The 269,752-nt window shown below is 42.2% G+C and overlaps 9 protein-coding genes and 1 long non-coding RNA gene across 12 annotated transcripts in view; 5 read left to right on the forward strand and 5 right to left on the reverse strand.

Moving 5' to 3' along the window:
• TFAP2A (transcription factor AP-2 alpha) overlaps positions 1–11,527 on the reverse strand; it is a 15,206-nt gene extending 3,679 nt beyond the window's left edge. For both annotated transcript variants that reach the window (XM_067292374.1, XM_067292375.1), the window contains exons 1-6: positions 10,943–11,527; positions 9,237–9,671; positions 6,214–6,265; positions 3,823–4,054; positions 2,472–2,590; positions 24–165 (exon numbers count right to left, since the gene is read on the reverse strand). In XM_067292374.1, the coding sequence (XP_067148475.1) occupies positions 24–165; positions 2,472–2,590; positions 3,823–4,054; positions 6,214–6,265; positions 9,237–9,671; positions 10,943–10,969 (1,007 nt within the window). In that variant the 5' untranslated portion in view covers positions 10,970–11,527. The remainder of the gene's footprint in view (positions 1–23; positions 166–2,471; positions 2,591–3,822; positions 4,055–6,213; positions 6,266–9,236; positions 9,672–10,942) is intronic.
• A 31,497-nt stretch (positions 11,528–43,024) lies between these two features.
• On the forward strand, positions 43,025–45,357 carry LOC136991332 (N-acetyllactosaminide beta-1,6-N-acetylglucosaminyl-transferase-like). Its single transcript, XM_067292164.1, has 2 exons — positions 43,025–43,950; positions 45,156–45,357. The coding sequence occupies exons 1-2, from the start codon at positions 43,025–43,027 to the stop codon at positions 45,355–45,357; spliced, it is 1,128 nt and encodes a 375-aa protein (XP_067148265.1).
• Positions 45,358–53,899: 8,542 nt separating this feature from the next.
• Positions 53,900–64,259, forward strand: LOC106482558 (glucosaminyl (N-acetyl) transferase 2 (I blood group)). Its single transcript, XM_067292376.1, has 3 exons — positions 53,900–54,539; positions 60,251–60,343; positions 61,795–64,259. Exons 1-3 carry the CDS (start codon positions 53,915–53,917, stop codon positions 61,983–61,985), a joined length of 909 nt encoding a protein of 302 aa, XP_067148477.1. The 5' UTR covers positions 53,900–53,914; the 3' UTR covers positions 61,986–64,259.
• A 7,637-nt stretch (positions 64,260–71,896) lies between these two features.
• LOC106482547 (transmembrane protein 14C-like) lies at positions 71,897–76,956 on the forward strand. Its single transcript, XM_067292377.1, has 5 exons — positions 71,897–72,307; positions 72,724–72,799; positions 73,587–73,688; positions 75,835–75,919; positions 76,122–76,956. Exons 2-5 carry the CDS (start codon positions 72,724–72,726, stop codon positions 76,177–76,179), a joined length of 321 nt encoding a protein of 106 aa, XP_067148478.1. The 5' UTR covers positions 71,897–72,307; the 3' UTR covers positions 76,180–76,956.
• Positions 76,957–78,472: 1,516 nt separating this feature from the next.
• MAK (male germ cell associated kinase) lies at positions 78,473–107,177 on the reverse strand. Its single transcript, XM_067290844.1, has 14 exons — positions 107,077–107,177; positions 105,245–105,299; positions 104,308–104,429; positions 103,165–103,244; positions 101,219–101,351; positions 100,952–101,123; positions 95,578–95,745; positions 93,379–93,699; positions 92,015–92,202; positions 90,547–90,677; positions 88,750–88,881; positions 86,758–86,832; positions 83,310–83,438; positions 78,473–79,968 (listed from the first exon to the last, which is right to left on the reverse strand). Exons 1-14 carry the CDS (start codon positions 107,175–107,177, stop codon positions 79,814–79,816), a joined length of 1,962 nt encoding a protein of 653 aa, XP_067146945.1. The 3' UTR covers positions 78,473–79,813.
• Positions 107,178–125,853: 18,676 nt separating this feature from the next.
• GCM2 (glial cells missing transcription factor 2) lies at positions 125,854–131,124 on the reverse strand. The gene is made up of 5 exons (XM_013940132.1): positions 131,083–131,124; positions 129,207–129,459; positions 128,689–128,801; positions 126,957–127,082; positions 125,854–126,735 (listed from the first exon to the last, which is right to left on the reverse strand). The coding sequence occupies exons 1-5, from the start codon at positions 131,122–131,124 to the stop codon at positions 125,854–125,856; spliced, it is 1,416 nt and encodes a 471-aa protein (XP_013795586.1).
• A 3,912-nt stretch (positions 131,125–135,036) lies between these two features.
• SYCP2L (synaptonemal complex protein 2 like) lies at positions 135,037–165,330 on the forward strand. The gene is made up of 32 exons (XM_067292378.1): positions 135,037–135,156; positions 136,518–136,542; positions 137,857–137,942; positions 138,092–138,180; positions 138,447–138,481; positions 139,207–139,349; positions 139,769–139,821; positions 140,192–140,237; positions 141,024–141,116; positions 141,205–141,265; positions 142,616–142,764; positions 143,425–143,485; positions 146,013–146,125; positions 146,636–146,702; positions 146,871–146,916; positions 147,555–147,600; positions 148,618–148,709; positions 150,782–150,830; positions 151,971–152,026; positions 152,698–152,752; positions 153,492–153,648; positions 154,499–154,548; positions 155,595–155,691; positions 156,842–156,930; positions 157,093–157,156; positions 159,395–159,526; positions 160,231–160,352; positions 161,242–161,336; positions 162,190–162,289; positions 162,401–162,459; positions 162,991–163,060; positions 165,206–165,330. The coding sequence occupies exons 1-32, from the start codon at positions 135,052–135,054 to the stop codon at positions 165,263–165,265; spliced, it is 2,565 nt and encodes an 854-aa protein (XP_067148479.1). The 5' UTR covers positions 135,037–135,051; the 3' UTR covers positions 165,266–165,330.
• Positions 165,331–174,891: 9,561 nt separating this feature from the next.
• Positions 174,892–199,846, reverse strand: ELOVL2 (ELOVL fatty acid elongase 2). Its single transcript, XM_013941658.2, has 7 exons — positions 199,787–199,846; positions 194,239–194,426; positions 182,020–182,097; positions 180,570–180,741; positions 178,319–178,443; positions 176,851–176,985; positions 174,892–175,080 (listed from the first exon to the last, which is right to left on the reverse strand). The coding sequence occupies exons 1-7, from the start codon at positions 199,800–199,802 to the stop codon at positions 174,952–174,954; spliced, it is 843 nt and encodes a 280-aa protein (XP_013797112.2). The 5' UTR covers positions 199,803–199,846; the 3' UTR covers positions 174,892–174,951.
• A 32,093-nt stretch (positions 199,847–231,939) lies between these two features.
• Positions 231,940–240,834, reverse strand: LOC136991268 (uncharacterized). 2 transcript variants are annotated; one of them, XR_010883343.1, is made up of 3 exons: positions 240,476–240,834; positions 238,297–238,539; positions 231,940–234,012 (listed from the first exon to the last, which is right to left on the reverse strand). It is a non-coding gene; the product is annotated as an uncharacterized lncRNA (long non-coding RNA). The 2 variants fall into 2 exon arrangements; XR_010883344.1 differs by having other exon boundaries at positions 238,297–238,574.
• A 199-nt stretch (positions 240,835–241,033) lies between these two features.
• SMIM13 (small integral membrane protein 13) lies at positions 241,034–253,667 on the forward strand. The gene is made up of 2 exons (XM_013941641.2): positions 241,034–241,511; positions 249,991–253,667. The coding sequence occupies exons 1-2, from the start codon at positions 241,436–241,438 to the stop codon at positions 250,182–250,184; spliced, it is 270 nt and encodes an 89-aa protein (XP_013797095.1). The 5' UTR covers positions 241,034–241,435; the 3' UTR covers positions 250,185–253,667.
• The last annotated feature ends 16,085 nt before the right edge of the window (positions 253,668–269,752 follow it).

The following is a 269,752-nucleotide window of genomic DNA, read 5'->3' on the forward strand; positions in this document are numbered from 1 at the left end:
TGCCAGAAAGGTAAATGTCTTACTTTGTAGCTAGAAGCATGTTTTTTCTTGTGACTTGCTCGTTTGGATCGGAATGTTGTCGGTTGAGAAATTCAGCTACTGCTTTGGCAGGAAATTCTGTCTCACAAACGTACCCAAAATCTCTAGCTAGATGTACTGCTTCTCCTGGAAAGGGAGGCGTGGGTGGGAGTGGGAGGGAAACATACATCCGATCAATATACATAGCACAAAGGCAAAAAAATCCATTAGGAAAAAAAAAGCTATTTTTTCCTCGGATTTTTCTTCTAAAAAGACTTGGGACATTTTTCTTTTAAAAAGGTACTGCAAGAAATGCTAATCACATCTCATCTTGTAAGAATTTTCTTTGCTTCAGAGTAGGGCCAGGCAAAAATATATGTTCAAGACAATTGTTATGAGTGAAATCACACATACGCGTTTTCTAAAGTTCGTATCAACTAACAGATACTTCTAGACAGGCATGCTCTATCCACCTATAATGTGTGCTTATATTCACATGTAAATATGTACGCACACCCTACATACATACATTTCACTCAAAGCTGTTTACTCAGGAGATATTTCTTTGCCTCAAGTACATGCCTCTATATTCTTTTGCAATGCAGCAATGATTAATATTGATCATAATTACTCCTAGAGCTCTTCTAAATAAAATGCATTAAACAACTAAGTGTTTAAAATTTAACTTGATCGCGTATAATTATACGTTCACCCCCAAACGATTAACCATGAGAATTTTAGGGTCATTCCACCCAGTCTGTCTGTTTTGTTGATTTTCAAATCTTTGGTTTTAATTTCCTGAACCAGTTGGTTTTTACTGCAGGGCTTCCTGCCATTAGCTCTAGCTCCGGAAGAACGCATGCGCCAATTAGAGCTTCAAAGCCTCAGTCCAGTGAGCTTGTTTCCATAAAATGGAGCGGATCATAAACAATAACAGTACTCTAGAAACTGCCTCATCGCTTCAGGACTCAAAGCCTAAGCAATGTTTATACTATCATCTCCCCCCAAATTAGCCACCATTACTAAGTTATCTGGAGATCAGGCCTGCCTGTTTTGTTTTTTAAAAATCATTCTTTTAGAGCCATTGTATGTGAAAGCCGAACAGAACAATAGATTACCATAAAACGTTCTCCATATTCATTAACATCACAAATAAATACTAAGCATCTACCAAATCTAGACTTTTTACAAGTCTTTCCCTCCAGATTTTTTACTACAGTGTGTTGATGCAATTGCAAAGCCTCTTCAAAAACACGAAGACAAAGTAATTTTCACGCAGTGTAAATATAGTGCAGCCAATAATCTGAATGCTAAAAAAATGAAATCTGGCCTTATGCAACATTTCTCTCCCCATCTCTTTGAACGTTTAGCATTTCTAGCAGAATGCAAAGTGACACCAGAACAAAGCTACAAATTCCCTTCTACGCAGCCAAACTTAAGCTAACCTGCGCATCCTGACTTGAGGCTAAAAGCACTTTGCAGACTAAAACAGTCTAAAACATTGTCAAATCAAAACCAAAAACGAAGAGAAAGGAGCAGGATATACTTAGTGGACTTGGGTTTACCTCGGGCCAGTAACTGTGACAAAGTAACTATTTCAAAATAAAATGACTTGCAAACTCTTTGAGCTTCCTACGTCTGAGTTCTGAAAACATGGGACACCTGAAGGTGTTAAAAGAAGTTGCACCTTTTCTTGCCAGAGCAAAGTAGGGGAGAACAATATAATGAAGGGAACATATGTTCTGAAAATGAGAACCAAAAGGGAGGGGGGGTGCAACTTTGAGGCTTTCAGGACACCATTAATTCATGGCTTCAGTCAAGGATTCCCAAATTAATTCAGGAAGTAATGGTCACGCATTTCTCAAATGCAGATGTCAGAAATCTTAAATGATTTACTGTTATGTTGTTGAGGAGGGGGGACGGACTACAAAAAAAAAGTAAAAAGAAAAAAAAGTAGCTGCAGTTTTTGTCATTTAAAATTGCTTAGTTGTCCACTGGTGAAGGAGCACGATACTAGAGGAATTATAATTTCTGCTCCCTGTAACTTTCAACACACAACATTTTGGGGTCTGAGCCTGTAGCCCTCATTCTCACGGATCCTTCCTATGCTGCTTCCAATGAAACCAATTTACTCTGGGGAGGGATTACTCACTTGAATAAGGGAGCAAGATGGGGGACCCTGAAAACATCAAGTTCAAAGACTTAAAAGCAAATAAATGGTGGAATGCAATGCTGAGTCTGCAGGATTCATTTAAGTTTGTTTCAGGTTAAAACAAAAGGCAAAAATACATAATTAACATTTTTCTGAGGCACAAAGATTAAGCCAAATAACGCCTTTCAAATTTCAAACATGGAGCACTGACTTGAAAAAAAACCACAAAGTCTTATCCCGTTAGGCAAAAATAACACACACATTTTCCAAATGAACCCTCTCGGAGCTTCAAGCCACTTACCCTCCACTAGCGATGTGAGTAAGGTAACATTAGCAGCTTTGCGTCTCCCGGCTGGCAGGTTTAATCCTATTTTGTCCAGTTTTTCTCTCAAAGATCTCCCTCCATTTTTAGACTTCGCCCTGTTTCACACATAAAGCCACTTAGAACAAGACTAACAGGGCGTCAGATTGTATTTCACTTCCCTCCTACAAATCACCCCAAAACATATTTGAAAAGCACATTCCCCAGGGAGAGACACTGGGAAAAGGTTTTCAGGGGACGGTTGGGGGGTAGGGGGGAGCAAATAGCAAAAATTGCTGAAAGCAAAACCCAGTATAAAATGTACCTGTGCTGATCCATGGGTATTTGGCTGACTTCACACTCAAATTTGCTGAGGACCAAATCAACACACAAACTAGCACAGATTTCAAAAGTTTTAGCATCTGGGTAGTCATTTGCACCTCTGTGTAATAACCACCACAATAATAAGCATTTCTGAACCCCCAACACACTACGGCCCCAACGGGAACTTTTTTCACCAGCTATCTTGCGACAGCTATTGCATTATTTAGAAGACTAATCTGAACGGTCGAAAGCCTACATCACCATTATGGAACTTCACGGTGTTTGGCAAACAGCTGAACCTCGAAATACCTTATCTACTACTTTTCAACAGAGATGGGTTAAGGCAAATCCTTGAAATGAAAGCTTTGTTAATTAATTCTGGATTTTATTCCCTACCCAAGTGCTCTTTAATTGTCTGGATTAGATTATAACCCCTAGGTGCCTAGAAGAAGGGATGCCTACAGAAGAGCGTGTGTCACTTGAACAGAGATCTGAAACTTTTCGATTTTTTTTTTAAATTGTCGTTATCAGACCCATTCGCTCATGGGGGGGGGGATGGGGGCAGCCCGGGAGACAACACCCCCTCCCCTCCCCTCCCCAAGCCCCCTCCAGACTCCCAGAGCCTGGCACCGCCTGAGGCGGAGGACAGCCGAGATGGGGGGGGGATTGACAAGGCCTCTCGTTGCCACGGTTACAGTGCCCCCCCCCCGCCGCGCGCGCCCCACCCCCTAACGGCCGAGCACCGCCCACGCCCCTTCGCGTCCCACGCGCGCGGCGGGAAGGGGGGCTCGCGCTGCCCTCACGGGGTGGCGGCTGGGGGAGCGGAGCGGGTCGCTGACTGAGGCGACGGTTGGCCGCGTCCGTTAGGCGAGGGGAGCGGAGCGGAGCGGGGCAGGGCGCCCCCCCGCCCCCACCCGCGTGGGCTGTCCCCTGCCGCCCCCCCTCGCACACACACACCGCGCCGCTGTGGCGGCGGCGGCGCCACCCCGCCTCCTGCGCTGCTCCGCCCCGCTCCCCCGCCCCTCACCTCCGGAGCACTCCGCCCAGCAGGGAGGCGTTGAGGCACTCGGGCGGCGAGAGGCGTCTCTGCACTTCCGCCACCGTGACCTTGTACTTGGAGGTGGAGCTCAGCAGCGAGAGGCGGCCCGGCACCGAGCAGAAGACCTCGTTGGGGTTCACCACCCCGCCGAAGAGCGTGTCCTTGTTGATGGGGATGGAGGAGACGGCGTTGTTGTTAGACTTGGAGAGGGACACGGGGCCTGCAGGGAGGGAGGAGCAGGGAGGTGAGGGTGAGGAGCGGGGGCAGGAGGAGGTGGCCGCCGCCGCGCACCGGCCCCGCGCCGCGCCGGGGAGCGCGGCCGCTGCGGCCAGCCCTGGGTCCGCGTTGCTTGCGGTGCAGAGGGAGGAGGCGGGATAGGGCGGCCGGCCGGCCGGCCGGCGGGGCTGCGGGGCAGGGCCGCGGGGGCCCCTCAGTTTGCGGGGAGGAGGAGGAGGAGGAGGAGGGAGGGAGGGAGGGCGAGCGAGCGAGCGAGGAGGCTCCCCTCGACCCGGAGCAAAAACGCGGCCGGGGCCCGCCGCGCTGCTCGGAGGGAGCCGGCTCGCCCGCGGGTGCCGAGCACGGCCCGGGTCGGGGTGTCCCCGCCTCCGGCCGCCCTGCGGGGCGCTGAGGGCGGGCGAGGGCGAGCCCACCGGTCGGTGGGCGAGCGGGCGCAGGAGCAAAGTTTGTGCAGAGCTCGTCGCAGCAGGCAGTATCTGGGTTTGGGGTTTGTGCAGACGTCACTGGGAAGGCCAGCCCGAAACGGGTGTCACACATTGCTGAGTACCTTACAACCGGAGGGGAGGAAATTCGCAAGGGAGTAAAACAACCAGCAGATTGCATATTAATATAGCACAAAAGGCAACGCTGAAATACGCATTCGGGTACTAACAAAACCCCCTGAGACAATTGAGGACGGTGTCATTCAGCCTGTGCCACAATGTTTTCAGCAGATAACTTTTGACGTGAAAAATCATAACAGATGAGCCTGCACAACCTCCCTCAGTAGCAGCAAGCACCGTAAAGCGAATCGCCGCCCCTGCCTTAGGGCGGGAGCCGCAGGACGGGCAGTCACCGGGCACTGCACCCGGGCAGCGCTTTGGTTTAGCGTGGGGCTGCTCGGTGAGCGGCGCGGCTCCCCAAAATAAAGCCGCCTCCCTTCCCCCCTCTCCAGGCAAGCGAAGCAATGCGCCTCGGGCCGCGGCTGGGGGAAGGGAGAGGTGGCAGCGGGCAGCGCACGGGGCTGTCGGGCTTCCCCGCGCCGCCGAGCCGCGCTGCCCGCGCGCCTGCCGCCCTGCCGCGCCGCGCCGTTTCGCGGGCACCGTCCAAACGTGCGGGGGGCTCCGTGTTTTGGATAGATCACTTGTGACATTAATAGCTCTGGGAAGGCTAATAGATACAACAGGAGTTAAACGAACTCTTGAGATTACTAATAAAAGAGCCAATTATCGTGTCGACTTGGAAAGAGCATCTCTTAAGATTTATCCCTTGCACATCTAATTTGACGTGACAAAGGCTTCACAGACAGGGGGAAAAAAAAAACTTTAAACTAGCTGACTGTACAGTGATTAGGGTTAGAAAGGAGAGCAGCTTTATATAGCATCTCACTCTGGTGGTGTCCAGCATACCCAAATAGCAGAGTGCTGCCAGCGTAGCACAGATGTGGCACTCCTCAGAGCAAGCACTACCTAAGCACTCAGCCCAGTGAGTTTTACTCCAACAGCGGCTCACTACACCGGATCCAAATGCAAACCAATCGCTTTCCACCTTTACACCAAGAGCCTCCTGTGCAAAGTGCCCTGTGCAATCTTTCTCAGCCCTTCAGTCCTCTGAAGAAAGACGTGAAAACGGGCTTCAACAAAAGCACACCGTAAATATTTTGCCCGATTCGGGGACCAGTTTCAAAGCATTCAAGTGAAGCAAACACACAAAGCCAACAAAACCGAACCGCCTCGGCAGAGATCAGTCTCCAGCCACTCGCCCCTTTTTCTCCAGCAGCCCGTCTAATCACCGGCGTTATTTAAATACGAAAACCCGGAGAACGAGGCACACCGTTTTCTCTTTCAGCGCCCAGTTTCCCAACAACGATTAAACAACGCTACTCAGCCGGATGCATTGGTGGAGCCATGAAACTAAATTGTCTGCTAATGCACTCAAATCCCGGGGCCGCTTTGCTAGATCATTTGCTAACGTTTTCGGCGTTAACAGCGACGGCAATAACAACACCGCGCAGCCAAGGCGGCCGCCTAAGCGGGCCGGTCTCGGCCCCGCTCGCCCGGCTGCAGCCCGCGGCTGGGGCCGGGGCCGCAGCCCGCTGCCTCCCCTCTCCGGCAGCGCCCAGCCTGCCACGACCCGCTCGGCATGCGCGAGGAAGCGGCTTACCTTTCTTAATTACAGTTTGGTCTGGGATGTTAATGCCGGGGTCTTCTACGTGCTGCAACAAAAGGAACACGCGAGGGTATAAGTGTTTGGGGGCAACAAAAGGAAAGCAGCGCTGGCCCGGGCCGGGGTGCCACAAGCTACCCCCGCTCCCCCCCCCCCACCAGCTGCGGGGATCAGCGACAGATTAGGGGGCTCCTCGCTAAGGAAAGATCCTGCATCCCTCCCCTCTTTTCCCTCATTCTCCAAGGGGGGGGGGGGGAGAAAAAAACTCAGTTTAATCCCCGCACCCCCTGGGCTTGCCCGGGAGGACCCCGCCGAGCCCCGCGCCGGGGAGGCCCCGCAGTTTGCCCTCTCCTCCCTCCCCTTTCCTCCCCCCCCGCCGCCCGCAGCCCGTGCCCCGGCCCCGCTGCCAGCGCGGCGCCGCGGCCGCGGGGGGCAGAGCACAAAGGCGCCGCCGGCGGGCGCTGCCCGCTCCGCGCGGCCCCGCGCTGCTCCCGCCGCGAGCCACGCAAAGGCCGCGCAGCGCCCGGCGCTCCCGCTATTGTCCACTAGCAGGTTGTGCCGCTGCGCTTGCAGATGGGTTTTGTGCGCCGGAGTCAAAACGTGATTAGAAAGTCAAATGAAATCATGTTTTCTAATTCGAAAAACTGACAGGCAATATAATGTCTGGCTGTGTTTACAAATTAACACCAGTGCTGCTGAGATAGAAGATTTCGCAATCGTTACAAAACACAGGCATTGCCATTTAAAAAACTATTACTTCCTTCTCTAGTCTTTGTCCAACAATAATACTGATTCTAACATTTTCCATTCTGTCTTGGATTTATGCTCCTGTTAATTGTGCCTGATCTCAATGATTCCGGGTGGATGGTACTAAGTTGCTTTATTACAGGTTTTATTATACTCAATGCTCTCATTTGTAACTTGCCTAAAGTGCTTCTGGATTTAAGTATAATTAAATTGAGAAATGTTCAGAAATGACTACTGCTGCAGTTCTTGTGTTTTAACTATATGGGGAAATATGATCCCTTTATGCATGCACCCTAAACCCATAAAGTAAATGTAGTGTGGCATAATACTTTTATTTGTGTTATTTCTACACATATTCCATACAGGGAGGACTGTTAAGTTTAAAATCCCACAGAGATATTTATGATTAAATAATTTTCACCATCTACTTGATTTTCTTAAATATCTAGTGGACGTTTGTATTAAAGGTTAACTGTTGCAGCAACGGGAAAATTCAGAAATGACCCTTTCCCTGACCTAAATTTCTTTAAAAGTTTTTTTTTTTTTTTGCATATCTAAATAAATACTCTTAAAAGATACATTATCTTGTTTTTATGTTTTTCTTCATGCATCCTGCTGATTCAGTTTTACAGAGGAGAAAAAAAAATTGGCTGGGCTGGTTAAAGGATTTGAACCAGATGGCATTTGGTTTTCACGAAGTATAGCAATGCTATTAATTTGCAGATCCTTGAAAGTCGAATAAAATGATTCCTACTTAAATTATCTATCTGTAAAAAGGAGGCTTCCCAAATCAGTCCACTGAGCAGAATTGCAGCGAGGGAGAATTCAAAAGAACATTTTAGGTCATGTTCCTACAGCAATCAGGGGCTTGCAGTCAACAAATTAGTTTATTCTCGCTGATGCCTCCATGATATTTTATATCAAGTTAAAAGAATCGACCTGGTTTTAACAGATCCGAATTGCTTACTAAATCCTCCACTTTGAGGAATGTATGCGTTTATTGCAAAACTGCTAAACATAACCAGCAATTTTCTGTGGCTAATTTAGCCAGATGAGGGCTGTAATAAATTCACTATTTTCCCCAAGTATAATTTGGAAAAGACTTCAAAATGACCCCCCCAAATAGGTAAGTTCATCTGAACATTATCCTTGCAACACAAAACTGTAATCATTAAACTGTCAGCAAATATATTGTTGTAATATTTGATCCTGTAATTTGGGATGGCATTTCAGCAAAAATCACATCCAGATACCACAATTCCCTCCTCCTCCTTTCCTTGCTCAAGTAAAGCAGCTTTAATCCCTCAGCATGAGCTCTGTGGGCTTTAATAAATTTATTGGCATGTTCTAATTCTATTTTCAGGGAGAAACCCAGAAAGATGAACTTTGATCACAAACAGTTGTTCCCATCACATTGCATAAGGCCACTTTCCTAACTGAACAATAGCCCTGCTTGCTTTGTAAATAGCCTATGTGCTAATGTCATGCTTAATTAGAAACCATTTTTTAAACTGTATTTATTGATAACAGAATTAAATCTCCCAAATAATGCATCACCCAAAAGGCTCCCAACATTTAATTTAATATAGGGTGTAGCAGGTCTGGCTAGAATTTGATAACCTATAGCTAATGATTTATGAGGTCATCCCTTTGCACTACTGCTAAAAGAATGAGGCAGCATTTTAATATACCTCTCCTCTGATTTGTCAATTAATTCCTTTAGAGGAGAGGATCTGTCTGTATCCTCTTACAACTTTAGATGCCATTACCCCATATGCCAATTCCGTAATCACGGGGAACTGATTTTTCCTTCTTAGGCCACTTTCACCCACTTTTTTTTTCCCCCTCCCTTTACGTTTGCCTGGGAGGACATTTAATGAGATCTCGCATTTCAGACTAATGTTTTTCCCAAGGCAGCGAGAAATCCCCAAATGCACGGCCCTGTGGTGATATTATACATTCTTCCAATCGTAACAGCTTATTGTCATTGAGAAGGAAAGATATTGTTAACGATGACAGTAATTTGATTTATTTCTGTTTTGGCGGGCGCGTTTGCGGGAGGTGTCGCACGCGCGCGGAAGAGCCGCACCGGCCTATTGTTCTAGGTGGGGGCTTCGCCTATTCTCTTCGCTCCCCACCCCCCCGCGGGCCAAGTTTGCCCCCGAGGGGGCGGGCGGGTAAAATAAATAAGTAAATAAATAAATGAGGGGGGAATTTTTTGTCGTTGTTGTTCCCCTTGCAGGAGGGTGGGGGGGGCCGCGGCCCTCGCTTACCGGCACGTCGTCGATGGCGTGGGGGATGGCGTGGAGGGGCAGGTCGGGCAGCGCGGCGCCCAGCCCGTGGGGGCCGTGCAGCAGCTCCTCGTGGCGCCGGTAGTCGCGGCGCGGGTCGAGCCCGGAGAGCTGCGGCGGCAAGCCGCGGTGCGTGTGCAGGAGCGCCGGCTCCTGGCTCTGCCTCTGGCCCGGCCAGCCCGGGTGCTGCGGCTGCGGCTGGGCGTGCAGGGGGTTGAGGCTGTAGGGGTCGTTGACGTGGGAGTAGGGGTCCTGGGACTGGGGGTAGATGGGCTGGTAGGGCGGGGGGAAATAGGGGGGCTGGAAGTCGGCGTTGGGGGTGTGCGAGAGCGGCGGGGCGCTGGTGTAGGGCGACTGGCCCACAGTCCCCAGCTGCGGTAGCCGCGCCGTCCCGTTGCTGGTACTGTCGTGGCGCTCCTGGGATGTGTGGGGAGGGGGGGCGGCGGGAAGGGGGGAGGGAGGAAGGGGGGAGACAAGGGGGAAAAAAAAGAAGATAAAATCAAACTGTTTCTCGTCAAAATCGGCTTGCGAATTTCAGCTCGCGGGGCGACGCTTGGCCGGCCGGCCGCTGCGAGGCGGACTGGGCAGCCCTCCGCCTCCCGCTTCTTGTCACGCGAAATTGCGAGGAAGGCTTGTTTTCCAATAATCACAACAATAATAACAACGACATTAATAATAATAATAACAACAATAGGGCTGCTTATAATAATAAATAAAACATCGCGACGATACAGCGTGCATTCCCAGCAGATCGTGCCCGCGGTTTGTGCCCCGGAATTTCAAGAGCAGGTATTACCCACAGGAAAAAAAAAGAAAGAAAGAAAAAGAAATTATCATCATTTTAAAGCGGGCATTATTAAAATAATCATTCTACCACGACCAAAAATGCTCTCACTTGCTCCGAGCAGAACTAAGATAAATATTGTCGCTGAGATTACCGCTAATACATTCTAAGAAAAAAAAAAAAAAAAACGGAAAATCAAAGACCACTGACATTTTGTTACCAGAAGACGCCGAAATAGGCTCCAAGAAACCCGCTGCTCCCAGCGCAAGTTTTGTAAATGTTGCGGGGCGATCGCACGGCCACGTCCCCCCACCCCACGGGGAGAGCCGCGCCGCTGCCCCGCCGAAACCCCCTGCTCGCCGGCAGGCGATTTCCCAAAAAAAAAGGAGGTGGCGGAGGCGGCAGCGCCGGGGGAAGCGGGGCAACACGCCGAGCCGCGCCGAGCCGACGGGCGAGCGGCACCCAAACGTCCAAGCGCGTTTCGGCACGGCGCGGCCGACTCCTGGCTCGCAGAGGGGCACCCGGGCAGAGCAGCCCACAGGTACGTGCGGGGGAAAGGCATGGCCTCCGCGGAGGAGGAGGAGGGTTAGAGGGAAGGAGGTAGGATCCCGAAAAGAGGAGACAAGAAAGCTGAAAATATCCCATTCGCAGGTGGCAAGGTGAAGAAATCTAGGCAGTAGGGTCCAAGCAAAGCCTTTTGCCGTTCGCTTGAAGCAGATCAAAAAAAAAAAAAAAAAAAAAAAAAAAGTAAACCACCGAATTGAAAAAAAAATGAAGGAAAGAGAAAAAAAAAGCCCTCTCAAGAAAGCTAGGTGCGAAACCCCGAATATCACCGCCACCGTCGACAACAATAGCAACACCCAGCACACCAAACCCCCTCCGAGAGAAACGCGAAGCAACTCACCATAGCTGAAAAACTGTGTACTAACATCTGCGAAGAGTCGGGGGTAACAAGTCAGGGCAGAAAAAAAGCAGAGGAAAGTGACCAGAGGTGCGCGCAGCCCCCGGCGGAGCCGCGCGGGCGCGGGCGGGCGGGCGGGAGCGGGGCCGGAGCCCGGCGCTAGGCGCGGGCGGCGGGACCGGGGCGCCGGGGCTGCTCCTGCACCGCGGGCGCGCCGCGATAATCCATCAGAACTTGCACCGGTTTCTGCTGCCCTTCATCTGGTGTTGCAAAGGCGAGCTCTCTATCCTGGCGTGATATGAGGAGTCAAAGTTGGTTGCTTTTTTTTTTTTTTTTGGCTTTTTTTGTTTTGCGCTTTTTTTGGCTTTTTTTTGGTTTTAGTGTGTGTGTGTTTGTTTCTTAATCCTTTTTTTTCCCCCTCTGTCTCTTTCTTTCTTTTTCTCCTTTGACTTAGCTGCTGCTTCACTTGAGCTCCTAATAACAGATCTGCTGCCTTCCTGGAGACTCCTAATAGCAGATATTCATGACTATTAATATTACACGAATACTTAATAAGGGAAGAATGGCTGGAAATCGAGCGTGAAGCGAGAAGGCAACTCAAGGCAGAGCCTGTTCTAAATGACGTCCATTGAATGAAGAATCAGTGTATCTAATCAGAGATGGGGGAGAGGGAGAGAGAGAGAGAGAGAGAGACAAAAAGGGAGAGAGAGGCAGAGGGAGAGCGAGAGGGGGGACATGCCGCTGCGTCTGACGAATCACAGGAAAGGGGCAACATTTTAAAAGGTTGCAGGGCATGCAAAAGTGAAAGAGAAAGAGATCCGGAGAGAGGGAGAGGGTGGGAGCCAGGAGGGGGGTGCGGAGGGGGGCGGCGGGGCGAAAGACGGAGGGGAGGGGGAGGCGGAGAGGGATTCCCCCCTCCCCGTCCCTCCCCGCCGCGCCGTTCCCCCCCGCGCCCTCCCCAGCCCGGCGGTCCGGAGCGGGGCGCACCTCGGGCTGGTGCTGCTGCGCGTAGCCGGCCTCAAACGCCAGGGAGAAGAGCGGCTGCTGGCTCCCCGCCGGGCCCTTGCCGCCCTCGGCCGCGCCGCCGCCGCACTTGCGCGGGGTGGGCTCCGCGGGGACGCCCCCCGCCGCCGCCGCCGCCCCGTCCATGCCTCGACGGCGCCCCGCGGCTGCCCGCGCCGCTGCCCCCGCGGCGGCCGCCCCGCGCCGCGCCGCCGAGCCGCAGCGCCTCCGCGCCCCGGAAACCGGCTGGGAAAGTGGTTTTTTTTTGGGGGGGGGGGCGTCTCCCCGTCTTCTGTTTACCCCTCCTCCTCCTCCTCCTCCTCCTCCGCCGCCGCCGCCGCCTCCAGCCCCGCGGCCGCCCGGGGCAGGGGGCCGGGACGGCCGGGGGGCATCCGCCGGGCGCCCGCCGCCCCTCGCCAGCGTCGGGGAAAAGAGGGGGGGAAAAGGCAGCGGGGAGCGGAGGGGAGGGCGGCAGGCCGGGGGGGCGGCGGGGGCCGGGGCAGAGGGAGGAGAGCGCTGCTCCCGGCCCAGACAAGCCGGGGCTGCGGCACAACCCGTCAGACTGGCTGTGCAACTCCCGGCGGCTCCCCCGACCGGCCCCGCTGCGCGCTCCTCCGCGCTGCTCCGCGCCGCGTGTCGCCGCGCTCCCCCGGCGCCCGGCTCCGCGCACCGCACCGCCGCTCCCGGCCCCGGGGAGCTATGACCTCCCCGGGCCGTGAGGAGGGGCAGAGGGCTGCTGGCATTTTTATTGCCTTTTTTTCCTCTCTCTCTCTCTTTTTTTTTTTAAAGCAGGTCCTGCTCCCCGTCAGGGCAAAGCCACTCGCTTCTCCTTCCTCTACAAGTCACCTCGCAGCTCGGATCTGCTTCCAAGCAAAACCCCGGCGACAAACCGCACACATACAGACAAAAGCCACCGGGGCTCCCGGGAAGCGGCCGCTGCATCGTGTTTGGTAGCACCTCGGTGCAAGTCCCATTAGCACAAGGCAACAAAAGCCATTTACGATGAAATCGGCACACTCGTACGCGCGCACTTAAACACCGATCCTGGGGAGAAGAACGGGTCGAAACCTTGTTTTCTCCCTAAATCCAGCTGAGGATTTTCTTTTTCCGCCTTAAAAAAAAATAGAATAAAATACCCTGACACCTCATTCCTAAAAATCAAGCATCCGACAGCGGCTGGATCTCAGAGCTCAGCTCCCCCACTGGGAAACAGCTTTACCCCGCACTGCTCGATCCAGGACTAAAATAATAAATATAATATAAAAATAATAAATATTTTAGTCCTCGGTGAGTCTGACGAGTCCTCGGTCCCTTTCCTACCCTAACGGCATCACAAAAAGCAGCAGCGGTTTCGGACGGGAACGTCCCCCCCCCCTTTCTCCCCAGAAATGTGTGTCGGAAAGGCTGCCGCCGAGGCTGGAGGTGCCTTCCCGCATGGACTGCAACCAAATAAATACATTCATTTGCAAAGTGGAATCCTTTATTGCGGGGTTTAAATGCACTGCACAGGCAACTTTGGCGAAACGTGTGACAATAGTATTCGTCGGTTTGAAGCTAGGCATTTGTCCTGGGCATCACTCTTCTTTTTTCGTCTTCTTTTCCTTTTTTGTCAGATTAATAGACACTCGCCTCGCTCTAAAAATATGGATGCGCATACACACACTCAAGCACACAACCTGTGCTGAACGGCTCCAAAACCAGATCAGGTAGTTTTTTAATTTTTCGAGAGTTTAAAATATTACTGCTCAAAGCCGTGAGAGTGAGTCCCCGAAAATTAGGAGGTTGGGGGAATATTGCTCCAAACCCCCTGATTTCACTTCAGCAACTGATCCCTAGGAAGAAGAAAAAAATAAAAAAAATAAAAAAAAAAGCACAGCTCGGTATTATCAAACCAGCAGCTACCTCCAAAATGCTGATTTTAAGCGTCGGTCTTGAGCCAATCTATTGGGATGCCTCGGGTACCTAGCATGTAAGAATAATTCTCTTCCCTTTGTCTCTTTGCCCTTTCATTCATTCATCCGTCCATTCATTCAGGCATCCATCCATCCATCTATCCATCCATCCATATGGATGAGTGTAGCATCCTACAGAGCCTTATCTATACAGGATCTACCTATAGACAAGGCTGCTGCTGCAGTCTCCGTCCCGTTTTCCTTTCCTCATATACTTCCGACAAAGCCGGCTTTCCACAAGCCCCGAAGTTCCTGGGGAAAGACCCCCAGCCCCTTTCCAGCTGCAGGACTGCCAAGAAGCCTGGCGAAGGAGCAGAAGTTTTCCTAAACGAAATTCAGAGATCGATGGCTGCTGCAGCGTCCCGCTCCCGGCTGGCGGGCCAGGACTCTGCCCCGGCCCGGGAAAGCGCTTACCTCACATTCCTCATACTTGATATTATCCGTCAGTTTCCAAAGCATTTTCATGGATTGGCGTGAGAGAGGATTTGTTTCTCCCTGTCTTTCACTAAAGTGGTGCCTCTCTGGTACGCAGAGTGCGGCTGGCGGAGGCTTCGCCGAGCTCCTGTGCGCGCTCGGAGATCTCCCTCTAATGGTAGAAACTTTTCCCTTTTCCAGCTCTTTACCAACAGCCTAATCGCCTCATTAGCATATCAACAATAGTCCAATTGCTCTCCAGCACAACAACCTGCAGCCACGGACACAGGTATAAAGGCCCCACGAGCAGAAAGGCTTCTCCCGGCGCGGAGCGGCGCGGGGGGAGCCGGCGCCGCCCCGCCGGGGACACGGGCGGCGAGGGAAATCAAAGAGGCGCCCGTCGCTTCATCTGCGTGCAGTTTGGGGCTAGCCACCGAGTCACCACTTTCTTTTTTTTTTCCCCTCTCCTTCCACGGGGTTTAAAGAAAGCAAAGAGAGGGGAAATGCAGCTCGTGTCTAGCTCCAACGAGGTTATTGTCTGCGGAGGCTTCTGTTGCCCTCTGGATTTGATTTGATCTTTTGGGGGCATATTTGAAGTGCGTCCTTCTTTTGCAAACTGTTGTGTTCTTCTCGGCTTCGTTTGCTATTGCTCTTCAAAAATATACACAGCGGAACCTCCCAGATAAAACTAAGGTGCACAGAGATGTGAATGTATCGGGAGCCAGAAAGTCTTTTGCAAGCACTTCAGCAAAGGGACACGACAATGACCATAATAAAACTTTGGCTGTTCCTGAAGTGGGGCGCTTCGTTTGCCTAACAATGTGCAGCTAAATGAGCGTTCATTCTGCCCTCCTTTAGGGTTTCTTTTCCACCCTTCTCCTTTTCATTTTTCCAGGTGCCCAGCCTTGCTCCATCCACCGAAAAGCTTCATTTTCTCTCATTTTCCTCGCCGATCCCACGCTGGTTTAAGCAGATGGCGAGAGCCGCAGTTGGGCCCGGGCCTGCCGGCCGCTCGGGCTGCACCAGGGCCCGAGCCTGCCGGGCCCCCAAATCTGCTGGGGAGCAGGGTGCCCCGGGGAGCAGGGTGCCTGCCCGACGCCCCGGCCCGGCTGGGAACGGGAACCCCCGCGCAGGTTGCAGCCTCCTCCCCCTCCGCCCGCCTGCGGGTTTCGGCTCCCCGATGTGCAGCAGGGAGAATTTCCCACTACAAACGGGGAAGCCTGCTCTTTCGCCCTGGGAGCCCATGCCCAGGGCTATCCGCTGACGTCGGGGCGGATTTAGTGCCCTGCGGGGCCACGAGCCCCCGGCGCGGATGGCCGCGGGGGGAGCCGCGCCTCGGCCGCGGGGCGGCCCGGGCACAGGCGCTCCCCGGCGCGGGGAAGGGCCGCGCACACACCTCGCGTGAGGCTCCCAAAGCCTTCGGGCTCTGGGGCCTGCTGGTTCCTCTGCACCCTCCTCTCCCCACCTCAAAAAAAAAAAAAAAAAAAAAACACACAAAAGAAAAACAACTTTTGTCTTTCCTCTCCCCCCCCCCCCATGGTCTTTTTGACCAATGCTTTTGTCTGCAAGTAGCAGGAGAGTAAACTGTTGTTTTTACTCCCATTGAGGTTCAAATGGAGCTGGAGATTAAGCCTAGTTAATGCGGGGAGGAGGGAAGGGGGGGAAGGGGGACCGGGAGGCGGCGGGGAATGGGGATAATGCACGGAGCTATCGCGACTTAGCGCCGTCCCGGTGGAGCCGGGCCGGCCGGCGGCGGCGGCGCGGCCCGAGGGGGCGTCCGCGGCTGCCGCGGGGCCCGGCCCCCTCGGGGCTGGCTCTGTCCCCGGCCTCGCTTGTCCTCCGGGGGCCTCTTTTCCCTCCCTGCCCCAGCCTGGGCTGGCTCAGCCGTAGCGAGGGGGCCCGGCTTTCCCGCAGAAACGCGTCCGGGAGGCGAGGCGAGGCGCAGCGCGCCCCGCGGAACCTGCGCGCCCGCGGGGCTCCGCCCGCCCCCGCCGCGGCCAGGCCCGGTGACCCGGCGCCGCCGGGAGACGCGCGAAAGCAGGGAAGGGACGTGAGGTAAAGTCGGGAACAGATTTCAAGGAAGATAGCCCGAAAGTGCTATTACATAAGAGTTCACTCCAGTTTAAAAAAAAAAAAAAAACTCTTTTGATCACTTCTACGCACCGAGCTGATAAAAGGACGGGTGCTTTTACTGTAAAAGTGCATAATTTTTCACTGCATTTTCTTCTTTCTTTGCAGACGACTTACTGTTACTCTAAAAAAAAAATCAATGTAGCACGGAGAAAGACTTAATTGCGGCATTTGAAAAGTTGAGAAGAAGGTGGGCTTCCATCTTGCACTGGGCCGTCCTAGAAAAAAGTCGTTTTCGGTAATAAAGACCTGGGTGTTTTAACAGACAGTTCATCTTCTGTTTCAATAGCCGGTAAAACCTCGGCGATCCAGCCCTCGTGGCTGCAACATCGGGAAGCAGTAGCGATTTGGGGGTGTCTCCATGTGGGAGTCCGCTGTAAGTCCACACGTGTCAGCTTGCCTTCGGTTTGCGGTGGGTTTCCCCCCCTCCGGGGGGACTGTCGGGCGGGCTGTGGAAGGCCCAGGCGGGAGGCGCAGCTACAGCCCTTTCCCACGATCTCTCGCTGCTTCAGCGCGTTAAACCCGTGCGAGTAAGACCGTCTTCGCCGGACGCTCCTGACACTTCTGCTGCCGTGAGGCATCCGGGAGCGCGGTTTTCGCCGAGGCCGCCCCGGGGAAGCGCTCACACACCCGCGCCCCCGGCCCCGGCCGAGCGCAGCCCTCGGCGGTCCCGGGAGGCCCCGGAGGCCTCGGCGAGCACCGCTGCTCCCCTCGGCGCTTTCAGGCCGCGCCTGGAGACGCTCGGATCAAGCCACGGGACTTTGCGGCCAGGCCACGGGCCCACACGTGCCCCTTTGTGAGCCCCGACGGGGCAGAGCCGCGGAGCGCGGCGCCGAGACCGGCGCAGTTCAGCGCACCCGCCGCCCCGGTCCGGCCCGCCGCCGCCACCGACCTGTTGCACCGAGGTCTGGCCGGAGCGAGGGGCCACCTGCAGCCGCGGGGAGCCGCCGGCGGTGACCCCCAGCCCGACTTTGCCCCCGCTCCCGGCCCGGCCCGCCAGCGGCCTCTGGGCCACTCACCTTGGCGGCCGCGGCTCTGCCTCCCGCCCCAAAACAGCAGTAAAGAAAAAATAAAGGAAGGTCGCATTACCTGCCAGTCCCCCATTTTGGCAAGAATAGACATCCTGGCTGCGGGTTGCATATCCCCAGGTCCCTGCTGGTCATGGACCGCGAGTGCGAGCCGCTCGCCCGAGCTCCCTGCGGGTAAATCCTCCCCTTACCTGCGCCGGGACTGTCTCACCTGGCCATAAAGAGCTGGGTGCTCCCTGCCCGCGCCTGCGCGCTGCCTGCGCGCTGCCCCCCGCCGCCTGCTCGCAGCGCGCCCGGCCCGGCCCGGCCCGGCCGCGGCACCCGCCGAGGGGGCGCCGGGGGGAGCCCCCGGCTCTGGGCATGGCCTGGACGCGCTGCCCCCGGGGGCAGCTGGCGTTGCGCTGCCCCGCTGCTCCCCCCGCCCCCAGCACCCCGACGGGGCAGCTCTGCCCGCCCGTGTGCTGCGGCCGGCGTGGAGGGCCAGGTCCCCCCCACCCGACACGACGTTTTTCGGCGCCAAGTTGCAACCGAGTGCCTGTTCGCGACCAGCTCGTAGCTACCACAGTGATAATAATAATAGTGCCCCAACAATAGCAGCCCCAAAGACAAAGCAAAGACCTCCGGGGGCGGCGGGGGGGGGGGGAACGGGACAGGACTAAACTAGCACAAATGGGGATATGGAGGTGCTGTAAGTGGCCGGCGAGGGGGAGGGTGCCTGGGGGGAAACAAAGAGGGGTTAAGTGAAGACAGTCTTCCCCAAATGCGCCCCGCAGAGCGGAGGCAGCACCGGCGGGGCCCTGCGGGCTGCGCAGGAGAAGCGAAGGTGTGGGGCGAGGGATGCTGCGCTGCCCGGGGATAAGCCGGCTGGCGGCAAGCTGTGGGGCCTCCCGGTGTCCCCCCCCCCCCGGTTGTTCCTTCGGGGACCGAAGTGCCAAACTGCCGCGGAAACTTCCCCGGGTACAGCGCAGCTCTGGTTTCACACCCCTCAGGGAGGGAGCACGGCCCCTGCCCCATCTCCGGGGGGCTGGGGGTAGGGTGGGGGTAAGTCATCCTACCCCGGCCACGGGAACTAGGGGGTGCAGCTAAATTCCGGTTTGGAGTCGCAGGGAAAGCCTCCCGCGTGGATTTCGCAGGAAGAGGGTTGTAGCATCTTGTCACAGGTGTGGGTCGCTGAGGCCTGCGGCGGAGACCTTCCTGGGGGGCCGTGCATGGGGGGGGGGGGGAGCGTTACACGCACACGCAGCCCGCAGCGGGCTCCGGCCCTCGCCACAGGGCCGGGGCTGCGCAGGAGCGCGCAGGGGTCCATGTGGTGCTCGGCGCTGCATGTGCGTCGCCGGCAACCCACGGGGCACGGGGCGAGCGAGGAGTGCCGGCCTCGGCTGCCCCAGCGCTGTGGGGCTGTGCACCCCCACCCCCCCGCGCCCCAAAGAGCAGGGGCTCCGCGCTGCCCCGTCCTGCTCCGCGGGGATGCGCGGCTCCTGCGCGGAGGCGGCGCAGGGCGCGGTGAACGGGCCGGGAGAGGCGCGCTTCACACCGCTGCGCCCAGCGCCTGCCCGCAGTGTACAGTTAGCGTCAAATTACAGCAATTAGCCCGGCACCGGAATTTAATTACGCAGCCCTGCCCCTCCCCCCCCCCAACTCCCCCCGGTCCCGGGGAGGCTCCTGCTCCGGGTAGGCACGAAGCAAAGGCAGCGCCGTGCGAAGCGGGAGAGGGGAAGATGCGCGAAGGTTTCATGGTTTCTCCCCCTTCCACACTTCCCGACAGCCGGGCCCCTCCGAGCCACCTCTGGGAGACTGCAATTTTTCCCTTCATAAAAATTATTTAAAATGTTATTTTTTATTATTTTTGCGGGAAAGGGGATTAATCAAATTTGAACTTGTCCTTTAGTGAAATGCTCCCGCTAAACTTGGATGACACATTTCTGTTATCCTCCCGTTGGGATCTTTTCCTTCTCCTTGTCTCCATCGCTCCTCACCCCCGGTTACATGTCCCCCGGTCAGCACCTGTGCCTGGACCCGAGCTCCCGCAGCCCGTCTCTGCCCCAGTGAAGTGGGGCGGGGGGAGACACGCTCCGGCCCGGCAGAGGAAGCCCCAGCACAGCCCGCCTGCAGGGCGGTCGCCGGGCTTTTTTTTTTGGGGGGGGGGGTATGGGGGTATGGGTCCGACCTGGCTCGGGTCAGTGTCATTCCTGGTCTTTTTTAGCCCGTCGAGGAGCAGGTCATGGAGTCGGCGTAACTCAGAGCCTGGGGGCTGTGGGGTCGCTCGCTTTCCCGTCCCTGAGGCTTTTGGTAACCGCACTTCAGGTTTTAATTCGGATTTCCTGGCACGGGAGTTTGCAGGACTCCTCTCCCTAGCAGCCTGGAGGGGAACTTCGGCATGCGAGGGCGCAATGGTCTGAAACACACGCCCGCCCCGTCTGAGCTTCATACCTGAGATCCCAGATCTGGGTGTCTTCCTCGATTTCTCTCCGCAACAAGTGATTGCTGCATTACCCCGGACCAGGGCCCACCCTCCTGTTTACACAGCAATTCCGGCATCAAAAGTGTCCAAATCACCCCTTATCACAGTTTGGCACGGTCTGATCTGCCCTGGAGAGAATAAAAATCGCACATGGACTGAGGCCGAAAGGGTGACAGGGGAACACACCTCCCTGCCCGGCCTTGCTCCCGAGCCCCCAGTCTGGCCCGCGGTGCGGGCGGGCGGCTGCCGAGAGCGTATCCGCACTTGCAGGCACCGGCGCTCGCTGCAGTTTCCCTCCTCCCGATCCCAAGAGAGAATCAGGCTGAGAAAACTTCTCCCACTCACCTCTTCTCGCCCTTCCCTCCCCGGACAAAACCGTCTCTTTTAAAACAAAGACACGTGCAGGGTTGTTCCCCCCCCCGCCTTTTTTTGTCACTTCAGGTGGTTTTCGGCTCGGCAGTGCATTTCGCAGGGAAATCTCTGCTGTCCTAGAGGAGAACTGGAGGGGGTCGCCGCGGAACTCCTTCCCCCGTGGTTTATTTCTGATGGACATGGTGGGTCCCTTCCCGTGTGTCACAACACCGGCACCGAGTGGGGCAAAGCCCTGCCCGCTCCCCTTCCCCTCTACTGGCAGCACCATTTCGGCTAAACCCGCGTTGCCGATCTCTTCCCAGCCAGGACATTTTAATTGCTGGGGGGACACTCCGGGCTCCGAGCTGGGCTCGAGCGACAGAACTCCCCCGGCTCATTGTCAGATAAATCTCATTTGGCCAGCTGTTTTTATTATTTTTATTTGGGGGGGGGGGGCGCCGGGCGGCTGGCGGGTGCCCGTGGGGAGGGACCCTCGCTGCCCAGCCGGCGAGTCCGGGCGCGGGGCCCGCAGACCCGCCGCTCTCCCCCTGCGGGGCTCTGCCCCGGGCGCCGCTCCTGCCCCGGCGCGGCGGGGTTTTGCTCCCCGGCAGGGTGCGAAAGAAGCCTCTCCCTCATCCTCTCCCCAAATTTAGCTTCCGGCGCGGATGAGCTGTCCCGCTTCCAGGCAACGATGTTAGGGGAAAAAAAGAGAGGTTCAGGACGGGCGTTGCTGCGCCTTGGCTTTCCGGGGTCGCATCCCGCTGCGAGGGAGGATTTCCAGTCCTTGTGCCCGCCGGTGCCCCGGGGGACCCAGCGCGCCCCGGCAGGTGCCGCCGTGGTCGGGGCCCGGCGGCCGCCCCGCCGCAGCTGCCGCCCCGGGGCAGCGGCGGCCCCGGCCCCGGGCGCCTCGGCCCCGGCGACCAGCCGCCCTCCCCCGGCCCGCCGTGGCGCGGGCAGGAGAGGGAAGCAAAAGGGCGAGACCTGGCAGGAGGTGAAAAGCAAAACACACCAGACAGAAACGGGAAAAAATGAAGCATAAGAAACTAGACGCACGCAAGCACACGCCCCACCGCCCTTCCTCGCCTCGCACTTTGCGGACCGGTTTGATTCAATTAGTTTTGGGAGGCTGGTGCCGGAGAAGGGGAGGTGCTGTGGCTCGGTTTTTAGGAGAGAGCTTTTTCGTCGGTTGATTTCGGGGTGTGTTTATTGGCTTTATTTCTTCCTGCAGGGGAGCCGTCTCGCGGGATGGAGCAGCCTAGATCCTTTTCGCCGCGGGACCGGGGAAAGTCCTTTGGATGGTGCAGGGAAGAGAAAAGGAAAGGAAAATAGAAGAGAAGGAAACCGCCCGCTTCCACCTGAGACTGGCCTCCCCGAAGTGCCGTTTCCTTGGCTATTTGTCCTGCGAGAGCGTATGTTGCTCCGAGCCCGTTTCCCACGGGAGAGACGATCGCCGGGTGTAGCAGGTCGCCTCAGCGTCAGACCCGGGACCTCGCCGGGCCTCCCGAAGCAGCGCGCCCTCCCTCGCCCCCGCTTCCCGCGGTGGCTCTGCTCCGGGGCACGCTCGGGCGAGGATGAAGATGAGGAGGAGGATGTTCGGCACCTGGGACCGCACCCGGCGGCTGCGGGACCCCCCCAGCCGCAGGCTTCCCCCATCTGCCCACGCCGGTGCTGCCGCAGCCTAGAAACCCCCCGGGGCACCAGCCGGGCGCTGTGAAGTCCCCGAGCTCGTGTGCAGGGAGTGTGGTGTCGGGGGGCTCATGAGTTTGGAAATTACCTCTTTATAAATAGTTTGGGGGGTTGTTTTTTTGTTGTTTTTTTTGTTTTTTTTTTTCCCCCAGTACCAGATGGAGGAGCAGGGGAGATCCGGGTGCAGCTTTTTGGAAGCGAAATGAAAACTCTTTTGGGGAGGAAAAGCAATGTTTTTCCAAGGAGCATATGGGCCACGTCTCCTCCTTTAATATTTATTTGCTAAACCAACTATGCTAAAGCAACTAAATAAGCAAAACCAGGAAGTAATCAATTAAATCAGTTAAAGCTGAGCAAACACTGAGGTGCCAACACAAGGCACCTCCTGTGGACTGTTCTGTGCTTGCATGAGCCACTGCCTGGTACAAATTCCTATGCTAGGCGTCGTATGGAAAGGTAACAGGTACATGCCGGTTCATCCAATGCCTCTTTCCCAAAGCAGGCCCTTTAGTGCTAGATACCATCATTGCCACCACCCAAAAACAAACTCCTAAAAAGACCAGACCTATGAGTAAAGCACTGGGGGATTAAGACTCTGTGCTTTGGGGTTTTTTTTTTTTTTTTGATTACTCAGGGAGCAGTTGTTTGCTGTTATTATAAGCAATGTAAGTTTAATATATAAATATAATAAAAATATAAGCGTTTGTGAGGAATTTGTCTCTTGTAAAGCACAATAAATCTATGCTAAAACCACCACATTTTGTCTTTAGAAAAGGAAACCTAGCCAAGACCTGCTTATTTATTTATTCTGACCTGGTCACTTTTTTATTGTACATTTCACTGCTTAACAGAAGAAAAAAAAAAAGAGGTAATTTCAAGGAAAGAATTGCAGGTGTTGATCGGACTTAAAAATCAGATTATTTTCTGGGTAATTCTGACTACCTACATGTCCTCCAAAAAAGCTTTTGCAGTTGAAATGGAGGCAACTGTTTTGCCAACAATCTCACAGCTGGAGTAGATTACAGCTTTACTGATCATACCACCCAAAAATAATTATAAATAAGATTTGACATTTATTTATTTTTAATTTTTCATCAACAAACTTAGCAGATGAAATTCAGAAAACAGTATGCTATCTAAGACCCCTCACCATGACCTGTCTGATCAAAGAGTTATTCCTAGGAAAGGCTGCTCTTCTTCAGGCAAAGTTTCATTCACTTCACTCCCCTGTTTAAAGCCTGCCCTCAAATCCATTGATACAACCACACATATCCACCAGCTGCACATATCCACCAAGCTGAATATGAAACAAGAAGTTATGCTCCCATGTTAAGCTTCTACATGGGGAGTTTTGCTTGGATTAAGATTTCAAAACTGAGCCCTTAATAAGATATGCCATAAAACCTCAAAAAAACTTGCTCCCCCAGGGATATTTATCTTAAACGTTTAATTGCTCAGTAAAATAAATTCTGTATGTGTATACTTATACAGAGAGGATTTTGATCCAGCAATTTCTGTGTATTTTCTCATCTGTAGCAGCTTAGAATGAGTCTGCACTAATGTCCTTAGACAATGTGGAGGGACGCACGTGTCCCAAGCAGAAACTGGGCTCTGCCAATAATGCCTGTTCAGCTGCTAATTATTTACACACAGACAGGAACGAGCTTCCCTTGTAATGCTATCTCTTAGCTATATACTACTCTTCAAGAAGAAAAACAAATGTAAGTCATTTAAGTACAGGCCAAATCCCTGCTTCTGCTGGAGGAAATAACAGAGCTCCACTAACTCTCACGGAGCAGAATGGGCCTCCTTCATGTTATAACATTAACACTGTTGTTCTTATAATGACTTCCCTCTCAAAGCAGTTGCAATTGTATAATAAGCTTCTACAAACCCTCAAGAGGTGCAGTGTTATTCGTCTATCTACTTTACAGATAAGTAACCTGATGCAAGGAGAAGATAGGGAATTTCCCCAAGGTCTCACAGCTGGCTTGCTGAAGATCAAGGAAAGGAAACCAAGATTTCTGACTGAACTAACCACTAGACCAGTATCTGCTCCTCCCATTGCTGCTGACAGTGCATCCAGTAGCCGGGAAAGTGATATTAAGACAAGTAGCAGGTGATCAGAACCTCTATAAAACAGGCCATTTTCAGGCAGGTGCCTAATTGTGCTCTTTGATATCTAAACTTAGGCACCCACGTCTGAAACTCTTGGCTTTGCTCTCTAAGGATACTTTGGTGTTGCATCAACCCCAGCATGATATAATAAGTTAGAAGTGGAATTTCATTCTTTAGTGCATTGAATAAAACACCTTAATAATTCCAAGACATATTTATAAAACAAAACCTGGTATGCCCATAGCAGAGTTTAAATAAAATGTACTTTGGTATGTCTATGCTAACGTTAGAACTGCTGTCTGCAAGGCATATATTTTAATGTGTCAAATAATTACAAAAAGCCATATTACTGGAAAATGACTGTTGGAGGCTCTAATGTCCATAACAATATTAATCTGCACAAAAAACCTCTAAGTGACTTTTTTAGCAAGAAACTTCCAAGGCTGTAGTCTTTAATCTAGACCAGCTTGCATACAGCTGCAACGCATTTAGCCTTTAACATTAGCTCTAACCATTGTCCTAACACATGCCTACACCCCATGACACTTTATGGCATTAAAAGCAATGCTGCATGGCTAGAGTAACTTGTCACTAAGATATATCACTTGGCAGAGAACAAAACAAAGCAAAACAGTAAACAGGATGCTTTTTCCATGGCAGCCTATATTATGAGGCTAGTTTGTAGATTCAGTTGTGTTTATGTGGTGTTTTATACCAGCATTACCTGCCTTCCTGACAACTCTGGAATAAAACACCTGGAAGTGAGTGAAACAACAGGCCATGCACTGGACAATCTGGTATAATCTTTCCATATAGCAATTGAAGGCAGACCAGCCCGCTATATGTATAATCTATTGGCAATCAAGAGCTGATGTAATCGCTCTTACACTAGCCTCTTCCCTGTGTCAAAGGGAAATGAGGGTGCGGTTGGAGGACTGAGGTTTTGGCTGACGTACACCTAAATAACACCCGTGTGGGGCATTTTCACCTTGGTGTCTATTACAACCCTTGCAGACCATGCCAGGCCCTAACTGAGCTCATGCGGACAATGTGACTGGACAGATTCAGATCACCAGATCCTCACCTCCAGGAGAGCAACAGTTACTTGACACTGAACTTAATATGTTCCAAAGAGTTATATTATCATACCGATACAATGGAGCTTTTCCAAATTTACATCTTTGTACAAAAAGGCGGCACTCTGTAGAGACCCAGTCCAGTAAGTTCCCAGAGGGGAAATCATTTGGGGGGTTGAGTGCTGAGGGTCTAGTACAAATGAGCCATTTGGGAAGTGAAAAGAAAGCTGGGCCTGGCAAACACCAGAGCTACACCTAGACACTAGGCACTAAAAGTCACCTCCAAGGTGAGAGCAGGGAAAGAAACTGCCCAGAGTTAGAGCCATGCTGGGGAGTGCTGGGTAAGAAGGGTAAAATGATGCATCAGTATCTCAGGGGAGTAACATCTCCCACATCTAAGCACACGAGGTTCCTCCTCTGGGAACTCATTGCAACGCCTCTTGCAAGACCAGCAGGGTTATTAGTAGCAAGCAGCCACCTATCCTGTTTACAGTAGGCAAGATTGCAAAGCCCCAGTGTGTTTGCAAATGAAATCACGCCAGGGCTGATAACCTGGTTCAGTGCAGTGTCTACCTCTCTCTGAATTCATGTGGCGAGGAGGCTTCCCAGAAAGGAGCTATATATATTAAAAAAAAAAAAAAAGAGAGAGAGATTCATGCTTAGGTTTCTTTTCCTAAGACTCTGGCGCCCCTGTGTGTCTCCTTTCTGGTGAATCAATGGCAAAACAGTCAGGGACTTTTCCTTACCTTAACCTAGCGCTAGAAACCTTGTGCTTAAACATGGGAGATATTCACCCTAAGGACAGCCTGGACAATGCTGCCCAGGCAGTGATACCGACTAGCCCGAGCCTAATATGAGCTATGCAGTTTCCTACTGCTTATATATCTTCTTTTAGGCTCCAAAATTGCCAGCTCTTGCAACTTTATCCAAAGATTTGTGACAAAGTGAAGAGCATTTTTAAAGCACCATTTCCTGCAGTCATGACATTTCTCACAGTCTTTTCTACATCTATGTATATTCCAATATATACAAGTGCAGATTTTAAAGAGCCTTAAAGAAAACAAATAAAAACAATACATTAAAAGTATCTTAGAGTTTTAGGGGGGAATCTGACTTAAATATTGGACAGGCAATACTGTATTTGTGGGAGATATGTGTCTGTGTCAGGGTTGCAAAGTAAGCCCCAATGTTCTTCAAAAGCTAAGGCAGAAGAAGAAGAAATTTAGCAGAAAATGTAGGAAAATCCTAACAGGAACTATAAATATTTTCTGTGAGGTAGATGTCATTATTTATCCCATATCTTGGCGATAACTGGGACACAAAGGAAAGAAGTGAGTTGCCTAAGGATACAGTGACATGGTGGGACAGCTGGGGAAAAAGGAAGAAAACCAAACCAGCCTCAGTTCTGGCTTGATTTATTTTGTTGGAAATCCTGATATAAAGGGTGTCTGCAGAACCGAGTCTCCTAAATCCTTACTCCTTTTCCTCTCTTCTAGCTGTCAGTAGTTATTTCAAAACATGTAAGAGATGTGCACATTTAAGGGGGGCAGTGTTTATTTGGGGCTATTCAGAAAACACGCACGCTCTGCCAAGTGTCATTGGAAAAATATGGCATGCAAATGCAGACAGGCTATCACTTGCCCCAAGAGTCAGCATCACCTGCTTTGCACTTAACCTCACTAACCTGAAACAGGCCCTCTTCTAACACCTATCTTACCCTTCCCTGCTATTAGACAGATGGTCCCAGCTGTAGGAAATGCAGGCCTGCTCTGTCTATATTTATTGGTGGGTGGTTGCACTCGCTTTGTTTCCCACCTGAACTGCTTATTACTCCTTTCGCCAGCTCTTCCACCACAGCCTCCCTTGTCACAGGAAAATCTGCCCCCTAAGGCCACAAGTTCCCCACACAAGGGGAGGGCATCCTCACCTCCCTCCTTCACTATTGATTTCTTGTTCCACTTCCACCCTTCCCCTTCTCTCACACAGCATCACGTTGCTCCTGCACAACCCTCTGTGAACTGCATTGCTGAAATCATTAAAATAAAATAAAATTAAATTAAAATATCTTTGGAAAGAAAAGGGAAGGGGCTGCTTAAATCAGGGTATTTGTTTAGTTTCAAGCTATTGAGGTAAGGACGTCTGCCCTGCTGCCCACTTCACTGCTGGATACAGATACAGGCATGTCTTAGCCCCTGCCTAGTCTCGCAACACACTGTGGGTTGTATTTCAAAACTTGTGAAATAAGCCACTTCTTAATCTTCTTTCAGATCCATTAAAGAAACTGAGCTTTTTAATAGGCCCATGCTCACCTGGAACCACCCTGGGAGGAAAACATTTCCCAGTTTTTCTGGGAACCCCACTCCCAGGCAGTGTCGTTCCTATCTTGTTGGTCTCTGTCTTGAGAGGGTGTCTTTTGCTTACCTCCATTTGGGGCTTTTCTTTCACAGGAGGGATATGTGTTTTTTTTTCCTTTTGGAAGGTCAGGGTTGATTGCAAAAGCCAGTGGCTTATCGAGTGAGTGAGTGTGAGGTCAAACTCAGCCCCATGACTGTGTGAAATGGATTTCCAGTGTAGAAAGAAGGTTTCTATATTTCTCCCCTACAACAGGGCCCGCTAGTCAAACAGGGGATATATCCCACCTGTGAGGGAATACAACACAACTATAACTCAAAAGGGCTGTAAGCACGAACTGCCTACATTAATGTGTCATGTGCTGGCTCAATCCGATTTACAGGCTGTTGATTGGACATAAGAATTTAGAGCAATAACAAAAACCGGTCCCATAAATAAGCTGTCTTTAGTTTTTAAACTAAATTAACCCCACAGTGAATTGCCTTCTCTACTGAATTACAGCATAACTGAGCCCATATCGGGAACTGAAAGACAGTCATATGGCTGGTTAAGAACAGCATTATTAAGATTATTATTGGGGGCTGGATCAGGCCCAATATGAACCCAATTATTCAATACCTTTAAGCTACAATTATGTGTGACAGAAGAAGCCTAAGTGGCTGATGCAGAGAATATTTGGCCTTTATGGCTGTGTAACTCATATGCAAGCAGACAGGGCTTAAGGCATTGATAGATGGGTTGTGGTGAAGCTTGCTGTGCTGGTTGAAGATGTTTCTACCTCCAGCCTCTCACTCCAATAAAAGGGCTGGCAAAAGGGAATTTTCTTCCTGAGCCTCAGTCCCTCCAGGGCAAAGCCCAGCACCTCAGGCTGTAGTTTCACACTGCAGAGAGTTCAGTGACAATAGCAGCTTTAGGGGATTCACACCCTCCTCCTCAGCTTCGTGTCAACATTTTGCAGACCTGCTCTATGGAGCTGGACTGTTTCGGTTAAAAAGAAGAAAAAGAATTAATAGCAACTTAAGCAGATCATTTCCTGAATCAGATCCTGAATCTGGGCTTGTCTGGCCCACAAGCTCTCCAGCCATGGAGCTGAAGGTGTAGCATGGGGACAGCCAGCCTTGCTGAGGACAACCAGTAGTTTGGAAGCCAGGGCCTTACCTTAAACTGCTGATAACAGTGGTTCTTTTGTGCCTCCTTCCACTCCTGCCCCTGCAAAGCAGGTCCTGCTGGAGAGGCTGCCCTCATCCCTCCTGGAAAACAGGAGCACTCACTGTCGCAGACAGTCTCTTCTGGCTGGACTGTGCCCTGCAGGCAAGGAGGCAGAAAGCAGGTATGAAATTAGAGTGGAAACACCGTGGAAAAGAGTGCTTGGAACAACATGAAATTTCACGTGCATTTTCATCTCCAGGTTTGTCCCAGCCAGCCTACATACAGTCGAAAAGACTACCTTTTTAGAATGGGTGGCTACCTAAAATTTATTGGAACTGAGCTGTTGCTAAACACATGGAGTAGCGATGTATTAATACATTGTAAAAGGCTGTTTGATCACCATGGGATTCCAGATGAGCTAACAACAGAAAATAAGCCATGATTCACAAATGACTCATTTCAGCATTTCTCTTTGATGCAGTAGTTCAAGCAAGTCCTGTCTATGCACATTCAAACGAGTTTGCTGAATAGTCACTGAGCCCAGCAATGCCATGCTTACAAAGTCACTTTTACAAAGTATAAGTACATTTTTAAGTATAAAATTGGGCAATTTCAAGCAAGCCACGCCAATGCATGACTCTATTAGTCATTCCTGTAGGTAACCGTTTCTACATTTAGAATAGCAGCATCAAATATTACTTTTTGGTGATCCAGTTCTCCAGATCTGAGGGGGTCCTGATAAATCACCATGTGTGTAAGTGGAGAGGTTCAGCTTTCCTGCATTTTCAGTGAGATTTAAAATAACATCATACAGTGTAATACCACAACGGGGTTCATTTTCTACAGAAAAACACTATAGTGGCCACACCTCTGATGAGCTCACTAATTCTTACTCCACTGAAGACCAGTCTGTGTATGAGCATTTCAGATTAATATTCTCTTTACTCAAGTTTCTGCTATCGGGAATGAAAACTTGGTGATACTGTAGTCAACGTTGCCATCCAGTGGCACAGAGGACAAATGACATCGGAGAGTCTCAATTCCCGACCATAGTGAAAAGGCAGGTAGGAGGGGTAACCTTAAATAGTTTAGTTATTATATCCAAAGATAAAGCTGCTGTACACGTTAGTCTACACTTGTACAGCAACATAATCGTTGGATACAATCAATTATTTATTGATAGCTCATAACATTTCTATCAGTTATCTCTGTTTAGCAACAGCTTGCTGTTAATCAGGATGTTGTGGAGGAGACAATGAACTTATAAAGTAATCAGGAGAGCACGTGCTAACTGAATGGCTGCCAGCGGATCTGAAATCCTGCTTGTATTTGGAGGTGAGTTTTTTCCTGGTATAAATTCATGGTGCTTTAGTGGTCAGAAGTGTGCTTTACTATTGCCCTATAGATTGGAGAGCTGAATTATAATAAAATGGTCTCTTTAATTCATTCATCTGGCACTTGCTTGCCATAGACTTTTTTCTGAGATGTTACTTGGCAGGATGTCCCCCCTCCATCCCCCCCCCCCAAACCTCAAGCATTAAGTAGTTAGTGCAGAACAATATTGGGAAAAATAATCTGCAAAAATATGCTTTTTTTCTAGAAAATTTGCAATATTTGCATTCATCTGGTCTGGCTTTGAAATACATCACCCACTAGCTATTTATGCCTTGGTCATCCTCCCATCTTACACTGCCCAGTGGGAAACCCTCTGAATCAGGTGGGTCTCCCCTCAGCGCAAAGGAGCCAATGACAGTTGTATGACTTTAACTGAAAAAAAAACCATATATATATATATAAATATATATATCTGCTTGGGTTTAAGTGATTATATAAGAAGAGTCAAAGGGACTGTTTTCTTTTTGCAAAAGCTGGGTAGACTTTACAGCACAGAGGTTACTATACAAGCCCTGGCATAGCTGCCAGCCCTGTGTTGGGGCCCTGCTGAAACACAGCAGAAATCACCACAGCAGGACAGAAGGTGCCAGCTGCTGAATGCCAAGGAAAAACAGTTTGGGGGCACTATGGTGGCCTGTGACAGTTTTGCCACAGAGAGCTAACACATGACCTCAAATGTCAATAAAACTGAAAGCAGGATGGAGTATATGATACTTAAAACCAGGCAGCCAAATGCAAAATAAAGCAATGGCGATGTATAAGGAGACTATTCACAGTGGCTCTTCAGCACAGCATAACTGTTCTCCTCTCTGGGCTCCCTGTGAAGGCAGCAGAGGGAAGGGGTCTTCTCCAGAGTTATCCACAGCAGAATTTATCACTCTAAACCACAGATTTAGTCACTTTGGATCACCCTCGTGGTGTCTCTGTGGAAGCAGTCATTTCCTGGCGGAAAGTGAGTACTTGCAGTGGCTTCAGCCATAGTTTCCCAACTGGCCATGTGATTTTCCTCCAAGAGAAACACATCAGTGTGGCAACAGCAGGACTAGTTGAAGAAAGAGAGAGCAAGCACCCGCCTGTGCAAAAGAAGGTAAAGCAGAGGGACATCCAACAGATATGGTGCAATTATAGACCCAATAGAATAGGAACATAAAATGCCACAAATTTCATACTGTAGACACAGTGGCATCACTAGAGTTCAGTCCCAGAGCAGGCTGGATATTAAATTGATCAAACTGGTAATGAAAGTGGGAATTACTCCATCTCAGCTGACACAAGGCAGGTGACCTTATTAAAAAATATGCCAGTATATTTAATGGGGTAGGGCAGTTTCTTGGGGAATTCATGATTAATGTGGCTATAACTCTGGAGATTCCACAGCTAATGACCCTGGAAAAAATCTTACTTCCACTGTGAGATGGCCTGTCTGAAATTTTTGAGATGGGACTGTGTGAACATAGGTGCATGAATTCAGCCATTGCCATCTAGCAGAGAAGACAAGTAACTCAAGAGCTGCTGCACTGATTAGAGAATATGCAGGCCTCATGTTGGAACCAGCAAGTTTGGCACATAAGAAATCTCAGATCTCGTGGATGGATGTGCTTGTTGGAGTCTGTTCAGGCTAACCACTGGGAGCAATTCAAAATCCCATACCACTGAGTCACCACTGAAACAACAGAAGTCACTGGCCAAGACACAGACTGCATGTAATGTTTTGAGCAAGACCTGACTCATGCAGAAACCTTGGTATCCAATGGTCTGAAACAGGGCTATGTTTGCAGCTGTCTTTATGTAAGCAAAAAGAATCAGAGAGTGAGAGAAGCAGCTGTTTTTGTGCCTCCAAGAGGGAGCAGGAAACTAAGAGGGCTGTCCTGGGTCATAACATCCAGACAGTATTGTGTCCCCAGCAGTTGCCAGGAGCTGAGGCCTGAGCAAAAGAGCAGGGCAAGCATATATGGTACTTTTCCTGACATTCTCCCAGCCTCTGACCATTTGCAGATGAGGGTCTTCCTGAGATGACTGTGATTTCTGTGTATTCAACAATGGTTCTCTCTCTCATGAACTTGCCCAGACTCCTCTCAGACAGAGCTTGTGGAGAGATGGAGCTAGCTGAGATCTAGGAGTGAAACAGCCTGTCTTCTTCTGTTTGTCCTATAAGGTGTGGGGGAGGACAGGCCTTTGCACACATTCTTTGCAAATAAAAAGGAGTATGGCAAAAACTAACCTAAACATAGGCTAGGAGTTTGGGCCAAGGAGCAATATCAGCACCAACAACAGGCAAGATGTTGTAAGTAGTTCCCAAGCAGAGAAACTGGCTGTCCTGTTGAGCCAAGCTGGAACAAAAAAAATAGACACTTTCTGAATTTAGAGACCACAGAACGGAATTACATTTTAAGACAGGATCCAGGTACTTTACAAAAGGAAGGTCCAAGAAAGCACTGTGAAATAGGCTGTCACAGAGAGAAAATTCATGTCAGGGGAACCAACTACCAGGCTTGTATAGTAACTGGGAAACACAGTAAGAAATTCTTGGTCTGAAATGGTAAGACAGATCACTGAGGCCACCGGTGACCTGAGCGACTACTAGAAAATAGGGGAAGCCAAGACACCTTTGGCCAGCTTGAAACTTGCCATTTTAGCAAGAAGGGGCCTGGCAAAAGGTAGTGGGCCATAGCAGTTGAGGAACGCAATGTTGTGCAAGACAGGACATTTCCAGTAGTTTTCTAGCCTCTTTATAACCTTCCAGTGACCCAGCATGGGGAAACTAGATTGTCCCAGCTTCAGTAATTCCATCAGTGTCTGGGTTCAACCTCATGGTGACCGGTGATTGTTGCCACTGCCTTTCCCATAAAAGAGCCATAAAATGTTATTGGATAACAGGAGAATGACAATCCAAAACACAGGCACTAGCCTCCACCCAAAACAAAAGCAAACGGAAAGATCCTTGGGAATTTGAAGTACCTGGGAGCTGGGGGCTTTGGCTGAGTGCTGTTTTGGATGGGTGTACACATGTATATGTGCAAAGCAGAAGTTCAAGCAGAGAATCAGCAGAAAGCTATGGAAATAGATGTGAAATCTTGACAGAGTCTGAAGCAGGACTGATTCTGAAAAGGGTGATATTGGTAAATTGGTACAGATGGCAAGGATAGGTAAAAAAAAAAGACGACTGTTTTCACAGCAGAACAGTAGCGATTTTTTAATGCTAGTTTATACAATGTGAGGCAGATGATGGATCACCAACGCAGTTTGCTTTTCCCAGACAGGTGGTTATACAAAGAGGAGACAATAGTATACAGTAAAACCTCTGAAGGGAGAATGAGACAATTTCATATATTCTATGGTAAGATGGAAGCTGACAACCTGAGGCCAAACCCTAAGAAAAACAATGTACTTTGGGCCACAAAAGGAAGAATTTCCACTGCTAGAAAGAAAAATGAGGCTGTGCAGAACTGGCCAACTTCCTCCAGATGTGGGCAGCCAGCATTTATCACTAGTCACAGATTATATTACCAAGCGGCTTGTTACTACTCAGCAAGAACCTGATGAGGTCTAACAGTAGCAGATGTCTAACAGGCTGTTTCCTTAGCAGATCTGGAGTACAAAACGAGCTGTGCACAGAATGATGGGAAAACTTTGCATCCAGAAATGTTTTGGGAGACTCTGGAGTCCTACAAACCAGGGAGCACCTTGCCACTCCTCACTAACTGATGGTGTGGGAAGGAGACTCAACCAGACTCACAGGGACCCAACCGGCTGTCTTTCTGAATCAGCATCAAAGGCACTTGGATCAATAGCTCTCCATGTTACCAATTTACAACAGTCAGTAATGCGTGTAGCAAGTATCCTTGAGAACTTTATGTTTGGGCACAAAGAAAAGGATCTCAGCCAACTTCTTGTACAGAGCTTTTGGGAAGAGACAAAGTGGGAACATTTGAACTACAGAGAAACCTAAGAAACAAACAAACAAACAAAAGCTCAAAGCTCATACTCTGGGTATGAGAAAATTTGCAGCTTCTAAAGCAAAAAGACTCAGAGAAGTAATGGCATGTGGGAGAACTTTTTAAGGACAAGTCCTGGTTTGTTTCTACCTAAACCTAATAAAAACTCTGTCCCACCCAGAAAGACTCTCTAAAGACAACGGATACTTACCACAACCCTCTGAAAGAGGTTCCTAATAATTCACTGAAAGAAAACTAAGCAAAGAGATACAACAGACATCAAACTAATTTGCATCGATGATGTGAAAATACAGGAGAGGTGGAATATATCAGTAGGAGAACAGCTACAGATCTATCATTTATTGAAATATTTTTCTGCATGTTTAGAGTGAAAACTATCACACAAGTTCTTTTTCTTTCCAGAGCATTCTAGGACTATCCTGAGCTTACCAAAAAGTATGTAATGGAAATCAGCAGAGATGAGAAGAACATTTCTAAATGATGACAAAGTCCTTTTGTCAGTTTTTTTTTTATATATATAGTTCCTAAGTGTAATAGGACCCCTAGCCCACCTAGAGTCAAGCTAGGTGCTACTGTAATATCGATAATCATAGAAAATAGAGCTGGAAGAGACCCAGGAAATCAATTAGGTCATCCGCTGCTCCAGGTCTGGACCAGATGACCTGCAAAACTGCTGACAAAGCTATGCTTAACCTGCTCTTCAAAACTGTCACTGGGTGAAATTCCAGCCTCCTCAGACAATCTAATCCACAGTTAACTGTTTAGCACCACAAAGCTCCCCTAGTGGCTGATCTTCATCTCTCCTGATGCTATCTAAGTCCATTACCTATTGTCCTGTCCACAGAGAACACAGAAAATGCAGTGTCTCTCCCTTCCTATTTGCGTCAGGATTTGCTTCTGGGTTTGTTTTTTTACATATTTTAAGACTCTCTATAGATGTCCTTTTCTTTTGGAGGGGGGAAGAAATAATCATTCTCAGTCACTCCTCATATGCCATATTTTCTAGACCCCTCAGGGCTCTCTGCTCATTGCATACCTAGAGACAAGTTATATTGGTAGAATAAGAAGCAAGGTAATGTTAAATGCTTACTGGACCCATTTGAAATAAAAGGACTGATTCATTTAGCCACTCCCTCTTGCATGCTCAGACATCCATACCAGCAGGTAACACTTTTGGCTGGCCTTGCTCTGCAGAGCAGGTCACTCGCAACCTGCAGATGGGGTTGTTTTACTCCTCTGGCTGCAAAGGCACCTTGAACTGGGAATGTGGCTGGATGGTAGCCCTTGACCATGCAGGGACCTGGCAGAGAGTGTGCTTCAGGAGAAACTGCTCTGACCTGGCACCTCACTAAGGTTTGGATACTAAAATGTGGTACACTGCATTCTCCCTCTGGTTCCTGTTCCACACATTTCCTTTCCTTTCTGTTAGATACATACGTCAGGAAGTTAATTTTTCCCCACTAAACTAGAACTGAAATTGGTTTCTGACAATATCTTTAATTGACAGTGCTCAGCAGAAGACAAAATCTAAGCATCCGACAGTGGGCCAGACCAGCAGCATAGCTTCACCCACTGGCAGAAACCACTGGGGTTAATGTTCGTAAAGTTAAGCAAGTGCCCATATATTTGCAAGATCCATTGTGAGGTACCTTTGGGCACTCCTCTAGTGCAAATAATAGCTGCATGTGTACATTTGTATATTAATGTGCATTAATCTGCAACAAGAAAATGGATCTCTCTCTGTGCCTAATCACAGAATCACAGAATCGCTGAGGTTGGAAGGGACCTCTGGAGATCATCTAGTCCAACCCCCCTGCTCAAGCAGGGTCACCTAGAGCACATTGCACAGGATTGCATCCAGGCGCGTTTTGAATATCTCCAGAGAAGGAGACTCCACCACCTCTCTGGGCAACCTGTTCCAGTGCTCTGTCACCCTCACAGTGAAAAAGTTTTTCCTCATGTTCACATGGAAGTGTCTGTGTTTCAGTTTGTGCCCGTTGCCTCGCGTCCTGTCGCTCAGCACCACTGAAAAGAGTCTGGCCGAATCCTCTCGACACCCTCCCTTCAGATACTTGTACACGTTGATAAGATCTCCTCTCAGCCTTCTCTTCTCCAGGCTAAACAGGCCCAGCTGGCAAAAGACAGCTCAAGTCAGGATGCCTCCAACAGGTGAATGCAGCCAGGGAAGTGCACATGGGATGTGGCTATGGAGGATCCTCTGGTATCCCTCCTGGGAAACCTGCATGCTTGATCACCTCTCTGAAATGCCTGTACACCAATGCACGCAGCTTGGGGAACAAACAGGAAGAACTAGAGATGTGTGTGCGGTCGCAGGGCCATGATCTCATTGCCATTACAGAGACATGGTGGGATAGCTCGCATGACTGCAGTGCTGTCATGGATGGCTACGTGCCTTTTAGGAAAGACAGGCCAGGAAAGCGAGGTGGTGGAGTTGCTCTTTATGTGAGAGAGCAACTGGAATGTATTGAGCTGTGCCTAGGGGTGGATGAAGAGCGAGTCGAGAGCTTATGGGTAAGGATCAAAGGGCAGGCTAGCATGGGTGACACTGTTGTGGGTGTTTACTACAGGCCACCTGATCAGGAAGAGGAAGTCGATGAGGCCTTCTACAGACAGCTGGAAGTAGCCTCACGATCCCAGGCCCTGGTTCTCATGGGGGACTTCAGCCACCCTGATATCTGCTGGAAAGACAACACAGCTAGGCACAAACAGTCCCGGAGGTTCCTGCAGAGCATTGGTGACAACTTCTTGACACAGGTGGTGGAGGAGCCAACAAGGAGAGGTGTGCTGCTGGACCTCGTACTAACAAACAAAGAAGGACTGGTGGAAGATGTGAAGGTCGGGGGCTGCCTTGGCTGCAGTGACCATGAGATGGTGGAGTTCAGTATCCTGCGAGGAGGCAGCAGGGCACCAAGTAGGGTTGCAACCCTGGACTTCAGGAGAGCAAACTTTGGCCTCTTCAGGGACCTACTTGGAGGAATCCCATGGGTTAGGGCCCTAGAAGGAAGGGGTGTTCAAGAGAGCTGGTTAATATTCAAGCATCACTTCCTCCAGGCTCAAGAGCGGTGCATCCCTATGAGTAGGAAGTCAAGCAAAGGAGGCAGGAGACCTGCATGGATGAGCAAGGAGCTCCTGGCAAAACTCAACCAGAAGAAGGAAGTATACAGAAAGTGGAAAGGGGGACAGGCCACTTGGGAGGAATATAGGAACGTTGTCAGAGTATGCAGGGATGCGACGAGGAAGGCTAAGGCCCGTTTGGAATTAAATCTGGCTAGAGATGTCAAGGACAACAAGAAGGGCTTCTTCAAATACATCAGTAGCAAGAGGAAGACTAGGGAAAATGTGGGCCCTTTGCTGAATGGGGTGGGTGCCCTGGTGACGAAGGATGCAGAGAAGGCAGAGTTCCTGAATGCCTTCTTTGCTTCAGTCTTTACTGCTCAGGCCAGCCCTCAGGAACCCCAGATCCTGGAGGCAAGAGAGAAAGTCTGGAGGAAGGAAGACTTTCCCTTGGTGGAGGAGGAGTGGGTTAGAGATCATTTAAGCAAACCTGACACCCACAAATCCATGGGCCCTGATGGGATGCACCCACGAGTGCTGAGGGAGCTGGCGGACATTATTGCTAAGCCACTCTCCATCATCTTTGAAAGGTCATGGAGGACAGGAGAGGTGCCTGAGGACTGGAAGAAAGCCAATGTCACCCCAGTCTTCAAAAAGGGCAAGAAGGAGGACCCAGGGAACTACAGGCCAGTCAGCCTCACCTCCATCCCTGGAAAGGTGATGGAGCAGCTCATCCTGGAGGCCATTTCCAAGCATGTGGAGGAAAAGAAGGTGATCAGGAGTAGTCAGCATGGCTTCACCAAGGGGAAATCATGCCTAACCAATCTGATAGCCTTCTGTGATGGAATGACTGGCTGGGTAGATGAGGGGAGAGGAGTGGATGTTGTCTACCTAGACTTCAGCAAGGGTTTCGACACTGTCTCCCATAGCATCCTCATAGACAAGCTCAGGAAGTGTGGGTTAGATGAGTGGACAGTGAGGTGGATTGAGAACTGGCTGAATGGCAGAGCTCAGAGAGTTGTGATCAGTGGCACAGAGTCTAGTTGGAGGCCTGTAGCTAGCGGTGTCCCCCAGGGGTCAGTACTGGGTCCAGTCTTGTTCAACTTCTTCATCAATGACCTGGATGAAGGGACAGAGTGCACCCTCAGCAAGTTTGCTGACGATACAAAACTGGGAGGAGTGGCCGATACACCAGAGGGCTGTGCTGCCATTCAGAGAGACTTGGACAGGCTGGAGAGGTGGGCAGAGAAGAACCTCATGAAGTTCAACAAAGGCAAGTGCAGGGTCCTGCACCTGGGGAGGAATAACCCCATGCACCAGTACAGGTTGGGGGTTGACCTGCTGGAAAGCACCTCTGCCGAGAAGGACCTGGGAGTGCTGGTGGACACCAAGTTAAGCATGAGGCAGCAATGTGCCCTTGTGGCCAAGAAGGCCAATGGTATCCTGGGGTGCATCAGGAAGAGTGTTGCCAGCAGGTCGAGGGAGGTGATTCTCCCCCTCTGCTCAGCCCTGGTGAGGACACATCTGGAGTACTGCGTCCAGTTCTGGGCTCCCCAGTACAAGAGGGATGTGGCACTACTGGAGCAAGTCCAGCGAAGGGCTACAAAGATGATTAGGGGACTGGAGCATCTCTCTTATGAGGAAAGGCTGAGAGACTAGGCCTAGACTACACAAGTATCATTTATAAAATCCAGTCATACTTAGCTAAAGAAAACCAACTTCTCCATCAGAGCTAGCCTGCCCTCCATTAGAACATGTTTAATAATGGCCTACTTTCTCTACATAGGAGGATAAATGAGCAAGAAAGAGAATGCAGTGCTGATGCTCTTGAGCAGCTGACAAGGAGCTGTTTCCACAAAGGTAAGTACACATCCCTGTTGGAAACGCAGGGATTATTCAGAAAAGTGAGCAAAGGAGTACTCTGCTTTGGAGCATTAGTAAGTTCGCTTTGCAAAATGTGCTCTGCTGGTGACTAGGTAGTTTATGTATTCCTGCCTTTTTTAAAATCTAAAAGTCTACTGCCAATTCAGATAAAAAATGAAGTCCCCACAATGTAAGAGTTTCTATGTCTGAAACTTGAGAGCACAGCAAGACAAAAACAGATGAGAGTGTACTGTCTAGCCTCTGCTGTTTGTGCAGACATACGTGTTCACTGACTGTGTTTAGCTGGATTACTTGATGATTTTACCATACCATGTGAGCTGAGCTGGCATTTTCCTTGATGTGTCATTTCATCTCTCCTCCCATTTGCTGTGAGTGTGGGTGTGTTGTGACTGTTCAGTGTCAGCTTGTGTGCCTGGGAGCTCCTTTTTCAGGTAGGTTTGTATTTTCTTCTCTTTGAATAGCCAAATTATTGTTGACTGGGCACTGCAGAAGTGGCAGGGACTGCTGTGAACTGGAAAAAGGGGAGGACAGAAGAGAATATATAGGAATAAACTTTAACTGCTCCTGTGCTAAGACTCTCTTTCTCTGTATTATATATTGCATATATACCTTCCAGGTCAGGTGGGGCATGTGAGTAAGGCACATGTTAGAAAAGATCAGTGCCAGGCAGGGCTGCTCCAAGAGAACAGTTTTCTGGAGACTGTGCATACTGCACAGCATCAAAGAGCAGCACAAGACCAAGGCATTTTCATTACACAGTACAGCGAAAGACATCCAGCCAACCTTCCCTGTTTGGCAGTCCCTCCTCCAACCAGAGGACTTGAGCTGACAACCCTCCCAGCTCCCCAACTCTAGCTAGTGCAATAAGGTGTGAGGGATGGGGAGATCCTTTACTTGGGCACAAAACAAGGAACTGTGGCTACCTACACTTCCTAACCAGAAAAACTACGTTGAGGAGAAAGTGTTTATGTGCAGCAGCCTCTGCTGTGGTTGTAACAACAGGGCCAATTCAAACTGACAGCTTTAGTATGAGGGTCGTGAAAAGCAATATTATGATAGGGATGTTTTTGTTCTAACAATGGAGTAGAAAATGCCAGGTCACTCCAAGTAGACATGAAATGCATTTGATAACATTTGTCACTACTGGTCAAAGCCAAATAGGAACTTACAGCCTAGATGTGCAAATCCTGTGTATCTTGTTTTTTAACTTAATTAGCTAACAAATTAATTGAAACCAATTACCTATATTGATTAAGGCCAGGAGCTGTTTGCTAAGTACTAACTATATTCCTAAGATTCAGTTTCAATTGCTAATCTTACTGGGGAGTGTGTTTCCACTACATGGGCCATACTAAAAGCTCCTCTAATGCTAAAATGAGAATTGTCACAATGAAGGTCCAGGGGAGAATAAAAAGAAGCCACACTGCAAACCTTATTCAGCAGTAGTTTTCGTTCTACCAGCACAGTATTTTACAGTTGATCAGCCACCATAGACCCCTCTTATATAGCCTCAGTTGAATAGCATGGTAAATTTGATCTTCTATTATCTTTTGCCCAGCAACATTTTTTTGCACCCAAAACATGCTGAGGTCCAGTGTAATCTGCAACAGAAGACAAGGGCGTCATGAGGTCTCCTGCCATCCTACCATTCTTTCACTGATATTTGCCATGCTATGGTTCAGATTTACATCTAGATTTGGCTGCATCTGAACTTTGCTTCAGATGACATTGCAAAATTGACAACCTACTAACACCTCAGAAAGGGTCCTTCATATTAAGGTGGCCCATGCGACTTGTAGACTCTATTTCTTTATTTCCCTGCTCTTTTTCTAATTTCTGCCCATAATCCAAGGCATGGATTATACCAGATCTTATTTCACAAAGATCAGTACAAGGTAGAACTAGTAAAAAAAAGGTTTTGAGCGCTTGGTCTTCCATAGCAATCGTTTGGCATGTATGTTTTCAGATTTTTAAATAACACCCATGCCAGAGAATCTAGGCATCAGGTTTAAAAAGCACCACAAAGCAAGTATTCTTCCTTCCCTGAAGCCAGTAGAACCAAAGGATCATGGATAGTCTGGATGGTGCAAGGATGTCGCAACAATGTCTGTGCATGAAAAAAAAACAACACAGAAAAGCTAAATTTAACACCAAAATATTGCACTTCATTCCTATAATGAGCAGGCCTATTTTTTTCTGAATGTAGCTTTCTATTTGTTACAGACCATACTAGTAATGGAAACTTCTAACACCTAAGACTATATAGCCTTCTTGGATATAGTTTTGTTTTTTTAAGTTCTTAAAAGTCTTCCTAGCTGTGCAGCAGTCTACATAGTGCCTAAAATACAGAGCATTTGGGCAGTTTCAAAGGCTCTTGGCTCAGCTGTCAGCTCATCTCTCTAAATCCTCTTTTAACAAACTGTATTGTTGGGCTCTGACAACATTTTCCAGATCACTTCTCAGCAGTGTCAAGCGAGTAGCTGTTATTCCCTGGGACTTTGCACACCTGTGTTCCAGGCCCTCGGCTCCATCACAACAGTCCTCCGTCCTCCGTCCTCCATATGATGATGGTGTTTTCGCGAAGACGACTGCATGGGAACCTCAGTGTGACCACAGCTATCCCTATTTGTCCCAGCTGATCTTTTTCCTGGAGCTTTTAAAAGTGTCAGCTAAGAAGCTGTTCACCTCATCCCAGTGTGGAGCTGCTTGTCTTTGAAGAATCTCTTGCTTAACATCATGGGGCAATCTTGATGGGCAGGTCTGTCTCGTGCCCTGCACTGGTGTCCATCTTGGCAGACCATCTGGCCACAAATATTTACAAAGTTTGTTCAGTGTCTCTCTCCTCATTGCAGCTTCTGATTATAGCTGACAGGCTGGAATCACAGCCTGCAGCCTTCAGTCTTTTTGAGCCAAGTCTCCTAGAGACTGTTTGGGATGAGGATGGAAGAAAAGCACCGGACCTGCCACTGCCTGAAGTAGCTTGTCTGCACGAACTGGGATGTAGATGAAAAGTATTCTCTCCTTTGCTTCACAGCATGCTGGATTGCCCAATAAAAACATGTATCAGCATAACCTCGGATCAGCTGATACTGCCTCAGTGTTATTTCATGTTGGAGCAAAATGACATGATGTTGGAAAAAGCTTAACTCCCTCAAACATGCTGTCTCATAGCAGCAGATCCATATTAACAGACTCACAGTTCTCCCAGACAGTGGTCCAAGGCAGCTTGACTCCTGGAAGAGAGAGTTACTAACTACTTTGCTTTAGGCAAAGCCATGCCACAGTCTGTCATCAACCAAGCATGTTGCTGCATCAAATGCATGCACAGTTCTTAGAAACAAGGATGTCTCATTAGGGAGCCTAAGGTTAGCTTAAATAGTTTAAATAGTAGGTTTTTCTAACCTGGTTCCTTGTGATGGATGTAAGCCAGAAGCTCACCACAGCTCAACATTTAGCAGAAACTATTTTGCTGTACAGCAACAACAGATTTCATATTTACAAATAAGGATTCTTCTGTTTTTTATAGGTGACTTGTTGGCCTTATATGGTAGCATGGTGTGCTGAACAAACCTTTCATAATTATGAAATACCAATGACTGAAAAACTTGAATGGTTCAGAAAAAAAGTCCCTGAGACATCAAGTGAATAAAAAGATAGAATTACACAAGATGTAAATATGAAGTTTTCCTGTCACACAGTGCACACATAAGGGAAAGGAGGGAGGGAGCAGTTTAGAACATAACCACAAATTGAATTCAGGGCCACTGTGAAATATATAGCACTGGATGTTCTTTGACAACACAGTAATATGTATTGTCTGTTTAATCTTTAGGGTGCTGTGCAGTAGCTTTCATCTGCAAGTCATTCACTACTTATGCTGTTTTCACATTAACGATGACTAAGAAACTGTATTAAAAGGATAACAGCTGTATATTATGCATCAGACTGACACATGTACTCTCCAGCAAGAGCAAATGCAGCCAGCAAAGAAAGCTGTTGTGTGGTATCTGATCTGACGTCTTTGCAGTATTTCAGGTGGGATATTTTAAAGTAGCAATGAATACACTCAGACATTGTTTCTTCGCTGTTCTGATTCTCAGTGTTTCACTTCTATTTGTTTTCTATACTGTTAATTTGCATGCACAAAAATCTCTTAGGATACTGAACCTCTCAGTGAGTTCAGCTTTAGCAGAAGCCTGTAAAGCACTTAATGAAGATAAGGCATTCTTTCTGAAGGAAAACACTTTGAAAACATCATTTAGAAAATCCAATTGCACAGAGTACGTCATACAGAATCACTACATCACCCGCGCCCTCTCGGCGGAGGAGGCCGCCTTCCCCGTTGCCTACATCATGACCCTGCATAAGGAGTTTGAGACCTTCGAGCGGCTCTTCAGGGCGGTGTACATGCCCCAAAACGTCTACTGTGTCCACGTGGACCAGAAGGCACCAGCCGCCTTTAAGCAGGCGGTGCAGCGCCTGGTGGGCTGCTTCCCCAACGCTTTCCTCGCCTCCAAGATGGAGCGGGTGGTCTACGGCGGCATATCCCGCCTGCGGGCCGACCTCAACTGCATGAGAGACCTGCTGGCCTCCGCCGTGCCCTGGAAGTACCTGCTCAACACCTGCGGGCAGGACTTCCCCTTGAAGACCAACCGGGAAATCATCCAGTTCCTCAAGGGCTTCAGAGGCAAAAACATCACCCCCGGCGTGCTGCCGCCGGCCCACGTCACTGCACGCACCAAGTACGTACACAGGGAACAACTATATCCTTTCTTTTCTTTCATGCTGTGGACGTTTGTACATAAAGCACCCCCACCTCACAATCTTACCATCTACTTCGGCTCTGCGTACATTGCAGTCACCCAGCCCTTTGTGGAGTTTGTGCTCCAAGACCAGCGTGCCATTGATTTATTGGCATGGTCTGAGGACACCTACAGCCCTGATGAGCACTTCTGGGTGACGCTCAATAGGATTCCAGGTGAGTCCACCCATATTTTTGTTTTCTATAGATACATAAGCTTCACACACACATGCACATATGTGCACCTGCACATACACAAACACACACACATATCTCAGGCTGATTTTGATAAAGCCTAGACAAAAAAGTGAATCAGATCATAATTTATATACCAGCTTGATCTATAAAATAAGCTTACTTGCCCTTCATGTCCACCCTTCTGACCATTCAGGGAGATATCATTCTGTGCCATGCAGTATATGCATTACCTCTTTGCATCTTACCAGAAGCCCAAAGGATCTTAGTTCTCATTGAAATCTTTGGAATTTTCAGCTGATTCAAGCCCTGTAAAAATCTGAAATAAAGAAAAGGGAAGGAGCAAAGAGAAAGATAACTAATTTAAGCTATGTAAGTATTATAGTGAAGGCGTTCTCTACAATATGCTTTGTTGGGGGCGGGGAGGGAGAGATTTTATTTTTCCACAAATAGAAGCAAATTCCTCCCTTTCTCTGACTCCAGAGTCAGAAAATCTGATTTCAGATCCACAAAAGAAATGTTGGAACCCTGGAGTCCCAGCCCCTTTATAGACACAGCATCACTCAGATACTGATTCTCAGAATTCCCTGTGAGGCTAGAAATGGAGGCACAGAAGCACTAAAGGATTTAGGTGCCTAGGACATGCTCATGCCAAGGAGTTAGGCACCCGAATGCCCTTAAAAATACAAACCCACACTTGATCAGTGCCAGCCAGCTCCCTTCCTCCAGAGCCAGGGATCACAAACAGCTAGCACAGCCCTGCTACCAGTCTGCTGGTGCAGTCCCAGGGTGGGGGCCCTGCTTGAGTTGTCCAAGAGCTGCAGGTGCTCCAGAGCCCAAGCTTGGCTGCCTCAGGTCCAGGCAGAGTTATGACTTGATATTCTTTCTGCCTTGCTGAAAGTGTGAGATGGACACCCACAGGCTTGGAGAACACACAGCTAAGTGAAGTTTTCTGAAAATCTGAGCCCTGAGAGAGGATGTAGTCTCTGTACTATGTACAGACTAGATATATTGCTGCCTTGTACTAAAGAATGATTGGAGAAGCAGGATATCGTATAAACAATATATATATACATCATTGAAGCCCAGCAATGGGAACTCAAGAAACTGTTTTCTTCATCTGTGGTTCTGTAGGGTGAAGACTAGGCTGTTGGTACGAAAGAAAAGGGTGCATGTCTGGGATAAATCCAGTAAGCCTGGGAACTGGAACAGCAACTGGCAGGGTATTTTGTATCTGCTCCTATTCTCTTCCCTCCTCTCAAGCTCCACAAAGACAGGAGGAAACAGCACAGCTGTGTGTAAGGATCTGAATCTGCTTCTAGGCGTCACAGGCCTCTTTGTGGGCACAAACACACACACCAGCTCTCCTATAACAGCTACAAACAACATGTAGTCATAGGTACTGCCTAAATTCCATTGTACAGGCTCAAGGATTCATTCAGAGAAACAGAATTAGAGCTAGTATTTTCATCTTCTACCTTATGTGTTTCTAATTAGTTTTACCTTGTTCATATGACTGGGAGAAGGGTTGGAAGATGCACAGGACTTCTCTGCAATTCACACTGCTTTTAAAAGAACCTATTGTTCCTGAGTCCCTGGAGTTTCATGGCAGCCCAAAGTAAAGATATGAGCAATGGAAGCAAGGATAAATCTCTTCTCTTTTCTTTACAATTTTCACCCTCCCCCGTTGTAATTTTTGGAGAACAAAAACTGGGAGCACTAACAAAGAGTCAGAGCAACTATTTAAGCTAAGCAGCAGACTGTAGATGTTTCTTGCAAGGTCAGTCTGCTTTGAAATAATCATATAACTCTATCTGAGAATAGCTCTTCAATCGCTACATTTTACAACTGGCAAGCACAAGATAACAGCAAGTGATTACTGAATTAGATATGTACTGTGTAATCAACATCATCATCATCTACTATTAGCTGGTAGTTAGCTGACTTTTTCAGGAAGCTGGTTGCTGTGATCTTATCATAGACCATTGCCTCAGAAGCAATAAACCTGGGACCGGATATATTCTCCAGAGTGGGAGAGGTTCAGATGGGCACCATTTGTTGCACTGCACTCTTTGGCTTACATAGACTGTGTATTTCACTGTTTTTTTCCATCATTGCCCGCTTTCCAGTTTTGTACACTGGCATAACACTTTTGTGCTTGTTCTCTTTGCATCTGAAAGAGAAATTTGGAAAAGATGGAACATTCCCACATTAAATATGTTTTCTTCCTCTTCCATGTTTCCCTTCCCTCACAGTAGTGTGACAGAAGTGGCCAAGCAACTCTGACGGACATACTCTAGGGGCTGCTGTTGTCCAGAACTTTGAATGCAAGCTACTAAGTGCAGCACAGGGTGCCAGCCTCTTGCCTGAACGTATCTGAGTCAGATCCAGAGCACCGAGTGTCTCTTGCAGCGAGAAGTCCCCTTTAATGCGTGAGGTATTAGCTTAGGACTCATTTTCTGGTTCTCATAAAAACTTTCTGTGCAAGTTTGACCAAGACACTTCCTTTTTGCTTTTCATGCATATTAAAGGGATGTAATAGCATCAGCCAGTAGTCTAGCTGCTATAACAGTTGGAGGCCTTCAGACATGAAGAGAGATCATTTAAGGACCAGTTTGGATGTACAGCATATTGCGAAAAAACTAATCCAAACACATATTTGTAGTTGAAGACAGCCATGATCTCCTCAGTTCAGATAAATAATAAGAAAAGGTTGTTTGGTCCCCAAATTTGAAAATAACAAGCTTATTACCCAGAGCCATGAAATGAAGACCAGGATTTTCTTAGCCCCCTGAAGGCTCTTGACATTCAGTTCCCATTCAGTTGATTTTCAGATAACAGTCTTATCTTTGGTATTTATCTTAGGCCACTTATCTCCCATGTGATTCCTATGTGACAGAAGAATCTTGAAACTCATTTTTCAGATAAGGAAGAGAAACACAGAGAAATTAAGGGAAAGTATTTACAAAGTATTTAGGCCTGAAGTGACTAGCCCTAAATCACTTCCCCAAGGTCATGCAAGAAGTGTAGAACACCTCAGTGCAGGTTAGTGGAACCAAAGCTCCTAAGTCCCAGTCTAGCAGCACAATCACTGCTCCATCTTTCACCTCTGTGCTCATGAGGATCAAAAAGAAGATTCTGGGAGCCATAACAGAGGTGTACATTCACAGTTAATGCCACTGAAACCCTTAATGTGGCTATACTGAAACCTGTTCCAAGCCAAAACACTGTTCCTACTTTCATGAAATATGGTCACAGCATAAGCATGGCTTCTAGAAGTTCTGCTGGGATTCAGGCAATCTCAGGGGACAATTCTTCAGGGTGCACACTGATATGTGTGTACATATATATACATATGTATATATACACACACATGCTGGCCCACTAGTAACTTACACATTGTTCAAGCAGGACTATAAATGGTGGGAGAAGTAATATCAGCACTTTTGCTTCACTGATACCAACACACTTTACCAGGGAGATCAGTGTTATTATTTCCAGTTCGCAGAAGAGGAAGCAAAGTGATATGCCCAATGTCATAAAATGGACTATGGGCAAAACCAGAATTAGAGGACTGGCACCTGCTTCCTAGTCTAATGCTGTGTCCATAGGATTAAGCTGCTTTTTAAGAACAGGCTCATCTGCAGTGAGGTTGCATAGTCCCTTCTGCACCAGTCCCCTTCAGTGACAGTGAGCCATTAGCCTGGCTCAAGCCACCATTTACAATTCCACCTGATTAAAGGCAGCGCAGGGTGTGGGACTCTGTGTGTCCACTACACACAGTACAACTCTGCTTATTTACTTCTCTCTTCAATTTTACATGGGAATATGTACATGCAATACATGTGAATTTAAAGACCAGTTGCTCCGGTAAGAAAAATGCCTAATATGAAAGCCCATTGCCTTTGCTCCCAACAAAGGAAGTCTATTTCCTCTTTTGAAACACACAGGCTGCCATCTGGCCTGGAAGTGTCATTCTGCTCTGGCTGAATGGTTGCATAAAATTCAGTTCCAACTCTTTTGTACCTCTGCATGTGCAGAAAAACCAATGTGAAGAGGAATGGGAAAGAGTTTACTAATATGCAGGTTTCTGCTTTGGCTCCAGGATTTTATTAAGGCTAGATAGTAGGGAGACACTTTTGAAGGTACTTAGGCACCTTGGCATCCTTATGACTTTGACCTCTTGAACATGCCAAGCACTTAGAAAAATCAGTCTTCTGCCTTAAGTTGGAGACCTAAAGCAAATAATGTCTTTCACAACTGTTTTGTGTGCTTCAGTTCCCAAGTAGTGATAACGAGCTTCTCCAGAGCTTGCAAAAGTAACTGTCCTGCTCCTCCCTGAAACATAAAAGGACATTTGCTTTGGGCAAGCCACAAGTGGATGACTTACACCCATCTCATGCAGGTGAAAATTTCCAGCCAGTGGAGAGGCTGTGAGATACCAACCCAGAGAGACCTACTTCTGCCTGGCCTATGTCAGCCCCCCCACCCTTTCATCCCAGATGCCAAAGGGACAGTTGAAGGCAAATTCAGCTTTCTCACGTTTCCAGCTCTTCGTGCAGACAGCTGAGGGCAGCTCGATCCTGAAAAGGTACAGTGTAGCCAGCAAAATCCTCCCAGTGACACTGAGGCTCTCTTTGCTCTCCAGACACCACTGGAGCTTTCCCTTCCTTTGTGTGCTTTGAGAAAAGGGTCTAATATTTACACATGTCCTGCCTTGGCAGGTTATGTTGCTATTAGGAGCTTACCAGATAGAACACTCTGAGACACAAAAAAAATCCGGGGGTCTGGGTTTCTTTTCATTAATGAAAGACAAAATAACCTCTCTGAGCGTAAAATTAATCTTGTTGATGAGAACCTGCTATCACCATTTGCCCATTTGTAAAAAGGCATAACTGAATGTCCAATAGCCAGATGCCCCACTGCTGTCTCTTGTGGAGTCTTTATGCTTGTTTGAAGGGAGCATAAAATGCACACAAGAAAGAGAATTTTATATGCACTAGTCACAGACAGAAATGATTGCACGGTCATGCAAAATAGTGTTGCATTAGGCTCTATATTTTTAACCTAAGTGCAGCAAGCAATCATGAAGACAATGCCAAAATTGTATCCAAAAAGCTTTTCCCTCATTTACTATAAAGCGGTTAATATTTTCCAAAACCTGACAGTTATTTTTTCTAGTGGCAAGTAATGAAGTGAAAGTTAGGAAAGTTGAATGAATATGTTTAGTTGAACTAATATATTCTTTACACTTGACAAACAGCTCTTAAAAGCAAATGAATCTGGTAAATAGAGAGCTGGAACTGACAGAGTTTTACAACTGTTTGGGGTGATTTACAGAAGTGGTACCACCTTGTTTACAGAGCAGAGGATTATTTGTGATTTGCTGTATGACATTCACAATACAGTACTTGTAATGGGTCTAACCCTCTACCCAGACAAAGAGGGTATTACTCACACTTGGACACACTCACGTGTTAGTTCTAAGGGAACATGGGGTACGCAGCATGCCAGGTCACTGCCTGGCACAAAATAAGACAAACTTTTGCATCAGCTTGAATACCAGTAGTTGACTATCAGAGGAGGCAACCCACAGTGTTTTGTGCAAGCACTATAGCACACAAGTCCTGACCATTCCTTGACCTGAGTGGGTAGATTGGAAAGAGTCTCAGAGCCTCCAGGCAGCTTGCCTGAGAGCATAGGTATCTGGGGACACCAGCAACCTCAACCTGGTATCTTTGAGTGAGGTTCTTTCTCCTGTTGCTGCTAATCTGATATGGAAATTGGAAAGCCATGGAAGATGACTTTGCATTCTGCCTTCTGCCTGCTGTTCCAAATATTCATCCAGCTTTTTACATAATTGTATATTGTGTCTATCTAAGTGCAAAGAATCAGACTCACCTCACTTCTCTGAGCTGGATGAAGGTTGCTAATATATTCCTTCTGTGCAGGATCAGGGAGGAGCCAAACTGACAGATAATTTTGTTTGCAAGTGGAGTCTTAAACTATCCCCAAACTTCTAAACTATATCTGTGCCATTCTGATGGCAAGCCCTTGGCTGAGAGCTGAATGGTAGACACAAAGACAAGAAAGATAGTTGGCATACAGTATGTCTCATATAACACCAGACATGTGGCTGGTAATGCTGTGAGTTAAGCTAGTACTCTTTCAAGACAGATGGAAGTTCTCTTTGTTAAAAATTCACTGCAGTTGATCTGAAGCAGTAGCTTCATATTCAAACTAGAGCTAGTGGCTCTCAAGGAACACTTCATTCACATCCCTTGGTTGTGGGTCAGAGATACAAGAGTAACACCAGGAAATTCTGAGAAGCATTGCTAGCACATTAAGAAATCACACTCGCCAATTCTGTATTATTTTTTTTTTACATGGACATTTGCTTGTACAAAATACCTGTAGGTTTTTTTTCAGACAAGTTAGCCTGCACTGAACTTCTTGCTGCAGCAACTTAATTATTTCCACTCACAACTACTTCAGTACCTCTCCATTCCACTGTCATTTGTAGACAGATTCTTAGAATAATGTTTTCTGCAATGCATCATACTAATCATACATCATACTAATATGCACCATTGTGGTTGAGTTTTTCTACCAAAATTTTTCTTTTCCTTAGGTTAGTGCCCACCCTCCAAAAGACAGATAGACAGACAGAAAGGCAGAAGCTTTTTAAAATGATTCCAAAAGGCAAAGCTATTTGCATAAGGTATGTTCTAGAAGAAAGTATTTTGTACCTATGTATGCAGCATTATTCATGTAATTACTCATGTACTTGTTCATATTCCCCATTATTTTAATGAGACATCCTGATTGAGCAAGAACTTTTCATAGGAATAAGGTACACAAAACAGGGACTTTCCGTGACCGGTATCAAGTGTTATGACAGCAAAGCTGTTGCAATCTAATAATCAAAACCTTTCTCTTTTGCAAAACCTACCTAAAGGAAGGTGTGGCAATACAGTAGTGGCAATCACAAATACACCTTCCGCATGGCAGAATTTTCTGAAATATTACTTTTGTCTTCTATCTACCACTCAGAGATTACAATTCACCTGTAAATGATATGACTTAAAATATGTTTTTATCTGTATGCAATATGCATATACAGATGCATTATCTGTATGCAATATGCAGTCATTGCAATTTAAGTACCACTTTCAATAGGAGCAGTCATTTGCTTCATACCAATTGTTTGCTTCATGCAACAGTAGCTATTTTTTGTTTCATAAAAAAAACACTACTTACTGATGACGGTGTAAAGATATGTCTTAAAGAAGGTTTTTTGAAAAGCCACAACTAATAAGTGAACTTGCACTCCTGTGCTTGATTCTCTTCTTGTTTATCTTCACATTTATTACACACTAGTGTAACAGGCTTCAAATAGCATGACTCCTGTAAGAACAAAAGCAGATGAGAGCAATTTAAGGAAAAAATTTTTTTTTCTAAATTCTAGCATCAGGTAATGTCTATCAGAATTCATGCATTTTAACCCAGCTGCAGTAACAGATCCTTTTCTTGAATATAAAGTTCCTGGGAGATACTGAGCAGCCTACAGCGCTTGTTTTTGTTAGAGGGAAACTTCAATTAGCCACCTGAAAATGTCGTCTCCTTTCATCTATGTGCAAATTCACTTGAAAATTCTTTTAACCACACCTAAAGTTGTGTTATATGTGTTGAGGGACAAACCCTGTAGCCAGCAGCCAGTCTGTGCAGCTGGGGCAGCAGTAAGTTGAACCATGCAGGGAAGAGTGCAAGTGTGGATATTCCCGGTTCCTATAGAATGGCTCTATTGTCCCTGACGCTTATGTGTCTCTGCAGATTCAGCTCACTCCCACTCAGGGAAACTGGTATTTCCTGAACAGCCCTGTAGAATCCATCTCCACCAGTGCAGCACTGCAACCCTCCCCCTGCGAAAGACACTTAGGTTAGCTTATGGGTCAATAAAAACTCAGAAAAGCCCTTCCAATCATATTGCTAAATGAAGCTACAGTTAACTGGAGCTGACCCCCTTTCCTTACTACTCCTCGAATGATTTAAAAGAGGAGCTGTAGTTCAGCTCTCTTATGACTGTCAACAGCCTGACTGCTCAAGGAGAAAGCATGTCCTGCCTTAATTCAGACCACTGTCTTGAAAGAAATAGTTTTAAATAAGCTTCCCTTTTCTCCCTCTGATCTTTATTTCCTTCTCTACAGGTTTTGCGGTCTGCTTTAAGACTTGCCAATCTTGAGTTTATTTTAGTCAGCCCCCGCACCCCATCCACACTTTTTGTGCACTCAGATCCCCCAATGAAATGAACATTTATGGTGAAGAATACAAAACTGAGCTGTTGTGTGTTTTTAAAGGGAGATTTTTTTTCTCCATTGTTTTCATATCGTTTTAAAAGAAAGTCCCTTCTTCTAAAGACTTCCCCGTATCTTTACCATTACCTCCCTGCCATGGACAGGTGGGAGAACTTGTCTTGCAGGACAAACAAGAGAACAGAGAAATCAGGATTTCAGATAAATGGTTCTTGCATCTTGTCTCAAGAGCACAATCTGACAAATTCTTGCCCTTGTTGCTGTGCAGGGTTAAGAGGTTACCATTTTCACCCTGCGCACCTTTGCTCATTAGTCTCTCTCCACCCTCGTGACATTGAGGGTTTAACTATTTGATTTCTCCCTAGCGCAGTACTGTAAAATGGCACAGGCTGACAAAACAAACCTAATTACTGTTAAAAAAACGGGGTAGGACTAAAAAAAGAGTAGGTGAACTGACAATGTTAGGTTCGGGGAGGAAGCCTGGCAATGGCGCTGCATCCACAAGGGCGGTTTCTCGACCTGCTAAAACGGAGCTGAGCTCCTGCAGCTGCCAGAGGACAGCCCGGTGCCCAGACCTGCCTCCGTCCCCTTCCTCCCCCTAGAGCAGCTGCAAGTGGGCACGAAATAGTGTTTCGTGAATACAAGACATGGTGTACTGAGGTGTTTGCCAGAGGTGGCAAATACCTTGACCTATTTCTAGGAATTTCTGTAGTCAGTTAAACAACCGTTTGTCTTTTTTGTTTTTCTTTTCGGGGGGGGAGGGGGGCATGATCTGTTCTGGATTATTATTCTGTAACATTCAGCTGTTTTTGAAGCTATTTTGTACTCTGGAAGAAAAAAAAACATTAAAAACATTAAAAAAAATAAAAAAAGTGGCACACATGCAGTCAGATATAACCAGAGCGGATCAAACATCAGGGCTCCTCTGTGGCAGCTCCTGCAGCCGCAGAACCTAGCGTGGCCGCCCCAGAGGAAGATGCAGGTTCTCGGGGAAATGATTCTGGGAAAACCTCCCGTGTTTCCTAACTTTCCTCTGTTTCCAGGTTCGTTTGTGTGTTTGTTTTTCCGTGTTTCCAGTTTTTTAACTGTTCTGTGGCAGCCTCGGCGTGGCCGCCGTTGGGGCGCCGCGCACGCGACATGCCGGCGCCGCCCGCCATCTCAGGCCGAGGGGCGCCCCGCGGCCGCCCCGCGCTGGGCGAAGAGCAGCCCCGGCGGCCGGGCAGGGCCCTTCCCTTCCCTTCCCTTCCCTTCCCTTCCCTGGCCCTTGCCCTCCCCTCCCCGCCCCTGCCCGCCCCGCGGGGCGGCCGCGACACCTCCCCCCCGCGGCCAGATGGCGGGCGGCGGGGCGCGACAGCGGCCATGCGGCGCCTGCGGGCGGCCCTGCTGCTGGCCGCGGGGCTGCTGGGCGCCGCCGTGCTGCTGGGGCGGCGGCGGGCGGCGGCGGGCGGCGGCACCGCCGAGGGCGCGGAGCTGGAGCGGGCCTGCCGCGGGCTGCTGGCGGGCCAGGCCCCCTTCGCCTGGGGCCGGGGGCTGCCGCCAGTGCTGGCAGGGCCCTCCTGCAGCGAGTACGTGGCCCGCAGCCGCTACATCACCCGCGCCCTCTCGGCGGAGGAGGCCGCCTTCCCCGTTGCCTACATCATGACCCTGCATAAGGAGTTTGAGACCTTCGAGCGGCTCTTCAGGGCGGTGTACATGCCCCAAAACGTCTACTGTGTCCACGTGGACCAGAAGGCACCAGCCGCCTTTAAGCAGGCGGTGCAGCGCCTGGTGGGCTGCTTCCCCAACGCTTTCCTCGCCTCCAAGATGGAGCGGGTGGTCTACGGCGGCATATCCCGCCTGCGGGCCGACCTCAACTGCATGAGAGACCTGCTGGCCTCCGCCGTGCCCTGGAAGTACCTGCTCAACACCTGCGGGCAGGACTTCCCCTTGAAGACCAACCGGGAAATCATCCAGTTCCTCAAGGGCTTCAGAGGCAAAAACATCACCCCCGGCGTGCTGCCGCCGGCCCACGTCACTGCACGCACCCAGTTCGTGCACAGGGAGCAGGCCCAGCAGAACACCTCGGGCATGGTCACCCCCCAGGTGCGCAAGGCACCCCCGCCTCACAACCTCACCATCTACTTTGGCTCCGCGTACGTGGCCGTCACTCGGCCCTTCGTGGAGTTCGTGCTCCAGGACCGCCGCGCCTGTGACCTGCTGGCCTGGTCCGAGGACACCTACAGCCCTGATGAACACTTCTGGGTGACCCTCAACAGGATCCCAGGTAAGCTGCAGGGTCTGGTGAGGGCTTGGGGTCCTTGTCCCAGGTGTCCATCGCCTCGGGGAGGGCAAGGGAGAGGTCTTGTTAGGTGACATCAGTTGACCATTATATGGTGTGGGCTGATTGTTGTGGTTGCCACAGCTCACCTCCCCGCAGAGGTGTTTCCACCTGTAGCTCTTGGTGGTGCCTCACTAGGGGGTTGTCATCGCTTGTGTTGTTTTATACAGAGAAATACCCAGGCAGGTGTTTGCCAACAGTAGTTGCAAATCTAGGAAGAGGTACCAAGCATCATTGAATTTGCCTTCCCAGAGATTTGTTCACTTGGCCAAGCTGTGTTCTGGTGGAAATAGCATCTCCCAAGTGGCAGGGAGGTATCAGAGATCTCCTGTGCTTTGGGTTTTGCAAGGTGATGAGTCCAGGGAAATCACGTCTTCCTGCTTAGGAGCGGTAACCTGTCCTGTAAGGTCCAGGGATCGGGTTTGCATCATGTGTAGGAGGGTTTGTTATGGTGGTGATGCTGCAGAGCCAAGCTTTAGGTGAGCAGTTGGTAACAGCCACAGCTGTCGTCCAGTCACTTTTAATCCCCATGCTATTTTTGCTGTGGCTTTTAATTTTAGGGGGATTATGTTGTAAAAGAAGAGACAGAGAGCTCTTTCTGAAATGCTGTGAGACAAAAAAGAAAGACACAGCACCATTCCCAGATCGTGGGCTATGGCATTGCTCCCCTTGAGCCTACTGCATTAGCTCTGGCATCCTTAAACGAAGGAAGTGGAGGATCCCTACCATAAGGAATGGTTTCCATTCTTTTTAGCCATACTGTCTCCCTAGTCCCACACGTATTTGCTTGTTGTATTATCTTATCACTCCAAAAGACGCCGTAGGGATTTGTTCATTTCCAAATACATCTCGCACCACAGAGTGCTGTTGGACTGCATACCTTCACTTGTAGAGGGCAGGATATGCATTTGCCCAGCCCAGCATGTTTCCCAAACATAAATATCTGGTCTCAAAGTCCAGCAAAAGTTATCACTGATTTCAACAGGTCTTACAGAATAATAATCCGTTTCCACCCCAAAGGTGACTTGTACACCATTTTGGGCAGATTTATGAAGTATAATTTCCTGTGCACCAGCTTATGAAGTGCAGGAGGAAAGCTTAGGTCAGGTTAGTGGCATAGAAGTGTAAAGAAGTTGTCCCCTTCCCTAAATAGAGATGCAAATGAGGAAGTGCAGACTGCTTCAGAAGACTAGTAAAGACTAGTCTGTGTCAGTTTGCCTTTAACCGATGCATTGGTTTGATCCTGGAATTACAGGTGCAGGACTTGAAAGTTCAAAGCAAATCAGCCAGCCTTTTATGCTGTAACATTTCCATCTGAATGTCAGTTTATGTATACGTTACAGAAATGCAAACACAGCGTCTCCGTGGATGTCTTGATAATACATGGTAGCAAGGCAAGAAGGTAGGGAACAGGCTCCCTCTTGGAGCCAGCACATGCAAATCAACTGTCATTGGAATTTCAATGAAAAATTTAAAAAACAAAAGGAAGAGCTCAGAATGTGCTGAGAAGCACATTGTGTTGCCGTTGTCCTGTGGATGAGATCCAGATTCTGAATCAGAGTGTATTTCACCTGCCCCCAAACCTCTTTCTTTGAATGAAGGGGGCTTGGGGTTTAGTATTGCGTCCGCAGGAGACACTGCTCAGAGGGAAGGAGTGCGCCCTGCTTCCCCAGCAGTGTTTTGCAGCCATCAGAACCGCACTGACTGGATATAAAGACAGTCACAATTGACTGTAAAGACAGGCCAGCCACAGCAGTGCCTTTAATTTCATTTCTTCCCCTGGTGTGTATTTGAAATTCACTTCCTTTGCTGTGGGCACTTTGAAAATCAGAAAAATAAATTGTCACAAATAAGGGTGATCCCAGTTGTGTGATTTTGTTTTGTAATTACATGCAGTCAGAAGCATTTCACTTCCACCATCCACCTTACTTTCCCTCCAGCAACCAACAATTAAAATGTGGAGATACTGGCCATATTTCCCTACCCGTGCTAAATGAAAAGGAGCCAAAGAATATGCTGTCAGTATTTTAGTTTACAGGGTAGTATTCAGTATTGCTGCCCATGAGGCTGCTCTTCCCCTCCATGTTTTCGGTGATAAAACCTCTTTAATCTCAATGGAGTGTTAGATGAGAGCTTAACAAAAGTAGAGCAACTCATGCCTCAGTTTATATTTTCACCATCAGCATAACTTTTCAGACCAACCATATTTATAAAAACAGGTCTCAAGAACGGGTTCCAAATCTGAAACCAATCAATAAAGTTCTAATAGAATAAACAAATACTTAAAGGAAAGTGTGGTGAATCCATTCTGTTTTTTTTTTGTTTAGTGCTGAGCTACATTTTCCCCTACTCTTTGATTAACTTATAAAATTGCCTAGTTTCCTTAATTTGGGAGATAGTGAATAATGTAAAGTCAGTAATTTTGTATTTCTGTAAGGCAGTGCCTTCCATTGTTTTTGTGGATACCCTGAGGTCATTCCTGTTTTCTCAGTCTTCTTTCTGCTTTACCATAGTGTCAGCATTTTCCAAGTTTTTCCTCACACCATGTTTACTGCCATCTGTTGTGAACAGGTTTTTAATTTGAAATGATAATGCATGTCCCAGACCATTTAAATTGTTTATCCCCTGCCATCACTGCCTCTTTTTGTCTTTTATAAAGTGTTATCTTTAATTTAATGCTTTTTCTGAAAGAGTAACATTTTTTGAATCCCCCCTAGGACAGAATCACTCTTTTTGGAGCGCTGTCTTATCTGATAATGGCCCAATATACAAAGTGTGTGTGTATGGGGGAAATAAGAAGATTGTGAAGCTGTGGTTATTGCTGCCACATATTTCTGTTTATGGCAAAATGCTATGGTAGTTCTGTTGTGGGATCTTACAGTCTTTTTGCCTCTGATAGAAGAGTCGTGACTGAGTATTTGTCAATAACCATTCTTATTTATGAGGGAGACACTGTACTGAAAAACACAGAACAAAGAAAGCAAACAGAAAAAGTCTGTTAGTTAATTCTTCTTCTACGTCTCCCTCTCTCAAAAACACAACACCCCAAACCCTTGTCATTATACAGTGTCTTATGCTTCTCTTTTCTCCTTCACTGTGCTTCTCTTCAAGCTGACAAGCAAAGTAGTTGTTAGGCTACAGTAACTATAGAGATACCGTTTTTGTTACCATCTAGGAAGGGAACAGAAAAAAAAAAGTAGTAACAAAATCTTCCTTTGCTTTTGCCTTTAACTTGGTGAAAAGATCAAACTTAGGATGATCACACTATTTCAGTTATTGTTTTATCACCTCTAGCTTTGCAAGTGTTCTGCAGCAGCCAGCTGAAATTGTGCTTTACAGAACTCCTAGTAAATTAGCCTTATTGGAATTTTTGTTTACTAGCAAAATAAATATGTGTACACACATTTTAAATGAAATAATGAAAACTGGAAAGAGGGTTAATTGGCATTCAGGAAAGAGAGAAGTCAGAACTGGAGATTCAGATGTCTCTAATTTTAGTTAAAAACATCTTTGAAGGACTTATGTTCCCTGTCTTTGCACAGGCCCTGCAACTCCAAACCAATGCATTTTTTGACAAAAATTATGCATTTTGTCAAAGCTGTAGAAGACTTATCTCTAATCTCATTGTAAATCAAGAAAAAATCCTTTGTTTTCCTTGTACAGAGTCAATACAGATGACTGATAATAATACAAAAATTATGAAGCTTGAGCAAAAAGATATTCTCATAAAAAGCTTCATAATTCTCTCCCTTTCCACTCATATAATTGCTTCCCTAAAAAGGAAAACAGAGGAAGCAGGAATAGCAGATTTTAAATACCCATATTGAAAATCTGGAAGAAAAACCCCTCACCTTGGAAGTGTTCAGCTGTTAAAATAGCTTAACCTTTGCCTTAAATGTGATTAGACTATTACCAGTGGTTATTAGTATTTAATAGTAGTAATACTTAATACTGTCATTACTGTTAAACACCTTATACTGTTAGCACTAAATAGACACGCTTCCTTTGTATACAGTAGAGGTTGATGAGATTCACAGACTTTAGCATCCCTTACGGAGCAGCTTTCAGAGAAGGGGGCTCTGGGGTAGGATCTGCGCTTCAGCTGTGAGCGGGCAGCACATAACCAAGGTGCCGCAGGTTACCCCCTCTGCGCCAGCCTCTTGTGCTGTCGGGGCGTGCGGGCAGCACAGAGGTTAATACAAATCCTCTCCTCTCCAATCACCACCACCCATTAGCGCTGTCACTCCTGCTTTTAACATTTGTTAAAAGCCTTGAGTCACTCCGCAATGATAACACTAAATGGATTCTTTGCGTTTGAGCAAGTTGGCCTTTTTTCTTTGTTTTCAGCTTCATTAGGAGAAAGCAGAAATAATTTCTGCATTTTTGTACCTGCCGCCATGCATGTCGGCTCCCCAAACGTTGCCTGTTCTGCCATTTGATAGCTCAGATGTGATGGCACAATAATCATTTACTGGGCATGAAAGAACAAAACAAATTTAGTCTTTTCAAACATGGAAATAAATTATATACAAGTGTTTGTGCTTCAGTGAGAAGTTGGTGCTTTTCAGCTTTTCTTGGCAAGGTGGTTTGTACATCAGGTGGCAGTTACAAAGTCTGTATCATTATTTTGTTCTCAAAAAACTACTTGAGCCAATAAGAAAGACAAAATCTGCTGAAAACAGTAAGTTTATAGAAAGTTTTTATTATTTTATGCAATTTGCCTTTCCTTTTTTTGCCGTATTCTGAAGACAGTTTTAAGAAGTACTTTATTAAAGTTCTTTCACTGAATTGAATATAAAATTGCAGTACAGATCAGTTGCAGGGATTTTCCTGGCTATAAGTACATGATGGGCCTCTTGTTTTCAAATGGCAAAGACTTTATGCCATGGCAATGGTTTGTTACAGTTACTGCCTTTATTTGAAGATGCTGAAATTCTCTTGACTCAGAATAGTTGCCCACAGATTGCATAAGCAACACCTGTTTACTTTCCAGCAAATACCAAATACTGAATGTTCAGCATTTTCCCTACACCTTTATGACTTCAAAAGGATGTTTTCCTGGTTATAGCAGGACTTCATTGTTTACGGACAAGGAGAGGCCCTCCTACCAGCTTATGATCTGGACAAGTCCTGTGATCTGTCTAGGCTTACATATATTATTATATAACACTGTAGGCTATAATTCAGTTTCAGCAGCTCCATCTAGCTATGTCATGCTTGAATTTGTTCTGTTGATCTTTTTTCTTTTTTAAAAAAGGAAGTATTTACTGTTACCTCATATGAAGGTATTATGTGTCAGTGGCGTGATGTTCAAAGAGCACTTGGAGGGCAGTGCAGTACTGGTTATGAAAGCATCGTGAATTATCATATATGCATGCATTATCATAGTGAGGCTGTTGCAAAGGAAGGATTTTATTTCGCAGGTGAAATTATTTAGGTCTCTTTGACCGTCATCTTGTTTATATCATGAAAGCTGCTTTCAGCTAGGAAATTTTACAAGTTAGCGTCCAGAAGCATACTTGGCATCTATTGATTTGTGTATTACTAAGTATTTCATCCCAGTTCTGTAGAGAAAGGTCCCAGAGAGCAGACATAAAACTGAACACATAACTGTTAAAAGGACTAATTATTTTATTTTCTCTGTTACCCAATTGCAGGTGTCCCTGGCTCCATGCCCAATGCATTGTGGGAAGGTGACCTGAAAGCTGTGAAGTGGATTGATATGGAAGAGAGCCATGGAGGTTGTCATGGTAATATGAACATTTTTTTCCCATTTCTTCTTCCTGAGCATACAGTCAAAAACAGTTAACTGTTTTTTCTCTAGTCTTACAGTCTCTAATCATAATGTAAGACAGTTTTTAAATAGCACTTCATAGGGGATAAGACATGAAAAAGGAGTCATCTCCTCCATAGTCCTTATGCAGTGAATGATAGTAGCCACATAAAATAAACAGTGAGAAAGGTGGAAGTTCCTTCTTCATCAGAAACTTTTATAGAATATATCAGCCTTGGGAAGGGAGGATATTTGGCAACTTAAGTTTCACAAGAGCTAGCTGACAATTGTAGGCCCTGGGGAATTTTCTTGTAGGTGGATGGGAGTAGCTCATGTGTTCATAGCCTTGGGACTCAGAACTTCTAGAGCCAACAGCCATATAAACAACACACTTCCTTGTGAGCTTGGACAAAGCACAGCTCTCAACTCTGGCATTGACTCCACTTAGAGCCACAACTGACAAGACACATAAGGAACTCACAGCTCATGGAAGTGCTGTTCCTGTTTGCTTTCTGGCCTTTTCCAAGAGTGGTTGCCCTCTAATATGGGGGTGACTGCACAGGTCATAAAGCAACAGGTAACTGTGGAGTTTTTCAGCAGAGCACCTTCAGGTAAGCTGAAATAGAGCTGTGGTTCTGAGCTTGATTCTCAAAGCCATTCTGACAGTTTGAAGTTGATTTTTCCTCTCATTCGGAATGAGGGGTGAAAACTTCACTGTAGGACAATTTCTGAAAAAAAAAAAACCACACTTACTTTTAGAACATTTGTTTTACAATTTCAAATTGTTGGAATTCTGAGTTTTCCTTGTTCATATTGCTTCATGACAGGACATTAGCAATATATAATCTGCTCTATGGAGTGCTTACGGTCACTGAGCTGTAAATTATATGCTACTACATCTGAAATATAAAAGTGGGAAGAAAAAGGGAATACCAAAATGCTAAAGATACAAATTTTATTTCAAGAATTTTTAATCTGTATGATATAGTTGTTTGTGTTGAGGAGAAAGTTTTTGAGAATTTCAGTCAGCTCAAATTAACAGCAGTTTCACATCAGCCTAACTACACTGAAATTAGTGAAATTGCACCAGTATCAACCAGAAGTATTCAGTGGAAAACCCTGTAAAGTAAAAGTATCAGTTTCTCTTCACTGACAGAAGGAAATTCCCTTGTCTATTGTGTTACAGCCTTGTCTATTCAGAAATTTTGCTCATTATCTATTCCTAAGTAACTTTCTTGATTTCACCCCAGTGTTCATAGGTATTCCCATTGTACATCCAGTGTGCTTTTTAGCATGTTTATTGGTGTAGGAGATTATTTATAGTGGTTTTGCAGATAAAACTTTCCAAAAAGAATGATTTGGACTCTAGAGGGTGCCTGTGGGAAAAAAAATGGATTCTGACATTGCTTTTTTTCTTTTTTTTGGCAGGCCATTATGTCAGAGGCATTTGTGTATATGGAACAGGTGACCTCAAGTGGCTTTTTAACTCCTCCTGTTTGTTTGCAAATAAGTTTGAGCTCAGAACATACCCACTTACTGTGGAGTGTCTGGAACTGAGACATCGGAAGAGAACCTTGTCCCAGAGTGAGATTCAGGTGGAACCAAACTGGTATTTTTAGTTAAGAAAAAGCCAGGCTACAAGCTGCAACATAAATAAAAGTGGTCAGGAGAAAAGCAGCAGAAATCTAATTTCTGCTGTGCTGGAAGCATAAACTCACCAGACAGGTTTCTTTAGGATGTTCTGTACCTGTAGTTTGGGTCAATTTGTCTTAAACTACCTTCAAATCTAGCTTTCCATTTAACACCAGGAGACCAAAACGTGAAAGATGCAAAAAAAGAGACTAGGGTAGAGCTTCTTCAGGAGCTGCTCTGTGTGCGTTTTTGCCATTTTTAACAGAGTGTTTTCCAGCCCCAACTTGCTACAGAGTCTTTACTATATTTTTCTATATAAATATATATAGAATCATGCATCCCTGGAATTTCTTGTACCTATAAGACAAGTAGTGCACACTGATGAGCAAAAAGATAACGGGTCACAACCAGTAAGATCTTAAAAGCAGGAACACAATGTGTGGCTATACATATAGATGCTGTTTTGTCAAAGATACTGATATTTGATGCAGAGAACCCGCAGGAAAGTACTGGAAATGGAAGAAAGACACTGCACTTCCAGATCTTGGCTCTTCTTTAAATGTCTGTCAGGACAAGGTTTATAAATCAAAACAGCATCTTTTACTGGACTAATGGGTGTAATTAGAAAAATCAGACAGGCTTTCAAGCCTTCCATGTCTGAAAAACAAGGGCTTGTGTATTTGGCTTACTTGGCCAACTAGAAGAGCTGGAAAAACTAAAAAAAAAAAAAAGTCTCTTCATACAGACTTTGGTGCACCTGTGTCCTTAGATCTCCATATCTGAGGACACAGAGGGAGAAATAGGGAGCAGGGAAGGGAGTAGCAAGATAAATATTTTCAGAACAGAAAGAGCAGTAACTGAGCTTTGGCAATAACTTAATAATTCTGTCTCATATTTTGATATGGCATTAGCATTCTTCCCAAGTTTATTTCCTTTGATCTTAATATAATGATTAATACACATACTTAACCTTGGGGTTCACTTCATCACAGCCCTATTTTTATCTTCCAATAATAGCCACTAGAGGGAGGGCATCAAATATCTGAGCAGATTTTCCTTTCCAAATCTATACAACCCTCTAAAGCATACAAAAAACTACATAAACCTGCAATGCATACAAAGTCTCAGCACATTAGGCATGCCATAGAGAAAATTAGGTGCCCAGGAATATTTTAGTGTGGCAAACAGAAGGCGAAAGTTACAGATATCAGTCATTGTGTTCTGAAAAACAAAGCAGGGAAGCAAAACTATGAATGCTTCTTCCTGTAGTTCTGACAGGTTGTATTTATGAGGCATTTTAGCAGCACTGTTGAATGACCTGGTCAGCAGCACTGAGGCAATATAAATTGAGATGCCTGAATCTAGGGGTAGTATCTGCTGCTATCCTGCCTCTCTCCAGAACAAGCGAAGATGACTCAATGAGTCGCTTCTGAAAAACAGCAATTTACCATCAGTTTTATTAAGCCATTGCTAATTTCAGCTTCTTCTAACAAACTGGATTGCAAACTGCAACAGTTCAGAAATGACAACGCATCATATTCAGCTGTCCCAAAGCACAGCTGGTAACCTCCAGGGAAGGGGTTGAATGGACAGGATCTGCCTCAGTTAATTTATTCTGCATTTATAGCTGTCAGCACCTGATAATGTAGATTCTGGCACAAAAGGATTGAGAATTTATCTCCAGAGCAGAACTTTAGTGGAAATCCTGTTCATTTTTTTGTGGAGGGGGAGAAAAAGAGGAGAGTTTTAGTAGCTTGCTGCCATGGTGGCAGCTGAAGCGAGAAGTATGCCAGAGAGAGTCATTGTTTCAAAGAGATAGTTTTAGGGTGTCCAATTTAAGACAGTGCTGAAACCAGGCCCCCATTGTTCTGTCAAGCTGAATATTCCCCACACTGAAATATTCGAAATACATAGAAGGTGTTCTCACAGTTTCATGTGAATATTTGAAGTAGCACAGAGTATGGACAAGATAAGATAACATTTCATTGTTCACACTCTAGAACATACAGGATAGAAATAAATGGCAGAATATCTCCCAATAGTAGAGCAATAAGCTTGGCAATCTGAAGCCACAGAAATAAAGGAGTATTTTACTCTGAGCCTGAATGAATTAAGCAAGTGGTTTAAGTAAGATCCCAGAAGAACATGAAAGCTGGACAGTTTTTTGAGAGACCTACATTTCTGTCCAGCCATGACTTAGGTTTTTTGATGAATGCTACTTCATGTTATGTTTTTCTGGAAATAAATTTTTTTTGTTTTCATTGTGTGACTGATTTTGGGGGACAACACGCAGATCATTCTCTTTTTTTAAAGAAGGAACATTACATTTAATCACTTTCTGCTAAATGACATGGGAAGAAAGAGGGAAAGAACAACCTTTTGCAGCCAAGCTCAAGAAATACATCTAAACCAATGTGACCTAACAGTATTAGCAGTACTTTAGAATAGCGGTAAAAGATAGGGGGTGATGAAAAATTGCAGAAGGTAGGTGGTAAGAATGAAGTTAAGGTGGGTTGGATTCCCATGCAGAATAGTAAGAACAGTGATTAGTTCAGCAACAGTAGGGCACCTCTATAGATGGAAGCGATTCTCTGACTAACCCATGCCTGTACCTCCTTGTTTTCTAGAATTATGGCGAGGGGAAAAAAAACCTATAAACTCTCCCCAAAACATAAACAGTGGAGCAAAGTTTTCAGTTCTGTTTAGTCACAAACTTTGGAGCTTACAGGTACTGGGCATGCAAAGAATATGCACTCTAGAAGGATGTACAAGCATGTCAGACTTTTCATTGAAATCAGTTTTACTTGCTTAGAAAACCTGCTGGATCCCTTGCTGCTTCTTGAGCTCCTGAAAACCTTTATAAACCTAGCCCAAGGAGCCGAAATCCTGTAAGATTTAAAGCACCTGGAACTGCAGCCTTTTCACCATGAGGACAGTGAAACAAGCACTGGACCTGACTGGACAAACCCCTGGGCAACCTGATCTGAATTCAGTGTTGACCCTGCTTTGAGCTGGGCTTGCAATGAGATGAGCTGAAGGGTCGATGCTGGCAAAGTCTCAAATTAAGTGGAACTTTCTCCTACAGAGAGTTTTAAAGCTTATGTTTGATGTGGGAGCTAAGTGTTTCTTCCCAAACTTTCATCTTCCTAAGACACATCATTTCTTCAGGTTCCAGTAGGCACTGTCAGGTGCTCAGTTTCCATCTGTCAGTGCAGCACCATGGAGTTAATATGTGAGCCGAGACACTCCCAAGCCCTGATCCAACAACTCCATTAAAGGCAGCAGAAAGGCCTCCTGCTGCTGTAAGTGGGTTGCAGATCAGGCTAAGCTGGAGTAGTCAGCACTCAACATGGGGCGAGTAGCAGTGTTACCATTGCCTGAGGCCTTGAAACAGTGCATTACCCTAGTGCATTTTAAGTTTATACAATGTGCATGGCCACAGGTATTTCACTTCCAATTGCAGGTAACTTGTGGGTTTCATGCTCTTTCCTTTTCAGTTGAATGTACTCAAACACTTCCAAAAAATCCCTTATCTCTAGAAGATAAATATTCTGTGTATGCCTGAAACACCAAAAGTGTACACAGCAACCAAAAAATTTCAAGCAGCTTGTGCCAGGTTACAGCAATTGTGAAAGAATTACCAGGAACACAATTGTCACAGTCTATCCAAAAAAAGCAACATTGCAGTTGTACCTCATAATGTTCATCTGGTAGTTTGAGCCTATTACTGAAAATCAGGCATCTGTACAAATGCTACTGCAGGCCTCTGGTCTAGAGGTCTACAATTAAATTCTCTGGCAGTAGGTCCACAAGCAGGATTTTGTGGAGAGAAGGGGAGAAGGAGGAAAAATGTTAGGTTTAGGTCATGGCTTGATGTCTGACAGCAGTGCTGTATAAATCAGCTTAAAACAGGAACCATCTCCTCCAAACAAACTCTTGCCAGGCTTGTCTGCTTTTTTGCTGCATCAGTTCCCCAGTACTTTACCAAGAAACTAAGAAGTATTTGTGCCAGTCCAAAAGAGGAGGTGTCAGAGGTGATCCCAGGACTAGGAGCTGGGCAACTACTTAAGTTGGCTATAGTGACAAAAAAGGAAAAAGAAAAAAAGGGTGGCATATGAGGATATCCCTTTAACTTCACTTAAGGTGTGGAAGTAATTTCAGTATTTCCCCACAAATAAGTAAATAAGCTTTTGTAGACAGTCATTAGCACTGTTCCGGTTAGATGCTTCAGGCACCATTGCAAATCATACATGCCTAAACTGCCAATATTTGCAGTGCATCTAATGGCACAAAAATGCAAATTAAGTTGTCTCCCCAAAAGAGAGAAAACTTCTGCAAATGTGATCCATATTCTTATTCTTTGCACACCCCCATTATTAAGGGCAATAGAAAGATCTTCAGAGGATAAAAACTAAGAGCAAGGGGTACTAGAGAGCATGGGGACAGGAGGACAATTGAAAAGATAGAGAAAACTTGAGGATGAAAGTGCAAAGGAGGCAGGAAGAGGAAAACAAAAAAGGGAAAAGGAAAACACAGTACTTGAGAGAATGAGCTGAGCATGTGAAGACCTGATAAGCTAAATAGGATAAAAATGTGGTTTTGATAACAGTGTCATTCATTCAATATAAGCCTTCTTTTCCAGATAAACTGGGGCAAACTGCTGGTTTGCCACAGAGCTCAGGTCCCAGAGCAGTGGCCTACTCCTCCCAGTTTTGTATCATCTGTGAGCTCACTGAAGGTGCGCTCTGTCCCATCATCCAGATCATTAATGAAGATGTTACTGGTGGCCCCAGTATCGACCCTGGAGGTACACCACTGGCCTCCAGAGGGACTGCGTGCTGCTGATTCCCAACCCTTGGTGCCTGGCAGTTCAGCCAGTCTTCAGTCCGTCTCACTGTCTGCCTATCTAGCTGGTACTTCAGCAGTTTGTCTATGAGGATGTTACAGGAGACAGTGTTGAAAGCCATACTAAACTCAAGATAAGCAACATCCACTGCTCTGCCTTCGCCCACTGAGCCAGTCCTCTCGTCATAGAGAGCTGCCAGGTTGGGTGAGCGTGATTTCCCTTTACTACTACTGTCAATCACCTCTGTGTCCTTAATATATTTGGAAATGCTTTCCAGGATTATTTGCTCCATCACCTTCCCAGGGATCAAGGTGAGACTGACCAGCCTGTAGTTCTCTGGATCCTCCTTCTTCCTTTTCTTGAAGATAGGAGTGACATTTGCTTTCTTCCAGTCCTCAGGACCCTTCCCTAATCACCACGACCTTTAAAAGCTAATCAAGAGTGGCCTCATGATGACATCACCCAGCTCCCCTCAGCACTCATGGTGGGCATCCCCTCAGGTCCCACAGGCTTGTGTATGTCCAGGTGTTTAAATGTTCCCTAACCTGATCCTCCTTCACCAAGGGTGAGTCTGCATTACTACAGACTTTCCCTCTGGTCTCAGGGACCTGGGATTGCTGAAGGCTGGACTTACCAGTAAAGACCCAGACGAAGAAGGCATTGAGCACCTTTTCCATGTCCTTTGTCACCAAATCCCCTGCTCCATTCAGCAGTGGACCCTAGTCTTCCTTTTTGCTGCTGATGGACTTGTAGAAGCCTTTCTTGTTGCCCTTCACATCCCTTGCCAGATTCAACTCCAGGTGGGTTTTGGCTTTCCTAATCTCATGCCTGCTCAGACAGTGTCTCTATATTTCTCCTGGTCATCTGTCCTTCCATCTCTTGTATGCTTCCTTTTTACACCTGAGTTTAGTCAGGAGTGCCTTGTTTGTCCATGCAGATCTCCTGCTGCCTTTATTTGATTTCCTGCATGTGGGAATGGACCGTTCTTGAGCTTGGAGGAAGTGATCCTTAAAAAACAACCAGCTCTCCTGTACCCCTGCTCCCTCCAGGGCTGTATGCCACAGTATTCTTCTAAGCAGGTCCCTGAAGAAGCCAGAGCCTGCTCTTCTGAAGTCCAGGATTGTGATCCTGCTTTCTGCCCTGCTTCCTCCTTGCAGAATCCTGAACTCCACCATCTCATGGTCACTGCAGCCAAGGCTGCCCCTGACCTGCACATCCCTGACCAGTCCTTCCTTGTTTGTAAGTATTATGTACAGCAGAACACCTCTCCTCATTGGCTTCTTGATCACCTGTGTTAGAAAGTTGTCATCAATGCACTCCAGAAACCTCCTGGATTGCTTATGCCCTGCTGTGCTGTACCAGCAGATACCAGGGTGGTTAAAGTCCCCCATGAGGACCAGGGCCTGCAAATGTGAGACTTCCTCCCCCTGTCTGAAGAAGGCCTGATCTTCTCCTTCTTCTTGATCAGGCAATCTATAGCAGATACCCACTACAACATTACCCGTATTATTCTGCCCACTAACCCTGACCCATAAGATCTCAGCTGGCCCCTCACCTGTCCCCAGGCAGAGCTCCACGCATTCCCACTGCTCCCACACATAAAAGGCAACTCCCCCTCCTTGCTTTCCCAGTCTGTCCTTCCTAAAGAGCCTGTATCCATCCATAGCAGCACCCCAGTCATGTGACCTATCCCACCACGTCTCGATCATCCCAATGAGATCATGGCCCTGTAACTGCACACAGACCTTTGATTCCTCCTGTTTGTTCCCCATGTTGCATTCATTAGTGTACAGACACTTCAGAGAGGCACCCAAGAATACTTATTTCCCAGAAAGGATATGAGAGCTTCCCCCATAATGTTGACCTGTAGGCACTTTCTTACTTGTGCACATATGCTTGAGGTAGACCCCCTTCAGCCTTTTTTTTTGGTCATTTTTGAGGTCTCTATTGTCCACATCACCCTGCACCCTTTGCCTGCCATCCTCACTTGAATGTTGGTCATTCTCTCCCTCCTCCATTGACCCTAGTTTAAAGCTCTCCTCACCTGGTTGGTCAGCCGGTTGGCAAAGATCCAGTTGGTGAGGTGGATCTTGCCTCTTGCTAGCAGTCCTTGATCCTCAAAGAGGGTCCTGTGGTCATAAAACCAAAACCCTGTTGCTGACACCAGCTGTGCAACCAGTTGTTGACCTGCAGGATCTGTCCATTTCTCCTCAAGCCCTTCCTCCTCACTGGCAGGATTGAGGAGATGCCACCTGGGCCCCCAGGCCCTTGACCATTACCCCAAGAGCCAAGTAGTCACTCTTGACACGCTCTAGGTGTCCCCTGGCAGTATCATTGGTGCCTATGTGGAAAAAGAAGTGGGGGGGTAATAGTTCAAGGGCCAGACAAACCTACCTCAGCAGTCTTTCCACAGCATCCCAGATCTGAGCCCTCTGCAAGCAGCAAACCTTCCTAGACAACAGGTCAGGTCAGCAGATGAGGACCTCCGTCCCCTGTGGCAGGGAGTCTCCCTCTTGCCGCTGGTGCTGCTGCATGGCTATGGCTCAGCTGGCTCAGGTTCTTTGCTGGACACAGCTCCCAGACCCTTGTCTGCAACCCCAGCACTGACCCCCTTCTGTAGGTGCAGATCTGCAGGTGGGGCAGGAGCCATTCTCCTGGTGCCAGAGCTCACAAGCCCCCAGCTTCCACCTTCATGGGAGTCTCCATTCCCAACCTGATAGACAGACAGACTCTGCCTGCCTCTCCTTTGGTACATACAGTTTGGGGTTTGGGCTCCTTTTGTCTCAGAGATCTCCTTTTCATCATTTCTGAGGCTGTGCAGTCTCAGTTCCAACTAAGTCCTTCCAGTATTTCGCAATAGATTAGCAGTGAGATGACAGTAGCAAAAGCAAATTCCTGCTTATCATATGTTAAAAGCTCTGGCACATCTGCAGGTGAAAGAAAAAAAAATCTACTTGGATTGACAAGTCAGCTTTTCAAGGGCATACAATAGCAAAGCCAGCAGGCAAACACACTAGTACTGTTCCAGGATAGTTTCACAGCTTAGGTCATCAAGATCTTCAGGGAATCTACATTACATCTTTTGATATTCACTGCTTCTACCCTTAATCATAAAATTTCTGATTGTATGCCTCAGTTTTGCTCCTTCAATCAGATGGATTAAGACCCTTCCTTCTATTAACCATTTTCTCTCTTGTGGAAAATTCCCTGGTAATTCTCACCAGGTGAGACCCCTAGCAAAGTCCCCAAACTAGTGTTTTATTGTCTAACTACTATTCTCTTAAAGTTCAGACTTGAAAAACTGGTGTGCCCCAAGCAGCAGCAATTTCCGTCTAAGAGCATGTTGCTTGAATGAAGGCTGTTGAGAGTTTTATGACCTCATGCCATTAGTCCTTGAAATTGTAGTCTGAGATATAGCTAAAAACACAGCAGAAAACTGGTCTAGAGATGCAATCAAAATGGAGTTTGCAATCAGAACATGTAGAAAGACTTAATTTTCAAATAAAAAACAAAAAGTGTACGTAGAGTCCTCATTTTATGTTACTTTCCCCTGATTGTCAACGGCTTGCTTTTTATCTTCTTTTTCCAACATTGCTATTCCCTGTTTAGCCCATACCCACAAGCTCTGCACCCTAGATACAGCTGCTGTCTGCATTACACAGAATAATCTGTCCAAGGTTATCACGAACTGAGTTTTTTTTGTGCTTTGGATTTGACAAACATGTGTTACACACTTCTAGGAAGTAGGGAAGTGACTGAAATGTGACCAGTTCTCCCCTGGGACTCATGTTAGAACTTGCATTGGAAAGTGGGAAGTCGCAGTAGGTAGTCAGCTCCCAATAATCCTAGTATTTCAGATCATCCTAAATTAGTTTTGCTCTGGATGCAAAGACGCTCTCTGCAGAGACTCTGCATGCATTTGGTCCTGGTCTGGTAACTCTAGGAGAGACCATACAGTACTGCGGCCCCTTGCTATGGATCAGGTTAAACTCTGGAACCAACCATGCCCATGGCCTATTCCAGCCCTTTCTATCTGTATATATTTATATAGATAGTGTTTTAACTTTATTCAAGTTTTCTTCTCAGCACTCTCTCACAAACTCTGCTACCCTGGATAACTCTGAGTAAATGGCTGTACGAAATAAAACCAGAATGTAGGCATTACATTTTCTTCAGGGAATTAAATAACTATGCAAAATCTCTGCATTCAAGGCATTGAGATTAGGCACACAGAGGAAACCCTAGCAAAGGTATATAAATACCCTTATCATAGAAGTCATAAGCCCGACTTTGGGGTTTGCATGAGTATAACAACACAAGATTTTCAGAAGTTGCTTGACTGGGTTGGTTAGCCACAGTAAATACCTTCAGTGATTAAAACCATTCTGTTTCTCCCTTGCCATGTATTTGACCTGAAGGATTGATCTGATACTCTCCAAGCCACCCTGATCTCTAAGACTTGATCAGAAAAAGAAGCAGAAGGAACCATGATCAAGATACTGGTTCCCTAGTCAATTTTAAGGAGAGAAAAAAGGCTCTAATAGATAAAGAAACAAGTCTATAATTACCAGCAGGTTTAAAGAAGAAATGTTAAAGGAATGTAATCGCTTGAGGGAACAAAGATTTATCAAAAAATACTTCTATTTCAAGAAAAACCCAGCAGACATTTCATCTCCTAACATCCTTCCCCAACCCCGGATTCCTACTAACTTAACTGATAAACCAAATGCACTGAAATTGAAGGAGATCAATCGACCCCTTTCAGGCTGTGGCAAATAAAGGAAACTGGAGAGATCAGTTAGTCCTCATGGCTGCATCTGACATGGGCAGGTAATGGCATAATAATAATAATAATAATAATAATAAAGCATACCTACAGAGGAAGGAGTCCTTCTGAAAAGGAGCAAAGGCTATATAGGAAATGTGAGTGGGAGAGAGTCGGGATCAGAGAAAGGAAATAATTGAAATAGAAGTAAAAGGCAAACAAGAATCACATTTCTTTAATTCTCATGCTTCCAGGAGAAACAATTAACAAGAAGAGTTTCATCCTTGATCTTAGCTGGGGTGGATATCTGAAGCCTTCCTCGGGGCAAATCCATACCGGGTGCTCGGCGCGGCTGCAGCCGGCCCTGCGGCTCGCTGCCCGCGGGAGCTCGGCGGTGGCGGCAGCGGCGGCAGCGGCTGCCCGCGCCCCAGCGTCCAGCTCGGCGCCCGCTCTGCTACCGCCGAAAACGTCCACGGCGGCCACGAGACGCTTCGCTGACGTGAGAAGAGCGGGATTTCCGTGCCGCGGCGGCGGCGGCGGCGGCGGGGGGGCGCTGCGGAGAATTCCGCGGAAGGCGCCGCTCAGAACTCCGCGGAAGGCGCCGCTCGGCCGCCCCTCCGGGCGCGGCGCTGCTCGGACAGCGCCGCCCGCCCAGCGTCACGCCGGGAGCGGCGGGGCGAGCGGTGCACAGCGACAAGGTCAGTGCGGGGGCGCGCGAGGTCCCCCGCCAACGGCTCCCGGGAGGGGAGGGGGGGCGCGCGAGGCCCCCCCCGCCAACAGCTCGCGCGGGGGGCGCGCGAGGCCCCCCCCCGCCAACGGCCGCCCGCTAACGGCTCGCGGGGGGGGAGGCGCGAGTCCCCTCGCCAACGGCCGCCCGCCAGCGGCTCGCGGGAGGGGGTGGAGGGGCGCGCGAAGCCGCCCGCCAACAGCTCGGGGGGGGGAGGGGGGCGTGCGGGCCTCGTCGCCAGCGGCCGCCGCTGACGGCTCGCGGGAGGGGGGGGTATCTGGCGGGGAGCGGCGGGCGGCGGGCACGGCTGCGCTCCGCGTGGCTGAGGGGCCCTCGGTGCGGCCGGGGTGAGCAGTCTGCGCTGCTTTCGGTTTTTGCTGCCTGCAGATGGACTATGACTGGCTCGGCTTCGGGTACGCGGCGCTGGTCGCTTCTGGTGGCATAATTGGCTACGCCAAAGCAGGTAGGGTGATGAAGAAACGCCCAGCTAATCAGTCTGGTAACTTGGCTTGAGTAACAGGGCCTGCTGTCACCCGTGGTAAAGGGAAAATAAATTGGGGCAATAAGGAAAAGTGGAAGTGACCAGTAGCATTAGGGTGAAAATCATTCTTGAGGCCCAAGGGAAAGCAGTTTTTTATTCTTATTTTTAAAAATGCCTTTTAAAGGGAGGAGATAAGTTGGCATCGGTGTCAGCAGTGGTTTTGAGTGCTGTATTTATCCCTATTAATAAAAGCATTCAGCTATCATTGAAACTGATGAAGTTTAGTGAGTTCCAGGTCCAGATCACTGTTGACTTAATATCCAGGTTCTGTTCTCATGTAATAGTGCTGTAATCCATTCTGTCTAGTCTTAATTTGGCCATTTTTACTACAGATGTTTAAGCACTTCTGGAAGACTGTTAAGTTGTTTGACTGACCTCATGAGCTTAAATCCTGCCCTTTAAGGGCTCGACTTGGTATTTCCAATATAAGCTAATCAGGAAGGTCAGAGTTCAGTTTGCACTTACAAGAAATTCAAATATATAATCTTGACACACTGCAGAAAGTGATTCCTGTAAATTACATTAAATCCTTGTTACTTGTAAATGGTGTTTGATTAAATGTTTTTAAATATCATATTAATAAAAAAACAAGCAGTATATTTTCTTTGCTTTAGACTTTTAGGTTTTTTAATAGTGTATGTGACACTTGCAAGTGCTTTTGTTTGGTTTATGGTCTTTCAGTAAACACTTTTTCTTTCACTTATTCAAGGTAGTGTCCCATCTCTAGCTGCTGGTCTTCTCTTTGGTGGTTTAGCAGGATTAGGTGCTTACCAGCAGTCCAAAGATCCAAAGAATGTGTGGCTTTCTCTTGGTAAGTTTGCAGTTTGCTTGACACTTAGGTACTAAACATTACTGGTAGCCATATAAATAGTAACATTTTTTCTAGTATGTTTCAGCCAACTTGTGCCCTTTTATCTATATGAATGCTTGTAAATGGTGGCAGAGCCTCCTGCCCGTAGCGAGGAAGTATTTGCATAAGAACATGATACCTGATTCTAAAACCTAGTTTGTCTCTCTGGAAGCCAGATGGAGAGAAATATGTATCTCAACTGCCAGAATAGGTACCATGTCAAACTAATGTAGGCACATGGAACAAATGTGAAAGATGTTTGGTTGTGAAGGAGCATTTTTAGTCTATGGCCATGGAATAAGCATGTTTGCAATGTGAGAACATTGTGATGTAGCAGTATATGGTTTTATGGAGTACTGGTTTCCACAGGCACCTCAGTAGAGCAGTGTATGTTTCAGCGTATCATACACTGTGGAAGAAATAGTCCTAAGTATATAAAGGAGGGAATGATCTGTTCTTCGTGCTACTAACAGATGGGACAGGAAGTTGTAGTTTTAGCTTGCAGAAAACCCTTCAGGTGAAGCATGAGGATAAAATAACAGTGGAAAGTATTATGAAGCACTGGCAGAGATTAGCTAGACCTCAGTGAATTTCTGTCACTGCAGGACTCTGATTTTAAACTGGTTAGACCTGTATCTGTCAGGAGTTGATCTTACCTTTGGGCACTGGGTTAGCCTAGATGATCTCTTGAGGTTCCTTCTAGTTCTGTAGCTACATAATAGTATTATTAGAATTGTGATACTATAGTATTACAATGATTTAAAACTATTTAAAACCAATGGGACTTGATCATATAATGTGCTGAAGGGCTTTATGAAATCCCTGGCAAAGACTGCAGAGGACCAAACCATCTTGTCAATACGAAATCTAGTGTAAAACACAGCTCAAAATGAAACCAAGTTTCTGTTTGTGAATTCTCTCTTCTGGCCTGGTATGTAGTAGGAGTGGCTGTATATCTCCTGCACTAGGTTTCAGGCAGTGTGTTGATAGATAGATAAGCAGCTTCCATATATCATGATTTGGTGCATGTAGATAAAGTGGACTTCTTCAAGGCAGTGTGGTGTCCCAGACTAGTGTGATTCTCCGTTCATCCATTCCTCCTCTTCTCTGCTTTGACTTGCAGTTGTGGCTCCAGTTCAGCTTTAGATTAGTCACAGTATATCAAGGCTAGAAGTCTGAAAAAGAACCTTAACGTACCTTTATAACATCTTTTACCCTGTTTCCAAAGCTGATGCAAACAAACCTGAAGTTTTGGAAAAAGGCATACAACACTTCCACCTGCCTTTCTTCTTCAAAGAAACAACAATCGTGGAAGTTTTATGTGAAATCGATGGGATTTTTTTCCAGACTTAGTTTAAATAATTTGGAGTCATATTTAAAATGTTATCACTTTTTCAGCTTCATCCTTTAGATTACTTTGTATTTGCTAATTCATATTTTCAAATGGAGTTATTGTATTTCTAAACTTAGAGTATTAAGCCATTAAAAAAATTCATATACACTGTAGGCCAAATTTACTGTTGGCTCTTAATGTTCAGTGTTAACATCTTTAGAATGAATGTATATAGGAATGTAGTGTTCAAATCTAACGTCAAAATGCAAGTTTTAGTTTTGTTCCATCTTTTAGTTCAAAGGTCACAGAGAAACTGGAAATATAATAATATTTGGCTCCCACATAATGATTTTTGACATCATCCTACCTTTCTGGCAGTTTTGAGGCTGTTTGTATTAAAGGAAATGATCATTCCTATTCTGCAAATAAGGAGAAGCTGAGGGAGAGTCTTGGTGACTTGCCCAGAGAATTGGAGGTTGTGGGTGGTTAGACAGTGGTCTTAACTCTGACTAGAATCACTCATTTCAAATGAGTAGTGGTGTATGCTTACCAAGGTTGCTGTAAGCTTGCAACAGCTCTTCTGTTTAACAACAACAACAAAAAAATGTTTGCATATGTTTCCTTGTGGAGATGAAGGAAGCATTCCTGTCTGTAGGCGTTTACCTTTTTTCTTGGCACTGCTAAATGTCCAACACTGTTGTAGTGCTGTGCTGGTATTTCAGACCTACTTCTCTGAAATAGTTGTGGCTGGACTTTCTTCTTTTCTTTTTCTAGTGGCATCTGGAACTTTGGCTACAGTTATGGCAATGAGATTTTACAACTCCAGAAAAGCAATGCCTGGGTTAATTGCTGGTGCCAGGTAGTCACATGTCTTTGTTTTAGTCCGTATTTTTGAATAAACCTTTTGTTTAATTTATATGTGGATTTATTTAAAAATGTTACATGATAAGTTCTGTGAAAAATAACATCTTATGTTGGAGTTCAGCTAAATGAAATCATGTCAGTGTTTTCTTTTCCTTCTTGTTTTTTATGGGATTTTTAACAAATACTCTGTTCCACAGTTTATTCATGGTTGGACGGCTAGGATTACAGATCATGGAAAAGCCTCTTAAGCCATAAGTCTGCAACAAGTCACTTAAAGATACATAACTGAGAAGCCTGAAAATGCAACTGCCTGAATGTACTACACAAAAGTGGAAAAGACACTGCTGTCTGTGCACTGTATTTTTCATATCTTAATGCATGTGGATTGTGTTTTTAAAGGACAGAAGTTGAGAGCCCTTATGCTGTCCAAAATGGTACTTGTCTCAACATCTTCTGCACTGTGAAGCAAGAAAATACGGGAATAGTATTAGTTTAGTTTCTGGTCCTGCAGCTGACTGTAGGCAAAGACCTCTTAGCACTTGCATGCAAACAATTGCAGGACTGAAGCTTTAAATATACATTTGGATTTGTCATTCTGAAATCTGTTATACTTCTAAAACGAGGATAGAGAAGTTGCCAGTTTGTCATTAATATTTACTGTTAACAAATGTGCTCATTCTATTACCTCTTCTCCCACCATTTATCTGCCAATTTATTTTGTCATCAAGTTTGAGTTCTCTCAGTCAAGGACTTTGTTCTTTCAGCACTGCGTGTTAGAACCTCGGCCCACAAGACGCAACCATGGAGCAGGGTATCAGGGTTCTGCAGTAATGCAATGAATGTAAACCTGTTACTTACAGTCGTGAGCAAAAGTGCCCAACTAAGTGTCATTCATTTGACTTTTACAGACTATTGTTCATAAGAGAAATCAAAATATCCTTCATTAAATAATACTGAATTGTAGGCATAGCTCTTGCATTTCATGAGAAGTAAAATGTTACTCTGAATAAACCAACAGATGATTATTACAAACTTTTGCATTCTACACAGTTATGTTTTCTTTTCTTTTTCATCTGGGTTGATAGTTTGGTCCTTTTTCTGCAGAGTATCTGGGTGTATTTGTGAACACAAATTGTGTAGAATATATCAGTGTCCGTTCTCTGACTACAGTCAGTGACTTGTAAATATAAAAATTTCACAAATGGAGGGAGGGGAAGAAAGAACAAATGCATACAGACTGTATATTCAGGCTGGTGTTGCATTAAAATCTAATGTTTTTTTCCAAGATGAGTGATCTATTTCAGATTTGAAAAGTTCTCTGTGAAAGTTTATTTAAACACTAGTGAGCCCAGTTGCTGAGTCTTTGTCCTCAGGCGATTCCCCAAGTCCTCTGTTGCCTGAAGCCATCCTAAATGTAAACCTGCCAGGCAGAAATAATCCTGGGAGCTACAAGCGGATGGTAATGTATCCCTTTTCTAGGTTCATTTAGCTACATCCCTTTCTGCACAGAACCTTAGCTTCAGTTTCCTCAGCCTTTCTTGCTTGGTGACTCGTACTGGGAGACGGAAGCAATGTGATTGATCCCTTAAGTCAGTGAGACCCTGGAGCCTCAATTGCTCAGAGTTCTCTGAACAAGCGGGCTAGTACCACTGCCGGAGGGTGATGCACTTTTTTTCCTTCCTTCTGTCTTTCTCCAGCATCTGTGTTAAGGAGATAATTTGGGGCTCTGGACATAGGTGGGGAAAAAAGTGCCTGTCAGGGAGCAGCAGGAGTGGGTTGAATCAAAGTTAAAACAACTGTACAGAGCCTTTTAGTCTCTTAGTCCTGAAGCTATTAGCAAGAAAAATTTCTCAATATTGGTCATGTTTTGATTATGGATGAGTCAAGTCTGTTTTGGTTGTGGATGGTCAAAGCAATTTCAACATCCTTCTGCACATGGTAAGGACAGCATGTTTCTTCTAGCCCTATTTAATGCAACAAATATTATCCATCTATTATCTATTTATTTTTCTGCTCTAGGTGACTTAGGAAGCAATGGACAGAAGTTATTAGTTAATTCCTTGACCAGACTGTGATCTTAAATAAGCCACTGACATCTTGTACTCCAGAAGAGTGATTTCTTTCTTTCTTTTGCTTTTAATCATAAAGCCAGTGCATTTATGAACCAGGATTCTTTTAGAAAGTCTGAGGCTGTCCTTCATTGCCATAACCAGTTACTGATACTCTAAAAAGTACAAGGACATTTATTAGTACTAAGGGAACCAAGAATACTTCAGGCTAGACCAATGGCAATTGAACTAAAGTCTCTAGTGCATTACTGACCAGATATATGACTATCCCAGATAGTCATATTACTGACTATATATAGCTCATCTAGTATTAACGCGGCATTTTCTTTAGGTATGATTTTCATAACAAAATACTAGACTTCTTGGTTCAACTGTTTCAGACTAAATCAACTTCCAGTAAATTATATAACCCGTATATTATGGCAGATTAGGTCAACAGCAAGAACTTAGGTTTTTATATGCAGTTAAAAAAGCCATACAAACACTTTTCTTTTTACAACCCTTAAAGTAATCATTAACAGCTTTACATCTTTAAAGAGTGTACTCATTTTGTACTTTAAAATGGCAGGTTTAGTGTAACTAATAAACCTAAAGCATCTATTCTAAATACAACAATTAACAGAAATATCTTAGATCAGCATCTTAAAATGATTTATTGTACAATGCAAGGCCCTTTGCAGGATATTACTTTGAGACTTAGCATAGAAGCCAGGAAATGTGTTGAATGAGCATATAAACATTGAGGTATTGCATTATTAGAGTTTGTGTGTGTTTTCAGGGACTGAAGCTGGCCTTTATAGATAGAGAGCAACCTCTTTGAAGAGCAGACCTAATTCTTCTCTCACATAGTTTATTGGACTTCTTATAGAAGTCTGTAGTTTAGTTTGATGATAACCCAATAAAGGCATTCAGAATCAAGGGTTTACTGATCATTTATGCCTTTTTAGCTAATTCACCCTTAAAATGACTATTAGACTAAAGTGACTCAGGCTCTTTAAAACTTCACTGTGACACTCCTTTGACAAAGGAGATGTAAACCTCCACAGATCTTTGACCAAATGTGGGCATGATTTAATTGTAACTGTAGAATGCAATTTTTAAACTTAATTGTAACTTGGCCAGGTAAGCATAGCATTCAACACTTGTTCAGCTATTTTCCAGTACTGTTATATCATTATTGGCCAAGCTTTTAGACCTTTCTCATGTAGTATTTGTCTGTGGATTACTTATGTCCTACTGGAAGCAGTAAGTTCTCACAGTCACTACAACCATTTGCACATTATAGACCCTAAATAACTCTTTGGTACAGGTGAGTTCTGAAATCCTTGTTTGACAGCGTCACGTTCTTCTCCAAGTCCAATCTGTGCTTTCACTCTCACCTTTGTAGTAAGGAAGCAGCATATCTCCTGAAAAGCCTAGTGCTTGCTCTAGTTTAGCCCTGTTTCTTGCTGCTTGCATACAAGAAAGCAGCAGTTGCCAATGGAGGACTTGCACAGGGCAAACAACCATAAAAGTTGTTTTTAAGAGTACAGTCATATTATGTGAATCTATAGAAAAATGTTAGTGAAATATTTTCATTAAATACTCAGTAGTTTTGGCAAGATGTGTTATACAATACTTTATGAAATCCTACCTTACAGCCAATATTTTAAATATAATGTGAAATATATTTTTCTTCCATGGGCAATAGAACACAAGGTCTTTTATTATTTTCTAATATTGCATAGGCTTAGGAAAAGTTAGAGCAAATAGGCATTTTGGGTTCCCAGTGCAGGAGGACTGAATGCAGCTCACATAACATCTCTGCAGGATGACATTCTCTATCTATGTCCTCCATATTTGGCCACCCAGTCTGTTCTTCCATGTACTGGCTGAATTGTTGGTGGGCGAGTTAAAATATTCATGGGTTTTGTTGCTGAATTGTAAGTAGTACCTGGTAACTGAGCATGAGCAGCTTTGGTTTTCCAAGAATAATCTGAAAGGAACAAGAACCCAGAATCAATTACAGTTAAAAAGTATTTCACTGCTTCATAGATTGAAGAATGAGAGCTTAAAGATGACTTGTGAAACTCGAGGATGCTAACAGTCTTACTGTGGTCTCTGGTATGCTGCCTATACTTGCTTTCAGATAAGGTTACTATTTGCAGAAGTTTCTGTATCTTACTAGTAGTTTTCATCTCCTGGACATGGGTTTTGCAACAATCCCCGTTGAAAACATTTGAGACTGAAATTTAGTGAAAAAGCTGACATGAATGTATACAAGTCTATACCTCTTATCACAATACTGCTACAGAAACTAAGTGTTTTTCTCTTTATCTCAATTATTTGAAAAAAGTCAGCATTTAATGCTAATGTTGATAAACTTGGTAAGGCCTAAACAGCCTAGACTGAAGCACAGCTTCTGGAGACCCTCATGTTCCTTTTGAGATTTTATGCCTTTTATTCCCCTCCTGCTTAGTGGAGAGCTCCTAGTATACCTGCTGGTGAGTCCTCTTCCTCCCAGTTTCCCACTTCTCTCTTGATTTCATAGGATCTCTTGTAAGTCCTCACTCTTTTTTCCTTATATTGGCATCTTCCTGGTCTCATAAGCATTAGTAGTAGTGCACTACTTCATTCCTGGCCTTCCTACATGGATTTTCCCTTTTCCTGTATTTCAGGTACTCACTACTTCCTCAAGCTTGCTATAACTTAAGTATTTGCACTGCTCCAGTAGTTGACAGCTGTTGCTTTTCACATTCATCACCAATTCTTCCATTTTCCCAAGCCTTTGAAGTCGTTTGGGATCCCTGGTATCCAGACTTCTGCAACACCTTATTGTTTTTTTGTTTTTGTTTTTGTTTTAGCGTTCCTAAAGTATGTCTTGCCCCTTCCATTCCTACTTTCATAGTTTAGCATTCTGTTATTATAGATTACTGATACTTCTTTTAAAATCAGTGTTCTGATTTTAATCTTTTTTAATTTTAATTTTTCTCTTGCGTCTACATATTATTGTTTCTTATGAAAGCCACCTGTTTTTTCTGGTATTTTTCAACAGTAGAATCTGTTTGGCAAAGTTGAGGATTAAGGCATCTAAAAAGGAGGAATCTCAAGGAACTGAAACTACTGAGGGTTTCATCTTTTTGGAAACTAATATTGTTCCCATTTATTTTAAGACGGCATTCCCCATATTTCAGCAGCAAACAATTCCCATCTGGCCTCTCTGGGCAATGAAGGACACTTTTCTCAGCACTCAGCATTTTCCTCAGAAAAATTTACCTTTTATACTTCATTACATTATTTCAATTCTGACATTAAAATACTTAATAGAACAAACAAAGAGAGCAAAAACAAATGAGAGCATAACTTATTTCAGAAAGTAAAAAGGTAACAAGAATAGAAATTTACAGTTGGGTAATAGAAAGCAATGGGTCACCAAAAAATGTTACTATTTAAATAAGGACAGATAGCAGATAAAATCTGCCATTTACTTCATCTTTATCTCTCTAGCCATACAAATCTGCAGTTTTTAGGCTCAGTATGAGGGGTTTAAGCAATAGGATTCTCGCTCTTCTCCAGGACATAAAATATCTCCTAATTGACTTCCATCTGCCAGCCTTTCTGACTTTCACTACACATTTTTCACTTCTAATTACAGATTAACAATGATTTTATTTCCCTTTGGATCACCATAAGTAATTTCTTTTCATTCTCACTATTCACAGCAGTCTAGAGATAGCTGCAAATTTTGTCCTCCTGTGAACTTCTTGATCCACACACTGTGACAAATCAAAATGAGAGCTGCTGTTCCAGCAATGAGTCAATAAGATAATGAAGTGCAGCTACAGTCTTCCCTGGCGGGTTTCTCATCAACACAGGCTCAGTATATGCGTAAAGTTAGGAATATTTTTTGTATGCATACAGTTATGCATATCTTTGTATTCATGCTGCCTCCTTCCTTCCTTCCTTATCTCCTCAGAAGTCACTTGCAAGTTCCTTAAGAGGGAGCAGACAACTGAAAATAGCAAGTCAGCAAAATAAGCAACGTTCTTAAGCAGGAGCATACCAGACTGGTCTGCCACAGGCCACTTAATTAAACAAATCACAGTTTAGGGCCTTACTATATCCTCTAAAATAACTAGACAAATGTTCTTGGAAGGTTTACTCACAAACTAGTTTCTCCTGCAACCTGAGCACTTTTATTAATCTTCTCTAGATCAGAAACGTATCAATAAGGAAAGTGCTCAGAACATACATATCTTAGAGGAGAGAAGGTAACAGTTACATTCAAATAGATTTCACGTTGCTTTCAACTGATAAAGGAAGCAAGTTTTTTTTTGTTTTATGTAATGCACAGCCATGTCATTACGACATCATAGCTATTCAGAATTAGTCATTTACATTATAGAAAATAAAAACCCAATGAGAGTGTAGCAACTTTCAGACTTTCACTTCATAAAACACTGCCTCTTGTGACATTTAAAGGATGGAAGTTATGCCATGTCAGCATCCGCAGACTTGCATAGCCAACACAGTGAGATGAAGACACAATGAAAAACCATCTTACATGACCACAACAGAAGCTGTAGACCAGATGAGGCCATTAAATAAGAGAGCAATTAATTTTAATTTACTGCTTACAGGTTATCTGTGAATTTACTAAATCACTTGAGGAAGGTCTTTGCCTTTTTTGACATTGTTGGGACTGTTGTAAGCATGGATCAGCATCATTCCATTGTATTAGATGAGATTATAATGAAGATGGACTCATATATTGCATTAAGTTTTCTGCCTGATGCTTTATTTACATTTAACATGGCCTCACAAAACAGGACAGCTCCATGCCACAACAGTTACTGTCAAGAAAGTTCCTACAAATCCACTGAAATACAAGATGGTTTTCTAACCTGAATTATTCTATTTGTATATTTACTAATTGGTGACAGTACCAATTCTTACTGGCTACATAAATCATGCATTTGTGTCAAATCTGTATGATCATTTACTATCAAATTGTAGAGTTACGTAGTTTTACAACTCTGTTTAGCCCTTGGCTAATCAAAACCAGTTTAGCAAACAGTCCAGACCTTCTAGAACAAAAAGTTTGCATCTTTATTTTCTCTTTTACCTAACAATAGTAACAATAGCTTCTTCGGGTAACAGGATTGCCTCTAGATACCTGTGTTCAATTCACTTATGTTATATAAAAGTCTCAGACATAACTTCTTACAAAGCTTGAGGAAAACCTCACTAAAGACTAATAAATCTCTTAGGAAGTGTGGGAAATGAACATCTCTATTTGCTTCAGATGTGTATGACAGGTAAAGGGATGTTTCTTACCTGAGGCGGATGCACCAAAAGGGGCTAGCTGTATCCGTTGTCCAGCTGATCCAACTTCTTTTTTATGAAAAGAAGGGATATATCCTCCTAGTGGGTTGTAAGCAGCACCACCTACAAAGCCAGGATTTCCTGTTGATGTTACAGAGTTTTAATATTTTCAGCTGCACTCAGAAAACCTTGCCTGCTTTTTATAGTCACTTCAAAACATATTTACAGTACCATAAGACTACTAAGTATGTGTTCTTCAAAAACTCCAGCTGTTATGTGTTGAGAAGCAGCATATATTCATTGCTTTGTATGTTAGTTGGACCCTTTAAAGCACCGAACAAAACCTCTTAAGTTTATGCTCCAGTACATGTGATGCTGCAATTTAGAAGATGTAAAGACAGCAAAGCAGAAAAAACATTTCATGTGTACTTTCATAAAACTCAGACCTTATTTAAAAAAAAAAAAAGACCTTATGCTGAGTTATAGAGAAAGCAGTATCTTACGTTTTACTGGCAGATACTTTCTTTACTAGAAGCTAGTTCAAGCACTTCAATATTCAAAAATTAGTAGTAAATAGTAGTCTTATACTCCACATTTTGGGCCTACATCTATCTAAAAATAGATCCAAACTCCTCTTGTGGTAAGTGGTGCACCACTTGAAGTCGACTTTGCTAGTTCCACAATTAAAGGCCTTCTATGAAAGTCAGACCCAGATCCCCTCTCTCTGGAATTGTGTGTATAATTTTACTGTACCTGGTTTTGGTCCAGATTTTTATTTACAGCAGTGCTATGTTGGGCAGGCTGACATAATCACCCCCACTTGGAAGTCAAGAAACATCCTGTATTTACACACAAAATTAGTACTGAGATTATTTTCAAAGGGCAGAGGGTTCTTTTACAATATTTAAATTGCCCCTGCTCCAAGCAAATTTCTTATCCTCTCTCTGTCAGTCATCACTGTGACAGTGTTAGACTGTGTATGCTGGTGCAATGTCCAGAGGAAAACAGTTTTCTCTGGTGTGGTTCCACATTCAGTAGTATTAAATTTGTGAACTACAAGTCCATACACAGCTGTTTTAATTTGACTTATAGCAAATAGAGCATTTTTTATCACAATAACATTCAGGATGGTTTCAATGGTAGCTCTGGTAAAACACATAATATCTGATTTGACAGAGTTTTTCTGTTTCCTAAATCTGTGGCTTCAGAAGAATCCCCAAATGCTCCTCTTCACACAAACATCCCCACCCCCCTGTGATAATTTCAGAACTCAAAGCAGTGGATCTATAAGCTGTAAAATTGGTTTTCTACAAACCGCAAATGACTCCTCAGCTAATTACAGCTGTGTTGGGTCATACTATGCCTTTCTTTTCAGAAGCATTAATAAAACATGTTCAGCTGAACTCAGTTTTGCCAGCCACCCCAAACTGCCACTTGTATCAATCCTGAGAACAGCTGAGTCTGTATGTGGCTTCCCTGTATCTGATCTGACACCAGTTCCCAGTACAATAAGGAATGACACAAAAGTCCCAATGAAAAATACAGCTTTAATGAAGTATTCCAATAAAATGTAACTTCTTAATCTTTTGTTTTTCTTCCTTTTCAGAAATGTGCCTGAAAAACAAAAACAACACAATTTTAGTGGTTCATTCACCTGCCTGTGCATATACACACACATACATTCTCCTCTTCTTCCCAATTCCGATACCTAATTATTTCACTGGGAGTGGTTCATGGGTGTCCTTTGACAGCTCAGCAGTATTCCTTGTAATCCTGAGGTCTGAGAATAAAAACATGGCAGGCCACTATTAATATAATCTCAAAAAGACTACTTCTGCCTGCCTCTTATCTGCAGCTCAGCAAAGCTGCCGGTCAAAAATTGCTCAGCCATCTTTCATCTCCCCTTACCCGTCAATGTCCAATGTTCTTTACGAGCCCTTCTGTGGAAATAGAAGAGGGCAGCCAGGAGGAACAGTCTGGGAGAAACTGAAGGAGTGATCTTTTGCTGGATGGGAACAAGGGAGGGAAAAAAGAGCATGTCAATACAAAACAAAAGAACTCCAAATAAAAATGTAAAATCTATTGCAGAGCAAGCCATAAATCATTCCTTACCTTTGACCACTGCTGTACAAGAGAAGAGGTTCTCACTAGAATCCCCATCAGTCATCCAGGTGGTCTGGCAGCAGGTGTACAGGCAGATACTGATGGCCATCATGTCAGCAAGCATAAACTTAGCTTAGGCAGTAGCCCCTGCCTCGCACAACACATACCTGATTCTTCATAAAGGATGAAGTCATTGAATCATTTGAAGTGAGCAGCAAGTTAAGAAAAAATGATGAACAGTTGCAATGAGGTATATCGCAAAGGCAGTATGTGCCTGAGGTGCCAGAAACTGTGGGAGACGTGAAACATTCCAGCAGCTTTACAATGCTTGCAGTGAACAGTGTGTTTACATACAAACTAGGCTGCCTGGAAACCTGATTTTCCCCTATTACTCTGTAACTCCACTGAAGTCAATGCAATCACAGCACTGTGAGATCGGTGTAATAGATGGAGAATCATAATTCAGTCAATCGTGCAAGTCACAAACGCTACTGTGAACAAACAGTCCTTCAGCAGAGGTGCATATGCTTCTCCTTTAGAATCAGTTCTTCACCATTATCCAGCAACAGTGCAATTATATGCTGTGGCTTATAATTATGATAATAAAATATGCTCTGCCCTTAAAACAGAACAAGCGCCAAGGGTTCAAGACAAAGTTAGTCAGTCACTTACTGGAACACTCAGATATTCTTTAAAGGAATTTAATAAGCACATGTACTCAATTTCTTCTCTCATATTTCAAAGGATTGCAATGGTGTAATTTAGGACAGTCTGCATGTGGGGGGAAATGACTCCCCTTCCTTTGCTGTAAGAGCACCTCATCACTAACAGTTTAATTCTGTGCTCAGTAAAGTTAATGGTGAAGATCCCATTTCCTTTAAAAGACCAAAATCAACAACTGATCTTACTTGGTTTCAACACAGATAGAGAAGTGCGTTCCAGTTTTGTCAGTATAAAAAGAAAAATAAAGGAGTCATTAAATACTTGTATTTGTTTTACTTGAGTTCATCCAGCTGACAACTCCAAAGAGTAGAATTTGAAGAGGAACCAGTTTTCCACGATGCTTTACCCTGAGATAAGCAAGATTGACTTCATCTGTTTCCCTGCTTCTACATGTCACTGAAAGATAGTTACTAAAGCATAACTCATTGTTAAGTTGACCCTCTGTCTTAATTCTTTCAGCCCAAAGAGTCTTGGCCTAAAGCAGTCACAATAAAGGTTTGACAAAATAGTATTACAACTGAAAATGAATTATGTAACAATTTGCAATCTGCATTGTAAGTGCAATTTTAAAAAGAAAATGTAAAACATAAATATGAAAGGTGCAAAGAACCAAGCTATAATTGCTATAAATTACCTTTTGGATCCTCTAATCTTTCATTCAACCTTTCTTTGCATGATAGTTTTTCAATTGGTAAAATTAAGTTCTCTTCTGTAGAGAAGGAAGATGAAAGGAAGAAAAAGTTGGAAAGACAGTACTTTAGAAAAGCTGAGTGAAGAACCTGGCTAGGTGATGTAAAAGAAATGAGGAAAAACAAATCAAGAATTCACTCCCATCTTTTCACAAGCAGGAAACATTATTCTCTAACTAGCTACTTTACAAGGCCCTTTCTAATAATGGAATCAAAATGTAATTTTTCAACAATGCAGTCACACTGTAGTCACACAAATACATAAATCACACAAGTTTAAGCACTCAGGCACATCTGCCAAGTTGACTGATCATAACCTTGTAATTCTTCATAAGAAAGCATTTGGAAGTATTTGTTGTTAACTTATTTCATCTTAGGACAATGTTGCGGGTAAGGAAAAAAGTGCAGGCACTTAAAGAAACCAAATTTAGTTAAATAAACTGTAAACAGCAGTGTCAACTTTCAATCCAATTAATATGAAAAATGAATACATATAGTTTACATGTGCTACATTTCCCTGATTTGTGCCCCAGCTATCCTGCTTTTGCATGCATCTGTCTTAAACGTTGCTGCCTCCCCATTACATGAAAGATCAGCACATCCAATTTAAGATATTGATGGAAATAATGCTAAGTATTTTCAAACATCCAAAATAGTTTTGTTTTATTTTTTTTTTCTTTAAACTTTTTAGCAGATAGCCCAAGTAAGCCATTATGGAGAAAAGCAGGATTTTTAACCAACAGAATTCAGCCGATTTTCTTTTCAGTCCAATTCAGTAGGTAGATGCCTAGCCTCTTGATGCATACATTTGGAAACTGAGCCCCTCACCTTTCTGTGCCTCATCCCTTTTCAAGAGTATTTTATGATCAAATTAATTAATTCTGAGGCATGCAGAAACTATATTTCTGAAACTAAAGAGATGTATATGCTGACTACTTAAGTCTCTTCAATTCCATCAGAATTCTAATGGGCACTATAATATTTCCATTTCCTAATTTCTTTTGCATAGTTTCATATGAGCAACTCATACCTCACAGGGAAAAGCAGGTTTGATGACAGTGCAGGGTGGCTACTAAAGTTCTGTTAAAAAGGCGTGCAGTATCTGCATGGAAGCAAGCCTCCTAAAGTTTGCCTTGTACGAGCATGTTAGGCTAGGTGCGTTATTGGCATTAATGCATTTGGAGCGATCTGTGCCAGCTGGGCAATAGGTCCGAAGCTGTTAATTAGGTAACCTCCCATTCCAATGGGATAGGATTGTGTAGAGCATAGGGTTTGGTGGTCAGAAGATAAGGCTTTTTTTTTTTAGTCATGAGCCTGATCTTTTCTTACTGTGAACTCTTAAGTAAGTCATTTAACTTTCTTGAATCTTAATTTTAACTCTATAAAATAGCAATAATGGTGTTTTTCACACAACAAAGTAGTACTAAAGGCACCCTGTTGCAAGTTTCTTGCCGAAAATAATGGAATTTTTCATGCAGCAAAGTATTTGAGACAAGGTTTGTAGATTATTAAAAGAAGCATTAGGCAATATGATTAGGCAATAATTTTATTATATGAGCTCATCACCCAATATCTTGTGTTCATATGTGGGACTGCTGTTTTACAGTGTCCCACGTCACACTGATTGAGCAGTAAGGAGGTCAAACTAGTTGCTTAGATTAATTAGATGTGATAATAGGTCTAAGAGGATTATGGACAAAATTTGTCTGAGCTTTGTAATAGGAACTAGTCTGTACTTCCTTTATGCTCTGAAAGCAAAATAAGTAGCTTACATTTGAAAATGTTGTTATTTTAAGAGTATGTAATGAAAACGGAGGGAAAAAAAAGAGGCACAGAAGATAAGCCTGATAGTAGAAGTTAAACCAGAAGGCTTTAACTAAACTAACTGTATAAAGTATGATGTGACACAGTGTGACTGTTTTTAATTACACCTTTACCTGTATTATTTTTGTTGAAAGACAGTCTTCCTCCAACATGTCCTAGCGGTTTAGTAAACAACTGGTTGTTCCAGGTTCCATAAGATCCTTCTTTACTGGCTGCTACTAAAGACACACTCTTAGGGTTTACACCTTAAAAAATAAATTATGTCAAATGCTGTAAAAATCAGTCTCCAAGCATAACAATTCAAACAATGAAAAATTGACATTTCTAAAAAAATAAAACAACACTGCATTATTTGTGGTATAATGTAAACACCATTAATGTGAGTCAAAGAACAATGTTCACTGATTAGGTTAGATTTCACAATGGAACCATGAAAACAGGACACACTTATTAAAAAAAAAAAAACTTTTTTTCAGGCTTTCAAGACAACAGCTTTTAAAGTCTATTTAGTACAGTCACTTGGTTTGTATAAAACCATAAACTCATTACTGATATTTTGACTTTCAAACAGTTAACACAGATTAAATACACCTATCAAAAACTGGGCTTCTCAAAGCTGAAAATAAACTTTCTTCAATGGTTAAGTTTAGAAGTAGGACAAGGAGGTTCTTGTCACTTCTGCATGTTAGGAACATTAAAAGAGTTAATGGGATTACACAGCATGAAAGCAGCTTCCAGATCTAGTGGTGACAGACTAAGAGTAATACTGACAAATAACAAATATGCTCCTTGGAGCTATTTTTAGCTTAAATGCTGATATTAATTATTTTTTATAACTATGCCTTTCTCATTGAAAAAACTACTAAAAAGAGAGAAGCATTAAAAGTAAGTTTTTTAAAAAAAGATAAGAAATGGAGATTAACTTTCTGTTTGTGTTACTTTTGGATAGAGAAACATTTTTTGTGGACTTAGACTCTTGAGTCTCTGGGTATCCTATTTGACATTCAAGAAGTGACTTTATTCAAAAGTTACTGCTGGCCTAATGAATTCCTGGGAAATTAGTGATACATTCTGGGAAATGTGTAATAAAACACCTTGCCTGGCAATCAGGAATTCCTCTGTGAGCCAGCTAAGTTCTTATATGTACATTACAGTAGAAGTCATAATACACTTACTGTAATTGCACAAACCACCACATAAAGAAAAGATAGTAAGTAAGGCACCAAGGAAATCACTTTATTACAGAGTATATTCAGAAAACTAACTGAAGGATATGCTCCCTTTTCTTTCTCTCTTCCCATTCTTATTCCTAGCAATTACATCATTTCATGTTATTCAACTCACAAAATCACTCAGATTTAGACTATATTATCTATTTATTCCTAAGGAAAATGACTGTCTTGTGAAGAGAAGCATGTGTATGAATTCCTACCAGCGTGAGTGGACAATGTTTTTAAACACTTCTTACCAAGAAGAGCAACTGTGCTTTTCAGAACTTTAAGTCCAAAAAACCCCAAGCTTCCAGATATTGCAAAACTGAGAACTGTGCGCTATAGGTAGTTTCTTCAGTCCTCAGATAACCTTCTAATGGTCAGTCAGAATATACTCTGAGGTGTCCAAGAGATCTTAGATTCATGTCACTGAGAGTGTTTTATATGCTAGTGATCATAAGAGTGCCTGTGAACTATTATGCTGTGTAAGCAGTGCTGAGCTCTCTTTCACCTCTACATAGCCAGGATCTTCTGCATCTGTTGTGATGAGGTATGGTCCTGCAAAACATTTAACCCAACACTTGAAAGATTAGCCAGATTATGAAAAGTAAAATTATCTAGTGTGAAATCTAAAGTTTAATTGTACTGCATGTAGATTGTTCACAGCTTGTGTTTTCCTTACCATACTTTTCCCCTTACCAGGTAGATATCTTGATTGTCTCAGATAGTACTGTTTTGCTGATGTATTTGATATTCCAGAATCGTTTCTCATTGGAACCTTATTTTCATCTCCTGACTGGATACAACCTGAAGCCTTTGGATCTGGCACACTGAAAAATCAAAATGTTCAGACAATGTAACCAAAAACTTCAGCTCAGAATACCACAAGCTGACACTAGCCTGAACAGTACAGTGCTATTCTCTCACCCTGCCTTCATCAGTAGAGTTTATTCCCACTGAAAGTAACAGTCAAATCTCCTACAACATGAGTTTGACTGGGACTTTAAAAAAAGCGTATCCGACACTATTTAATGACTGTTCATGGTGTTCTTTGAATGCTTAACCTGTTTTTTCAATTCATACGTAAACTGTTGCTAATAATAAATTAAAATGTACCAAAATATATCAGCTGATAATGTTTGCAGTGCTACTTTAGAAAGTACAGAAGAAAGTAATTGCTTTACATGTGAAAAAGTGCAATACTAGAGGAAAGTTTGTAGAATGATTCCCCCCCCCGCCCCAGTTCAGATACCCTATATGCTTCCTCAGTTAATAGGAAACGGAGGAAACTTGAGATGTATTTTAATTTATGAAAATTCTATGAAAAAGTAGGATTGTATCTCATTGAGGTAGTTACTGAAATGAATGAAAGTGGAACTGTGTATATGAATGGAGAATTTGACTTTAAATCAAAGTTTTAATAAAAAGCAACTAAAGACTTTTTTTTTAAAAAAAAGAAATAACGCAAGTATATATGCAAAATAGCAAGTCACATCACCATAGTAAGAAGTCTTTTTGTTAAAAGAGCTCAGTGGGAAAATAAGATTAGGCAGAAGAATTAAAAAAGCAAAGGTGAGATTACTCCTCAAAAAAGAAGGGGGGAAGGCATTCTGTGCAGTTGTCCTTCCATGAATCTCACTTAATCTCTTAAAGAAAGAATGTTTACATTTAGAAGATTTTTTTTCCAAAACCAATGAAAAAAAAATTAAGGCAGACAAAACTGTGTAATCCAAGCAGTACATGACAGGCAGCATATGCCACCCTTCCTCATTCCTCATGCTGTGAACAAGTTCAAAATAAGTGAGCTTCCCTTGGAAAAACTGGGTAGTTTAAGAATCGGCCTACTGAATAAAGGCAAATGTGGATAAGTGTTGCAAAATTTTCCCTAACTTAGGTGACAAAGGAAATGAACTTAGTTTCAGTAAAACACACAGGTTTCTTAAAAACAAGACAAACACCCAAAACTTAAGTGCCTGAAAATAAATTTGATTCAGCTTGGATATTGCTGTTATATCATGACCACACCCGAATCTGGTCTGCTGATAAAGCAATTTGCATCCTTGCAGAGCTTCGTTGACTTAAATGTTAGCAGGTTTGTTTTACCAATGCATAAATCTACTGGCACTGTGAGCCATGAAAACTGTGATTTTAAAATTACAGGACTTACCTAAAAAGACATTCCTTGTTTTTCTTTTCTTTTAACAGTGCAATGCTAGGCTTCTTTGAATATGACATTCCAAATTCAGTGTCATCCAAGTCATCCCAGCTGTCCACAGCCTTTACCAAAGTCTGACCCCATCGTCTCCTGCAGCCTTTAAGACCTACTGCACCATTCTGAGGGCCACTAGCTGCTTTCTATTTTAAATAAGGAAAAAAAAAAAGCTTCAATTCAATTCTCAAACTTTGTATTTTACATCTAGCTCACTTCCTGAATGTGAGGAACTTCGAGAATTTTTCCCCTTGTGTTTTGTGCCTGTTTTGGTTTGAGTCCCTGAATGACTTTAGATGCAAAACATATAACAACATTGAGAGGTATTCTGAAGTAGCTCAGTTGGATTGTCAACATTAAATTGCCCAAATCTATCTGAAGTAGTGAAGCTAATGTTCTATTTGCAGGTCCAGTTCAGCCCTGAGGCTCTACTGCTGGTATCCTACAGAACCTTGCTCTTGACTGTGGAAGATAAACTGTCAGGAGTGGGGTAACGTGATGCAGACCCTTCAGGGCAATCATGCTCAGGGTTTGGAGTGCCAATTGCCATAGTCCCAAAGCAGGTATATCTTTCAGAAGTCAGTTCGGCCTTTCCTTAACATTCTCTGCCAAACAAACAATTAGATTATAAAGCTGTTCTTTCACCTGACTGTAGTTTGCTTTCCAGTATTTTCTGAATATCTGTTATTTTTAACATACTTTATATTGTAGTTCAGTAAGCATAAGTGCAAAACCAAATGAAGGGCACTTTTCTATTTTTATTTCAAAATCATTTTAGATACTCTTAAGATTTCAAACCAAAGTTTAATATGCATCTTGCTAAAAATCTTACTTTTAAATTCTGACAAGTTTAGGAATTTAAGGGAAGTGGTGAATTCCATGTGATTTACAGGTGCTCCTCACTTTGCAGCTATTTATTAATAGCCAATAGGCTGTAGTGAGAGAACTTATGTCCTAAAAAAGCCTCTAAGCTTTCTCAGGTATCTTCTTGCATGAGGCAAAGTAATTTCTAGCTTTCCATTTATTTAATGTATACTAACAATATTTTGTGAGTTGTTTCTCAAAGGTTAATAAGTGATAGCTGTTATAACTATGTATATGTCAGTAAAGGGTATTATAAATAAGCATACATTGTTACAAGCAATCTGTTCTTCTGATGTGCTGTAAAATTTTAATAAATGGATATTTCTATTGCCTAATTATCTATTTGTAATTCCTCTAATAAAGAGTATGACAATTTTCAGGGGATGTACTGGTTGCATATAGTAAGAGCTTGTGACAGAACCACCTGTCTAAATTAGCTATTACTGAAAACAACTTACTGGTGATAAGTTTTTACTGAGAGCTGGAAAAAACGGTTGTGCCTGAGGCTGCTGCTCTTTTGATATTTGCTGGTTAGTTGTATTCTGAGGCAACTGAATTTGCTGGAGAGGTGAGTGGTCAACCTTTGACGGGGGCTGTGGTTGTGGTTTGTCAGGTACATCAGGTGAAGAGAGAGGTTCTAGCCTGGCTACAGCTTCTAGTTTGGGTAGAGTTGGCTTTGGCTCTGTTGGCTGAACTGGTTTAAGAGGAATCTGCTTCTCCAAATATTGTGAAGGAGGTCCTAGGACTTGGCCAACTTGAAAGTAAGGGTACTTCAAAGCCTGGAAAAGAAGATAAAATTATACTTTAAACAGTTAATTTCAGTAACCACATCAAGGATCTAAACAAGTTTTTGTAAGTGTTTGAGGAAGCTCTACAGCACAGATGCAAGATGTATGCATAGTGAAATCATATGTAAACAGTATGTACAGAAAGCTGTCAGTTCTGTATTTTAAGCTTTTCTCATATAATTCAGTAAGATGAATCCACTTGTACAGGTTAGAGCAGTCATGTAGTTTTTTCCTCCTTTACTTCTAGGTTTTGTGGGGTCTGATTTTTGGAATGCATACTTAACAGCTAATGCTTATGTTATGGAAATAGCCAGTCTAGAAATATTTAGAATAAACAAATAGTTTACTAAGTTAAAGAGGATTTCTACATTCATGCAGTAACATATTTCCATCCAAAAATGTATTCTCCACTACAATATTAAATCCTCAGGGCTTTATTGCATGCTTCCAATCATAACCATCTTTTGATAATTCCTGATTCTTCGTTGTTGCTCAGTGAACAGCCTGATTTTTTTTTCTTTCTCTTTTTAATAGAAGTGTGATGGTTGCAATTCAATATTAATGTGTGGGTTTTGCAATTAGAATTTGTTAATGATTAAAATTTCTCCTTCATTTTCTTATTACCAACTTTCTCTTTTTTTGTTTAACATGCTTTGAAGCATATTCACTGTGTTTGCTGTGCCTTCATGGTGTTTATTAGGAAACTATAGCATCCATTTTCTCGCCAATGCATATTTCATTTTTTTTCTCTGACCTTTTCATATCCACCACTAGATGCACAATACAGACATACCATACTAACGCACTAGATCTTCCTATATCATAATAATACACTATGCTACTCTTTCTGGGTAGAATCCTACTCTGTTAGAGTTCTCAAAGAGATTTTTTGCCTCAGCTGCACTTGAGAGTTACTGCCTTTGTATACCATTTTCATGAATGTGCATTAAACTCTCCCTTTTGGCTATGAATTACACAACTGCTGCAGCTGCTTCCTTGACAACTCACTTGGGCAAAACCCAGTTATTTACACAGTATGCCACATGGCCCTTTATAAAAGCAGAGATCTATAGTATTGGACTACAGTTAGACCGCAGTGACTTTAACAATAGAAGTGCTTTAAAAAAGTGAAGAGAAATGGTTGCTCTACTTTGTACCATCTGCTTAACCATTTCTGAATCGCTTATGTTACATCTACCTATGATACCTTTCAATATGTTTTTTGTATTTCCCAACCATATTCCCCTTTTATACCTTCTAAATAGGATTGCACTAGGTATGAATACTCACAATCAACACACATACACGTCCTTGGTACTTGGCAATATGTATACTTCATATTTCTATTAACTTAGATAAAAACTGTGACCTTTGTGACCCACTGGTAAGTTCTTCACAAAGTTTGTCCCTTACCACTTAGTACAGTTTGCCATATCTCATAGTAAAAATAATCCTTAGCTCTTCCATACTGCTTTCCATCTGCAGCTTTATAAAAAGAAAGCTTAATTTTCAATATCTCCCTTCTTACAGAGAGGGGAGGAAAATGAAGCATGCAGAAGTGACATACAGTAACAATTCAGGAAACTTGTAGATTCTCAGATTTTAATCTGTCTTATACAAAGATAGTTTCAGAACATGCCAATACAGAAGACAACATTGCAGAAATAACTTAAGAGCTTATAATGTCAACTGAGCTACGTTTACAACATTTTCTTCTCACTACTCAGTCTCTTTCTCATCCAGGCCTTCAAAATACAAAGACTTTTCTCTGACCTGTAGTATTGCGACAATCAGTTTGTTTCCTTATCTAAAATATTTTAACAACGCAAGACAATGCTGTCTTATACTTAATCACTCAGGGGCTCGGACCTGACTTGCTGTAGGTCTTTTCTTTGGATTCCAGTTCAACATATCACTCATAAGCTGTATGGCTTCACTGCTTGCATTTGGGATGAGAGTTTTTAGGTTTATAGGGACACATTGTGGGAAGCGGAAATTCATGGCAGAAGCAAGGTGGTATCCTTCTGGCCAGTCACTCTGTTTAAAAGGAAAGAAAAATTAGTACAAAACCCCCCCAAAACACTAAGACTATATATCTTTGAGGTACTAGATCCAATTAAATTTTCTGGAACCTGAGTCATGCTTAGTCTGTGTAGCTCCTTCCTAAACAGTGGACAACAGACACTCCTGTTTTTCTTTGCAATTGCTATGCCACCTATAAATACAGCATCAGTCTCCAACGGCAGTCCTCCTCAAGCTCTCCCACAGGTAGGAGTGGAACTGTCAATGTGGATAATGCACTTAGATGTATCCTATCTGAAGGAGGAGAAAGTGCAGCAGTACCAGGAGCAGTAACACATACCACTGAAACAAGCTCAAACAGCTGACTTCAATGTATGTCCTTTATGGGAATACCAGAGGTGAGGCCTTTTCATCCAGTATACCATGTCTAGGTAACTGTGATGCAGCCTGTATCAGGTACCCCTGATTTCACCATTAAGAAATTCAATGATTAAATCACAACTGGACACTACTGCAAAAGGAAAAAACATGACCACCAGATGAAAGCTTTTTTTTTAAAATGCATCTAACTCTCAATAAATAAAGCATGAAGCCCTAAGTTGCTCAATTATTGCATTACCTGGATACAAAAACATAGGGTTAGGAAAGACCTTCAAGAGATCATCTAGTCCACGCCTTTGTCACTTCCTGACCGGTATTTGTCTCAAAAAACCTTCATTTCCTGCCATTCCACAACCCATCTAAACGGTCTATTCCAGAGCTTAATTCATCTCATGATTAGAAAACATAAGTCTTTCTTGTAGCAATATAAGACCATTGCTAAGGGTCCTATCATCCATGGATGTGGAGAAGGACTATTTCTTTTCTCTCTAGAGCAGCCTTTTTATGCACTAGAAGATGTATTTCTTCTTCTTTCCTCCAGTCTTCCTTTGTATGGACTAAAGAAGTCCAAACAATTTGATTCCTGGGTCATGACTTTTTAAGTTTTTGCTCTTCTCTGGACTCCAATTTTTCTTTCTTGAAAGGCAAAACTTATAACTGAATACAATGTAGCAAATGGACCAGAAAGATTAGTTCATACGTCAGCAGACTGTACTCCTGTTTCTTACATGCTGGTACGGAATTTGTATTTCTTGCAACAAAACATTGTCAGTAATGATGTAGCACATCTCCTATGTCTTTTTCTATAGAAGTGTTACCTGGATAGTTATCCCCAGGTATTTATGCAGCTGATTACTCTTGCTTAAGTATAGCACTCTACACACTGCTAAAGAGTTTTTTTAAAAGATTACATCGCTAATTTTATAAGAAATTCTGCATTCTAGTCCTGTCTTCTAACCTACTCAGTCCTCCTCAGGCTGCTATCTGCCAATTTAAAAAGTAAAATTTATTCCATCGGAAGCCCTTTAGTACAATTGAAAATTTGTATTGGATCCAAAACCACTCTGAGTCCTATTCAATCTCTCTTTCATTCCGAGTGTGAACCACAGAGACTTATTCTCTGAATAATGTTTTCCAAAAGGTAATGCACCTATCCTGCAGTTTGTTCATATTAATATGCTGATGAGAATGTTATGAGGAACAGCATCAGAAGCCTTACTGAAGCCAGTGTATGATATTGCTTCTCCTCTATCCACAAAGTTTGTTACACTACTAAAGGAGTAAGTTTGATTGATTTGATAGAATTTGGTCTTAACACATCATATTGCCTTTACTCATCTTATATACTTAAACAACTTACAATTTTAGCTCCGTTAACACAATCTATGGTAATCACAGAGCCCAATTATAACTATAAACCAAGTCTGATAAAAATAAATAAGTCTCAAGATTTCAGGTGACTTGCTATTCCACCACAGAGAATAATTTGTTCATGTAAATGAACAGAGGTAAACTCTGTCCTTCTCCACTGCCTCTCCCTCTGTTACTGGAGTTGATGACATTTTGTCTGCCAGAGGTAAGGACAAAGGGACGATTTAGATCCGAGAAGCAACAGCTAAGTGTCGAACTGGTGAAGTATAGGGATAGAGTGAAAGCAGTACAATTGAGAAATGAAGAATGCATTTCAATTTCTCAAAAAAGATATATTTGGAATTATTTCACCACTGCCAAATTTCAGTTAAGGAAAACACATTTCATTAAACTCTCCTTTTCAGACTGTCATTAGCTTTTTCATTAAATTAGCATACTCATAGTGAACCATCATTGCCAATTCTTGAACAGGGTAACAGAAATGCATCTGTAACAGTGTTATAAGCCTCTACCAAAAATAGTTGCCTGCCACAATAATCAATAAAAAAAACTCAACAGACAAAATCATTAATATGGTATGGTATTACGCACTTAGACAACTAACAGGAAGGCAAACTAATGAAGGCACCTTCTGGGCATAATTCCTATAATTACTTATTACAATACAATGGAATGAATAAAAATGTACATTTGAAAAACATACTATTTGTGAAACTTTATCTGCAGAAATGGTCTTACAACATAGTTGCTTGTGCTTTTTCAGAATGTAGAAAAATACTTCACTGGTAACAAATGCAGTCTTTGTTGTTGTAATTCCTATCATAAAATTTAAGTAGTCTTTTTATGCAGTGATCTCCCTGAAGAATGCCTTAGCATTGTTGTAAGGAGATAAAATTCCCAAGTCTGCCCAGCAGATGACAGAGGCACAAAGGAACTAATTACTGCTTCCTGATCCTAGGGCTGATTTACAGGGACTCTAACCCCTAAGGTCATTAGAAGAGGCTACAATTTTCTCCGAAATATTCAGCTGATAACATCCTCCTCCTTTACCAAGCAATGAGCTTGCTGGTCAGGAAATGATAGAGTGTAAACAGTCTTGATTTGCTTCTGTTCAACCACTAAGGCTACAGAAAAACCACATTGGCTGATGGGCAACATCCCTCTGCTACACATTTTGAAATTCTCCCTCTGATCTCCTTTTGCTTCCAGAGCTTGTTTGTGCTATAAACTGAAAATATTCCAAAAACTAGAATACCGTTTTCTTTCACAAGTATACTTATATATAAGTCTACTTATAAGTGTATATATATAAAAAGTATGTAAGTCTACTTATAAGTGTGTATATAGAGAGAGTATATATAAAGTATATAAGTATACTTATATACTATATATACAAATATTGTATATATGTATATGCATATATTGTGTATATATAGTATATAAGTATACTTATATACTACACACACACACATATATAAAAACATTCTTTTCCTTGTCCTAGATTTGTGAGCTGCTTAAGAAAAGAATCTTTTAACAGCAGGCTTTGAAAACTCAAGTCTTGAAATAATGCCACATACTACACATTATTTTTGATTCCCAGTTGTCATAGAAAGCACTATTTTACACATAACAATTTTCATTTAATCCTCCAGATTCAAATTCCACTTCCACTACCTATCATGGATAATTCCCAACCCCTGACCTTTCACACTCTGCTCTGTCATGAATTTGCACCTGTTTCTCAGTATCTTCTCTTGGATATCCTCCCACGACTTCAAGCTCTGCATGTTCCTAGCTAACCTTATTCTATTTACGTTTTAAGATTTCTGTTCCTCGTGTTTCTATTGCTAACAGCTCCTTTACTGGATAAGGATTATGCTTTATTTTATATTGGTACAACACCAATGAAATTGGTGTCCCCCTCCCCTTATTTTTCCAAGATCTAGAGACTCTCAGTGTTCAGCCAGTTATTTCACAAAGTTCTAAATGCTCCCCCAGATGAAATGAGAACATACACCTGCCAGCTCTTACCTTAGCTATTGTAATTTTCTTCTCCAAAAAACATTTGTGTTATGTGATCTTTCTTGAATTTACACAAAATGTTGAAGGTAAGTTTATTTTCTGTCTTTTACTCTTTACACAGTGTTAATCCAATCAGTTCTGAAATTTCTTCACGTGCATTCATCAGATACCTTAGTTTCAAGATTTAAGACAAGTCTATCCCTGCTTACATGTTCCTTTTTTCTTAATCTTAGGTATCCTTTCTAACTTTACTTTCCTGCTTGACCTTTTTCAAGATGCTGTGTTGGTTTTCTCAAATCATAGCTTTTGCACTTGTTTCAAGCCACTTTCTAGCAGTTCATTTTCCTCTAAACAGCCTTCAACTTTTCCTTCAAACTCTCCATTCGTGAAGCTTTCTTGTCTGCATGCATATCTGCATGTGTTTCTGTATGTCTCAATAGTTGTTGCATTCCAATTAGTTCATGTTTGAATTAGTCAGCTATTCAACACAAGTAATGTCGTATAACACTCATAATTCAACGAATTGAGCGTGTTTAGTTGGTATAAAAAAAATTTGATGTTTACTTGTAGAAAACATTGGTTATGTAAAACAAATTCTTTTCTCACTTGTTCATATATCTATTTGTTTAAACAACTTTTTAACTGAAGTAAATATAATTCTGTGCATTTTCATATACTCTTTCCATGCATTTTCATATTTTTATACCCAAATATCCCCTGCAGATTTGAAATAGTATTTAGGCCTTTCAGGAAATAATTGAAAATAATTCTTTTTCTCTATAAACTACTACACATTTTTCTCCACTACTTTTTATTGTTAAGAATATATAATGAAAGATTTGTGTTCAAGCTCAAATGTTCCTTTTATGCTTAAAAAAACCCCCAAAACTTGTCTTACTTATATTAACTTCTACAAACTCCAAATTCTGGGTACCAGCCTGGAAGAATTATGGTTTTGTGAAAGGAAAACAAATCAGCTGTGGCAAATGAAATCCTAGGAAGTTTGGGGGCTTTTTCCTAAGATGTGTGGCTTTAGATAATTAAGTTACACAGTTGTATCTGGCTTTCATTACAGAGGAGAGAAAGGTTACACATAATAGTACAGTATAGATCAGACACTAAGATACAACAAAAGACTAGTATTATATGCCTCAGTAGGAGTTTAGAAAAAGAAATATGGTGGAGAAAACCTTAACAGGGACTTCTCTGCAGAAAGGTCCATGACCCTATTTGTAGAGGCAGCTGGCTGGCCTGTAGTGTGCTTGACCAGATGAATGTGGCACGTATGATACCGGAGCAAGAGAAAGCCTCAAGTCTGCAGGAAACTTACTAAAACAATAATTTATATGTAAGTTCTGAAAGTGAGATAAATTCAACATTACGTAATTACTTTATTTTGCTTGATTTTTTTTTTTAATTATTATGTGAAGTGTTCCAAAAGTCTTACCTTTTTTGGAGTCCCTAATACTTGACAAATTTTGAAGATTTCATCTACTTCACTTGTCCCTGGGAAAAGAGGTCTTAGCATGTATAGTTCAGCCATTATGCTGCCAACTGCCCATATATCAATAGGAGAGCTATAAATTGATGATCTTAGCAAAACTTCAGGAGCACGGTACCTATGGGAATGGAAGGAAATTATAGGTAAAATCAAAATGAGAAGCAGTGAAAGGTAACTACTTAAGATCATGTATTAACGCCATAATACACTTACCACCTGGTAGAAACATAATCTGTATATGGTGGCTGAGATCTTAGCTCTCTAGCCAAACCAAAATCAGCTATTTTCACAAGTTCTGGACCCATACATAGAAGGTTTTCAGGCTTCATATCTCTATGAAAAAATCCTATAGAAGACCAGACAGAAAAGAATGACAAATAGTTGCGTTATCACTTCTTAAAGAGCAAGCTCTAAGAGCATCATCCAAAACTTACTTTGGGATGTTTTGGAAGACTGTAGCTTTTTATTTTATCCATTTTAATTCAAAATAAGAGAATGGCAAAACAACAAAAACAAAACACATTTTCCTCTCCAATAATTATTAACACATTTTTAAATTAAAAAATGAAAACTGTCATTAACATGCTAGGAAAATGAATTAGCTATTGCAACAGTATCAAGTAACAAACCAATTTCAGAATGAAATCTTTGACAAAAACTACAACTGTTTCATTGTATAATGGAAATTGGAGCATCTGACACCATAAACTGGTTTATAAAATTCCTTGAAGAATTTAAGCTAGTTTGTTTATCATTGTGAGAGCAATTTGCACATAGAAGCATTTAAAGGATTTCAAAATTCTGCTCTGGAATGCTAATACTAGTAATGCAGAAACATAAAGTTTCTTTAATGCTTAGTGTTGGCTTGAGCACCTATATGTCTGGAGTTCTTAATTTTAAAACCATCTTAGAGGTTAAATCACTGAGGAAATTAATTCTGCTGTTTAATTAGAAATACTATTTGTTATAAATCAATTTGAAATTCACTCACTACAACAAACCATTTGATTTCTGCATGCAGAAACTGACAACTGTAAGCAATCAGCTGAAATTATTACAGTAAAATGTCATTTTTCAAATTTATCATACCTGTCATTCCCAAATGTAATTTAGAAATGGTAGAATTTCCTAAGCTCTAATTTTCTCACCTATTTTAGGCAGAAAGGAGGACAGGAAAGAGGATGCCAACAATAAGACAACAGTATATGATCTTGCTCAGAAAGACATGAAACACCAATTTATGGGTATTGGATAATGCCAGAAAACAGAACCGGTCATTCACGTGAACCCATCAACAGGCCTTGCCACAGTACATGAAAACTAATCAGAAGTCACCGTGACCATTGCTTCTTATTCATTCTTGGTGAATATTTTATTTTCCATGGAAAGTTTTAGGGATAAAAATGTGATGAGAAAGACAAGAACAAAATAAATGAGTTGAACAGGAGAGCAGAATACTACTTTTTTAAATGTAAAGGAGCTTAATACCAGTATATCAGAATGCAGTTTACAGACAGATATTGAACATGAAAATTAAAAGTTTTGTAAATACTATGAAACTTTGTTGTTGTAAGCACACAGCACCTCTTCTTTATAATGAGCTGTTGGTGCTTGTAATTGCTTAAAAAAAAAAAAAAAGCCTCACGTCTTAAAATATTTGTAGCAGATTGTATTTGATAGGGAGACTGTTTGCATTTTCTTAGTGAGCAAATTATTCTAATGTTTTTGTAGACTTATGGCACCATATTAATTATAATATCTTAAGACAGGAGAAACTGCCATCCGTAAAGTATCAATGCTCCTTAAAGAGATCCTTTTCTAGGAAGTAGAGAGAAATGCACAGTATAGCACAGCATGCAGGTTATCTTTAGTTTGTTTTTTCATCTGGCATCTAAGGAAGAAAAAGTACTAAACACCCTATGAATTTTTGAAATGTTGAATTCCAATGCTTTCAAAAATAAATGGGAACATCTGAAGGTATAAAAAGCAACATATAGCTTCAGGTATGGTTTAAAAATGCACTATACTTGAAGTAGATGGGAATACTTTTTATTAGAGATTATTAATAGACTTTGCCAGATTTTTTATTCATGTTATTACTGTGCATTACCTTCTTTTTTTTAGAAAAATGCAACAGAGTTAAACTCTATTACACCTACCGTGTTTATGGATAAAAGCTAGCCCTTGTAATATCTGATACATAATGTTTCTGATGACTGACTCAGGGAACAACTTGTTTCTGTGAAGAAACAGATTAACAACTTCATGTAATTAAAAAAACAAACAAACTGTATGAATGTATTTTTTCCTATAAGGCAAAACATATGCTTTTCTTCATTTTGTACACCATATCATAAACAGATGAAAACAGATCTGCCAAGTCTTGCGCTCAAAGCAAGACAGACACAACAGCTCTTGTCTCAAAACTCCCTTGCTGCCAGGCCTTAATCTCACTCTCCTTCAGTGTTGCACAGGGACTTCTCTGCAGAAAGGTCCATGACACTATTTGTAGATGCAGCTGGCTGGCCTGTAGCGTGCCTGAGCAGATGAATGTGGCACGCACAATACCAGAGCAAGCAAGAGACTGCATGGCATAGCACTGCGGTAGGTGAGCTATCCAGTTGTACCCTCAAGGGAATCCTGTTTGAGAGCAATGCCTCTCAGCTGCAGGGTAACACTGTGCTGGTACAGCTAGCAGCTATCACAGGATGCGAAGCTCAGAGCATTGCTCATTGAGAGATTAGGCATGCGCTAAAGTCTGAAGAGAACAAATGTTAACGGCAAAAGAATTCAGGAAAGAAAAAAATTATTAACAGCAGGGTTTGCAAAGTGGACTTTGCAATAGGACCTGCCTTGTTATGTACAGTTTATCCAAACCGCAACATGAGGCAGTCCATACATAGTTTTTTCTCACCAGTATGCATGCATGTACATGCAGGTGACCACCTTCACCTTAAACCAAATCCACGGACAAAAGCAGTATGAACAGAATTTATCTAGTCCTTCATAAATTAGAGTGAAGGCTAAAAATAATGGTATTTAGAATTTCTCTCATGGCTCAGTACACACTGAAGGCATGCAATCTATTGCATAACAACTGAACAAAGTATTATTCCCAGAAGTATTATAAATTGAGCAATGCAGAATACTACCCTCCGTATGCAAGTACAGCAGCTCCTGTTCACATCAGTGGGGCTGCAATAAGAGCCTAAAACAGAAATTCCAACATGTTCCTCAAGATAGCATAAAAGTCACAAAATAAAACACCATAGCACATTATCTGTTCTGTGAAAGAAACATACCTGTCCTTCATTAATTGATAGAGATTTTCCTTCATGTATTCAAACACAAAGTAAAGGTGGTCATTTTCTCGGATGACTTCTTTCAGTTTTATTATATTGGCATGATTCAGCTTCTTCAGAGACTGTAATACAGCAAAATATGGATTCAGAAAATTTGACAGTGAGTTTGGTTCCTTACCAGAGCTAAATTTTTACCTATAAAAGTTTCTAGCTGAGTTGAAGAGTAACACACACAAAAAAATATAGGTCCCTACAATGAAAAACAGTTCTGAAGCTGTAACATCTTTTGCTTACAGAATTGAATAAGAAAACCCAGCGTTTTTTTTTTAAAGATGCGGTCTTTTTGTTATGAAATTCTCATGAACAAGGATTCTCTCTTATACGCTTTCTTTTTGGAAAGGCTGATTATCTGCAATGTCCAATAATTTAAACCTAAATTATGGATACCCAGCTCATCTGACAGGCAGTTTTGTGTATACAGAGAATAAGATGCCTGAAACATGGGATGACTTGAAATTTAAGTCCATATTTTCAAGTGTCAGGCCTGGTCCTATCACTTGGCTAGCCAAAACTCCCAGTGCTTTCTACAAATGGCCCAAATACAAGATATGAGAACTGGATATACATCTAATAATCTACCAGTAAAGAAAGAACAGGCTGCTAAAACACCAAAAGGCTGGTTATCAATTTTATTTCCTCTATCAAAGATAGGGGGCTTTGCTACAGGACATGGCCACTGCTTGAGGATGGTGGGATATTCCACAACTCAGGAGGTACTCTAGGAGTGCCAGCAGCCCATGGTGGCTGTGAAACCTATCATCCTGGTTCAAAGATTTCTGCTCGAGTTTGACCTTATGCTTGGACACAGTAGATGCCCTTTTCCTTCATGCAAACCTAATCAGATATTTTATTAAATAGGATATGTTCACAGTTTTACCTTGACTTCTCTCAAATTCATACATTCATCCCATGAATAGAACTTTCTTTTCATTCTGAAATAGAAGTCCACACAAAGTATTTTAAGTAAATAGTACAGAATGCTTTTAGAACAAAATAAGACCCAAACATGCTATTTTTCCAAGTGTAGCACTAGCTGTATTTTGAACTAAATTTCAAACATACTAGAACACCCATCAATAACATAAATAAAACAAATTCAGCTCCTGGATTTGCTAAAAATTTAAGTGTTTAGTGATTAATCATTGCAGACATATTTTTACAGATGTAATTAGCCAGACAGACCAAGATACTAAAAGGTATTTCTACAAACATCAGGGACACAAAATCCTGTTGTATCATTTGAACTGTGCCCTTAATTGCAAGGGAAACAACAATGACACAGTGCATAAAATGTGGATATTTGAAACAAGAAAAATCACCTATTTGTGCCTTAGTTGCAGATTTTATGAAAACAAGAATAATTACATTTTTGAAATCTGAAGAGTATTTTAAGTGCTGAACACTATAATTAGACATCTGACTTGATCAGTCATTTTTACAAACCCTTTTTTATTAAGTTATTTAATAGAGAATAAAAATTTATTTATTCTTCCAAGGAATAAGCATACATACATACATATAGAGTCTCTAAACTAACCACTATGTGTACCAATGTAACACATTTATGTGCAAGTCTTGCATAGATACAAACATGTATATTAGGTGTTGCTCAGACCTTGGGATTTGGTTGTGAATTTCATGTTGTTTAATGTGTTTCTGAAAAGTTCTGCCTCCTAGAGTGACTCTGTTTAAAACTGAGATTTTATTTTAAAATAAATATATCTGCCATCTAACCTGCCCCCCACAAAACTCCAAATTTAAAATCACAAAAACATTGCAAACCCTGAAATCATGAGAATGAAAAACTAGAAAAATAATGTTCACAAAATATTGTTCCTTTTGCCTAGAAGTCATAAAAATAATCACAGAAATTTTTTTTGAGTCTTGATTCATTTTATTAACTTTAGGTAACAGTACTAGCTGTGTATGGAGAAACCCAAAACTCTCTGCAATTCTCAAAGCAGAAGTTAGTCAATTATATTCCAATTACCTTTCCACAGTAGATCCATAAAAGGAAAAAAAATCCCAGCAACATTTAATTTCTGGTATTTCTACCTATGTTTTGTCTTTTGCTTTGCAATTCTGTAGGAATAAAGGGGAATATTCCCCACTCCTCTAATACAATTTTTGTTGTTTTGTAATAATCTTTTCAGGCAAATATGACAATGCTATTGATTATGCACAACATAACTTTGTTAGACCCAAGGAGATATCCTTTATTTACCTGACCAGACTGTTATTTATCACTGTAGTAATATCTGACACTTGCACAGTACATAAGAAGGTTTTGGGGGTCGGGGGGTTCAAACCTACCCATTGAGAGGCATGTTATCTGTTTTTACAATTCATATAAATATTATGGGAAAACAAAATCTCCCTAACCTATCAACTGTATGTTCAATTTTGCTTTTCCATTGGCATTAGCCTAACAACATTTCAGAAGGAAGCACATTCTAACTGAACAAAAGCAGCATGTAATTTTATAAGCCAAGACGCATCAGTAACTTACGCAAACTGATGTGTCTCACTATTGATAACCTAGCTGAAAGTCTGACACAAGATGACTTAGTTAAGCATCTTAATAGAAAAAATATTTTTGTTAACGTTAATTTTCTTGGGAAAAAACAAGCAGTCCTTTGTTCCTGTACACAGATGGTAGGCAACAACATCATAAAGCTTTTCCAAGTATGTTTACTGAGTAACACGTACCTTTTGATAGCCACAAGTTCTCCTGACTCGTTGCTCTTCCCCATCAACACACTGCCATAGGTGCCATCGCCCAGTTGTTTCATGGTAGTGTAACGGTTCATTTTGTAAGACCAGGATAGCCAAAAGCTTTGGAAATACTAAATGCCTTCTGTTTTATTAATGGATTCTGCACTCTTATTTTCTTAAAGAAATTTTCTTCTTCTAGACTGTTTTACATTGATGAATGTCTTCTCATAATTAAGCAGGATATTTGCTGGTCTGCTCCAAATTATAGTTATTCTGAGATCCAGATATAAAGTTTAAGAAAGAAGAGGACACGGTCATTCTCATATAGATCCTTAAAAAAATAAAAATAAATAAAAATGTAATTTTACAATATTTTAGGTAAAAGACACTGTACTATTTGTATCTAACAATAATACCTCACAGATATCTAAGTATTCTCTAACTAGAACACTTTGATAAAACTATTTCCTTTAAATCCTTCAAACCACAGAAGGTGCCTGGTCTAGGATTAGAGTAAGCAGGGACTGGAGAGTCACGATTACTGTCATAATTCCCTAGAACTGGAGAGGTGTATTTAAGGCTGATGTCCTTTGATAGAACTCCTTATTCTGAGTTTGCAGACAGCAGTAGGTTCCTAATCCACAATAAAGGTGAGGCTGAGGTTTGGGATCACAGACAGAAGCCACGTTTTGGACAGCATGCTAATGGAAATCTGGGGCTGGTGCTTGTTGGTCTGAATGCGGTGTTTCCAATTGGCAGCACAAGCAGGTTAGCTAGGCTTAAAGCTAGCGAGGGAGGGAGGTGAAGGAGCAGAATGACTGCATCTTCCCCAAGGTAAATCCCTGCATTTTTCTCCAATGTATAAACTTATTTGGATATCTTACTCCGAAGTTCACACAGTTCTTAGTCTATAGCCACAGTTAGGATTAGGCATAGTAATGGCTGATGAGTTAGGTTTATTGTTAAATTTTAAAAGGCCTATAGAGATATGTATAAGGTTCATCTGCATTGATCTGGAAGCCTTAATCTGAATTTTCATCTAGAAGAGAGTGCACATTAAAAAATGTTGGTCCTTCATCTTCTATTTATCTAAACTTTTAATCCAAACTCAAACCGTAACTCTGGCTATACATAATATTATCTGTCACCAAAATTTAAGGTAATTGATAATAGGCAATTATGCAAACTCACAATATTCATCCACTTACTTATGTAGGCCTAGGAAAATTTAACAATCAATCACTGCATCATTTATTCACCATAACCCAAATACTTAAATACAGACGAGTCACCTACTGCTAACCTAATTCCAGCATTACCTCTCTTTTTGCCCCTTCTGTCTGAAAATTCAGACTAACGCTTAAATCAACTGACATCCACCCTCAACCTACCTCTACTGGAGATGCAAAATTCAGCTATAAACACAACTCTGTAGTTCTTATCCTCATACCAGAGTTAGCTACAGGCTGTTAAGGCTGTCCAAATAGATTAAGGCACTCAAATTCAGCTGGTAACAAAGCTCAGTTTGCTTCTACAGACCTGGTAAAATTCAACAATAAAGCTGTTTCTTTACTACTGTGAACACAACATCACAGAGTAGGCTAGTCTGCTGTGTGGAAGAAACATCTGCCTAGACAATACACTGATGTTTCTAGGCTGTTATTACTTGAAATGCTGCTTCTTTGGAGAAGTACTAATGTGCACCTCCTCACTCACTGTTGCTTCTGTTACCGGGGGGAATCTCATGATACCCGTCAAGATTCCAGTAACAAATGACTCAGTGGACAATCTCAATTTATAATCTTTGCACTGGACAACAATCAATTTGGCAATGAAAAATATAAAGAACTTTTTATCTATCCACAAAAAAACCCCATCTCTACAGTAAAATAAGATCACTGTTTAATAGTATATTCTATAAAATCTTACAAAGCAGATTTAACAAGAAGTAAAAATCACAGCTAACTAAAACAACAAGCCAAATCTTACATTGGAATTTCATATATTTACATTTTCTGTCATCAACCTTCTCAGAATTCAGCTTTATATCTTATTCCCCAAAGTGCCTGCGTGTACTCTGGTCTTTACTACCTTGAATGATGCCATTTCTTCAACAAGACTACTTGTAATAGTAATAAGCAGAAGATTAAGTGTTTCTTTCAAGCTAAAATACATGCTAACTAGTGATATCTTGGTGCTTACCAATTGTTAGTGATACTAAAAAAAACCCCACTGTCTGAAGGTATTCTAGTATACATTTTAAAACACAGCATCTATAGCATGAGCAATGATATACTGCTTGTGCATTTTATGAATAGGCAACCACAGTTTCATGTAATACAAAGTAAAATTAAACGTAACAGGATTTGAGTGTCCACACTTCTCTGCTTCAACAAATGTAATTGCACAATGATTAAAACATGGTTTCCATGGTCTTTTTCTGCAACAACTACAACAGATGGCTCTAACCTGAACTTCTGGAGTTAAAACCAAAAAACCACCATTGGAGAACTCGTGAGTGTATCTACGTTTCACATCCAACTTTTTTCTAACAAAGTAAACTAAAGTAACAGGACAGAAAACTCTGCATTTGGAATAAACAAAGACCTAGATCTAGACACAAACCTCAGGTTTTGACCTTTAAGTCTTCTGATTTTGTTGCCTAAGTCCTATCAGCTTTTCAAGTTAACTTAAGATAATTAGGTTCTTTTACAATTATTCCTTTCATCCAATTCTCACTATTATTTTAGCTTGGGCACTTGAAACACCATCACATAAAGTGCTTCTTCCCTCTAAAATTCCTGTGTAATGTAATATATTGTAGCCATAATAAACATGTGCATTTTGTCTGTTCTGTAATATATTTTGTTCTATTCCTTCTCTGTTGTATATTGTAATTTTTTAGGGTATAAAGATACTTAATCTACTAAAGTACAGAAGTGACAGCACATTCCTTCAGTAGTCAAATGGAAATGTCAAAGTTGCTCTATAGAAATGCATAAAATCAGATGTGAAAACTATGTATCTTGACACCAACATTTAGGTATCATCATGCATATGACACATTCAACCACTAGACCATTTTTGCTGATGACTCCCTTGAAAGATTTGTCTTGGTCACTTAGAGAGGCACATGAAGGAACTCTTAGTGAGACATCATCAACTGAAACTAAATACAGTGGAAAAAAATGACTTCAGGTATCACATTTGACTCCAGGCTCTTCTCCAATTTTGTTACCACTTTTCTATTATTCCAATTCTATTTAGAAAATTCATACTTCATACCATAAATATCTGAAAAATTAATATAGTTCTGTGGACAACTAAACAGTCAATTTTATAGCAATGATACAGCATGTGGTATTTCATAAGAAATACTGAAGGTTGACAGAGCTTTGCTGACCAAGAAGTACAGAACTGGATCCTGCAAAACTCTGACCACCATCATCCACTGATATTAGAATAAATGAAACTGCTAAACATCTGTTTTTATCAGGTTGCTATGATATCAGGATCAGAGGCTTCTTTTGCTCTGTTGAAATTACAGAATATAATGATTTAGAACATAAACAAATGCCCTAGAGATTCATACTTCACTACAACAGACATTTGCACGCTTTATATTTTGCACCACACATACTCAGCTTAAGTTAGCAAATTTTTCCCTGTGGTCTCCTCTATTCAAAATTTGAAATTCAGCTTTCTCTTTTGTACCAACCTTGAGAGAACAAGGGTGCAATTTAGCTTTTCTTGGTAACATAGGCCTCTGAAGTGGCCTTTGCCATCATACAGCTTATATGATAATATTTCCCAAGCTATATGTAGCTCTAGAATGTAAATATGCCATCATAGTCTTGGCTACCAAACTGAAAAGAGAAATCCTATTGTAAACAACAGCTTGTTCTATACTCTTAGTGACATATTGCCAGTAATCTCTTCACACAGGATTAAGGAAGGATTAAAGCAGAAGACAAATGGAGGGCAAAATGCAGTAACTCAAAAGAATCTAACAGTTTGTGTAAATTTAGAGAATCTGAACAACTATTAAATATTTCAAGAAAATTTTCACATTTACAACATTACTGGTGTTATTTTTGTAAGCAATAGTAACAATCCTAACTGATTTAAAATGTCTGAATTACAATTTAAAATATTATAATTAATAACAGCAAATCATCTGCTTCTCTGCTGCACATTTATAATGCATTACCAAGGAAAATGTTTTACAGTTGAATGTTAAAGAAAAATAAACTACCCTCCTATTAAAATACAAACTAGAATATATGACCTGATAAAGACTTCCAACATAGATAAACAAAACATTTATAATCCAATTTCATCAACCTGTTTACAGTAACTGCTGAAATTGCCAAAACTGTTCATTGAGCGTGGTACTATTCTCAATGGTCAAAACTGGCAGAACTGCACAGTAAGTGATGTATGCTGATGCAAATTTTAAAAGTTAAAAAAAACATATTGTTACAAGAACCTTCTTTGTAGTGACTCTATGTTACATTACCAAAGCTGACAGTAGTCAGGCTCCAAGGCAGGTGTGTCCGATTCTCAAGCATAGATTACAAATCCACTACTCTCAAAGACCAGCAGTTATTTATAAGTAATAATTTATAAGTAGCTGCTCACTGCTACAAGCAAGTTTATAATATCATGGAGGATATTTGTACTTTCAAATATACTGCCTTAAATAAATAAAACAAAATTCTCTTTAGAGGTTTAATACATTGTTTCACTTATTTGTAACTGGCATTCAGAATACAGCATATCAAAAAGTAGGGATTCCAGTTTGCTGGAAGTATTTTTCCTCCTTTTGTTCACAACCAGATTTGGTTTCAGTCCAGAATGATCCACACCAATTTTTCCAACATGCCTAAGCAGTAACTTTTTTGCTATTCAGTGCAAGCAACATTGTCACCAGTAATGCCCTCAAAAAACTAACAGTAATGTTGGTTTCAGCGAGCAACACTTAGGGACTTTCAAGTATCCAGCTTCCGAGGGTGTTCAGAGAATAACCATTTTCAAAATCTCCAGACCCACTCCAGATCACTATAAATTTGAATAAGTGCCCATTTTGGTTCAGTAGAGCACCATTTCCACAACAATTTCAGTTTCATCTGATGACTTTTTGTTATCTCTTGAGTGCACAGTTACCTCCCTTAATATATGCTACCCTTGGAAAGGGGAGAACAACTCTCACTTATTCAAGATGTGAAACTCAAGATTGCTTCACCTCGAAGTTTCACCTTGGTTCTCATAAATAAAAATTAGCCTTGTCTCATCAATATTGAGCACTCAAGATCATCAAGGCCTTGTCCTGTCTCACTGGAGCCAAAGGAGGCAGGACTCACACCCCCCCACATTGTACCTTTGACTTAAAGAGAGCTGTTGCTCTTACACCCATTGCTAAGAACACAGGCTAAGTTCGGGTACATGCAAAGGAAAATCACTCATGACTCGGTTCATCTAAGATGAGAGTAAGGACGGGGGTGAGGTAAGGGGAAGGGGTGATTCTGTTCAGGGACAGATGACAGAACCGGGGTTGCTCCTTTTCCAGCCTCAATCAGCAACTCTGTTTTTGCGGGAAAACCCCTCTGGCTTTGCTCGCGCCCAGCTGAGGGGCTTTACCGGCGCAGCAGGGGCAGTGACGGGGGAACTCGACCCCCTCCCCGGGCCTTTGCAGGGAAAAGGAAAAATAAAGTGGGGAGGGGGGACCGGGCCCCCGCTGGACACACACACGGACACACCCGCGGCCCCTCAGGCCGGCCCCCCCTCCCGCCGGCAGCGCAGCCCCGCTGGGAGCTAGGCCGCGAGGCCCCCTCCCGCCGGCCGGCCCCCAGCCCCGCTCCCCCCCGCTCCCGGGGAGCGCGGCCGCCCACTCACTGCGGCGCTCCGAGCGGTGCCAGCCAGGCGGCCGCCGCCGGGCCCCCGGCCGGCCCGACGCATCCCACCGCCAACGGTCACCGTCAAGCGCCACCGCGCCACGCCGCTGCGACTCGTCGCCTAGGCGACGGCGCGGGCCTGGGCGGGGCCTGGCTCTGGCCCCGCCCCGCGCCCGGGGGTGGCCGCGTGACGCAGCAGGGGGGCGCGAGCGCCTCGCAGGGCGTGGGAGTGCCGCGTGTGCAGGTGTGTGAGTGCAGGTGTGTGTGTGCATAGGTGCAGGGGTGGGGCGTGCAGCAGTGTGAGGGTGCAGGTGGTGTGTGTGCCAGGGTGCTGTGGGATGTGCGCAGGAGTGTAGCAGGTGGGGGGGGGGGTGCAGGGGTGCTGCGCAGGTGCGGGTGTGTGCACGGGTGCTGACAGTGTGTTTCTCCATCGTGCTTCTGTTCCCTTAGGGCTGTGAGAAACTTGCAGCAATACCGTGGCTGTCTGCAGGGTCACGAAAACCAGCTCTCTGAGGGCAAGCAAGGAGACCAAGGGGCAAGGAGAAGACTAAAGCAGTTTTCCTCTTTCTGAACAGTTTTCCATCCTGAAAGCTGGCATACAGAAATTTGGGAAAGGCATTTCTGTTCAGGAAAGATAGTTAAAATTTGCAGAAGCCAAGCTGATGTGCTCACCTGGCCAGATGAAGATTTCGGCTCATTCCTAAGTGTTTTTAACTGGACTTTGGCCTTTTAGCAGTAGACACGTACACCTGATGTCTTCTGTTCAGGCAATTTCCAGATTAGCAGTTGGGTTTGTAGAGACCAGAATTTGGAAAGAACCCCTGCCCAGCAACTCTGTAAAAGCCTGGTCCTGAATTCAAGAAGAGCTGTTAACACTTGTCACATGGACCCCACATTTTTGCTCCGTTACCGACAGCACGCTCCTCCTATTGTCAGGCACACTGCTGAATAATTACCTGTATATGTGTGTACACCTACATATACATGTAACCTGCAGCTGGTGTTAGGAGGAGGATGCTAAACGCGATACCCAAGGCACCGCAGTCTGCAGCCGGCAGCATCTTGGGGCTCAGTGTTGGCATCTCTGCACCAGCCTGGCACAGCCCAGATGCCACCACAGCGAGGTCGTCCTGGCACTGAGCAAGCGGGGGCTGCTGGCTGGTTGCTTCTTAGTGTCTGGCTGCGCTTTGTGCATTGAAAACTGTAATGGGAATTGGTGGGCTCTGCGGATGCGCGTGCTTCATAGGAGGAGTGTGGAAGAGGTAGGGCTTTCCGGCTGCCGTTTGCAGAAACGGTGACTTCAGGGGCACCAGCGGCGTAAGCAAGTCGAGTGGGATTTGCAGGCGTGGAGGTAAGATGAGACACCAGCAGAAAACAACCATCTCCTCAATAACCCTGAAAGATGACGCAAGTGCTCCCTGCAATTGCCACTGTTCTTTGCACCTTGTTACCTCCAAATTAGGGCAAAAATGTAACCTTGGCAATCCGAAAGGAAAAAAGAAGTTCCTGAATATAGATAAATGCTACCCTATTCAAAATGCCGGAAGACTTTCTTGTGGCATGTGCAAAGAAAAAGCAGCTTTGAGACTTCCTTTAACCCCACAAAATTAATTTTAATTAGCTTGAATGTTGTAAGAGATAGCTACTGCTTAAAATCATATTTCATGGTCGGTTAATAATATCCCTAACAAATCTTTCTGCTCTTTTCAAAAATAAACAGCTGTCACATTAGATTATCATGTGGCATAAAATTTAAGATACACCACTTCCAGTTTATTATATAACAGTAGGATTTTTGCTTTTTGATGTGGGAGGGTCTATGCTCACTTATTAAAGGATCTACATCCTGTTTAGGACTATTTTCATGAGAGACAGTAAAAGTAGAGAGAATGAGAAGGGTCTTGAGAATATATGAGAAAAGATATTTGCATTTTTTAAAAATTAAGAGGGACTTCAGTAGTGTCAGTAGCTTTTTATTTTGGAAAAAGTGGGAATTAGGTAATAATGCATCTAAATGCAGCAGTGTGCTTGGTTGCTTCATTGTGACTTGCCGTATACATAACTAAGAAGTGATACAACAGCACAGGCTGACGATCTCTTCTCAAATAAAATTGTTTGCAATACCTGTCAAGCACAGTGTGACAGCTAACAAATACTTTTTCTACTTTTTGTACAGTAGTAAATACCTTTACAACTGTTTAGTCGTTTTCATTCATTTTTATAATGAATACAAGCTTCCTTAGAGGATGATCTGGAGCAGGAGCTGGACTTAAGGTGCTCTGAATTGCCTCCAGAGGCAGCTCAGAAAAAAACACCTCTTTCCTCTAAATGCGATCGACACAGAATTTGTTAATTATACAGCCAATAAAACTAAAACTGATCTGCAGACTTCTCACAGGTGACAGGAGCTTCCAAAGACTGAAGAAAGCGGTTACAACTGCGTGGTTGGACAGTTTAGTCATCCTATACCTTTTGCTTATACAAATCCATCCACAAAAATGCAGAAATGAGCATGAGGAAAAAAAAAAAACCCTAATTTCCATGTATGTCTCAAGTCTATAAGAAACTTAAAAAAATATATAGAATATGCAGTCCTTTTCTGAACGCATGAACAGTGTTACCTAATCAGATCTTCCCAGGGCAGAGATCAGTATAGTTGTGAGCATAATTTGAATTCAGTGCAGCCACACTGATTTACCTCAGCTGAAGATCTGGTCCAATTTTTTAAAATGTGATATTAAAGATAATTTTATTCTGCCCTCAGACATTACATGCCATATGACAAAATTAATGGCATCAGGTAGATATAAAGCACAATATGAGATTAGCATTTCACAAACACAGTAACGCAACTTTGAGCTTTTTCTTGCTGCTTTCCATTTTTACATTATATTGAGCACAAAGAGCATGGTGCAAAACAGTATTAAAAGCAACCACTTTGGAAACATTTTTGCTGCTGCTTTCCATGGAGCCGCAGCATCTAAGATGTTTATTCCTCCTGATGGTGCTGTTCTTTTGCTGATTTTAGTGATTGCTTTATGCCTCTAAAATCAAACTTTCAGAGCGAGCCCTTGAATGATTTCCAAACAATCTTTTTTTGTGACAGCCTTCCTTGTTCAAGAGGTGATTATTTAGATTTTCTTTCATCCATAAATCTACCAAACTAGCAATGGAAAGCTCAGATGTTTGTACGCAATTTGTTTTAACCTCTGAGACAGTGACAAATACCAGTCTGTGCTGATTCCCCTTTTCACTTGCTTAGGAAGAGGGACTGGATGAAAAACACTGCCTGTGTATCGAGTGAGGCTGTCCTTTGACATTATTCACCCAGGTGTCTGTGTGACTGCAAGGTTGGATAATTATGGTTTTTGCCTAATGTTTTGGAGCTGGCTTTTGCCGGCCCTCACAATAAGAAGTGTATACGCACACAAACAACATGGTTGGACCTGTGAAGAAACTGTTAAAAATACGGAAGCATCTGTTCACTTAGAAATAGTGGGAAAGTTTGGCTGAGGTCAGCAGGTCTGGACTGACTGGTGATATGGGCTGGTGTCAATCAAGAGGAACAGTACGGAGAATCTGCACAAAGGGGAACCGGGTTGAAACGATGTACAGTATGTTCATTTTGCAGCTTTTATTGGTTCTAGGTTCTTTTAGGTATTGCAGAAGGCTTTTTGCCACTGTATGTGGTTTTGTTTCCATTGTATGTGGCCTTAAGAGCTGAGTAAATCTAACGGATTAGGGAAAATTCCTTGGGAGCATGGGCCAGGATAAAGAGAAACAAAACAGCTATCATCGGACAAAGGTATCTGATATTACTAAGGAACACTCAGCTGAATTAGAATAGATATTTTCCAAGATGCAAATCAAGCTGAAATACGCATTTCCAGCAGGTTCTCTGTTACAAACTCAGATCTCCAAGGCACCTTATTAAACTGAGTCTACCAGCCGCTAAACCTTAGTGCCTAGTTTTGATTGTACAGCCCCAAAGGAACAATTTAAATTTGTAGCAAAGTGTGGAAGTGCTTTGCTAATCAGAGACACAGGTGTGAACAGCAAACAGAGCCATGTGGTTTGGTCTGGTTTTATTTCCTCAGCACAATTACAGAAGCTCCTTATTATTTAGTTGCTCCAGAAAATTACACTTTACTGAGTTAGTGCTGTAAGGCAGATATTTTTGAGAACTCATGATATGAGGGCAGCACTCTCAGTGTGACCTCTTTAAAGTCACAGAAAAAAGGGGGTAGAAGATATCCTTGAAATCAGGTGCAAACAAAGAAATCAAAGTGCTGCCAGTTATTTTATTACAAGCACTCCTATTTCAGCCACTTTATACCCATAGCAAAAAAAGACCCAGAAGCAAAGCTGAAATTCAGTGTTGTCCTGCAGTCCAGACAAGCTACGGCCCAATTTAAAAGACAAGAAAAGATAATTCAGTATCGACACAGGCTGAGTCCTCTGCACCCGAGCACAGCCTGTGCATCCCTCTGTTCCTTGCCTCTGAGCAGCAATGTTTCCAATGGCAAGTAAGTGCCATTCAGCACAAAAAGGAAATTTTAAGGAGGATATTCTGTACCGGAGGGAGGAGCTGCCTGCTTTCTCTTAGCCTGTCATCTCTGGCTTCATCTGCCCAGAAAGCAGCAGGCCAGGGAATGTTTCATGGGCGAAGGCCAGGATGGTAGCCAGGGAGCACATCCAGTTGCCCATCTGACCACTAAGTATGTTGTACACGAAGCAGCACCTTAGTTGGAGCCTGTTTGTTGGTATCAGTGTGTACTTAGGATGGGGAGTTTTTTATCTGCTGTTACCTGTTGTAAATCAGGATAGCTCCTTCAAAGGCAAAGCTGACATTTCTGCTCAAGTTACTTAAGTTTTAGCCTGACGTTAGGGAAGAGAGCACAAGCGATCATGCTGTGCTCTACATGCACATGTGTCCATTCGTCTCCCTAATAGCTTAATGTGAACAAATTTGAAAAAGAAGTAGAGGATTTCAAAGCTGCAAATCTCATGATGGCCAGAAAAAGGAGAGAGATGATATTAGGGCTGAAGGCTGCAAAATAATATAGAATAATATATTTTCTGTGTTATCAGAGAACCTACAGGAGTTAACCACTGAAAACGGGATTTCATTAGTTTTGTTGTTCACTAATTGTTTTTTTCCCAGAGTTGCTTTGAATTCCTAAAAGATTGGTCACCTGCAGAGGAGCTTCAGGTAGCAAAGTGCATAATCTAATACCTTTCTGTCTTCCTCAGTGCATACAACAACAATAGTAATAGAGGAGGATTTCAAAAATGAAAGGCAGTGAGAAACATTAGGGAAAGCAGTGACAGTATATAAGAAACCGAGTACTGTAAAAAAAACAATCTGTGCCTGAAGACAGCAGTCATGTAAAATATTTCCTGAAGGTGGCACCATAATACATGAGATCATCTTGACAGTGCCTACTATTATTATTGTTAATAATGATAATTATATATGAAATGAAACCACATGCTCGGCCACTGCCTACTTAGGATTTGCCCAGAAATGCATATCTATTATGAAGCCTGAAGATATTTTTCTAGCATTTTTCTTTTATTATTTAATGTAAGCAATTTATTAAAATGCCTATTGCTAATATTGATGGGGAAAGAGTCTGAATGCTATATCTATTCTAAAATATATATATTTCTATTGTAAAAATAATCATGAAGCTTCTTCCCACTCCTTTGTAACCAAGATATCACTGGTGTCTACAGAAGGCATGGTGAAAAAAAAAATGCATATTTAATATATGAACCAGAGAATAATTTTGACAGTGAAGTCTCATTTTAAGCGTTCGTGCTCAAGATTCGTATGAAATTCCTATTTTTTAATGTTTTTGAGGGTGAGGGGCAAGAAAAGCAGAACTTTTCAACATTGTAACTACTAGTTGCACTATGGAGGGAAAGACATAAAAATTTTTTATAAGTTCAGGCTCATATCCGCTTAACCAAGCTGACAGCTCAGGCGCACTGAGCTAAAATGAGAAGCTGTCTTAATTGCACATTTTGTTTTTGTGTTTGTCATTAACTGGTACGGTAACTTCATGATCGTTTAAGCCCTGTTGACAGATTAATTGGTTCTACCTCAAGTCAACTGTGTGGAACACAAAGCTATGGGAATCAGTTTTCTGGAATCCAAAGGATTCAACCATTCACAAACAGTTTGCTGAAATGAAAGTACAAGAAAACACCATTATTTTCTTCTGAAATAGAATATGCCCATTTTCTTTATTGAAACAAAAACATTGGAGGTGCCTCCCAGGTAAAACGAAGTTCAAAGGTGGGACTTCAACTTGAGAAGTGAGAAAGTGCCATTACCAACACAATCCACACAGGGAGAATGCAGGCAGTGATTCAATAGAAGTTGATCATATTTAGCAAAGCATTTAATCATGTATTTACCTGTAAAGATGTGTTTGAACATTATTGGCCTAGACAGGGTTTAAGCATATGCTTATAGTTCATGACAGGCTTTCCTGACTGGAAAAGAGGCTCTGGGTGTCCACAAGCCTAGCACAGAGCTAAAGCATCACGTCACCTTCGTCATAGGTTGGTCTCTATAGGTAGGGTGGGACCCTCTGTTTTAAACAGCTTTTAAAGACTATGATTAAATGATGCTTTGCAATTTGACAGTGGTGGTCGATTCTTTTAGGCTTTTATGGGTATATAATTCTGCTGTCCTATGCTTACCGCTACTTTATGTCAACACTGGTGTGAAAGCAAAGTCAAATCCTTAATCAGGACAAGATTTTGAATTCAAGCTTAAAAAAAAAAAAAAAAAAAGGTATGTACCAAGGACTGATTTAAAAAAAAAAGTTACCCAAGATTACTCATGACCAGTGTGTCACAATAATTTGACTTCAAGATCGGTATCTACTTCTCATCTGTTTAAAAAGACAACTAGTCCTTTCCCACCTCATCCATCTGTTCCTCATTAAGATAACTCACAGAATGGTGCTTTCTTAAACCTTGCCTGGTTGTCCATTTATTACATTAGACCTTGCAGCTGAATGTATCGTATTCTCATCAGCACCTGTTAAACATTTAATTTTAACAAGGTGGCATATCTCCTAGGTTGATTGTAGGCTCAGAAGCTAGAAAGCTTGTCTTCTGTTTGTGACTATTACTGAGGAAGCTTAGGGCTAAAGGATCAAAAATGTAAAAATGGGAGTCTGTTAGGGATATTGAACAGAGCATCCCCCATCATACTGTCGCCTCCCTGGAGTCATCCTCGAGGTGGATGGACACTCTGCCCAGAGACCAGGCAGGACAAGGGAGCAGAAACAGGTCTCAGGAGCACTCCTCCTTCACCACCCCCACACAGGCACCCTCCTCCTGCTGCGGTGGCTGTCCAGCTTGCTCAGGGCTAGGATGAGGCTCACAGAGAGCTCCCACAACTCTACTAAGTGGGACACTACTAAGTGGGAATAATTTATTTGCTGAATTTGATGCTGAGGCGAGCCAGACTGCCTGGAATTGCCTGCTGTTTCACAAAGGTGCTCCTCCGTTCCCTTCTGCTCAAAAAAAAAAGTTCTCAAAATTAAACTAAGGGTGAAACGTGAATGCATTTTTTTCCTCTGCTTGTAATAAATCCAATAAAACAGAGCGTGGAATGATGAGACATTGCTCTAGGCAGACAGTGCTGGGAAATGGGTAAAAAACAGTGTTAGCATCTCAACCGGACAGACTGCTCTTGCACACCTGTCCCTGTTCGAATGAACAGGCTCAGAGTTTTCCCAATGGTGCTATAGGATTGGTGCCCAACACACTTGATAGCTGCAATTTATTGTTAAAGACAAAGCAAAGACTTCTCTGTCACTGCTTTTCTGATGTTTTGGAAAGACCCCCCCAAGGCAAAAAGAAGCTGCATGCAAGAGGTGACCTTGAAGTTATTTTCCAAACTTGTATATCACAAAGATAGTTCATTGATTGTCTTTGCTGTTTGGTACTGCTGCGTACTCATAACTGACTCAGCAAACTTTGATTATAGCATTACTCAACCCTGACCCCGTGCTAGACAGCCTGTTTTTTGTCCTAGTTATTTGCCATGGGAAGTTCCTCTTGTTTCTTCTGCTTAATTAGATACCTAACAAATACAAAGGAGCGGGAGTTGTTCTGAGTCTTTCCTTTATCCAAAGGTAGTTCCTGTTTCTGTAGGCAGCCATGAGCTCTTAGTAGGCTTGGAGCATTGTGGCTCTTTGTTATGTGCACAGAAATACCTCCCTCGCCCTCCTCTTGTGTTGCCATGTAATTTCCACAGATATTCCTCTTGCTGCCTTCCTTACAGAGCCACAGGACTAATATCACGCTTGCTGTGCTTGAGCGTTCGAGTGTTCAATGGCCTTATGCCTGGCCTGCGTGCCTGTCTTATAAAACCATGATCACTTTGCCAAAGAGATTAGACCACGGAAGAGAAGCAGGCTAAAACTACCTTAATTCTCTGTGTCTGGGAAGTGCCTAGAACAGTGGTTTTGGTTGATTCTGGAGTGTTTGTGGTCTAAATGCAGTAACTTGTAAGAGACCTGGCACAAGCAAGGGATCTGGTATTTAAATAATTTCAGTATTAGTTTTACAGAGGTACAGCAATTATAAGTCTAAATTCTGTTATGAGTGTCTGATTTCTGTTAATTTTTGGTACTTTCTGTGCCCCTCTCCAACATTTCACATGCATGAAGACAAAAAGGTCGCAGGCAGCATTGCCAGTATTAATGCCAAACTACAAGATGCTATGAAGTTGTAGGGCCAGTGCTGCAATCCAGTCAGTTAACACCTCATTTTGTCATAAAGACGTAACAGAGGTGCTGTGCTTTGCTCTTGCTATGAACCAGGAAACTGCAGGAAAGGCAACAGGCTGGAACAAAGAGACCCAGGAGCAGCAGTGAAGTTTGTAAATCTTGCAAAAGGACCTCCAAGATCATCTTTGCGCACCTGCTTCCCTACTTGTTTTACACAACACCATGAACAGACCCACTACTAATTTTCTGTTGAAAGAATCCTCTTTGCTTGTGCTCCTTAAAGGTATCAATGCTTTGCTCAAATGCCAGGCTAAGTACCAGAAACCAGCTTCTCACAAACCACTTTACAACAAGTGACAGCAGGTATGTTGAAGTGAATACGGGTTGTGCAAACTTGATTTGGTTTCTGTTTGAATGAGTTTGATCCAAATAAGCTGTGTTCCTGCATGATATTTATTCACACTGGTATCGTGCTGCTGATCTTCATGTTGCATATGGACTCTTGCAAGCCCATGGATGTATCATGTTGACAGGCAAGCTCCATTTTGCATAATCCTATGCAGCACTGTATATAAACAGTAACTGGTTCACCCTCCCTTTGCTCACATGTGATAGGCAGATATTTGCTTTATGTAGTTAGAAAACCTGAGGCAGTTATCCAGACATGGAATGACACAGTACTCTATTCTCACTCGTTCTCAAGCAGACAGGGTTTAACGGAGTTTTTCACCCTGCCTGTTAGGAGGAAATATGCCAGCACTAAAGGTCCTAGTTCTTCCCTTTTCATTTGCATGTGACTGTACTGATAATGATGGGAACTATGTAAGCATTCCCAAATGTGTAATTCATCTCAGCAAGGCAAACAGCCCTTTAGAAGACCTGCTGCATCTCTAGACATGCTTCTTGTGTCCTGTTAAATGGTCTCACTTGACAAGTGAGATCTATTTTCATGCACAGGAATAGCTCAGTCCTGTTAGATAGCTTCTCCCCCAAAAAACACAAAGAAAACCCCCAGAATAGGCTCAGAAGTCATATTCTGCTCTATTACATGATCAGTGTCCATAGAGCAGCTCTGGTTTCCACCAGCAGAGCTCAGAGGAAAACTTGCCGCTATTTTTAAAGAAGATACTCTACACCCCAAACTATGAAATCAGCAGCTCTGAGCTCATTAGGCTCAGAACAGCCAAGTATCTGAGCACCTTCTAGTATTTAGCATATTTTAAAAGCTTAGAGATAACTCACTTGCAAAAGAGGAACAAGTTCTAAATGAATTGCTCAGGCTCTCACGGGAGCTTTGAATCCCCGTCACTGAAGGCACGGGCTAACATGCTAAGCCGCAAGCCGTCTGTCCTCCCTAAGGGGAGCTCTTCACTGACGATTGCAAGAAGGAGTAGATGGGACCACAAAGCAACATCCACGTATTGTTGCACCAATCGGGTACGTGATGTATTGCTACCATAGGTCTGGTAGGTACATGTGCTTAAAAACAATACTAAGATGCCTCTTGTCTGTGGGAGGGATACATTCAGCACTTGGGCTTTTAAACTTTGCCATTAAGAGGCTGCTTTTTTCATATAAGGGGCAGCCTGAGTATGGGGACAGATGGCACTTCACCTCCATAGGGCCCTTGTAGCTCATGTGAAGCTGGAGCCACAGGTGGCTGAGGTTCGAAAGTGCCTTTTTTCCCTCTGGTTTTGCCACAACAACTGGAATTTGTTAGGTGAAGATGTGTGTGGCAGTGCACGATGCGGGCTGACAAGGTGGTCCTCTCACATCCTTGAGGCAGGACCAGAAACCAGGCTTTAATGGGATGATTAATGGGAAAGAAGCTGCTTACTTAGGGACCAGAGGGAGCATATCTTTTTTTCCAGGATGTTGCTTTGCTTGAGAAACATGCTTTTAAAGTCAATTCTGCAACTATATAAACCCACAAAGAGACATTCGATTTCAGCTAGCTAGAACTGCCCTTACATTTATACAATTTGGAAAGAAAGCCATGTACAGTGCTAGGCTTTATCCATCTAATTTTTTATCCAAAAAGGCAATATACAGATATCTTCAGTGCGACACTCATGCATGAAAGAGAACAAAGTGGAGAAAGACTGCAATAACCTTCAGAGTGTTTTTATTTGTTCTAGTGCTACAGATGATGTGGTAAAGTAATTACTACTGTATCCTTTTACTGTGCTTAAACAATTATAATGTTTATTAGAAATAAGTCCACTTCCTATAAAAAAGTAGCATCTTTACAAGATTAGCTGCATTTTCTCAACTGATGTACAAAGTTCTACTTAAAAGGCTATATTTCAAGAGCATGGCATAATGATTGAAGCATACAGCTACAATGACAATTTTTGTACCAGTATATTAACAGCACAACCCCCTCCCTCCCCAGTTTGTCCTGTGTCTTAACAGGCATGAAGCTTGAGTTGCAGTGGTCCAATTTCTCTAAAATCAATATAAAATGAAGCAGCTTACATCCCTGTTTAAAATTTTCTTCAGGATTTGGAATGTGCTGTGAATCTCTTTCCATTTTGCTTGGCCTTATGTATTTTTTCCCTCGATTTCTTTTTCGTTTTTTGTTTTCTTTCTTTAACTTAGAAGAAAATAACTCAAATTTTATTCTACACCACAAATGACTTGATACGCATTGGAGCAGAAGTGAGAAATATCAGTTCTATAAATAGGCATCGTGTTGCATATTTTTAAACTCTAAAACTTTGGATCAGTCTTTCTGGGTGGTAACTTGTTGTTTTCTTAGGTTGGGATATGGGTTAATTTGCAAAACTATATTGCTCACCTGAATCTGTTCTTTTCTGTAATCTAAAATACCTGATAGAAGAACTGCCATAGAAGTTTAAAAAGAGCCAAGTGAGGTAAACAGCAAATACACTAAAAGTTAATGTAAGATTGATGCTGAATTTACTTAGTCTTTTTGTAAATTCCAGCTTCAAGTGGCTTGATTTTTTCAAGTGCTGAACAACCCACACCTGAAACAGGAGGCTATTGGCTGAATTTCCATGAATTTAACTGTGGGGCTCAACTTCAAAAAGCAGACCATATGCATTGCTTTTGTAGAAATATGGAAGGAAAAACAAAATTGAGCAAAAATAATTACTTTAAGACCCAGATATTTGTCCACCATGCTTTGCAGCTAAAATTTGTTTGCTGGTTTAATCATAGCATTACAAGGTTCTGTATGTTGAAGCCCACTAGCCAGCTACTCATGTCAGTTTACACGTTGTTCTGTTTTTGACTGTGAGTTCATATCTATTAAAAGCATACAGTAACATGCTGTTACTCAAAACATAGCAGAAATATACAAAAAAAATGTTTCCCCCCAATTTTTTTTAAGCATTCAGAAAGTTAAAGATACTTGTTAACTAAATAATAACAACAACAATGATAAAACATCGTGCCAACATGACTAAAATACTCTTTCTGCATAGCCTTCTTGTTAGGCTATGTTGTTTAGGTATGGGTTCCCTTCCATAGGACTAGACCAATTTCAAAATGTTTAATTAAAACAATATGCCTTTGCTTCTTTTCCTTCCCAGCCAGTTGAAAATTTAGTTCAATTAGGTTATAGAATTTGGGTATTTAAATCCTTACATTTTCTTCATTTAGCTCGGGAGTCTTTGAAACTTTTGATTTCTGAGCTCTTGTTTTGTTGGTTTTTCATTTCCAAGAGAAGACTGCCAGGTGTACTTGTGGGGAGTCAAAAATGCAGACCGAAGCCCGGAGGCCTGGGGGGAAAGCCAGCCTCTGGGCAATGGAGTCATGTCCCCTCGAAGCAAGGTGCTGCAAGGAGCAGTTCCTGATGTCAGTGGTGCTATATCTAAACTTTTCCTCTTGCACAGAAAGACTGGGCAATCTGTACACTTGATACAGGGAATCAAAAAGCAGAATGAAATTACAGTGTAGGTTTTCCTTTTCTCACCTTAGAGAAGCCCAGTTAGTCATATATAAAAGGCACCTTGCAGAGGTCAGTTGTCCTAATGCGCTGTTTCCTCACTTCTCAAATCCCAAACCTCTGGGTTTAGCATGTGCACAGTCAGTATAAGCATGTATTCTCTAGTTTGATTTAGTTGTTCTGATGCCATTTAGGCAACGTTTACTCAATATTCACTGCTCTCAAACCTTAAGGCCTGTCCTTCATGCTCCGCATAGCTGTTCCCCAGCAGTTGTCCATACCGATAGCTCTCCATGCTCTCCACTGGCTCGGACTTTGTGGGAACTGGGTCATGCTGGTAAAGCAACGCTGACTTTATCATCCCAAAGTCTTCCTGAATCTTCATCCCTGAATAGATAGTGCCTGAGACGTTTTCTGCCATGTGGGTATAGCTCTGAAGATTTTTCACGTCACAGAGATTGTCACTGTATTTCCCCACTGAGGGCTTATAGGCCTGGTAGGACACTTTGGTGGTGGTGGTGATGACGGTTTGTAACGGCGGAGCTAGGGGAGAGGCACCGTTACCGTATCTGCAGGGATACTCCCCGCTGTAGTAAGGATGATTCGTGTTGGTTTGGATCTGTCCATAGTCACTCCTGTCTCCACTGCCAGCTTTCCCCCAAACTGGTTTCAGTGCATAATGTCTACCAGTATTATTGAAGCTCTTATCATGGGCGGTCACAGAATTACACTGAGGTCCATTCAGGTTCACGGGGTCGGTGTCAACGGGAGTACTTGTCATGTCTTTGTAAAATGCTGGATAAGAACTGGAACTTATGAAAGCAGGAGCTCCAAACTCATAGCTGCAGGGCCGAGGCATGTAGATCCTCGGGTTAGGACACTTTTGGCACGGCGATAGCTGGTCCTCTTGGCAGCTGGCTGAGTCATAAGAAGCTTTGTAGAGATCAGGGTTTTGCAGTGAGGGATAAGACTGAGCTGGAACTGAAAAACTGGCATCTGTGATGATACTGACCCTTTCTGGGCCTTCCAGGCAGGACAGATTCTGCATGTTACCGATATAACTGCTGCTGTTGTGGTATCTTCCTGCCTGAAAAGGACAAGAAAATAGATCTCTGAGGTTCGGGAATGGGTACTGCACACACATGTCCTGACAGTTGCCCTATTGCTTATTTCAGTCCTCCCCTGCCCTTATCCACTTGGGCATGAGCTGAACGAACAGATGAAGTGTGGCATAAAGCTTTGCTTTGCTCTGTGATTCCTGGTACATGCTTATGCTGTCTTTTCAATTAACTGAAAATCTTGACTTACCTCTGAATTTAGAGGTCTCTTTTTCTGGGATTGGTGAGAAGAGGACACTTGTTTCTTAATTGCACTTCTTCTTGCCTCTGCCTCCAGTTTACTCTCTGGCCTGGGGTGGTCATGGACTCCTTTAGCCTAAATTAAGATTAACTCTTAAAATTAAAGAATTGCTGGCTTATCTAAAGACACACGTAAGCTTATAACTAAACTTCAGTGTTTGCACCGTTTATTATTTTATAGGCCTCCTGAGATTACCAGGAGCTAGATTCACCCTGTCTTAATTTAGACACCTGACTACTGTGCCTACATTAGGATCCCTGTTGTCCTGTGCTGTGCCTACGGTTTCAGAGGCAGCATTAGACATGAGGTGGATCAAGGTAAGATTACTCAAAGGATTTAGTATTCAGTGAAGTGAGTGGCGGCCACAACATGGACCATAGTTGAGCTCAAGTGGAGGAGAAACTAAAGCACAGGGAGCATTTAAATTTAAAAGAAAAAAAAAAAAGGAAAAAAATCATGACTTGCAGGTATATAGGAATAGAAAATGAGGGAGAAATCAGTGGTGACTGCAGAGATGTGAGCCTGTTGTTTGCTTCTGTGATGTTCAGGAGTAGCTGATTAGAACCAAGAGAAAAGGATTACAAATTTAATTTGGTCAGTTCTCCGCAGTCCAAGATCTTGCTTCTGCTTTGTAATAGCCACCACTAAAACAGCATAAATGGGCTTCAAAGAGACTGCACACTACCAGATGACAAATTTTCTTTACTCTAATAAGCAATAACTACCTTCTTGAAGAGGACCGAAACATATACCTGGAAAGCCATCCGAAGATGCTCTACTACTGAAAGATCTATGGGTACACATATGCAAAACTATGCTGAGGTATGATAAAATACTGTATGCAACATGTACTTACTCATTACTTTTTCCCAGCTGTGAGTGGACTTGAGTATAGTTCTTAATGCAAACTAGGAAACTTAGCATTACTTTTAAAAACACTTTCATTTCCCCAATAGAAATTAACTTTTAAATGAGGATTTATCACCTATTTTGATAAAAAAATCTTTTTAGATTTTGCATTTCTGTAAAACAATGTCTGAATAATAACAAGAAAATATTTGATAACAAGTGAGTATTCAGAAATGTGACCAGTTTGCTTCCTTTTACTCACTGGACAACAGAGAGACTGGAGACTGGGTCAGGAAAAAAAAAAAAAAATCCAGCAGAGCATGTAATCTCATAAAATGGAAGCTTTTTGTGAGATTTTGTCCTAATGCTGCTAAAAATGGAAATATCAACATAAAATTTCAGAATTGAGCTTTTTAAGTTCTCCTTTTCTGTCCAGCTTCTAAATTGTCTTAAAATTCAAAGGCCAATTTCAGATGAAATAGAACTTTCACATTTGAACTTGCCCAGTTTAAGTCTGGCTTTCCCCCTACACACCCTTTTTTTAAAATAGAAAATAAATATTAGGTCCTTAATTCAGTTGTCAGAAACGTGCCAAGGTCCAAGACAGACTTTAGTTTGTATTTGTACACTGTACTCAAGAGAGTTTTAGACTTCTGTAACGACTTTAGAAAACAGTTAACCTTCACATACGGCATTAGAAAAGGAAGGCAATTGCCATTGTTTTATTTATTATTTCCATTATTGTAATACAGAGGAATCCAGTCATGGATCAGAACTCCACCACTCTGTTATACAAAACAGCAAGGTGGGTGTGGGGGGGGATGCTTTTTACCTGGAAAAATATCGCTTTGCCATCAAGCCTCCAGAAGTTGGTGACTGGATAGCCACTGTGTCCTCGGCAAGGAATCAGCTCAAGGGCTGAGTTACAGTTTGGACAGGTTTTCTCTGTAAATATAGGTAAATTAACACAGGTTAAAAGTGAAGGTGTTGTGCGAGAGGAACACTGAGCCAAAGAGCAACATGTTCAATCCTTCATTGAAATTCAGATAAAAACGTGATATTCAAACATAAACTATGAAGATAGAAATGATATGGACCAGAGCTTTATGTGAGATATAAATGCGAATGACTGAAAGGCTTGTAGGTCCATTTTCCCTGAGCCATTTACAGACAGATGTTGCAGAAATTTGGAGCTAAATATATTCATCATGCTCTTTGTGACTATGCCTCCGTCAGTGTTGCTACACTCGGAAAGGAAACAAACAAGGAATCCATGCAAGGAAATAAGGTTGGTCTCGGTTTAGCCATCAGGACCGGCTAGAAAAAGTGGCCCCCATTGGCATCCCTTACTTTGCTGCTTCTGCCGAGCCTTGTCGCATATGGCGGGGCGAAGCTGGAGCCGGGCACCACCGGGCAGCACGCAGCGGCCAGCGCACACCACTACCCCCAGGCAGGACTTCTTGAGGATCTGGCAGTTGTGGTTGTTGGTGTTGCGCATGGCCCAGCCACTGAGGTGCCGCTCGGCGTTCTTCTCCTCGCTGGAGTAGACAAGCCGCACGTAGCCGTCAGGCCATTCTTGGAAGCTGTCGAAGTGCTTGGGCTCCTGCGGCAGGGGAGGGAGGGCGGGAGAGATGGGTAGCAAGGTGGAAAAAGGGCAAGGGAGGAGACCGGGGACAAAAGACTGTTATCAGGATATTGCAACCTGTTTTTTTTATCCTATTTCAAAATATTTAATGTGAGAAGAGACTTTCTCTACGATCTTCCAGAGCAGCAAAGTCAGAAACAGCAGGGAAAAAAGATTTATTTAAAATAATAACTTATTCAGAAATGTCCTACAAAAGAGGAGAGGCATTTTGAACTTTCACAGCTCAAAAGAAAGCTGTGATGCTTTCCTCTTATGCAGCACGGTCAGTAACAACCCCGTCCCTCATCACTGATGCCTTTTTTTGGTAAGGTTGCCCCGCTGTAGCAGACTGGCCTCGTTACCAAAACTTACTGGCTGCTTGGTGCTGCCCTGCTTGTACTTGCTATTAAATACTCCTTGATGTGCACCTGCAGGCTGAAAACCAGAAGTTTTAGCTACATAACAGTTTAATGCACCTAGTAAGACTTGAATAAGCCTTCTGTCAAAACAAAACACAATACAACACACCATTGTGAGTATACCTCCTCTATATGAACAGGGGTGTTAAGAGAAAGAGATTTTCAATTTGGGATGTCATCTCTGGCTTTCTGGAGTTCCTTACCAAAACATAAATACCAGAACAAAGAAAGAATGACTGAGATTTAAACTCCCTACAACACTTACGTATTTAACATGTGTGTGTACACACATGAACAATCGCACTGAACTCGGTAAAACTGTCAGCATTTACAGAGTTAAGCCATTCTGTAAGTGCTTGGTCTCTGAATAATGAAATAATAAACTCTAAGATGAAGAAAAGATGTGAAATAAAAAAAATGCATTTAGGGCTCACTTAAAAAGAAATCAATGGAATGTTCATTGACAGTACAAAGTATTAATCAGACACATCAACAAACCAATGAAGTATTTAGATAGCTTGAAATATATTAGCAGAAAACAGTCAAGCCATGCTGCTTTTGACATTTCTTTGGAAGGGGAACAAGGGAGAAAGAATCTGGTCAAACAGTGGCATTGAAGATTATTTTAGGTGTTCGTACACAGCTGGCCAAAGTTGCATATCAAATCCATATTTTTATTACAAGTTATTCTGTCAGAACTATTGGACAGCCTTAAGATTTCTGTAATTATATTTAAAAGGTAAGAGATTTTGAAAGGCAAGAGCTGAACTTTGCAGAAAGTGAGGCTGAGACTCCAGATCCTGGAGGATTAAAGCAGTTGTAAAACAAAGTACTTTCCACCTGCTGGAAAGAGCTGCTTTGCTCAGAGGTAAGATTTTTTCACCTCTTTAGATTAAAATGCCCACATTTTATGAAAATTTCCTGCATAGTGGAAGCAAGAAACCCAGCCAGGCCCTGGGAAGAGGGGAGCGCACAGAGGGGTTTCGCAGATGCGGTCCCCCACCTCTGCACCCGGTGCAGCAGGGACCCCGTGGTCCTGTCTTGGGTAGAGATGCGCAAGCGGCATCGCCAGCAGTGCAGCCCCAAGCTTTAGCCAGGCGACGATTTGGGAAAAGTCCCAAACCCGCGTTTCTGAGACAGCTCCGCGGCCCGGGCCGGCCCCACAGTCCCCCCGCCCCGGTACCTGCGGCAGCTTGGGGTCGTTGATGTCCCAGGTGAGCTTCATGCTGGGAGCGGCAGCGGGCTGCGCCTGGCGCTTTTATACGGCGGGGCGCCTCCGCGTGTCCGCGGCGCCGCGCGTGGTGGCGGGAGGGAAAGGTCCTCCCGCGACGGCCCCGCTCCCCAAACGAGGGGGCAAGAGACGACTTCAAATCACAGCGCCCTGGCCGCGCCGCCTCCGCGGCCAGGACAAGGCGCCTTCCTCGGGAGGAAGAGGAGCAGCCCCACGGGCACGGCGGGGCCCGCGATTTCTGCCTGCCCCAGTGCGGTCTGCAATAACTGCGGTCTGCTCCTCGCTGCAGCGGGCGGCAGCGCCGTCTCTCTATCCCGGCAGGTCCCGCTTAGGGCACGGCAGAAATTCAGGTCACTGATGCTTGATTTCAAAAGCCGGGCTCGAAGCCGGCTACAGGTTGAAAAGACCTTTAAGGGAGTCAAAGGAAGCGTGCGGATACCGCGCTGTTCTTTCAGCGCACTCATTCTCTAAAGATTTAGGTGTAAACGAATTAAATACTTCATGTTTTTAAGCGTGTTCTCCCTACGCACTGTGCTGTATGACACAACGTTAAAAGCCCAGACAAGAGTCAGTATCGTTTTATTGATCAGTGTGTTTCCTTTTATTGGAAAACTACAGGTAACGTTTTTGTTGGAAAATAGTTGGTGTGCCTTCTGACGAAAAGGAAAACGTTTTTGGCTCTTGGAAACAGAACGAAAAAAGTAAAGTTCTGTAATGTTACGGAGACGGAGCCGCTGAATCCCCCGAGCTCCTGCAATCTTTAAATGAGCCGCCCCTTCCCAAAGGTCATCTCACTCGCTTCAGACCCCCTCTGAAAATTTCCCAGACCTTCACTGTGGTGAAAGAGCAGCTCTCTTTATGCCTTTAGCTTTGCAAAATAAAAAACAACCTGCGAAAAAGGAAGCGTTTGTGGAAAGGAGACAGACTGCCGTCCCGGGGGGTTAGGAAACAACCCCCACCGAGGCGCTGAGCTCCCCTTTCGCAGCCATCTGCTCGGCCGAGGTGGGAATCGGCATCACCTGGGCGCTGATTAAATGCCCGTTGCACAGGTGAGACCTTTTTGCCCATTTTCTGCTGCGGGGTCGGGAGCCGCAGCCCGGGACCCTCCCCTCTGCAGCCCCTGCTGGGCCCGAGGCCGGGTCGTCCGTTTTGCTAGCCCTGCAAAAAAGGGTAACGGTAACTTAAATAGTCTCTTCAAGAGGATGTATAGTAAGGATTTTTGTTTGTTTGTTTGTTTGTTTGTTAATGGGAAGCTGCCGGTTTGACTTTCTGTCGCTAGCGCGGTGTTACTTGTATTTTTGCACCCCCCGATGCTGGTAATTCCTGGGGGAATTTTGGTGTTTTCCCAGCTGTTGGGCCGGGCCGGGGGGGGCGCAGCGCAGTGCAGTGCGGCGCGGCGGCGCCTCCCGCCTCCGCGCACCGGCGCGGCCTCAGGGCCTCGCCCGCCGGGTCCCCGAAACCGGCGGTTTGAAAGCGCGGAGGTGATCTTGACAGCTTAGCTAGAAAATAAGGAAGCAAAAGCAGCCCTTTACGAGAGGCTGGATGAGTAAACGGTCTTCGCTTTTTGAGCAGAAAAAGTCTTTTTGCTTATATTTCCCCCCCCTTTCCTTTTAAGGGAAGAAAAAAGTGAAGAATGGAAGAGAGAGATAAATGACACCATGGCCACCAGAGCGGAAGACTATGTAAATATTTCTTTAATAGATCTTTAGGTTTAGCTTTATCTTACAAATAGCTATTTTTGATGTGTGATCGTCTATGAATCTATTTCTGTCATGGTATCAAATACTTTATACACCTAACTTTCAATATAACTATAAGTCAGTTGTTTCAGGCTATTCCTAAGGGCTATGGCCATGACGGCGTGTTTTCTTAAAAGCATATGTTTTTAAAGATATATTCTCAAACAGAAGCGGCATAACCTAGAATTTTTAATAGTTTAATGTAACATTTTAAGTAAAACAGAGAACGTCATCTTTTCCTTCGAAAATATGAAGAAATGTTTGTAGGAGTTGTGGGACAGGGTAAGAATTAAAAACAACTCCTTTGGTCCTGTCGAGTTGTTTCTTTAGTCAGAATCCTTTAAAATATTTCGGGTTTGAAGTCCCTGTAATTAGCAGTCTCCCTTTGAGATTAAGACCAGTGTTCCACCTTCAGATATAATAGGAAAAATAAAAATAGAAAAACAAATGAAACAAACGAACAAACAAAGAACTTTCAAACCCTCACATTTTTTTTAAATAGCGTTACAAGCGTTTTCTGATGTGTGCTGCAACAAATCAGACGCCCGTCTATTTTAATCTCCAGTGAGATTGCCCTAACGTTTGTTTGCTTCCCCTCCCACAGCTCGAATCACTTCTAACTGATGCTTTTAAGGGGAAGGGATTTCAGAAAATAAATGAACTGCTTCAAGAGAAAGAAGTTGAACCTCCCCAAAAATACAGCGAATCTCTCTTCAACCAACTTGACAAAGCATTGAGAAAGGTGAGTGCCATAACTCGTTGTAAGCATCCTAACGCCCACTTGTGATAATACACAGATTGGACAACCGGACTAATGAAGTGTGGCAAAATATGTTTTTACAGGAGCTGGACAAGAATGAATTCCAGAATGTTTCAGTGTTGTTGAGATGCATTCAGCTCTACTTTAAAAGTGACCTTCAGGAAGGGGAAAGCTTATTTATCGAGCAAGGACTGGTACAAAAGATGAGTATAACACAGTATTTGAGTTACTAATGGTTTAAGGTTCCTTATATCGGGGGGGGGGGGTGGAGGAGGGACTCAAAGGGAGCAAGCACTAGAGTATGACTTTTTGGCTGTGCAGAAAAAAATCGCTTTTTTCTTTTTTTAATGTATGTCATAAGTTTAGTGGAAAAAAATGTTTTTTTTTTTTAATTTTCTTTGCATTGTCTTCAGTACAAAATCATGATTACACTTATCATTGGACTTAATGTTTGTGGATTTTTTTTAAGCTGCCAATGGAAGCAAGGAGCGGATGAGTTTAAATGAGTCCCATCTGTGAAATAACATAAAATTTCTAAATCCATTTTAAGTGCTGCAGCAAAAATACAATTTTAGTAATAAAATTCAGGGAAGTTTGATGTGCTTTGCAATTTTATAAGTTAACCTACTCTTACGAGGGCCTCTTTTCAGATAAGTAGTACAACAAATATATTTAACCTGTAACTGTATTTTACCTTCTCGCTGGCACTATACTGATTTCAGCTGATATTGGTTGTAGTAGAGAAATGCACTTGTATCTAAGATAAATAATACCCAGATCTAACCTAGGAAGGAACAGTTAGCAGGGGTTCTCTGTCAGTGGCGCTGTGCCAAGGAGTCCTCAGTCCTATGTGCTAATGCAACTTTGTAAAAATGCTTTTCCAGGGATACTGTTCAAAACTCCCCTGCAGGGAGCAGTAGTAAGGTCTCGCCCACTTGAGCTGTGTGCGGGGTACAGAAGCTCCCGGCAGCACAGATTTGTTGGGAGCCATAGGTGTGTTGCACCACTTAATGTAACGCTTATGACTATGTGTTTAATAACACATTCATAAAACAGACTATGCAAAAACTTGAGAAATCTCTTTAAACTTTTTCATGCTTTTAATTGACCTCCTCAAGAAGGCTCTGGCTGCAGCAATGACACCAGCACAGCCCAGGGTGCCAGGGGTGGGTGCTGGGAGAACGAGGAGGAGGATGGGCTGGGGAGGCGGAGGAAGAGAAGCTGCCGCCTGGGTGAGGGGTTGGGGATTTCACCTGCCACTGGCAGCCTTCAAGCCCCATAATGCCTTCAGCATGATACGGTACTGCTGAGGTCAGGGGTCAAAAAATCTCACGTGTGTGCATAAGGTTTGCTGAAGATATATTTAGTTTAAGGATTATTAACACTTCTTGCCAGGTTTTAACTGATTCTTTCAATTTTTACATGGTATCTTGGTTTGAAAGAACAAGAACGTTTGTGATCCTCATAGACCTGAATGAAAACAGGTTTTTGATGATACTTCTTGAAGACTTCTTTGACTGTGCATTGGTATGTATGTGTATTGGAGGGGAGAAGAGTTGCCTTTATTGTACATGAAAGCCACCACTCACAAATAATCTTCTACTCTAAATAATAATAATAAAAAGAGGCTACACAGGCCTTGTGAACCCCAGGATTTAGCCTGGAGCGCAGCCCAGCTGGTGCAGACTGGGCTACTCTTATGTGGAGGTGTGAGATGCCTGGGAGAAGTAGCTGCAGGGGTGCTCAGAGCTGCAGCGTTCTCTCATTTTCCAACACCAAGCAAAGTGATTCCTTTTACAAGAAAACACACAAGAGGCTCTGATACACTTTGTAAACAAAATCTTTTGTGTTGAAGCCCTCATTTAAAAATCCAAATAAGATATGCTGGTGTTTCAAAGGCTGAGTTGCAGCTTATGTGCAAACACTTCTGCTGAGATGGCTCTGGGTATTTGTTCCTATATTGTTCAAAACCACTAGTTAATGTTTAAAAAATGATCCCAACAGCTTATAGTTTTCCTTTAGATTTCATTTTGAAATAGGTGCTGGAGGTCCAGTGATAGTAAATTTGCAATAGGAAGAAAGCTTTTAGCTTCTTTGCCCCAAGCTGTTAAGAAATCTTATTGTCTGTAGTGCTATAAACTTTCTGGGGTGTGGAGGTGAGCCTACATCCAACTAAGTATCTCTGTTTAGTGGAACCGTGTCGTGTGTCAATCTGCGCACTGGGATCTGCTTGAATACTTGTGACTCATTAGGATTTCATGACTCAAGTTTAATTTTTAGAGAATGTCAATACAAACATTTGAGCAAACTGAATTTTCTTGTTCATCTACTAAATAAATTGAAATTATATAAAATGTTTTAAAAGTTACTTATTTGTCCAAATTCGATTCCCTTGTCTTCCAGCCCCATCTCTTCCATGTGCTTTTACCGTGGAGAATGACAGTTTAAAAAAAAAAAAAAAAAAGCTTCCTCAGGGGGCTTTAATGCTTTTTCAGATGTTGGTATGTTGTCTGGTATGGTAGTGTGTAAAAAGGAAATGTATTTTTACACAGGCCCAGATGTATAGTAAAAATAACAAAACAATGCTGTGATGTGGGTTTCCGAGGAATCTGAGGGCGCTCTGCTCCAGTGCTACCTAAATCCCCGGGGGAAATGGGTGCTTTGCTCCTTTTATGTTTTCTGCATAAGGCCAACCTGCCTGAGGGGGTCACTATATGGGAGATACCTGTATCGAGTGGCACTGCCAGCCTTGCCTTGGGTACGGTAATGTTTCATTATTTTAGCCTTGGGGAGGCGCAGTGGTGGGGGCATAATCACCTATGCACTTTGACTGCTATTATGTTCAGGGTGGTTTTGTTAATGAAGACTTCATTTACCTTTTTCTTTAGGTGATTTGCAGGTGCAGTAGTAAAGGTCAGTGTGTGTGTGTGTGTGTGTATATATACACACACATATATATATATATATATATATATATCTCCCTGAATAGCCTGAATTTCTGTACCAGAGCAATTTCTTAATTCTTCGTGAACTCTCCCCTTCCTGCTCCCCACCTCCTCTTCCTCCCTGCAATGTGGTGGGGTTTTTTTGTTTGTTTGTTGTTTGTTTGTTTGCCTGTTTTAAATATACTAAAGATGTCTAGCTGTGATACCTTATTTACACTGCCAGCATCAAGTATGTCACTTGGAGTAAGCGGTACTCCTGAAAGGACTTCAGACATGGACAGTGTGCTCTTGCACATCTCTCTGTAGTGGCTTCAGATGTTATTTTCTTGCAAAGGGCAACCACCTCTGCAAAATAACGTAGTAACTGAGTACTCCTAGTCTATTGTAGAGCCAAGCGCATCAAGTTATTGCCAGCAAACACAGCTACAACTTAAGCTAACCTGATTTAGAGATCCTCCTGTGGATATTGAAGTACTTGTTGCAATTCGAGACGCAGTTGCCGTGCGGTGTGGTGCTTGTCCCGGGGCTCTGCGCGCAGTGAGAAGGGCTGTGACTGCATCTACTTGCTGCAACTGGTGCTTTGGTGAAGCTGTGAAAAAACGTCTAAATTGGCTTTGAAGTGGGCTCAGGACGCTCCTCTATGCTCTTTGCTGCTGAACTGGCGGCTCCCTCGGCCGCTCTGCCTAGGCGCAGGGATGTGGCCTCCCGTGTTCATTTTGGAGTCGGGATTTTGTCCGTGGTTGCAGCTCTCTGTCGCATAGTTTAGGTGAACGGAAGCTCCCAGAAGGAGCCGAGTACCTGTGTGGAGCTGTAGTTTGCCCAGAGATCCAGGCTCACAGGTCATGCAAAAAGGAGGCGTTATGTTGTGTGCCAGGTAACTTAGGCGTGTTTGTTGCTGTAGCTTGTTCTGCCCAAAGCAGAGCAGGAACAACCATGCTCTAATACCATGGTAGTATGCATCATATCTGTTGGAGTGCTGACTTTTTTAAAAAATCTGTATGTTACTGGTTTATCTATTGTGGTTAGTGAGTAGCTTCTCCTTTCTGTATCTATGTAAGTAGGTACCCAGGTCAGCGGCTAACTTATCTTGAGCTATTTTTACAGAGAAGTCACCAATTCCCCTTTCTGTATAGGATTAGACTGTTGTAAGAGTTTTGTTTAAAACTGAATCCACAACTGGGATATTTTTACTCCTTCAACAGCAAAGTGTTATTGCTTCAGCTCTCTTTTATACATGGACCAGTTCATTGCTAGCTGTAACTGTTTTACACCCTTCCTCTAGGGAAGAAAGAGCTGGTGAATTTATTTCTACCTGAACTAGGGCATCTTGTGACAGAAACAAATGTTTGCTGCACCCTACGGCAGGAGGTAAGATTCATAGTAGGGAAATAAAATACAAATGTGTGCACGCACAAGTGTGTGTAAATAAATAAAAATATTGTGAAAATCATGAAAAAATCTTACTGACTTCTTTCCCTTCCCATTCTGTTCCCTTCCCCTGTGGGGGGAATAAAAAGGCTTTGAGGACTCTCAACTCTATACTGGACAGCGTACCACGAGAGGAGAGAAAGAAATTTCCTCTGTCCGAAGAAATGTGCTCACTCACGTAAGTGTTCCCCTGCCAACACTTGCTGCAGGGAAGACGGTGTTTAGTTGTTGGAAGCAACCAGCTTTCCAGCTCTCCATGATCGTAATGTTTGCTTGGTTGGGCAGTGCAGCTTGATTGCACAGGCACGGGCGAAGCCCTGGCCTTGCCGTTGTATTTTACGCTTGATCATTATCATGAAGCATGTGTGCTTCTATCCAGCTTATTGATTAAAATCGCTTTAGTGTTTTATTTCTGCTTTAACTCATTGCATTATGTTCTTTCAGGAAAGATCTTGCAAAAAGTATTCTGGAGGTTGGTGGTAAGAAGTGCTCAGTAGTTATTTTTATGAAGCTAGGGTTCTCTACTGTCATTTTATTTGCTTATTTATTATAGATGAATTATAATTTTAATAACTTCCTTTTAGATACTTGATTTCTCTGGCAGGAAAATCAGATAATACTTTAAGAGTCTGCATTAAAAATTGTTAGATATAACAATCTGTTAATTCTTTCCATTTAGTATTAAGTCTTAACTAATAAGAAAAGCTCAACTGTGATATGAATAGAAAGGTAATTATATCAGCTTTATGTATATGCTTAAAAAGTATGCTTGCTGTTCATTTTAAAGTAAAGCTTAACTACTTGACCATGATGGGGATAAACTGCAGTCAACAGGGCTTTATCGCCTCTTAAGTCAAGTCTTAGGTGTGTGTTTTTTTTTTTTTTTTTTTTTTTCTTCCCCCTGCCCCCCAGCAATAACACTTTCCAGGTAGTTACATTGTGGTACATGAAAAATGACTTAATCATAGTGACAGTTATCAGTGCTCTGTACCTGTTGAATAAGGGTAATTAACTACATGTCCTCTGATGGCTGGAATAAACACTCGGCTGTTACCCTCCACTATAACGCAGTGTTATTTTCCTAGGTGAAATGGAAGGTAGCTGATTAATGTGATTTTTTTTTTTTTAAAGTATATTAATAGTAAAAATACCAATTCTCTGTTATGGTGGGGGAGATACTTATTCTTTTATGTTTACCATGTAGACTATGACCTTCAGGTTGCCCTTTCAGAAGCACTTTGTAGGCTAATGACAAAAAAATGGAGGGATGACCTTGTTCACCACTGGTTTGAAGATAATTATCTTGCTGAAGCTTTCAAAGAGATCAAGGATAGAGAATTTGAGACGGTAAGGGCCTTTATTTTGATAACAACATACTTGACAAGGCTGCATAGGGGCTAGTGTTGTTTGAGTTCAGCCAGGATGTCCTTGTAAGAAGTTCCTACAGAAGTGGTGTTATAAATGCAGGAAGCTTATTTGGAGGTGGTAGGGGGATTTTTTAACCTAGCAAATATAAAATGGCATATAATTAAAGTAGCTCTTATTTCTAAGATGTTCTACTTCTAAAGCATGCATATGCATATATATATACACACACACACACACACACACACACATATATACTTTGTGATTTCTGTTTGGAGGCTTTTGGCATCATACTGACTATTTAAAAGCTTATAACTGGAGTAGAGATGCAGCTCCAATAAAATAAGTCTTTGCAAAGGAAATGTAAACTGATTTTTGATAAGATGTCATTTGTCTTGAAGGACTGCAGGAAATTTCTTAATCAACTAAATGAAAGGCTTGGGGATGAAGGAAGGTAAGCTGTGGACCAAGAATCTAAATTAATGCTGTCATTACTTCAACCAAACAGAAACAGAGGGAAAACTAGGGCTATAGACTGACTTGGGTTGTATTTTCCACAAAATAATTTACATCATGTGTGAGAATATATATATTTTTTAATTTTTTAGTGATGATTCTTTGAAAGTAAAATTAACAAAAACAAGGTATCACTAAATGACTAAAACAACATTTTCTGTAAGCTTCTCCAAGCCTAGTTTACCTCTAGAAATTTGTTAACCTTTTGAACAATAAGTTTAGTAAACTTTATTCAGGATTTTGGCTTTCATAAATTCAGACTCTGACTAATGTTGAACGTATCATATGCAAGTTTGCTTTTCTTCCAGAGTCTATTCGTTTCCTTGCATATCTGCTTTTGCTGACATGAATGAGGTAATGTTTCTTACTGCTGTGGCACATCCCCTACAGTGTTACCACCATTAATATGGTTAATTTCTGTGTGGTGTATGGGTCCTTCTCCTCCCCCTTCCCCTTTCCTTTTCATAAAAGGATTTAATTTTCTTGAGTGGAAATATACCTTTCTATTCTAGTTTGAAAGTTTGCTTAGTTATGTCGTCCAACTCCGAACTTACTGCTGCCAACTTATCTTTTGTATCAGCTGAACGATAGAAGCAGCCCTTCTCTTCATGGTAAAGGAAGAGAGAGCTTTAAAAAGAAACCGGACAGGGGAACTCTGATTCCTCTGGAAGAGTTACTCCCAGGCTGCCCGAGTACAAGATCTGCTTGGTGGTTACAGATCACTTTACAGCTGTCTAAGTAAACGTTGCATTTGTTGCACTCTGTTTCTGATAGTTGTTTCAAATCAAAGCCAAGTCACCGAAGAGCTTTGTTGCAAGCTGGTTCCAGTGCTTCTGCTTGGTAGAAGTACTCAGAAATGCGGAAGGCTTCGTAGAGTCTTCCCTGAACCAAGTGTACAAGCATTTGCTTGAATTATTTCCTTCCTGTGAGCTGATGTACGGTAATATTCTGACTAGACTGGTGTGGTTGGGTCAGCGGTAGGTGGACAACGTGCAGTTTGAGCCCAGCTTTTATTTCTATGTGGTATACATGGGGCAACTTGTTGCAACTTAATGCTGTAAAGAAGATGGGGAATGACTGAGTAGTTTGCAAATGAGTTTTCTCTGGAAGTGGCAGCGGTGGCTGTTGTGTCCCCCTCAGGTGAAGAAGCCCTCGGACGAGAAGCTGGAGGAGTTCTGGATTGACTTCAACGCTGGCAGTCAGAGCGTGACTTTTTACGTGGACAGTAGCGAGGTAGGAGCAAAGCCCGCTTGGCCTTTGATTAGACTAATGCAGCTGGTGCTAGCTCAGCCCTTCTGCTGTGGTTATTTTGTTTTTATAGGGTGCTCTGTGGGACTCTGTGAGGCTGTCAAAAGAAGCAGTCAGTAGTTACAGCCTGAAGGGTAAGACTGTGCAGCTGGCATTACCCTCTGTCTGGCTCTGGTTTCACAAGACACAGTGATCCGATTTCAAGTCTCGTCATTGCCAAAAAGAGTGCCGGTGGCTTCCTTTCTCCTAGCCGTGTGCTTTTGATGTTCGCCTTGCACTAGCTCTGCTTGTGGGACCTTCCTGTGGGCCTGTTCAGTGCACTAGCCTGGGCAAAAAGAAAAAGGGGATAGCCGCCCACTGTGTTAGTGAGGTGGAGATGCTCGGGTCTGGTAATCCACATGGTGGGTGTGAAGGGGAGGAGTGGGATTAAGGCCGATGGCAGCACCAGAGGAAAGTGGAAGGGTGGCAGGAGGCGAGAGCACGCCAGCACCCTCATTTAGTGACAGCAAAGTGTTGGGTTGGCTCAGCCTGAGAAACTGCAGCCTCTGTAGCCCCAAAGAAAGAGTCCATCTCATCTTGGAACCAAACTTGCCAGTGTCCAACAGGATCACAGCTGCTGAGGGCAGTTGTTTTCTAATGCACTGAACTCTGCAGCATGACGTCATCTTGGGAGTGTAACTCCAAACACTTGTGCCAGTTCAGTTTTATACAATGCAGTATAAATCAATGTGCTAATGGAAATGGCACCATTTTTGTAGTAACGAGTGATCTTAACCACCACCTTTCCTTGTACTGCTTTGGCATACAATTATGTTGAAAATGGGTTCATTGATGGCCTCTTATGGTGGCTGAGCAGTGGCCACACAGTGTGTGGCACTGGCTTGCAGAGAGTAGTGCAAGTGAAGCTGCATATTAGCCATTTTGGGCCCTGCAAAGACTTATTTTCTGGATGATGCCCTAGGAATGATTTCGGTGCCCAAAAAAAGGCACCAAAATAGCAATTAAATGTGTGCTGGGCTGGGCTGGCAAAGCAACAAATGCTTTTTGGATGTCCTCAAGCTCCTGTGCGTGTAGGTGACTTTCTTCCACGTTGCCTCCTGTGGTGGTGATGGGTGGAACCACAAGGAAGAAAGACTTGGACGTGTTGTAGAAAGTACAGGAAATCTGCATGCTACAGACTGCAGCAGTGCTGTACTGGGGGCTCTGCAACCCGCTCTGGAGGGGACAAGTTGCAATCTTAAGGGCTCCCTTTGTCAGGGCAAGTCAAGGGGTGGGTTTACAGATGGGCTAGGAAATGCCATAATCATCTAAAACTAATGAGGAAGAAATGGGTGACTAGCATAACTGGAAATGCACAGGCAATATGTAAAAGAGGTTGTCCTCAGGTTTAAAAAAGAAAACAAAACAACCTACCCAAATGGTTTTGGGGTAATAGACTGAATGCCTTGCTCTAAAAGAGATTTAACTGCCCTTTTTTAAAACAGAGGAGGGTGGAGAAAAGACTGTTAAAATTTACATGAAGATTCCTGCTATTGTCAACAAAAATGAAGCAACAAAAATAAAAATATCCTTCAGTGCCGAGTTTGAAATCTTAGATGCACTCAGAAAAGTCCTAGGAGATGAAAAAATGATGGTAAGCTCTTGGTACGAGTTTTTCTTTTATAAACTATATTTTAATTAATGTACAGTGGGTCAAAAACATTCAGTGTTTTTTTTATATCTGCTTTGTTCATTAGATGTTCACTTGAGAGTTTGTGACTGTTCACATAGAAGCTCTTAGCTTTGGCCTGACATGGAGGGAGTTCTCGGCTTTAGAAAAAAGCTTCAGTGGACTCAAGTTTAGGGTTTCAGAGCTGTTTTGTTAATTGGTTCAGTCAGTGTGATTATTTTCAACTTCAAAACTCAGCAAAAGTAAAACCTACAATATTTAATTGCATAACCGGAATTGTAAATAACTTGTATATTAACTCAAAGTATTACATTGTACTGGATGAGCAAACCGACACAAGCTAATGGAAAAACACAAGGAAAGCTGCTTAAGCATTTTTTTTATAGCTGTGATTCATCCACAGTCCATGGGATTTGCAGAAAAACTTGCATGAGAGTAGTCGCAGTACAGTGGCATTCATTTATCCTTGTAGGAGCTGAGAGACTTCCAAATGGTTAACTAGCATCCAGTGATTTGTGGCTGGTGGTTAACAGCTGTTAGTTACATTAGTAAGTAGCTGGCTTTATTGGATAAAAGATTCTGCTCTTTTAAGGTTGTTTTCACATGACATTAATTCACCAACAGATAAACATGGCTGAAGAGGAGCCCATCCAAGCTGGGGAGCAAGCCAGGCAGAATGAAGCAGGTGATGCTTTTCTTGTATGGAATTTAACTTGCTCAGATTTAAAATGAATGTCTTCACTCTCACCCAACAGCTTGCTATTAGCCACACTTAAAGGGGGATGGGGGGCAAAAACAAACAAAAAAAACCCCAAACCACCCACTGGTCTTCTACTATTCCCATCTTGTAAATTTGTTAACTGCCTTTAGTGGTAGGCGTCAAGTCCCCCTGGCCCAGAGAGGTTGGCCGTCAGTTGTGGGGTTGCACAGGCAGGGAGCCCCTCTCGTGAAGGCTGGATCAGCACGCTGCTGGCTACCCTGGCAAGGCTGATCTCGGTTGCCAGCTGCCCTCTGAAATATGAAGAGCATGCAGTAGAGTTTCTCCATCTACAGTCACTGTGGGCGCGTCCCTCTGTGGCTTTCCTCCCCCTTGCTTGCCCCCTATGTCGCTCCTGGTGTGCGGATGCCATGGGGATGCTCGTGGGAGATTTCCGGAGGGAGCTGATGCTCTGCTCTGATGTGCCTGTGAAAGCAGTCTCGTGAAGAGCACTAGTCTTCTGATGGACCAAGGCTTGTGTCTTGGCACGTGCCCTTCCCTGAGGAATGGTCGTGTCTGCAGTGACATGGCCAGTACCAAGGCTTCCTGCATGGAAGTGATTTTTTGTTGCTTCTTGACAATGTGCTGGGAATGTGAATGCATAGGATACTGGGACGGGAGTGCGTTGAGCCAGCTGAACTCCTGGAGAACCCTGGCGGTGCTGCTGAAGTGCAGGCTGGGGAGCTGAGACATTCATCCCCAGCCTGTCCGTGTGGACAGAGTGACGCGTGGCCGCATACCTGCACTTCAAGGACATCCATGATGGAAGGGCAACAGTCTCTGAGGGCTGAGCAGAGGGGAGAACCGCCTCCCTCGGCCGGTTGGCCACCCTCCTCCTAATTGGAGGGATTGGACACATTAAATTGTTTGCAAGGAAATCATATGGTATTGTCCTTTCCTGTGCTTCCCATGATAGTCTCCTACAGGATGTCTTCCTCTAGTATCTTTTCACTGCACTTAGTTTGTACTGCTGCAGGCAGGGCTTGGGCAACGTAATCCAGTGTGTAGATAGCTGCTGGCATGGCAGGCTTGGAGACTGGTTTGATCCAAATATGGTGAATGTTGAGGGAACATGAAGTCTGAAGTACGGGTGTAACGCTTGGGCCTTAGGCAAAGGAAGGTCCAAGTCCAGCAATAGTCCAAGGGGAAGACAAGGCAGTTTCTTCTTCCTTTCCTCTCTGTCCTGTTTTGAATGCCCTATCAAGGCTGTGATTCACAGTTTGAGGAAAAGCTCCTTTAAGCCAAAAAGGGAATCAAAATTTGTCTTAAAAGGGAAATGTTTCTTTAGCTCAACTTCTGTATCGAGCTATTTGGGAAGTGGCTTTCTTCTGCACAGTGGCCTTTTCTTTTGTTTGAAATCTGGTATATTTCCCTGCTAGAAAACAGGGTTTTACTTCAGACAGTGGTAAACCTATGTTAGTGTGGTGTCTGCAGTCAGTGCGAACAAGGACGTAATGATATTAAATTCTATGGCTTCTCCATACACGCTGACTGCAAACTTTTTTAATGCAACTACTTTTTAGTGTAGATAAGCCCCTGGTGTAACTTGCTTAAGAGATCTTTCCATGTTTTCTAAGGCAATGACCTCAACTTTTTCTCCATTGCTATCATTCACCATCTTGGATAACAAAGTACGAGTCAAAGAGCACTTGTATTGGGTAGCATTCTTTCTACATCTGTGCTGAAAGCAAATTTTTGCTTTCCTTCTGCTTATAGTGGGTTTCAGATTACTCTGGGTGAATATTGGGGTAGATTGTTGTTGGATCAGGTGATCTCCAGAGGTCCCTTGCAACCCCAACTATTCTGTGTAATACCCTAAACAGTTACTAAATGTTTTCTAGCTTTCAATGTCTGAGAGTGTAACTTGTTCAGTAGTTACCATTCCCCTAAATTATTACCAAAAGCAAGCTATAATGGAAGTCTTCCAGATTCTGGAAGCTCAGGAGAAAGTAGGGAAGGGAGAAGCTCTGCTTCATCCGCATCCATGAAGCATATGCAGAGGTACAAGACTGCACTACTACTCGGAGCAGTCCTGGAGTACGAAGGGTTGGAAGGCCACGTATTTCCAGTGAAAGACCTCTTGAAGTGCCCAGCTGAGATTCAATCCAGGGAACCAGAGATGGTGGAAGGTCCTGTTCCTTTGCTTTAGTCAGACATAAATGATTGTTTCATGCCTTCTGGAGCAAAAAGTTGAGGTAGCAACAGGATGATAAATTTATACCTCTTCATACACTATGAGGGGCTTTCAAGAGGTAGGCTCAAGATGTCATTTATTTAGCGTTGCAATTCTGCACTGGGTAGCTTGGAGATGTTTCATGTTTTTGTTAAATATGATCATGAGATGTTTGTTCCTATTAGGTTATACTGCTTTGCTTTTATGTATGTGTTTAAGAATGGAAAGGTCTGCATATTCAATTACAACAGAGATATTCTCATTAAGGTTGTTGTTCCACAGTAATACCCGAGTCCAGTAATCCACCGAGGAAGAAAAATCCTTCAAACTCTGAAAACACAGACTCCCTCTCAGACATCCTAGCCTCTCAGCACAGTGAGCAGTTAACAGACACCGTAACAGTAAGTGTTTTGTGTACAGTGAAACGAAGGCTTTGTGCCCCCTTTCCCCCTCTATTCTGCTTTTTAAAATAGGTATAGTTAAAACCTTCTTTGAAAAAATTAATTTGTACCCAGATCTGACAACACCTTCCTTCTCAATCAGTGGGAAGTCAGCTTTCTAGATACTTGCTTCCAGAGCTGCAATCTTGCAAAATTGTTTTTAAAAAGGGGGAAAAAAATTGTACTCTTATCAGGGGATGGTAAGATGCTTTTGGTGAGAAGCTGATAGTGTCACTTTATGTATTTAAAAAAAAAAAAAGTTTGTGTCTGTGCATATATATTTTATATATATATATGCATGTGTGTGTGTATGCGTGTGTGTGTATATATACCCATGTACAACTAATGAAAGTCCTGTGGTCCAGCTGCTGCTACAGGCCAGCACTGAAAATCTCTCTCCATGTTCTTAGGCTTTTTTTATTGATCATATGCATGATCTGTTTACTGTTTCATGTCTCCAAGCAGAAAACGGTTACCTCTGTCACTATGATTACAGTGAGCCAGCAGACTGACTTGGAGGATGCTAACCCAGGCCCAGGTCAGGCCCAGGTCCTTTCAATTCCTTAAGTCTGACCCACTTAAGTGTTACCTGGGTGATGCTCTGTGAAGGCTCTGCTTTTGTGGGCCTTCCAAAGAAAGCAGACAAAGAGTTTAACAGTAGCTCCAGAGGGTGAAGCTGTAGTTTCCTTGCCTCCCTCAGCAAAAAAATCCAAAACTCCATCTCCAAGGATGAAAGCTAAGCCTAGGTAAGTGTCTTGAAGACAAAAAGTTGTAACTCTTTCCACCATCCCTCCTTACCTTTCCCACCCCCCCATGTTTTAATGTGTGTGACTTCTAGGATTACTTTATCAATTATTAAATTAAAAAAAAAAAAATCCATTTGCTACACTGACTTGCAAGGTGGTTTGCCCGGTGTTACAGCACTTCAGATTACAGAATGGTCATGCTTGGTTACTGGCTCGGCTGCTAGCTTGGTGTGACCTTTCCTTCTTGTCCGTGATTTAATCCAAGCAAAAGATGAACACGCACCTCTGTTACAGAGTCTAACTTCAGCAGTGTACTCGGAGCTCACCAGATATGTAGCTGTTTGTAAATTACAGTCATAATTTTTGTGTAGCGTTGCACAAATTTGGGTCCACCTTGGCATTAGTTAAACCTTTCTTCAGAGCTATGTGGAATGGCAGTTCTTTTAGTTGACAAGTTGGGCTCGTGTAGAGCTACTTGTTAGCTTTCTTCCTTATGTACCTGTTAAATTAACGCTTTGATGCTAGTAGGCTTATCAGTGCAGGTTATTTTCTTCTTATTACTTCATAAACTGCCTATCTGGGGTTTAAATGAAAGATCCTTAATGCTGTGTTCATCTAACGTGTCTGGTTGTCCCTAGTGAGAAGCCCCTAGAAGAAGAGCCCATAGAGGAATCAACACCGAAGGTACATGCGTCTCGGGGCCGCCTGAGGGAAGGAGTCTGGCACAGGGTGCAGGTGCCCTCCGTGACACTGCAGGAGTCAGCAGGACTGGGTTGACCCAGTTCCGCGCAAGAGGTGTCCTGAGCCCACATAAGGTGGTACCTGATGTAACGCACTGCTCAGCCTCGGGAGCGTGCTGCACAGGCAATGACTGTCAACCGCAGTCCAGTGTAACCAAAGCTAGCAATCAAGCGCAGCTGAATTTGGTCAGTATATATATAACCTGTGCTGTGCTCAGGGTATAGGAATACAGTGTGTAGGTAACCAGCCCCGCTCTGAAGGGAACAAACTTGCGTGTTGCAAGACTTGGGTGCAATCTGCAAGAGCAAAGAGTTGCTTCCTGAAGTGAAGCAGGTCTTGGAAATACATAGCCACGTTTATTCAGTTTTTGACCTGAGCTCCGATGATCCTCCCAGGCCAGATCTCTCTCTGGACTGCTGGAATGGGAGCTTGAAATGTGGGTAAACTAGCCACAAGTAACTGAGAGCCATCTCTAGCTGTGTTTTTCTCTTTAGACAAGTTGAGCACTTGGAAATCTCAGAGATCTCTGTCCAAGTACAAAAATGATCTGTGTAGAACACAAGAGAAAATAAACTCCTGAAGCAATGAATTTAATTGTGGGTTGATACTCAGCTTATCTGCGAAATCAGATTTTAGACTCACACCTTGGTTTAAATTTCCAAGTAATTGGTTTAGATCTATTTATTTATTCATTTATTTCCCCCAGACTTACAGTTCAAAGGCCGCATAACCAGTGCTCACTGCACAATGAATTCAATGCTTTTAAACTGTCTTTCCTCTGTATCCTTTCCTCTCCCCTCATTTTAGCTCCAGGACTCCCATACTTTCTGGTAGGAAAGAGCTCCAAGAAATAGTTATAGCCAGGTGGTTGTTGTGATTAAAAGACCACATGTTTCCTGATATTTCTTATCTCTGCTTTTAGTATGCTGTAGGACAATAATATTACTTAGCATATCATAGTTTCTAGGAACTCCTTTCTCCTTTTTGAAGGATGTTGCCAGGGAAAAGAGAAACAGAAAATCAAGTTTGGTCAAACAGAAGACTGAAGCCAGGTATGATATATAAGTCTTGAGCACATGTGGGGTTTAGTGCACTATGTGATTGATATATATACTTATATATATATATAATATATACATATATAATTTTTTTTTTAAGACTGTTTCTAGCACTAGTGCAGGGGGAGGGAAAAGCGCTCATGGTGTGAGCTGTCTGAACACAACAGCAATAGCTGGCTGCTTGTTGTTTTGATAAAGTTCATAACTTGTCTCACTTGTCTCAAAGGGGACTCACCTTTGGGTCCACATGGTGATTGACTTGAGGAGAAGCTATTTCCAGTCTGCCAAAAATGCCCTTACCTCTGCAATACTATGTCCCGTTAGCCTTCCTATTTTCCTTGACCCTCTGGAGGATGAGGGGACAATGGCCATGCAGAGCTATGAGTAGCAGCCTGATTCACAGATATCTAAGCTGTTCTGATATTGCCTCAGCCCTTTGGTGTCGCATGTCCTAGACTTCCAGGCTGGACTCTTTCTCCATCTGTTGCCCTCTCCTACCCCCATCCAGCAGTTTGCTCACACTTTGAAGCTGGTGGCTCTGTGGACAGAGGTGTTGAAGAGTTTTGGAGGGATTTATGCTGTCCCTGGAGCTGGAAGCTCATTCTGGCCCTGCATGTCATACCCCGTCCTGTGCTCTCCCTGCACTCTCTGCCAGTGAAATGGTGTGCGCAACTTGATTTATCCTGCCGGAAAGGAAAGCAAATGGCCCCTATGCCAAGGATTGTGGCCACCGCAGCTGCTCGCAGTGGTCTGAAGCAGCTTTGTCCATTTGAGATGCCTGGACCACACTGCAGCATCAGCAAGGGGTGACAGCACTGGGCCCCAGGACCGTGCACAAGGGAAGGACATTGGCATTGTCTTCCAGATGTGACTGTCATTTCACAACCTGTGTCCTGCTCAGACACTCCAATTTTGGGGAGCTGTGCCTCTGGCAGCTCAGGCAATGAAGTCTTTAATCTGAAACTGGACAAACATAGGACAAAAAATTAAAGCTAAGGCTCACCTCTTGCTTTAAAGGGCTTTGCTTTAACATAGTAAGAAGTCAATTGCTGCTTGCTGTGGAAGAAATAATAGTGCTTGCTTTCCAAAGCAAGCTGGAGGTGATCTTGCAAGATGCAGCCATATCTGATGGGGATAAAGTTTTGAGTTTTAAATGCTTGTGTTTTCCTGGGTGTCTTGTTTTAGTCTACTGACTTAACTTAAAAAAAAAAAATTAGATGGATTTTTGGATTGGTTGTGGATGTGAATGGAAGAGTTGATGTAGAAGGTCATGGCTACAAGTTGTGTCTTCAGATAAATAACTCATACAGCAAGTACCATTGGTAAAACAAGAGTGGCAGAGTAAAAGTTAGAGATGGAGAAGGATGTCTTAGCTCAATCATTCTGCTCCCTCTAGTGTTTCATCTAAAAATGTGCATTTCTTTTTTCCTTTAGGAAACTTTAATGAGAAAGTAGTCTAGTTCTTTATTTTTCCTATACTAGTAAGAAAAGGAGAGTATAAAGTATGCTGAGCAATAGTTTGTAGTATTTTTAAAATAGTTGGGATCTGGAGAAAGATATCAGGATAACTTTTATTTTAAATTTTGAAAGGCATGAAAAAATCTGGTTGCATACACAGAAGTAATTAGAGAGCAACCATTAAATGCTATAATTTTCAGAAGTGAATTAAATGGAATTTTGTCTTTTTAAATACTTTTAAAGTTGTCTTTCAATGCATTCTTGATTCCTTCCTACCATATCCTGTTATTACTGATTTGTCTGCTACAGCTGACTTGGTTATGTCTTCTGAATGTTTGTTTGAAAATAAGGTCTGAGAATGAAGTAATTTTTTATTTCAATTGTAAGACAATAATAGAGACTAAGTAGGAAAGGAACAAGTATTTGTTTAAGGTGCTGTTTTTTCAGCTTAAGTTTTAGGCATATAAAATCTTTGTGTTGACTATAAAATAGAGTTTATAAATACTAAAAATAGTATTTCCTCTCCCCCACCCAGTGCTCTTAGTGAAGTTCTATAGATTGACTGTTCATGATGGTATGCCACTGTCTCATATGCTGCCTTCTTGCAGGAAGGATTTCTATGACTTTGAAAACTCGGACTCTGCAAGCCATGAAAAGGTAAAGCTGAGGCAGAACTTGTCTTGAGCCATGCTAAGGTCCCAGATCAGCAGCTGACAGGGAAAACTTGGAGCAGGTTATATCACTTACTGCAGAAATGCAATAAGGGTGGATGTGTTCCTGTAGCAAGAGTCAAACAGATAACTGGTAATCTGAGGTTTATTTCTGTAATGTGCATAAAGACATTTTTTTTCCCAGAGGAAAAAAAATGCTGATAACCTCTTGAATTTTGTGATGGGTGTGGTATGATAAAGCTGGTTGCAATAGGAATTTGAGCTGTTGCTCAAATGAGGCTGTGGGATATCTTTGCAACTGAAGACCAACATCTGTTCTCATTTTACTGAATATTGAAAGAGCAGTGCTGAGAGTCTTCCATGTTGTGCTGAAACAGAGGACCCCAAATCTGTTACCAGCCATGCTTTGTCTGTTGGGAATCGCTGGTTCAAGTCAGTTGTCACAAATGTTTTGTTGTTAATGCTGCTTGACTGACATTTGCGGACTGTTGGAGAGTCAAATGAATTCACAGCTGTGCCTGCTTTGAGACTTTGACCAGTGCGGGCTTTCCCAGGAAGCTGAAAACTGGTTTCGAAGGTGTTTCTGCAGTATAAACCTTCAACTTTCAGCATCTTCCTGGTGCTGGGGCAACTGGTGCTTCCTATTAAGTAAGAGATAGTGGGTGCCAAACTGGCCACCCCAAAATTCTGCTGTAGAGCTGGGCATCACCCAGTCCTCAGTACTGTCACTGGGTGTCAGCATAAAAGCCTGCTTCATGGCACGCTTAGTAGTGTTTAAACAGCTCTGTTCAAAATCTACCTATGTGTTGCATAGTATATTTGTAGTATGCTAGTACTAGTGCTGTCATCATTGCTTAAATGAGGTTCCTCTTGAGCATTATTTGTTTAAAAAAAAAATGGGGGGGAGGGGAGAAGTAGCACTGTTTAAGATGACAAACGTTTGTCAATTGTCACTTTCAACACTGTTTCAATCAACAAATCCCTTTCAGTTAAAAAGGGGGATTTCCATGCTGGGCTGCTTGTAATCCACTCCTCTTCTAGCCCTTCTGAGTCCTCATGCATTTTAATTTTGTAGATTACTTTGCGGGGTAATTGAACTTTAAGAAAAGATGTGCTTCTGTTTTAGGTTGCTGAAGCCAAAGGAAGGATCCTTGGACAGAAACCTTCTTCACAAAATCAGAGGTACAGAATCATGCATGCACCATTTATGAATCTCTTGACTGGATTTAAGAATCCATTACCTTAGTTAGCCTTCTCGATCTTAACTTAAAATAGTTTATGTGATGCTTCTAATAAACTATTCCTGGCTTAGCTGTCACAGTAGCTGTAGATGTTATCAACACTAAAATTGCATCTGAGAATATAAGAGTCACTAGAGAGAAAAATGACTTCTGTCTAATTTGACAATAGTAAGACCTGACTCCCAAAAAATGCCTATGCCTATAAATACGTATATGTGTGCCTATACAGCTGATTTGACTTTTGAAAAAATGCTCAGATACTCTGCCTTTCCTTTGCCATCTCCAGTTACAATAAAGCTGCCAGGGACTTGCCACTTCTAAATAGTTTGCTGTTTGTTTGCTGTTTGTTTGCTGTTTGTTTGCTGTTTGTTTGCTGTTAAACTTCAAGCATTCCTGGATTACTGCTTTCAAAAACCAGCCAAAGAAAAACGTGGCTAATTACTGTGTGTTAATAATTTGGCCACCCTGTTGATCTCTCAAAAGCCCCTTCTGCTATTATTCGGCTGCATCTCTTCTATACCATTGTCATATATTTTTGCACCTTCTATACCACTGCGATGAATTATTGGACCTTCCGCTAGTCTGACTTTGTCTTTATGGGTTACTTAGCAGGGATGATGAAATGGAAAACAAGACTCGGGACTCGAGCAAGCTCGAGAGAAGGCGGGTAGGTCGTGCGTGCCTTCCGGTCCCTAGAGCACGCGGCGGCTGTGCGTGTGGGTGGGGACAAGCTGTTATGCCCTCAAACAGTCTGAAATTTAAGCTTATTCAGTGCGGGCTCGTATCTCTGCTGGTCACTGCTCCCTGATGAGCCACAAACGTGTTTTTGGCATGTCCCCAGACCCCGTGTGCTGGCAAGGGGGCGTGAAGGCATTGGTGTGCAAACCAGCCACATGCGTTCAGCACTGGTGGGAAGACCTCCTCGGGGGCAGAGGGGTGGCAATGGGCAAATGGCACTTAAAACAACCTGGGAGCCATCTAAGGCATCTGTCCCCATTCCTGAGTCTGAAAATGGACTACTTGTGGCCACTAAAAGTAGTGCTTGGGAGGGCGCTGAGGCTGCCAGAGCAGCAAAGTGAATGTCTGCTTTCTTCTTTCCAGCTGTGCAGTTGGCTGCAGCTCAGGCATTTTAGTTTTTTTTCTGTTGTTCTGCTGAAAGGTCTTTTATCCAGAGCAGGAGGGAGGGGGAAATGAGGAAAGAAGACACTAAACACTGCACTGACAAAGGGCAAGTGCCCACCTCTTACTGTTTTTACCCTGCTGTTAACTGTTTAGCTGCTGTTTTAGCAGATTTCATGGCTTAAAATGCTTTGGGTATTGCTCTGTGGGGAGGAAGAAAGGGAATAATTTGCTAGTAATAATTGCTAGACCGACTGAGCAAGGCTCACTCTTAATAGTGTCTTTAGTCTGATTACAGGAAACATCTTTTCTCTGAAAGTAATAGTGAAAATGCAAGCACTGGCCAGAGTGAAAAAAGCTGGATCCTCGACTCTCAGAAACGATTGTTGCCAAGATCCCTTGATTACACTCGAAAAAGGCCCAGGGTCAGAAGTAAATTAAAAGGTAAGGTTAGTCTGTTGTCAGCACTTTGCTGTGTGCAACATACTGTACGACCGAAGTGTAAAAGGGCAGATAAGGAAATAGCTGCTGCTGGGTTTTGTGTGGCTTGAGGAGGATTGGGGGAGCCCTGATCCCAGCAGGATGGGCCAAGCTGCAACTGCCCCCCTTCACTTTCCCATCCCTCCTGAAGCACGGTTGGCACGGGGAGTAAATCTTTAGCAACTGTGCAATCTGCAGACCAAGGCTTTCCCATTTCCCTGTTCAAGCTCTGACAGATGCTCATCCTTCCAGTGGTTTAAAAAAACAGCCGCGGTGAAGCATGAGAGCATTTCTTGCTCAGAGCCGGCAAGCAGTGAGCCTCCCTGGCGGCTGCTCTCGGTGGCTGCTGGGGCCTCTGAGTTCAATCAAAAGTGATCTAAAAGTGTTGGGATCTCTCTCTCTCTCATGTGGAGGATGAGCCTTGCTGTTTGATCCCTGCAGGAGTTAAAAAGCATAAGAAAGGCGAGGGAGCAATTATGCTTTATATCATGTTCTGCAAGAGTTTGCTTTCGCTCCTGTACCAGCCCCCACTCCCCGGTTGGGGCTTAAGGGCTGTCAGACGAGCTGCCAGGCCTGCCCTTTTTTGGCGAACCGCTCTGGATGCAGTGAGTCTTAGTAATGCTCAGTTCTGCATCATTTGGGAGCTTTGTAAGAAGGAATTGTTGGAGCTCAGCACACATGTTGTGAAGTTTATTCCTGTAAATGCACAGAAAATCAATTTTAAAACTAAGTTACTCTTAGCCATGGTGCAAACTTAAGTGGATAAGGCACACAATTACATTGTCAGTAACCAGGAAAACTTTTCTCCTTGCAGTGCTTCCAGTGTCTTCTGCAAGTAGTGGCAGTGATTACCAGACAAAGAAAGTAAGGACCTGTAATATTTACTGTGCTTTAGAATTCAAAGCATTGCATATGCAAAACACACATGTACAAACGATTTGAAATTAAATAGTTATCTTTCTTCTCAAATGTTTTAACCAACTAAATGTTGTTAAGAATGTACTGGTCTACTAGAAGTTGGAGAAATAAGGAGGTCTTAGCAGAGCATGGGGTACGTTATAGAAACAACCATGCACGAGCCCTAAGCAAATTATTCTTAAACCATTATTATATTTCTCTGTGACATACTGGGCAGGACCTGGCATGCTTGGTGGAATTACATCCACATCACCTAAAGTAAATGTCACAACAGTAACAAGTTTAACTCTTTGGCAGTTATCTAGAGCCAGAGTAGCTTATTCAAGTACCTGTAAAAATCCTAGTCAGGTCCTATCGTGCTGTGTCTCTACCCTCTCCTCTAGGGCTGTCCTGCCAGCTGGTGCCTTGGGAAATGTCCTGGTCTTCCCTGTATGTCCTGGTGGCAATTTTCAGGTCTTGCACTGTCAGGGTCCCACGTGTCCCCTGGCTCATGCTTTGAACTTCTCTGCTTTCAGAAAGCTAACCATGAATTATACTGGGGGGAGGAGAAATGATAAGAGGACTGTACATCAAGCAAAGGAAAATACAGTTTAACAGTACCAAACTTTCCAAGTGTCCAGCTAGTAAGCACTGTATGTTGTATGCCATGAAGTGGTTTCCACATGAATATAGAAAGTTTGGAGAATCACTGTAGACCTGGCAGCTGTACTAAGAGCTTTTTCCCTCTAAAGCCTTTTCTTATCTTTCTTGACTAAAATGCTGTGATTCTGCTCATGAATTTCTTCCACTATATAACTCTACTGGCTAAAGGGGAATATTTTGGTATCCATCTAATTTCAGGGAAGAAGTCTCCTTCAGCATTAGAGATGGCCATCTGTATGTGTTAAGCATATTTTAAAAAAGTCTCAGTATTTTAGTAAAGTACTTAAAATAAGCTTAAATTAAAAAAAAATCTTAAATAAAATTCATACTTGGACTTGGTTTTATTTCAGTTGGGAGTTTCAAGGCCAAGAGCTCAGAAGGAAACGTTAAAGAAAAAAGGCACATCCGATGCCAAGGGAGATGATTTACCTACTGTGGAAGTTGCTGGTATTTCTCTTTGATTCTTGTTCAATGTATTAGAAAAGCTGTTTTAATGGGGTTTTGTTTTTAAATTTGCCTTTTTCCGTCACACCTTCATAAACATTCTGCTGTGTGATAGTTCTTGTAATGGCTATGAAGCTGGGTAATGTTTGTGGATAAAGCATCTTGAAGAGGGAGAGCATTAGCCGGGGGGTGAGGGCTGTGCAATCTGGTGCCTAAATCATGCAGCCTCATGAGGAAGGGTGGCTTGTCAGCTCCCTGCCCAGGGGGCTTCCTTCTGTTCACAGTCATGCTACCATCCCTGTCCAGGCTAATCTGTTATCCGCACCCAAAGCTCCAGTTTTGGTGCCTTGGAAACAAAAAGATCCCTCAGAGCATTAACATTAGTGTCTTTAAAAAAAATAAAAATAAAAATAAAATAACAACAACAACAAAAACACCCTGTAGATGTGGGATGCCTAGAAATTAGAATTTTCTTCTTACATTGTAAAGCAGTTACTGAACGCAGATGCAGACTGTGGTTTGGTTGAACTTGTAAGGATTCTTCTCTCCTTTCTGCAATGTTAATAGTCAAATTCTTTTATAGTATATTTGAAGCTGCAGTGTGAGCAAAAATGCATATAGTATTTACACTATTATAAACTTCTGCAGTACTATCTGTGCTTCCTCAGCCAGTTGGAAGCTACACAAACCTGTTGAGAGTGATGTTATGAAAATACCCACAAAACTATTCCACCAACAATTAAGTGGTCTATCTTCTTGCTCTGGTGCGTACTCTGAGGCTGTTTATTTTTTGCTTTTGACTTCCTGGGTATTACAGTACTCTGAAGTATGTTGTAGTAGTCCATTTTCTCTGCTCCAATTTCTTTCTTCTGAGAACATCTGTACTGAAATAAGGTAGCGTTAAATGCAATATCACAGACTTAAACTTTGCAGCAACAATGGGAGGTGAAGGAATGATCTTAAAGGGCAGCCAAAAATAAAGCGGCCTTTGGACTGAGTTTGAGACATTGCCTTTTCCCTTTGTATGTGTGAAGCAATAGAAAACATAGTGTTTGTTTCCTTTTCTTTTTCCTTCCTCTTCTTGGTATTAAACTCAGTGTTTTAATTGATACAGCATTTATTGCCTGCATTGTTTGGCTGATCTCTCATGCAGATGAAACACACTCGGAGCTAGAAGGGGATCCAGTATCACTTAATGCCTCTGCTGAGGACTATTCCAATATTGAAGAGAAGCCAACACAGGTGTGGTATGCAGTACTTCAAATGCTTTCAAACCTGTGGTCCAGTTACTTCTCATCTGAAAACCAGAAGCAGTGCATCGTCTGACTTAGATATGCTGCAGACAAGCTGTCAAAGGGTTACCTCTCTTTTTTTAAAATTTATTTTTCTCTCCTCTCTCCTTAGAAGTTTCCTGATGCATCTGGCAAATTGTCAAGAGAAGAAGAAATGTTTAAGCGTAAGGACTCGGGTATGTCAGTCTCAATAACGTGCAAGAGATGTTAAAAGGCAGAAAGGGATGTTGGCTGAGCTGTCATTTTCTTTCAAAGAAAAGTGGGCACTAAGCTTTGAGATGCCTAAAGATATTTTTGCATAAGAAATAACTTCCATTTCTCTGTTTTATATATTGTGGCAGTGTATGTGGTATGATGTTTTTATATACCTTCTTGAATTCCTTGCTAACTGTCTTAAATCCTCTCCTTGATCACAGAGAGACAGAGGATGTAGCTATCAAGAGGTGGGATTTCACAAACTAGTGATCCTAAGAGTAAACATGTGAAATAGGTAAAAGAAGAAACCCCCAAACTAATTCTTAATGACTTGAAAGTGCAATGAAGTTTAAATATAAAGAAGTTCTGAAAGTCATTGCCTTTATATCTGAGAATATAGAGATAGACTATCATATAAGCATTTGGTAAATGGCAATGTGCACTGATGCTTTTGCAGGTTTTTGAAGTAACAGTGGCCTTTAAGGGTCTGGGTGTGTTTTTCTGGTTTGTTTGTTTTTCTTTTAATGAAAACTGAATTTGCACAAACTAACTCAAAACTGCAGTACAGTCTTTTTGTGATTGGAAACAACTGAGCTTCTCAGAAGTCGAGCAGCAACGAACTTCTTGTGCATTATGTTCACACTAATATTCTTGCTCCTGATCTAGTTCTGAGAGAGATTGTTTTAAAGTTGTTCTTGTGTCTGTGCATTGAGTTACTAAAGCTCTGGGCTCAGCCAAAAGCATTCCCTTTCTTGTGAGGTGGCTATGTTCACATTCCAGATACAGATCTCTTATCCATTGAGCGTTTGCAGAATGCTTCACAGTACCAATGCTTTGGCTTAATTTGGGGGAAGAAAAATGCTATGACTTTAAGTTTATCACCGTTTACTGGGCAATATTACAGTTGAAGAGGAGTTGATGCTATGTGAGGGCAGAAGTAAGGTTATGTTCAGAAGTTTCAGGTGCAGATAATGTTTGCATTTGAATACTTACTCCATGAACCCTAAATCTATGAGCTTTCTGGGATGCTGCTTCAACGTGTTCACCATGGTCCAACCGTACCTCCGCGTCCTGGGCTCTGCCACCTCACTGTGTCCTGCCCTCTGCAGGCTCCCAGGGGGCAGCTGTTCAAATACAGCCCCCTTGCTGAGTTCATGCAAGCGGACAATGAGACCCAAGGGGGATTTTCAATTTTATTTCTTTTGCAAATTATCTTTAATTATGGGCTGCTGCCTCCTGCTCAATGTTTCTGAAGAAGGTGAATTTTTGGTGGTGAGCCCCCGAGGATGGCAAGGCTGCTGGGCAACACCTGCCCCTTGCTGCTTGCACCCGGCCAGGCAGGGGATGCTGACAATTCCCCACTTCAGTGCATGCGCTTCAGGCAGCCCATGTACACCAAGCAGGAGGGCTCTGTTTTCTTCCACCCACCTTTTGGCGCCCTGACCAAAATATAGTTTGGTTTGGCTCCCCTTAGTCAAAAAGGGTGAAGTCAGGTTGGAAGAGGTGCTGAGGAGAGCATGGGGGGTGACTGAACTTACTTTCAAGACATTGAAAAGGTGAGGCTGTGGCCCACGCTTGCACGTCTGCATTGCTGTGTGTGCCCTACACAGCCGACCTCTGTGTGCTGCTCTGTGGCGGCTGGGAAATCCAGGGAAATAAAGAAAATCTTCAAAATCTGTCAGGTAAAGATTACAGACATGGAAGGAAAAGTGGATGTGGCTGGGTTAAAAACAACTGTATGGCAACCTTAGTGAAGCTGGAAAAAAGGTCATTAAGGACAATTAGTTTTTCTCCCTCTGATATATTTATGCAGAAACGTTATGGTATGTGGCTGAAACTAGCTCAGGAACAAATGGGCAGAAACAGGTTGTGAAGCTTGGGCTGGAAAACACAAGGGGGAAGAAGCCAGGCAAGAGTTTTCTGGTGAGACGAGGGGGCCAAGGACCAAACTGTCTTTAAGCTGGAGATATGGTGGCTTTCCAGCTATCTACATAGCACTAGGCAATGCAGTGGCCTGCCCTTGCAAGGGAGGAGACCTGCTGATGAAGTCTTGTGTCCTTTCATGGAAGAGTGTGTTGCTGAACCTTCAAGTGAAGTTGCCTGCTCTTCTGCAATATTGGCAGCTCCATGGTGGTTTTGCTTGAGGAGCTGGTAAGTAATGCCACTTACCTAATGCGAAAAAAACCAGATGTGTTCTGAAACGTCTTTTCTCTTTTTAGATATGTTAGCTGGCACTGTCTTGAAAAGGCCTAAACTTTCCAGTTGGGAAACAAGTCACTTGTCCTCTGACACCTCCTATAAACCAAGGAGACTTTTTAATTCAATAGAGAAGGAAAAGGAGACCAAAACAGGTAAAGTTAGGCTGGCAGTTAAGGTGAAGTACTTAAATATCTTCATGTTTTTTGTTTTTTTCTTTTGGTGGTAAAAATCATAGTCATATGGAAGGTTGAAAACAGGTACCCCCTGCAGGGCATTGTCTCCAAAAACCCAAATGTGGCAGAAAACACATCTTGTGTGGTGCTGTCATTGAAAGCAATGTACTTAGGGATATGAACAAGGAAATTTAGGCTCCTTGACCGCAAGATGCACTCAAACTGCTAAGCAGTGGTAGCATTTTCTAGTTTTTCTGAACAGTGATTGTCCAGACCTATCAAAGAAAGTGTGCAAATAATGGACAACGTAACTGCAAGACACTGCCAACTCAGAATGAAAGTGCGTTAGGCTTGCTTCACACTGAATAACTAGAAGACATGGGGGGAGAAAAAGTGGAAATTTGGCCTGATTTTTGTGTGTGTGCTTGTGTGCTATTGCCTCGTTGTTTGTAAATACATTGCTCTTGACATTTGATTGGTATCATGTCTGTTCTTCCGTGCTGCTTTCTAACAAGTCTTTTGGGGCAGTTTCATTCCCATTCCTGTGAATATACAGAAGAGCAATCCTCAAATTCCAGCCCTTTAGCAAATGTTGCTGCTTACATTTTGCTATAATAGTATATGTATTTATATTTTGATAAGTCCTCTAGCAAGGTACTAATTGGGATTATACTTTTTTACAGGCCAGAAAATGGATGAAATGGATGACACGTTTTTTTCCAAGATACTGAGTGAAGATGTCAGTGATTCAGGGGTCATTACTGCATTTGAAAGCTTTACCAGCCAACTAAAGAAACTATTCTGGGTAATGTGCACTCTTTGTGTGTTTTGGTGTGCGGCACTTTCTAATACGAAAGGAAATCACCATTTAATCAGCAGGAGAAGTTAGAGTTATGCCCAAGAGCAGAGTTTTGGCTGCACTCTCTGTTAGCCTGGAGCTCTTCTAGGTATTTTGAAAAACCCATATGTTCTCTGAAGTGTTATAGGAAAGGCAAGGAATAACCTGTAAGTGAAGTTTTAATTAGATTCTTCCTTTTTGTTAGTGGATCTTATTTATATTTTGGAAACTCAGATTTGTATAGGCATTTTAAACACTTTCATCAGAGGGTATGGATCAAAGCTTTTTGAAATATAACCCAGAATATTGATAGCGTACCTAAACTGGGGACCTAAGGGGAGACCAAGCAGAGCAGATTTATACTGTATCAGCAGCATTGTGCAAGCATTTTTTTTTTTTAATTAATTAATTTTTTTTAACATGGTATATGTATTCATAGTAAGTTTGACTTTAATCCTTGAATCACAGCTGGAGGTGGTTGCATTTACAATGGAAGTCAGTTATGCTTAAAATGCACACAGCTTGCATTAATACTGATCTGAATTGATGCTAATAAAGACCTGGTTTTGTGCAGTTGTTAACAGTGTGTCATAGTATAGGTGAAGCTCACTTATTTGCTGGTTGGGATAACTTAGCCCTGTCCTGAAGTCACACAGACTACGTAAAGATCATTATAACTAATGTGGCCAGATATCTTGCTTCAATTTAAAATTGACTTAAACTGGTTTCAGCTAAACTGAAAAGCAGCCCACTGGGGGGGGGAGGGGTTGTGTTTCAGGGAAACGCTTTGCAAACAAGACTTTTAGATTTTTGGGTTGGGCTGTTGCCCTTCCCTGACAGCATGTACTGTGGTTAGTCCAGGTACAAAAGGATGGAGACTTGTGCGCAGAATGCGCTGAGGACTTCTGAGAAGAACGTGTCAGCCTTATTAAATCAGATACATGAGTGCAGGTAAGCTATCTGCTGTTTGCTGAAAACACCTTCAACTTCACATGAGTTTCTGAATGATATGTAAATTACTGTGCTTATCATGGTCTGTAAGGCAAAATAGCTTCCGTGCGTGTCTCTTCCCTTTCCATAGTAAGAGTTTCAGAATCATCACTCCTGTGACTTATTCTGCTTTTCCTATAAGGGAGGAAGGAACGGATTAGTGCAAAGTAAGCTTGAGTTAAGAGTGGATGATGAAGCAGTCCTTAAACTGTCTTCTGATAGTTATCAGTGTTCCCAAATCTGTTAAAAATCCTCCTGTTATACTTAGGAGATTCTGTTACTAAATATTTCAGAGTAAAAAGGAAATTACATTCTGGTTTACTTAACGAAGTGGGAGGAAAAAGGAAAGAAATGTAAGGGGTGTTGATGTTTCAAGCTTTGTTATGGACCCATTTCTATACATGGTTTCCATGTGCGTTAAACAAATGTCAGCTAGTGGACTTTACAGGCACTGATTTGGTGGGGTATCTTCCTTTAACAGGTCCTCTTGCTTTATGGATTGTCAGACTTCTGTGATAGGAGCTAAATAAAAAAAATCAATTATAATAGAGAACTCTGTTCCTGTACTCTGTCCTAGGCCTCGGTTGCTGGCTACTATTTGAGAAAGGATATTTAGCTAAAAACACCTTCAGTTTAGTACAGCTATTCTTATGCTCTCTGAAATACTTGAACAAAACTTCCCAGTGTAGTTCAAAAAAGACGTTTCCTTCCCTATAAAGGCAGGTTTGGTACTAAAAGCAGAATGCAGGGTTGTCAGCAGCCTTGTGCTATTACATCTTAAAATGTCAAACTGGTTTCTGTTTTTCATCGTTAGACTGAATAAGCTGGAAACCTTCCAAAAGATTGTTGTTGAAGAGCTTGCCAGTCTTGAGAAGGAAACGCAAGTCTTAGCAAACCTGGAGAAGGATGCAGTGGTGTGTATGACTTCTCTTGTGACAGTCCATGAAGGTTCCCCTTCCAAAGTAATGGTGGTATTTTTGGGACCTCTTTTTTTTTTTTTTTCCCCTCTCTTTTTTTTTTTTTAGGACTTCTGGAATGCGCAGGCCCTCAAACTGAATTCTTTTTGCAACCAGCAAAAGCAACGGTATGTGTCAGCCAGCTGTCTTATATACTCACAAGTCCTCTAATGGTAAAGTAGGGCACTAATTATACTAATTGTACTCATACTTGTATACATGAAGTATTATTCAAGAAGAGTACTTGAAGAATACTTGAAGTATTCTGATGCCATCATGGCATCTCTACTCTGTGTTCATTAACAGAGCCTTTGCGGTCTCATTAGGGTTTTGAATTGGGACTAGGAAGCAATGAGGGATTTCTGTGTGGGAAGCTGTGCAGAATGAGTATGTACCTCAAGGGATCTGTACCATGGTCTGGAACAAGATGCATCCTCTGGTCGCATCTGTATATTGTTCAGGAGAAGGTGAATAGATCCTTTCTATAATAGAAAGGATACTGTTGGTATAAATGATGGGCAAAGAGCAACTGAGCTGCAAAAAGGTGAATCCTCAGGCTCTTTTTTTTTTTTTTTTTTTAAATATCTCAATTTGCTTAGATTTCATCAGTAAGTATTAATACTCTGAAGGCAAACTAGCTAAACTTACCTTTCTTCCAGAATTCAGTCTGTTGACTCAGCCCTGGGTGAAACAGCAAAGAGTTTTGTTGAAACTATCCAGAATACAACGGTATGTGCAGTACACCAGCAGCTTTGGGTGGGCTTTCTGAGCTGTGATGTGACTGATAAGTATTGGAAGTGAGAAGATGGTAACTGAAGTCCTGGTAGGGGAAATCTTTCACCAGCTGGCTAAGGTCCATCACTGCTAGATGGAATATAACCACAATAGGCTTTTCTGTACTGCTGCAGCATTTGCATCATTGCCTGATCTGTGGGCCAGTTCCTCATGAGGTCCTCTTGTCTTAATGTATCAGGAAAGTGGGATTTGTTCTGACAAGCCCCAGACTGCGGTGGTGTCACCATCCCTTCTTTCTCCTGTTCAGCATGGGGTGAAAGGAGCAGCTCAGCCCTTCTCATTTCTCTCTCCTCCATATTATTGTGACCCAGCAGCAGCATGAGCTGGAAACCCTCCGTGGAAAAGGGGTCGTGGCATGTTTATGATGCTGTTTCCAGGCTCCCAAACAGGTCTCCCTCTGCAGTAAGAGCTGATGCTGGTGCACAAGTGCACTGAGTATGTCAGGCTGCAGCCCTTCTGCCAGCTTTTCCAGAACTTGTCACTGAGGTCCTGGCTGTGCTTTTCCCCATACCTCTATGTCTATACCCACCTCATCTGAGGTGCTACCAAGTTCTGAGACTTTATCAACTCCCCTGGCCAAACTGGCCATCTACAGCACTGGGAGGAGGGAGTTGATAGGGGTGACAGAGGCCAGCTACTGTGGGATCTGCTGTTTCTCTTATCCTGTAATTTTGATGAGCAGAGCTCTGCTGGGCAGTGTCTGCTGCCTTTGGGAACAGCTGCTGGGGCTTTGCTTTGTGCCCCTGCAGGTTGCCTGGCCCTCCTTTTTCATCCCCTTTTTGTTGTCTTCCATAACTTTTTGTTTTCTTGCTGGTTCTTTTTTATTTAGTACCAACTTCCACAGGGAAGGTTCTTTAATATTTTTTAGGAATGGGATTATTCAGGGAACCATCAGGGAAAGTTGTCAAAAAGCAGATGCCTAATGGAGAAGATAAGAACGAGAACCATCATTTAGAAATACTTCTCCTGACAATTCTCCCATCACTTCCTGAATTCATATCTCCAGGATTCCCTCATCTGGAGGCTAGTCTCTGTGTAGGTAGTGACCCCCAATGCAGTTCTCTTCTGTCACTTTGTCCATTTTTCCCTTGGAGCTATGCATCCGCAACAACTTGCGGCTAGGAGCTCCGCGATTTAGCAGCATATTGGATGCTTTGTCTTGCTTGCTTTTTGGATCTGTCATCTTCTAGCTTTGTTTGATGCTTCCTACTTTGATTTCTAAAATCTGGAAGAACATCAGAGCACCAAATCATTCATTTTACATGCATAAAAATCTACAGAAAAGGATGGATTCCCATTATAGTAGTAGATATGAAATTTATTATTAGATGCTGAATTTATCCATTTGCCTTGGATCCCAGTTAAATATTCTATATAAACTCTTAACTGTTCAGAGTCTAATCACTAGCTTATGCCTTAATCATTTAATCAATAGATTAAACTGAATACCCTGTTAATTGAGTTCAGTGAAATGTTTAGTTCCTATCTTCTTCACCCCAACACACATACATGCACGTGTATTTTTGCTACTGCTGCTCTTCCAGCTTTTATATGCAGACCTGATGGTGTTGGGGGCCATGACGTTCCTGCAATAAGACTGGGGAGTTATCATGATTTGTGATGTGTCACGTGTCTGTGCTGCATGAAGAGCTGAAGAAAGTTCCCTGTGTAAAAGGAACAACCGTGTTTGCAGTCACTTTAGATGTGTGGATCAGGCCTGGAATTTTAGAAAAGATGTTGAAAATCAAGGGCTTCTATTACTTATGTGTTGGAGCTGGAATCCTGAGCCTTTCCATAGGAAACAGTTTGAATTATGAGCGCAGGACCGCCCAGGGTTATAGGTCTTTCCCTCGCTGTAGGTGCTCCTGAAATGCACCTCTAAGGCATAGAGGGCTGAGGAAGGAGCAATCAACTCACAGGAGCTGCTCATCCTGCAGCACCCTATTCCTGGCTCAGTAGCTGAGAATTAATAACCGAATCTAAATGCATTTCTAGGCTCTCTGCAGTTTCTTCTCTTATAAAACATAAGCATTTATATAAACTTTTGAAATGTTTGTTACCTCTTTTTCTCCCCTACAGTATGAACGCCCAGTGAAGAAGGCAGCAGAAAACAATGTGTTCATTGTTCCTTCTGACTAGCAAACCCCTGAATTCATAAAAGATCTTAACGGCATTTGAACGTCTTACGTGGCTGAGAGAAGAACTTTGGGTCCTGTGGAGGATATGTTAATGTATTTTAAAGGGAAAGAAAAACGGGGGGAAAAAATGCTATTAAGCCTTTTTTGTTGTTAAAAACAATATGTGCTGCCAGAGTGGTCCAGTTCTGACCACACTGAGTTTTCCTGCAAAGTAATTGCAAGATAGGTCTACTAAATATCATCATCAAAAAAAAAAAAAAAAAAAAAAAACCTCAGGGGGAAAAAAAATCTAAACATGGTTTAGCTAACACATTGATTCATAGTGGCTTTCTTTGACTAATCCATCAATACCTTTATCAAATGTAAAAGCACTGAGTGATTGATTGTAAGTAAAATATTGTTTGCATAGGATAACAAGCTCCTTTTCTTCTGAGTTGATGTACCTCGCAAGCCTATGAAAGGTACTTCCTAGTGTCCTGTGTACCCTGGGTGGGCTGTGCTGCTGGGGTGGGCGCTGTTGTGTGCATGCAGCCTGGGAATTGCTGGTTTGAAATCTGAGCCACTCCATTCTGCATTGCAGAAATCAAAGCACAAGCAGAGAGAGCTACTGGATATCAGCCTGTTTGTGCCAAATGGGTGCCTGATGGCAAACTGCAGTGAAGGCTGTGGGGGGCAAGAAACTTGGAGCGCTACAGAGAAAAGGGCAAGTGAAGTTGGAGAAATTTGTTTTTGAAACTGGTGGCTGTTGGCTTCAAGGAGAGCTCAAAGTACAATGAACAATGTTAGGGTTAGATAAGCATCAAAGGTCCCTTGAAAATGAACAGAAGATTAACAGAGGTTGATATTATATAGCACTGTTTAAACAGAATTCTCTAAATTATAGTTGTTCTTCACAGACCACCTTTAATGCTGTGGCAGACTTACCATGTGCTAGTGCATCTTAATGAATTTGTGGGAACATGGCACATTTCCAAGCACTCTGTTTTTATCCACTTATCTTATAAAACAGACCTCAAATTATTGTGTGGGTTGGAATCAAAGGAATCATTCCATGTACACAATGTACTTTCATAACAAAAGCCCAGTTTTGCCACTGTTTATTTCACCCCAGAATATCTTTCGGGGAGCTGAAACTGTTTCTGCTCACAAAGACGATGTAGTGTCAGAACAGAGAACAGCAGAAAATCTGTTGTTGTCATGACTTAATCACTTTCTGCAGATCATGATTTTTCCTTGATAATTTAAGTAGCCTTGACTGGAGCTGGCACAAGTAAGGGACTCCACCTTCATCCACATCAAGGTTTGGTAGGCTTTTTTGTTCCTGGTTGGTTAAAAAGGAAAGACCTCTTTGTCTTTGCCTTTCCCAAAGCTCCAGACAAGCTAGTCTGCTCTCTGCTACTTAAGCATGGAAGGCTGAAGCTGCACTTCCATATCAAGTAACTTGCAGTCATTTCTCTGAGGACTGGCCATCTGACCTAACTGTAATGCATCTTTCCATTACTGCTCAAAGTCTTTCCACTAGCCATTTGAATCTAGTTAAACTTGGCCAACACAGCTGTGTTTTTTTGCAGGTGAAGCTTTAATATCCATGAACAGCTCTGCTTATGTACAGTAAAGGTGTGTCACTCGTGTATATTTTTGCAGGCTGGTAATGGAGTTTTCAGCATGCTTTGTGTCCCACTGGTATGGTATTATGCTATCACTGATCAACAACATCTTTAATCAAAGTAGGCATCAGTCTGAGTGATCTGAGCATCTCTTCATATTGCCTGTCTGTACCAGGTCCAAAACTGATAACCATTTGAGGCTTTTACTACCTGAGTCGTAGTGTAAGACCCTGTGCCTAGGAGTATGGTAAGGGCTTGAACTGCTCTAGTGCTTGTTCTTGTAACCCAGAACTCACATTAGTGAATGTAAGAGGGCACTTTGTGCATATATTGCTCCCAGCCTTAAGTACTAGGACCAGCCTTCCAAAAGTTCCTGGGTGAATACCACAGCCTATGTTTCTGCTTTCCCCCCCTCCCCCCCACCAAATGGCCAAGCACAACAGATGTAACCAGGCATAATAAGGTGCTTGAGGTAAAGCAGACAAAAGTAGTCAGCGGAGCTTTCTACATGGCAGCTGCTCTTGTATACTGAATTATGCCAAGCCACTGAGGCCATGTTTATAACCTGAGTCCTTGAGGCATATGCCAGCTCCGCAGCAGAGAGGATGTTGCCGTGATTGGTTTTGTCTTGGTTGTCTGCATCTCCAACAAGCTTCTTGCCTAAAGAAAAAGTTTGAAACCATGGCAGCCCTCTCTGGTTTAAGGACTCATCTCCTTGGTCAAAGTTTTTACTTCAGTGAGGTATCTGCACTGACTGATGTTTTCTAGGGCTGTGTTTCCAGGGAAACCTTTTTTTCTTGAAACTTTTTTTATCTTTCTGAGATGTTGCTTGATGGTTTTACCATTCTCTAAGTTAAAGCAGCTCAAGCATTTAAGTCTTGTCAGTGCAATGGAGTAGGTATGTAATGAGTTCTGTTTTGCTACATTTCCCCCATCATTCATCAGTGTTAGTAGGATGCTCTTTTGCATCTCCTGTGACAGTACAAGTTTGGGGATATTTTTCACCCAAGTATCTTTGCCAGAGAATTTAGAGAAACAAAACTGATGCACGCTGCATTTGTTATTGTTGGATCCTTGTGTAATGTCACTACAAAACTTGGAAAGCGAGTTGAACGCTTCAGAAGGCTTGGGCAAAGGAGAGGTAAGTATCTCTAACTTGTATAAAATCATCATCATGGTTGCTTGTAACCCTTGTATTGGAAAGATCTGAACCTTAAAAGGCTGCTTTTAGTGATAGTGTGGGATGGGAGAGGGGTCCTGGACAGTCAGCCTTTTATCACCGCCGGCACTGTTGGGTCAGTTCAACATGTTTGAGCTGAAATCCTCTGAACGTCTAAAGTCCTTTTGGCTTCTGCAATTGATTTGCTGGCAACATTGTGCTGTAACTGGGTTGTGCTGACATTTCGCTTTGGAAGGCAATTGGTTGACTTTGGCATCTTTCCTGAGCAGGTTTCCTTTATCTACTCACTGAGGCTCTGATGAGTGTTTTGTCCACTATTTCTTTTATTTTCTTCCTTTCAATGTAAACAGACAAAGCTCGATTTTCAACCTATTCTTCTGAGCCAGAGCAATAAAGATGATGTGGGTGCTTAAGACATTGAAAGTGAAAAGAATGCATCAGTACCCAGAAAAAGAAATGTGAAATATGAAGCGCAGGTTAAGGATAATTGCTTCATACTTTTAAAGTTTTTAATCAGTTCAATATTAAACTCTGTTATCCCCTGGTATCTTTACACCATATCTCTTTCAGATGATGATGCTATGCCAAGTACTTGTTTACCTGCATGTTCTGTATAAATGCAATGATCTGTACAGGCCTAGAGAGCTACTGTTATCCAGTGGCAAGGCCACCTGAAGGCTGTGCAATGCTACCAAATGGGGGGAGTCCTCTGTAGCTGGAAATAGGCATAGTGACCAGAGGAGCTGTGTGTTTGTGTTTGCCCTGGTCTTGGGTCAGCCAGTCCTGCTGGCAATAAAGCACATTGGTGTGGGCTGGGACAGGTTCTGCCTTTGCAAATTATACAACCATTTCTAAAAGAGTTGTTATGTCTCTCCAAATGGTGCACTGGAAAACAGATGTGTTTTGGGGAACATTTGGGAGCTATTGTATATTGGAACTCAACAGAATAACAGAGCCTTTCCTGGTCACACATAACAGACTGGCTTTTGTTTGTCATGAGTAAGAGCTGAGAAAGCATTAATTACAGCCAGACAGTGAGAGAAAATCTGGAATTAAAGGAGGGAAATCAGACTGCTGAAGTGTGTTCAGCTTTGCAATGTTCCTGGAAGAACCTTATCAAACCTTCTTTCTTTCTCTTCATGTCCCAAAGCATGAAAATGTAACTTCCTGGGAGGCTATTAACATCCCAAACCAGTGAATCAAACTCAGTAACTTTCCTCTGCTTCCCTCCCCTCCCACACATATGCATACCCTTTGCTAAGCACAAAACAGCAGGGCCTAATGTTTGCACACCTCCCCTCTGTTTGAACTCTGAACCTGAAATAAGTTATGCTTTTGAGATTGCTTTCAGCTGGGACCTGCTGGTAGAAAATTGAAGGAGGAGGTGAGGAATCAAAGGATGATCCTGATGGACAAGTTCTAGCTTTGAACAAAGAAGTTATTGCAACACTAGCTTTGCTTAAAAGACGACTTTTTTTTTATAGGTAGTGGGGGGTATGTATGGAAAGCTAGGAGTTCCCAACTTCATTGTCATGTGATAGAAAAAAGGTGCCAATTGGCTGGGTAGTACAATCTAGTTTAAAATTAAGCCAGAAGGGATGCAGGGTATATGGTATTTCAATGGGCACCACATCTAAGTTTGGAAAGTACAGATCAGCCAGAGGTGCAAGAAGTTAGATAAACATAACCACCCCCTGAAACTGTAGTATCTTGTTGGAAAACAGATGTCATTCTGAATGCTAACTAGTTAGGCACTAGACCTGTGGAGCTATTCTTCTCATGTCTTGGCATCTGATAGTGCAGAAGTTTTTACAAAACCACTAGCTGTTCTCCTGCCTGGCCTGAAGGGGTAATCATACTGTGGTGCTAACTACAGCGGCAGAAATACTTTGTGATGTGTGTCTTATTTCATGGTAAATAAAATGGAAGTATTTTAAAATATTGTCCTGGTGCATATTGGGCTGCTTCAGCCTTCATGTGCAAGGGCAGAAAGTGCTGCTGGTCTTATGTTTTGTGTTTGATATTTGTGGTTGAAGGTTGAAGCATCAACAGGACTGAACATTTTGTGTGTGAATATAGCTGTTCACCTTTGTCCACTTGGATTTTCTTCAAAGAATCCAGATGAAAGGTAGGTTCAACTAAATTCAAGGCAACTCTTACATAAATAGGAAAGTTGCTTGTGTACCTTGTACGGGTATCTAAACATCTTTAAAGATGAGTATTTTTAAGAAAAACAGTGCACTTGATTTGATTGATTTGTTTACTTTGGGCTGGAGTAGATGTCGGTACTTGTTGCCAACCCACTTCACAAACAAAAGAAATTCAGGAAAATGATTGTAAGAAACCATTGCGGAGATTGCGAGTGATTTGTGAAAAGTACTGCAAGGCATCTTGGTGCAGTGTATGTTCCTTACACTCATCTACAGTCTCTGCTTTGGCTGATGCTTACACCTAACCAAGGGAGTCATTTGTCTGTGAGTCTTTTGGCCTGCCACAGGTATGAGCACTTTCTTAAATCTAGGTGCTCTATGGGACAGAGAAGCTGCTAACAGCAAAAAGTTCTCGTTACATCCAAACAGAGGAGAGGCAATACCCTGAAAGCACATCAAAAGGTGACTGGCACTGCCCCAATGTTTGAAGCATTTCCAGGAGAGAAACTTGGTGATGTTGATGAAAGGGTTGTATTTTTGTGTAGAGCAAAGTCTCTTTAATGAACGCAGGCAGCTTTGCAGCTGTGCTGTTGCCTGTCAGGCTGGACATGGTGCTTCCTCCTCCACTCTTTCCCTGGAGTGGTCCAAGCACGCTACCAAGTGAGAAGGTGCCTAGCAAACTTCATTTTCAGGTGATAGGATGTGGAGAACTTCCTGAGAATTATGTCTAAACATAGCACAAAAAGAGAGTTTATGTGTATGGAAGGAGGGGAACAACTATTCAAGGACTGGCAATCCCTGCAAAGAAGTCAAATATGGAGACTCTGCCACTTTTCCTGAAAGTGGCTTTAAGTGCCCTGTGAATGCATACCTGCCAGAACCGCTAGTAAGTCTATAAGTTGGTGTGAGCAATTGTTAGACTGAATCGTCTTTGTGACCATTGGTTTTCATAGCACTTAGCTCTTTCCAAGAATAACACTAGCTTTTTTCATCTGTGATGCTAGGCACCACCTCTGTACGGTAACACCCAGGACAGGGGCTTACAGCAGCACTCAGAACTGCTCTAGCGAAGCTTGTGAGCATTTCTAAGATAGTCTGATTGCAAGAGATGCTGAGAACCACTGCCCGTTTGTGGGTGTGCATTGTAGCTGCGGAGCATCTCTGCCTTAATGTTTTTCCATTTCGGTGTCTTACAGCTTTCTAGATTTTCCTTTGTGACTGGAGCTGGGCGTCAAGGATTCCTTTGCATGCAATTTATTTCTGCATTTGACTGACTGGAAACTACTGGCGAGTTGAGGTTGAACAGTTCTGTTCAAAAACACTTTTTCAGTTGAATTCCTTTCACAAGGGGAAAGAATGTTGTATGATTCTTTTATTTTTCTTGCTGTCCAAGTGACTAGATCACTTATGTGGCATATCTGCATACTGTAAAAAAATTTTTTTTCCCCTATCAGCCTATTTCAGACACTAATTTTGTGTGTGTGCAAGTGAGAGATGCAGAAATGTCACCTGTTTAGTCATAGCCATAGCTTTAGCTGGAAAACTGATGAGGAGGGCAGAGCACACCCAACAGTTGTACCACAAACATGTGGGAGCTTTACTTCACTGTGACAGTGGAGGAGGTGTGTAAGGTTATGGAGATTATTTCTCAGTTCGAGGTGAATGTCCTAAGAGCTTTTAAAAACAATTTCAGAATGTCGAACAGAAGAACGGTGGTCTTAAACACCCATTTCCCAGAAATTTTATGCCTTAAAGGGGAATGAAGAAACCCCTGAGAGTAAAATTTACAGTGTTATTTACAGTGTTATGTATTACAGAAAAATCAGTTTTAAAAGTCAATGCTTCTTTCTCTTCAAAGTTGCAGCATTTAAGATGTTAAGACAGATTTGAAGAATTTAAAACATACCTGCTTCCAGCCTTCCTGGCAGTCTGGATCTGCAAGGTGAGACCATCTTGGTTTTTTTTCAGCCCTTTGAGCTTCAAGTAAGGCAATTTTTTTCCTTTTTAAATTAGGTTTCAACAAAACAAAAGACAATCAATTTCTGTGGGTTTGGTTGCCATAGCAAACTTTAACATTTAGCATGTTGACACTGTCTGCATTGATAGTCAACTGGATGCTTTGCCATCAAAAGGTTATGGACTCCTTTCAGACTAAAACCCATGCTTGGCTATGCAACCTTTCTGTTGTCTGCCTTAGATGAAGAATTCGACTGTTTGCCTTGCCTTCTATCTCGTCAGTTGTTCTGATTCCCTCTGCCTTCACCACTTCTACAGTTGTGTCTCATACCAAACTAACATCTGCAGGGGCCTTTGAAGCTCTCCCATTTATTCAGGGTCATGTGCAGCACCTTCAGTAAAACCCACTAATTGCTTACAATTTGTGAGTTTTGCAGTATCAATCAGCAAGATTTTCAAAGCAAGGTTTCTGGAAGGGCCAGTGAGAATTAGTATGAGCACACAGAGTCCAGGCTTTGTTACTGTGGTTTTTTGGTTGCCGTCTTCCCTCCTTAGTAAATTTTAAAAAGAAAGCAAAATGCTGACTTTCACTGTGGTTATCTTCATGAAGAGAGAGCAAAAATGAAGAGAGCAAAATGCAGCAGCTAGATGAATGTTTGTGGCTTGCTGTGTTTGAATATTGCAGTTATTTTGGTCACCCAATTTATGATGATGTAGTTTAACAGTCTAGCTGCTTAAACGTTCTGTGTATGCTGCAGCTTTATGAGGATTTCAGTTTTCTGCAGGAGCTGACAGGCTTTGTTCACATAGTAACCGAGCAGTAACTGGAATTGGTTCAAAACAGAAGAGATCCATAGTTGTGAAGCACAAATTCAAACTAAGCGCTGACTTACGGCCCCTTCCCTTTGCCTTATCACTTTCTCCTCTTGTTTTTGCTGGTCAGAAACCTCTGCTCTTCCCCCATACTGTATCACTTTCTTAGCCTGACCCTTTCCTTACTACCCAGAAGCCCCAACAGCTGCAGTCACTCAAAGTGTGCCTAGTGAGGCTGACTGCCTTGCATCTGCACGGCTTATACCTGTTGCCTCCAAGACCACTTGGCGGAAGATCAGCTAGATGGGACACTTGAGTTGCTAGGCAGAGGAGCATTTGAGGAGAGAGGACTTGGGCCAGCTTTCTCTCTGCACTGGCCATATGCTGCTCCTTGGTTCCCCAGCATTGGCTGTGTGGTGTCCTTCCCTTCCTGCCCTGGTACCCCGCAGGATGATGCGGAGGGAAAGACCACAATGCCATGACAGAATCGCTTTGGTTTGTGAGATTTGCTGGGCTGGGGCGACTCTGAAAAGTGCTTTTGTTAAGAGAATTTGCATATATGAGATAAGAAGAGACTAGAACTATTTCAACTGCAAAAAAGAGAGAGGAAGGAAGGCTGTGTTCACTCTTAGTAGAGGCTTTGAAGAAGACTAGATAAGAAAAGAGCAAGGGGCAGATCCCCAAAGATAGCCTAGGGAATTCTGCTTTGCTCATTGTTTAAGTCAGAGGTAAATGCAACTAACTGAAGCAGCAAAGATGGTGACTGACTTTTGTGTGCAAGACCCACCTTTACAGCTGCAGACAGGAAATATCTCTTTTCTTTCCCTATAGAAGACTGTATCTCAGTCCCTTCTGTTTCTCTGTCCTTATCAGAGTCAAGTCTGAACAAGGTCCACCTATCAGGGAAATTGCTATATAGTATACTTTGCTCTCTGCTAAATTTATTTTTAAGACTTCCTGCATCTCCTAGTGTGCTAATATTTGGCACTTTATGCTTCAAGTTGGCATAGTTGTACAGGGTTAATTTTCCTTCATGCACCTTTATGATCAAAGGATTTATCTTCATTAAGTTGTTGAGCTCCTGTTTCTTCCAAAAGCCATTTAATTAGAACTCCTATTAACTTAGCACATCTGAAGTGACCTGCCTTGCTCTGACTGGAGCTCAAAACCCCGTATTATTGTGTACTCTAAATCCCACATCATGCAGCCCACTGGTGCTACTAGTCCCAGCCCCCTGAAATAGGAAGCTCCCACCAACCTCAGTGGCATTTTTAGTCTCGGGTCTCAATACACAAAGCAAGCAAGGATGGCGCATGTCTGTCTGCAAACCCTATGATGGTGTGCCTGGGCTCTGCCCTCTGCTACATCCCTCCCCAGAGCTCCTGCGGGAACGTAGGGATGGCTGGACCCAGCTGGTGTCTGAAGGAAGGGTGGGAGAAAGCCTGGGAAGCACCAGAGAGGTATGGTGATGGAAACAGTATGATTCTCATATCTTTTTTTTTTTTTTTTCCTCCTTTTGTTTCTTCCTTTTTGACTTCAACCATAGTTTAGCTGAGTTTGTTGGGTGTGCTGCAAACCTCTGTCCTGAGACTTCTCATGTGCACAGAAAATGCTCAGCCTGTTAGTCTGAACAGAATCCTAACCTTCTGAAGGCTTCAGTGGATTTCTCCATGAAGTGTTTTATAAGGCTTTTTAGTGTCAGCATTAGAGATCCGAAGGATTTTTTCTCTTGTATATGAGAAAGATGATATTTCTGTTGGCCTTATTGCTCTGATGGTGATCTTTGACAGGGCAAGCAAATCTACTCGTTTTGTTAAAACCTAAATAGCAGTACATTAGTGTCTGGTACAAAGAACTGAAAAATGTGATCAAACAGGGTTTAAGCTAAAGCTTGTAATTCAGTCTTTTTTTTGTTGTTTTTAGAAAAAAAAGGGGTGGGGGGTGGGGGGAAGTATTACACCGTAGTATTGAGTTACTATACTTATTGTGCTTTCTTATTTTTCAGGAATCCATTGGCAGTAGCAAAGTAGTCCTTATGGAAACCGTTCTTGATTTCTGTTGTGAGAGGGGTTTCCTTTATAGCCATTCTTGAAGGTGTTTTCTGGTATGTCTATAAAAGCAAAACCCAAACTTGTATTTGTTTAGTGCCCCCAAAATACTGTTTATGGTTAACTGTAACATAGAGCTGTCTAGGGTATGTTTGACAGATATATATTTGCTTCAGGCTGTCTTAAGGGAACTGTATGACTTTCACTGCTGTGGATGATATTACGTTACTAGTATTACTGTAATATTTCTTGGTGTCAAAAGAAATTTTAAGCCCTTCTCACTAGAAGCTGTATGTACGCGGGCCAGCTGGGGCAGTCCCTGCTGAATAAGGTTGAAGTAAACAGTGCAAAGATATAGCTGCTTGTTTCTGTTTCCTAAGGAGGAAGGAAGGCTCAAAGTTTCCCATCAGAGCAAATCCACATCTTCTAAGTTCTGTTTGCAGTTTCTTACTCCCTCAAAGTGTTACTGTAAAGCTTATTTTAATTTTTCATTTTGACCCTTCAGACACTACAACATGTAGAAACCTATGGGCAAATGAACTAACGCCTCCCCAACAGCTTACAGGAGGTTTGTCAGTTCCCCCTCTGCTGGGTGGAGTACAGGAGCCTGAGCAGAAGAAAACTGACAGTGACCGAGTTGCATCTGTTTGAAGAATTTTAGTGACCTAGTAAACAGGTCCAAATATCATGCACATCATTGTATTTCAATTGATGTACTAGTGACTTAATCTCTCACACATCATATTATTTACTATTTTGCTCCTGTGTTAAAATTTTTGAAAATATAGCCAAATGTCAATGGCTTCTATAATTCATTTTGTTGAGATGCAGTTAAGAAAAAAAATGAGCATGAAGAAGTTATGACTGATTTAAAGTAATTCTACATCTGTCACTTTGGTGTGTAATTGTGAAATGCATATTCCACTTAATGTGTTTCATATCTAGACGTACTTTCAACTAGATACAAACATCTGAACTTTTTTTTAAATGAAGTTTTCTAAGCAAGTTTTACAGAGCTCCTTCTACTGGTGAAATATTAACATTTCTATAAGTTCTTTTCTCTTTCCAGCCAGACTTTAAAATCAATACAAGTATTGAACCAACATGGCTTGTAGTAATATATATGACTACATTTCAGGGATTCACAGGAAACTGTTTATAGTTGTCAAAGAGGTCTTGAAGATCAGGTTTTTGACTGGGGTATTTGAGAGAACCAAACACAAATTGACAAAAATTTGGGCAAGTTTAACCTGGTACTTCTGTTGACTAGCACTTGATCATTATTGAATTACTAGACTCTAAATACTGATTGCAACAAAATCAAAGCCAATGTCTTAGTCTCTGTCAACTTGTCTTAATTCTTTCATGTAGAGTTTTTAAAATAAATTACTGTCGGTCACTATTTTTAAAACTAGAAAATGCTAGAAGCAGCATCAATATTCTGTTCTTTGTGCTGTCTCTATTAATAAAATAAACACTCTACAGGAAAAACATAAAGATGGAGGAAAAGATCTTTTTTGCTGGGGTGATAGTTTTAAAGGTACCTTAAAAACAAAACTTTGAAACAAAATGAATGTCTTGCAAACTTAGGAGTGCAAAATTGAGCCCTGGTACAAGACCACACTTCATTACAGTATGGTAGAGCTGTGCCCCTATGTGAGTTCATAACTGTTGAATGCCTGTCTCTTGCAGAAATTACTGCATTTGTTATTCTTAATCGACATATATATATACACACAAATACAATATTTTGTGTACTGACACTTGTTCTACATTTGAGTTCATTAAGTCCACTAAGCAAAAAGCCCCCACCCTTGTCAGAAAGATCTTACCTTAATGTAAAAGTTTATGAAGAGAATAACCAGTGTGGCCATATAGGAGGACTGGAACATGAGGCAGCCAAATGGAAACCCGCATGGCTTCACAGCAGCACTGAGTGTGTGCACAATAGTGAGCAGAAACTGGATCTGTAGAAGAAAGATCATACATGAGTATTTACTGAGTTAAATCAGATATAATAACGTCACCTAGTCTAGCTCTTTGAAATTTTGGGCATTCTTGAAAACAGTCCCTTTCTGAACCTGTGAACATTTTGTAAGGGTTAAGTTAAAAAGGCAGCCTTATGAGATATTAAAAAACTACGGGACTGGAGATTTCTAAAAATATGAACTTACAGGCCTGGCTGACAAAATGAAAGCACTTTTCTTTTAACAAGTGTTGCAATATCTTCCAGACTCTGCTGCGCCAGGTACAGCATTGTCTCTAGTAAGTAGGTGGGTAGAAACTTGACAAAACTCTGAAGACTCAGGACAGTAGCTTTAGAAGTCTGAACAGAAAATAGAAATCTCAGATCTGAAGAGAGCTTTAGGTAGACTGGGGTTTGCACTTATCGAGTTAAAGGGGGGACAAATGAAGCAGAAGTGAGATGGAGAAGGAATTGCAGAAGGGTGTCAGCATTTTGGGCTTCCAACCACAGCCCACACTGCTGCATCTGATTCTCCCCAGGCAGCTGAGGGTGCCCTCGATCCAGTGTGCTGGGGGTGCATTTCAAAGAGGGCAGCACGTTTTAATTGCACAGATGATGCCAGCCCAGAGAAGAAACGCTTTCTAACTGAATTTCTACAAGGGCATTTTTAAGCTTACTGCAAACAACTTAACTTCTAAATAAGACAAAGAAGCCATAAAACACACAAAAAAGAGAGTTTTTGTCATATCAAGCCTTTTATCTTATTGATAGAAGCTTTTGATGTGACTGAGCTCTTTGTGTACAGCAACTGCTGGAACAGACTTTTCTAAGCCAAACGCTTTCTGTCTTGTCTAACCGCCTGTTTGTTTACATCATTTGGCATTTTGTAGTTGTAGCGTGGTTACACTTCTTGACTCTTTGATTTTCTTCACTAGATGAGAGACAGTTTTTCAAGCTGTAAGGCCATATACGAAGCGTGCAGTGTATATTTTAATATCCTATGTAATTGATAGCTTTTATAACTTTTTAAACAGTAGTCCATTTACTTTGATTAAATAGTGTCTATTTTCTATTTGATGGGCCATAAATAATGGGGCTTTATGGACTGTAGAGTTTCTATTTGATAGTAAAAAAAACATTTCTGAGCATCATCTCCTTTAATAAGTTATATTTGGCCAAACTATTGAATTAATCTGCAAAATAGTTTTGTTCTATTTGAATTATAACTGGCTTAATTCTGCAAATGATAGTATGCATCTATCATTCTTTTTGTCTATCTGGCATTTTGAAGGACTTCTGGTAGTTAAAAATGAGAGAGTAGAAGAGACACGTACCAGTTGTGCCTGAGTGAGGTACTTCTTCCACCACAGATACTTGCGCATGGAAGGGATGACTGACAGTCCATAGTAAGAATACATGAGCACATGGATAAAGCTATTCAAAGTAGGTCCAAAGAAACCTATAAAAATCCAACAAGGAAAACATTTTGTATATCAAGTGTTGAAAACTGAGAGAAGATACTACTAGGCATATTGCTAGCAGTTTCCTGCATATGGCAAGTCTTCTTGATGCTGTGCTTACCCTTTGGTAAGGACATTCTTGATGTGAATGAGATGCACTATGATGCTTCCCAAAGTGGTTTTTCTCTCATTGAAGAGCGTATTTTGATCCTGTGTCTTTCATTTTCTTTGCTTTCCTTTTCTTTTCTGTAGTTTACAGATTATTGCTTTTGCTACCCTCCTACACATTCTTCTTTGCATCGGTACCTCCATTATTGCTGTAAGCTTTAAACACCTCAGTGGGTGACTGTGCTGCTGTTACAGTAGCTTGGTGTCCTGGGGGGCACAGAGCCTCATGCTTTCTGATGCAGCAGTAAGTGCTTTACTCTGTGTCTGAGTTAAACTAGCCTAGTGTAACTTTGAGCATTGCTTTAATTTACTTCAATGGCTCTTCTGCTAGATGCAGATTTCCAGAATCTTACCCCAAGACCTTGCCAGTCTAATTACTGACATTTAGTAAGTATTAATTCTAGAGCAAATTAATTGCTCTCTGTACCTTACAGATCTTTGAGAAGTAAGAGCACTAATCTACCTGATATACATCTACGTGATTGATTGCAGTGCTTGACAACTACAAGAAGTTCTCACCAATTGTTTTGATTTTCCACTGATTGATTACTTAACTATTGATTTTTCCACTCTGTTAATTATAATTGTGTAAAGTTAGGGTAGAGTGTGGGGAGTATGTTCAGATGCAGTAGAAATCACAAAAGCCTTTAACTCTGCTCAGCTATGTTTGTGTTTCTGTAGAAATAGTTTGTAATTGCTATTAAATTCTTCATCTACACTTCTACCTATGACTGCTTTACTTTGACTTTGCACTATCCAAAATGAGTGCAACAGATGCAAGCACTACTTTTTGTTTTGAAAAGCGCCTATAATAAATTGCTTTACAAAATATTACAGTGGACTGAGGAGCTTCAAGTTAAAAATACTCATTTTCTGCTCAACTCCAATAACAAGGCTGCTGGAAGTCTCTGACTGTATGAAGCCCTGGAGAAGCATACATATTGCCAAACACCTGAAATAGTTCACTGCTGTTTTGTAGTATACAAATGCCAAGTGAGCAGCCTGTTGCACTGTACATTTCCCTCACTGTGGCAGAGAAGACAGACAGTTGCAATATCCTGTTAAGATGAAAGTGGTCTAGTGAATATTGTTGTGAAATACATTGGACCCAAGGTTTGATGAGCTAAAGAAGGCTGCTACTTCTACCATTTCAATGCAAAATGTAAGATGGTAGTGGTTAGGCCTGGCTGTCTTGTTCAGAGTTCAAGCAGCATCTTTGTTTTTTGCTCTAGGCTTGCTTGGAGGCAGTGCTGAGTTAGTTTGACCTGCTGCCTTGTGTGTGTCCTCATGTCAGTTCTACTGTAAACATAAAAAGTCTCTATAGGTTTTATACATTTAGGTAACTTTTTAAGAGTCTCTACTGCATAATAATATGTGCTATTAACTGCTAAAACAATCCCTGATATTGTAGTAACCTGCATTTTTTTTGGTGTTGTATGCCACTAGACAGCTGTTTTTCTTTTTAAAAAAAAAAAAAAAAGGATATTTTAGCTGGTTAGATATTTTACTTACATAATCACTAAAGCAGAATGCCAGATTGATGCATATAGGACTCAAATCTGTAAAAATGCTATTGAATTTTTTTTTTTGGTGATTAACATTGACTTTACTAGGGTCGCAATTTCATTCTGCATCTGCTTTTGGAGTACATCTCATGTGTTCTTTCTTTTGCATACTTCTCAGTAGTGTTATCCTGTCTAAAAGTGGTTTGGGGAAAAGCAAATATGAGAGATTGTGGCAGCTAAGTGATAGGGCCTAACATTCAGAATTATTTTTGCCCCAAACTTTTATCCGTGCTTTTAGTTTTATAGAGATCTGCAAGAGTTCAGCAGTTCTGAAAGATATGCTTTGAACCCAAGTAATCATATAACATATTAATACTCTTGCTCTGCATGGTGGTGTGACTCCCCTCAAGCAAAAGGTGATTTATACCCCAGGTAATGAAGTAAAGACTTACTTTGACCACAAGGTATCCAGTTCAGAACACACCACCAAATGTTAAACATAGTGGCATGGTGATACACATGAAGGAAGGTGATCTGGCTGCTTTTCTTTCTCAGTACAAAGAAGATAGTGTCCATGAATTCAATTACTTTGGAAAAATAATACCACCACAGCACCTTGGCTACCTGTAAGAACAAAGGAGCAGGAGATCAATATCTGCTTATAAAAGGGCTTAAATACTGCTGTTCTTCATCAGTCCTCCCCACCAGGTATCAATATCCTTTTGAAGGAGGAGCACTTTTTTTCTTTTTTCTCTTAAAGAATGAGGTAGTTTAGAGAAAATTCATCATTTTTTGTGATTGTCTAAATAGCTATGATTTAAGAAATATATTATAAACTTTGAGCAAGGCTCTTCTAACTGTTCTAATAATTTATTATCAAAGATACAGTCTTTTAAGGGTGCTGCCATATACAGTTTCTTGTCATGGAATAGATTATGCTGGCAACTGCTTGTTTTTAAATAACTCACTTTTGAGATTCGGCACAATGGAATAAGCCATTGTGTCTCTGTGGAGCTGAAACAGTTTATCAGAGCTCAAGATATGTCCCAGGACATTATAATTTTGCAGAGCCCTAAGTATTACATAGAGCATCATAATGTGCATCTGCTGAGCTGGAAGCGAGTGATACTTGCTCTGCCAGCACTGAAGCAGCTTAGACCAAGGGCAGCATGAATGCCTGACTGTCTGTACATAGCCTGTAGCCACCCTTGATGATGCAGAGTACTAAGATGATGATGACCAGAAGGCTAAAGGACGGTTAGTTAAAACAGAAAGGTGGAAAACATCTTGCTGATAGGAAAATGCATTTAACTGACTGTTTACTTGCCAAAACACAGACAAATTTGGTAGTGGTGGTGGTAGGGGAAATGATATGAGTTATCTAGTCTTTCTGCCCCTGAGCTCCAACAGTATCTGGAAAGTGAGCCCAAAGTAGGGAACAACAGACGGTTAATACACAGAATTGCTGAGGTGCAGAAATAAAGTTTGAAACAAAGATGAGCCAAGGCAGCGAAATGGCTCTGAAATTTTCCAGAGTTGGGCTTGAATCCATTTCTAGCTAGAGCTAGAGCTCAACACGGTTGATTTTTCTCAGAAGTTCTTAAATGACTCTCATTTTCTGTTCTAATAGTCATGGAACACTGTTTTGATCACAAATCTTGATATACAACTTTTAAAACTACTCCCTGTTATGTTTTCTGTAGAAAGGATGCATCTGTATTGAACCAAAAAACTAGTATTAACCATTGGCTGCCAGCTATTAGGCAACCCATTTAAAATTCTCATGTTAAAGGTATACTGATGGCATCCTTATAACTGGTATGAATGCAGAGGTTTTGCACCAAGTCTGTGGAGGGCAGGGCTGCTGCAGACGCTGGGGGCTGAACTGCTGCCGTGTCTCACCCGGATGTCAGCTTCCCCTGCGCTGTCGAGGTTCTGACACTGTAAGTTGTAGCCTCCTTCCCACGTGGCAAGGATGAGCTGGAACAAGAAACATGGCAATTACATTCCTGAACAGATGAGGTGGCTCTCTTCCTCCCCTGCAACTGTTCTGCAGTTTTGGAAGGAACAGCACAGGAATATGGGAGGTACCAATTCATTGCATGAAATGATGCTGTAAAACCAGACAACTTGCAGCTGTCTCTTCTGTTCTGAAATGAAAAAGGCATCAGGTTGTGATGGAAATATACACTGAAATGATATACCTTTCTCTGACTTTAAAACCTCCAAGGTATCCATTAATATATCATTACTATTGCAGTGGTCCTCTCTCCAAAGTTCATGCTTGAATATTTTGTCTCTGACATGAAGCAGTATGAACAGAGCTTACCGTACTTACTGGTACAGCAAATTCCTTCCTGTCCTCAAGAAAAATACGCCAGGCCAAGCAAGCAAACCCAAGGCAACTCCAAAGCATGGTATGGGAGAAATATTTCCCTACGTCATGCATGTGTCCTTATCCTATGTTGTCAAAGGAAGGGAGCAGGTATAGTGCTGAACGGAGAAGTGAATAGACACACAAGCAATTTCTTAGCAGTGCTCTGGTGGTGCCTTCCGCTAGCCTGTCATGATGCACCAAAGCATGAGCGCACGTCACACTGAGAAGCAGACAAATCAATAAAATGTCAGGCTACCGTACTGTGCTGAAGCTGAAGGTTTCTGGAAAGCCATGTGGTGGCTCTTCAATGGAATATTTGTATAGTAATGATCACCTAAAGCAATCAGCAGCCCTTTTGGAATAGGGAACATAATCTGTTATCTGTACATGCTATGAAGCAAAGTATCAATTTACTTAGAAAGGTCTTGCTTACTTTTGAATGTGTGAACAGTGTTTCTCAGGGCTAAATCAAGGAATTCCTGGTTTGGGGTCCCTCTCCACAGAGGATGCAGGTTCTGCAGTGAGTAGGAGAAGTACGATTTAAGTGTTGTGCTGTAAGCAGAGTTGCAAGCTATTGTGAGAAGTGGGTTGCTTTCAACTCTGGCACTATATTAATGAGGAAGATTATTTGTATCAGGGTCTGTACAAACAGATTTGTCCTCTGCTTCAGACTGTCAGTCACCTGTCTGTAATGTGTGGCAGTCTATATGAAGTGAAGCAGATACATTCTCAGGGATTCAAGCTGAATTAATTCCTAGAGTAAGCACATGCTATTAACAATAATAAGCAATCATTTTTATTGGATCTAGAGAATTAGCAAATGGCTCAGAATACCCATTATAAATTCACATTAAAAAATTTTTTTGAGAGATAAGGGCTTCTCCTGTTTTTCCCCTGAATCATGCTTCTGTGATTGTCTCTGTAATTCTAATATATCAGGTTCCTGTGGCCAAAATAATAGAGAATCTGCTGTGTTGCAGAAAGAGAGAGAGAAGAAGAGACAATAAATGTTTTGTAGATCACTGCTATATAACAACTAAAACAAAACTACTCTATTGTGGAACAGTCCTTGTTTTGGTGGATTTGCCTACAATGTGTGCTAGAAGTCATCAAACAAAACAGGATGGGACTGGCCTCTGAAAAAAATGAAAGCCTGACAAAAATCCAGCTGGAGAACCCCACACTGATGCTTGGTGTGACTGTGGCCACAGCTTGTCCTGCCAAGTGGCCTCTGCTCCAGCGTTGTGCCTGCGAGCATGTGGGGCTGGGACTCGTGAGCTCCTCTGCACCTGCTGCTGCGTCAGGAGGGTGGGAAGGGGAGGCACAGCTCACAGGTCTCATGGTCACTCGACCTGATGCTGAAGAGGAGGAGGAAGAGGAGGTGGAAGTCAGAACTCCTTGAGGAGAATGAAGTATGGTCAGTGACATGTTCTTGTTGGGCTGTGGCTTGGTGTCTGCCTTTCTGCTACCTTTCCCATCACACCACAGCAGTGTGAAACTCTGGCTGGCTTTAGTTTCGCTGGCTGGCAGTTTGTTTCCTTCCTATCTTTTAAAAAGCAGCTGGGTGGAAAAGGGGTGATTTACAATCCAGCTCCAGGACTGGAGTGACAGGAGCTCATTTGGAGGCAGCATCCTGGATGCCACTAGGCTACAGTGGTGACATCTGGGAGCTTTGGTAGGGAACTACCTCAAATACTAGTGTTAAGAGCTCTGCCAGAAACTTCCATGGCTAGTACTGCTAACAGAAACAGGAAGACATGACATTGACTGTACTCTTGGTATTTTATTTTCCTCAAGCAACATTGGCTTTTTCCTCTATTTTCATTGGCTTCATTGGGTGACGGGGAGACGTCAGTACCAGTTCTAGTCCTTGTGATTGCAGGATTTTAAACTGTGACCCACAAAAACTCAAAACCCACAAAACAAATGAAGGACTATGGCTGACTGCTTTCCCCTTGCTGTACAAGGCAACATCACAGACTAGGGAGACCCTTTCCCTTGATTTTACTGAGGAACTATAAACTGCCGTCATAAACACAGTCACTTAGTTGAGGTAAGAGATAAAATTTGCATTTCGATGTATTCATACTTACACCTGATATGTGTTTTGTATGTATGATATGATGTGCCTGTAACATTTTTTATCTAAGGCTCTGAAACAATTTTACCTTATGAGAGCTATGCAATTTTAAACAATGTTTTCATGATGAATTAAAGCAATCTCACCTGACTGATTGTATTGCATTCTATATCTGTAAATTCATATCTTTCTTAGGCCCAAATTTGTGGAATTCATTCTTTTTCCTTTTAATTTATCTTTGGTAATCTGTTTTTCTTGGAGTATGATTGCAGAAGCACTTTACCCTTTTTTACTCATTTCCATCTTTGCTTAACAACTCATTTTGTTGTTGTTTTGCTGAAGATGCCTAACCTCATAAAAGCCTGTTTGATAGGTGAAATGTTGGTTGACAGAAATTTGTTAGAAAAGTTAGCTATTTTAAAACATTTCAGTTTGGTTTACAAATGTTCTGATTCATATATGATTACAATAGGCTGATTTTCAAAAACTCAACTTCCCCCCCAAAATCACAGATTTTTAGCTTGATGTTTGAGAAATCTGTAATTCCCCACGTGCAGTCAGCAGGTAAAAGGAGAGAAAGCTTTGGGGTAAGAATACCTCTCTCTCTGACTTCAGGGTTTTCTTTAATATGTTCTGTTATTCATTCTTCTGTGATTCTGTATAATACCAGATTTGTAGATGATACTTTGCTCCTATCCCCCCAGGTTGCTTGACTTGGCCATAGAGTTCCCTCTGATTTGTATCTGTATTTCAACGGCCAGCAGCTTAGAGAGAAAATTTGTTTTGAGTGTCTTAACCCTGTTCTTTTTTGTCAGCTGTTCTGTAGCTCAACATTTCTATTCTCTGTTGTTAGGTTCCTTTAGGGAACTGAGGAGAAGCAACTTTGAGTTTTGGCTGCTTTCTTTTTCAGGGTAACCTTTAAGACTTCTGGCTAACTCTCTAATAAAACATCAGTGGTGAAATTTGGAAGGCGGTGAGGATGCAAAAACACTCTTTTGCTTCTCTTTCTGAGCAGGATGTTCAAGCAGTGCTCAGTGCTTGGTAATCCTAGGCCATAACTTTCATGTTTGGTATGTATGACGTGGAAGGTAAACAGCTTACCTAATGGTCCTAAATGAGCCAGCTGCATATCTGGCACAGAAGCTGGTACTTCGATATGAAATATCCAGTTACTAGGTCTCTTTTTCTCTGATAGCAAAGTTATTTGTTACTTTTATTATTTTAGTTGTCTTCCCTTCCACATGCTGAGTACTTTCCCAGTTCTGCAGAGCTGATGGTATTGTTAATCATGCAGAGATTATGCAAGTGCAGGATGTATTAGGGGGATAGGAAAACCTTTCCCCCTACTTCAAAACACAAATTCTCTCTCTAGAAAATGTTCCTTTGAATGTTTTGCATTCTTGGCAACCTCCTATCCTGAAAATAAAGTGAATGCATTATTTAATGTTATTTGCATAAATAGATCATGTAAAGAAGAAAACTTTTCATGTTGCCTGTGAAAAAATGTCTACTCAGTAGCAATATTCTTTTAATTTAGTAGAGTTTTTATTTTTTGCTGCTGTTCCAGTGTTGTTCTTAACAGATTCCAGTCATTATTCCAGTAAATAATCTTTTCTCATGTATCTGAGTATAAAGAGTGTGACGATTCATAACGGTTGGTTCACTGCAGCAGTCTAATTCCTACCCTTCTTAAAATGGCAAATCACGTTGTTTAGGAATGAGAGCTGGTTCCTCTGCATGGAATCTCAGCAGAGAGAGGTGAGTAGATGCCAGAGGACGGTGCCAAAGCCTCTTGCCTTGCTGAATAGCAGAATAAGCACCAAGAGCTTGTTCAAGCAAGACCTAGACAAGTACCTAGGAGCATATGCCCTGTTCATTTCAAATTCACAGCATCACAACCCCAAAGTTGCAACTTGCTCCTGCGTTTTTCCCCTAAGGGTAGGCTAGAAAGGAAAGTAACATGATTTTCTTAATGGACTTTCCTAGTTCTACTGAATGCAGTTGCTTTCTACTCTTTGAATTGTAGAAAAAGCTCCTTGCATGTTGGGCTTTCTCAGTGAGAAGAAGCCTGGAAGCAACAACCAATTTCCCCTTGCTCCAGAACAGGAAAAAGAGAGAGGATGAGGCATGAGCACCTATAAGGTGAACAGGCCTTGTAAAGCATTTGGAATACTTTTAGTTGATCTAGAGAGATGGTTGGTGTTTGCAGTCTCAGGGAGCTGCACAGATTTCCCTCCTCCCCCTGAACCTTCTCTTATGATTTTTTCTGTCACTATTTATATTAATGACTCATAAAAGTCTTAGCTCCTTGTTATAAATCCAAAATCACCACTTAGCAAGACTGGTTTATCTTTCAGAAGGATCTTCTTTGACTTCTGGTTCATGACTGTAATCTCTGGCTTGGTCTGCCTTGATTTTCTCTTACTATGGCCATCCTAAATAGGCTCCTGAAACACCTTGGTAGCTGTGAAACAGTTCAGAAGGGGAAGCTAAAACAGATTTTTGGAATTAGTATCCAAATAATTGAAATTCCCCTCAAAAGTTCGTCTGGGAGGATAAGCACCAGTGTTTTCCCTGTGACAAGGTGGAACAAGAAGCCTCTTGATGGTCTTAAGCTGTTTTGGAAAATGACATGGGGAAATCAAGGTGAGAAAAGAGTAGTGGGATGGGAGAAAAAGGAAAAAAGTAAACAGAATTGAGTGGAGAAGAAAACAAGAAAAGAAAGAGGCTATAGGAGATCCAGTGAGAGAGAAACAGGTGATATTATCAGTAAACAGTGAAAGAAAGGAAAGAAGACAGGAGGAGAAAAAGAGCAAAAGAGAGGAACATGCAAACAAAGCTGATAAAGAAAACCTGCAATACAGAAAGTAACAGGAGATAAGATGCCCATCAAAATTTACAGTTGAAGTTGTTACCAAGAAGCATGGGCAGTTAGTCTGCTACACATGCAGAGCTGGCAGTGTCCTCCCCTTTGTAGGAGAGGACAAACACACCGTGCCACAGGTATATCTGTGATGCCTTACTGGGTTTTCCCTGGCACTCTAGCTCAGACCAATTAAAGCAACTTGGTCTGACCACTGTCCCCAAGCAACAGAAGCCTTCTTAAATTAAATAAGGAGATTAATCTCTCTAGGCAGTGGAGAGAAAAGTCTAACTTTCAGTGCCCTGAACCACCTATTTCCTTTGACTGCAGGAGGAGCCTTTGTTAACTCTTGTGAATGTCAGCTTTTCCCTAGATATCTAGACCTGGACAGAAAAGTCCTACAAGCAGTTAGCTGCAGGTCAGATCCCAAAGAAAGAGTCCAAGCAAAGGCTCAGGGTGGTGTCTCAGGAAGAAGAGAGGAATGACTTTTCCTTTATGTTTTTATTTTTAGGTGAATTTAAAAATGGAATGACTCAGAAAATTATTGGTGTCTGAAAAGAAAGGCCAGGTAATCATCAGCTCACCCAAGTTTCCTTTTCAGCTTTTGAAGGGAGAAATCAGTTCCTTGACTGTAGCATAGCTCAGTCCCAAAAGAATGCAAAATCTGAATTTTTATTCCCATCCCCAAGAGGTTGGAATGCACACATGCTGTGATGATGTAGGGAAAATCACACTTCAATATATATGATAAGTAGATTAATAGAGGAAGGTACCATTAATCACTTGGTTTATCATTAAATCAGTCTTAAGCAATACTTAAAATCTTTCAGACAGGTTTTCTGGCAAGTATCTTGAATTGTAAAATCATCTGTAAATGGTATTTGTTGAAGAATATCTCTCTGTAGGCTGCCACTTTTTAGATGAGCCTTGAAGAATCATAGTTTAATTGCAGATTTTAGATGGATAGCTGAGATGCAGAACAGCCTGTGCTTCCAGATAGCTGCTCATCTGTCCTGAACACCTTAAATAAGCTGTAGTCTGGCAAGACTATACACCACATAGAGAAGTGGTTTGGGCTAGATGGTTCAACCTAGGATTGTGGACAGGGGATTCCAGGAGCCTTATCCTGACACTGGCACTTGGTCAGTGCCTCAGTTTCCTCAGTTGTACCATTAGTTAGTTCTGATGTCATGACAGACTGGCAAGGAATAGGGAATACTCCACAAGATTTTTCACATTAAAAATATTTTGTTGTCCCTCTCCAAGATGCAGCCAAGACATTTTTCGTGGGGACAGAAATGTAACAAGCATGCTTTTCCTAGGTAAGGCTCTCCATCTCTCCTGTTGGCCTAGTTAGAGGTCCAATAATTAACTGCTTGGTGGGCCAGAGAAAATATCTGCTAATTCTGTGATACACTGACTGATGATCAATATCCTGATATGCAATGCATACAGTTCGATCCATGCTGGGTCTCTCCTAGCCTGCCCAGGCATCCTAACTAGGAGGATATTGGTCATTGCAGGGAGGAGAAAGAGGTCTCATGTTTTCTTGTTATTTTGAGTCAAGAAGTCCATGCCACAGTGACAAAAATAAGAGCCCCTTCTTAGCTGAATTTTGACAAGAAAATTTTTCTTTCTGTCAGTGAAAACTCTTTCAAATGGCAACATGTTGCTGAGAAACTTCCAACCAGTTCTGTTCAATACTCGTTAAGTAAAGTGGAGACAGTGACATTTTGCTGTTTAGGTTTTTCTCCTTTTCTCACTTCTCCCTTCCCCCAAATGATAAAAAAGTGCACCTGATTGCTTCTGATTTACCACTTTGCTCTTCTCCTCTTGCTCCCCCAAGATTAAGATTAAAGAATTTCTGCTACTTTAAAGGAAGCCTTCACTCAAGCACCAGTCCTTATAGCTCTAGAATTATTACTTTCTTCTCTGCTAAATTTAAATTTGCTAACTTCTATGCAATTCATTAAGGACTGACAATCATTTGTTTGAGTCTTTTTTTTGTAAACGATTATGTTAAAGTTAATAATCTATGGACTGATATAGTGAAATTCCAGGACAGTTGCAAACAACCAGGACTTACATTTTCCCTACCTTTCCTCCTCAGCTGTGCTGTTAAAACTTCACTTAGACCTTCTGCTACTCAAGGTCTATCTTTGGAACACTTCAGTCTGTTAGGAAGCAAATCTTTCTCATGTCAGTCATTATAATGATGGAATAAAACAAAGTTTAGGTGCTCCTTCTATTTTTGGTTTGTTTCATTTTGCCCACTGTTATCCCAAAACCTGGGCTTTCTAGTCATTTATGAGATGTTATCTTAGTTGCAGTGTGTAGGGCTAAAAACGATGGTCCTGACAGGGCTAGTGTTGTACTTCTGACCTGCCCCTGCTATCGGGGGATACAGAGAAGGCAATTCTGGCACTCCTGGAAATCCTCGCATTTCCTTGGCACCTATGGATCTGCTTTCAGGTCATGGCTGTAATTCAGAAATTGGACTGAAAAGCTTAATGCACTTGGCTTGCAATGCTTGTGCAATTTCTCTTTGGCACCCAGCAGGCAGCGCTGATTTTTGCTCCAAATCAAGGGATCTCACATTCAGGTCCTGCTTCTCCACATGCATACAGTTGCTTGATTACACTCCTCAAATCCTGTGGGTTTGTGATACGTCTGTGAAGCTACCCAGGGAAGCAGGCAGCTTTAGCAAGCATGTCACCCACACATTAATGAAATACATCTTTAGATTTCCCTTCTGGTCTGACAGATAGTGCCAGTCGCCTGGTGTTCTCAGTGCCTGGTCAACAAAAGGGCTTGGATGAGAGCTTGATGACTAGCTGAGTTCACTTCTGGGACAGACATGATACTTACTGCTGGTCCTTGAGTTGACTTTCTGCTCATAGTTGGTTCTTTTAAGATCTTAGGCAGAGGTTTGTGTGAAGAAAAGGCATATTTTTAGTAAAATTGTTAAAAGTTTTGATTTTTATTAAAAAAATGGTGGTGGTTGTTTTTCTTTGTGCAGATTTTTGGCAATGTTTCTGGAAAATGTTGGACCAGTAGACTTGATCTGGACTATGGACACTTAATCCTACAGAAACGCATATATCCAATAACAAATGCCTAATACAGCGTTCCCTTGTAGTGGCAGGGGTGGAGGGGTGCCCTCAGCAGTGCACCTGCACCCTTCCTGCAGGCTGCCTAATTTAAGCACATTACTTGTGTTTAAATTTTAGGTAACTGAAAAAGCTATGCTCCATAAACAAGTGCCTCGCTCCCCCATTATACTGTGGGGAGAGGTGGGTGCCTTTGAAGACTTCAAGAAAATCCATCTGTCTAACTCAAATGTCTAAGTTAAGGCCTAAAAAACTCTCCTTCTGGGAGGCCTTCAAAGGCACCTTTCTTGACCCGAAAAGAGAGTTGGGCACAATTTTCCTTCTTCGGACCTTTTCCTTTGAGGATAGTAGGGATGTTATCTGATCCTGTGCTAGTGGCACATTTCAGAGTTGTCCTGGAGATGTTCTTCAATATACCTGAAGGTTTGGTTGGCTTCAAGGCTCATGGAACTAAAACTGGCTCCCAGACACTTCATGCCCATCATGTGATGCGTGGAGCTCTGGCACAAAAGGTGATCTGCCCTTGGAAATTTTAAAGCATAGTCATTGTGTTATGACTCCTTGCTACAACCTTTGTCTTCCTGCCTTGAGGTTGTACACTCCACTGTAGGCAACAGATAGCTAAGCTAGTTCAAGCACAGCAAGGAGATGAAGTATGACAAGTACAGGTGTCCTCCATAGGTTGGTTTATCCTGTTTCTCATTAAAACCAGCATACAGGACAGTCTGCAATGGAGATGCACCTTAGCATGGACTAGGTCTTTTTCTTTTGAATGTCTAGGAAGCACCTACTCCATTCTGGAGATATCATGAGAAAAGTTGAGTTGTGTCTTATAAACAAAACCAAGAAGAGACAAGTAGAATAATTCTGATAACTGTTTCTGTGGCTAATACATAACAGAGATTGGAAGAGTGGAGGTGAAATGGGAGGATGGAGGAATAAGATAATTGTTACAGAGCTCTCTAATTAGGAATTAATCCTGAAACATACTCACTGGAGAAATCAACTGCTTTTACATATGAAACCACTGAGCAGACTGCTCTAAATACAGGTAAGTCTTGCCTTAAAGAGCTTACAGTTGATAAAAGACAAACAGCAGGATCCAGAAAAAAGCTTTGGACACGAGACATTTTGAAATGTTGACTCATCATAACTTTAGTCACTAGTGAAAAAGACTTCTGCCCTCCCATTTGCCTATTCTTCCTCAGCAGTAGAGCACAAGCTACCTCATGCAGGTCTGCAAGCCTCAACTTCCATTCTGCTCCTTCAGAAGAAAAGCCATGAATAGGAACCAGGTAAATAGACTACAAAAAACTATGGAGCCACTATTATGAAAGAGAGGCTTGTACAGTGTGAAACCAGCCTGACGGACAGTCTAGAGCTGAGAGAGAAATCTGCCAAAAAACAGCTGACAAAGCATCAAGCACATCAGATATTATGTCTTCTGTGTTTCTGACAAATGCAAAATATGACTCTATGAGCCACTGCCCACCATGCCCAGCTGCAGTTACGGAGGGTTAAGCCAGCAGCCTCCAGCTACGGAGCCAAGGTCTGAAGGGCTAAGCTGAGGACACACACAACCCAGCAATCACCTTCAGCAAAGTTAGACTCAGGAAGGAAACAATAGTAAGTCAGGTGAATAGGAGCTGACTCAACACAATCCCTACAAGGATATGAAGGTGGCTAAAAACTGGTTTACTCCATTCACATAAGTCAGACCTGCTATAATTCTTTTCCTTTATTCATTTGCTTGTGGCAGGCTGAATCAAGCTGCAAGGGGAAAAGATAGCAGGATTTTTTTTTCATGCAATTAGCCCTTTTCTCTGAGCCTTACTACTGAAGTCAGTTATCTGCATACCTTCAAACAGAATATGGACTTAACCACCTAAGTGCTCATTTAAATTCTGGAGCAGATCAGTATGGAGTCATCAAGCCTTCCAGCAACTGGGCCTCTGCTTGTTTCTCCTTTGTTCTGGGCCTGGTCTTGCACTCTCAGACGCCCAGAGCAACTGCTGAAGCCAGCTAGAGCTTTGGCCAGGGCGAAGGTCTGCACAGCACAATCAGTCCTTTGCATGAAGGCACAAATCTAAACTGCTGTTCAGCCTTTTGACCAGGCCAGTCATCTGCTGTTTAGCTCAAATTCATTTAAAACTTGAATTCTTAGGGGTTCCATTTGGCTTCAGTCAGCCCTTGTTTTTCTTATGGAAACCACTGTTGTGGCCAGAAGCCTGAATAGCTAGAAATACTGAGATGGCTGGCTGGCAAGGCTGCAATGTCAGCTCACACCTCTGCAAATCATGCTGTAAAATCAAGCACATCCTTCAGCCAGGGCAGGCTTTTCATTCCCTGGGTCACCTTTTAAGTCAAGTCAGAAAGAGTTTTGTGGTTTTTTGTCTTTTAGAATTTGCTTTTTAGGGTCACAAGCAAGGGATGATAACAATTTAATATTAAAAGTACCTACATTATCACAAGGGTTAAAATAGGGAGCTCCCAAATATTATCAAAGCAGTGACTGCCGGTTCCTGTTCCCCACCTTAATTTTCAGCTCTGGGGGAAGTGATTTTTCTGGGCTCCATGTGCTGCTGCTGTTGCTGTGCAGCAGTTGCAGATGCTGTGATTTCAAGAGAGGGTGTAGAGGCTGGATTATTCCATGACAGCTTTTCTTGTGACTGAGAGTCTGAGGAAGCCAAGGCCTGAATTCAGACTCATGTATACAGTTCAGAATGGATCTGTAATGCATTAATAAATGCCAAAGCGTAACGTTATAGGAGAGGACAGCAAACTGTGTCTGTGTGCCCTGCTGTAGCCTGAAGGGTTGTTGCCTTGTTGCCGGCCACAATTGTTGGCTGCTGGCAGGATGAGTGTCAGACTTAATGTGACTTTCAGGCCAGCCCTGTTTCTACGGGGAGTGACAGCACACAAGTCTCTGCAGAGAAGAACTGCTTGAGTCTTTTGCTATGGAGAAATCATCAGATACATTCAAACCTTTCTTCTGGTTATGAATGGATCCCAGTTTCTGTGAGTATGTTCCTTCCTGATAGGTGCTCACAAAATAATCTATGTGATCGTGTTCAGCCTCCAAGTCCCCACAGCACTCACTTTTGGTTGAAGTTGCAGGTTTTTATGATCTGTCTGCTACATAATGTTTCTATTCTCTGACTAAATGATGGAAGCTTTCTAGACAGGAGAGAGGGAAAAATAACACTGAATTACCAATACTGTAAATAACTCAGTACTTGCTCTCATATATAAATCTGTTCACATTTAAAAATAGTCATTTGTTCAAAGAATAACCTTCCACAGATATTCATACAATCCACAGATATTCATATAATCCTAATCCTTTGGCATATTCATGGATGTTGAAATGTGATGTGTAGGCATGTTTGAACTAGGCGGCTGCTGTGGATTCAAATTCATGCTTGTAAACACTGTCTTAGTAGCAGCCAGTTCTCTCCAGGCGTGAACTGCAGCTCAGTAATGACAGTTAAAATATGCTGGAATCTAAGCTGAGAAGTACTGTACAAGTCACTGCCCAATTGCTAAGCCTTCTCAGGGACTTTTCTTTATGTTAAATTACTTTGCTGCTTCTGATAAACTTCATAGCAAAACTATCTATTGCTAAGATACTTCTGTTAAAAACTGTATATTGCTCAGCCTTCTCAGCCATGCTGCATTAAAGAATGCTTACCTCTATGAACATGTACAAGGATAGCAGTGTAATCCCAAGGTTATATACAATGAGGTGAGCCCTGAGTGAGAAAGCAGGCCTGTTCTTCATGAACTGGTTGCCCAGCCATATGCAGAGTAGGTACGCTCCAGTAAGGAAAAATGTGGGAAGGTAAGAGTCCAGAAGGAACCATCCTCTAACCCTGGGATCTGAAAAGAAATACACGCAACAAACAATTAAAAAGTTTTTGGTAAAGTATTGCTTAAAGTAAGGCATGGTATATTGCAAAAAGAATCTGCTAAAAGCACAAGAGGGAACCTGCCATGCTTTGCTCACTTCAGGAACTATCTGTTGTGTTTAACTCCCCAATATGGCATATTCATTTTGAATATGTGTAGTGAAAACCACATAAAATTTGCTAATAATTTAAGATCTCTTAAATCTCCTTTCTTTAATAGGACAGGAAAATGAAAAGAAGAAAACATTCCTATAGTCTTTTTTCTTTAACTTAACATTTAATTAAATCATATCTTAATCTGTTCAGTGGACTTACATCCTGCAGGCAGTATTAAATATAAAGCATGCATGAAAAGTTGCCAGTTCATATATTATTCTGTATTTTTCATGTGTATATGAAGGTATAAACTATTTGCTAGAAAACATTTATATGGGAGGAGGATTTTTCAAAAGCATTAAATATGAAAAACAGATGACAAATAAATGTTTACTTTGCTGGTCATCAAAGATATTTGGTAAACCTTGCTCTCTCATAGTTTATCTATCTGTCCCACTTGCATGATCCTGAAATGAAATATCAAGGTCCAATCCTGCTTGCCTTATTCACACAAGTAATCCCACTGGCAGTAATCAGACACTTGAGTGTGTATGAGCAAAGTCTAGCCCTACGTGCCAATCTGGAGGCATTGCTCATTGTCCTGTAATCAGGATGTCATGAGCAAAAGCATCAATTTTAGAGTCAATTTTCCACAACAACAATCTTCAGATATTTATATATCTATGACAAGAATAATTGGCATCATGACTAAAAGTATATATCATGAATTGATGTTTTTCACTTTTAGGTTTGTCTTGTTTTTCAGAAAGGATACTCTGAATCTGTCATGTTATGGAGTAAGTGAAAAAATCACTCAGTGAAAAGCTGTTGCACAGTCACAGCGGTTCCTTCCAATCTTAGAAACTGTTTTAAATTATTTACCTTACTTTTTACAAAAACAAGGATTAGGTTGAAAATTGCAACGGAAGAAAAAGGTTTTCACAGTGCATGAAAAACAACTTTACTGATTTTACTAACTGAGCCGAATTTGGGAAGGACCGGGCGATGGAGGACGCACAAACCAAGTGTGATGGAGCATTTATAAACTGTTGCACATTGCAACATTACTTCACCAATGAGAGTATTCTTATGAATATATACATACATACAGGTAGGTATATGTAAAATGAGGCTTTACATGATTAAGAGTAATCTGCTTACCAACAGGACTGTGAACACCTGCATTCTTTACAATTTCAGCCTCCCTCCACTTCCCACCTTGCCTCCCAGTGGCTGTAACACTCATCTGTGGAATCTGGTGTCTATGTGGGATATAAGTTCCTCTGCAGGAATGACTTTCAACCAGATCCATGTCACCCTGGAAATCCAGTGCTCTCATGGTTTTGGCTCTTCCTTCATGGCTCCCAAAAAAACACCTTCACTCTTTAGAAGGGGAGAGGTGTAGGACCAAAGCAGTAGCGGAAGAAAACCATCTGTCACAAAGCACAGTCCTTCCTTTGGGGTGTCCTTGCTTTGCTCTGCATTACCAAGCTAGAATGCCCATTTTCTGTCTTCAGATCTCAATGCCTATTTAATATCATCTCAATGTGGGAGTAATATACTTCCAACATCTCTCTTAAGGTTTACAAGCCATTTGAGAAGCTCTGGATTGGATGTGTTCAAGGTGATTCTGCTCCCATGTGAGCTCTAAACAGGACACAGGAGTCATAGGGTATGCAAAGTTGTCTAAATGTTGATCTAGCATATGTTTTATGATTGTAAGGATTTAATATATTTAATTGGTATCCTAAATAAAGATGAAGAAAGAAGTAATTTTAGCAAGACTGCTATTTAAAGAAGGGTCTCCCTACCTGAAATCAGGGAGAGATTTCAACATTTGGTGCATAAAAGTCACTTGCACAAAAGCCAGTTGGCATCAAAAGGTAACAAAACATTATATTTGCTCAAAGAGGAAAAGTAACTAGTAGAAATGAGATGACAAATTAAACAAAACCGCATTGAGTGCTGCCCCAGTATGCCCTCAGAAAGCTAGTTTTCACATTGCCATGAGTGGGTAGAAGAATGTGGGCTGATCCATACAAAAGCAGAACTCTTTGTGCTTGTTCAGGTCAGCATATTTAAAATCTATACTATTTCAGTTTCAAGCTTCTGCATAAACTATTAAAACATATTCCCTTAGTGATTATTTTCTGGCCCTGACCTCAGTATCAAGGGTAACACAGTTATTAGTGAAGAGTGGTTTACGAATAGCAGCCTGAAGATCCAGACTGCTTTGTCTTCATTTATACTTGTTCTTGGATCACACAAAGAGAGAGATTTTTATGTGGCAGGAAGGGAGAGGAAAGGAAATGTATTTCAAAAAGAAAAGTTATCAGAAGATGAAGAGAGATCAAAAGTACTTCTGTTGACTGACAGTAGGTTACCCCGTGTTCAAGTAAGATAAAAGTCCACTGTCAATAGGAGAAATTAATAATGGGAGAAAGCATTAGCTTTACGATACTGAACCCATACAGCATCTGAATTCAAGACCAAGGCAGTGAATAAAGCCACAGTGTGAAAGTGCTGGACTGCAACATGGGAAGGAGCAGGCGCACACAAGCTCTGATTGCTTCTTGAATGAGCTCATTCACAGTTGCCGGCCATGATGTGCCAGACCCTTGGGATGAAATCTTGGCTCCTCTGAAATCAGTGGCAGGCCTCCCAGGCCTTTAAAAGTACCAAGCTTTTATCAGTGAAGTTTAGAAACTTTCTGATTCAGGGTTTCTGGAGAGCTTTGGCCAGTTGGTATCTGAGTAGATTCAGAACTTTTTAAGTGCTGAAGCTGAACATTTTTGTACCAATGCTTTGTTCATATTTAATTGAGCAGAGAAAGAGTGTTTATTACTTTATCATAGCTTTGTTGAAATATATCTGTTCTCAACCACTTCTGTTTCTTCAACAGATAAAACAAGCAAGTAATCTGCTAGATTTATTTACTGCAATTCCATGTTTCTCAATCTTGCATAACACCAAAAAATACCCTGCAGAACAAGAAAGCTCTGGAAAAATGCTCTTTTACAGAACAATATGTCTATTTCACTTTTGTGCATGTTGTCTTGAGTCTAGATAATCTTTATCCAGGATTATATGGATCAACACCAAATTGTAAACCCACTTTTTATTAAGAGATGGAATAAATGGGCATGCACATGGCTTCTATTACCTGAACCAAAGGACTTGGTATGTTAGTTCAAAAGCAAAAGTTGTAGTAAATTTGCATACAAAGTCCAGCTGACAGTGGCGGACAGAGGCACAAAGCAGGCTTGTATCTAAATCATGTTCAAATCTATGATAGCACACCCCTTACTCTAGTAGTGCAGTAGTGTAGCCTATGTTAACCTGATAACTACTAATATGGTTAGAAATTGCCTCCAGGAACTAGTTCTAGGCATTTCTTTCTCCTGTTGTACCCTAAGCCACACCTGATAGTGATGACTGTAACTAGTACAATGACATTGTTATTTCAGGAGCTACTACCTAAAACATAAACTGTAAATGTGGAATTGATTTTAAAAGAATAAAGTGCCAGTACCTATCGTTTTAAGTCTTCTTGCTGCTGAATATAATGTGTAGACTGGATGAAAATCAGTGGAGAGGAAGAAGAGGAATGGTTTGATGGTTTTAGAATTAGGGGGAAGCTCTCAAGAATTCATTAGATTTTCATCTGTGGGGTCACTCTATCCATTTTAAAACTGTTTGCGTTTTACTGTGAATTATTTATGTGTATAAACATATTGCAGGGAATGGTGTTATTCATGAAATATATGATACAGTGTCATTATAGTACTTCTTCAAATAAAAGAGGCATGGATGAGATCCTTATCTTTGGCATTGGTATCTGCAGAGGGGTGGTGATATACTTGGAAGGTGGTACAAATAATACTTATTTTACTAAATTGCTTTCTAAAAGCCCGAAAGAATCTGTGTAGTATTCTGTGTTGGATTAACTATAGTTCATCCCTTCAAAGAGTTTGTTCTGAATCAGTGAGGAATGAAGGATAACATCATGTGCTTTTAAAAAGAAATGAAGTACTTTTATACTTGTGATTACATTTGTTTGTTATTAGTAAAATGTTTTACTGTGGCAGCTATTAATTAAAAAAAAAAAACTTATTCTACTTGTTTTAATAACTTCTGCTGCAGTTCCCAAGCTGGTCACTCTTTCGTCACTAGAATGCTTTTTTTCAAGTTTTGCATCAACTGCAGTGTTGTAGGGGAGAATTTTGTACCCATTCAGACAGCTAAGACGAATGAAAATTCCTGGGTTTTAGGAACGCTACAGTTTTCTTTCCCTGTTCTCCTAATTAAGCAAGAACTGTTTCTAGGACCTGGAAAATGTTATCACAACAAAATGAGAATGAGTAAGCCACAGCTCCGTCACCACAGGCAGCAATTCTGGCCTTTCTTCCAGGTTTGCAGGGCTGTTCATGAGGCTGGGCACACTGAATAATATTTAAACTCAGGACTACCAGCATCAAGATGGCCTCGCAGAGACTTTCTCTGAAGTCTGAAGTCTGCTTTCTAAGTCTCTGTCTAACCTTCCTCCTTTAGCTGCTTGGTCTCCCATTCTAATATTAGCCCTGACTTGAAAATCTGTCCTCAGCTTGCCATAGTGCTTCTCTTCCTTTTCCTGGTCCTACTTCAGTTTTCTTGTCCCTGACTCAACCCCCCTGGCATGACTGTTACTCTGCTTCAGTCCAAACAGAGCGTGATGCATCTCTAAGCTCTGCTAAAGTATCACTGTAGTTATCTATCTGAGTAATTCTAGTCTGTATGGTTTTAGAAAGTAAGATTAAGAAAGATGCAACTGTTCTCCCACCCTGCCTATTGGTTTATTGAGATTTTGCACATGATCCTCCTGGATGCCGAGAGCCCTTCTTTGCTGTTGCACTGAGCATCCTTCTGGATTGGGCTATTTTCTAGGTTGCCACACAATAACTGGATTATTAATGAGAACTGGTCCTGAAGCAGAATGTCCACTTTCAGGAAAATTCAGGATTTCAGAATTCATTTTTATCTGTAGTAGGATGAAAAGTTGAAATCCTAAGATATTTTCAGAAACAAAGGACTCTAAAATGTGGTGATCTTTTTAAATTTAAATTTAATTTAAAAATTTAATTTAAAATAGAAATTATTCATCTGGAAGGTTTCAACAGCTTCCAGTTATCATAATATTGTTGAGTGTTAATCTGGATGGAAATTGTTTCCCAAAAGGCTGTTGTTGGAGCAACTTACCTCGAGGTCCAAACATATAGTTCACAAATGCATTTACTTCTCGGTCAAAAGCTTTCAGATATTCCTAAAAAAAAGACAGATGACAAAGATATTATTATCTCATGGCTCACATAGGCATCATATCTGCTGAAAAAAATTAATTTAGGGCATATTGTGGTCTAGATAACAATAGAGGCCTCATTACTGGAAACAGTGCCAAAAGCAGGACTCTTCAGGAAGGGAATCATGTTCAAGATGGAGGTTTTACAACTGAAAAAAAAGCAAGTATCACAGCAAACCCATCTGCGATGGATATCATTTTCTCTTTAGAAAAGATGCCTTTTTTGTTCTGTTTTGTTTTGTTCTGTTTTCTCAACTGAAACCACTATTTGTAGAGAGAAGCTGGTGATTCCTTTGATCAGCTTCACAAAACTGCCTGGTTGTCACTCGCCTGGTGGCAGCATAATGAGCTGAACACACTGAAGCTTTGCTCTTAAAGAAGGAAACTTGTGGGAGGGGTCAGCTGAGATTTCTCTAAATCAGGCACAGTTCCTTTAAAAAAAATCTGTAAGTAGAATCTTAAACTTCCACTAATGCAGGTCAGGGCATTTAGAGAGGGAGGAAGAGGAGGCAGGAATAGGAGGGATGAGTTACAGAGCATTGTATTTTGAGGTCGAAGTCAATGAAGCAGCATTGAAAGCTACTGGCAGGCTTAGCAAGTTTGTGACTGAGTTGGAAGCCGACCCCTGGTCAACACAGTCCTTTCCTCAATCAGACGTGGTGGCACCTCCAAAATATTTCTTCCCAGACTGCCCTTCTGGACAGTGGGATGGCTTCCTGCACACCTGGTGCCCGAACAGCTCTTTGCACTAAGCCTGCAGTTGGCGAGGTTCTTTCTCTGCTCTGCTTTTCAGGTCATTTCTGAGTAGAAATTTGGATAAGAGGCAGAGGAGAAGAAATGAATATACTTCTTAAGAATGCCCCTGCATTTGTCTCCCTTTTAGTTGTCTTAAAGTTTATCTTACCTTACAGGAACAAATAAAATTGTTCTTTGTCTGTCTTGTAGATTTGCAAGTTTATTAAATACAATGCATTTATTTACATACCAAATACTAGTACTAATAGTTTGAAAAAAATTTTTTTTATTCTTACTTTGAATGACTCATTTGTTACTTTCCTGTCAACACCTCTGCAAAAAGCCATACTGTATTTCTGGCTTTTAGAACAAGTCCTTAATGATGCCTCTGGACAGCTTAGATGTACATGCGTGCTCAGCATGATCTGTTGTATTTCTAAAGAAATGCAAATAAAACCAGCTTGAACAAACACACATGCTCAGAGAACTCCATTCTCTCTAGAAAAATCACTGTAATATCCTTTATCAAACAAGGTACTTGGGCTACAAGGCTAACAATTAATGTGTATTTTATATTTTTCTGTCTGTTGTACAGGGCATCGCTCTGGGCATTGGCAATGCTAGCAGTTTAACAGGATTTAGGATGGGTTTGTGGAAGATCTACTTACCTATGCCTACAAAAAAGACATCAGCTTATCTGAGCAATTCAAAGCATCCAAAAGGAAGAATAAAGGCAGTGATGATAAAGTAACATCGAGGTTTCTTATGAATTTCAATATTTTTGCAACTGAAATATTGATAAATAAGTAGCAAGGAATACATATATGAATTGTTGTTAAGTGCATGATTGCACTTAAAACGCTATTTCAAGGTCAGCTGGTATGGAAGAAAACCACCCTTCTCATACTACTAGTGCTGGTCTCTCAGTTGAGAGACCAATGTCTACTGGTTTCCTAATAGTTTTAGTAAAAGTAGTACAAGCTATGCAAAAATAATGTACATGCTGTCTAAACAGTGCAGGTATCAAAACACCTTTGATTAGGCAGTGATTTCTCTGGGTGCCAGGACATCCAGAAGTTGATAATAAACCACTGTTTTATGTAATTCATGATTAATATGTGGAACCCACCACTACAAGATTTAACTGAAAGTTAGAACAACCTGGAGGGAGCTCAAGAGAGAAACAGACCCCAAGCCGGGTGCCAAGACTGCCGCTAGCTCTAGTGGATGGAGAGGAAGCCAGGAAGGGAGGAAAAAAAATCGCTAGAAGGGACATTATCTGTTTCTCAGATCTTCTTTTTAGCATTTGAGATTAATCATTTCTGCTTATTTGATATGGTAATTTCTGTGTTCCATGGTTCTGGGGCATTATTTCAACTCTGATTCCTGACCAACATTAAGGGCTAGCCTGCCTTACAAAGGCTTCATCAGCACAGATATATTGTCAAAGCTCCTAGTAGACACACAGCGCTCTGCTGGCTGAAGGGCTCTTTTGCCTGTGTAAAATGCATCTGTTTGCGACTTTTTTTGCTAGCATAGCAATCTTGCTGCTTGATTCCTTCCTAACAATTGGCACTGCTAAGCCAGCAAAATTTTGTCATTAAACCTGTCCTAAGAAGGAACATACTTTGGTGTGACAGAAATGACTGAAGCTATGCAGTAACTGAAGAAAGGAAAGTTATTCTGGTACTGGTCTGAGTTCAGAAAGGAGCCCATATATTATGTGCACAGAGTTTGGTAATGCTCCTACTTGGCAGAAGATAACCAAGGATAGCTAACAGAAAGAAGTATTGGTGACTCCATCTAAAGATATAGTTATCATTGTAGAGTTAGAAGATCTGTATCTTTGGTTTGGATATTCATGCTATGTAAGATATTTTAATTTAATGCAAAAACCTCTGTATGAAAATACAGTTTGGTGAAAAAAAAACAGAAGGCTATTCCAGCTTTAGCAACAAATTGAAAAAATGACTAGGCTTTATGTTTTTCTTTTCTCTTCCCTTTTCCTTTCTTTTAAAGCCTTTCACAATAAACTGTAAGCAAACCAGGAAAGGAAGACGTTGTTATTCTGGTTGGTAAATTATTTAAAAATTTACTTTTAAATTTATTTTAAAAAATATTTTAAAATTTTCTATGTTGAAGGTAGCAAATACTAGTACTTCTTCATAATTGAGAAATATATAGTATTTCTAAAAGACTTCAGTGAGAGCCATGTTTTATTTGAAAACATTTTTTTTATTTGACCAATTTAAATTTCCATATTTTTCATCCATATGATATTTTTTATTTTCTCATATTATGCAATCTAGCACAAATGACAGGTCCAAAACTTTGAAACAATTATAAAGGGAAATTTCAATATAAAAGGAGATTTGAACTTGCTTTTGACATGTTAACAGGCTTCTTGCTTTTAGTCTTATACTGTTCATAGACCCATACTTGAGGGTTCATTGAGAAAAGCACTTTTAGCCTATGTAAAACACCAAAATATTTATTCTCAGTTACAGAGAACTAGAATTGTCCATGGGCTTTATTTCATTTATCTGAACAAAAGACAACAGTCAGTGAAAATAAGGTGGGAAGGAAGGAATATGTTTCACAGGCAAAAATGACTTGAGTCCTTGCTTTGCTCTGCTCCACTGCTAAAGCTTGTATGCATATGGGCAAATGGACATTTTCCAACTGATGTAACGAAATCCAGGACATTTGTGGCAAAGAGGGCAATACGTTTGCAGCTGAGGCTTATTTTTGTATGTATTTGGAAGTTGCTGTATGCAGCTTGGCATCACGTGTGGGCCTGGCAACTTGCAGGCCTGCCTGTTACCTGGCAGAGCAAGGGAGGGGGGCGGCTGATTATACAGATGGGCTGGTTCTGCCTTTTCCCTGGAGGAGATGGAGGACAGCTGTGTGAGCAGTGATTACAGCCAAAAGTGCTGCATGCCTTCTCTGGGGGCTGATTTAGCCACTGTAGAGAAAAGTGAGATGATGGTGTCCTTAGTGAGGGTAAATTAGTAAGTGGAAGGTGGCTTTAGGGTAATAGGAGGCTTTCAGATTTTGCCTCTATAGTTGCTGAGGTTAGACTGCCTGCAAGTGAATGCTGTATTTTCAGTGGCTTCTTCAATAAGCATAGTGGTTTGTAATTTATAATATGAAAAATTAATGGAAGATTTCTGAAGTTGATGAGTATGGAAAGACATAGCTAAAAGTAGCTGGAGGTTTTATCTTTGGCAGATATTGCAATATAGCTGCCTAGGTAGGTAGAGTTTGGATGAACAGCAGATAAGTTTGTTTTGTTTTGAAGTATTTGTTTTAGTTGCTTCTCTATCCTATGTTCCTGTAATTTTGAAGTGAGGGCTCTTGTGTTTGAAGATTCTCTTATTTTATTGTTATTAAGAGAGATTCATTGTTCTGTTCAGTGATGTCTTCAAGCAAGGGATAAGCTGCCAGCAGCACCTGCACCAAACCTGAAGCAGAACCTTTTGGCTTGCTTAAGTTACTAGGGACATGCTAAAAGATGCTACTTACACAGAGAAACTGAATTTCTTCATTGTCACCTTGATTTTTAGTTCTGCATTCTCCCTACTTGAACATATAAGGAGGAATTAAATCCTCAAAGGGGTCTTAGGTATAATGTTGTGGTGCCCAATGCTGAAGTGCCCTAATAAGCTCCATGGTTGTGAGTGAGGTATCAAAAAAAAAAAGGGGGGGCGGGGGGGAAGAGGGGGGTGAATTGTAAAATCATGTCCTCAGCGTGCCTGCGCTCTGTAGTGAACCAAGAGGATGAGTGTTAAGGATCTGCTGTGCAGGGAACCCCTTCTGCCCCTGTTCTCCCACTATCTTTTTGGGAGTATTGCTGGTTCTCTAAGGCACCCTGGGGAGTGCCTTAACTAACAGTGACACTATGTAGACTATTGTTTCTCAGGCTAATTTTATAAGGAAAGGCACTTTTCTATTAATCCTTTCTTTCCCTTCTCCTTGCTATCAGGTAGCATAAGGGTATCTTTTACATGCAGCTCTTATGTGCTGTCTCCAAGTGGATGTTAAATGTCTGTGAAGAGTAAAACAGGCTGTTATCCCCTATTATTATATCACGACATGAAAGTATTTAGGATGGTTCTGACTTACTTCTGCTGAATTAGCTTCTACTTGTTGCTGATTTGGGAGGGGGAGAGAGGGGAGACTCCCAGTATGGCAGTATTGCACTGTGTTACCCATCTTATGAAGGCACGTGCACACCTCTCCAAAACATCCTTGCAAAAAGACTTCTTTGGGGCCTGAAGGTTTAGAGGTGTGGGCCCCCATGTACTTAAGCGGTGGCAGTCTTGAAACGTTCTACTCTTTCCTTAGAGTACAGACAGGAAGGAGATCCTAAAAGCAATCTGTTGCACAGCAGGGTGAGGTTCTTGAATTAACTTCTGCCATCAGCTCTTCCCTGAACATTCAGGAGCAGTACTTCAGAGTGCCTTTTCTGTATCATTATTCAATATCAGTACACAAAATGGTCACTGCCCTGTCAGAGTTCATTGTAATGGAGCACTGGAAATCTTTCTTCCTTAAAGGTGTCCCTCTTTTCTTTAAGGTGTTGAAAACTGGTTATTAATTTTAATTATTATTTTTTTTCTAAGTTGCCTATGTCAGTGCACCAAAAAGCTAGTTTCCCTGTGGTATCCATACATATCTGATGAATAATGCCACCCATAAGCAGTTCCATTTGTGCCAATGGTGTTTCCTGTGGGCTTTTTTTCCCCTAAATCGGACTGGAACATTAGAGCAGTAGGAACAGTGGGCTCGAAAAACATCCCTTCTCATTGCCCAGTGTGGAAAAACAGCAGAGACTCAAACTAACAGCTCCTATGACCAGATTTAAAGGCTTCCCCCAAAAGAGTAAAGCCAGAAGAGACTTGTGGTAGACCACAGAACTGCCCTGAATTAATTCCTATCTCCAATAAAGCAGCTAGATTTCCACGTTGTTAGTGGCAGAAAACCCACCACATTCTCTGTCATCTGTTCCAGTGACTAATTATCTTAGTTTTAAACAAACATACATGCTTTCCTTCTAGTAAGAAGGTGTATCGTTAAGAGGGCAAAGTGGAGTGGATGACTTTGGCCTGAAGGTTGAAAAATTTCCCTATGCTCCTATGTGGAGTGAGAGTTTGGGTGGCCTACATAAGAGTCGGAGGACACAGACCTCTTAACCCCCCTGCTAAGACATCTTATGGCTCTCAGTGTATTATTCACAGAGAGCATTAACAGAAACAGTGGCCTACTAAACGCAGACCCTTCGCTGCTCTGCCTACGTGGTACTCTTACTCCCTTGTGCTGGGGTAGCAGAGCACTGTGACGAGCTTGCTTGTGCCCCCCCAAAATGATATGTGCTGTGTCCTGTGCGGTGGTGGTGGGGGGGGTCCCACTGGGTGCCTAGAGTGACAGTTAGCCCTTGGGCATTGGCATTCAAATTGGTTTCCCACTCTTCCCTTTCTTTGTGTGGCTGAAATCAGTGTCTGATGCAGTCTTCAGTTGATAGCAACATATCTTCATCACAGAGTTTAAAAGAAATGGCAGTCTCTGTTGGAAATGCATAGGGGTTCTGGGAAAGGAAGAAGGCTTATTGATGGGAGAAACAACATGTTGGCACACCTCCCTTCTGCATCTCAGCCCAGTTTCCAGTAATATTTGGAAAAAAAGCCAATTGCAGTGGAAGGGGGTGCAAGACAGTGAGGCTGCCATATGAAGGAAAAGGCTCTATACAAGTCTGCAATAAAGGAAAGTACATAAAAATGTACTTGTGCTTCTATAGCATTCCTTCTGTAGGGAGTCTGAATGTAGGAACAAGCATAAACTCCGAGTTAACTTGCTTGATGCCTTTGCTAACAGAGCGTTAACAGGGTGTATTAAAAATAAGTTGAGCATGTGTTTCTCCAAGGTTCAACACCTCTGTCTTCTGTGCAGAGATCTGTTGTTACTGAAGGTTATCCACAGTATTTTCCTTCAGCAAAGCAGCAGGAGCAGTGATTAGTCTGAAGGAAATCTATACAGCTGGATATATATAATCACAGCCATGCCAGGACAAATAACTTGGAGAGTCTGCCAGGAGGGCTTGCAGAGGTGCCTCTTTCAGCTGGGAGGCTTTGCCCAGCTGCAGAGGGGGCTCTGCTAGTAGATTTGTCCAGAAGCTGAACCTGCCCTTTCTGGGAATTGCCCCGATAGAGAAAGCAGGAAGGAAAATGCTTCTTGGGCTTGACTTTCCCTGCCTGAAGCAGGTCATCCTGGAGCAGAAAGGAGTAAGCATCTGTTTCATGAGGTTTCTGTGCTTCAGACAAGACTTCAGAGAGCCAGCTCAGGCTGTGAGACCTACCCAAGAAGGCAAATGATACCTGGCCTTTCACCTAACATGCCTGCACTCCATCATGTTCACCAGTTGTAACCACAGTGCAGACATTCCCCCTGTGTCAGCTGTAATCAATCTCGCCTTTATCTATAGCTGCAATATCCATCCTTGTTGCTGACTTTTTTTCCTAGTTTTCATAGGCTTGAATCTATAGGCAACTGTTGTTGTTACACGTCTTCTAAAACAAATGCTTATGTAATGGTAGAGTTTTCTTGGGGTTTTTTTGTACCTAAGGTGGTTTAAAGAAAAATTAAATTTACTTCTGAGCTGTCCCAACATTCACCTTCCAAAAAAAAGTTATCACATAAACTGAAGATCAAACTGTAAGTGTTTTTGCGCATGTCTTCATTCTCTGTTCCTAAACAACAAAAAATACCCCCCCAAATACCTTTTTTTCCTCCTCTCCAAAAGGACCGAGTTTTAACACTTGGTACTACAAGGCTTCACAAACTATCATGGTTCTTATGTCTTTCTGAAAATGCCAGTGTCTAACTGCAATGTAGCAGAATACCAAGTCCTACCTTGTACCTCTAGCTTTGTAATAATACATGAACAAGAAACAAAGACACAACATATCGCTTTAACTCAGTTAAATTTGCAAAGTGAATTGTGTGGTGTTTTGCTTAGTAGGACTCCTGAAACCAGCTTCCCCAGCTTTTGGGGTTGCCCTTATGAGTAGGCACATTATGAGCACCTCAGCTCTGCACAAAAGGCCCCTACAGTGAGGAGACTCTGGAGAAACGCTCTTAAGTTTTATCAGCCATTTGCTGATGGTTAAGGGACTCCCATAAGAAGTGGGACCTGGGAGTTTGAGCCTGTTAGCTGACCAGAAAATCCACTCCAGACTTTGCACTTCTGGAGAAATGGTGCTGATAATTAGGCTTCTTCACTTTGGGATCCTTTTATTTTTGTTTGATAAGAGGTCTCTTTTTACTTGGATTTGCAGTCCCGCTTGGTTCTATGCATGCTCAGGCTACAGATGGGAAGGAGGACCTAGGTAGAGAAATATCTGGCTTACGCCTTCTGTCAGGACTCATAGTCAGGTTGAACCACAGTCAAAGTCAAAGGTGAGTAAAATCTTAAGAAGCAGAACAGTTTTGGGGGAAAAAACTTTGTGAGCAAGTAGATTATAAGATTGTGCTCTCAGTGCACAGATGAGCTATTTCAGACCTCAGTCTGTCTCTAGTCTTTTCTACGGTTCCTGGAAGATTAAATATATTATGTTAATTTCTTGCACGAAATACTGTCAGATCATATATCATTGCAAAATAAATTGGTTTTACAAAATTGATCAGCTTTTTGATTATTTTTTAAGTATGAGGAAAAAATTTGGAAGGTTTTTGCACTACAATTTCATAGATAATATGAATGTGATTTAAGAACAAATTAATACTTACTACATTTTCCAAAATCTATTTATAACTTAAATACTTGAAGGCATTCAGCTTATTAGGCATTATTCATTGTTTTGTCTTTTCAAAGACTGGTAATATCATTTCTTGGATGGAAAAATCTCTTTCTAGAATCACTGCTTGCAGGACTTTCCTCTACAGTTTCCAAACTGTTTTTGCTCTGTTTATTATAATCATAGTAAGTAATCACTAAATAAAACATGGCAATCTCAGTGTTAAAATAGAACTCATCTGACCTTAAAGGGGGGGGGGGGGGAAGGTGGCTGTTGTGTCCTGATTTGCAATATATGTCCATCATATACATTCCCAAGAACCATGTCTTTGTAATCCATCCACTTGCTTATTATCGGAGCTGCAAAATGAAACTGTCACCAAAGCAGATCAGTACAATCCTTTTAAAAGTGATCCTGCTCGATTCTACCTACTACACAGGGGAACATCAGCTTAACTTGTAATTAAAGAAGATTTCTCTAGGGAGACCTTAGATGTGGCCTGTCAGTTCCCAAGAAAATGGTAGCAATTATTGACCTCATTTTTCCTTTGCTCTAAGAATCAGATTTAAAATCACCCTGTGAGCTGAGATGGAACATAATTCCTGTCAGTGATGATGTGACAAGACTGACTGTATGACTGCAAGGGGATAAACAAAAAAAAGTCAAAAATGAAAGGGTAGATAAAAATTCTGCCTTCTTCTATTAGCCTGAGTGAATAAGTTGCTTTCCCAGGCAAAGCAATAGTCTTTTGGAACCAGTCCTGCCCTGAATAAGAGAAAGTTCCCTCTGGTGAAGGAAGGTCCTTAAACTACAAGCAAAGAACCACAATGAGGTTTTATAGAGAGGTTAATTCTGTTACAGTCTCTTCTTAATTAGTCTGTTCAGCTCTTGTTGATTTTTACAAGGAGTTGGGTAGACAGTTAAATATCAGAATTCATTTTACATGAGCACTATGAAAGCCTACACAGTTAAACGTGCCTGCTTCCCAGCAGCTAGCCTTAAAAGCAATACTTAACTAAACAACTTAATGAAGAAGCAGTGCTTATCACTTCTTATTACGTGAGAGCAATACAACCAACTATGCTTTGAGAGTATAGGATTATAGTAAGAGAGGATAATTGCCCTTTTAAAGTGAAAACAATTCCGTCATAGTGAGGGGGATAATTACTCTTTTAAAGCTTTAGATTAACCAGATTATTTGGATTTGAAACAGCAATATGCCAAAATGATTCCCTATGCATATAGCTTGTGCCCTGCATGTGCCGTGTATGCTACTACACATTTTTGCTGCAAAAAGCTTGCACACTAAATCTGAACCCGCATAGTGAATAAACGAGATGGGGACTGGCAGTAAGTGCAATGGTAGGGGGGAGTTATAGCAATGCATTTACAAGCTGCATCAGTTTTCTGCATATGCCACGTCATGACAATATTCTTCTCCTAAGTATTTGCAGAGAGAGAAAGATTTTGGCACTGCTGAGAAGCTGATTTTGTAAGTTAGAATAATGCATGCAGAGCATTTCTTGTACTTGGCATACGCATTTAGACATTTTTCTGGAGAAAGCAAGACAAACAGGCAACACTTCCATTGCAGTTCTGTGAATATCTTTTCTCAATTTTCCACTGTAACAGACTTTAAGATTTAAGATGAATACTAGATTCTGAGCCTGTGCACAGGATCTCATGGGTAGTTGGACAAGGAACCTTTGAAAAACAAACAAACAAAAAACCCCAAAGCAAGAGCTTCAGTTTTCCCATAATCCTGGCAGTGCAATAAGACAAAGGGTACACTATGCCTAGAAAGTAGGTTTCTTGGTCGCAGTCCCAGAACTCTGTAATGTAACACTCTGTCCCCATGATGGGGATTAATGTGCAAGGGACTGCCCCTCCTGTTACAGGCAGGGAGGATCATAAAGGATTTTCTACCATGTGTTTCCTGACCAGGGCTCTCCAGTACTAAACAGTTTTGCCTGACTTCCTTGAACAGCTGCTTCCAGTGTTGTGGGGCATTTGTCTACCAGAGGGGGAGAAGAACGAGACAGGAGTATTTGAAAACCTGCATGGTTAGAATTTCCAGTTTCTCTGGACAGACATGAAAATAAGCCTCTGGGACTCTCTCTTTAAAAAGTATTTAAATAAATAAAAATTTGTATCTAATATTCTTTGACAGACAATTATCAGCATCTCTTTAGAAAACTTAAAGTCAGAAACTCAACTGCTAAAATATTAACTACCAAATTCCACAATAAAAATGCTTCCTTCCCTGATCCTTCCCCCCCCCCCAACTCCTCCTTCATAATTTTACCATCAGCACAGGAATGCCTTGAAATTAGTAGTACGGATCAACTATTTTTTTCAAAAAGCGCCGGGAAAGATGGTTTAGCCTCTACTACTATCTAACCTTTGGATTCTGAATTTCCATGCTCTTCCTTTAAGAGTATTATAAAAATTTGGAGAAGTGCTTAATCGCTCTCAAAAATTACTGGCTGCTTAATTAAGGCTTTTCTTTGAAATACTAATTACCTTTGTAGATATGCTTTCAGTAGGAAAACAGTGTTAAAAGATTGAATACAGCCTGTGAAGCACTTAACAAAAATAAGTTTGAGAACTGTTGGAAAAACTGACAACTACATATGTAATTAATGTGTTTCAATCCATATCATTAACTGATTCACATGTCAAGGCATATGGGGTAGAATGGGCTTATAATAATGCTAAAGATACTGTCCATAAGAAAATGAATGAAATACAGCACACTTTGTTTGCAGCGCTTACCTATGCGGTCCGTATATAGTCAATATAGTCTGAACTTCTGAAATTCACTGCTATTTATTTCATACTATTAAAATGTTTTTAAATTGCTAGAGCTACTAAATGTGTGCAGAAGAATACTTTAAGTATGAAAACTTCTAGGAGCAAATAGACAATGGTAGGATAGGATACCTTAGTTCTTCAGGAAAAAATAATGGTTCTGAAAATACTCTTGTCCTCGTGAGCAAAATCTTCTCCATTTTATGCAATTGCTCCTTATTAAATATAAATAAAAAACAAATTGGTGCTAGAGAGATGTTGCTTTTTAGGCACTCTGATTGCTGCTGTGCTGGCTGGAGAGTTGAGTTTCTGTGTCCTTGCTCCTTGGTGGTGCGTGGCTAGCTTTCCTTTGGGCAGTTACCACCACCTCAGACCTCTCGGCAGCACTGTTTGCATGATTGCTATGGATTTCAGTTGAGGCGAATCTGGTTAACTGAAACTGAATCACTGCTCTCTGGTAACTAGGTTCATCCTAAGTGAAATGAGTTATGGAGAGCTCATGTGAGCAGCCTTGTGGGACAGTGATCTCTAGCAAAGGGATGGTGTTGTGTGGTTAAGAGCAGTCATCTCATCTACTGGCACAGCTGGATTGGGAACAGACAGATGTTCATATCCTTGGTGGGCTTTTGTAGTAACTTCTTTACTATTAATCCCCCAAGCTAAGGTCCCTCTGTCCTGAATTTGTACTAAGCTAAAACACTAGCTTCTCATTTTCACAGGTAAACATACTTTAGAAGTTAGTCATGTTTTTGACTGCCACAGTAAAGCTAGAATAATATTTTAAAAGAATAATTGTGAACTGAGATTACTGACCTGCATACATTCAGAAAACTCAGAAAGTATCAATTAGGGATTAAAACCCACAAACATATCTATAGTAATACCCAGGTGTTTGCTCTGCTTCCCAAACCCTTTAATAATGTCTTATTTAATCCTCGTGTGAAGCTGCTGAGATGAAATCTGCCCACCTGTTTTGCCCTTGTGGATTCTGTCTGTTTTAGCCAAAAAATTGCACCTATAAACATAAAGTAAAACTGGGGTAACATTGTGCCAAAGGCACAATGCATCAAAATCTACCCCAATATATATCCTCCCTGCTCAAGTTATTAAATGAGGTATGGAATGGGACACATCTATCCCCTTCCCATATGGGAATAGACCTAGAAGAATCAGGACATCTAAGAGGGGGAGCGCTCTTTGCATTATTATAACCCAGTGCTTATGGGTAAATGCTGTGCTGGCTGCTGAATGTCACCAAGGTGAGCAGAGCTCCACACAGGTGTAGTGGTCCACAGTCAGACCCACTGCTAGGAGTGGAGCCTTCCTGTTTTAATTTCTCTTCAAAACTCAGAATAAAGGAGTCCAAACAAAGTAGCTTAGTGCTGCAGGTTAACTTGTGGCAATGTTTTTCAGGGAAGAGCTTCTTGAGTTGCTGGCCTAGAAGAAATGGCAGAGCTGAGCCAGATGTAAAAAATCAGCCAACTTTCTTCCTTACTCCAAGCATGGTTATAGGCAGGATGAAGTACTGAAAAGTGCTGGGGAGGAAGAGGAAGAATAAAAGGAGAGTTATTCTGTATCTGGGAAAAATACCACAATGTGGTGTTTTGTTTGTTTGTTTTTCCCTCTATTTTTCCCCATTCAGAGACTGATGAGAGGGGTTATGTTGTAGTCTGCTTTAGTCACATCCTTAAAAGTAACAGCACCCCATTTGTAGACTTGTTTTCATAGTCTGGATGAAGGAAGTCTAGCTGGTATTTATCTACTAGAGACGTGCTGTTCTTGTTTTGCAATCATTTGCTACACCATTTCTTGCCTAGTTACTGCCCAAAAACAGAGACTCTCTCCTGAACTAGTTATAGGGATGTAAGCAAAAAAGGGGAAAGAAAAGAATGGAGTAGGAGGAGGTGTTTGTAGCATGCTGCTGTGGATTATGGAGTTCAGATCCAAGCTTCTAAGGTTTCAGTGTTAATCTTACAGCACATGCAAAGCCTTTCAATTTCACTTCTAGGTCACTACTCAAGCACAAAACAGTCCAACTGTTGTGTGAGGAATAGAGGCACAATACTCAGTGCAGGAAACGTATCAATTGGTTAGTTATGAGTATAATTTACTCTGTTTACACTAGGAAAGAAACTTGAAGTTTTAGGTCACAAATTCTTCAGTTTAATTTAAAGATTTTAACTTTTATAAGCAGATAATTGGAGAAAATTCAGTTCTTAAGATCTGACAGATTTCAAGCTTATGAGTTTTAATAAACACTTCTACTTTATCAATCTGATTGTAGTTTTCATTTACAAATAACTGATAATTTAAAGAAAAAAAGTAAGGGCAGAATAATTTTAAAGGCTGAGCATGTCACTGCAACTATTTTGAAAAGAAAGTATGAGTGGAAGGTGTTCATTGCATCAGTGGGTACGCTACAGAAATGGTCTTACGATATGTTTTGTAAATTGTTTTCTTGATTATGTCCAGTACTAGAAGATTTACATTTGCTTTCTTGGTAGAGGCTTTTTACACAGCTTTCTTCATAATTCTGGGAGATCATCTGATATGCTTAACCTAAGCTGACCTGTAAAATCGACTGTCGCTTAAAGCTGGGAGTTTCCATGTGACTTAACGTCTACATGAGAACACTGCACCACAGTGACTGTCCCACCCATCTGGATTGATTTAACGATCTCTGAAAGTACAATGATAATTCTTAGAGCAAACATGTGGAAACAGACATTACAAACACAGAGATCATGTGGAAAAATATTGGTTCCCTCGATTGTTAGGTATAGATGAGGTCCAGCAGTGCCCTGTAGTAGACAGACAGCTGACAGGAGGAAAACAGTTGCTGGCAAGGTCAGCCTGACCTGTCTGAGACCAGATATACATCACAAGCAGCAGTCCAGCCTCTAGTACCTGGTTCCAGAAAATAAATATCCTCATGAGCTCAAATTTCCAACAAGTGAAGTAGATGCTCTGAGCCTCTTTAGTTTTACTCTTGTTTCAAAGAAGGATCAGCATCACTTCTTATTTTGCATTAAATGTATGTTGTTGGGAATGACTATTTAAAGAAATAGCAATTTCTTACAAGTAAATGTAATAAATGCATTCACTCTACTCAGCATGTTGAAACTAGCTTTGATGGTACCTAGAGTTGTTGCAGCTAATTTAAATATCGCTAGAGATATTCTTAAAGGCAGATAAAATGGGAAGCTGCCTACCCTAGAAAAAACTGAAGGGAAGAAAAACAAACTAATTAGCAGACACAGAATAATTATTTGCCACCAGTACAGGTTGCCCAGCAAACTGGGGAAGGCAATGATGATTAATCTAACCCTTAAATATTATACTAGGGAATTAAGGGGTTATGGAAAAAGGCAGCAGCAAACAACTTATATTTCTGCTTGAAAATAGATTATAGCAAGAACTATACACCTCTATTTAAGTCGGTGGAAAGATGCTATATTTTCTAAGTGTTGTAGAGGAGGAAATAGGTGATAGCAGTGAGAGCTGAGTAAGCAGTAAAATAAAAGGGAATGCAAGTATTCCTAGTTTCTTTAGATAATCCATCTGGCTGGAATTATTTCTTTTAGCAAGATCCTATGAAATAAGCTGGGAGGAGATATCTGAAGATGTCCTTTAGTACTTTTCCCAGCTAGGTCTAAGCACTGTGTTTAGGGGCTCTAACTGAATCTCACCCCTCCTTAATTCTTACTGTACAATTTTGCCTTCATAATTCAGACTCAGTTGTCTGCTGTATTTACCTGAAGATCCGATCAACTGACTGTTGCTCAAAATATATCCAAACTGGTTTATTGAGTCAGGTGCAAGATAATTTCAGGTAGTAAATATTCAAATGTCTACCAAGTCTCAGTTGATGACTGGATTCCTTATAGCTGTTTAATGATCTCACTTTGTCTTTTTGTACACAGATGCCCATGTTGCTGTGATTACTTTGGTATTTACTAGCTCATTATTGTTAATTTGCATGACTTAATATTTTAGCAATATTGTATCCTCTTCACTCAAACAGCCACCTTATTGGGTTCAAAGAGAACTGCTGAGAATCAGATTTGCATCAATGTCTATCAATGCCATTCATATTTGGAGAAGGAATGGTAAGAGGTGTGTGTGTGGGGGGAAACTCCATAAAAGAAACCGAAAGAGCACAAGCACCCCAAAATTTGCTGAGGAATAAGAGACTCATATGTGTTTGTTTTTTAAATAATCAGGATGTTCCCTGTCTAGTGAGCGTTCAGGACCTGTCGGGAAATTTTGCTTCTTCTGAGTGCTTGCACCATGTGTACCAAATTTCAGCAAGGCCTAAGGTTTAATGAGCCAGGGTCTTGAAATATTTATAATCTTTAAACTTATGAAAACACACCTGGAAAGCAGTAAAGTGCAAGTTTCCCATGGTGTGTTGTTTTTCTCTCCTACCCCCGATCTCCTAGAATTGTTCTTTGGCACGGGTTTTAACTTTGTACCTTTCGATAAGAACATTTTTCTGAGCAGAATTCTACCTTGTCTCAAAGGTGCTTGACCTTAGAGTACCAAACAGAAGGGAATAACTTCCTCTTACTCATGCCAAGCAAAAAAAGCTAATATTTTAAACCTTGTTCTTAAAAAAAGGTATGGTTAAGTCTTTATTTTCTTAGAGCTTGGATATATTATAATCCTACTGTAAATTGCAGATTATACTTGATGAAAAATGGATTATTTCATGGGAGAAAAAAAAAAGCATTAAATATATTCCTGAGGGGAAATTTCAGTGATATTGAATTTGAAATAACATTATGCTGGTAATTTAGTAAAAACAAAGGACTATTTAAAAGAAAAAAAATCATGAATTTTCCTCTAGGGTAAACTATGAGGGATTTTTCTGAGTTTTTCTTTGTCATTGTAAGCAAAGTAGCTTTCATCTACTCTTTTATCTTTCGAGGTTTTTACAAATACTATCTGTACTACAGATACTGTACTACAGAGATTTATATATATATATAAATATAAAAATGCAGGCTTACAAAGTCTCTTGCAGTAAGGCAGCTGCCTGAAAACAAAAAGTTCTCAATCTTACTTTTCACTGAAATGCAGAGCTACTGGTATTTTGCAGAGGAAGAAGCCCAAAGAGTACTTCTCCTGTTTGTATGCACAATTTACCTATTTTGGAGCCAAGCTTCAAATGTGTTTCAGCACCAAGAAATCACAAGCTGTGTCTCAGTTTTCATGGAGAGCATGAACATCCTGTGATGCCTCTGACACAAAAAAAAAAAAAAAAAAAAAAAAAACTTAGAGAGGATATGTAACTAACTTTCTACAGATTTAAAATACTTTGGCTTGTGTGGTTTTGGGTATAGATTGGTTTGGTGCTACTGTCTCGTGATTCTTAATGGTCAAGCTTCCCTATGAAGACAGTGACTCTTGTATCTGAAGAGGCAAAACTTCCGAGGGTGCTTTTGAGGGTGGAACCAGAGTTTTCTAATACCTTTTTTTTTTTTTTGATTCAAGGACCTGATTTTATTTCATAAACTTTATTTCCATAACTCCTATGGAATAAGGTGTCTACTCTTTGGAGAGTGAGCAGAACTGCTGAAACTGAACTTGTCCGCATATTGGCAGGTTGGAAGATGTCTTTTGTTTCTGCTTTCTAAAACACTAGAAGGTGGGAAGAAGAGAGATGAGCTTATAAACACTTTGATTCCTTCTTCCCCCTCAAACCAACAAAAACTTGAAGTGATGAGTTCTTGTTTTGCTTCATGCATAGCTTTCTGTTAATATTAAAAGATTCATCTCCAAAGGAACATAGACAAGCTCCCAGTTAGGCTCCTAGAGGGGTCAAGTACAGATAGTCCAGTCAAGACACCCATTTAAGAAAGGCTACTGGGTTTTTAAGCCACAGTGTAATTTCTTGTGTAACAGCAGAGCAATGCTGGAATGGCACCTCAAGAAGGTGCTTAATCCTAATAGCTGGGAGATGCACTCAAACTAAAAAGCAGGACAGATGTAGCTGTTCCCGCAAGCATGGCACAGGATACTCTTTCATACTAGAAGAGCTTCTAGATTTGGAGTGGAGGGTGGTTTGGGGTAGCCAGTCAGTACTGCAAGTTGTTTAGACTGTATAAAGAGATGTGAAAAATAGATTGACAAACCTGAAAACATGAAACAAGATTTTATGTTTATTCTCAGTGGACTCTTGACATGCACGGACAATTGACAAACACTGGAGAAAATTAAACCGTGTACATAATAAAATACTGTTCTGCCACAAATGCCAACTTTTAGCAGATGCAGAGCTCACATGACCTCACACCTGACCTTTTAAACTGCAATAGAAGTAACTTGGCTTGCTGTAGCCAGCAGAGAAAGTGGGTGTGGATGGTGTTATTCAGAGCTGCCTTGCTGAAATGAAAGATGTACCAATTCCTTGACAAGGAAATCACCCTTGGCAACTTTGCCAACCATTCATTCCGTGCCAGTTTGAAGGCACATTGCATTTTGGAACAGTTTGATCCATACTCACAGCAAACTGCAAGGAGCAAAGTTCCTTTACTTCAAGCTGTCTGTGAAAATGCATGTGTAATATAGGGAAAGGAAGAAACAGAATCTGATACATGTTTTCCAAAGTGGCACTTGAGAACACAAGTAATGTTTGAAGAGGAAAATATCTTCTTGTTCTGTTAACTGGTCCTCACTTATTTTTTCTTCCTTTTTTCTTCTTAAATCTTTGAGGAGAAAGACCTGGATTTCAAATGTTAAGTTTACCTCATATAAAATCTTTGACTTAAATTATGATTAAAGAAAACTGGGGGAGAGGCAAGGAAAGGGAACAGAAAAGATGGTTGGTTTTCAGGTTTAATAGAAAACCAAAAAGAAAGTATAGAAGTTCTCTTATATCCTTCTCCTCCCACCACCCAAAACACTGTTCTAATTTTACCTCTTTTAAAACCTCAAGACAAGCTAATGAACTTCACCAATGCCTCTTCCTTAAAGCATATAAAATCCCAATAATAGAGCACAGTCTACTGGCACAGGATAAGAGGGTGCACATTCTAATTAGCTTCCTTCCTCCATTAACTCCAACAGTAGTATCCTAGAGTTTAATCCACATATAGCTGGTATTTTAAAGTCCAAAACTCTGAAATCAATTATACTATGGAAATATTCAAACTGCTTTGTCCTTGAAAAGAAAAGAAAAATGTTAAAGACTGTGCTGCATGGTAAGGCCCTGATGACATTAAATGTCTGTAAACTGCATGAGTTATTGCCACATTGGGAAAATAAAAACAACTGTAAACTTTTCTTCATGTGCAAACTGTATAGTGTCATGAGTGATAATTAGCAATTAGCATATATTAGAGGGTCTTTAAGAACAGGGAAAAAACTGAGTTTTGTTGAACTTTATACTCAATTTTAGGATATTTAGTAAAATCTAATAATAATCTAATAATTAGGAAATTTAGCAAGATTTAGTAGGTCAACATCCAAACTGCTTGGAGGGCCACCTTATGTCTCCCATAGGTCTCCCAAGAGTAATGAAAAAAAACTTTTTCTTTTTTTTTTGACCTCTACTTACAAATCTTCATGCAGACATTTCTTCCACATAGTGTTCTATTTCCTTCAGTTTGGGACATTTGACATTTGCCATTTTCTTCCTCAATCAAAAATGACCATGAGAGGAAGTGCAGTCCAGTTTAAAAGTCATTAGGCAGATGAACTTAATATTAAAAAAAATCACTAGTTGCTGTTAAATTGATATCTAATCATAATTACCAGACCAGAGTACTTTCAGTATTAATGTCAATGAAATGTTAATTATATTCTTGAAGATATGGGAGGGATGTAAAGCCCCAGTGTTCCCTCCTACCCACCTAGATCTGAGCATAACTAGCTTTCACAAACTAAAGTGGTTTTGGCTGTGTTCCTTAGATAAGAAGCCCCATAGAAGATGCAAACATTCAGTTTATTTCATACTGAACTCTAGTTGTCAGTTGTGCAGCAGTTCTGTGTGTAAAGATGCGATCAGTTGGATATTGTGGTCCACGTATTTAGCAAATAATAAGGCAAGCCACGTGGTGGGTATGCAGATAATGGATTTATAAGCTCAGCTCTTGCCAGGCACTTACAAATTGACTGATAAATTTGATATGTTTGAAGCCTGAAGTGTGTCATGTATAATGTGGTTGAGTTGCAGGCCATAGTATCACAAGGTGTTTCTTCTCTGTTGTAGGTGGGGATCCTTCTTATGTCCTTCCATGATTCCATCACAAGGCAGACTCATTGCAACAGGTTTCTGGCTCTAAATGACCAGCGATGCACTTAGCCTCATCCTCCTAATTTCCCTCCCTTCTCCTTTACATTCTTTAATTGCAGCTCAGGGTGTACTTGTGACAAGTATTACTTTATCATTGATTATGTACTTCAGACTGAAATTGTATGAGATTTAGTAACTATTTTCAAGTGCCTGTCTATGCCTTGGCTTCTAGATCAGCTTTGTAGGCAGTGGTTAATGAAAATTGTCATATAGCATGGCATGAAAACCTTAGGCCAAATTCCTACCATTGATTTACACTAGAAACTGGCTTGAATCAGGGAATAAAATAGCCCACTACATTTATTTGAATATGGAGCTTATTAATATCTAAAGAAAGTAATATTGCAAAATACTAGGGTTTTTTTTTTCCAACCGTTAATAGATTCAGAAGTGGAATTTTGGAAGTGTTTGGATCTGATTAGCTTTCTGGTTTAATAAAATCAAGAGATGATATTAGACTAGATGAATGTAAAATTAAGGGCCTGATGAACAACAGGAGTCTGTTTCTCCTCACAGGTCAGAGCCCTTGTAATGAAAATACAATGATCAGTCCTAAAGAATCAGAGGATCCTCCTAGAATTGAGAGAGGATCTTTCTGGAGCTGAAGGGAATCAACACCAAGGCCAGCATGCAGGTTTTTGTAAGTAGGTATCTATAAACAACTATGCAAATGAGACTCAGCTCCATGGCATGAAGCATTTTTGAATCAAGGTGTCATTTCTTTGTCATTGGATTTCTGAAAAAGGTTTCAGCAAATCTTCTCGTGTTTCTATGCAAGTACTTATGCCCATCTGTATGTTCTATATATAGTTTCTGAGCAAATTTCCTCATAGTTTCCTAATCCTTTATCAACTGGCACAGCCTTGGCATGCTGCCTTGGTTCTGGATAGAAGGGCTGCTGAAGTCAGTTACTGCATCAGTCTGATGGAGCTGGAGAAATCTTGTTGGCACTGGATACTGTAGCTGTGGCTCTTCCGTCAGTCACGGATTTGTGCTGGATTGATTGCTGTCTATAGAAAATCTTTCTTCAAGTTTGTATATAAATGTTCAGGTACTCCAGAGGAAGGGGCTGGAACATTGCCTTTGCAATAGTCTTTTTCTGAAGGCTCTCAGGGCAATTAATAAATACTAAGGGACGATGAGGCAGGGTTTTCTTTTGGCTCCTGACAAAGGATAGAGATCTGTTGTTACCTGGGTTCCTTTCTCCATGTCCCGCTGTCAATGTATGTCTGTATCCAGTATCATATAGTGGCCATGATGCTTATGAGTGCTTAAAACGGTTAGGTGTCTTTTTCATTGAATTCCAAACTCAGCTAGTCAACTGAATTCCTAAGGGAATTTTTTAAAAATATTCTAGCTCCTGCCTGAGGACCCCCCCTGTCCAGCTGGATTATTATAGAGGTACAGACACTTAAACCTATTAAACATAGCTTTGTACCACTGTACAGGCTTGTGCTTACCTTAGTGTTACCTAGACTCTTTGTAAACATTAGTTGCCATGCACTGTGCAAGGTTAAGCACTTTCTTACTCCATAAAAAGTGGGATATGACCTCACGGAAAGTACACCGACAAATCAAAATTTATAATCGGTTTAAAGTTCAAGGCTGAGGCCAAATCCTGAGCCAGTGTAATTTGACCTAAATCCACTGAAGTAGAGCTGCAATGAACTACAAAAACAGAGGAACCGTCCCACTATGACCGCCTTCATACCGGGAGGAGGGCAAGGAAATATTTAAAGCCAGATGAAGATAGTATTTGCTGCTTCAACAAAATGAAGTTTCAACAAAACAAATGTTTCCTTATGCTACATTCTACAAATAATAATGATTTAACACTTGCGATGCTGATGAAAACTCTCAATTGAGTTGAGGGGGTGTTAGTAACACACCTCTATCTATTTCTATGCCATTACAGAAGTGAGCAGTGCTAAAATACTGTTCCTACTACTTGGCAAGAATTTATGTTCATCGTTTACTTGCTTCTGATACCTTTGATAGCATTTTTCTCCCTCCTAATTCAGCTCCAGGTCCAATTTATTAAATACCTAGACATCTATGTGCTGTAACTCTTAATACTGCACTAGTGTCATTGCAGCAGTATTCCTCAAAAGTTCAGGTTGTATGTTCAGTAACTAATGCTCCAAGGACACTCTTTCAAACATTGAGAACTAAAGCAACCTTCAGCTTTTACATCATTTTGAGATTTTCCTTGTAATTCTCCATTCTCCCCGAAAAAGCCTGTAATTATGAGTAACAAGGCTTATGAAACTTAAGCAAATTTTCAATACTAAGAGGTTGCTGCAGATGAGAGCAAAACCTTGGTAATAGAAACCCATGCATGGCTCTGAATGGGAATTTCTGGATAGTGCTGCCAGCTGTTCCAAAAATAATTTGAAGGTTAATTAAAAAGCTCTATGAACCAGAAGAAACAAATTGAGGATAGGTCTCAACTATCACTTCCATTAGTACAAATATGAAGTTGTTAATGTCTATGTTGCCAATTAAATTTTGCCTGATTTGCACCAGTATGACTGACCTCAAATCAGTCCTAGAAGAGGTCAAAGGAGCTAAAATTAAGTATTTTATCCAGTTCAGGCTGTTGTAACTTTCTTTCAAGTTGACTCAGCACTTCTGAGCACCTGGATGTTAACTGTACCAGGTATTGATGAACAATACACACTGCCTTCTGAAATACCAGGTTTCTCTGTAATGGCCATTGCAACATAAGAAAGACATTATCAGTGGCTGGTATTAATTTAGGCTTTGCACAATTATGTTAATTTAGTCCTGTGTTTTGTTGTTACATCCCACCCTGCACTACTAGAAATAGGAATTCAGTAATGTAGTGGAAACCCTTTCTGGAGGTCCTAGACAGCATAAAATACATCCTCATTTCTGGTCTCTTCAAGAGGGTCTTTTCCTGTCCATCCATTGTCCTAAGTCTGGACTGATTGCAGAAACACAAGATATGAGAAATAGATTCAGATTTACAGCAGATGGATACATGACCATTAGGAAGGGGAAACAATTCCATGAAAAGACTATTTGAATACTATCTGTGCCTGAATCACTGTTGTTTTGGGTTTTTTTTCCTCCAAACTAATTTTTATGCATGGAAGACAGAATTTTTAATACATGATGCAAAGCCATTTGAAAATAAAAATTCTGTTGCTAAATCACATATGAGAAAACTATGTTCTATTCTCAATCATTCACAAGCTTCTGATATGACAGCCCTCACAAGTCATTCAACCCCATTGCACCTCAGACTTTACAGCTGCAAATACCTGTATGTCCTACATTGTGAGGTCAGTGTGACATTTAATACAGTGTTTATAAACAGGAAGAACTCCTTTGGGGAAGTTACTATGACTGCAAAGAAATAATGTGCTCTGGGAAAATGGTCCTACTTGCTAAATAGATGACTGCATTATTCCACTTTAATTCGCCTTAATGCTAAACTGGAATCTAAAACGCAATTGTTCATTCATTGCATGGAAAAAAGCAAGTGTTCCACTACGGATTGTATGACTAACACAAGAGCTTCTATTAACATACCACCAATAATCAGTTTATGCAACATGCTCAAACATGCCTTGAAATAGAGGAAAATGCACCTGCCTGGAGAGGGGAAGTTAAAGGGAATAAGGGCTGTAGGTGCACCTTGCAAAGCAGGCTGCTACATGTCTCTGAATGCTGCCCGGGGAACCGCACGCACAGGAGCTGCACTTCATTTATTCTGTTCATCTACAAAACTGTTCCTCCATTTGACTTTCCCCGCACGCCTTTCTGCTCCCTGTGTTGCACATGTGGGCCAAAACATGGGCTTTGCTCCTGCAGGGCTGGGCTACCTGCCCCACCGAGACCACGGGGCGCTGCGTGGGGTGGCCCCTCAACGGCGCACGGCAAGGGCTGGGGTGGGTGCAGTTCTCCTGCATGCAGCACCGCGGGGGGAGGGGGGGCTTGAGGGCATGCCTCCCCCCAAAGCACATCCAAAATCTGGCCTGTGGGAGTGGGAGGCAGTCGTGGGGGTGCAGCGAGGCTGCAGTCGCAATCGGGGCTGTGAGGTGGGGGGGCAGCGGGGCCGCGGTTGCAGTCAGGCCCCGGGATGGGTGGCGGCGGAGGGGTAGTGGGGGCCCCGGTTGCAGTCAGCCCCGGGGGGCGAAGGGGGGGCGGGGGCAGCGGGGCAGCGGTTGCAATTAGCCCCGGGGGGGAGGGGGGCAGGGGGTCCGCGGTTGCAGCCAGCCCCGGGGGGGGGCAGGGGGGCAGGGGGGCCGCTGTTGCGGCCAGCCCCGGGGGCGCGGGGCCCGCACTCACCATCGTGCCGCGGCGGCGAGGCGCTGTCCAGGGTATCGGCGCGGCTCTGCTCGCCGCGCCCGCCGCGCCGCCGCTATAAGGCGCCGCCTCCTCCCCGTGCCGGTGCCGGTGCCGCGGCCCCTGCGCGCCCGCGCCCGCGCCCCCCCCCGCGGGGCTCCCGGCGAGGCGGCCAGCGGCGCCCCGCGCGCGCCCTGCCCCGCGCGTCCCGGGGGCAGCCGGCGCTGGGCTCCTCCGCTCTCTCCCGTGCACCTGGAGGGGAAAAAGTGCAGGGAGCACGTGTGGAAAACCCGAGCCTAATGGCGAGCATCTGCAGGGAGGGGGGAAAGCAAAAAGAGCTGCTCGAAGGTTGAATGAGCCTGTGTGCCGCCACTGTAAATGTCACTGCTGATAGTGGCCGCAGGCCTTTGAAAAAAATCGTGGGAAGAATCAGTTCAGAGGGGTCTCCTGCAATCAAGCTGCCACTGACAGCCCAGTGTGGGAGTGGATGGGGGCATGGGCTGCCTGCTGTGATCCTGTCACAACTCTGTTGCATTTAACAGAGGGTTTTGGTCTACAGCCCAGCGCTCATATTTGTGGTTAAAGTTCTCTGACCTGAAGACCTAAATCTTCCAAACACTGTGCCAAAGTGAGAACAGTGTCCCCTACTGCATAACTGTGACATCTCCCTAGAGATATTAATCTATTAGTCTGGGAGTCATTGATAACCAAGTATTTAAGTTGGCTAAGGGACGAGGCAAAAATCACATTGAGTAGGAGCTACCAACGCTTGTCATAACACTATCATTGATATATAACAAAATAAAGCAAAGGAACAAGCGCAAAACCTCATGACTTCAAAACTAATTTTTGTTCTAAATCTAAACAAAGCATTATATCTCCTATAAAACATTTATTTAAACTATCAAAGCTTATTGAAAATGACTTGCTTCTTTTCTCATTTTTAATAAAACAGATTTTGCAGTGTGAAATAAAAACAATCTTAAAATGTTAAAAGTCTTCATTTTGATTTTATTTTATAAATGAAAAGTTGTCACAAGTGACACATTCATACAGAGCTCCCATTGCTTTCCCTCCCATTTCTGGTTTTTCAGAGCTCTGTTGACCATCTCAAAGAACAATTTTTCCACTGCTTTCAGAGGAAAAGGCAGGGGAAAAAAGCTAAGGGGGACCACACTTGGTGCAGAATAGGTAACATCTTCAGAAACTAAAGTGTGCTTGAGGTATAGATGGGCTATATTTGTCCAAAATGAATGGAGGGTGATGCCACACACTTTGTGGATCCCAGGCACTGAGCACAGCAGACTTCTGTCAGGCATTTTGGCTTTGAGTGGTTACTGAACACCATGTTCTGCTGAGAGAAAAGCCAGAAAAAGTCAACATGTGGAAGAAAGGAATGGCTTAGTTTCAGCTGAAATTTCTTGGGAACAGGAAAAATAAGTGGAGGCAATTAAAATAGCACTTGATCCTGGGAGCAATGCTATTAGAACAAATACACAACAACTACTGTTCAACTACTACAGGGAGTTAGTTTAAGGCCTGCTTGTGTTTTGAATGTTATAGACTGAACCTCATTGCAAGCTACCTGACTTGCACAAAAGAGAAAGCCCTGGGTAATTGTGCCATATTGAGTTATATGCTACTGTGGTTCTCTAGTACCTGAACTAAATCTGGTGAACCTACCTAAGTTATTGTGTCCTCAGTCACAGCAGCTGCAGGGAATCATAGAATTTGATTAAAAAAAAAAAAAAGGAAGGCATTCAAGTCAAAATGAGTTCTATTTCTAAATACAGATAATCCTAAAGTGCATGAGGTTTTGAATAATGATCAGGTATCTCAGATAGATCAGCTTGATCAAGAAAACATTTACTTTTTAATTTGAGAAGAGTAATGTACTCCATGTAAAAGGGAAATGTCTGTGAGAGACATTCAAAAACTAAAGCAACAATAGCAACAAAAATTTTGAAAAGTTTTTGATAGATACAGGAGGGAGTATCATGTATTTGGAAGGCTGATCAACTATGATTAGAGTCTGAACAAAAAAATGTGGGTGTCCTCCAGATTTGACACAGATGACAAAGCAATTGGCATTTGCTGAACATCCTATCCAGGCTGCAACTTGCATAGAGGAGGGAAGTACTTTGATTCTGTCGAGATGACAGAATATCCAAAAGGTGCTGGAAAGGAGACTTTTGATGGAAAAGGTACGTGGAACTGAAACATGGGAGGCAGGTGGGACTCGCCGCAAAATCCAGAGAGAAAAAACCCCCACAGCACTACTGCTGCAAAGCCATGGCAAACATAAAACAAGACCTTGGTCAAACCTTGGAAAAAAAAAGCCAGAACCACACAGGATTACACCTGCTTGCAGATACCAGCAGGTGAACAGCAAGGACAAATATGCTGATAACAGTACTTAAGTTCAAAGGAAAGCTTCACAGGAGCTATGGGCATTACTGTGTCAGAAGATCCTGGAAGAGCAGTTTGACAGCAAGTATTTTTCTTTTCATTTTAAATGAACAGATAAGCCATCACCCTGATGTTACCAAGAAGATGTACTTCAAAGAGGAGCAGGAAAAAATGAGGAGGTTTTCCAAGGAATGGAGAAATTCTTAACAGAAAGAAAAAAGCGGTTTTAAGATTCCAACTATCACATGATTCATGTCCCTATGAAAATCCACCTTGTCCTAGGCAAAGATGTATGATTTTAGGAATCAATGAACACTTCCTAGTCATTGTAGGGGAAAATTGGAACCTCAAATATATAAAATAAGAATGTTTTCCAATCTCAGTAGGGAGAGAAATTCCAAGAAGAAGAGGGGATGCTAAATATTTTTCACATTGGAAGCATCAGTAGGACTCTGATAAGTGTCTTTAGAAAAACACAGCATTTTTTAATATAGATTCCATTTTCTTTCTGGGAGACAGTGTCTTTAGACTACAAAGCTGGATTGTTTTTAGTACCTGAGGTATTTCACAGGAGTATATGACAGCTTTCTGAACATATAAAAGATTCATGTTTACAAATACGATGCTTTGTTTTGGAACAGAACAGAAGCAGGGTATTATCACTAGACCTCAATAGTCTTGGAAAGAATTCATTTTATGAGTCAAAGCTGAACAAACAAAAATTTAAAGTTTGATTAATAGGAATAATATATCTGCAGAAGATGACAACAGAGAAGGATGGATAGGCAGGTCACAGTAAAGCTGTGCCTTCACCAATGTCCCTGCTCAACAAGCCAAGGAAATTTATGAATTGGAAGATAAAGGACATAGGTTAACTTGTGTTTACTCAACAGCTAGCTGAAAATTCTACTTTGTAAAGGTGTCTGCATTTTGATACAAAGTTTGAGAAACTGAAAAGGTTTATTAAAGAGACACACTGCTGAATTACTGTGACAGGAAGTCCCAAGAAGTCGTGAACAGCTATGACTATGGAAACTATTGGCACATCCTTGTAGGTCAGATATCAGAACTGGATACCAGTGACCTGTATATCACAGACCCTGACAAAAAATGAATATTGACATCTTCAGATAGGGTACGAACCTTTGGTCTTAGTCTAGGATTGCAGAAATACTTCATGACTTTACTTATGGGAAGGCAATGTTAACTGAAACAGGTCATAAACGACTTTATTACCATCACCACAAGAGGTCTGGCAAACAGCTCTTCTACCTTGAGAATACAGAGATTATTTTTTCAGATACTGTTGTATGATTTGTATGTTTGACAACAAGCTTGGGAGAGATTTGGTGGTTGCAGATGCTCCCTGGAGCGTTAGACAAGAATGCAGTGGAGTAAAGTACAGCATTAGATTATGTACAGACATGACAAATAACAGTGCTAACACCTCTAGGAAATCCCACAGCTTCTAAGACCAACGATAGTTCCATGAAGCAACTGGCTACAAGAATTTATAATCATTTATTATTGCTAATGGAAGGGAATAGTTCTCTCCACATCCTTTCATTAAAAAGCAAACCAGAGTGAACATTTGTTGTGCTGAGCCGACTCACATTTAAGCAATGCTTGTTAGTAAGCCTTAATCACACATTTCTGCTGCCTCCTTTGTGCTCATGGAACAAGAAGAAATGCTTTTCTCTATTTCATTTTTTTTTAATAATTACTTCCTTAACTGAAAAATGTTCCCCTGAGTGTAGTTTTATTTTAAATGTGCAGGCATAATCAATAATGTATTTTAGGATCAGATTAAATAATAAATTTAATTGTGCCAAATTCTGGTCTTTTAAAAGCACAGCCCTGAAAAACTTCTGCTGAAACAAACTGCCAATATTATATTGTCATAAATTTGAAGTGAGAGTGGATACTCACTGGTTAGAGGTAGTAGTGTGGTTCCACCATCATTAACAGTGAATCTGTGCACCACCAGAGAACATTTGGTAATACACATTTGATGTAGATGAGACACAGCCATGTCATCACATTTCTGTCAAATTTGTCTATCGTATGAGTTTTTTGTTGATGTGTACCAGGGGTTTGATATGCTATTTGATATCCTTCATTATATGTGCTGTGTCCTGCTTTGTGCTTATGCACCTTGGTGTTGTCTGGGAATATATGCTGTACTGATTGCAGCTACATTGGCTGAAGGAAATCTATAGGAAACAATGGTAACCAATGTCTGCTGTGCTCCGCTCATTCATTCCTAGGAGCCAAGAGGGTCAGTCATGAGGGACAATCCAGCAGAGTATTTTCTGAAAAATCCCTGGACACTGTGTGGCGTGCGGCGCCACTGTGATCTGCTGTTCTCTGAGAGCTTTCCAGAACTGTATACACTGCTCACTGAGATTCTCTGCTTTCTGCAGCCTGCTCACAGGCCAAGACCACAAGTCTTGACTCTCAGGAGAGCTAATGGCTGTTGAACAAGGGAAATGCACCAGGTTTTATAGCAGGAGAGGAAAGAGTGGGAAAAAATAACGTAAAACTGTTCATCTATTTACTGGAGAAAAGGATGTGCAGGAGAAAAGGATCCCTGCAGCTATTCAGAGGTTTGAAATCACAGATTTGGGGATTGGAAGCCAGGTTCATTGTGAAGATATGAATTGTGAAAGAAACTCTGTTTTGAGCCATAACTACTCATCCTGCAGGGGTATTGGAAAAGGCCTTAGGCAAGCTGTATGAGTGATGAAGCAGAGGTATATGAAAAATGGCTGAGCCAGAGGAGTCTGCAGAGAAGGGGTGCTGGGAAAGAGGAATGAAAGTAAATGATCACCCAGCTGGTGATAATTTTCTTCTTTCACAGGTGAATGATACCTTTTCTTTATCTGCCTTTTTTTTATATACAGATCTAAAATAACAATCAGCCATGCCACATAAAATTGGACCTCTGTTTGCATCCTCTTGACTAGATGAAGTATGCTGATATCTGCCATCCACGGTCAACAAAAGGGTCTTTCCAGCCATGCCCAAGGGAACCCAGACAATTATGTCCTAGACATGTTGCTGTCCCTAATGCTTGTGGATGCCACTGAATTCCTGGACAGGCACAATGAACTATGCAGATTCAGCAGAGAAGCCAGCTATCCTGCAAAAGGTGAGGGGGATTTTGCTTTCCTATCTCATGCTAAAGGTCAGTTGTATCACCTTGACATGCTAGCTGAGGTTCAACAAGTGATATATGCTTACCTATTGGGAGTCCTGCCTAACTTTGCAAAATTCTGCTCAAAACTAAGGATTATAATAAAAATGCAGGCTTAGTGCCTGTGCTTGCATTTGTTTTCTTAGAATGGCCTTGTCTGATTTGGGTGCACTAAGCTCAGAAGCAAAGGCAAGCAGGCATCAGGGCCAGCAAGAGCCAGGAGTGTGGCTGTGGCACAGAGGGAGGAAGGAGGGACAGGGCCTGTTGCTCTGAGGCAGGCAGGCAAATGGGGCTGGAGAGATGCTTCAGCACTGAGCTCATTACTGTGTACCAGGCTGAGCCAGCCAAACAGGGCAAAGAATGTGCAGTTCCATCCTCCAAAGGCAAGACTGTCTGCGGACAGGCAAATTGAGCATCCTAGTCAATCCAGGGTAGGCCCTCTTTATACAGGCCCTACATAAAAGGGCTACATCTTCAGGTGAATGTAAAATATTAACATTTCACCAGTTAGTATCGTCCTCTCTGCTGATATTCCAACAGAAGGTTACAATGGACCACATGTAAACGATGCCATATTTCAGCAGAGAATCCAGGTAGAAGTTAAAACATGCATTTCTATGGCTTTGCCTAAAAGATCCAAAGTTTCCATTTAGCCCTTGTTGATTTTACTTAATAATCACATGGCTGAGCAAGCTTGCATTGCCCATCTGCCCTAAAGCAGGTCTACGGTTTCAAAACCATTTTAAAGAGGAGCCAGCAGCATGCTAACATTTTAACTTGAGGGGGTGTGTGCGAGTGTATGTTTATATATATGTATTTGGAAGTATCAGAACTTTATGCTGAGAGATCTTGACCTAGCTCTGCCAGTCACAATGTAGTTGAGTCTGTTTTGCTGACACTGAAGCCCCAAAGCTGTATGTGGAGGTTTACACATGAGCTTGCTTGAGCTAGATTTGCCTTTTCTTTGTACACAGATATAAAATAAGGATCAGCCATACCACAGAGATGTGGGTCTTTGTTTGCATCAGGGTATTGCTTCAGCAGGGCCTAGTGCTGTTGTTCACGTAGCTAAGAAGGCTAGATGATGCAAAAGAACAACAGGAACAGATATTTTCATACTATGCCTGTCTACCTCTGTTAATTATGTCTCACTGGACAGGGATAATAGGGGAAGAGGAAAAATTTGTTGTGCATACATTGTAAAGCTTAAATGTTACATAAGAAAGAGTGTCTTCTCTATAATCTAAGTAAAAAATGTACCCTGGTATATGGATACGTAACAAAGAAATGAGAATAGAGAGGTGATCTTTCTTTGCTTTGAAATAGATCTCCACTGCTGCCTACACCATTTTTCCTAGGCTGCAGCCCGGCTAGTTGTATTCAGTTTACTGCTGTCTGCAACGTTCTGTATCTCATGGCTCTTTCCTGATTGTTTCAAAAACATTGATTTGTATTTCTCTGTAGTGTGCCTTCGCCTACATCTGGAACTGTACCTTAGCTGGCAAGATCCAGGAAGCAGAGGGCATAACCCACAGCAAACTCTTCTAAGAACTCAGCCCCAGGGCAGCATCATGAATCACTGTTACACAAGGAAAAAAATTCTCATGATTTTTACCTGAACTCAATCTTTTTGTTTTAACAGGGGAGAGGGGTGATATTATGCTGTTTTACAACATGCCAGTGATACCAGAACTGGATACTCAGGGCTTGCATGTCATAGTCTCTCACAAGTAGCATGAATAAGAAAATCTGTTTTAAGCCAGAAGAATAGAATTCCCTTTCCCTCCCCTTGTATGTAGCACTGGGTTACTGCAACGAACACACTAGAGCCTGATCTCTGACAATAACAGACTCAGTTGTTGCATTTCTTAATGCTTCTCTTTCTCTCTCCTTTGTTATTAGAAAGGGTCAGCATCACAACAGTGCAGATATGCATGAGCTTTACAGGTTACAGGTTCCAAAATGGCATAAAAAATTCAGTACAAAAAATGAAAGTTGTATTGAGGAGCTGTGTCTTCCCTTAGAGTGGACTGGGAAAATCTTATATGACCAGCTTTATGTCCCTTTATGTAATGCAATACATATTATATATAAAATATATATTATAACAAAGAAAGACAGCTTACTGTCCATTCTTTCTCAGTTTTTTAAGCAGCTCGGGGAATATTTATATCAAAGTTTGTCTTATCCATGAATAAAATGGAAGCAAAATCCTACAGTCCCACTCCTGTTTTTGCTGTAGTAAAACTTCAAATAATTTCAGAGGAATTTTACCCAAGTACATCTTACACTCCTAGATTTGGTAAATTCACAAGAAATATGAATATTCCTACAGGATAGAAATCTAGTGTTAATATTGCTATAGCAACAAGAGATTCAACAGAGTTAACAACATTTTCAAGAGATGTGTATCCTCCCTTTTTCCTAGGGAATTTTACCCTATGTAAAGGGAGCCAGGATTGAAAGAACTATATGCATAACAAATATTTCCTACTGACAGTATTTTATTCTATAAAATGAAAACAGCTGTGCAGATTCCGTACATTTGCCCTGAAGGTCCATATGACTTTATATTGCCATAGTGAGCACCAATATAAAGCATCTCAAGAGGCAGCATGTGCTCTCTACCAGCTGGTCCCTTTGGGGTAAAGATCCACTCTGTTTGGCGTGGTGGAGCTGTGCCTGTATTTTTTCTCTCTTTCTCTCTTGATCAGGCTGCTGTTGTGAATGGAGGGGGAACTTGCTAGGACTGGTGTCACACTTTACACAAGAGCTTGCTGGTTATCAAGACCTCCTTATGGTGGCATCTGTCTTTTGGCATGCTGCTCACTATTTCTGTTCATTGTGTTTTCTCTTCTTCATGATGGCAATAGCCTTATTTCCATAAAGTTTAAAGTACAGGAACCAAGGATAATTATGTAACTTGTGTTCTCTTCAGAGTCAGCAGTTTTCTATACATTGGAAGCCAAATGTGTCAAAACAACAGCATTCAAGAAGGAGGAGTCAAAAACCTCATTGCTTACTTCAAGTTTAATAAATAACCTGAGCCATTTGTACATCTACAAATATCTTAGCAGCAGGCTGCTCACCTTAGGAAGATGGTCCATAAGTTTTAACATTTATAGTTTTAGCTGTAATATCCAAGTAATACGGCTGTTATGTAATTTGCAAAAAAACCCCCATGAAATCCTCCATGATAATCTCATTAAATGATTGGTGCTTCCTCCTTTCCTTCCCCCACTTTGATAGTTCACCTAATGAAAAAAAAATCCCAGTGAGAAAAATCCAGGGTGACTGACACTCATGACAGGATAAACCCAGTGCCGATAACACTCTGTTACAAAATATAGTGAAAGCAAGTTCAACCATCATTCCATTAAAGATTCCTCTTCTCACATACTTCAGTATTTCCTTCTCAAAATGCTTTTAGTAGACTCTGTGGATAGATCAATGCATTTTTTTGTTTCTGTGGATCAACTGAGTTTACAGTCTCACACATCTCTCTGGATCCAGCTTTCCCCCTTAATCCTAATCTCACTGTCTTCACCCTTGATAGCTTTGTTGCTAGTTTTGGCACTCACAGAACTAAGTCTGAGTTATTAAATTACATTGGACCCCACTGATCTAATCCAGAAGACATCTTTGCATCACCTTTCCTATTGCTTCTAATTCTGGGAACCCAATGGTGAGACACCTCACCTACTTCATACCCAGAAAGGAGACACTTTTCACTAGCTGGCAGCCCATAAGGATTGGCCACAAACCCTGATTTTTCACCCTACTGACCCAGTACTCCATTAGCAGTATCTTTTTTGTTCTGAGCAGTCTGATATTGACTGCAAGAAGTTGCTCAAAGCTGTTCAACTAGTCTGTAGCCTACAGCCCACTGTGTGAAGATATAACAGTGCCTTTGGTATAAAAACAGAAGCCTTATACTGTGCTGGTGACTGAAAAAGAAGAGAGCCCATTTTAAAATAAAATGTTCTCCTTAGGAAATGTCTTCTGCTCATCACTCTAGACACTTTGATCCACAGAAAGTAGCTGTGCCCTCTTCTTCCCTTGTTTTGATCTGGAAAGCTTTTAAGATAAGAGCAGTGAAGCAGCTGGGGGCAAAGACTGGTAAGTAACATTTCTTTGTTGAGTAAAGTAGAATCAATCCTCTTCTCCTATGCCTTAAACAGCTGAGTTGGTCTACTTTTCTCATTTTCTTTACAGCACTGAAGAAAACTGGAATTCATAATTTAGGCTCTAACCAACAACTTGACCATAATGTTGGCAAGATGGAAACCTACTGAAAGCAATACAGTTCCAACCAGCCTCTGTGCTAGTAAAGCCAGCTAGTAAGAAGGCTCCCTTGTAACCCATCTATTTACCTTTGTATTCAGCTGGAGATATTACTCTAACACATAAGAAAAAAAAGTCAGCTGTAATTCACATCTATCTTATGTATGAACTGGGCTTGGACTGCTCATTTGCATAAGATATTATCAAACAGCCTCTAATAGTAAAGATTTTCTACGGCAATCTTGGAGTTATATTTAGGTCCACCTCTTCTTATAATTTCTTCCACTGAAATAAAAAGATGAGTGATACTTAGTTTTGTTGAAAAGGAAAAAGATTTTAAAATGAAAATTCTGCAAGCTTCTAAAATAAGTTTAATGTGTTTAGAAGTGAACTATTAAGTAAACTAGAATACCCACATGCCAATGGTTAGTTGATGATTTTATAAGACCCTTTTTTTATTCTTATTATTTTGGCAGTTAATCTTCAGGCTTGAAGCTTTCTATGTGAAGTGCCTGCTGCAAGCTTTATTATTATTATTATTATTATTATATTAAAATCAAAGGTAGATTAGCTGCCTTCCTTTGAACATACTCCCTCTGTTGGAATGGGGGACTGAAATTTCACAGAGTAATCACCTGCCATTGGGGTATTCGATTACTATCTATACAGACATATATCCAGCTACGGCAAAAACATATGTCCCTCTGAGAAATCAAAAAGCACAGCCTCAGGTTAGTTATTTTGATAGTTAGATTCTCCCAAGATTCTGTCAATTCTTAGCATGCTCTACATAGCTCCTGTATGCAGGACCAGACTCCACATTTGTCTTCCTCACAGAGTGATTTGACAGGCAGTGCCTTAGGATACTCAAGCAGGATGAGGATTATAGGAGGAGAAGGGCAGAAACAAGAGCTGGGGCATGGGGTAGTGGAAAAGAAAGGCAGGGAGGGAGAGAAAAAGTCAAAATCACATGAGTAGTAAATAAGAGCAGAAAATATCTATAACTCCCAGAGAAGGAGAAACCTATGGCACAGGTACCAAAAATTGCATACTGGTGAACTTCCATGTGCATTTTCAGTATATTGCACAACACTGGCATCTAAAGGTACCACTGATCAGCCAACCATCACTATCATGTCTCATTGAGAGACAGCAACTCTCAGGTCCTGTTACATTCCAATCAGTAGGATAAACATTTAATTTGGGAAAGAAAAGTGAGATCAGTCATCTCTCCCATTGCCAACCATTGCTCTTGATAATGATCTCCTCCAAAACTTGGAATTTAAACTCAAAACTTGTCTGTCTTCATGAATTTGTCCTATCAGTAAATATCTGTCCAGCTCACTAGGAAAATGTCTCTTGTTTCCCTGAACAGCTAGCTCAGATGAAAGAGGATGTCTTTCTTCTGTTATGCTCTTTTGCTAACTTTATTGGCAGAGGACTGTGATTATGTATCTAAAGATCTCAGTTCTACTAATGATGCTATGGGGAATTACAGAATTAAACACGATGAAAGTTCCGTTCACTCTGTGAGTGCTTTAAACACTTAAGAACTGTCAGTAATAAAACTGCATTAAATCAAATTTGAATACTCAGCCTGAAACTAACAGATTTTGTAATTTATCAAAATAGATTTGCAAGTTTGTTTTCTGGCTTTTCCTAGATTTATTTAGTTCTTTGTATAATGTCATTTCTTCTATGCTTTTGGTTCCTGAATCTGCAACTGGTATAATATTTCTGCACACCTAAAACTAAACCTTGTACTAAATCGACAGCTGTGGGCATGTAAAGTAAAAACTAAGCCAAAATAAGCTTGTGCTGGAGGAGGTACCAATTTGAGCAATTGTACAGCGTTGCAGGAGTCTTTGGAGTAAATTTTATGTTTTAGCACCCTCTTTTGGAATAAAGCAATACTGCAAGTATTTCATCTTAAATGCTTTCCTAAAGCTGAAACACAATTGCTACATATCCAGGAAAAGACCATGGCTTCAGTCACAGATATATTTCAGTTACGCAGTTTGATATTCTGTATATTTACATAAATATAATTTCTTATTCTCCTTATGCCTATCAGCTTAATATAAATAGTTCATACTTACTTAAGTCAACCAAGAAATGGGAAAAGGTTGCTGATTCTAAACCAAAAACTGAGGCCAAGCTGTTACAAAAGACCATGTTTAGATGCTCTGTTCTTCACCGTGTCTTCACCATGCCTCCTGAGAGGAGTTTGATGGTGTTAACTTAATTGTTAACTTAATTGTGAATGGAATTGAATGATCTCTCTCACACGTGCTAGTGTTCTAAATTAAGCATTATGATAGTGTACAAACATACCAGTTTGGGATCTGATCTTGTAGCTGGCTGTGTTCAGACCTACACTGGAAGGCAAGTTCTTTTCCAAAGAGCATACTATCTGGTTGAAGAACAATATTTGAAAGATAAGCTTAACAATGTAATGCAGAGGGAAAGGGATGGAAGCAGACAGTTCTCTATACTTATTCCCTAGGAAATAACAATGTATTAATCTTAAAAGAAAGGTGTGGGGGGAAGGTGATCAATTGGATTTTGAATAGAAGAAAGGGCTAGATTTTGCACCTTCTGTATTAAATTATCCCTCCCTGACTAGCTGCTCAGGTATAAGCGAGAAGCAGTAGAGCTCCTACACCACATAGTTGGTTTTGCTGCAATATCTGATCTGGTTGCCAGTTATCTTCAAAGATTTTAAATGTGCAAAGACAAGGACTAAAAAATGTTGTTCTAAAAAATAGAACAAAAACTGCCTGGATTACCTTAACTTGCTCTTTTTTGCATATTCATTATGATAAGCCTTATTTACATTACTGGCCTTCAGCAAGACACCTGCTTTATCAATGCACAGTGTAAATAATAAACAGAAAGAAGGTCATGAATGATGCAAGGGTCAGAGGAAGGAGAAAAGATAATCTTGTTAACGTGGCTGAAACTTCTTTGGAGGACAGAATAACACTGCCTACCTAACATATATTACATGTTATGGGTAGATCATTTAAATATTTTTTTCTATGGCTAGTCAATTATTTTATTATTCCTTTCTGCTGTCTGGCTTAGGGTAATTGAATATAGATTTGTCAAAGTGCTGAGCACTTACAGTTGCAACTGAAATCACCAGAGGCTGTGCTACAAACAAGTTAAAGGTAAGAGAAACATTAAATCTTTCCCATACACCAGTCAAAAGAGGGGCATCCAAAACCTGTTGATACTTTGAACATATGCTCTAGTCTCAGTCTTCCCCTTGGTGATAATATTTCTCACCTTGCCTTGCTACACAAACATAAACATTAGTTAGCTGACTGCTGCGAAACAACTGGTTAGTCTAGATGCATCAGATCTCACACCCTGAAAAGGAGGCATGTGTCCTTAGCTCCTAAATCACTCTTCCCTGCCACTAGTCTTAGCTCTCTTATTCGCAACATTGCATGTCCTTGGTGATCTGTGAAATCACATATCAACTGTTACTGCTTTGACCTGATCCATGGTCTAGTGTACCATTCTGCAGAAGCCCTCAGAAAGGCATGCTCACCAGTCTTGTGCTGCAGTCCCTTCCCTGCTTAATGACCTGACCATCCTCTTCCCTCTGCCTCCAACACACATCTTGATGCCTGCATGGTCATATACACTGAGAGTGAAGACTTGAAAAGTTTGATCAGCAGTGAGCATCATAGGAAGAAGTATTGAATGTAGACTATAGATGGTATGCAGTGACTGAATGTTGCAAGATAATGGACATACATTCATAATGACATCACTGATGAGTTTTATCCATCCTCTTCAGGGAAAGGATGAGCTACATGTAGTTCTGTAACTCCACATTGCACATACACATGCACAAGGAAGGTGATAGAGCAAATTTAGATTTGTATGAACAACCTTATTTCTGAGCTTCAGTGAGTAAAAAAAATCTCTTCAATACTACCTTTTAATGTTTTTTTTCTTGGGTGTGATTTCCTAGACTTTTGAAAAATATTAATATCCATGTTGTAGCTCACTTACCCCAAATTCATCACCATCATTGGTATTGGTACACAGAATCACACAGAATCACAGAATGGTTGAGGTTGGAAGGGACCTCTGGAGATGATCTAGTCCAACCCCCCTGCTCAAGCAGGGTCACCTAGAGCACATTGTACAGGATCACGTCCAGGTGGGTTTTGAATATCTCCAGAGAAAGAGACTCCACAACCTCTCTGGGCAACCTGTTCCAGTGCTCTGTCACCCTCACAGTGAAGAAGTTTTTTCTCATGTTCAGATGGAACTGTCTGTGTTTCAGTTTGTGCCCATTGTCTCCCATACAGACTTCTGGCACATTAGCACATGAAATGATATGTAGAGGTGTGTGTGTATGTGTGTTTTCATATAATTTAATTTTGATCAAAAGAATAGTCTTGGATAAAATACATGCAATATATATATATTTTTTTTATTCAGAGGAAAATCTGTGAATATGTTCTATTTGACACATGTTCTATGTAGCCACATAAAAGGTTCTATTTCATATATTAGAAAAAATAGGAAAACAAAGACTATATTCACCAAATTGTTGGAGAAGGAAGCATTTCTTCTCTTTTCTCATGACTTGATTACAGTGTAACAGTCAGTTATTCTTTGCCTGTGGGGATTCGAACTTCTATCTTCTATGTGAGTGCTTCAACTATTATGTTAGAGAGTCTGCTTTACTTGTTTGTTGTCTGTCTTGATGACAATCTCAGTAGCTCATCCATGAAGAACTTTGTTGACTAGGAACTGAGGGAATGCCACCTGAGAATGCCCTACATCCTGTGATTAAGACATGTGTGCACCAGGTGAGAAACCTTGTAGAAATTAAGCAGAAAGTGAAATGCTTCAAGCTTAATCACGCAGTGTAATATTCTGAAAATTTCTGGGCTGTACGTTGTCCTCAGATTTAAGTAAATCATGATTCACAAAACTTACTTCATCAGCCTTGTGGAGTAGAACATATTTTTCTAGTTCTTTATAAAGGCTAAAAAAGTCACAGGTACTAGATCTGAAATGGCTCCTGCTGGAAATTATTCTTCAACCTAAGAAACCTTGTTGTTGGGAAGCATTTTTTGATATTCATGTTAAAATTTTCGTATTTCTATAGGAGAGTTAAATTTCTTGTAGTATAATTTGATAGAGCTGTAACTACCAGAAGATGGGTGTTTCAAAACATTTATAGCTATTTTGGCATATGAGTTTGCTCCTTGAAGCTATTTAAGTGCATTTACTATTTGGAGCTGCCTTAAATTCAAGTTTGAGGCACCTTCATTTTACATTTTATGCTCTAGAGAAAGGGACACTTAAATAAATAAAATTAAGGTTTTCCAAACTGAACCTATGTTGATTAAAAGTCCCTCTACCTGTTGCTAATCTTGTTGCTACCTGTCTCATCATTATTTCCTAGTATACTGCCTGGGATGCTATGAATATTTATTACTCCAAAATGTCTTTATTCCCAGATTATTTTTTTCTTCAGTTATGGATGCTGGGTGGTTCTGCACTGCTTAGAGATGCAATGTGAACTAATTAACAGCTATTTAGTAAAACAGCTTGGAACTGTAGGATAATGAATATGAAATATTTTAATAGACCCAAAATGCTACAGCTATTTTACAGTAAAGTGAAAGTGACGGTCCCATAGATCTTAGTCTAACTGTAAATGATAAATAAAAAATCAGAGACACAGAACAGTGTAGCTAGAAGGGAATTTAAAAGTTTTTGAAAAGTCAGTATGTTAATAACTGGTATTGCTTTGCTGTTTGTTTGCTATATAGAAGCAGTGTTGCTTAATGAAGTATGTAACAACTGCTTAGGCTAGAATTAGAGTGACATTTTGAGATCAGGAGGCATGTCAAAGTGCAAAGTAATTGAGAAATAACAGAAAAGGTGTTTCAAGTCAAGTGAGGTTTGTGAGACAATGAGTGGGTAAGGCAGAATAAGAAACAGGTCTGGGAATGCTGGCAGAGATAACATTTGAAATGGAAAGACCGAACTCTGATTTGATTTGGTGAACTGACAGCAAATTTAAGAATGTGAATGGGGGACTGCATGTATGTAATTTTGGTTTACAGGTATCTTGAAAAGAGGAGGCATGAAGCAGGAAAAAAGACAAGAATTTTAGCTTCATTTAAAGGGGGAGATTTTAAAAAAATCCATAAAAGAAACACAAAGCAGAAATAGATGCTTTCTCTAACATCTCACTGTAATGGAGACACCTTCAAGGATAATTAGGCTTCCATAGTACTGCATTTAAACACACATAATTTTCAGCTGTTTAAGAAACATCAACCAATGTCTCCTACACTACTGAGGAAAGTTATTACCTTATTCTAGTGCTAAAGACAAAATCCGTGTCAAAGCCAAGAATAAAACCCTTATCTCCTGATTCCTGGAAGCTACCATTTCCTCTGACTTCTCTTAAGAGGGAACGACCAGCTTTGGTATATCACTACGATATCAATAGAGGACAAGAGCTAAGGTTATGTGGAAACTGAACCACACCGGGCTGGCAGAGGTGTAAAAATGTTGCCTCAGCTAAGGCACAGCAGTCCTTCGGTAACCTTATAGATCAAATACAGGGAAGGAAGGAGGGAAATGATAAGGAGAAAAATGAACCAAGGACCAGGTTACCCCATCTCTATGGCTGATGTACATCACTGCTAAGGAAGCAATCCACCCTACAGTTTTTGCTCTGTTTCAGCTATAGCCATACCTGTATTTTAGCATGTCAGCAGTCCCTCTCTCCATACGTCTGCCTCACAAAGCCACTCCAGGCCGTGGCACCTAGGCAGGCACGAACACAGCCAACCCTGTTTTCAGCCTTCCCTCCGGGCAGAGCAGCCTGTCATCACCGCACCGCGGCTGCTTGGTTTTCTCTGCTGAGGTAATTGCTCTAGTGCTGAGGTAAGTCATCTTTTCCAGACGCAGCGGTAGCAACGGCCGCAGCTGCTCCCCGCAGGACTAGAAGCCAGGCCGCGGAGTGTGTGTGGGGGTGTGTCTGTGTAGGCGCCCGCCTCCCGCGCGTCAGGGCAGCACGCGCGTGCGGGGAGCAACGGTCGCAACGGCCCTTGGACGTCGTTTCCCTCCCCGAGGGGGCGAGGCGGGGCATGCTGGGACTTGTAGTCCCCGCTGCCGCGACGCCCACCCGCGCCTGCCCCTGAGGCGGGAACCAAACTGCGGCTCCCAGCATGCGCCGCGCGTCGCCTGGCGTCACCATGACGCACTTAAAGGCCCGCCCGCTTCCTGCGCTGTTTCGTTGCCGCCGCTCCGCACACCGGTTGTCAAGAGCGGGAGGAGGGGACGCCGCCGCCGCAGCAGCAGCGCACCGCCCGGCCTCGCTCCCCGCGGGGCCCCGCTCCGCTCTCCTCCTCTCAGCACTTCTCCATCCCTTCCACAGCGGTAGCTGGGTGCCGGGCAGCCATGCGAGGCGCGGCCCTTTCCCCCTAACGGTCGGCTCCACGGGCCTGTCCCCGTAGCTGTCCCGCAGCGCCTGAGGGACCGGCCCGGCCTGGGAGCGGAGCGGAGCGGCTCGCCGAGGGGCCGGGCCCCGCCGCGCTGAGCGGGCCGTGACAGCCGCCGGGGGCCCGGCGCTGTCCGCCGGCCGCCGCCGCGGGGGGCAAGCGCCCTCGGAGGAGGCCGCCACGCCTGGCGGCGGGGGAAGGCGCCCGGCACCATGTGGCAGAGCATCGGGCTGACCTTGCTGGTGATCGTGGCTACCCTGGCCTGCGTGCTGCTGTTCATGCTGTGCGGTGAGTCCGGCCCCCTCCCCGCGGCGGTGGGGCTGGCCTGGCCTGGCGAGCCCCCCTTCCCGCTGCTTCGGTCTCTGGCGGCTCCTCTCTGCTTCCCCCGCTCGGATCGACTCGAGGAAGCAAAGGGCATGGTGCCCTAGGGGGCGTGGGAGCGTGTGCCGTTCACGGCGCCCCCTTCTCTTTGTTTTCAAATATTTTTGATACTTGAAATGCTTCCAGAGCTTAATTCGGAGAGCAGTCTGAAGCTGACAGCCTTTCTAGTAAACGCGCTGCTGAGTAGTCACTCTGTGCAGCTTCTAGCCGGGTTTGAAATGCCAGTGAACGGAAGAAGTAACTTCCTTCTGATTACCCCTCAGTAACGCTTTCGATTTTAGTTTGCTAGGGTAGATTTAGAGCAGTACTTGGAGTCGCATAAAGAAAAGCTCTCAAAACTTTTTATTTTTTAACGCAGAGCAGGGTTATGTAAACGGGAGGCACAACTTGCCTGTCTGTTAGAGTTCTTGGAAGGAATCAGCAGTACAGTGAAGGTGGGTGACTGTGATCAATATAGTGAACTTAGAGTTCAAAAAAAAAAAATCCTCAAGCTGTGCTGTAGCTTGTGGTGAAAGATTTGTGAGATAAAAAGCAGGTCCCAGGTGGTTCTGTAAATGACTCGGGAAAGCAAGGGGGCAAAGTGAAGACATTTATGACTTACAAAAAATTGTTAATCATGGTCAAAACTGCAGAGCATTGCAGAAAGATCTTGCTGTCTCAATGGATTGGATAATAAAATGGCAGGTGAAATTCAGTGTTTTAGCACATGTGGAGTAAGGCACATAAGAAAAAATGTGAAATATGCATACACAACAATGGGATCTAACTGAGATGTTGGTATCCTGAAGGATGTATAAGTTGAAGTCATTGCGAACATTTCTCTAAAGTATCCATCTAATGCTTTGTAACAAACAGTCAAATCAAGCATTAGAAGTTTGATAGAAAATGTCATTACATTGCTGCAAGAATCTATGATATTCTTATGTCTCAAACAGTGTATTCCTATTACCTTATTTTAAAAAAATCTATTTCTTTTTATGTTAAACAGGATGGCAAGAGCTATGTAATGTCTGTAAGAAGAGATACAAAATAGGTTAGACATGCATGCCTAGCCTGGAAAATATGGAGGAAGGTGATAGTTATAAAACTGAGCAGAGAGGACAGGATAAGCTGGGAATGATTGTTCAGTTTCATCATAACAGAGGAACTGGAATACATCAGATTTAACAATTGGGCAACAAGTAAAGGAGAGAGCACTTTTTTACACCATGTGGGGTTAAATTGCAATCTCACTAACAAAGAATGTTTTGAATGCCAGACCTTTATTCATTTTTTTTCTTTCATGAAGAAAAATTCCATCAAGGTATTTTTCACTCTTGCCTTTGTGTTCAGAAATCGTTGTCTGGCTATCTTCTGGTTCTTGAAGATGTAATGTGGTACTTGCTTGGGTTTTTTATGCTCTCAGAGTATATGTTTTTTAATTAGAGCTTCTCATGGAAGTAATGCTGAGAGAATAGAATGATTTTGCAATGTTTTCAAAATTGGAAACCTGGCCTTTTTGCTTATTTTTCTGGATGTAATAAATGGTGGGATATGCTGAAGGATCTCATTAACTTTGCTTGGTAACTTAAACTTCTCTCTAGTGCTTGCTTAAAGATAGCAAAAGTAGTTTATAAACCACTTAAAGGGGTTTAATGCTTAGCAATTTGAAGTTTTGTATTGTACAATAAACAGATTCAATTAATACTTCACTTTAAATTAAGATACAGATGAAAGATTCAAACAGCTTATAAAATGATTGCTAAAAAGTTATGTAGATCAAAAAAGCACAGGAAGCTGGTATCTCCATTGTTTTGGTAGGGAGGAGAAAGTTCTAACTGGATAATATAACAGAAGTAACTCTATGGGATTTTATAATGACTTGCAGGATTTGGTAATTTTTTTTCCATATAGCACTTGTTAGTACTAGTACTCCTGCCATTATTATGGAAAATAATCAAGGAAGTCAGTGTTAAGACCACTACTAGAGTAACTGAGTAGTAAGCTCACCTCCAACCTAAAGGTTTATTTGTTCCTCTGATAGCCAGTTTCTTATCCACCTTCTTGCATACAAATTGCTGTTCTTTACAACCTGTTAGTCTCCTTGAGTGCTATGTATGGATATGTGTAAATGCCAGCCAGCAAGACTACAAGTTCATGGACAAAGCTGACACAAGAATGCCTGGATATAAGCTTGAATAAACTTAATTTGATAAGAATATTTTAGTCATCTGATAAGAGAGCTGCTGAAACAGCCTTACAAATGGGACTTTACAGGGTCAAGAGCCTAAAGAGTTGTAAGTTGGTTTTTGAGTGGCTCATAAAAGGACTCATGTTGTGAATGCTTGCTGAAAACAGTAGACTTAAAAATCCAGGAGATATCCGAGGATCGTGTGAATTTTGGTTGCTTATCACAAATATGATTTAATAAATGCAATAAAAACTGCAATAATGAGAAAAATGTAATTTTTATCATTCTTTGAAAGTAAAAATGTAAAATTCAAAACATGTCAATTCTATCAGAATTAGGCATTTGGACCAGTTTAATTGTCAGCCATATGTGAAAAGTAAATTCATATGCCTGAATTAGGTTATTTCTGTAAAAATCTTTTGAATAAGCGACCTGATTGCTTTCCTTTAAGCACTTCAGGGTGTCTGCAATTGCTACTTTTGCTGTTAATCTGAATTCGTTAGTAAGCACTGAAAGCTTGCAGCTAATGAAATCCCTGTTGGTAAACTGAGCACATCTGACATAGAAACTACTGAGAGACTACAAATATAGCTATTTTTCAGTTGCTCTTTTAAAAGTAGGACTAAGGTAACTTGCTTCCACTTTTTTCTTTCCATCTTTTCTGACTGTCTCTGTGGTTTTTCTTGAGGTGACCTCATATTCCTTCTACCATGTATCCCATGTTCCTATGCAGGTGGTAGGAATTATGCATAGTCAAGGAGATGCAATAAAATGCCAGCCAAGGTGAACTCTAGGACTATTTACATATGCTACTTATGTATATTTGTTTTATTTTCTGAGTGTAGTAATGCATTAAGCTATATGCAATTGCAGAAGAGTGCTTTCTCTGGAACAGATAGAAGTGTTCATCTCATTTGGCAAGAGATGCTAGTGAAATGTGGTTTGACATATATGAACTTAAAAAAAAGAGTTGTGCCAGAACTAGTGTTGGTGAAACAAGCGTGTGGTTTGCTTCACGAGTCTGAATTCAGTTGCAGATGGGAAAACATTTGAGCCCTAAATTCTGCCTTAACTGTTCTTTAATGTTTGTTTAAACAATTTTGTAACTGTCTTAAATGAGCAACTCTCTCAAAATACATCAAAGGCAAGGGAAGTCTTGTCTGATTAGATTAGCAATAAAGAGAAAATGGCCTTTTCTTTGAACCTGAACTCTTTTCTTTGGTACTTAATACAAATGGGAGGTAGGAATTACCTTGCTATCAGTTAAGTCTGAAATAATCCCTGCATATGGTAAAAAAGTTGCATCAGACAGGACTAGGTTTAAGGAGCAATGCAGAACCAAGCAACACATAACATGTTGTCTTTTGTTGTTGCAGTATCTGCATAGTGTACTCTTTCATTACTCTGTCTTCTCCATAGCAGAGCTATGCCCTGGGGCAGTGATAGTCTCTTCATCTTAAAAATGGCGCAGCACTGAAGTGACTTGTCCGTGGTCACAGATGATACCCCACAAAGTTCAGTGTGAAACCTTGTTCCAAATCTCAGCCTAGCATCCTGAGCTCTACACTCCTTCAACTCTCTTCTCCCCCTCTTCTATAGATCTGTAAGACTTTCTGTGATGGACATTATTGTAGTATTTGAGTGCTATACAGACAACATTCAACTTCGCAATACCACAATTCTAAATTAGTCTTCAGCACATTGCATGGTAACATCCTATCTTCAAATCAGTAGGGCCACAGAGGTAAAATGATTTTGCAAGACTGCACAGGATGTCAATACTAGAGAGAAATAAAACACAGCTTTTCAAGACAATCTTGTGCTGTTACCACATCATCTTCCTTCCTTTCTTGGTTTGATTTGTATTTCACAGAATAAAATTCAGGTTATTTTATCCTGTGCATTCCACATTACTCTCGAGGCTTTTTTGTTTGGTGGCCTTCCTGATTCCAGTAGGAGTATCCAGTAGGAGGCTCCAGTACAGATAACCCTCCCACTTTTAGCTTATGCTTAGAAGCCAGTGTAAGATAAACAGGTTATATGGACCCTGAAACTTCTGCCCTTCACTTTTTGAGGGGGATTAACCTATTGTAATCAGATTATTTCTTTCCCCTTTACGAAGAACTAGGTGTGGGAAGCAACTTAAAAGGTAGCTTTTGTAAAACCTAGTCAAATCATAAAATCTTCATAGCATAACATCATGATATGACATACTTCTGAGTCAGTAAATGAGACTTTGACTCATGGTCACATCTTCACAATTCGCATCATGTATCACTGTTTACAGCAGGGGCTGACATACTGATGGCACAGTGCTGAAGATGGTTTAAGTCTTTGGATGGCATCTAGCTGTGGCATTTTAAATGAGACAGTGGCTCCCAGCTTTTATTGAGTACTAAACTCTGTGGAGGCTGGGAGCTGCTACTTGCTTAAATGCAGAATACTGTCTGTTTGTGATGAGTTATGGTCCTGGTCCCTGGATTCAGACCTCTGCTGTAGCCGAGAGCTGGAGGCCCTGCTTTGCATCAGAATGATGTACTGTTGACCTGGCTTGCCCCTTGGAGAGGCAGCTTCCACAGATCAGCATAGCAATATTAGTCTGGCGTATCATCACTGCTTGTTTTTGCTGAAGGTGTGTTGCAGCTGTGCCATTTGACTGCCACAGGTTTAATCAAGCTAGAAATGACTTGAAAAAATAAATCAAATGGCTGGAAAAAAAGTAATAAGCACTGAAGAACTGATTCAAATCAAACACTTTTGTGTGTGGTGAAGTTAAACCATCAGAATTTCTTCGAGATTGTAGTTTGAATGAACTGAAAGCATTTTGGACACAAGCTGGTGATGTGAATTACATATTCAGCATGAGCTCTACAGCAAAGTAGTTGTGAAGCCAAGTTGAGATGCATAAAGACAAGACAGGCAAAGATGCCTCTTTTTCTTTTTTGTGTACTAAGCTGTTTTAAAATATACTATTGTAATGTGTGGTTATTTAGTGTGGAAAGATGTCTGGTGTTACCATTTTGTAGTGTTTTAATGACTGGAAAATTAATAGGTAGAAAACACATTGTCATCTGCTTTAGAAATAAGTCAGCACCTTGAATCTGTCTTCAGGCTTTGTTTTCATGATGTAGTTAGACTCTCTCCAGCAGTGATATCAACTCTTTTCTCCAGAATAACTTGTTTCAGTTCATTAGTAGTCTGGTTATTTCCAAGGTGTTTCTTAAGTGTTTAGCAGCTGTAAGTTGAGAGGGAGTCTCAAATGAAGAGGCACTATTAACTTAATTCAAACAGGTGTGTTTGTTTTGGGGATTTTTTTAATCCATCCAAGTTTGCACTATATCTAGAGCAGGTGAAAGAAAGGAATCTTTCTACTTAAATTATTTTATGGACCTAAAAGTCTCTGATGTAGTCTGAGATGGTCTTTCATGTAGAATCAGACAGGGGGCTGTGTGTGGTGAGGAATGCCTTCAGGGAAAGCAATAATGGGAAGAAGTTCGGAAAAGACATGGAAACATCAACAATGGATTGTCCTTCCAACTACCATTGAATAAATTTCCTGTAATTTTGTTTATAATGCACTGTATGGTGTTTCATTTCACTTGTCTCATTGCAGGTCTGATTGCTTAATGTTGGCTCTGACCAGTCATGTTGACTGGTTATCTGCTGTCTTGATTGTTTCCTTGAGCTAGAGAGCTTTGAAATCTTTATGGCCCTTGGTACTTTGGATGTTCAGACCACTGTGTTCTAACTGAAATTAAATCTTAAACAAACAAACAAACAACCCCCCCCTTTTCTTAGAATATCTGAGAATAAACTGTAAATGTTCTTTACCATTTCTTTTTAAATTGTAATTTCTGTGTTAAGTGGCCCAATTTGCATTTGCTTCATTTGTTGAAGAAAGCATATGGTGCACTTTACCCAGTGAAAGTTAGAATACCTCTCTTACTGGAGGGTTTATTTATACCAGATATATTCAGGTCATGCTTCTCTAAAGCTTCCTATACTATTATTTTGGAAGGCCCTAAATATTTTGGCCTCTTTCTTTTTCTGTGTTGTTCTCTGGGAGTAACATGGCATCTGTTTTGCATAAATTCACTTTAGGTACTTTAGGTAGGATTGAAAACAAATTTTGAGGTTTTTTTGCCATGTATATCCTTAACTAGACTTTGTAGAACATACTGCATGTTTTTCAGGCACTTTCAAATATAGTGTCCCAAATTTTGTTCTGCCTGACAAAGAGCTGAGAGTTGAAGAAAACACTTTTTAATGCTTGTAATAGTCTGCCAAGGTCTCATTTTCCTGTGACTTTCCTATTTTCATTTGGTATGTATCTTATGCATCATCTTTCCTAGGTGGCCTAGAAATGAGCATGGCTTTTGGAAATCTGATTACTCTTTAATGAGGTTTAAAGCCATGAGAAAAATGGGAGTTGATTTATGACCTTCAAGATGTGCAAAATACTATAGATTCCAGGGACCTGAAATACTTTTTAAAAACTGTTTCCACTGAGAGGTAGCTCTTTCAATTTTTACCTTGAGATATGAAAGAAAAAGACACCTGACTTTGAGTTTTTTTAATGCAGGGGTTTCTAATGTATTTTTAGGGCATCAGATTGAATTCAGTGATAAATCTTTTAAAGGTTCATCAGCTCTTAATGGAAAAGGGCACTATTTGGTGCAAGTTTTACAAATTAAGTTAGGTCATAATAGGTTGTCTTTTAAAAGCTTTCCCCCAGCTCTCCTCAGTAGGAGAGAAGTTACGAAAGTTAAGTATGTGGGACAGATGGGAAGGGTGGGATCGTGTTTCATCCTGAGCAACTGCCTGTTTGTATTGGCATGACTTTGATTCCAGAAGAGGAAGAAAACTAGTGGTGCTGTGATTGCATGTATTGCCACTTGTTACTGTTTCTTCCCTTTTCTTAATAAGTGTCTGTTGTTGTCCATGCTCGGAAGTTTGCTGTTTCTGCTGGCAGTTGTGTAATTGGGAGGATTGTTTTTGCTATTTCAGCCTAAATAAGACTTTTTATATTTCCCTAGATCAGCAGTATAGGCTTGAATGGAAGGTCCTGTGACCAGAAAACGAAATATTAATAGTGCTAAGCAAGACAGTCTGTTTCTGATATTGCAAATGATTCTTGTATAGCACATGGTTTTAGATCACTGTTTAAATTTAATCCTAGTTGTCTGTGAAATATACAGTTAAGTTGCACTTGTATCTTATAGATTATGAAACTGACTGCCTAGCTGAAGGGAAAATATGTCAATAGTCCTTGGTAAGACTCCAGCCTCTTTCAATCCAAATGCTTTGATAAGTGACACTTTTAAAAGGAAGATTCTGGGTTTGGTTTAGATACAAATACATTTGCCTTTAAGTCTTGGCTACCTCTTCTAGAAACACACATTTAGAAGAGGAGGGAGGAGCTGGATCTTAAAACACTCTTAGATTAAAAAAATATGACCCTCTCAACATAATACTTATTTTGCATAGTTATGGAACCTACAGCATTTTGGAACTGGAACAGAACTGAATAAAGTTGCATAAATTTACCAGAGAATGTTAATTTTTCTTTAGTGGGATTTTGACATGGTGAGAGAATATCTTGAATATGGGTGATGTAATCTTCTAGTGAATTATGATAAAAGACAGATCTTGTGAATTTTAGAACAGTATTTATTATAAAGCATAGTTTTAATTTCAAGAACTCCACAAGTGTGCTTCACAGAGATTATGTAATGAAAGTTTAAAAATGTGGTGGTTTTGAATATTTTCAGTAGGATGGAGTGTTTTCATAGTAAGGATAGAAATCCCACTGTTACTTTTTACAGTGTGTGTGTAATGAATCCTGCTTCCTTGCTTCAAAGAAAAGGATCTTAGGTAGTTACACCTGCCAGTTAAGACCTATATCTGTGCAACTGTAATCAGCCACTTACTGTTTGCTGTGGCAGGATAATTCAGAACATGTTCAGGTCTTTTTCCGGAGCTTCAACTTTTGCCTCTGGATGAGATTAAACTTTATCAAGCTGAACTGGTACCTGTAGGACTGTAGAAAGGAATGGTTGTGGATTAGGAGGGAGTGTTTGGGGGTTGAGAGTTGGTAAGTAACTAATGTATGTGCTGCTGATCAAATTTGTGCTCACCTTTCTGGTATACTTTGACTGATATGTGAATTTCAATTTATATGAAGTAACTGAACAATACCTTTTCTGTCTCCTGCAGGCTGGTATGTGGTCTGGCAATTGTTTCTGTCCAAATTCAAGTTCCTGAGAGAACTAATAGGTGATACAGGATCCCAACAGGGGGACAACGAGTTTTCAGAGACTGAAGCTGAACAGGAGACTCCACCCTCACCACAGAGAGGTAGACAGAAATCTGCTCGCCAGCGAAGGGCCCCTGCAGAAGAAACAACTTAAAATACTCCCTTGAACTACTGATTACCTATGAATGGTTAAGCACCTCTGCACTGTGTCTGTTCTTCAGTGGCTTGATCTTATGGAAAACTGACATAAAAGGTCATATAAATACCTGTGAACCTTTACTTCTGAACTACAAATATATGCTACTTTAGAGGTTCAGGGAGGGCTTTGGCACCAAGTCATAGAGTACTGGAAGAAAGGAGGGGTAGAAAGAAAAATCTGTTGGGGGGGGAGGGAGTGAAAAATGCTGAACTGCTGTAGCTTCCATCCCTGCAAACATGAAAACACATTCTGGACCATAGGCTTAGCCTTTGCATTAGTCTGAACATGGTAAATGTTTCAGACTTGAAATGGTTGATAAATTATTTTTACTTTACAGCACTACAACAACTTCTTGTGAAATTGAGTTTTATTTCCTTAGCTATATATAAAGATATATATATTTTTTCCTTCAACCTTGTAAATGCATATGAACTTGAATAACTGTTGAAAGAATATCCTGCTTTAGAAAATATTCTAAAGTGAGACTTCAGTTACATTTTTATATAAAAAGTATAAATGAAATATGGAAAATCAATATCAAATGCATGTGATGTGGAGCTTTATCTCCTTTAAAAAAAAATTGGGTGATAAGGCCTGATTTCTTGGTTTTGACATCAGAAAGGGTTACAGATAGAACAGTCCTGCCTGATTTCTGTGTTCTTTCTGAACCTTTTACTCTTAGCCCAACTTCTGTTGGAGAAAGGAAGGAGCCTAGATTAAGTACTTGCTGTTTAGTGTTCTGAAGTGTCATCTTTGTCTTTTGGGTTCTAAGTGCTTCTCTAGCTCACTTTATACACTCTTACATCAGGTATTTGGTACCAGATATAACTTCTTTTCCTGGAACCAGTTAAGGCATTCTGACCAACTGGTAGACACCACTGTAACACTTTGATAGTGTTATAGCAATGAATTTGATACCTCATGTTTGGTAGAGGTCTTACTGATTTTACCAGTAATAAGCAGTTGCTCTTGTTTTTCTCAGAATATGTATTATATAGCTATGTCCACATCATACTTCAGAATTAAGAACTCCAATTCTGTTATCTAGCAACTCTGGAGATTGATGCATGAGATATTTGGGAAGAGAAGGAGTGTGCACGTGCCACCTCTGATATGTGTGTATGGGGGAAGCTACCCTAAAATATCTGTTCTATGGACAGCTTCAGCTTTCTTTTAACACTTCATACATGGTAATGTTTGGATCATTGTTCCCTGTATTTAAAAACTCTGTAGTACAAGACCACTTTTATAGTCCTGTTTTTTCAGCCTTTATGAAGTTTAAGCCTATGACTTCTGAACTTGTGGTTTGGTTCATTCACACAGCTAAAACTGAGCAACATTTAGCTGTTTGATCAAATAAACTTTTATCTGGGAAAAGAGCACTCTTTTCAGTGCCTTTATGTTTTAATTTGTCATCTGTGAATACTGTTTAAAAGCTACTGAACTTACAAGATCTTATCCACTTAATAAAAAAGTTTGGATGTTTCAGTATTAAAGTATGTAAGATCTGCCCTGCCCTTCCTTGGGACTCTAGAAGTCTGTCTTTGTTTACCAGCATGTATGTATAAGCATGCTTTGTACTAAAGGGTTACATTTTCAAGCATGATTAGACAGTGCTGTGTGCATATCCTTTAAACACATGTAGAAATATTGATAGTCTCCTTCCTCTAGTCTTTCTGGTGACAAAAATGCCTATTTACATTTCTAAAGTAGTAAAATTTGCATCTATTCAAACTGATCAAAAGCATTCAGGTTCTTTTCACTGCTGCTTTCAGTTGTTTGCTCTGCACAATGTAATGTCGAATGATATTCTTATGTCTCTCTCATCACATGATTAGACTTTCAGCTCAGCAGTGCTAATCAAGTACTGGAGCATCTTTTTTTAAAAAAATCTTGAGCATCTTTCTCTTGAGCATTGCTTATCTGGGTCTACAAAGAAAGGTTTTTGTTCTGATGTAGAATAGACACTTCACTTGCACTTCAACTATAACTAGACATAAGTGCATCGAAGACAGCAAAAGGCTGATGCTCATAGTCTCCAACTGAGATAAGTAACAGTTAACTCAGTTTCTAGTTCTGGTAGTTGTGAAGAAAAGTAAAATTACAGCAATATACACATATAGCCAAGGTAGCTCTCAAGGTGTAAAAATAAAAATTTTGGAGCAAGTTAATGAAGGAAATTCCATGTGGGTTTGAATGCTGACACTGATCAAATATACAATAAGATGGTAGTTAAAACTAATGGACATGAAACCTCTGGGAAGCTCATGTGCTGTAGTTGAACAGCTTCCTTCTCCCTTCCCTGCAATACATAGGTGTACACTTCACTCCCCAAAGTTTTCAGTCTTTTTTTAAACAGCTATTTTGTTAATGCTGCTGTGAGGTAGCTGCCAATAATGCTGTCTGCATACTGTATAACAGTCATGATCTTACTAGTAGCAAGACAAAGGCCTATATTATGGGGTTAGGAAGAATTTTCTAACTGATAATTTTCTGTCAATGTATATTTTTTTTCCTGTTAGAGTCCATAGTGGCTTAAAAACAAACAAACAAAAAAACTTCGTACAGGGCACTTTGTTCAAACTTGTAAAAGTGAGGCTGTATGTGTGAAAGTATGCTTGTGATAAGACCCAGCTCATGATTGCTGGCAGTCCAATATACTTATGTCTTTGCATATTTTTTACCAGTGTACTTCTGAAATGTTACTGGTTGATAAGTACTTAAGTTTGAACTGTCTCATTCAAGTCTGAAAACTTATGAGGCAACAGGTTACACAGTTGATTTTGTTTAGCGGGGTTTATTTTTTAAACTATATATTGCCTTATTGTTGCAGCCATTCTACTGAATGTACTTTGCATTCTTAATTTAAATACATTCATATCACTTTTGCAGCAGGGGCCATGTAACTTTGAATAAGTAACTTTGAATCAACTGTCTACATGACAGTTGACTGAAAAGGGTTACTGCCATGAAGGCTGGAACAAATGCTTAAAGTAGACTGGAAAAAAACATACATTACCATTAAAAAATTGAGAAGAGTGTAGACAACTGTTCCTGCTGAGTTTCATAATTCATACCTGTTAGGGAGCCACTAAGGTTATTACTGTGGTGATTTAATGTTAGCCTATGAGGCTAATTCTATGCAGTTCATCCACTAAGCACTGCTGCTGTAGCTGTTAGGAGTAAATGCCATGTACTGTGCTGCAATCTGTGAGCAACTTGCTGCTTAATATCAGGTTTTACACTGAACTAGACCTGTGTATGTACTTCAGTTTTGTTTAGAAATGACCAGCATAAAGAATGTGTTCAATATGGTCATTTGCCTCTTCAGTGTTAAGATACTGTACCTAATGCTTCTGTGGTTGTCTGTTTTCATCATGTTAACTGTTTTAACTGACTGCACAGATAACAAAAATAAAGTAACTAGACTTGATATAAGTACTTCATCTGAGTGCTTTTTGGGAGGGAGGTTCAAATGGGGTCTTGCTTATAGAATAAAGTTTCTTATTTAAGCGTGCAACACTATGCAAGTAGACTTGTCAAAAGTCAAATTCTGGCTGATTATAACACCTACAAAATACTTCAACATAAAAATCCAGGTTATTATACATCCTTTAGAACAATTATTGAAGTTGTTTTTCTGCCTTATCTTTTAAAAGTTGTCACTTATTTTTAGCAATTAATCTCTCCCTCTGTTTTTTACACTTTTAAGGGTGCTTATTGACTTCTTAGTTTGCCTGAAAGTAAGTTTGTTGGTAATTTAGAAGGCTTTTCAATCTGGAATCAAAAGATGTTGTACAGGAGAAGAAAATAAGAATGTGCTTCCTTCCTGATTGCTTCTGTGAATAAAATGCACAAGTTGAGTCCTAGATTCTTTTATTGGCATGCTTTTTGATCTTGAGGAAATGCACTGTTTTGCTATTGCTCTACTTTTCTCCTTTGCAAAAATGGACTACTAATAGAATACAGTAGAATGCTGTGGCATTACGTAACTTACGTACTTGGGGTTTTTTTTGACTTTAATAAAATTTCAGTTGTAGATAGGTGTATGGAGGGTCAGTAATAGTTAATGATTGGCTGGTGCTTGTAAAATACATACTTGCTTTTCTACTTTGACACTGATCACAACGAAACACTACGTGATCTGTCCCAGCAGGATGAATAAAGATACTGTTGGGTAACACTGCTCTGTCGGAAGTTCCACGAAAGGCAGCATTAACTGATACTGCTTCTTCCCTACAGGTACTCCTGTGCTGTCCTTGAGATTCTCTTCTATCCTTACCAATTAATACAGATAAACTCTGTAAAACACAAACTTTGTCTCATGTTGCTTAGGTTATAGTTATAGCAATATAATTTTAGTTATATCAGTATTTTTACTTAAGATTAGACTGGAAGTTGGTAGTGTAAATATGTTGGGTTTCATATTGAACCTTAAAGACACATATTAGCCTTATTCTCCATGTAGATCGGTGCTCTGTTTTGAGTATCTGTTATCCATGTGTGTATTTTTATCAATAAAATGTTCTCTGAAAGCTGAATAAAAGAGGGAGTTTTTGTTTTTTGTTTTTTTCTCCAGACTGCTTCATAGCCTGCCTCTGTAAAAAGGAAGAGAAAGGCCTACATCTGATCCTAACAAGTAGCAGTGCTGGACTCTGGCTTCAGACAAAAGGAATTGGCAAGATAGATCTGTAGATAGGCAGAACAGCATTATGGACTGAATAGCAGAAAGTCAAACTTCTGACTTTGTTTAATCAAGTTACAGGAAAGCAGAGACAAACTTGGGAATCAGTTTTTTGGAGATGGTAGCTGAACCCAGAAGGAAGAATGAGGTTGCCAAAAGTGAGGGGAAAGGAAGGAACTAACCAGTGTTGATATCTGAGAGCACTTAGGATATAAGGTCACCTTTGGACCTGCAGGAGGAGGTACAGGTATGAAAATCCATGAGCTTGAAGGAAAGATAGGAGAAGGCTTTTAGAGGAAGGAGATATGGATAACATGAATGCACCTTTCACTTGAGTAGTAAAAAAAAGACTCTGGATCAGTGGAAGAAAATGTGATTAATTTGGGGTCACTGTCAGTGTTGCACATATACTGTCTGCAGTGTACCCTCATCTTCTAGCATGCCTTGTGTGGACTGCCCCTGGACTCTTGCTGAATGCTGTCAGTGCACTTGCCCTCACATGGGTAAGAAGTAATGTGCTGTATCAGGGAGCTGTGGCCTGGTGGGTACTTCTCTGTGAATCCCTCTGCTGAGTCTGTGTATTCTGTACAAGCCAAGGGCCAGATTTTTCCTCTCAGTTACAACTTCCAGCTTTCTATGGAGAAGCCTGTGCTATGCAAACCATGCCTTGCAAAATTTAAATTGCCCTGCCTTCAGTGAAATAATTTAGCAAAGCAGAAGATATGTGTACTCTGTGTCCTTCTTAGATCTGCTGTGGCTTGCTATCTGTAATATCAATTTCCCCTATGCTAGAGAATTTGAATGCTTCATATCAGGATTTGAAAGTCTCATATCAGCAAATAATTTGTTTACAAATAGCACTAGCTCTAACTTGAACTAAGTCTTTCTTACTCTTGCTAGGCTGGACCACTGTTGCTGTGTTAACGCTGAATACTATTCCTGTTACAATCAATCTTTGTCTTCCTAGCACAGTGCCCTGCCTCTTCTCAGTTAAGGATCTAACCAGAAGCCTTCTGACAAGACAACTTTCTTGCTTTTTTCAAGTTATTACAGCCTCTGTATCTTGAATCATCAGCTAAATGCCAGATGATTGGCTGTTAGCCTTTTTTGTGTTTAAAAATGTTAGGCAACATCCATGCTATGGTAGAATATGTCACAATCTCCTCAAAATCTCAAATTCTCCTCAATCCTGCCAGTGAGGGGGATGGATGAGAGGAGGAGGAGACATACTTCCCAAGTTAATGACTGGCTGCGCCGCTGGTGTTGGCAACAGGGTTTTGGTTTCTACGACTATGGGACCCTGTTTGAAGATCGACAACTGATGGCGAGGGATGGGATCCACCTCACAAGGTGGGGCACGCGGGTCTTTGCCAACAGGTTGGCCAATCTAGTAAGGAGGGCTTTAAACTAGGAAAAATGGGGGAAGGGGAGAGTTATAGTGCCAGGGTAGCTGGCAAAAGACTGCTCAAGTCGGGATGCCTCCAGCAGGTGAATGCAGCCAGGGAAGTGCGCATGGGATGTGGCTATGGAGGACCCTCTTTTACCCCTCCTGGGAAACCTGCATGCTTGATCACCTCTCTGAAATGCTTGTACACCAATGCACGCAGCATGGGGAACAAACAGGAAGAACTAGAGATGTGTGTGCGGTCGCAGGGCCATGATCTCATTGCCATTACAGAGACATGGTGGGATAGCTCGCATGACTGGAGTGCTGTCATGGATGGCTACGTGCTTTTTAGGAAAGACAGGCCAGGAAAGCGAGGTGGTGGAGTTGCTCTTTATGTGAGAGAGCAACTGGAATGTATTGAGCTGTGCCTAGGGGTGGATGAAGAGCGAGTCGAGAGCTTATGGGTAAGGATTAAAGGGCAGGCTAGCATGGGTGACACTGTTGTGGGTGTTTACTACAGGCCACCTGATCAGGAAGAGGAAGTTGATGAGGCCTTCTACAGACAGCTGGAAGTAGCCTCACGATCCCAGGCCCTGGTTCTCATGGGGGACTTCAGCCACCCTGATATCTGCTGGAAAGACAACACAGCTAGGCACAAACAGTCCCGGAGGTTCCTGCAGAGCATTGGTGACAACTTCTTGACACAGGTGGTGGAGGAGCCAACAAGGAGAGGGGTGCTGCTGGACCTTGTACTAACAAACAAAGAAGGACTGGTGGAAGATGTGAAGGTCGGGGGCAGCCTTGGCTGCAGTGACCATGAGATGGTGGAGTTCAGGATCCTGCGAGGAGGCAGCAGGGCACCAAGTAGGATCGCAACCCTGGACTTCAGGAGAGCAAACTTTGGCCTCTTCAGGGACCTACTTGGAGGAATCCCATGGGTTAGGGCCCTAGAAGGAAGGGGTGTTCAAGAGAGCTGGTTAATATTCAAGCATCACCTCCTCCAGGCTCAAGAGCGGTGCATCCCTATGAGTAGGAAGTCAAGCAAAGGGGGCAGGAGACCTGCATGGATGAGCAAGGAGCTCCTGGCAAAACTCAACCAGAAGAAGGAAGTATACAGAAAGTGGAAAGGGGGACAGGCCACTTGGGAGGAATATAGGAACACTGTCAGAGTATGCAGGGATGCGACGAGGAAGGCTAAGGACCATTTGGAATTAAGTCTGGCAAGGGATGTCAAGGACAGCAAGAAGGGCTTCTTCAAATACATCAGTAGCAAGAGGAAGACTAGGGAAAATGTGGGCCCACTGTTGAATGGGGTGGGTGCCCTGGTGATGAAGGATGCAGAGAAGGCAGAGTTACTGAATGCCTTCTTTGCTTCAGTCTTTACTGCTCAGGCCAGCCCTCAGGAACCCCAGACCCTGGAGACAACAGAGAAAGCCTGGAGGAAGGAAGACTTTCCCTTGGTGGAGGAGGATCGGGTTAGAGATCATTTAAGCAAACTTGACACCCACAAATCCATGGGCCCCAATGGGGTGCACCGATGAGTGCTGAGGGAACTGGTGGATGTTACTGCTAGGCTGCTCTCCATCATCTTTGAAAGGTCATGGAGGACAGGAGAGGTGCCTGAGGACTGGAAGAAAGCCAATGTCACCCCAGTCTTCAAAAAGGGCAAGAAGGAGGACCCAGGGAACTACAGGCCAGTCAGCCTCACCTGCATCCCTGGAAAGGTGATGGAGCAGCTCATCCTGGAGGCCATCTCCAAGTATGTGGAGGAAAAGAAGGTGATCAGGAGTAGTCAGCATGGCTTCACCAAGGGGAAATCATGCCTAACCAATCTGATAGCCTTCTGTGATGGAATGACTGGCTGGGTAGATGAGGGGAGAGCAGTGGATGTTGTCTCCCTTGACTTCAGCAAGGCTTTTGACACTGTCTCAAAGCTGGGAGAGCTGGGCCTGTTTAGCTTGGAGAAGAGAAGGCTGAGAGGAGATCTTATCAATGTGTACAAATATCTGAAGGGAGGGTGTCGAGAGGATGGAGCCAGACTCTTTTCAGTGGTGCCCAGTGACAAGACGCGAGGCAACGGGCACAAACTGAAACACAGACAGCTCCACCTGAACATGAGGAAAAACTTCTTCACTGTGAGGGTGACAGAGCACTGGAACAGGTTGCCCAGAGAGGTTGTGGAGTCTCCTTCTCTGGAGATATTCAAAACACGCCTGGATGCAATCCTGTGCAATGTGCTCTAGGTGACCCTGCTTGAGCAGGGGGGTTGGACTAGATCATCTCCAGAGGTCCCTTCCAACCTCAGCGATTCTGTGATTCTGTGATTCTGTGAAAATACACGTTCTTTTATGCACCAATCATTTCTTATGTGAGTGGTTTAAATTTTGAAGAATCTAAAGAGTTGTTACCTTGGAGTCCCACAAGACCCTGCTTTGAGGACTTACTAGAAGAAACAGGAGACCTGCTGCAGTGCTGTAGATCTGAACAGCTGTGAGAGGCTGTGCTCAGTCCAGGGCACCGGTGTCTGAAAGAAGGCAGTTGGCATGAACAAACTGCTCTAAGAGATAATACCATTAGCTCAGGCACATCATGTATGCAGTATCCATTAAATTCCCTGGAGCTGCCAAAACCCCCAAAGCCCACTTTGTTTCTTGGCTAGATGTCAATGCATGTGCTATGACTTTGAATCCTGGCACAACATGGCCTCTCCAGAAACAGAATTGATTTGACTGATTTCTGGCATCGGGGCGGGGGGGGGGGGGGGGGGGGACGACACACATTCCCAAACAACTGGCAAGAATACTTTCTTGTGGGAAGATACTCATCCTTCTTCCAGAGCAGCGAAGAGGGGAAGGAGAGGGAGAAAATACGCAAGGGCAGAAAGCAGGGAACTGGGAATTTCACTTTGTGAATTTGGTTCTCAGTTCTTCCACTGACTTTCTGTATAATCTGTATTTAGCCTCTTTATCTTCCTAAATCACAAGGCTTATTTAACAATTGTAATATCTAAATATCAGCAATGACATTTGTTACAGCCTTAGCTTTTATACTTTCTTAAGGATTCAAATATTGAGGGTGGACTTGATTTTGTTTTTCCTTGTCCCCGATTCTAGGAAGTCCTCCCATTTCTCTTGAATACTGCAATAACAGTGTGGACATGGGAAAACGCTGATTCCTGAAAACGCTAAAAACCTGGTGAGTTGTTCACAGCGCAGATTTTGTCTGAAATTCTGGAGAATTTTAATAGCAAAGGTCAGTAAAAACAGAGCTTTGGGCCTGGCTTTTCACCACTAGATGGCATGTGACCTCAAGCTTTGAGGGTAGAAGGGCCCACATAGGGCAAAAAAAAAAAAAAAGTACCAGCATCCATCTGGGCCAACACTGTGGAGCCTCCTTAGCGTTTGCTGTCGATGTGTTTTTAGTAGTTCTGTGGGAGTTTAAGTCTCTTGGGAAGTACAAGCGCAACTCCTTGCAGGGGATGAGCCTGGCTCTTACTTGCCTATAATCCTCTTGCTAAGAGAGAAAAAGTTCTCAGAGCTTCCCTGCTGGTTTTGGGCAGCTGCTTTCCAGCTGCCAAAACAAACACTCATGATCAGCTCACTTCAATATTGGAGTTACAGGAAAGTTCTTTTGAGAGACTTAGGGGCAGAAAACGTACGTCATATGGGCGCAGTGTAAGTCCTAATGGTTTTCTAGCAGATGCTGCTGTTGCTGTCCAAGGCAGAGGCTGAAGGAGATGCCAGAAAGTGATTAGTTATCTTAAATGTTTTTTGCATTAAAGATAGGAATCATTGAGGAATGAGATGATGATATATAGCGGGTGCTTCATTAGCTGGTAAGTTGTCCTGCTGGTTAATCTGTGTATTCAGGCTAAGGGAGAAGCAGGGAGCATTTTATTGTACAAGCCTTTGAAGAAACCTGGTTTCCCATTATTTAGCCTGTCACTTATAACCTGGAAGTAATGGGGAGTCCCCATTAGCAGATCTAACATTTCCACTTCATGAAGAAGGCTGCTGACATTTTCTTTATTTATTTTTTCTGTCAGGATAGCTGACTGGGGAAATAAAACTTATCCCAGCTGTGAGGGCATGTTTGTGTCCAGGCTACCTTCAGGTTCATTTCAATCAATCTATCAGAGAGCAAGCTCAAAGATGCTACATTTCTGCAGGTTTCCTAAAAATGGGAAGTGGATGGAGAAGAAAAGAAGGCTTCATCCCAGCTGCATGAAGACACATCCCATCAAGGAAAACAAGCCCAAAATCAGAAAGCAATTAGAGCAATTCTCTCAACTTCCCTTTCATGCTGTATAAGAGAGACACCCTCTCCCTCTTCATCTCCATCCACCAAGTGACCCCAGTGTCTGCAGTCACACTGGATTTTCTCCCCTCTCCATTACTCATCTCATCTAACATGAATGAGAAGGGTAGGCCAACAATATTTCCACTGGGACTGCAGGATACCTCAAAAATAATTGTAAGAGACAGTGGGTGAGCCTGGGAAGGGATGAGAGTGTGGTGAGAGGAGGAGTGTGTGTGACTGGAGGGGTCTGGCACATGCTTTTACTGGGAAGAAGACAGGACAGGCCAAGGATGTTGTTTTAAGGTGCTGGTATTCAAGAGAAGGAGTGGTTTATCTAGGAAACACCTGGTACTTCAGTGGCTAAAGCAGCAGATTTTTTGAGGTGCCCCTAGTGTAGATAAAATAAATATACTCCTTTATGTAGCAGGGAGTGAAAACCTGAAGGTTGCTGCTGCTCAATATCATCAGGATGCCTTCTTGAACCTGATCATACAGGCTAATTAAGAAATTCATGGACAGATCCCAGATTCATGGGATAATGAGAGGAGAAGGCAGGGAAGTATTTCCTAACATTGCTAGTCCAATGATTATAAGTACCAGGCAGAGCCAGGTTAGTGAGCTTGCCCCAAACATGTCCTCCTGCCGCCCTTGAAGACAGAACACAGGGCTGCAGGGATCATGGCCTGATCCAACAAGGCCTTTCTCACATTCTTAAATATTGGTGGGCTGATGGTTGGAGATGTTTGGAAAGCAAAACAAAACCTCAACTGAATATTGAAACACAAAAAACAAAAAAACCCACCCTGAGCTAAAGAAGGTTCCAAAGACTAGGGTGAAAAAATTCCTGTGTTTTACAAATAGCTATCATGATTACTGCTAATAATGACCCTTCCAGCAAGAGAAATCATTCTGTGTTGCAAACCTGGCAAGATTGCGTCCCTTCCTGCTCCACTGTGCCCATTGCCAAGGATGCTCTGCCTGCTGGGGGGAGCCCAGGGGAGGTCAGGGCTGCCCTTCCCTTCTGGGTATTGCACTGGAGTCAGCAGGTCTGAGACTGTCCCACCCTCTGTGTAGTTGTTTTCACCTGTGCAGGAAGGCTGTGAAAGGCTAATAAACCAGTGTTTCTATCTGTGCAGCAGGTAGAGTTTGAAAAGCTGTGTTTGCAGTGCAAGCAAGGGCTAGAACCAAATCAAGCCTGGATGTCTTGCTGCTGTGAGTGTGGAAGAAACTTTAAAAACAAATGCATCTCAATCCCTGAGAAGGGCCATGGCTGTGGCTTTTCTGTAAATAAGGCTTGTGCTGTGATCTTCATGTCTATGGAAAAGAAATGTTGCTGAGGAAGGAAAATAAAAGTCTGCACAGTCTGCTAGAGTGCTCTCCTGCATGTGCCTGTCTTACAATTTCCTCCTGGGAAACTGTGGATGCATTCTGGTACAAAACATTATATTTCACTTTCCTACTTGATTGTTTTTTCTAAAAGACTGGAAAATGAGCAGCATTCACAGGGTACAGAGATCTTGTTCTCCATTGCCTTCCCTGAAAGCAGATGTTGATATTTTCTACTGAAGTTATTCTTTGTAAAATGGCTTGGATGGGTTGCTCCAAAGATTTCAGTTTGCTACAAGAAGAGACACCACAGGCAGCCACACCACAAGCTCCTGTCCTGCTAAGGGACCCTGGTCAGGAAAAGGTTATCTGCAGCAAAGAGGCCCTTTGATAAGTGGCTGACAAGATGTAAAGGCTCTGCATGGAGTAGGTGAATCGAAGGATTTCCTCCTGCACAAACATGGCGTGAGGCAAGTTCATCTGCTCAATCTCCAGTTTGGAAAAGCAGCAAACTGCGGGAGTCTGAATTGGATGGTAAGGATCTGACATTTAGTATTGGCCTCTAAGCGCGTGCTATTGTTTCTTCAAATTATCTTATTACTGGCTTGTAATGCGGGAGCAGCCTGTGTGAATCTTGACACTTCCCTTTCCACATGCCCTGTGTGGTTACTGGGCAAGGAGCACAGTGCCCAGAGACCTTACTGTACTAATGTGCTGCCAGTTGTCCCCACAAGTCATTGCGCAGGCAGTTTCTTGCGGATACAAGGCTTTGCTTGTGTAATTAGATGAGGCACTGAGAACAGGTTGTTTTGAGAGTTTGTTCCCAAATACTGTGACGGGAAAAACAAAAACTTGCAAGTGCTATAGAAGTGAAAATTCAGTTATCTGAATGTACGTACTCAGCATTTAAGGTACACTTTGTTTGTCAGACAAATATGTCATGTTCATCCCCATATTGGGAAAAACTTGATGAAAAAGGGGTGGAGGCCTCTTTGCTGGTAGTGGAGAAACATTCAGAGTAAACGAAAAAGTTCTTTTCACAAAACATTTCTAACTTATAAAAGAAAGCAAACTCACTGTCTCAGAAAATCATTTTGAAAACCATGCTTCAAAACTAAATACCGCTCAATCCCATCAATCATATGATCATATCCTTTAACCTTTCTTGGCAATTAAGCACTTCCCATGCCAAAGAACAGCTATTTCAGGCACTGTATAGATACCTAGCTGTGTAGCTGCCACATGGTTTCACAGGACTGGAGTGGCCAAAACTGTGTATTACACTTCTTCAGCAAGGGAGGGATGCATCCAGGATTGCTTTTTAAAGGAGTACTAACATCACCTAAACACAATCTCTGTGAAACCTAAGAACATTTGCCTGATTTTCCAGTCCTGTTCACTGTATTTCTCTTTTTTGCCCTGGTACGAAGAAAAGCACACTGACCCAGGAATGCCTTTAGGCTGGCAGTTGCAAGCTCCTAAGCAAGCCCTTGGTAACTGCCCAGGATCTGTGCTGCTACAAGCAGAGACCTGGCAAGAAAGTTTCTGGGACAGTAGAGGCACAGGAGGTTTGACCTACTTGTGGATCAGCTTTTTCCTCTTGTCTGGCACAGGGAATGGTTTGGTTGATGTAGGGTCAGAGGCTGATGGTTGTCCAAGTCCCAGGGAAGGGGTTCAGGGAAAGCAGCAGGACCGGTGGAGGGCTGAGTGCAGATGTGGCTCTCGGCAGTTTGCAGGTGCAGCTTCCAGAACTGTTCTGACAGCTCTGATTTACTGAACCCTTGACATCCATAACTTTGATGTTACTGATACCAGCATCAGGCTTGCTTGGTCTGGGGGGGAGCCTGCAAGTTTCTAAGGTGTTTTGGTGTCAGCTTGTGACTCAAGCTGGGTATGCAGCACCACTGAATTTCAGGAGACCGAGGTAGGATCTGTAGGTAGGCTTCATCACACTCAAAATTTAGGAGCCTATGATATGTTTGTAGCTGAGCTGCTTGTCTAAGCTGTCCTTAAAGACCAAAGGAGATCTGATCAGTGGAGCCTGGAGAGGGATGACCTCATCCTGAAGTCGATTTAATCATAGGAACCGGTCTTTACGGAGCCTATTTCTCTCCATTGAGTTTAAAGGGAGCCCTGATGGCTCTCTCACATGTAAGTGTCCGCAGCTAGGTGATGAATTGCATCCAGGGTGTCTTACACTGGGAGCAGCAATGGGATAATCCAAACAGGGACATTTCTGAGGACCACCAGCCTTGGGGAGAAGAAAGGAGGGAGAAAAAGAGGCTCTATCGTTTGTGTATCTTGGAGCCTTCAGCAGCTTTGCTCCTAGGATGGAGCTGGTTCTTGTAATGCCCATGTCTGTAGGGCACGTGGATTCCCATGTTACCTTTCCAGTGCGCAAAGGCAGTTCCACCTGCTGCTGTGGGATGAAAATCACAGCTCTGCCTCCTTTTGCACACTGCTTATGCGGGAGCATGAGTTGTCTTGTGAAGTGCAGCCCTGCTCCAAGAGCATCTTTTTAGTCATCATAGCAATTCCTATAAAAGTGATACAAGTTGCCAGCTTGGTTGTGCTCATTCTTAAGCTAAATCTGTCAGTAGACAGCAGAAAGCAGTGTCTTGAGCAGTGAGGTCTTACAATAGCTGAAAGTCAAGCACTGCAAAATGCACGTATGCTCATTCTAATTTATCAAAAATTAATTTCTCTTTGAAATGTGGCATGAAAAAAAGCCAAGTAAGTTAACTTCTCCCCTTCTGGAATGCAGGTTAATTACAGGTACCAGTCTCCAGCTTAAATTGCCTCCTAAGATAAAAGCCTTTTGGATAGGCTGCTGCTAGGAGCGCCACCATCCTTGATGAAATCAAAACAAAACAGATAAGTCACAGGATGAAAAAACACTGAAAGTCCATTTTTGTTCTTCATACTCATAGCCACTCACCCTTGTGGCTTTTTTTTCTTTGAGTTTAACTGGGAATAAAGACAGGCTTGATTCACTGCAGGGAGAAGTGCCCTGGAGCCTTCCACCTGCACAAAGAGTTACAGGATGTATCTTGATTCCCTTCTGCAAGATAATCTAAAACTCAGGCCAGGGTTCTGTTTTTTCCTTCCCTTCTGCGCTTCTCTTTCAGGTTTTTCTGCTTGTCCTTCACTGTAACCTTCCTTTTACTGAACCTGATTCCCTCTTAATATAAACAGCAGATGCTTCTGGGACATTGTTATTGCACCTTCCTGATTGGAAATGGTTTAGGTAGCCCTGGCTGCAGCATTGAACAAGATAAAGCTAGATAAGTAGAAAGCTAAGAAAGGCTTCTTGGATTTGGTTTCCTGCAGCTTTGCGTTAAGGAAAGAGCTCTGATCGTTTTTCCTGTAATTAAAAAGTTGGGTGGGAGGGAAGCAGAAGAATCCTCTTAATCTTATGGGACAATCCCCCACCCAGCAGCAGGGTTTTATTTCCTCCCCATGGCTGACAGGAGCTGATGCCACTTGTGCATGAGCATGCAGGAGCATGTGTGGAACCAGGGAATGGTGATTTTGTTTGGGTTTATGGTATTTGTGACCTCCTGGGAGACGGTTGTGTGTGGAGGCAGCTGCTGCTTGTGACGCACAGCGAGGCAGTATGTTGCTGATGAGACGAGCTTTATATATCTCCTGTAGACCTGATACTTTGTTGTTGTTCCTTCCCATTCTGTTTTTGCTGTAGTCAGCCTGATATATCAAGTTGCTGTTTGTACAGAAAAAGATATCGTGTCTCTTCATGTTCTGCAGAAAAAAGAAAACTTTGATAGGGGGATGATGCATATGTTGAATTTATTATAGCTGCAACAGCGTTTCTTGTGTGTAAGTTTTCCAGGTGTTGGGCTTAACCTTCAGTAATGACTCAGAATTCACGGAGGTGGAGACACCAGTAGAAACAATGCAGACTTCCAAAAGAAGTATTAACTCGATGGATTTTGCTTTTGAGGGTTCAAGGTCAGAAATTAAAACCAGAGGGACATAAAGAAAAGCAAGCAAGCTGTGGATCCCGTCTGGGTTGAATCTAGCCCAAGTGTCTGTTGTGCTTCAATTCTGTCTTTTCAGTCTCAGGAGAGGAGATTCCTCTTGCAAATTAAACCCCGAGAGAAGCAGGAAAGTTGCATTCTGCTCAGCATTGTTCCCATGGGAACATTTCAGCTTTTCTTACTCTGAAACCCATGGCAACTATGAGAGGGGATCACATCACTGTAGAGACATGGGTTTGATGGGAGGCCTGGGGAGGCACCAGCAGCCCCTCACTAGCCTGTGCTTCTTGCCACAGTGCTGGCAGCTCCTGATTTTCTGCTGCCATGCACGGCTAAAGAGAAGCAAACAGCCAGCAGCGTGTGTGTCCGGCCGTGCCCAGCAGCGTGTGTGTCCAGCCATGCCCTGACACTTTTGCCCAAAATTGGATTCACTGCCCCTTTGCTTTGGGACACCAGCCCTGACTGGTCCTAGATGTGGAGCTGGAAGCTGGTGGGACAAAAAGCACCTTGCTCTGAGCAAGGCAGCTCTCTGGAGATACAAAGTGATGCTGGAAGAAGTAGTCTGCTCAGAGGTTCACCTGCTGGCCAGCTCTGAGTATTTTATACCCTCCGTAGCAAAGCAGAACAAAATGTTTGGGTGTTTGAGCAAAGGACAATGTGCTTGTGTTTCCTAAGCAAGTCCAAAGGCCGTTGACATGTCTAGATTAATCAGACATTGCTATTGTGTGAGCTGCAGTCAAAACATAGCTCTAACTTGATCAAAATAGATTTACCCCAGGGCAGCTCACTGGAGGGAAATTACAAGCAATACCAGCTATTCTGTAGAGCCCTGCGCTAGCAGCTCATGCCAGCTCCTAGGAGGTCCAGCTCCCTATTGCTCCTGCTCCCTCTGAAGTCTGCAGGTTTGCAATAAGGCTAGGTTGGGTATTCTTCCTACGGCCCTTCACTTTATCTATCTGGATACTACTGGTCTCTCTATATATGTATATGCATCCTATATATACGTATACTATTCAGATGGATACTGTATTCTACTTTCTTTTTGAGTCAGAAGTATTTCTGTGAGGACTTCGCATGTAAATCCAGAGACTGAAAGGCCACACAGCTACATCCAGGACTTCTTGGCTAAGGAAAGCTACTTTCTTGGGTGGAATTTGGGTTCAAATAGCAGAAAGAGAATGCTTCAGAATAAAAATTAAAAAAAACCCAAAGTTTCCTGGACAGTCCATCTCCTTTTCTGGACAGAAAGAGGGCCCAGCTGATTTAAGAATAATGCATATAGTTTGTTTTTAAAAGTACTAATATAACAGGCCTTAGCCTGTTGAGGAAAGAGCTGAGAACAGAGGAAATGAATGGACATGTTTGAGAGTTATGAGTAACACTGTGTTGTTCTGTTCTGAGACTGGTGAAGACCCTGCCTTTGCCCTGGAAACCTTCCTGTCTAAAGGTGGACTAATGCTGAGAATATCGTGAGAGAAGAAAGGAGGAAGAGAGGATGAAGAACTGCATTTGGAGTGAATCTTAGAAGCTTTTAAAGTCCTTAGATTGAAACTGAGGCATGTCAAGATGGAGTAGGCAGCCTAGAAGCAGGGCTGAAAAGGGAAAAGCTGGAAGAAGAACAGGATTTGGAGCAGGACAGCTACAGATGCTTGGCCCACAGGCAAGGGATGATGTTACCAGAGTAGGAACAGTCTGATGAGCTCTGGCAGTAGGTGTGGGAGGGACAGGTCTGAAACGTAGCCCAGATGCACATATAGGACAGTGCCAAGAGCTCTAGGATTTAGAAGTTACATGCAGAGGATGTGAAGATGTTGGGGTGTTACCTAGCAAGAGGCAATGGTGTGGGAACTTGGCTCGCTTCACTTGTGATGCCTCTGCTGGAGTGGGCAGCCAGTGGATTAGTCAAAGCTGCAGCAATACGCAGTGACTAAAAATGTAGAAGCTGTGCAAGTCTTGGTTGCAAAGAAACTGTAGAGGCAGCATCAGGGGCTGTGTAGTATAGGGCAGAGCTTCCTACAGGCTCTACTGAAACATGAATAATGTTGAGTGTCCAGAGTACTGATGGGACTAACAATTTCTCTGAAACCTGCCTGAACATTTCAAGAGTGTCTTGTTCCTTCTTTTTCTCCCCCATCATCATCCTGGATGGGAGGTTTCTGAAGTATTTTACTATTTAATATGAATAAATATTTACTTCACTGTCTGGAGTAAGGAGCCAAGCGTGTTCAGCATTTTCCATTAGCATGAGGCAGACACTTTTCTCCTCTGGGTATTTCACGCTGGCCAAATGGCAGCAGCATGTTGGCCACTCACTGGGGTGCTGCGGCTCTGAGAGGAGAGAAAAGAGGCTCTGGTTTCTATTTTGAATTGTTTTGGCTATCCAGTCCCTCCTTTATTGTTAGTTGAGCTTTTTTAAGTTAGCAGCAGAACCAAAAGGAGTGCTCTTAGGAAGCTGGTTTTAAGGAACACCTGCATGGTTGGTTGTATCGGAGTGATTGCTGCAGTCAAATCCCACAAATGTGGAAAGCTCTAGAACAAACTGCGCATGGAAACAAACCCTTCCTCTTGTGAGGACAGAATGAGCCCCACCAGGCGCTTTGCCCTTGTGGCTTTTGCTGGCATTTGTGCTCTCCAGTAAGAACTTTCTTCCTGGCAGCCATGAGCTGGCATAAGCACAAAGCCAGGCTCACATAGGTACAGACCTCTTCGGCTTATCCTCGCACATCCAGGGTGCTTGACAGCAGGGAGGACGATGCCTCATCAACAGTGAAACTGGAAGGTAACTTTTGGAAAAAAATTCTTGTGATCCTTAAAGCCATATAATTGTTTCAGCTGGAATCTGGATCCAGCAGTGCCCAGGCTGGCACACATTACAACTGGGGGTGGCTCTTCTTACCACTGGGTTGGGAAGGAGTGATGGCTACACTGAGCAAAGTTGCTTTTCCAGTTCCTGTGTGGATCATGGCTTAGCCAGTAAAGGCTGGAGCAGGACAGAATACGTAGATAGTTTCATCTGCACCCTGCCACCCCTCCTTGTTGTGGGATAAAGTGGAGAGGACCTGCCCCCTTCAGCTGTGTCTGCTGAGCTTGTGTACAGAGGGGGACAGGAGGAAGCTCAAGCAGCAGGAAGAGCCAACCTCAGGAATGGGACAGGAGCAGGGCCGGGGGACTGCAGACCCTGGAGGATACGTTTTGGACTCAATGCCTTGTGTGAGCAGGCTGCAGCTGAGCTGCATGGATGCTTCACCCCTTCCTTTTGGACAGGCAGAGAAACAGTCTGCCCCTTCTTTTGTATACTCAAGTTCCCATTTCATGCTATAAGCACCGATCGGTGGAAAGATGGAATGTAAACTCCCCATTTTACAATTGCTTTGGTAGTATTAGCAAATGGCAACATTTCCTTTTATGATGCTTAGAGGACTGTGAGAAATAAGATCAAATGTTGACTTTTTTAATTAAAAAAACTATTCTCATTTAATGATTTTAAAGTTACTCTACAAGATAACAAATGGTAATACAGCTTTGCGATAAAGGTTCTCCTGAAAGCACAAGCTATCAACAGAACAGCTAAGCTTCGAAACACATTTTCACTTTCTAAGAATATACAGTGAAAAAACAAACAAGGAAAACTAGAAGAATCACAAACAACACACGTACAAAACAGTTTCAAGTGGATTATTTTTGGCAACTGGATATTGGTTACAACAGGATTGCTACCCTTTCCCTTTGTCAAACTAAGGAGAGTTTAAAATGTTATACCAGAAATGAGGCCTGGAACTGATTCTGGGACTGCTGAGGCTGTGCCAGCTCCAGCTGGCCTTCCCAGGAA

Source organism: Apteryx mantelli, chromosome 2 (genome assembly GCF_036417845.1).
Source record: "Apteryx mantelli isolate bAptMan1 chromosome 2, bAptMan1.hap1, whole genome shotgun sequence".
Taxonomy (NCBI): domain Eukaryota; kingdom Metazoa; phylum Chordata; class Aves; order Apterygiformes; family Apterygidae; genus Apteryx; species Apteryx mantelli.

Coding starts and splice junctions, on each gene's coding strand:
- SMIM13 (XM_013941641.2), top strand. CDS start 241,436: ATGTGGCAGAGCATCGGGCTGACCTTGCTGGTGATCGTGGCTACCCTG. Junction 241,512..249,990: donor GCTGCTGTTCATGCTGTGCG/GTGAGTCCGGCC, acceptor TGTCTCCTGCAG/GCTGGTATGTGGTCTGGCAA.
- LOC106482558 (XM_067292376.1), top strand. CDS start 53,915: ATGACCCTGCATAAGGAGTTTGAGACCTTCGAGCGGCTCTTCAGGGCG. Junction 54,540..60,250: donor GACCCTCAACAGGATCCCAG/GTAAGCTGCAGG, acceptor ACCCAATTGCAG/GTGTCCCTGGCTCCATGCCC. Junction 60,344..61,794: donor GAGCCATGGAGGTTGTCATG/GTAATATGAACA, acceptor TTTTTTTGGCAG/GCCATTATGTCAGAGGCATT.
- LOC136991332 (XM_067292164.1), top strand. CDS start 43,025: ATGAATACACTCAGACATTGTTTCTTCGCTGTTCTGATTCTCAGTGTT. Junction 43,951..45,155: donor CTCAATAGGATTCCAGGTGA/GTCCACCCATAT, acceptor GGATAAATCCAG/TAAGCCTGGGAACTGGAACA.
- SYCP2L (XM_067292378.1), top strand. CDS start 135,052: ATGGTATCTTGGTTTGAAAGAACAAGAACGTTTGTGATCCTCATAGAC. Junction 139,822..140,191: donor AGGCTTGGGGATGAAGGAAG/GTAAGCTGTGGA, acceptor CTTTTCTTCCAG/AGTCTATTCGTTTCCTTGCA. Junction 143,486..146,012: donor AGCCAGGCAGAATGAAGCAG/GTGATGCTTTTC, acceptor GTTGTTCCACAG/TAATACCCGAGTCCAGTAAT.
- LOC106482547 (XM_067292377.1), top strand. CDS start 72,724: ATGGACTATGACTGGCTCGGCTTCGGGTACGCGGCGCTGGTCGCTTCT. Junction 72,800..73,586: donor AATTGGCTACGCCAAAGCAG/GTAGGGTGATGA, acceptor CACTTATTCAAG/GTAGTGTCCCATCTCTAGCT. Junction 73,689..75,834: donor GAATGTGTGGCTTTCTCTTG/GTAAGTTTGCAG, acceptor TTCTTTTTCTAG/TGGCATCTGGAACTTTGGCT.
- MAK (XM_067290844.1), bottom strand. CDS start 107,177: ATGAACCGTTACACTACCATGAAACAACTGGGCGATGGCACCTATGGC. Junction 93,700..95,577: donor AAAGACCTACAGCAAGTCAG/GTCCGAGCCCCT, acceptor CTTCTTTTCCAG/GCTTTGAAGTACCCTTACTT. Junction 90,678..92,014: donor AACAAGGAATGTCTTTTTAG/GTAAGTCCTGTA, acceptor TTGATTTTTCAG/TGTGCCAGATCCAAAGGCTT.
- GCM2 (XM_013940132.1), bottom strand. CDS start 131,124: ATGAAGCTCACCTGGGACATCAACGACCCCAAGCTGCCGCAG. Junction 129,460..131,082: donor ACGACCCCAAGCTGCCGCAG/GTACCGGGGCGG, acceptor CCCCTGCCGCAG/GAGCCCAAGCACTTCGACAG. Junction 126,736..126,956: donor AGAGACCTCTAAATTCAGAG/GTAAGTCAAGAT, acceptor TGTCCTTTTCAG/GCAGGAAGATACCACAACAG.
- ELOVL2 (XM_013941658.2), bottom strand. Junction 180,742..182,019: donor CAGGGGAAGCTGACATCCGG/GTGAGACACGGC, acceptor TTGTTCTTACAG/GTAGCCAAGGTGCTGTGGTG. Junction 176,986..178,318: donor ACCTCACTCAGGCACAACTG/GTACGTGTCTCT, acceptor TTTCTTCTACAG/ATCCAGTTTCTGCTCACTAT.